Source organism: Salvelinus alpinus, chromosome 34, assembly GCF_045679555.1.
Source record: "Salvelinus alpinus chromosome 34, SLU_Salpinus.1, whole genome shotgun sequence".
NCBI lineage: Eukaryota > Metazoa > Chordata > Actinopteri > Salmoniformes > Salmonidae > Salvelinus > Salvelinus alpinus.
Window position 1 is genome coordinate 15,913,661 of NC_092119.1, and position 244,791 is coordinate 16,158,451.

The window sequence follows — 244,791 nt, forward strand, 5'->3', positions numbered from 1 at the left end:
TATTTGTAACATGCGCCGAATACATTAACCAGGTCAGAGTCCGAAAGGTACAGGGGGGCAGGCAGGCTCGAGGTCAAGGCAGGCTGAATGGTCAGGCAGAGTGGGAAGGCAGGCGGGCTCAGTGTCAGGGCAGGCAGAACAGGTCGGAACCGGGAGGGCTAGAAAACAGAGACTAGGAAAAACAGGAGCACGGAAAAACACGCTGGTAGGCTTGACAAGCCAAGACAAACTGGGAACAGACAGAGAGAACACATGTATAAATACACTGGGGATAATAGGGAAGATGGACGACACCTGGAGGGGGGTGGAGACAAGCAAAGACAGGTAAAACAGATCACGGTGGAGTGAAGACAAGCACAAAGACAGGTGAAACAGATCAGGGTGGAGCGGAGACAAGCACAAAGACAGGTGAAACAGATCAGGGTGGAGCAGAGACAAGCACAAAGACAGGTGAAACAGATCAGGGTGGAGCAGAGACAAGCACAAAGACAGGTGAAACAGATCAGGGTGGAGTGGAGACAAGCACAAAGACAGGTGAAACAGATCAGGGTGGAGCAGAGACAAGCACAAAGACAGGTGAAACAGATCAGGGTGGAGCAGAGACAAGCACAAAGACAGGTGAAACAGATCAGGGTGGAGCAGAGACAAGCACAAAGACAGGTGAAACAGATCAGGGTGTGACAGATCTTTCTCCTTTATTGACGCTTTGGCTGTTTGATGGTTTGTCGGAGGGGCGATTTCTTCTTAGTGGCCCTCTCCCTGAAAATGGCAGCTCTAACCTTTATGTCCTGGCGCTTGCTGGACTTTCTTGGGCGCCCTGAAGCCTTCTTCACAACAATTGAACCGCTCTCCTTGAAGTTCTTGATGATCCGATAAATGGTTGATTTAGGTTCAATCTTACTGGCAGCAATATCCTTGCCTGTGAAGCCCTTTTTGTGCAAAGCAATGATGGCACCTGTTTCCTTGCAGGTAATCATGATTGATAGAAGAAGAACAATGATTCCAAGCACCACCCTCATTTTGAAGCTTCCAGTCTGTTATTCGAACTCAATCTCCAGCCTTGTCCTCGTCAACACTCACACCTGTGTTAACGAGAGAATCACTGACATGATGTCAGCTGGTCCTTTTGTGGCAGGGCTGAAATGCAGTGGAAATGTTTTGGGGGGGATTCAGTTCATTTGCATGGCAAAGAGGGACTTTGCAATTCATCTGATCACCCTTCATAACATTCTGGAGTATATGAAAATTGCCATCCTACAAACTGAGGCAGCAGACTTTGTGAAACTTTATATTTGTGTCATTCTCAAAACTTTTGGCCACGACAGTATATTTATTCACTCTGTGATAGGGTTGGATTCTATATGCTACTTTTATTGTCCTGTAAATGGTTCAGTGCTTATAATTTAGGCTGTGTGTAGAATGGGGCATAATGGAAATTACCTCTAATAAATTACTACTAGATTATATTGATAAGGAACACAGCATACAATTTTGGCTTGTGTATTCATTTGACAATTTATGATATAACACAATGAATGGCTAATTCGTCATACGGCATGATATTTGATATTATTTATAACACGTTACGCTTTGTTTTGATTGAATGTTTTGCATGCCAACGGTGGTTCCATGTGCTGTGCCTAGGAATGAAGACAAAAGAGTTCAACAGAGTAAAGAACACAAACTGGAAGTGCAGTCTTTGTTGTTGAAAATGTATGCTATACCCCATCCACACTGAAGAGGCTCTGACATGTACATCAACCAGGGATAAAGAGAAAGTTAACACTGTGAAATGTTTCATAATTAATTTAAATTAAGTGTCTGTTGACATGTTGAAAAAGATTAAAGGTCTACAATTTGTTTAATTTGTCAATATTATATTTTTATTTACTGGGCACTACTGTGGTTACATGTTCAGTATATGTATTGACCAACAAACCCACTGCAGCCTACCTCACTAGCTCACTCTCTAGCTCTGCTTTGGACAATTAATAGCATGACTCTCGTACTTTGCCCTTTTCCTTTATGGTTGATATTAACGACGAAAGGAGATATTATCTGTCTCTCTCCTATTGTAAATACCGTGGAAAAATAAAAAACAGGGAAAATAAGTACTTAGAACTATCAATTATTGTAGATAAATATTAAAGAAAAGAGGACTGAACCCCCTAATTGTCAAACTAATAATAATGTACAACAATATAGACGATACATAACTAGAGGTTATGCAATATGGGTGTATATCCACTGCACGCTTCCTAGGTGTGTAATTGACATGGCCAAGGAGCTATTGCAAATTTGAAACTAGGAAAAATGTACGTTACACCGCATGATTTTACAGTACACAAGAGTGTGCAATATAGAAGGGTAGTCAGCGGACATTAGGTCACATGACCAAGGAGCTATTGAAATTTGAATGTAAAAAAAGTGTGTACTTTGTTCACACTCCCTAACTAATTCAAATAGGAATACAAAACGTTGCTCACATTTCCACATGTTTATTAGCTTTGGAAAGCAAATTAATGTCTAAATCGTGAAAATAAGACCTGTGCAATGTTGTGGGCAATTTTTCCAACATCATGACATTTATTTGGAGTCTGTGGATCAAGTGGTTTGAAAGCTATTGAGGTTTGAGAGCGCGAATATCCGTCGAATATCGAACTTGAAACTGTCTTTACCTCGGTGTTAGGTAACGTTTGATGGTGATATTTCATTCACTTAGCTATCCATCTATACAGTATGTGAAGTTGGCTAGATAGCTGGTAAGCTCATTTGAGTTAGTCTGCCCTGTAGCTAGTTAGCTAATAACACATCGTTTTTTACTTACTTGAATAGATTCTCCCAGCCATGTGGACAATTGGAAACAGGGCAGCAAAGTGTGTCACCTGAGCGTTTTAGAGGATATTACTATTGAACTATGTATCAATTTAATAACCAGACCTTCATACAAACTTGCTATGCTGAATTCTTGACGCACGATCGAACATGCTGCCAGCACGCCCACAAGCGAGTTACAAATGGGCGGCATAAACGGCAATTTACCGTAATCTAGTGTACAATCACCGCCATCACACTCCCTCATCGGATTGGTCGCGTATGCGGGCGTTTACGACTTTGTGGCTGTGGTAACTACCCTTCTCTCGCCTTCGTTCAGACTATCGCGAGACGGAGATTATTCTGTGGCTTTACACCCGTTGAACAATGAGCCAGATATTTCACCGGATGTATAAATGTGAAGCATCCGGTTGGCGTTTCCACTAACTACCAAATATGGTGATGAGGGGAAAACCAGTGGCCGGCAGAGGGAAAATAAGGAGCGAGATGTATTTTGTCCAACATTCTGCTACTTTGCTCATTGATGGAACATTTGATCTTCATACAGTTTTCTGTTTCCAAAACTATTATCTGTAACAAACAGAGTGGACTGCGTTTTGTAGACTTTACCCCTTTTCCAAAGTAAAAAAAAAAAAAGAAGTGTTGTTTGGAAGGAGCGCAAGGGCTAGGTGTTCCCTAGCGAAAATGTGCGAATAAATGCTAAAACGAGCCAATAGGATCTCACTAGCTCGTGCTTGGCTCTGCCTATATCCTTGCTTATTCTATCCACTATGATTCATTTGCTCCCATTGGAAACGACAGGTTCCGGTCTTTCTTGGGTCAGTTTAAAAAAACGTTGGTAAAATCCTCCGCATGTGCGTGCATACTCCTTTAAAATACCTTCCCTTGAAAAACGAGAAGCGGCAGACTGTTAGTCCATCTTGAGACGCCGTAACTAGTATATATTTTCTCAAAATAGTCAGAATTAAACAAAGAAAACCCCAAAAAATCTGTCATTCATTGACGTTTTTGTCCAGGATATCTTAGTCGCACAATTTTACATCTCAGATGTTTGGTGCAGTATTTCTCAATCGAAAAAAAAAAATGGAATGAAAACGATTCGTCTCTCGTTGAATGACAAACACTTAATTGAAGTTAATTCAACTTAATTGAACACCCTACTGTTGACCAATCGCCGAAAAAATATCGTGTGCATGAACAGCCGAAAGAAAACCTTGCCGAATGGTGCGTTCAAAACAACTGGGAACTCAATCTCCGATATCCTTGTGTTCAATAGAACTGGGAACTCGAAAGAAAAAAACTAGCTCCAACTTGGAAAATATTTTTTCCTAGTTCCCAGTTGTCTTGAAAGCACCAGAAGACCAACGGACAAAAACTTCATAAAATGTCCTCATAATATATTGTAACGACCCTGGGTTTATAAGCGCGGATAACGACTCTGCCGCACGAGCATGCTCCCTGCTATTTCATTACAATATACACAAGCTTTCCCCAAATGTTTCAAATGGGAAGCATGTGGGTTTCTAGTAGTTACTACAGTCAAGGTCAAGATTAGCTATATTGTAATAATTCACGAAAACAACAATTGCTTTATGGTCTAAATTTAAGGTTCGGTTTAAAATCAGATTCTAAGATGATAAAATGGTAGAAATAGGCGGGGTTGTGATTTTGTGGCTGTAGTAACTAGTGACGACCAGCATGCGGACGCTTGGGCTAATCATAGTCCAACAGCAGTGTTCTAGAATATTGGACCGTTGGCTTTTATACTTGTCGAATTCTCAGCGCAGCTCAAGCAATTTCTCCAACTGTCAACACAGAGGACGTGTACCTGAGACGCGTTGGTTGGGAATTGTGGGAAGGTGCGTGTTCGGGCAGTAGTGCCCTGCGGATTGTGGTCTCAGAGCCAGCTATTGCTGCGGTCACGTGCTAGTCGTTACTCGGAACTCATCGACTTGCTAACTTGTTGTGCACGCTGCATGTGTATAACTACAACCAGTTAGCAAGTCAGAAATGTCAGTATCCTAGTTCCGACTGGCATTTCAACGCAGCATGTGGCAATGGGATGCCGGGCTATCGCGTCTGTGGACTATGTATGAGTTATGCTTAAAATCTCAAGCATGCGCAGATGTGAGCCACTGATCGTAATACGCTCTGTTTGGTACAATTTTCCTGTCCCACCATTTATTTATCCTTTGTTGTTGTCTAGCAAACAACTGTTTATTGTAGTCCACTCTCACATAATTGTTTGAAATTTAGTTCAGGTTCTAGTTTAATTGTAGGCGAATCTTTATTATAGGCGATATGACGTCTGCTCTCTGTAAGGTCAACTTGAAGAATGTTGGACAACCTTTTACAAGAGACATGTAGTAGGTTAGTAGCCTTTTTATATGCCATAACTGTGTTTGTAGTTCTCCTACAGTACACTATGAACACAATATGGTTATTACCAGATTCTTTGGATGAATAAAAAAAAAACGTCACCACTTCATGGCTCATCAGTAGTTGGCTGGATGCAAACTCATAAAGGCACACAGGATTTATTTGATTACTTTCAGGACTTTAACACCGCAGAGTAGGGTGAAGTTGCCTCTAGACGCTGATCTTGGGTCAGTTTTGCATTTCCCCCACTAATGGATAAGGTTGGGGGAGGGGAACTGATCATCTATCTGCGCATCCCACAGATACAAACTAGCCTGATGGAGAATTCTATTACAATGATTTGGCTGTTCATTATGCAGAGTAGTAAATTAGTTTGATACATTGTGACCTTGCACAGCCTGCACGTAGGTCAAAACATTCGTTGGAGAAGTTCTGTTAGGCATCATAATAGAATATGGGCAAATAGCAGTGTTTTATGTAAATGCCCTTAAGAAAAAATATTGCAGACAAAATGCGGTATAACTGCAGTATCCTGCAATTACTGTATCCAAAATACCACAGGCGACTGGTTACTGAAGCTTCAAAAGGGTTATTACATTTTTTTTTCAACTTGCTGTATTTAACTTCAAAATCCCAAGCAGTGTTGGATATATTTCATCCAGATAAATCAAAAGGTTGAATGTTTAACACTTAATTGAGTCGAGTGGTTAGTGTATGTACAAATAGCCCATTGTCATTTAATTGACATTAACCAACCAACGTATCCTTAAACTTTAGCCTTGTGTTATATATATATATATATATATATAAATGTAACCTTTAACTAGGCAAGTCAATAAAGAACAAATTCTTATTTACAATGATGGCCTACCAAGAGGCAAAAGGCCTGATGCAGCGACGGGGCTGGGATCAAAAATAAACACGTAGGACTGGAACACTGCAATGCTGTTTAAGTTTTTTTCCCACCCCTTTCTCCCCCCACACCCTCCTCTAACCCGGACGACGCTGGGCCAATTGTGAGCCACCTCATGGGTCTCCCGGGCGCGGCCGGGCTGCGACACTTGCACTGCTATTTTGATATGGATTTTGCATTTGATCATACTCCCCTTCCTGTATCACCTACAGGTGCTTTAACAAGGTATACAGTGCCTTCGGAAACTAGTCAGACCCCTTGACTTTCCACATTTTGTTAGGTTACAACCTTGTTCGAAAATTTATTAAATTGAGGCCAAAGAGTTCAATCTTGGTTTTATCAAGTCAGATAATCTTTTTTCTCATGGTCAGAGTCTTTAGGTGCCTTTTTGGCAAATTCCAAGCGGGCCGTCATGTGCCTTTTACTGAGGAGTGGCTTCCGTCTGGCCACTCTGCCATAAAGGCCTGATTGGTGGAGTGCTACAGAGATGTTTGTCCTTCAGGAACCTTCTCCACATAGGAACTCTAGAGCTCTGTCAGAGTGACCATCGGGTTCTTGGTCACCTCCCAGATGAAGGCCCTTCTCCCCCGGTTGCTTAGTTTGACTGGGCGGCCAGCTCTAGGAAGAGTCTTGGTGGTTACAAACTTCTTCAATTTAAGAATGATGGAGGCCACTGTGTTCTTGGGACCTTCAATGCTGCAGAAATGTTTTCGTACCCTTCCCCAGATCTGTGCCTCAACACAATCCTGTCTCGGAGATCTACGGACTATTCCTTTGACCTCATGGCTTGTTTTTTTCTCTGACATGCGCTGTCAACTGTGGGACCTTTTATATAGACAGGTGTGTGCCTTTCCAAATCATGTCCAATCAAGATCTAGAAACATCTCAAGGAGGATCAATGGAAACAGGATGCACCTGAGCTCAATTTCGAGTCTCATAGCAAAGGGTCTGTATACTTATGAGGTATTGTGAGTAGATTGCTGAGGAAATACTTTTGTTTAATCCATTTTAGAATAAGGCTGTAACGTAACAAAATGTGTAAAAAGTCAAGGGGTCGGAATACTTTCCGAAGGCACTGTATACACAGTATAACGCAGTACAAGTATTACAACTTTCCATTATGTTGTTTTTCTCCCAGCAGAATCATCCTGTGATGAAGAGTGTGATGAAGAGTATGACAGTCGTGGTGGTGGGTGGAGGTGTGGTTGGCTTCTCCACAGCTGTGTGCATCGCTGAGGCCCTCCCCTACTGCTCTGTGACCCTCATAGCTGACAGGTTTACCCCAGACACCACCAGCGACGTGGCTGCTGGGATCCTGATTTGCTCACCGTTCCCAGGTGAGACATGGGCATCTCTTTATCCAGTTAATTAAGTTCATTAACAGTCATTATTTTTTATTGGTTTCTGACCACTTCATGTGAATTGGCAGACAATAGGATGTTGAACTTTTCACTATATATGCTTTTAGTGTACGAGGCCTATATGTTACTGCATTGTGTGTTAATGGTAAATTCATTATTTCATAATTTACTTTAAGTAAATTCATCCGAAAATATCATCCCCAGTTGATGTGACTTTTACTCCCTCCCTCTCTCCCCCTCCCTCCCTGTCTCTCTCTCTCCCTCCCTCCGTCTCTCCCTCCCTCTGTCTCTCTCTCTCCCCCTGTCCCTCCCGCCCTTCTTCTCTCTCCCTCTCTCCCTTCCTTTACATCCCCCCTCCCCCTCTACATTCCTCCCCCCCCCCCCCTACATCCCTCCCCCCTACATCCCTCTCCCCCCCTACATTCCTCCCTCCCCCTACATCCCTCTCTCTCCTCCCCTACATCTCTCTCCCCCCTCTACATTCCTCTCCCACCCTACATTTCTCCCTCCCCCCTACATCCCTCTCCCCCCTCTACATTCCTCCCTCCCCTCTACATCCCTCTCCCCCCTACATTCCTCCCTCCCCCCTACATCCCTCTCTCTCCCCCCTACACCCCCCCTCTACATTCCTCCCTCCCCCCTACATCCCTCTCCCCCCCTACATTCCTCCCTCCCCCTACATCCCTCTCTCTCCCCCCTCTACATCCCTCTCCCCCCTACATTCCTCCCTCCCCCCTACATCCCTCTCTCTCCCCCCTACACCCCCCCCCCCCCTCTACATTCCTCCCTCCCCCCTACATCTCTCTCTCCCCCAGATATCCCTCTGGAACAGCAGCAGAGGTGGTTCAAGGAGACGATTGATCACCTGCTGGCTATTGCCCAATCAGAACAGGCATCAGAGGCTGGGGTGTTGCTCAGCTCAGGGTAAGGATCCTCAACCATAAAGGAATGGATGTTATATAGTGCACTACTTTTGACCGGAGCCAGAAGAGAAGTGCACTATAGGGAATAGGGTGCCATTTCTGAAACACACATTACAGCCAGTTCAATAGTTCTCTGACATAAGTCCTACTGGTTGAAAATGCTCACCACTGTGAAGGGGTTTGGTTATAACTGGTATTGATTATATATTTTTTAGATGGCAAATACACAAGGAGCTCCCTGCGGATAAGGTGCCATTCTGGTCTGCATTTGTGCTGGGTTTCCGAATCATGACAGACCGTGAACTGAAACGGTTTCCCGATCACAAGTTTGGCCAGGCGTTCACCACAGTGAAATGTGAATGTTCCAACTACCTGCGATGGATGGAGAAGAGGTCAATTCTTGGTCTTAGCTTGTTTTACTTCTATACTATAGTCATGTGTTAATCTATTAACGGTTACTGTATCAAAAAACATTGTAACAGCTACTCTATGTACTTCCTGAATTAACATATAGATGTTTGCTTTTTTCTCTGTTTCAAATCTTTTCTGACTTTAAAAAGTGTTGTTTTAGGTTTAGAAAAGCAGGAGGCCAGGTTGTGAAGCAGAAAGTAAACGACCTCCAGGAACTAAGCAGCCAGGGCTACGACGTCATCGTCAACTGCTCCGGTCTGGGCGCCAAGACTCTAGTAGGGGACTCTGAGGTCTACCCTGTCAGGGGGCAGGTCCTCAATGTGTGTATACACACACACACCTAAGAGAGCTTGTGAATAAGCATTTCATTGTGCTGTATATGACCATAAACATCCATATTATTTGAAGGTCCAGGCCCCGTGGCTCCAACACTTCATCCGGGATGGGGAAGGGCAGTCCTATATCTACCCAGGGATGCACAGCGTGACAGTGGGCGGCACCAGGCAAGTCAAGTTTATTAGAAAACATAATTGCATCATGAAATGAGATGCGGTTTACCTGAGGAATACTCTGAAATAAACACATTACGTAATGATATTGTAGGAAGGGGGATGCACTAATTACCACAAAACATCACGTTCACTACAAGTTCAGTCTGTATGCTCTCTAGAAGAGAGACAGTTATCTTTTTGTGTGGCTGATTGGCTCTGTAGGCAGGTGGACGACTGGCGCCTGGAAGTGGACCCAGAGGACAGCCAGGACATCCTGGAGCGCTGTAGCAGACTGGAGCCGTCCCTAAGCAGGGCCAGGGTCCTGGGGGTGTCTGTGGGGCTGAGACCCAGTAGGAAGAACGTCCGGGTGGAGAGAGAGATGGTCCTCCTGGGGAGCCGACAGGTACCGGTGGTACATAACTACGGCCATGGGGGCTGGGGGGTCACTCTGAGCTGGGGCACGGCCCTGGAAGCACTGGGGCTGGTCAGGAAGTGTCTCCATGAGATGCGCCCCAGGGCCAGGCTGTGAACACTACGCAGATACTCTGCCATAGAAATCGTTTCTAAATAACTGTATGATATAATTACTTGATCTGCACCAATTAGTGATACCTGCTGCCATTGCACATTAATGAAATGAAAGCGATACGATTTTGCTTACTTGATGAATGAAATCTCCACAGTGAAAAGTTATTTGAATTATGTCATCTGAATATTATGGAAGCTACCCAGATGAATGACATTGAATTAATAGACTTTGCCGTTTAGAAGTGGCAAAACCCCTTAGAGAAGGATATTTCAGACAAGCAATTGATAATGGCTGAGGTAGAATAGTTAAAGGTACAGGGACTTGACATTTCACTAAGTGATAGTAAATATTGTCTTATGTTTCATGTTCAGATGTCTGATTTAATCAATTCTAACTTTCCATAAAAATAAAAATAAAAGACCTTGTTTTTTGTATTGCTTTAATCACACTCAAATATCTTAATAAAACAAATGCGGTTTATTACTGTAGTCCTCAGTCACAGTATTTCATATACAGTATTTACATAACTTACAGCTTGGCAATGTTCATACTAGTTTAGAATCAAACAGGGTTAAAGTTGAAATATGACAGGAAACCCAGTAAGCTGCAGTAAGATATATTTTTTGTCAGTTATCAGTCTGTAAACCTCCAGCTGGGGCCTGTGGTCTTCGACACATCTTCTTAGCACTACCATAGTACTGTATATGTGGTGAGAGCCCATTTATCTTGTCAGAGAAGGGCTCTGTTGTCAGATATCTCCAGGATGGATCCCGACCTGACAGGTGTCGTTTTCCTTCCCACAGCAGACTGAGTCCTGTCGGCTTCAGACTAGGGAGGAGTGTCTGCACGGTCAGTCTGAGGTGCAGGGCTGAGTTGCTCCTTTGTAATAACTATATACATCCTCTAAAGAGGTGCTGTCTAAAGAAAAGTGTTCAGAGGCACTATTCTAGTCACTTGTCATTGCTGAGGGGTGATGGTACACATGGGTTTGGGTTTGACAGGGAAGGCTAAACGATGCTTGGGCCTACATCCCCGTGATGGAGGGGATATTGAGGTATGTGCGTGGAAGGTCTGTTAACCTGGGAATTTCCATGTTCAACTAACATACAAGACAGAACACTACAAGGTGTGTTGAGCAGTGGTTGTGTGGGTGGGTAGGGTCCTTCTGAGTGTCTTAGGTGCGGTAGAGCCTCTTGTGTAGGTTCTCCCTGCGCCCCTTGGACATGGTGGTATGAGCTGGCTCTAGGTCTTCCAGGGTGTGTTCAGTGGTGTGGAGGCTCAGGTCTGAGTGGAGCTCCCCCAGGGAGAGGCAAGGCCGCAGTAGCCCCAGGGCTGTGGGACTAGGCCTACCTCCCAGCCACAGCTCCTCACAGCTCCAGCTCCAGCTCCTCAGCATCTTCATGGCTATATGGGTGTCTCTGTGATGGCTCTGGCCCCGCTCTGGTCTCAGGTTGTAGCTGGTCATGGGGACTATTAGAGATGGTAAGGTAGAGGCCTGGTTCTCTGATCTGGTCTGTAGGGTGGTTTTGCTGGGGTGAGTCAGGGGGAGGTTGAAGGGGAGGCTGGGGTTCTCTGGTGAAGGGAGGTGACTGGACTCAAAACCTGACGAGGACCTGCTCATGGAAGATGTCTTTTTGCCCCTCCCTCCTGAAACAAACAGGCATTGTTAATGGATTAATATGCCGGTCTTTTCAGAGGAGCTGAAATACATGGACGGAAACAGAACTGTAAAAAAAAGAAGCATTTATTGTATTGTGAAAGCTGACGGGAATATGAAGCATGATGTCCAGTAGAGATGACTGGTGAGAGAAATAAGCAGGCAGACCGGTCTAGTAAACCACTGAGTAGTTTATTTCATTCTCGGGCTCCACTATGACAGTGGCACACTTTAGAACTGCTCAAAGACTGGTCATGTCCCAAATGGCGCCCCATTCCCCAATGTAGTAATGGCGCCATGTAGTGCACTATTGGTCTTGGTTAAAAGCAGCGTACTAGATAAGGAATAGGGTGCCATTTGGGACAGACATAGCTAGACCAGTATAACTCCTACCATCAGAAGAGCGCCATGAGTTGTATGTAACACTGATTTGAACGTATCGTCAGCTATAACACACAGCTTATCTTATAAACATTTGTCATTTTTTTCAGTCACAACTATGTATTTTGATGCACCCACAATTATTGTACAAAAATGTTGCACCACCATTTTAACAAGTAAATCATTTTTTTAATTTTTACCCCTTTGTCACCCCAATTTCGTGATAGCCAATTGGTAGTTAGTCTTGTCCCATCGCTGTAACTCCCGTACAGACTCGGGAGTGGCAAAGGTCGAAAGCCTTGTGTCCTCCAAAACACGACCCTGCCAAGTCACACTGCTCGCTTAACCCGGAAGCCAGCTGCACCAATGTGTCGGAGGAAAAACAGTCCAACTGACGACCGTGTCAGCGTGCATGCGCCCACAGGAGTCGCTAGAGCGCGATGCGACAAGGACATCCCGGCCGGCCAAACCCTCCCCTAACCCGGACGACGCTTGGCCAATTGTGTGCCGCCTCCTCATGGGTCTCCCGGACGGCTGTGACACAGCCCGGGATCAATAATTGAACCATTTACTAACTCAGAATCTTGCATGAAGCAGGTCTGGCTTTAGGCACATCATATTGTGCTACATTACATGGTTCTGAACTAAATATGAACACAAAAACAGCACAAATCTAGAGAAATATACAGGTGTGGAAAATCCTCGTCATAAACTCTCCACTAGGGCTGATGACATTCACAACAGCCTTCATATATCATCACCGTAATTTTAAAGACTAAAACCAAAGCAAATAACCACAATAAGAAAGGTATAGTTATCAAATAAAGCTTCCACAGTAAATATATGTAAGTAGTACTGAGAAGTCTTCTTTTTCTTCTTTTCTTACTACAGCAGTTACCATTTTCAGCCAATGCAAAGACCGATCTATTCCTGTGTAGGTCCAGAAACAGCTCTACAGAACACATTGTACAGGTCTCTGGAGATAGTGGAGTGAGTGAGTGTAGGAGGGTTAGCTCTCCTCTCCCTTATACACAGGCAGAGCTAGATCGATACCCTCTCATCAGTTCGCCTCCGTTCTGGTTGAATGGAAAATTAATTATTGCAAAGAAAAATAAGAAAAATTGTCTCCGAGTAGGAGTGCTGATCAAGGATCAGGTCCCCCCTGCTGTCTATATAATCATATTAAATCGGATCTAAAAGTCAAAACTGATCCAATATCAGCAGTCCTACCCGGAGACACTGAATATTTGCCCAGATGACTATAGATGCCTGCAGATGGAGGGCAGTAGAGTACAGAGTTGATGGGAAGAGCACTGTCTGGTGATAAGAGAGTCCTTTACTCCCACGATGCAGAGAAACAGAAGAAAGTCACATTGAAATAAAAAATAAAAATATAAGATGAAACAATGCGCTACAGCCAAGTCTCTCTCTCTCTCTCAGGGGCCTCAGAACTCAGTTTGGAATGCTCAAGCTATGAGTGAAGAATGGAGCCCATGGCAGCCCTTAGAGGATGAAGAGGTTGGAGAAGACTCATGACAGCCCTTAGAGGATAAAGAGTTTGGAGAAGACTCATGGCAGCCCTTAGAGGATGAAGAGGTTGTAGAAGACTCATGGCAGCCCTTAGAGGATGAAGAGTTTGGAGAAGACTCATGGCAGCAAGAAGTGGATGAAGATGTGAAAGAGGAGAGTCAGAGTCAAGTCAGGCTGTCGTTACCATTCTCCAGGTTCTCATTGCTCTCATAACAGCCAGAGTCTCGTGGGGAGTCCCCCAGTAGGCCGCTACGGTCCAGTAACAGCTTCTCCTGAGAACCCCCTGACTGGCCGCCATGGTCCTGGTCGCTGCTACCTGTAGGATACAACACCCCCAGCAGAGGGACATCCGTCATACAACAAATTGTGTTTGTGGGAGTATGTGTGGGGGTATGTGTGGGGGTATGTGTGGGGGTGTGTGTACTAACCGTCGTACTCCTGAATTAGCTCCACAGCAGTGAGCAGCACAGCTCTGTGTTGAGGGTCTCTGATGTTGAGCTCATCTAGATCCTCCTCTTCTAGAAGCTTCAAGGTGTCCAGGTCCTCATAGCCGTTAAACAGGAAGGTAGGCAGGTGCTCCTGGGGGAGGGGTGAGAAGGACAGAGGGGTGACAGGGTAGGCTTTGGTCACGTAGCCAACGTAAATTTAAAATAAACATCAAAAGGAGGAGGATCTTAACAGCATTCACGTGTGAGCGTCTGTACATACAGTGGGGCAAAAAAGTATTTAGTCAGCCACCAATTGTGCAAGTTCTCCCACTTAAAAAGATGAGAGAGGCCTGTAATTTTCATTATAGGTACACTTCAACTATGACAGACAAAATGAGAGAAAAAATAAGAAAATAAGTATTTATTTATTAATTAATTGTTTATTTATTAAGCCCGCCACACACACACTATACGTTACATTTATTAAACATAAGGAGAGTGAGTTTGTCACAACCCGGCTCGTGGGAAGTGACAAAGAGCTCTTATAGGACCAGGGCACAAATAATAATAATCAATAATTTTGCTCTTTATTTAACCATCTTACATATAAAACCTTATTTGTTCATCGAAAACTGTGAATAACTCACCACAGGTTAATTTGAAGGGTGTGCTTGAAAGGATGCACATAACTCTGCAATGTTGGGTTGTATTGGAGAGTCTCAATTAATTTTCCGCACCCAGTCTGTGCCTGTATTTAGTTTCATGCTAGTGAGGGCCGAGAATCCACTCTCACATAGGTCTGTGGTTGGAAAGGGCGTCAGTGTCTTAACAGCGTGATTTGCTAAGGCAGGATACTCTGAGCGCAGCCCAATCCAGAAATCTGGCAGTGGCTTCTGATTAAATTACATTTTCACAGAACCGCTTGTTGCAATTTTGATGAGGCTCTCTTGTTCAGATATCGGTAAGTGGACTGGAGGCAGGGCATGAAAGGAATAACGAATCCAGTTGTTTGTGTCATCCATTTCGGGAAAGTACCTGCGTAATTGCGCACCCAACTCACTCAGGTGCTTCGCTATATCACATTTGACATTGTCTGTAAGCTTGAGTTAATTTGCACAGAAAAAAATCATATAATGATGGAAAGACCTGTGTGTTGTCCTTGTTAATGCAGACAGAAAATCATAGCCTCAATTTTGTCCCGCACATTGAATATAGTTGGAGAGTCCCTGTAATCCTAGATTCAGATCAATCAGGCGAGAAAAAACATCACCCAGATAGGCCAGTCGTGTGAAACTCGTCATCATGCAAGCGGTCAGACAAGTGACAATTATGGTCAGTAAAGAAAACTTTTAGCTCGTCTCTCAATTAAAAACAAAGTGTCAATACTTTGCCCCTTGATAACCTGCGCACTTCTGTATGTTGTAAAAGCATTACATGGTCGCTGCCCATATCATTGCATAGTGCCGAAAATACACGAGAGTTCAGGGGCCTTGCTTTAACAAAGTTAACCATTGTCACTGTAGTGTCCAAAACGTCTTTCAAGCAGTCAGGCATTCCCTTGGCAGCAAGAGCCCCTCGGTGGATGCTGCAATGTACCCAAGTGGCGTGCACGCGCGTTACCACTCTACTATGTCTCCCTGTCATGGCTTTTGTGGCATCAGTACAGATACCAACATGAGCAGCAGCTACGTTTGGCTACATACGGATCGTTAGTGGAATTCCCGCGAGAGAGTAGCGGTTAATGTGATTGGATGTTAATTATTTGACTAGGCTACCTGTTTTGACATTGTGTTGTTATTTCCCTGAACACTAGATGGTTTAATTTTATTTTTGGCAGTGAAACGAGGCTATATATTATGTTTTTGAATTAAGAGTGAATTACATTTTTATTTGGCATCCCCCAGTTTCTGAATACCTGTACTACTAGTCATGACTATGAGTTAGTCTAGTACTAGTCATGACTATGAGTTAGTCTAGTACTAGTCATGACTATGAGTTAGTCTAGTACTAGTCATGACTATGAGTTAGTCTAGTAGAAGTAAAGTCATTACTTTGAGGTTGATGCGCTCCAGGAGTTCCTCTACAGAGGTGGGTTTGGGCTGCCCTCCCTTCCTCCTACGTCGAGGGTGTTTAGGTTTGTCTTCCTCAGCCAGAACGTCCACGTAGATGAACTTAAACGTCCCCACCTTATTGTTCAGCAGGCCCATCCACGTCCCCATTGGAGGCTTGCCGATGATGTTAATGACATCACCTCTCTGCAAATCAGGAACAGTCACTGTGATTCGTTCGTTTGGATAATGTGTGTGTACGTGCATGCGTGCGTGCATTTTACCTTCAGTTTGAGAGAGTCAGTGTCGTAGGGGCTGGGGGTGGAGTCCGTGTGCACTATGGCTCGACCACAGAAGGGTCCTCTGTAGGGAGGCTCATCCTCCTCTCCATCCTCAGACTTCACACTCCCTCTGTTGCTGTTGGAGGAGTCGGTGGTGCCCACCGTATGACCACCTGTAAACAATAAGAGATGAGAGGAGCCATTCAAATGATCTCTAAACCACATTGAGATCTATGGTAAATGAACATGCAGGTTGGTAGGGGGCTAGAGTTTTCTGTTCTGCCTGCTGGTCACTGTAAATAACAGTTTCACTTTGGAATATAAGACAAATGTGGACACAACACAGAACCATCCCCCGACCCCACTAGACAGATCCCCCCCCCCACTCACAGACCCATCCCCCCCAACCTACTAGACCCCCCACACACACACACTCACAGATGACCCCCCCCCCCACCCCCCCCCCCCACCCACACACACAGTACTTACTTATGGAGCTCTGTCCGCTGAGGGAGCTTCTCAGGCTCTCCACTGACCCTCCAGCCTTCAGCTTGGGTTTCTCCAGATAGTCTGTGTCTGTGAGGCTGTGGGGGGACTGGGGCCCTCTGGAAATACCGTCTGGGCTTGACTGGAGGGGGGGGGGGGGGGGTACAGAGACATGGTTATTACATGTTTACTAAATATTTAGTCCAGCTTTATCTCTTGATCATCATGAACCAGGTCTATTGAATTGCCACCAGGGACACTAGCTAGAGAGTAGGTACAGTTTGACCACTGGAGCATTTAGCATACATAGATAATTGAATTGCATGGAGTCTGACATACCTGCTCGGGGAGAGAGCAGTGGTATCTCTTGGAGATGTGCTTTCTCATGGTCTCTTTTACCGACTTCACTTTCTTGCCCAAAGAGATTTGAGGGTTTGTCGGTGGAGACTTGACTACATCTTTCACACTGGCATCCCCATCTTTAATCTAAAGTTAGTATACAGTGTGGGGAGACAGAAAAGCTTCATGAAACGAAGGTACTGAAAAACAAAAAATCCCATTTCAATGAATCAAATGAATATGAAACTACTTACAGTGAGGTCAGGGTCACTGTTGACCATGTGCAGGGACCGGTTGGTCAGATCAAATCCACCAAAGCTACAGGTTCTCTGAAACAAAGGATGAAATCAATAAAATCACCTGATAAATATCACTTTCAAATGATAGACATATTGACAGTTTCATCAATCAAACATATAGGACTTTGTGGTTCTGTGTGAAGATAGTTTTGGACTGAGTGAACATCCAACCGCTCCTAGCCTGGTCCCAGATGCTAACTCAATTGCTGTCATTGTTGAGCCAAACATTAATTTCAATAAGGAGTTGGCAAGGTAGCAGAACTAGACTAGTACCCAGGCTAGCCACTGGCCATGACTAAAGCTATAGACTACACAGTCCACACACAAAAGTTGCGTCCCAAACGGCACCCTATTCCCTATATAGTGCACTACTATTGACGGTCGCCATTTCCAAAGCAGCCAAAGATTACTCACGCCATGGTAGCTGAGTGGGCTGAGTACTCTCCTGATCTCACCATCCGTGACCGACCGGGCCATCCTAGGTCCATCCCCTCTACCACCAACCTCTATCTCTGACATGGAGGAACCAGTACCGCCGGCCCCCGTCGCTCTCCCTTCACCGCTGGGGCCAGTGTCCGGGTGGCTCCCTGGGCTACAGGCTGGGCTACAGGCCGGGCTGGAGCTCCTGGGGCTGGATCCTCCTATACCGAGTACAGGAAGAGAACGTGCTCAACTCTTATCCTCTTGCTTATACAAATGTAGTGTGTTTAAAACCCGCCAAAAATAGATCACATAAAAAATGTTAAAAAAACATCCAGCACTGGATATAAGTAGCAATTAAAAGCTTAGTTTTAATAATCTCATAGCAACACCACGTCTTAATAAAAAGGGTAATTTTCCTGAAGGAAAATTGTGTGACTTGCTTCACCTGTCTTACTGAAGGCTCTGAACAGCCGCTGGCTGGTGCTGGAGACTGTATCCAGACTGTGGGTGTGTGTGGCACTGCTGCAGGTGTCCAAGGAGGGGGAGGAGGAAGGGGAGGTGGTCAGGTTGTCGGAGTCTTGAAGGTCATAGGTCAGCTGGTTGTGCAGGGAGGAGGCCAGGGAGTCAAAGTGGTGATACCCACCAGACACAGGCTGCTTCTTCTGAACCCCAGAGTACAGGGGCAGAGAGGACATGGCATCACCCAGGATAGGCCCGTCCATGCTCAGAGATTCTGGGAGAGACAGGGGAGGTGGCAGGAGTAGTAAGGACAGGTTTGTGGCAGAGTCAGGGAATGTCAAGACAATGCGATGTGTAATGGATGACAACTCAACTTGGATTAGAAGTAGGTATTTTATTTATATTTTTCACACCAAGTGACCAACAAAATGGTTTGTTTGGTATAAACTACAGACTATGTAAAGGCATCACATCTACGCCATAATGGGACTTGTCACAATCACATCTCATGAATGATGTTGTTTTTCAAAATTGCTTGACAATTTTTTTGTTGTTGCTTTAAAGCGCTTTGAGATTCTTTATGTAATATCACTGTAGTTTAATAAATGAAAGACTACTGCAGTGACCCGTCTCACCCTCAGACCCAGGGCTCTTGGACTCGTCGATCCTGATGAGCTTCTTGCGCACCCTGCGACTGGAGGTGACCAGCTTATGGAGCCGTCTGAACGTCCCAGACTCCTCCTGTTCACCATCTGACTGCTCACACAACTGCTGAAGAAGAGAGACGAACCAGGTTAGAAGGCCAGCAGTGGGGAAGGAGAGGAGACCCAGTTAGAGGTAGAGGGGGAGGATGATAATAGGAGTCAGTAGTTCTCAAGCCTTAGAACCAGTGAAATTAAACTTGTGAAAATAATGTTTATTTGGCTTGCTTATAAGTAAAGTTTGTATAAGTACAAATGTTCACCCTTTCTGGGAAATGCACAATAAAATGTTTTATTTAACTAGGCAAGTCAGTTAAAAACAAATTCTTATTTACAATGACAGCCTAGGAACAGTGGGTTAACTGCCTTGTTCAGGGGCAGAACGACAGATTTTTACCTTGTCAGCTCAGGGATTCGATCTAGCAACCTTTCGGTTACTGGCCCAACGCTCTAACCACTAGGCAAACCTACCTAACTATATTATTGTTGAGGTAAAGACCACATGCAGCATATGAGCTCAATATAAGTACTGATGGTTCAAACCAGAGTGTAGACTTGCAGTCGATGTAAAGGCTCTGGTCAGGCACTGACTAAGAGTTGTGTGCGAGAAAACGAAAGGTTTGCAAACTGGAATTTCCCATCTAAATTAATACATGTCAGAGTAGGCTACATCAGATAGAACTTATATGGTCTCATATTTAGGGTCTGTAGCAGTGGACAGAAAAAACACATTTGCTCACAGTGGATCAACAGTATATGTACCACACCACAGCTATAAGATCAGAAGCTTTTCCACATCCGTCTTTTTACATGCTCATGATGACGTGTGCTACAGCTAGCCATAGAGTTATTGAGAAAGAAACCATATGTGAAAGCTACAGCTAGCCATAGAGTTATTGAGAAAGAAACCACATGTGAAAGCTACAGCTAGCCATAGAGTTATTGAGAAAGAAACCACATGTGAAAGCTACAGCTAGCCATAGAGTTATTGAGAAAGAAACCATATGTACAAGATACAGCTAGCCATAGTTAGTGAGAAAGACACCATATGTGAAAGATACAGCTAGCCATAGTTAGTGAGAAAGACACCATATGTGAACGCTACAGCTAGCCATAGTTAGTGAGAAGGAAACCATATGTACAAGATACAGCTAGCCATAGTTAGTGAGAAAGACACCATATGTGAAAGCTACAGCTAGCCATAGAGTTATTGAGAAAGAAACCATATGTACAAGATACAGCTAGCCATAGAGTTAGTGAGAAAGACACCATATGTGAAAGCTACAGCTAGCCATAGAGTTATTGAGAAAGAAACCATATGTAAAATATACAGCTAGCCATAGAGTTAGTGAGAAAGACACCATATGTGAAAGCTACAGCTAGCCATAGAGTTAGTGAGAAAGAAACCATATGTACAAGATACAGCTAGCCATAGAGTTATTGAGAAAGAAACCATATGTGAAAGCTACCGCTAGCCATAGAGTTATTGAGAAAGAAACCACATGTGAAAGCTACAGCTAGCCATAGAGTTAGTGAGAAAGACACCATATGTAAAAGATACAGCTAGCCATAGAGTTAGTGAGAAAGACACCATATGTGAAAGCTACAGCTAGCCATAGAGTTATTGAGAAAGAAACCATATGTACAAGATACAGCTAGCCATAGAGTTAGTGAGAAAGACACCATATGTGAAAGCTACAGCTAGCCATAGAGTTATTGAGAAAGAAACCATATGTACAAGATACAGCTAGCCATAGAGTTATTGAGAAAGAAACCACATGTGAAAGCTACAGCTAGCCATAGAGTTATTGAGAAAGAAACCACATGTGAAAGCTACAGCTAGCCATAGAGTTATTGAGAAAGAAACCATATGTACAAGATACAGCTAGCCATAGTTAGTGAGAAGGAAACCATATGTGAAAGCTACAGCTAGCCATAGAGTTATTGAGAAAGAAACCACATGTGAAAGCTACAGCTAGCCATAGAGTTAGTGAGAAAGAAACCATATGTACAAGATACAGCTAGCCATAGAGTTAGTGAGAAAGACACCATATGTGAAAGCTACAGCTAGCCATAGAGTTATTGAGAAAGAAACCATATGTGAAAGCTACAGCTAGCCATAGAGTTATTGAGAAAGAAACCACATGTGAAAGCTACAGCTAGCCATAGAGTTATTGAGAAAGAAACCACATGTGAAAGCTACAGCTAGCCATAGAGTTAGTGAGAAAGAAACCATATGTACAAGATACAGCTAGCCATAGTTAGTGAGAAGGAAACCATATGTGAAAGCTACAGCTAGCCATAGAGTTAGTGAGAAGGAAACCATATGTGAACGCTACAGCTAGCCATAGTTAGTGAGAAAGACACCATATGTGAACGCTACAGCTAGCCATAGTTAGTGAGAAGGAAACCATATGTAAAAGATACAGCTAGCCATAGTTAGTGAGAAAGACACCATATGTGAAAGCTACAGCTAGCCATAGAGTTAGTGAGAAAGAAACCATATGTAAAATATACAGCTAGCCATAGAGTTAGTGAGAAAGAAACCATATGTACAAGATACAGCTAGCCATAGAGTTAGTGAGAAAGAAACCACATGTGAAAGCTACAGCTAGCCATAGAGTTATTGAGAAAGAAACCATATGTACAAGATACAGCTAGCCATAGTTAGTGAGAAGGAAACCATATGTGAAAGCTACAGCTAGCCATAGTTATTGAGAAAGAAACCACATGTGAAAGCTACAGCTAGCCATAGAGTTAGTGAGAAAGAAACCATATGTACAAGATACAGCTAGCCATAGAGTTAGTGAGAAAGACACCATATGTGAAAGCTACAGCTAGCCATAGAGTTATTGAGAAAGAAACCATATGTGAAAGCTACAGCTAGCCATAGAGTTATTGAGAAAGAAACCACATGTGAAAGCTACAGCTAGCCATAGAGTTATTGAGAAAGAAACCACATGTGAAAGCTACAGCTAGCCATAGAGTTAGTGAGAAAGAAACCATATGTACAAGATACAGCTAGCCATAGTTAGTGAGAAGGAAACCATATGTGAAAGCTACAGCTAGCCATAGAGTTAGTGAGAAGGAAACCATATGTGAACGCTACAGCTAGCCATAGTTAGTGAGAAAGACACCATATGTGAACGCTACAGCTAGCCATAGTTAGTGAGAAGGAAACCATATGTAAAAGATACAGCTAGCCATAGAGTTAGTGAGAAAGACACCATATGTGAAAGCTACAGCTAGCCATAGAGTTAGTGAGAAAGAAACCATATGTAAAATATACAGCTAGCCATAGAGTTAGTGAGAAAGAAACCATATGTACAAGATACAGCTAGCCATAGAGTTAGTGAGAAAGAAACCATATGTGAAAGCTACAGCTAGCCATAGAGTTAGTGAGAAGGAAACCACATGTGAAAGCTACAGCTAGCCATAGTTAGTGAGAAAGAAACCACATGTGAAAGCTACAGCTAGCCATAGAGTTATTGAGAAAGAAACCATATGTGAAAGCTACAGCTAGCCATAGAGTTAGTGAGAAGGAAACCATATGTAAAATATACAGCTAGCCATAGAGTTAGTGAGAAAGAAACCATATGTACAAGATACAGCTAGCCATAGAGTTAGTGAGAAAGAAACCATATGTGAAAGCTACAGCTAGCCATAGAGTTAGTGAGAAGGAAACCACATGTGAAAGCTACAGCTAGCCATAGAGTTAGTGAGAAAGAAACCACATGTGAAAGCTACAATTGTGGACCAGAGGAGAAATAGAAACCATAGTTATGATTTCTTAAAATATAGCCAAGCAGACATCTGACCACGAGCGCTCATCTTGTAATCTTGTCACAGCAGAGCGAGACTCTGGATCTTGGTGAGCTGTGAGCACTTAATGTCCACTTCATTCAGGGGTTTTATACTGGCTACATCATAGTATGCATAGCATCTTGAACCATTAAATATGATGCCTATTCTGCCTAAGAGGTACAGCAACGTCTTGAGCATGCAGGTTGTGTCTTTGTAAAGAAAAAAACAAGAGTTAAGATTCTAATGATTATGAGAGTAATATTTTAATTATTTACAGCACTAATCAAATCAAATTTATTTATAAAGCCCTTCTTACATCAGCTGATATCTCAAAGTGCTGTACAGAAACCCAGCCTAAAACCCCAAACAGCAAGCAATGCAGGTGTAGAAGCACGGTGGGTAGGAAAAACCCCCTAGAAAGGCCAAAACCTAGGAAGAAACCTAGAGAGGAACCAGGCTATGAGGGGTGGCCAGTCATCTTCTGGCTGTGCCGGGTGGAGATTATAACAGAACATGGCCAAGGTGTTCAAATGTTCATAAATTACCAGCATGGTCAAATAATAATAATCACAGTAGTTGTCGAGGGTGCAGCACTATAGTTGTATAGTGCTGTTGTTCTTGAGTGTGCGCAAAGAAAGTGAATTGCACACAATATAGTCTTACGTAATCACAAAACGGAGAGCGTGTGGTAAAAAAGAAGGGTGACAGTGGGAGGATGGATAGAACGACTGGAGAAATGACGGAGAGAGAAACCGAATGAGGCCATCCAGATTAATCTGAAATATGTTGGCTGGACCGGAACCCCCTAATCACAACCATGCAGAAAAGAGCTGTGGCCGGCATAACGCAGCACAATAGGGGTTAGCAGGCGCTTTGACTGGGATGAATAGCGGTCTGCCTGGATGGCATGCCTGTTGGGACAGGGCCTGAAGTGGGGGAGCAGGTTACAGGGGCCCGGTTCATGGAGAGAGGGAGGGAGGGAGAGAGGGAGAGAGAGATGGGGAGATGGATGGAGGGGGATGGATGGAGGGGGATGGATGGAGGGAGGGAGAAAGAGGGGAGAGTGACTGAGGAAGTGGGGAGGGGGAGAAAGAGGGAGAGAGAGGGAGGGGAGAAGGGGAGAGAGAAATAGGAGAGGGAGGTGGGGAGAGAGAAATAGGAGAGGGAGGTGGGGAGAGAGAAATAGTAGAGGAAGGTCAGAGGAGAGAGGGATGTGGAGAGAGAGAAGGGAGTAACGGAGGGAGGGAGAGAGGGAGGGGAGAATGAGGGAAGGAGGAGAGAGAGGGGGGGGGAGAGAGAAATTGGGAGGAGGGAGAGGGAAGGAGAGCGAGGGGGAAGGAGCGAAGGGGTAGGAGCGAGGGGGAAGGAGCGAAGGGGTAGGAGAGAGTGGGGGGAAGTAGGGAGAGAGAGTGGGGAAGGAGGGAGAGAGCGGGAGGGGGAAGGAGGGAGAATGCGGGAGGGGAGGAGGGAGAACGCGGGAGGGGAAGGAGGGAGAACGCGGGAGGGGGAGGAGGGAGAGAGCGGGAGGGGAAAGGAGGGAGAGAGCGGGAGGGGAAAGGAGGGAGAGAGAGAGGGAAGGAGGGAGAGAGAGAGGGAAGGAAGGAGAGAAAGAGGGGAAAGAAGGGAGAGAGAGGGGGGAAGGAGGGTGAGAGGGAGGGAGAGCGGGAAGGAGAGAGAGAGCGGGAAGCAGGGAGGGGGGATGGAAGGAGGGAGAGAGAATGAGGGCGAGAGAAATAGAAGGAGAGGGAGGGAGGAGAGAGGACTGAGAGGGGGAAGGAGCGAGAGCGGGAGGTAAGGGAGAGAGTGCGGAAAGGGGGAGGAGGGAGAGGGGAAAGGAGGGAGAAGGAGGGTGAGAGTGGAAAGGAGGGAGAGAGGGAGGGTGAGAGGGAGGGTGGGAGGGGGGGAGGAGAGAGGGAGGGTGGGAGGGGGGGAGGAGAGTGAGAGGGAGGGAGGGTGAGAGGGAGGGTGAGAGGGTGAGAGGGAGGGAGGGAGGGGGGAAGGAGGGTGAGAGAGAGGGAGGGAGGGTGAGAGAGAGGGAGGGAGGGTGAGAGGGAGGGAGGGGGGTGAGAGAGAGGGAGGGAGGGAGGGAGGGTGAGAGGGAGGGAGGGAGGAAGGACGGTGAGAGGGAAGGGAGGAGGGAGGGAGGGAGGACGGAGGGTGGGAGGGAGGGAGGGGGGGCGGAGGGTGAGAGAGGGAGGGGGGCGGAGGGTGAGAGAGAGGGGGGGACAGAGGGTGAGAGATGGAGGGGGGAGGGTGATAGGGAGGGGGGACAGAGATACTGATACTATACACACCATAAACCAAAGAATAGAGAGCGACAACACTTCTATCAACATGTTTATATCAACACTTACATTGCTGGTGGAGGACTCATTCAAGGTCAGACTGGGAGCATCAGGCCATTCTGTAAGATCAGTGCTGCAGGTCTGTCTGCTCTGGGTCTCAAACTCCTTCAGCTGTGAGGAGGAGAGGAAAGGAGAGAGGAGGAGAGGAGAGGAAAGGAGAGAGGAGGAGAGGAAAGGAGAGAGGAGGAGAGGAAAGGAGAGAGGGGGAGAGGAAAGGAGAGGATGAGAGGAAAGGAGAGAGGGGGAGAGGAAAGGAGAGAGGGGGAGAGGAAAGGAGAGAAGGGGAGAAAGGAGGAGAGGAAAGGAGAGAGGAGGAAAGGAGAAAGAAGAGAGGAGGAAAGGAGAAAGGGGGAGAGGAGGAAAGGAGAAAGGAGGAGAGGAAAGGAGAAAGAAGAGAGGAGGAAAGGAGAAAGGGGGAGAGGAGGAAAGGAGGAGAGGAAAGGAGAGGAAAGGAGAAAGCAGAGAGGAGGAGAGAAGAAATTCAGTTTAAGCTAGAGATATGTTTTTTGCATTGGATGCGTCTCAATCCATCACATCCTCGATGTCATGAAAGGTGGCAGAGCTAGAGCGAAAATCGGTCTTCTCAGGAAAACACCTGTAGCATCGGAACGGTTTGACCTACAGGCGTCACTGGACTGAATGGAAGTCTGAAGGTAGTTTTGTGCCTACGCAAAAAAAATATATATACATCCTAAGCTTTCTAATATCTCCTAGATATAGGACAAACACTTGGCCAAAATTTGTTTAATCGGTTGTTAGTAACATTATTATTTGTTTAAGTTATAATTTCTTCTGGACGCGGTACCTCGTTTAACCTCCTGCAGTACCTCGTTTAACCTCCTGCAGTACCTCGTTTAACCCCCTGCGGTACCTCGTTTAACCTCCTGCAGTGCTACTTTGAGAACCCCTGCTATATAGTATACAGTATAGAGTATGACATACGGTTATCAATGATTTGTGACGCCTTTATGGATGCTCCATGACGCCTTTATGGATGCTCCATGACGCCTTTATGTAGTGCTTCTGACACCTTTATGGATGCTCCATGACGCCTTTATGGATGCTCCATGACGCCTTTATGTAGTGCTTCTGACACCTTTATGTATGCTCCCTGACGCCTTTATGTAGTGCTTCTGACACCTTTATGTATGCGCTATGAAGCCTTTATAAGTTGTACTTTGTTTGAAGTGGGACCGTACATTCTGAGAAGAGAGTATGTGGAAGAAAACACAAACTATATGAAGACAGGAAGTGACATACCCTTGCGAGGGCCTCCTCCACGCTGATCATCTTCTCTTTCACCATCATCATCAGCTGGATACGCTCTTCATCACTCATAGTGATGTCACTGGCCACAAAGCCTATGTCCTCGCCGCCTGGGAAACAGCAGTATAGTAGCAGCGGAGGGTTAAGATAGCGGGACAGATAATATAGAAAGCCGCTGCCCACACAGGACATCATGCCTGTGTGGGATCGAATCCCAGTTCCACCTCTCGTCTATTCATTATCGCTTCTATCCGTCTTCCTTTCAATAAGCACATGGAAAATACTAAAGATACGTTGAGACTAAGACTGTTTCAGTGGAGTGGGACTGGGATTTCAGATGCGGTGCGACTGGGACACAGTTTCCTGATTTGTGCGATCAGAAATATGCAGGTAGAGAGAGAATATTTCCAAAACGAAAACATACCTTTTGAGTTCTGCCGCATGACACCTTTCTGCGACTTCCGAAAATTCTGCCAGAAAGACTTGTTTTTCTGTCTCTTTTCATCCCATTTTCCTAAACAAGGACATACAGTAGGGCTGAATAAAACAGATGACATCCACACTGCTCCATTCAATGACTACCCATAGCAAACTTTCAAAATATGTATAACGTTTTTTATTTTTTATTAAGTTACGCAAATGTAGCTAATCCAAAATGTAAAATCAAATTGTAACTCAATTGTGATAAGAACAAAACTGGCTAAATTCAATCTTCAAATGAGGTACTAGTTAATTTGTTATAACACACAATAACAACCGTTACTGTGTATGTAGTTACACATACATTTCAAATAACTACCCTGAACAAAAATAGAAACACACCATGCAACAATTTCAACGATTTACTGAGTTACAGTTCATAAGGAAATCAGTCAATTGAAATAAATAAACAAATCTTTCGATTTCACATGACTGGTCAGGGGTGCAGCCATGGGTGGGCTTGGGAGGGTATAGGCCCACCCACTGGGGAGCCAGGCCCAGCCAATCAGCATGAAGATTTTCCCCACAAAAGGGCTTTATTATAGACAGAAATACTCCTCAGTTTCATCAGCTGTCCGGGTGGCTGGTGTGAGACAATCCCGCAGGTTAAGAAGCCAGATGGAGGTTCCTGGGCTGGCGTGGATACACGTGGTCTGCTGTTGTGAGGCCGGTTGGACGTACTGCCAAATGATCCAGAGAATTTAATGTTCATTTCTCTACCATAAGCCACCTCAATGTCGTTTTAGATAATTTGGCAGTACATCCAACCGGCAAAGCTGTTGCCAGAGAATTTAATGTTCATTTCTCTACCATAAGCCGCCTCAACGTTGTTTTAAGAATTTGGCAGTACGTCCAACCGGCCTCACAACCGCAGATCACGTGTATTCCTGCAGTCAGCATGATAATTGCACGCTCCCTCAAAACTTGAGACATCTGTGGCATTGTGTTGTGTGACACAATTGCACATTTTAGAGTGGCCTTTTATTGTCCCCGGCACAAGGTGCACCTGTGTAATGATCATGCTGTTTAATCAGCTTCTTGGATATGCCACACCTGTCAGGTCGATGGATTATATTTTTGTTCAGTATACATGTGACCAAGCTATACTTCAGACCGATCAAATTACAGAACTGATGATTATTTTATTTTTTACTTACCCCCTGATCCATCATCAGATGATTTATGCATGGCCAACCTACAAATCAACCAAGAATCAAAAACAAGAGATGGCACAAACAAAAAACAACCCGAGAAATAGAAGATGCAGAGTCTGGTAAGATAACAGACAAATCCTCACCTGTTTTCTGATGCAATTCTCTTCATTGTACTGCTGCTATCCTACTGTACCATCTTTGACAAAACACCACTTTATCCACCCTGAGTTCTCTCTCCAAGAATTGCAGACGTGTACTGTCCCTCACAAACATGCACGGTCCCCAACAAACCAAACGTGCACTGTCCCTCTTACCACCAGACCAAGCCAGTATAGTGTTAGTGGGGACCGTTCCCAATAGTCAGTCAGTCCAGATGGGAAAACATGTTGCTAGTCAGCGCTGGTCTGGCTGCTGGACAGAGGTCAGACCACAGTGGCTATCTTAACAACAATAGGGGCTTTTCACACCCTGACTGCACTCACTGCAACATCATCGCTGCTCACGTGGCCTTTGTATCTCTCCCCACTCGTTCTCCTCCCTCACCCTGTCACTTTCCCCTTGTCTCTCTCCTCTGACATCAACTGATAGTTGTTGCTGATGCTAGCGACTATCAACCCCCACTGACACAATTCTACAGGTGGCCACAAGGGGGCACCCTGCCTAGTCACTGCCAGCCCAGTACTCTACAACCTTTCCGTCAGCATGGTTAGTAGTAATCAAGGCTTGTGTTCTTCTGAAAGGAACCAACTCTCAGAGGTGGCTACCCAAGACCAGCATATTGTATGAAGTCATGTGACTTTGAGCTGACTTGGGCTTGATTTTTAGAGCACACTAACAGGAGGTACTACTTCTCCTATTGTTTTAGACTGGACAATGATAAAGCTAAGGTGTAAACAAACCTAAATCTTGTGTCGCCGACACCCCGCTGACTCAGTGTATAGTACCGTGTTTACTCAGGACCAAGATTCCTCCCTTATTCTCCTTTGTTTACAATATGACCATCCATCCTTCCAAACTCACAATAGGGGGAAGGAGAGGAAGTGTTAAATTGGTTTACTAGTAGACGAAGTGTTCCGTTGGTAGACTAGTAGACGAAGTGTACCTGGTCAAAAGTAGTGCACTAAATAGGGAATAGCATGCTATTTAATAGGTTGCCATTTGACACGCAGCCTTGGAGAAGATGTATGGAAGTGCTATGACTGTCCCACTCACTGTCCTACCTAACCCCAGGAGTTCAACAATTTATAGTTAAGCAATAAGGCACGAGGGGGTGTGGTATATGGCCAGTATATCATGGCTAAGGGCTGTTCTTAAGCACGATACAACGCGCAGTGCCTGGATACAGCCCTTAGCCGTAGTATATTGGCAATATACCACAAACCCCCGAGGTGCCTTATTGCTATTATAAACTGCTTACCCACGTAATAAATGTTTTAATGTTTTGTCATACCCAATCAGCATTCAGGGCTCGAGCCACCCAGTTTATAAAAAGATCACTTTCACTAGGACAGAAAAACAATGTATGGTTGCCTGCCTGTCTGATTGCTTTGACTGTCCTACTTCCAACAACACCAATTGAACTACATATAAGAACATCACATTACAATATAGTCCACAATACACTCCACACAAAGGGGAGATGATGCCGGTGATAGATCTAGAATAAGAACCGTTTAAGTGTTATATACAGCATCTCTATGGTCTTACCTTCTCTCAGTCTCGGGAGTGGACGCTGCGTGACTGCAACTCAGCCCTAGTGACTCCTGTAGAGAACAGAACACTGCAGTCAGACAGGCAGGCAATGGAATCTGACAAACACACTTGGAGAACCACATGCTAGCGCACAGACAGGCATGTTGGTTTGGAACTCCTAATGTGCATCTCATTGACCACAAAAGGCTACAGTAGACATTCCTCAAGTCAAATTTTTTTAAACCATTTTTCCGGGACACATTATAACACCATGCATTACAAAATCACAAGGCCACAGTCTCCACTATAGACAGTGAAACATGACTTTGTAGCATTAAAACAGCTCTCCTTGAGACCACAACAACAGAGCAGTGTTCTGACTCACAGCTGCTCTATGATGTCTGTGATGCAGAATCTGAGCTGAGGGAATCCGTCCTCCCAGAGAGTAAACATAGAATAGGGGAGGTGTGTGTGTCTGTACTCACTCATCTGGATCTGAGGGAATCAGTCCTCCCAGAGAGTAAACATAGAATAGGGGAGGTGTGTGTGTCTGTACTCACTCATCTGGATCTGAGGGAATCAGTCCTCCCAGAGAGTAAACATAGAATAGGGGCGTACCTCTGTGTGCGTGGGAGCATTCACTCACCTGGATCTGAGAGCGAAGCTGCAGTGATGTCGGGACTAAGTCCACCTTTTCCTGAAAGCCCAGAAGGCACAGGTGAAGCAGTAAGAAATAGAACTATATCCAGAACCGTCACACTGTACTGATGTTCAATACTGATGTTCAATACAATGTCACACTGTACTGATGTTCAATACTGATGTTCAATACAACGTCACACTGTACTGATGTTAAATACTGATGTTCAATACAACGTCACACTGTACTGATGTTAAATACTGATGAAGACCAACGTCACACTGTACTGATGTTAAATACTGATGTTCAATACAACGTCACACTGTACTGATGTTAAATACTGATGTTCAATACAACGTCACACTGTACTGATGTTAAATACTGATGAAGACCAACGTCACACTGTACTGATGTTAAATACTGATGTTCAATACAACGTCACACTGTACTGATGTTAAATACTGATGTTCAATACAACGTCACACTGTACTGATGTTAAATACTGATGAAGACCAACGTCACACTGTTACTGATGTTAATGATGAAGGACAACGTCACACTGTTACTGATGTTGAATACTGATGAAGGACAACGTCACACTGTACTGATGTTAAATACTGATGTTCAATACAACGTCACACTGTACTGATGTTAAATACTGATGTTCAATACAACGTCACACTGTACTGATGTTCAATACTGATGTTCAATACTGATGTTCAATACAACATCACACTGTACTGATGTTCAATACAACGTCACACTGTACTGATGTTAAATACTAATGAAGACCAACGTCACACTGTTACTGATGTTAATGATGAAGGACAACGTCACACTGTTACTGATGTTACTGATGAAGGACAACGTCACACTGTTACTGATGAAGGACAACGTCACACTGTACTGATGTTAAATACTGATGAAGACCAACGTCCCACTGTACTGATGTTAATGATGAAGGACAACATCACACTGTTACTGATGTTAATGATGAAGGACAACGTCACACTGTACTGATGTTAATGATGAAGACCAACGTCACACTGTACTGATGTTAATGATGAAGGACAACATCACACTGTTACTGATGTTAGTGATGAAGGACAACGTCACACTGTTACTGATGTTACTGATGAAGGACAACGTCACACTGTACTGATGTTAAATACTGATGAAGACCAACGTCACACTGTTACTGATGAAGGACAACATCACACTGTTACTGATGTTAATGATGAAGGACAACGTCACACTGTTACTGATGTTAAATACTGATGAAGACCAACGTCACACTGTTACTGATGTTAATGATGAAGGACAACGTCACACTGTTACTGATGTTAATGATGAAGACCAACATCACACTGTTACTGATGTTAATGATGAAGGACAACGTCACACTGTACTGATGTTAAATAGTGATGAAGGACAACGTCACACTGTACTGATGTTAAATACTGATGAAGAACAACGTCACACTGTTACTGATGTTAATGATGAAGGACAACGTCACACTGTTACTGATGTTAATGATGAAGGACAACGTCACACTGTTACTGATGTTAAATACTGATGAAGGACAACGTCACACTGTTACTGATGTTAAATACTGATGAAGACCAACGTCACACTGTTACTGATGTTAATGATGAAGGACAACGTCACACTGTACTGATGTTAATGATGAAGGACAACGTCACACTGTTACTGATGTTAAATACTGATGAAGACCAACGTCACACTGTTACTGATGTTAAATACTGATGAAGACCAACGTCACACTGTTACTGATGTTAATGATGAAGGACAACGTCACACTGTTACTGATGTTAATGATGAAGGACAACGTCACACTGTCACTGATGTTAATGATGAAGGACAACGTCACACTGTTACTGATGTTAAATACTGATGAAGGACAACGTCACACTGTTACTGATGTTAAATACTGATGAAGACCAACGTCACACTGTACTGATGTTAAATACTGATGAAGGACAACATCACACTGTTACTGATGTTAATGATGAAGGACAACGTCACACTGTTACTGATGTTAAATACTGATGAAGACCAACGTCACACTGTACTGATGTTAAATACTGATGTTCAATACAACGTCACACTGTACTGATGTTAAATACTGATGTTCAATACAACGTCACACTGTACTGATGTTAAATACTGATGAAGACCAACGTCACACTGTTACTGATGTTAATGATGAAGGACAACGTCACACTGTTACTGATGTTGAATACTGATGAAGGACAACGTCACACTGTACTGATGTTAAATACTGATGTTCAATACAACGTCACACTGTACTGATGTTAAATACTGATGTTCAATACAACGTCACACTGTACTGATGTTCAATACTGATGTTCAATACTGATGTTCAATACAACATCACACTGTACTGATGTTCAATACAACGTCACACTGTACTGATGTTAAATACTAATGAAGACCAACGTCACACTGTTACTGATGTTAATGATGAAGGACAACGTCACACTGTTACTGATGTTACTGATGAAGGACAACGTCACACTGATGTTACTGATGAAGGACAACGTCACACTGTACTGATGTTAAATACTGATGAAGACCAACGTCCCACTGTACTGATGTTAATGATGAAGGACAACATCACACTGTTACTGATGTTAATGATGAAGGACAACGTCACACTGTACTGATGTTAATGATGAAGACCAACGTCCCACTGTACTGATGTTAATGATGAAGGACAACATCACACTGTTACTGATGTTAGTGATGAAGGACAACGTCACACTGTTACTGATGTTACTGATGAAGGACAACGTCACACTGTACTGATGTTAAATACTGATGAAGACCAACGTCACACTGTTACTGATGAAGGACAACATCACACTGTTACTGATGTTAAATACTGATGAAGACCAACGTCACACTGTTACTGATGTTAATGATGAAGGACAACGTCACACTGTTACTGATGTTAATGATGAAGACCAACATCACACTGTTACTGATGTTAATGATGAAGGACAACGTCACACTGTACTGATGTTAATGATGAAGGACAACGTCACACTGTTACTGATGTTAAATACTGATGAAGACCAACGTCACACTGTTACTGATGTTAATGATGAAGGACAACGTCACACTGTTACTGATGTTAATGATGAAGACCAACATCACACTGTTACTGATGTTAATGATGAAGGACAACGTCACACTGTACTGATGTTAAATAGTGATGAAGGACAACGTCACACTGTACTGATGTTAAATACTGATGAAGAACAACGTCACACTGTTACTGATGTTAATGATGAAGGACAACGTCACACTGTTACTGATGTTAAATACTGATGAAGGACAACGTCACACTGTTACTGATGTTAAATACTGATGAAGACCAACGTCACACTGTTACTGATGTTAATGATGAAGGACAACGTCACACTGTACTGATGTTAATGATGAAGGACAACGTCACACTGTTACTGATGTTAATGATGAAGGACAACGTCACACTGTACTGATGTTAATGATGAAGGACAACGTCACACTGTTACTGATGTTAATGATGAAGGACAACGTCACACTGTTACTGATGTTAAATAGTGATGAAGGACAACGTCACACTGTTACTGATGTTAAATACTGATGAAGACCAACGTCACACTGTTACTGATGTTAATGATGAAGGACAACGTCACACTGTACTGATGTTAATGATGAAGGACAACGTCACACTGTTACTGATGTTAAATACTGATGAAGACCAACGTCACACTGTTACTGATGTTAAATACTGATGAAGACCAACGTCACACTGTTACTGATGTTAATGATGAAGGACAACGTCACACTGTTACTGATGTTAATGATGAAGGACAACGTCACACTGTCACTGATGTTAATGATGAAGGACAACGTCACACTGTTACTGATGTTAAATACTGATGAAGGACAACGTCACACTGTTACTGATGTTAAATACTGATGAAGACCAACGTCACACTGTACTGATGTTAAATACTGATGAAGGACAACATCACACTGTTACTGATGTTAATGATGAAGGACAACGTCACACTGTTACTGATGTTAAATACTGATGAAGACCAACGTCACACTGTACTGATGTTAAATACTGATGAAGGACAACATCACACTGTTACTGATGTTAATGATGAAGGACAACGTCACACTGTCACTGATGTTAATGATGAAGGACAACGTCACACTGTTACTGATGTTAAATACTGATGAAGACCAACGTCACACTGTTACTGATGTTAATGATGAAGGACAACGTCACACTGTCACTGATGTTAATGATGAAGGACAACGTCACACTGTTACTGATGTTAAATAGTGATGAAGGACAACGTCACACTGTTACTGATGTTAAATACTGATGAAGACCAACGTCACACTGTACTGATGTTAATGATGAAGGACAACGTCACACTGTTACTGATGTTAAATACTGATGAAGACCAACGTCACACTGTACTGATGTTAAATAGTGATGAAGGACAACGTCACACTGTACTGATGTTAATGATGAAGGACAACGTCACACTGTTACTGATGTTAATGATGAAGGACAACGTCACACTGTTACTGATGTTAATGATGAAGGACAACGTCACACTGTTACTGATGTTAATGATGAAGGACAACGTCACACTGTTACTGATGTTAATGATGAAGGACAACGTCACACTGTTACTGATGTTAATGATGAAGACCAACGTCACACTGTACTGATGTTAAATACTGATGAAGACCAACGTCACACTGTTACTGATGTTAAATACTGATGAAGACCAACGTCACACTGTTACTGATGTTAAATAGTGATGAAGGACAACATCACACTGTACTGATGTTAAATACTGATGTTCAATACAACGTCACACTGTTACTGATGTTAATGATGAAGGACAACATCACACTGTACTGATGTTAATGATGAAGGACAACGTCACACTGTTACTGATGTTACTGATGAAGGACAACGTCACACTGTTACTGATGTTACTGATGAAGGACAACGTCACACTGTACTGATGTTACTGATGAAGGACAACGTCACACTGTACTGATGTTAAATACTGATGTTCAATACAACGTCACACTGTTACTGATGTTAAATACTGATGAAGACCAACGTCACACTGTTACTGATGTTAATGATGAAGGACAACGTCACACTGTTACTGATGTTGAATACTGATGAAGGACAACGTCACACTGTACTGATGTTAAATACTGATGTTCAATACAACGTCACACTGTACTGATGTTAAATACTGATGTTCAATACAACGTCACACTGTTACTGATGTTAAATACTGATGAAGACCAACGTCACACTGTTACTGATGTTAAATACTGATGTTCAATACAACGTCACACTGTTACTGATGTTCAATACAACATCACACTGTTACTGATGTTCAATACTGATGAAGGACAACGTCACACTGTACTGATGTTAAATACTGATGAAGGACAAAGTCACACTGTACTGATGTTAAATACTGATGAAGGACAAAGTCACACTGTACTGATGTTAAATACTGATGAAGGACAAAGTCACACTGTTACTGATGTTAAATACTGATGAAGACCAACGTCACACTGTACTGATGTTAAATACTGATGAAGGACAAAGTCACACTGTACTGATGTTAAATACTGATGAAGGACAAAGTCACACTGTTACTGATGTTAAATGTTAAATAATGATGGACAACATCTGATTGTAAAATTGCAACAGTTAGGTTAAACCTAATAAGTAGAATATTATTTACCATCTCTGATTGTGCATCTTGTACAACCTTACGTTTCCTAATCTCCTCCATTCTGTCTTGGACGTCACTGAGAGAGGCGCTGTAATAGTCAGAGTACTCCTGAGCCAAGTCCTCAAAGGTTCCCAACGAGCCATCCTAGAGGAGAGGACATGGTCCGTATGAACAGAGATGAAGACCTACCTCATCACATAGTAAGGATCTACATATCACAGAGCAATAGAGAGTTGGCACAAGCTATCACATCACAGACCCGCATCCGGTGCATAGTACAACAGGAAAACAGTAGACAAGTAAACTGACCATTGTTTTACGACATCAACATCAGATGTCGTAAAGTGCCGTGGTAGAGAACCGGGGGACTGTGGGAGACCAGGGGCCAGAAAGACTAGTGTGTGTGTGTGTGTTTGTGTGTCTGAGCTACTGGCCCTCCCTCTCCACCAGTAATACCATGCCTACACACTCGCCAGACCTCCTCAGCGGTGACCCCCAGAAGCATCGTATGTACAGTAGTCTTTGACCTGACCACTGTCAACAGTATCAACTTGAGAAGTTTTGGTACGAGTACACAGCTCACTGTACCAGAAATGACCAGGAATACTAGTGAGATGGCTTTTCCTCAATAGAAACCCAGGATCTCCAGACCTACAGAACCGCGCAGAGACATCCTACTATTGTGTTCTTTACTGCCCTTTGTTGTGCGGGCTGAAGAAAATTAAAAAGACAGGAAAAGTTTCCACACTTTTGCAGACTCATCTCCTGAAAATGTCTTCAAAGTATTGCTGATGACTTTCCTCTCCCAAACTGGAAATACATAATAAATAATATAGTGATATATTAATAAAGTGATATATAATAATATAGTGATATCTGTTCTCTGTCCTACAGAGCCAGGCTGATACCATTTACTCTACAACCCTGTTCCTCTCTGTAATCTGATTTGACATTGTACTCTTCCTTTATGTTTACATGACAGAGACTAGATGAGGGCTTCATGGATAATCGACTATGCTGCTGAATCACATTTTGATATCTCCATATCAGTACTGTTATGGGGATACTCATGAGTTTTCGCCGAGCTGCCTGGAGAATATGCTTAGTCACTGTTTTTCTTCCAAAGAGAAAATAATTATATGAAACATTGGACAGATCAGCTGTAACCTTGAGCTTCTCAATGATAAGCAGTTTGTGCTGAAGAAGAATGTCCGAGTCAGTGAAAATAAACACCAGGGATGTATCCCAAATTACAACCTATTCCCTTTATAGAGCACTACTTTTGACCAGGGCCCATAGGGTTCTGATCAAAAGGTGTACACTATATAGGGAAATGGGTTACCATTTAAGATGCATCCCTGGTGTTTAATTTCACTGACTCAGACATTCTTCTTCAATATTTCATATCATTATTTTCTCTTTGGAAGAAAAACAGTGACTAAAAATGGTCTCCAGCTCTGCAAAAAAATCTGAGGAATGCAAAGCTGACAAGCAGCTGCTGTTACAGTTGAAGTCAGAAGTTTACATACACTTAGGTTGTAGTCATTAAAACTCATTTTTCAACCACTCCACATATGTCTTGTTAGCAAACTATAGTTTTGGCAAGTCGTTTAGGACATGTACTTTGTGCATGATACAAGTAATTTTTCCAACAAATGTTTACAGACAGATTATTTCACTTATAATTCACTGTATTACAATTCCAGTGGGTTAGAAGTTTACATACACTAAGTTGACTGTGCCTTTAAACAGCTTGGAAAATTCCAGAAAACAATGTCATGGCTTTAAAAGCTTCTGATTGGCTAATTGACATCATTTGAGTAAATTGGAGGTGTACCTGTAGATGTATTTCAAGGCCTACCTTCAAACTCAGTGCCTCTTTGCTTGATATCATGAGAAAATCTAAAGAAATCAACCAAGACTTCAGAAAAAAAATTGTAGACCTACACAAGTCTGGTTCATCCTTGGGAGCAATTTCCAAACGCCTGAAGGTACCACGTTCATCTGTACAAAACAATAGTACGCAAGTATAAACACCATGGGACCACGCAGCCGTCATACCGCTCAGGAAGGAGACGCGTTCTGTCTCCTAGAGATGAACGTACTTTGGTGCGAAAAGTGCAAATCAATCCCAGAACAACAGCAAAGGACCTTGTGAAGATGCTGGGTGAAACAGGTACAAAAGTATCTATATCCACAGTAAAACGAGTCCGATAGAGGCCTTTTTGACGTACTAACACATTTTCTAAAACTACATTTGAGGCGACTTATGGTAGAGAAATGAACATTCAATTCTCTGACAACAGCTCTGGTGGACATTCCTGCAGTCAGCATGCCAATTGCATGCTCCCTCAAAACTTCACATTTGTGGCATTGTGTTTTGTGTCAAGACTGTACATTTTAGGAGTGGCCTTTTATTGTCCCCAGCACAAGGTGCACTTGTGTAATGATCATGTAGTTTTATCAGCTTCTTGATATGCCACACCTGTCAGGTGGATGGATTATCTTTGCAACGGAGAAATGCTCACTAACAGGGATGTAAACAAATTTGTGCATAAAATCGGAGAGAATTTTGCTTTTTGTGCATATGGAACACTTCAGGGATCTTTAATTTCAGCTCATGAAACATGGGACCAACACTTTACATGCTGCATTAATATTTGTGTTCAGTATATATTATTTTTCCAATATAAAAGGATAATGTAGTACTGTAGTTTAATGTTAGACTTCAAAGTAATATTTCATGCAGTTAGCGGATGTTCCTAACTGTACTGTATGTATAATATGTCCTCTTTAGTCTCACAAATTCTTACATTACATGTAACATCTAATGGGTCTGTTAATGTCATCAGCCAGAACAGATCAATGTAAAAATCAAATATTTATTTTAATTTGTCACATGCGCCGAATACAACAGGTTCACCTTACAGTGAAATGCTTACGATGCGAAAAAATCTAACAAAATAGCACGGTTGGTTAAGAGCCAATAAAACAGCAGCCATTCTTTCCGGCGCCGTCTCCCATACATCTCCTATACTAAGCTATCCCATACACTACCGGTCAAAAGTTTTAGAACACTCACTCATTCAAGGGTTTTTCTTTATTTTTACTATTTTATACATTGTAGAATAATAGTGAAGACATCAAAACTATGAAATAGCACATATGGAATCATGTGGTAACCAAAAAAGTGTTACACAAATCAAAATGTATTTTATATTTTAGATCCTTCAAATAGCCCCCGTTGCCTTGATGACAGCTTTGCACACTCAATGCGATTAAGATATGGGGAGTTTCCTGGCCATGGACCCAAAATATCGATGATTTGTTCCCCAAGCCACTTAGTTATCACTTTTGCCTTATGGCAAGGTGCTCCATCATGCTGGAAACGGCATTGTTCGTCACCAAACTGTTCCTGGATGGTTGGGAGAAGTTGCTCTCAGAGAATGTGTTGGTACCATTCTTTATTCATGGCTGTGTTCTTAGGCAAAATTGTGAGTGAGCCCACTCCCTTGGCTGAGAAGCAACCCCACACCTTAATGGTCTCAGGATGCTTTACTGTTGGCATGACACAGGACTGATGGTAGCGCTCACCTTGTCTTCTCCGGACAAGCTTTTTTCCGGATGCCCCAAACAATCGGAAAGGGAATTCATCAGAGAAAATTACTTTACCCCAGTCCTCAGCAGTCCAATCCCTGTACCTTTTGCAGAATACCAGTCTGTCCCTGATGTTTTTCCTGGAGAGAAGTGGCTTCCTTGCTGCCCTTCTTGACACCAGGCCATCCTCCAAAAGGCTTCGCCTCACTGTGCGTGCAGATGCACTCACACCTGCCTGCTGCCATTCCCGAGCAAGCTCTGTACAGGTGGTGCTCCGATCCCGCAGCTGAATCAACTTTAGGAGACGGTCCTGGCGCTTGCTGGACTTTCTTGGGCACCCTGAAGCCTTCTTCACAACAATTGGACCGCTCTCCTTGAAGTTCTTGATGATCCGATAAATGGTTAATTTAGGTGCAATCTTACTGGCAGCAATATCCTTGCCTGTGAAGCCCTTTTTGTGCAAAGCAATGATGATGGCACGTGTTTCCTTGCAGGTAACCATGGTTGACAGAGGATGAACAATGATTTTAAGCACCACCCTCCTTTTGAAACTTCCAGTCTGTTATTTGAACTCAATCAGCATGACAGAGTGATCTCCAGCCTTGTCCTCGTCAACACTCACACCTGTGTGAATGAGAGAATCACTGACATGTCAGCTGGTCCTTTTGTGGCAGGGGTGAAATGCAGTGGAAATGTTTTTTGGGGGATTCAGTTCATTTGCATGGCAAATGACTTTGCAATTAATTGCAATTCATCTGATCACTCTTCATAACATTCTGGAGTATATGCAAATTGCCATCATACAAACTGAGGTAGCAAACTTCGTGAAAACTAATATTTGTGTCAGTCTCAAAACTTTTGGCCATGACTGTATATTATGGCAAGAACAGCTCAAATAAGCAAAGAGAAACAACAGTCCATCATTACTTTAAGGTCAGTCAATACAGAACATTTCAAGAACTCTGAAAGTTCTTCAAGTGCAGTAGCAAAAACGATCAAGCGTTACGATGAAACTGGCTCTCATGAAGACCGCCACAGGAATGGAAGACCCAGAGTTACCTCTGCTGCAGAGGATGAGTTCATTAGAGTTACCAGCCTCAGAAATTGCAGGCCAAATAAATGCTTCACAGAGTTCAAGTAACAGACACATCTCAACATCAACTGTTCAGAGGAGTCTGTGTGAATCAGGCCTTCATGGTCAAATTGCTGCAAAGAAACCACTACTAAAGGCCACCAATAATAAGAAGAGACTTGCTTGGGCCAAGAAACACGAGCAATAGACATTAGACCGGTGGAAATTTGGCCTTTGGTCTGGAGTCCAAATTGGAGATTTTTGGTTCCAACTGCTGTGTCTTTGTGAGACTCTCACTGTGTCTTTGTGAGAGTGTGGTTGAATGGATGATCTCTGCATGTGTATTTCCCACCGTAATACATGGAGGAGGAGGTGTTATGCTGTGAGTGCTTTGCTGGTGACACTTTCTGATTTATTTAGAATTCAAGGCACACTTAACCAGCATGGCTACCACAGCATTCTGCAGCGATACACCATCCCATCTGGATTGGGCTTAGTGAGACTATCATTTGTTTTTCAACAGGACAATGACCCAATACACCTCAAGGCTGTGTAAGGGCTATTTTACCAAGAAGGAGAGTGATGGAGTGCTGCATCAGATGACCTGCCTTCCACAATCCCCCGACCTCAACCAAATTGAGATGGTTTGGGATGAGTCGGGCCGCAGAGTGAAGGAAAAGCAGCCAACAAGTGCTCAGCATATGTGGGAACTCCAAGACGGTTGGAAAAGCATTCCAGGTGAAGCTGGTTGAGAGAATGCCAAGAGGGTGCAAAGCTGTCATCAAGGCAAAGTGTGGCTATTTGAAGAATCTTAAATAAAATATATTTTGATTTATTTTTTGGTTACTACATGATTCCATATGTGTTATTTCATAGTTTTAATGTCATCACTATTATTCTACAATGTAGAAAATAGTACAAATATAATAAAACCCTTGAATGAGTAGATGTTCTAAAACTTTTGACCGGCAGTGTACATCTCCCATACAAAGCTATCCCATACATGCTATACTCCAACTGCCTCTTTACAGTTCAGGCCTTACAGTATTTACCCCAAACCTACAACCACAAAGCATGCAGACAACATAAATAAAGCTGAAAATATTAAATCTGTTATTATGAATAATTTAAAAAGAGTATGCATCCCTCACACTAGTCCTTTGAGTGGATGTAAATGCATCTGTACTCTGCCCAACCTTATCTCTCTAAACTAAATCAGAAATGATGAATACATGATGTTATAATGAATTTAAAAAGGGTATGTATTCTAGTGTCTTTTCCCCAAACAATCCTGAGTTATGACCAGCAACTGAAGGCTCACTGGTCTCCTTCTTGTGGTATGATACTAACCCTAACCCTCGTGGTATGATACTAACACTAACCCTCGTGGTATGATACTGTGACTGACTGGCTCAACTGTCCAGAAAAAAATAACCATTCATTCGGTTAAATGACATGATACCCCGGAGGTCAGAAACAGTCAAATCTAGCTGCTTGGCTGCATGCATCCCAAATGGTACCCTATTCCTTATGAAGTGCATTACGTTTCACCAGGGCCCTTTGACCAGGGCCCAAAAATAGTGCACTATATAGGGAACAAGGTACAATTTGGGATGCAAACCTTTTCTTTTCACCCGTCGAGTTGAGAAATGAATGAACAAATGATCTTGGCTGTTGTCCATTGAGAGGCATTGCACTGTCAGACCACAGACAGATCGCCACTGCGTGCTTCTTATAAACAGTCCATTGTGGGGGTGACCACATGATATCTCATGCCTCTCAGCGCTTATTTTGCATGGTATGTTCAACACAACACGTCCTACGTCATTGTAAGCTGCTATGAAAATCAGCTGTCTTGATGTCTTCACTTCTATGAAAAATACCTTCTTACATCATGCTCGTGAATGTAATGGCCATAGTTATATTCCCCATCCAAGATCATGCTTAATACTTCATTTTGTTTACAACCGTCTGATGCTCGTCAGTCAGAGTAGAGGGAAAGCCATAACCAGGCACTTTTGTTACAGTATGACCCTCAGACAAACGGAACAGATGGGTTGCAGATGCTCTGTGCACGTCCTCCTGACAGGGGGAATCCCCATTGAAACTACTGAACCATAGCATCAGGGCTTCTCTCCCTCTCTAAGCAGTAACTGAGGCAGTCCTCTGTAACAGGTCTCATCAGATCAGAGGAGTAAAGGACAGTCACATTACCAGTTGACAATGGATCCGGAAGGTATCTGAAGACAAAACATCTTCCTTGTCTCGTGTCCTGAGGCCGCTGTATGTCTGGTGATAAGAGATCTGTCTTATGGTGCTCCTTTCAGAAACAACGCTACAGTGGATACCTCACTTGACCGCTTGTGGTGGAGCTGGAGCTATCTGGAAATGCTCTCACTAACACACACACTTCAGAAAGTCTGAGTCTGGCTTTGCTTCAGATGAAGCATTGCATATAAAGGTCAAATATAGGCTTGAGCGGTATCCACATTTTCATATTGTCATACCATCATCTCATCCCAGGATTTATGCCATTACCGGTTTAGTACACAAGGGGGCAGAAAAGTACACAAACCACAGAAAAGTCCATTTGGGTGTCTATTACCAGAATGCTAACAAATATTCCACAAGTTATAGAGCATTTACATCCACAACCATATGTAGGAGCTACTGGATGTCAAGGCGGCAGTGGCAGCTGTACAGAGAGCTCATCCAAAGGGCTTTGACTATTTCAAACATGGCAAAAAGTAAACAATATGATGCCCCGTCTAGTTATTAATTCAGCCACTTAGATACAGTGCATTCAGGGAAGTATTCAGACCCCTTGACTTTTTCCACATTTTGTTAATTTACAGCCTTATCTAAAATTTATTAAATCGTTTTTCCTCATCAATCTACACACAATACCCCATAATGACAAAGCGAAAACAGGTTTAGACATGTTTGCAAATGTATTAAAAATAAAACAAATATCTTCGCATAAGTATTCAGACCCTTTGCTATGAGATTTGAAAGTGAGTCCAGGTGTATCCTGTTTCCATTGATCATCCTTGAGATGTCTCTACAACTTGATTGGAGTTAACCTGTGGTAAATTCAATTGATTGGACATTATTTGGAAAGACACACACCTGTCTATATAAGGTCCCACAATTGACAGTGCATGTCAGAGCAAAAACCAAGGCATGAGGTCGAAGGAATTGTCTGTAGAGCTCTGCGACAGGATTGTGTCAGGGCACAGATATGGGGAAGGGTACCAAAAAATGTCTGCAGCATTGAAGGTCCCCAAGAACAGATTGGCCTCCATCATGCTTAAATTGAAGAAGTTTGTAACCACCAAGACTCTTCCTAGAGCTGGCCGCCCGGCCAAACTGAGCAATCGGGGGAGAAAAGCCTTGGTCAAGTGACCAAGAACCCGATGGTCACTCTGACAGAGCTCCAGAGTTCCTCTGTGGAGATGGGAGAACCTTCCAGAAGGACAACCATCTCTGCAGCACGCCACCAATTGGGCCTTTATGGTAGAGTGGCCAGACAGAAGCCACTCCTCAGTAAAAGGCACATCAGCCCGCTTGGAGTTTGCCAAAAGGCACCTAAAGGACTCCCAGAGCATGAGAAACAAGATTCTCTGGTCTGATGAAACCAAGATTGAACTCTTTGGCCTGAATGCCAAGCCTCACGTCTGGAGGAAACCTGGCACCATCCCTACGGTGAAGTATGGTGGTGGCAGCATCATGCTGTGGGGGAAATTTTTAGCAGCAGGGACGGGGAGACTAGCCAGAATCGAGGGAAAGATGAACGGTGCAAAGTACAGAGAGATCCTTGATGAAAACCTGCTCCAGAGAGCTCAGGACCTCAGACTGGGGGCGAAGGTTCACCTTCCAACAGGACAACGACCCTAAGAACACAGCAAAGACAACGCAGGAGTGGCTTCGGAACAAGTCTCTGAATGTCCTTAAGTGGCCCAGCCAGAGCCGGGACTTGAACCCGATCGAACATCTCTGGAGAAACCTGAAAATAGCTGTGCAGCGATGCTCCCTATCCAACCTGAAAGAGCTTGAGAGGATCTGCAGAGAAGAATGGGATAAACTCCCCAAATACAGGTGTGCCAAGCTTGTAGCATCATACCCAAGAAAACGAGGCTGTAATTGCTGCCAAAGGTGCTTCAAAGGGTCAATGTGATATTTCAGCAGTTTTTTTTATATATCTGCAAAAATGTTGCTTTGTCTTCATGGGATATTGTTTGTAGATGGATTAAAAAATATATAATTTGCATCAATTTTAGAATTAGGCTGTAAAGTAACAATGTGGAAAAAGTCAAGGGGTTTGAATACTTTCCGAATGCACTGTCACTAGAAAGTTAAACTTAGGGGTCCCGTTAAGGCAGAATTCTGTGATTTTCACACAGGAAAAATATATAAAATGCAGAAGAAATATTGTTTTGTAAACACAGCTCTAAAATGCTTATTGTAATTTCTGCTCGGCATCAGACTAATTTTGTGCTTCAGCTGCACTTCTCCACTCATATGAGAATTCACAAAGGGGCATTCTAACAGCAGACAGCGCTCTGACTGATGTGTAGCTACTTTTCGCGGTGTAGCCAGCCTACTTCTTTGTAAAATGCAAGATTAACTTTAAGCAAAAAAATAGGAAATGTAGCTGGCTACAATCTTCCTATGATAAACATGATGGCCATGCACCGTTAAAAAACAACTTTGTTTTTCATTGTTGTCATCTGATGAAAATGAAGCTATTTTCTGCCAGGTGTGTTGCACTATGTATTTTCTGTGACGGAAAACTACAGTTGCATGTCCCTGATCCCTCTACTGAAGCAAAAAAACACTTGACTTTCAATATAAAACACGACCCCTGTAAATACACTGCTGTGCTATTTTACAAACAAACACACGTGACTGGCTCAATCGTAAGCATCATTATGTAAAATAATGTGACAGGTGAAATTAACACGATATGCTTTATCTCCAAACGTATTGCACAAGTTGACTGCAGATATTTACTTAAATTGCTACAAATATTCACATTTATTGAAAAACTTTTGTATTGACAGTAGTGAAAAACCATCCCGTGGCTATTTCCAAATATCTCGGTATACCGCCAAAAGCTAGTCAAATAGGGGTACTTATATTTGTCCTGTTTCACACATGTACAACCTCTTAATCTGTACAATTATGGTGATTATTCTTATTCTTTTTTTTGCATATCCCTCCCCCCGAGACACCCTCAGAAAGTGTGGTCATGGCCAGGGATCAGCCATTATTGACGGCGACCCTGGAGCTATTAGGTTTAAGTGCCTTGCTCAAGGGCAGGGATCGAACAAGCAAACTTTCAGTTACTGGCCCAACGCTAACCACTAGGCTACCTGCCGCCAATATAGAGATACAAATCCGCACATCTCTTATCTCCTCAGATCGCTCCTCTATATCAATTCCTACTTTTGTGTCAACAATCTCAGTCTAATAAGAGTTAGCAAACACATAGGCCTTCGCATTCACTCCTTCACTCATTCAGCAGACACCCATTATGTGCAACAGGCCTGCTACAGTACATTTCCCTTTGTCATGTATCAGCACAGTCTAACAACAGGGGAATGGGTCATATCATACATCATAGCTATCATGTCCATCACAACAATCTCTTAGCAGGGTCATACTGCACACACACACGGTTTGGTGAAAACAGGACGACACTAAAGGGAAGGAGCCAGAGACACAGCAAATAACAGCAGATCCAATTATTGTGATAAAACTTCTCCACAGCCACGAAAGAGGTCTATTATTACAGAACAACGTCGTTCATCCTATGAAAGAAGGCTAACATCAGCAAACCAACACTAAACTAACAGGCATTAGTTCACCAGATCCTCCAGTTGAGCGTGAGAGTAACGGGAAAAGTAAAGAGATCTTTTACAATTCTCACCACAAGTTGGCAGCCTGTTTCTTAGGTCCCCTCCCCCCCACTTGCGCGTGACAGGAGGAACGACAGTCCGGTTCCTCGTTGTCTTTTCAAACCTGACTGAGTTACTCCTCAGTACACTCAGTGGAGAACAATGCAACTTCAACTCAAAGGAGGAGGAGTGTCCAGCAAACAGAAATATAGCCAGGGATGCTGTGAGGGTAGGGCTGTGAGGGTAGGGCTGTGAGGGTAGGGCTGTGTTACCAGCTGGGTCTTTCTGCTCACTACCACACACACACCCTGACTAACTGTTCATTCACTAGATAACATAAACCACTCTCTGCTGAGTGTTAGGGTGTGTGTGTGTGTGTGTGTGTGTGTGTGTGTGTGTGTGTGTGTAACACGCTGTTTCACAAGTTTGAACCACAAAAGTTTGTTCAAGCATGGATAAGGAATTTATACCACAAATAGGTGACGCTCAATGAGTATGGGGCTAAATTAACTTCGACACAGGAGGGGCAAGGTTTAGTGATGATCATTCAGCCCAACGTCTCACTGACCACCAGCAGAGGACAGCAAAAGACAAGTGAACTAGCCCATCCATAGCTTCTCCCCTTCTTGGTTCACAAAGGGTGAAGGAGACTGAGGGAATCCTAAAAAGTAAATTTATATTAAGTATTCTAACAAAAAACATACTATCCATGATGACAAAGCGTTCTATTTCTTCATAAGATCTTGGACAATCTACTCATGGTCAATATTTACAAAGGGTAGCCATCTGAACAGCCTCTGGTAAGAAACTCCCAATCCTCCTAAAACAATCCTAATCAAATGAACGTCTACACGTAAACATAGTTTTATTTCCAGGTACAAAACAGTTGACTGTACTAATAAAATCACAACAGTAGGACTCTGGAAATTAACATTGATGCTCCCCCCCCCCCCCCTCATGGACTAAATTCAAATGTTTTAACAGATCTTGGTCTGACCTTTGACCAATATAAGCCTACTCTTCCTAGTATGAGATTAGGGTGGTTAAATCCTGTGTCTGTCTCCTAATATTAACCTCATTGTCTCCAGTGTACAGAGCAATGGCAGGGCAGCCAGACACACTATCATTAGATCAGTGGTAGTGATTCTAGTGCAGGGGCAGATGGATGAGTGAGCTAGGTATGTGCTGCATACACACCCCCCCCCCCCCACACACCGGGGACTGGGGATGGACAGGAGGAGGTGTGCGCTGTCTGTCTGGGTCTGCCAGTTCCTCCTGAATATGATCATAACAGACAGCTACACACACACACACACACACTGGGCTCTTGTTCAATCTGACCTCGTTTGGAATCACATTAAAAACGGCATCCCTCTCGTCCCAAGATGATGATAATTGTGGTTTTAAATTAAAGCTGCAATATGCAACTTTTTGCGTGGTCAGACCAAATTCATTCTCATAGACTTGCTTTCAAAGTGGTAGATCTGTTCTGTGTGTGCTATTTTTATGCTTAGTTTTTGCGTCTTTTACTTTCGATTTTGTACAACAGTTTCAAAACAGCTGGAAATACAATATGTTTGGTTATGGAAAATACATTTCACACCGGTTTAGATGGTACATTGATTCTCTATAATATACTTGCTTGTTTTGTCACATACTGAAATTGGGCGAACTATTAGAATTTTAGCAACCAGGAAACATTTCTATTTCATTTTTATATTTACGAAGTAAACAGTAGTGGGTCAATTTCCGAAACAACTAGGTTGGTTGATGCGCGAGGCTAAACTTCCCCGCTGTTTTGGTCCCATTAGTTACCATGTTGTAGCAGTATGAAGCGCACATGTGCAGACACTCTGTGACTTTGTGAGCGCAAAGTCTTGCATCAAACTCATCTCAAATGGGCCGTTCCTCTGCTCAGACGTAAGATCTGGCAGGTGTGCGCAACAACACTTGGATAGGTATTTTAGGTATCAGCTAACCCCTGCATTGATGTTGCATGCATCAACCAATGGTTGGGTGCCACGTCATTAATAGGTTTGTTAATTATTTTATTTCCGTTTACAAAATAGCTTCTTCATGATTTGTTTTGATTTAGTTTACTATAATAACCTTGGCTCCCACCCTCCTCTCTCCCCTTCCATCTTTCCTCCCACCATCTCCCCTTCCTTCCCTCTCTTTATTGACCGACAATAGACCATCATTACCACACAGAAGAAACCAGTAGGCTAGACCTTCTAATGTTGAGACGTGTGCCACTGATGCTCTCTCCTGCACGAGCTCCCCCGCATAGAGACTGTTGCTATAAGGAAGTGGAAGAGGCTAAACTAAACCGATCGACCACATCAGTACGCCGCACAGCGGGTGTCTGCTCAGACATTATGTAATATAACTTCTTTCTAAGATTCAGGGATGAAATGGAACCGCGTTGAAAATGATCTGAATGACACTTTAAAAGAGGATGGGAATAAGCGGAACGAACGCTGAGCATTTCTCTATATCAGTAGGCTAACTGCCCAGGGGATTAGGACATTGACCTTAAATCCATTAGCAGGGACTTTCATAGCAGGCTGACAAACGTCCCACCCAAAAAATCTCCAGACAAGAAGCGATTCCCTTTACAATTCAACAGCACAGAGCTAGAGGGAGATGGGGAGAGAGACAGCGAGAGAGATAGCAACCAAGAAGGAGTGATGAAAGAGACAAATAGAGAGAGAGAGATGAGAAAAAAAAAATTAAAGATGGAGAGAGCAAGAGAGAGACAGGAGAGGGGGTCGTTTTCCCTCTTTATGGTTGAGGAGCCTGTCTGTCGATTGTTCCTGGCCCCTGAAGCATGTTTAATTCAGAGATTATGAAATAATTACATCAAGCTTCATGCATTGGTAATTAACCCACATGGCGTCTGAGTCTCCACATGACACACTCATCCCCATGTTGGGCACTACGTTTGACCAGGGCAGACGTCAATCATGGAACAACATGCTAGATTTTAGGACTGCTGAATGGGGTGGGAGAAAATGGAAAAACATTTTCATAAAGATTCAATGACACCTGCAATAAATTAATCAATTATCGCACTTTAAAAACGTACAACATACTATACATTTGCTTCCTCTTGGTTGTAAAAATAATGTCTGATTACTATCCAGTTTAGTCACAAACCACCTGTGAAGCAGAAATGGTTGATTGGACAGTGAGGAGACAGACAGGATGTTCTGGTGCCGGATGAGACAGGTGCAGGATGAATTGGCCAATAAACTTAATACAGAAAATAACAAACAGGACTTTGACAAATACTTGAATAAATCAAAGATATTCTCAGTATAAACTATTCCGGTAACAACTCTGTCTATAGCCAAACTCAGGTAACTCTACTCTAGCCAACTTGTTACCTGCCCAGCCTGCTCTCGCCCAGGCAAAGGCCAACTGACCACCTAAATACTCTTTCCAGGATCTCTCGGCTGCTATGAATGTCCCATCATGATAGCTCCACAACACATTTCTACCATAAATGCGTAATTTCCCATGGACATGTACCATAAAACAACAGTTTTACATAAACACACACTTCAATAAATTGCGCCATAATGCATCAGGTAGTTTAAATTAAATGATTCTCTACCAACACTTTAATCGTTATTCTAATAATATATTTCACATTGCTAGAGCATGTATGTTTAAAATGGCCAGCTTTATACACGGTAGAAACATGGTTAACAAGTTACATTGTTGTAGTAACTGGCGTGCACAACAAACAATTGACTTTGGCACCTTATGTCAAAGTATTGTTGGCAAATGGAATGCGGAACCCTATCCAACATTCTCTTTTGTTTCAGGACTCTTGACTAAACCTTGAATAGAAACAAAGAGTTTCTCCAACCAATCATTTGTTTCAGTATCACAGTCTATAAGTCACAGACATGCGCTCCATGACACACCACCCCTCTGAAAGATGTGAGGCTCCCTTAAATATTGCAGTGTATATGGCAGCTGTGTACAATTGTGTTTTATTTTATAGTTTCTTAGCTAGCAGACTCAAGATATTGCTCATAAATCCTCAAAACGTTGGAATGACTGACTGTTCCTCATCAAAACTTCACTTACATTTTAGAGCCTTTAAATGTGTGTTTGATACAAGCGGCGCCATACTTGGAGGAATATGACTTATAATTCATGACTAATTTTTACATTTTCAAAGTATTTCTGCTTAAACCCTTTTGGTTTAACCATTCTGCATTATTCAGGTTGAGATTATTTTTTCATAACCTGGTCACTGAGTTACATCTTATCCAGCTCGTTTGGAGACATGTTCCTCATTTATGTATGTGAAGCACTGTCCGCACTGCATTTTACTCTATGAAATGTGCTACATAAATAACATTTAAATGGATTTGATCATGGAAATATGAAATGGAATGCATTTCACTGAATCCTCCTTTGAGCCTCAATCTCAACCAACACTAACTGGACACATAGCAGCAGACTGGTGTGGCGTCTGTGCATTCAGGTGGCTGAACACAAATTGACAGGGCTGAGAAACCAGTCCATGTGTGAGTCGCCCACACAGAGAGTAAGGCTAGATATTGACTGAAAGAATCAATGGGATTCACGGTGCATATTGAAATCGCTACAACAGTATTCTGTTCTCTTATTTCTTCTGCATGATATGCTCCGCTTTGCCAATGTGCTCAGAATTATTTTTAAGCGTACAAAATATGCCTGTTTCAATGGGCATGAGTACAGAGCCCAACTGCCCTAGGAGGCTCTCTCTATTAGCGGGCCTGTGAGCTGCCGTTAGTGGGAGAAGGATCAGACAGGTTCAATGCACCATACTGTAATGTAAAAGGTCAATAGTAGCCGATCAGACTCTCACCTGACAAAGAGTGGCAGACCAGGTACAATACAGATACAGTATGAAACATAACACCTTGTCCTCTGTGATTTATTGTGAAACCATAACCAGTGTTCAAAGTCACTTTGGATTCTCATGCAATTCTTCTGATGGAAGTAAGAGAATGCTACTAGCTTGGCTAATTGCTTTCATGACTCCCCTCCACAGTGGAATCAGTATTGGATCATGTAGCCAAGGATGTCCTTGGAAGGAGGAGATGGTGAGTTTGAGTCAAAGTACACTGAAGAACTAAATGAAGTCAGACAGAAGACAATGTTCCCAGCGCTGTAGTGATGTCTGTGGGAGCTTTTGGTTGTCAAGTGGAGCCGAGTGTAATTAGTGTAGAGATAGTGTAGAGAGGGTGGAGTAGTTGGTAGAGGTTAGAGAGGAACATTTGAAGTACATGAGCAGTTTGTTAGATTCAGTCTCTTGAAAAAATGATCTCCCAATAGGCAGACAGGCCATTACTCAGAACACTCCCACAGGAACACTTAGAACACTACCACAGTTAAGAACCCTTAGAACAAAAATAAAAGAACACTCAGAACACTACTACAGTTAAGAACCCTTAGAACAAAAATAAAAGAACACTCAGAACACTACTACAGTTAAGAACCCTTAGAACAAAAATAAAATAACACTTAGAACACTACCACAGGAACACTCAGAACACTACCACAGTTAAGAACCCTTAGAACAAAAATAAAAGAACACTCGCTCCTTTTCAATCACTATGAGCTCCACGCTCTCGTTCTCCTTCACAGCACAGCCAAAAGCGCTGAGCACGCATTACATTTACTTCAGTCAGTTAATGCTATACTTAGACAATAGGCTTTTAGTGATGAAGGCTCTGTTGAAACAAGTAATTTTGTCTCTGGTGCAACAAACCTCTCAAATGGCCCCTCTCTCTAGTTCTCAGCACACCTGTGTGTCACCAATGACACCCTATTCACTATATTATTGTACTACTTTGACCAGAGCCCTTTGGGCCCAGGTAAAAAGTAGTTAAGGGAATAGGGTGCCATTTTGGAAGGCGCCATTGTACAGCTTCAATGGAATTTAGGGACCACAAAGGAAATACTGTAGATATTTTTTGGGTGATATCCCCGTCACGTTTGTAACATTCACTGTGAGTATGTGTTTATAAAAATAAATAAAATAAAAGGCAAATAAAATCAAATAGGCCACAGTTAGTATCTCTGTCCTGATTGATATCTCCATCACCTGTTTGTCTTCATGTGCTACCCTGTCTCTTAACATCCCCACTCACTGTCTCTTAACATCCCCACTCACTGTCTCTTAACATCCCCACTCACTGTCTCTTAACATCCCCACTCACTGTCTCTTAACATCCCCACTCACTGTCTCTTAACATCCCCACTCACTGTCTCTTAACATCCCCACTCACTGTCTCTTAACATCCCCACTCACTGTCTCTTAGCTTCCATTTCTTCCATCCCTCCGGCTCACTTTTTCCCCCTAATCTCTGGATCTCTCTCTTTCTCTGGAATATTTCTCTATCCCTGTCAGGCATCTCCCCAACTGTTTCCAAGAATAACCAAAAACAGGTCCTTTACATCAGAAAACACATTAAGTGAAGTAAAAAAAAAAAAAAAAAGGATGCATGAATAAATACTAATGTAGACAAATGGCCTTAAATGGAGGTTGTGACTCAGTCACAGATGTTTCAGCACTGTGGCTAGAAGCATCTCAGTCACCGAGAGAGTTCAGATCAAGGTCACGTATAGTACAGTGCACACATTCTCAGTATGTGTAGGTTATCCCTGCGGGAATTAAACACACAACCTTCGAATGGCTAGAGCCATGCTCTTACCAACTGAACCAAACTGAACCAGAGGTAGAAACACCCTCAGTTTAAAAAAAACACCAGATTAAAAAAGAGGATTTATTTGCTGTGCCCCATCCTTTAAAATGAAACAAATTCAGGAGAGGAGCAGGGCCCTAGCCTTAAAAGGTGCAATCTGCAATATCCCTCAGTTTTACAGCAGGGATGCAGTTTCTCTGAAAAACGAATTACATACTGTAGCTTTAAAGCAAATCAGATTAAAGGAGGAAGTGGAGGATTTTGTTAGCAATGTCTCATCCTGCAGGGAGGGACAGGTTAACACTGTACCTGTCCACCTGTTTCCTCTCATTCCTCATAAAACATTCTGCACATCCTGCATTTCCCCTATCTGAGCTATCGTTATGGACACCCACCCTTCCTGTTTATATGCTGACTGGCTGGGACACCAGTGCACATGACATAGAAGATGCATTTCTGGTTTGATTGTGGGTTTACAGTCCTAATAAATAGATAAGAAATTAAAACAATGGTAAGAATAAGAGGATCAAGACAAAGGTAGACAGAGAGAGTCCTTATGCTGCTCTTCATTAGATAAACTACTGTGGCCAAAGTAAAGGGCATCTCTAAGACCAATTTACAGTGTTTGTTAACCAGTGTAGTAGAACTCAATAGTAGATGCTTGTGAATGAGCCAGACAAGGACACAGTGGTGCTCCACTGCTCCCATGGACAACATGTATCGTAGAGCAGCTATGGGAAGTCATCTCTCGCTCACTGACCAAAAGCCATCAAAGCAACAGCAGATTCTGTCAATTCTGTCTATGATCTTCTGTAGCTCAGTTGGTAGAGCAGGGAGCTTGTAACGCCAGGATATTGGGTTCGATCCCTGACTAAGTGACTTTCGGTAAAAGCGTCTGCTACATGGAATCCCACCCACCCCTTTTTTCGTATTTTTTTTTAGATTAATAGTAGCTTTCCAACAAACATCAAGCATCACTCTGATATGGCCCACCCAACTACCTCATACCCATAGTTATTTTTTATTATTATTATTTTTTGCACCCCAGTATCTCTACTTGCACATCATCATCTGCACATCTATCTCTCCAGTGTTAATGCTAAATTGTAATTATTTCGCCACTATGGCCTATTTATTGCCTTACCTCCCTAATCTTACTACATTTGCACACACTGTAAATATTATTTTCTATTGTGTTATTGACTGTACGTTTGTTTATCCCATGTGTAACTCTGTGTTGTTGTTTTTGTCGCATTGCTTTGCTTTATCTTGGCCAGGTTGCAGTTGTAAATGAGAACTTGTTCTCAACTGGCCTACCTGGTTAAATAAAAGGTGAAATAAAAAATAAAACTGGCTAACAGTGCAGGAAGATTAGTGCCTGGCAATAGATGGCCAAACCACCCAAGTGCATCCCTCTATCCACACGAAAGCATAAAGACTGTACTTAACCCAGACATACTGAAACCAGAAACACTAGATGACTTAACCCAGACATACTGAAACCAGAAACACTAGAGGACTTAACCCAGACATACTGAAACCAGAAACACTAGATGACTTAACCCAGACATACTGAAACCAGAAACACTAGATGACTTAACCCAGACATACTGAAACCAGAAACACTAGATGACTTAACCCAGACATACTGAAACCAGAAACACTAGATGACTTAACCCAGACATACTGAAACCAGAAACACTAGATGACTTAACCCAGACATACTGAAACCAGAAACACTAGATGACTTAACCCAGACATACTGAAACCAGAAACACTAGATGACTTAACCCAGACATACCGAAACCAGAAACACTAGAGGACTTAACCCAGACATACCGAAACCAGAAACACTAGAGGACTTAACCCAGACATACTGAAACCAGAAACACTAGATGACTTAACCCAGACATACTGAAACCAGAAACACTAGATGACTTAACCCAGACATACCGAAACCAGAAACACTAGATGACTTAACCCAGACATACTGAAACCAGAAACATTAGATGACTTAACCCAGACATACTGAAACCAGAAACACTAGATGACTTAACCCAGACATACTGAAACACCACAAGAGATTACTTATCCTACCGCATACCACTTTAGGTAAAAGAGCCACGACGCAGGACACGCTAGATAAACTAGTAATATCATCAACCATGTGTAGTTAACTAGTGATTATGATTGATTGATTGTTTGTTATAAGATACGTTTAATGCTAGCTAGCAACTTACCTTGGCTTCTTACTGCATTCGCGTAACAGGCAGGCTCCTCGTGGAGTGCAATGTAAAGCAGGTGGTTAGAGCGTTGGACTACTTAACCGTAAGGTAAAAATTAACCGCAAGGTAAAGATCTGTCATTCTGCCCCTGAACAAGGCAGTTAACCCACCGTTCCTAGGCAGTCATTGAAAATAAGAATGCGTTCTTAACTGACTTGCCAAGTGAAATAACGGTGTAAAAATAAATAAATAAATATTCAAGGTTAGAATCATTTCAGTGGAAAATAAAAATGACAAATACCGGTGTCCAAAATGACTGATTTCTGATTGTTATGAAAACTTGAAATCGGCCCTAATTAATCGGCCATTCTGATTAATCGGTCGACCTCTACTAGAAACAGCCCTATTATTCCAATATACATATATTCAGAGCCACTGTTCCTGTTGCTTTCCAGGACTGAACATACTGCAGCCCACAGATATATTGACCTAGAGATATATAGGACATTATGCTATACATACAGTCCCAAAAGTTTGGACACCTACTCATTCAAGTTTTTTTTAACATGTTTTACTATTTTCTACATTGTAGAATAATAGTGAAGACATCAAAACTATGAAATAACACATATGGAATCATATAGTAACCAATAAAAAGTGTTAAACAAATAAAACAATATTTTATATTTGAGACTCTTCAAAATAGCCACCCTTTGCCTTGATGACAGCTTTGCACACTCTTGGCATTCGTACAACCAGCTTCATGAGGAATGCTTTTTCAACAGTCTTGAAGTTCCCACATATGCTGAGTAAATGGTGGCTGCTTTTCCTTCATTCTGCAGTCCAACTCATCCCAAACCATTTCAATTGGGTTGAGGTCGGGTAATTATGGTGGCCAGGTCATCTGATGCAGCCCTTCATCACTCTCCTTGGTCAAATAGCCCTTACACAGCCTGGAGGTGTGTTTGGGGTCATTGTCCTGTTGAAAAGCAAATGATAGTGGGACTAAGCGCAAACCAGATGGAACCGGATGGGATGACATATCGGTGCACAATGCTGTGGTAGCCATGCTGGTTAAGTGTGCCTTGAACTCTAAATAAATCAGACTGTCACCAGCAAAACACTCCCACACCACCTCCATGCTTCACAGTGGGAACCACACATGCAGAGATCATCCATTTACCTACTCTGCGTCTCACAAAGACACGGTGGTTGGAACCAAAAATCTAAAATTTGGACTCATCAGACCAAAGGACAGATTTCCACCAGTCTAATGTTCATTGCTTGTGTTTCTTGGCCCAAGCAAGTCTCTTCTTATTATTGGTGTCCTTTAGTAGTGCTTTCTTTTCAGCAATTTGACCATGAAGGCCTGATTTCAAAGAGTCTCCTCTGAACAGTTGATGTTGAGATGTGTCCGTTACTTGAACTCTGAAGCATTTATTTGGGCTTCTATTTCTGACTGGAACTCTAATAAACTTATCCTCTGCAGCAGAGGTAACTCTGGATCTTCCTTTCCTGTGGCGGTCCTCATGAGAGCCAGTTTCATCATAGCGCTTGATGGTTTTTGCGACTGCACTTGAAGAAACTTTCAAAGTTCTTAATTTTCCGGCCTTGACTGACCTTCATGTCTTAAAGTAATGATGGCCTGTCGTTTCTCTTTGCTTATTTGAGCTGTTCTTGCCATAATATCGACTTGGTCTTTTACCAAATAGGGCAATCTTCTGTATACCACCACTATCTTGTCATAACACATCGGATTGGCTCAAACGCATTAACGAAATAAATTCCACAAATGAACTTTTATCAAGGCACACCTGTTAATTGAAATGCATTCCAGGTGACTACCTCATGAAGCTGGTTGAGAGAATGCCAAGAGTGTGCAAAGCTGTCAAGGCAAAGAGTGGCTATTTGAAGAATCTCAAATATAAAATATATTTGGATTTGTGTAACCCTTTTTTGGTTACTACATGATTCCATGTGTTACTTCATAGTTTTGATGTCTTCACTATTATTCTACAATGTAGAAAATAGTAAAAATAACAAAAAACCCTGGAATGAGTACTGTAGGTGTGTCCAAACTTTTTGACTGGTACTGTATATTGACCTAGAGATAGACAGGCCTAGACTACAAATATTGACTTATACTAACAATATATTAAGCTAGACCAAAGATATTGACCTACAGGAAATATATTTACCTCACTATTGACATGCCATCTCCATCAAAAATGATTGATCATCTCATGAAGCAAGCAATCTGTATTGTTGAGGGTTTTTGAAAGAAGTATGCTCAACTGTCTAGAATGCATGAACATTGGCACTGTAGCACAGCCAGTGAAGAAATCTCTCAAACTCATGTTTGAATCGATTTGTTGTCTACCCTGTAACAGTTTTTTTCTCCTTTGAATCAATGTTTCTGCTAGGCTGAATCTAGCGAGATGGAGGAATCTGTAAAAAAAAGCTACCAGCTAAATGTCAACGAGTTAGACATCACATCTCTCTCTGTTCTGCTCCTCTGGGCTCTCCCTTTATTCACGGTAAATAGATTTTGTGTGAAAGAAGAATGTTCTATATCTTTTCTGAATCTCTTCCTGACCTGAGGTATAGTGCATCAAGACAACCCTTTCATATTTTTCAAATCAACTTGGTCACGATAAATCTTTTTGCGTACAAATGTCAAATTGTGTCAACAGAAAAATTGAATGTAAAGAATTTCACAGGATTATACCGGTGTCTTTCATCAGCGAGAGAGTCACTTATACATGGGCATCAATGGGCATGATGTCAAACAACAACACTAAAAGGAGAGCGAGAAGGAGAGGGGGATAGCGAGAGAAACAGAGTCACTCATACATGGGCATCATTGGGTATGATGTCAAACAACAACACTAAAAGGAGAGCGAGAAGGAGAGGGGGATAGCGAGAGAAACAGAGACACTGGGCATGATGACAAAATGCTAAAAGAGAGGGCAAGAAGGAGAGAGGATAGCGCGAGAGTCATTCATACATGGGCATCATTGGGCATAATGACAACGCTCCAGCAAACTTCAGCAGTTCAAGATGTTAGAGAGCAATCCATTTCAATGTGGATGTTAATCAATAACCAGCTTTCCATCAAACCTTTTTGTGCCTAAAGTACATGTTGAATAAGAAAAGAAAACGTAATGACAGGCCTGATGGAAACATTACATTTTTCTGTAAACTTTTCAAATGTTGCCAAAACTAAATACGCTAGACTAGGTGGGATCTTTTTGTGTCCGTAAAACTAGTTATGCAAGAAAAGTTGGTGGAAACGCTTTTATGCGCAAATATTGATATAACCATCATATCGAAGTAAACGTGGAGTCACGTGATGACATGTGGTCCTCCCACAACGACTCGTTGGGAAAACATGCAGTTTATTAGGCTACAGGTGAAATAAGTTCTGAACTTCACAGGGTGGTGAAAGTGCACTCAGTGGCGACCCATCTTTCAGGTTATTTTGGCATTAATGTGTGTCACAGTTTGGAAACAATGTAAAAAATAATAATCATTGAGTTAATAAAGGCTCCATAGAAACATGGTCTCTTTTTTGAGTGGTTTGGAAGTGGCTAACTGCAAGCATTGTAAACCAATCACAAGCCTGCTAATCAGTGGAGTGGATGTGTGGTCCAAGTCTGGATTTAAGGGTCTCTTTTCAAAGCTTAAAAAGATAAACATTCAACACCAGAAAACGTTGAATACATTGGTCATGTTGTCAATCCAGCATGACTTCTGCCATGTTCAAAACAACTGGAAACTTGGAACTGGGAAATCTCAGACTTCAGTGAGTTCAAGACAACTGGGATCTCAGGCCAGAGCTCCAACTGGGAAAATAAGTTTTGAACGGTCATCCAACTTAGAATTCCAAGTCGGAAATTCTGGCCTCTCTAGAGCTCCGACCTGAATATCACTTACGTCATGATTCAACATTGTTCCCAGAATGTAAAAAATGTATTGTATGCTGCTGCATAAATGATGTAATATGCCAGGGAGATATGTATACTGTAGCTAAGAAAGTAATACTAAGTGTATGTTGTGTAGTAAGCTGTTAATAGCCCATGTGCCTCACCCGAATAATTTGGTCCAGTTCCGCCTCACAACTTAGCCTACTGTTCTGACTTGGTGGTGGACATGTAGCCTATAGCCTGTTTTAGAGAAATGTAATCATGGAATATTGTATGAGCTATCATTGTCTGCTTATAAAGTGCCTTCGGAAAGTATTCAGACCCCTTGACTTGCCACATTTTGTCACGTTACAGCCTTAATCTAAAATTGATTAGAAACAAAAAAAAATCCTCAGCAATCTACACACAATACCCCATAACGGCAAAGTGAACAGGTTTTTAGAATTTTTTGCAAATTAAAAATAAATACTTTATTTACATAAGCATTCATACGCTTTGCTATGAGACTAGAAATTGAGCTCATCCTGTTTCCATTGATCATCCTTGAGATGTTTCTACAACTTGGAGTCCACCTCTGGTAAATTCTTTTTGATTGGACATGATTTGGAAAGGCACACACCTGTCTATATAAGGTCCCACAGTTGACAGTGCATGTCAAAGCAAAAACCAAGCATTGAGGTCGAAGGAATTGTCCGTAGAGCTCCGAGACAGGATTGTGTCAAGGCACAGATTTGGGGAAGGGTACCAAAAACATGTCTGCAGCATTGAAGGTCCCCAAGAACACAGTGGACTCCATCATTCTTAAATGGAAGAAGTTTGGAACCACCAAGACTCTTGTTAGAGCTGGCCGCCTGACAGAGCTATAGAGGTCCTCTGTAGAGATGGGAGAACCTTCCAGAAGGACAACCATCTCTGCAGCACTCCACCTATCAGGCCTTTATGGTAATGGCCAGACGGAAGCAACTCCTCAATAAAAATGCACATGACAGGCCGCGTGGAGTTTGCCAAACGGTACTGGGAAAATACGGACTCTGACGATGAGAAACAAGATTCTCTGGTCTGATGAAACCAAGATTGAACTCTTTGGCCTGAATGCCAAGCGTCACATCTGGAGGAAACCTAGCACCATCCCTACAGTGAAGCATGTTGGTGGCAACATCATGCTGTGGGAATGTTTATCAGCGGCAGGGACTAGGAGACTAGTCAGGATCGAGGGAAAGATGAACGGAGCAAACTACAGAAAGAACCTGCACCAGAGCGCTCAGGACCTCAGACTGGGGGCGAAGGTTCACCTTCCAACAGGACAACGACCCTAAGCACACAGCCAAGACACCACGGGAGTGGCTTCGGAACAAGTCTCTGAATGCCCTTGAGTGGCCCAGCCAGAGGCCAGACTTGAACCCAATAAAACATCTCTGGATAGACTTGAAAATAGCTGTGCAGCGACGCTCCCCATCCAACCTGACAGAGCTTGAGAGGATCTGCAGAGAATCAAATCAAATTGATTTATATAGCCCTTCGTACATCAGCTGATATCTCAAAGTGCTGTACAGAAACCCAGCCTATAACCCCAAACAGCAAGCAATGCAGGTGTAGAAGCACGGTGGCTAGGAAAAACTCCCTAGATAGGCCAATACCTAGAAAGAAACCTAGAGAGGAATCAGGCTATGAGGGTTGGCCAGTCCTCTTCTGGCTGTGCCAGGAGGAGATTATAACAGAACATGGCCAAGATGTTCAAATGTTCATAAATGACCAGCATGGTCAAATAATAATAATCACAGTAGTTGTCGAGGGTGCAGCAAGTCAGCACCTCAGGAGTAAATGTCAGTTGGCTTTTCATAGCCGATCATTAAGAGTATCTCTACCGCTCCTGCGGTCTCTAGAGAGTTGAAAAGAGCAGGTCTGGGACAGGTAGCACGTCCGGTGAACAGGTCAGGGTTCCATAGCCGCAGGCAGAACAGTTGAAACTGGAGCAGCAGCACGGCCATGTGGACTGAGGACAGCAAGGAGTCATCATGCCAGGTAGTCCTGAGGCATGGTCCTAGGGCTCAGGTCCTCCGAGAGAGAAAGAAAGAGAGAAAGAGAGAATTAGAGAGAGCATACTTAAATTCACACAGGACACCGGATAAGACAGGAGAAGTACTCCAGATATAACAAACTGACCCTAGCCCCCCGACACATAAACTACTGCAGCATAAATACTGGAGGCTGAGACAGGAGGGGTTAGGAGACACTGTGGCCCCATCCGATGATACCCCCAGACAGGGCCAAACAGGAAGGATATAACCCCACCCACTTTGCCAAAGCACAGCCCCCACACTACTAGAGGGATATCTTCAACTACCAACTTACCATCCTGAGACAAGGCCGAGTATAGCCCACAAAGATCTCCGCCACGGCACAACCCAAGGGGGGGCGCCAACCCAGACAGGAAGATCACGTCAGTGATTCAACCCACTCAAGTGACGCACCCCCCCCAGGGACGGCATCAAAGAGCACCAGTAAGCCAGTGACTCAGCCCCTGTAATAGGGTTAGAGGCAGAGAATCCCAGTGGAGAGAGGGGAACCGGCCAGGCAGAGACAGCAAGGGCGGTTCGTTGCTCCAGAGCCTTTCCGTTCACCTTCACACTCCTGGGCCAGACTACACTCAATCATATGACCCACCGAAGAGATGAGTCTTCAGTAAAGAAGAATGGAAGAATGGGATAAACTCCCCAAACACAGGTGTGCCAAGCTTGTAGCATCATACCCAAGACTCAATGATATAATCACTTCCAAAGGTGCTTCAACAAAGTACTGAGTAAAGGGTCTGAATACTTATGTAAATGTGATTTCAGTAAAAAAAAATATAAAAAAATTGCAATAAGGCTGTAATGTAACAACATGTGGAAAAAGTCAAGGGGTCTGAATACTTTCCGAAGGCACTGTATGCCCCCTGTATTTATCCTACGGTTCTGACTTGGTGTACAGGGAGAACACTAAGAAAGGCCCATGTTCTGAATTCTGTCGCTGTACAATTCAAAAGTGCTAAACAAATAGTTATTGACTACGTCTGTTCTAGCTCGCTTATTAATGTATATTTCGAAATTACGAATTGCCTCTTATCAGCTCGTCGTCCCCTTATGCCATAGTTTGTACATCAATTGTCAGTAGAAACCACATTTGTTCAAGCAAATCAACCATGTCAGCTATGTTATTTTAAAAGGCAGTAAATGAGGCTCAATTCACTTGTTCACTGCTCCGCTAACAGCCAGGTGTAGCGGTGGAAAGGATTCACGTCATGGTGCTGAACAGAAAGCTCTGCTGTTCGGGACAGCTTTATGTAGGCCCTAACAGATTGTGGGCACCGTTTGTCACCGTTATAGTCCAGTTAACGTATTGTTTAGTGTTGTGTAATGGCTTTGCTGGCATGCATCCCCCAAAGAATTGGGGAGAGTTTGCATCACCAAGATGTACATGCCACTGATGAGCTTGATGCTCCCTTCCAATAAATATCTAGGGTCTTATTCTGGTGACATGATAATCGATGTTTGGCTGCCATTTGAAAAATATATGTATATATACTCTCGCTCTTTTGTCCTAAAAATCTCATCATGAAGGAGTGGGCACACTCACTACAGAAAGCTGAGAAAACCATTAGTAGAGTTGAAAATGCGATGGAAACCCAAGTAACTTGTCCATAAAAATAAAATAAAATTTTGGTACATGGGAATGCCAGCATCCCGGAGTCGCCTCTTCACTGTTGTAAGAGTGGTGTTTTGGGGGTTCTATTTAATGACGCAGCCAGTTGAGGACTTGTGAGGCATCTGTTTTTCAAACTAGACACTCTAATGTACTTGTCCTCTTGCTCAGTTGTGCACCAGGGCCTCCCACTCCTCTTTCTATTCTGGTTAGAGACAGTTTGCGGTGTTCTGTGAAGGGAGTAGTACACAGTGTTGTACGAGATCTATGGAAAGTTATTTGAAATTTCTCGCATGGAATAGCCTTTATTTCTCAGAACAAGAATAGACTGACGAGTTTCTGAAGAAAGGTCTTTGTTTCTGGCCATTTTGAGCCTGTAATCGAACCCACAAATGCTGATACTCCAATTACTCAACTAGCCTGAAGAAGGCCAGTTTTATTGCTTCTTTAATCAGAAGAACAGTTTTCAGCTGTGCTAACATAATTGCAAAAGGGTTTTCAAATGATCAATTAGCCTTTTAAAATGATAAATTTAGATTAGTGAGCACAACGTGCCATTGGAACACAGGAGTGATGGTTGCTGATAACGGGCCTCTGTACACCTATGTATATACAGTGAGGGAAAAAAGTATTTGATCCCCTGCTGATTTTGTACGTTTGCCTACTGACAAAGAAATTATCAGTCTATAATTTTAATGGTAGGTTTATTTGAACAGTGAGAGACAGAATAACAACAAAAATATCCAGAAAAACGCATGTCAAAAATGTTATAAATTGATTTGCATTTTAATGAGGGAAATAAGTATTTGACCCCCTCTCAATCAGAAAGATTTCTGGCTCCCAGGTGTCTTTCATACAGGTAACGAGCTGAGATTAGGAGCACACTCTTAAAGGGAGTGCTCCTAATCTCAGTTTCTTACCTGTATAAAAGACACCTGTCCACAGAAGCAATCAATCAACCAGATTCCAAACTCTCCACCATGGCCAAGACCAAAGAGCTCTCCAAGGATGTCAGGGACAAGATTGTAGATCTACACAAGCCTGGAATGGGCTACAAGACCATTGCCAAGCAGCTTGGTGAGAAGGTGACAACAGTTGGTGCGATTATTCGCAAATGGAAGAAACACAAAAGAACTGTCAAACACCCTTGGCCTAGGGCTCCATGCAAGATCTCACCTCATGGAGTTGCAATGATCATGAGAATGGTGAGGAATCAGCCCAGAACTACACAGGAGGATCTTGTCAATGATCTCAAGGCAGCTGGGACCATAGTCACCAAGAAAACAATTGGTAACACACTACGCCGTGAAGGACTGAAATCCTGCAGCGCCCGCAAGGTCCCCCTGCTCAAGAAAGCACATATACATGCCTGTCTGAAGTTTGCCAATGAACATCTGAATGATTCAGAGGACAACTGGGTGAACGTGTTGTGGTCAGACGAGACCAAAATGGAGTTCTTTGGCATCAACTCAACTTGCCGTGTTTGGAGGAGGAGGAATGCTGCCTATGACCCCAAGAAACCATCCCCACCGTCAAACATGGAGGTGGAAACATTATGCTTTGGGGGTGTTTTTCTGCTAAGGGGACAGGACAACTTCACCGCATCAAAGGGACGATGGACGGGGCCATGTGCCGTCAAATCTTGGGTGAAAACCTCCTTCCCTCAGCCAGGGTATTGAAAATGGGTCGTGGATGGGTATTCCAGCATGACAATGACCCAAAACACACGGCCAAGGCAACAAAGGAGTGGCTCAAGAAAAAGCACATTAAGGTCCTGGAGTGGCCTAGCCAGTCTCCAGACCTTAATCCCATAGAAAATCTGTGGAGGGAGCTGAAGGTTCGAGTTGCCAAACGTCAGCCTCGAAACCTTAATGACTTGAAGAAGATCTGCAAAGAGGAGTGGGACAAAATCCCTCCTGAGATGTGTGCAAACCTGGTGGCCAACTACAAGAAGCATCTGACCTCTGTGATTGCCAACAAGGGTTTTGCCACCAAGTACTAAGTCATGTTTTGCAGAGGGGTCAAATACTTATTTCCCTCATTAAAATGCAAATCAATTTATAAAATTTTTGACATGCGTTTTTCTGGATTTTTTTGTTGATATTCTGTCTCTCACTGTTCAAATAAACCTACCATTAAAATTACAGACTGATCATTTCAATGTCAGTGGGCAAACGAACAAAATCAGCAGGGGATCAAATACTTTTTTCCCTCACTGTATTCCATAAAAAAAATATAAACATGAAAAAAAAAGCTGTTTCCAGCTACAATAGTCATTTACAACATTAACAATGTCTACACTGTATTTCTGATCAATTTGATATTTTAAATGGACAAAAGAAATTATGCTGGAGGGTCATGTCAGGATGAGCCTGCGGGACAGGTACCACATGAGGGAGGAGGATGTCTTCCCTGTAACGCACAACGCTGAGATTGCCTGCAATGACAACAAGCTCAGTCCAATGATGCTGTGACACACCGCCCGAGACCATGACGGACCCTCCACCTCCAAATCAATCCCGCTCCAAAGTACAGGCCTCGGTGTAACGCTCAAATCCTTCGACGATAAACGCAATTCCGACCATCACCCCTGGTGAGACAAAACCGCGACTCGTCAGTGAAGAGCACTTTTTGCCAGTCCTGTCTGGTCCAGCGACGGTGGGTTTGAACCCATAGGCAACGCTGTTGCCGGTGATGTCTGTTGAGGACCTGCCTTACAACAGGCCTACAAGCTCTCAGTCCAGCCTCTCTCAGTCTATTGCGGACAGTCTGAGCACTGATGGAGGGATTGTGCGTTCTTGGTGTAACTCGGGCAGTTGTTGTTGCCATCCTGTACCTGTCCCGCAGGTGTGATGTTCGGATGTACTGATCCTGTGCAGGTGTTGTTACACGTGGTCTGCCACTGCGAGGACGATCAGCTGTCCGTCCTGTCTCCCTGTAGCGCTGTCTTAGGCATCTCACAGTCCTGACATGACCCTCCAGCATGACAATGCCACCAGCCATACTGCTCGTTCTGTGCGTGATTTCCTGCAAGAAAGGAATGTCAGTGTTCTGCCATGGCCAGAGAAGAGCCCGAATCTCAATCCCATTGAGCACGTCTGGGACTTGTTGGATTGGAGGGTGAGGACTAGGGCCATTCCCCACAGAAATGTCCGGGAACTTGCAGGTGCCTTGGTGGAAGAGTGGGGTAACAGCTCAAAGCAAGAACTGGCAAATCTGGTGCAGTCCATGAGGAGGAGATGCACTGCAGTACTTAATCCAGCTGGTGGCCTCACCAGATACTGACTTACTTTTGATTTTGAACCCCCCTTTGTTCAGGGACACATTATTCAATTTCTGTTAGTCACATGTCTGTGGAACTTGTTCAGTTTACGTCTGTTGTTGAATCTTATGTTCATACAAATATTTACACGTTAAGTTTGTTGAAAATAAAACGCAGTTGACAGAGAGAGGACATTTCTTTTTTTGCTGAGTTTATTTGAGGCACCACGTAGGTGACTTGGGTACGCCACGTCGGCCCAATTGTGCCATAAGGACATCTAGACTAATTACTGTACAGTATGGGGTGTACCAACCCTTTAACCTGCTGGTGCAGAGGTGAGCCCCAGGCAGGGTTTACCCAAGCAGGCAGCAGCTGTCAGGTCCAGGCCAGACAAGTCCTTGACATCTCAGCCCCTCACGTCTCAGCCCCTCAGCCCAGTAGGCAGTCAAGCAGCACAGTCCACTGAGGCCAGTGTCAGTCTGGTGGCACAGAGCTGCTTCTGGCGACAGGGGAGTGAAAGGACACAGCATGGGGCCCAGAGCCTGGGGCCCGCCAGTCTGGCTCAAACACACACCACCTTCCTGCTGTGTCACTGAGCTAATGACTACCCACAATGCACCAATCAAAACACCAGAGGAGCAGTGCAGTGTTTAAAATACTACAAGAGAGAGACTGGTAAAGAACAAAAGTCCCTTCTTTAAAAAGGCCATCACTATTACTAGTAACATTACACTGGAATAGAGGCTCAGCATTGCTTTAGGCCTACAGATTTAGATTTACCATCTTTACTGATGAGATTCAGAAGTACCCAAAACTGTTACGTTAGCTTGCTTTTCTATTATGTCGCTATTGGAGGTAGTTGATAAAAGTGGGATGAATGATGTCATACGGATGTAATTGTCTATTGAACGTGGGGGAAAGGGGATGGGTAAAAAGGTGGGGGCTGTCAATTACACCATGAATAATATAAATACTGGTCCATCCCATTAGCAGAGGTGTAATAACATTAGTGCTGGCACAATACAAATTATATATATATATATATATATATATATATATATATAGAAAAATGATAATATATAAACAAGTTTTAATATACAGCTGACTAAAGACAGGACAGTCAGGCATTCGCGTGGTTGAGTCAGTTTCTGTGGTACCGGACTCTTAACGTGATGAAACTTTGTTTCTCCTTGCTGAAACAAGCAAGGTGTTGTAGCAAACAAGCACACACACATTGTAGAAAGGTGCAAGCAAGGTGCAACTGCACACAGAAAAATTATTTATGGCAGCACATGCAGTCAGGAGAACAAGAGGAAAAATGTCTATTCAAACAGTTATTACGGAGACCGCGGTCATTTGGCTGGCAAATTACAGTCATCCAAACTTCCATGACCGTCAAAGCCCTAAATAACATCAATAAATATAGCTGTGAGCAGCAATGAAAGGGGTTCACATAGGGGACAACGACTGTCCCGTCTTATTGAAGCCACTGCGGTACTGCAGGGCTTGTTAGCAGAAAACAGGATCCCCCTTACAGTAAATGGAAATCTTCGTGATGAATCTTTGTGTAAATATATATATTTTTAACAATCATGGTACCAATAATTTCTTCTAATACAGAAGATTTAAAAATATATATATGTTCAAGGACATACAGTGCCTTCATAAAGTATTCATACCCCTCGACTTATTCCACATTTTTATTGTTAGTCTGAATTCAAAATGTATTAAACTGATTAAAATGTTCTCACCATCTACACACAATACCCCATAATGACAAATTGGAAACATGTTCAGACATGCAAATGTATTAAAAATGAAGAAAAATAATCTAATTTACGTAAGTGTTCCCACCCCTGAGTCAAAACACGTTAGAAATCACCTTTTGCAGTCATTACTGCTGTGAATCTTTCTGGGTAAGTCTCTAAGAGCTTTGCACACCTGGATTATACAATATTTACAGAATTATTTAAAAAAATATTCAAGCTGGTTGTTGATCATTGTTAGACAGCCATTCAAGTCTCGCTGGAGATTTTCAAGTCGATTTAATTCAAAATTGTAAATAGGAACATTCAATGTCGTCTTGGTAAGTAACTCCAATGTATTAGGTTACTGTCCTGGTGAAAGGTGAGTTTGTCTCCCAGTGTCTGTTGGAAAGCAGACTGAACCAGGTTTTCCTCTAGGATTTTCCCTTGGAGAACTGTTTCTTTTTATCCCAAAAAACATCCAAGTCCTTGCCAATGACAAGCATACGCATAACATGATGCAACCACCACCATGCTTGAAAATATTTAGACTGGTACTCTGTGATGTGTTTGCCCCAAATAACACTTTGTATTCAGGACATTTCTTTGCCACATTTTTAGCAGTTTTACTTTAGTGCCTTATCGCAAACAGGATTTTGGAAATATTTATATTATGTTTATGCTTCCTTTTTTCCACTCTGTCATAGGTTAATATTGTGGATTAACTACAATGTTGTTGATCCATCCTCAGTTCCCCTGTCACAGCCAATAAACTAACTGTTTTAAAATCAACATTGGCCTAATTGTGAAATGCTTGAGTGGTTTCCTTCCTCTCCGGAACTGAGTTAGGAAGGATGCCTGCATCTGTGTAGTGACTGGGTGTATTGATACAGCATCTAAATTGTAATTAATAACTTTACAGTGGTAGAAGGGCTATTCAATATCAGCTTTTTTGTTTAGCCATCTACCAATAGGTGCCCTTCTTTGCAAGGCATTGGAAAACCTCCCTGGTCTTTGTGGTTGAATCTGTGTTTCAAATTCACTGCTCGAACAGGGACCTTAGATAATTGCATTGATAAAGACATTTCAGCTTTTAATTTGTAAAAAGAATTAACAACATAATTCCGCTTTGACATTATGGGGGTATTGTGTGTAAGCCAGTGACATCTCAATTTAATCCATTTTAAATTCAGGCTGTAACAAAATGTGGGAAAAAGTCAAGGAGTGTGAATACTTTCTGAAGGCACTGTTTGTCCTTGAACACACACAAACATTACCGGTAAAAAGTTTTAGAACACCTACTCATTCAAGGGTTATACTTTGTTTTTTTAAAAACTATTTTCTACATTGTAGAATAATAGTGAAGACATCAAAACCATGAAATAACATATGGAATCATGTAGTAACCAAAAAGTGGTAAACAAATCCAAATATATTATATATTTAAGATTCTTCAAACTAGCCACCCTTTGCCTTGACAGCTTTGGACACTCTTGGCATTCTCTCAACCAGCATCACCTGGAATGCTTTTCCAACAGTCTTGAAGGAGTTCCCACATATGCTGAGCACTTGTTGGTTGCTTTTCCTTCGCTCTGCAGTCCGACTCATCCCAAACCATCTCAATTGGTTTGAGGTCAGGGGGTTGTGGTGGGCAGGTCATCTGATGTAGCACTCCATCACTCTCCTCCTTGGTCAAATAGCCCTTACACAGCCTGGAGGTGTGTTGGGTCATTGTCCTGTTAAAAAACAAATGATAGTCCCACTAAGCGCAAACCAGATGGGATGGCGTATCGCTGTAGAATGCTGTGGTAGCCATGCTGGTTAAGTGTGCCTTGAATTTTAAATAAATCAGACAGTGCCACCAGCACACATCCTCCATGCTTCACGGTGGGAACCACACAAGCGGCAAACATCCGTTTAACCTACTCTGCGTCTCACAAAAGACACGGCGGTTGGAATCAAAAAGCTCAAATTTGGACTCATCAGATCAAAGAACAGATTTCCACCAGTCTAATGTCCATTGCTCGTGTTTCTTGGCCCAAGCAAGTCTCTTCTTCTCATTGGTGTCCTTTAGTAGTGGTTTCTTTGCAGCAATTCGACCACAAAGCCTGATTCACACAGACTCCTCTGAACAGTTGATGTTGAGATGTGTCTGTTACTTGAACTCTGAAGCATTTATTTGGGCTGCAATTTCTGAGGCTGGTAACTAATGAAATTATCCTCTGCAGCAGAGGTAACACTGGGTCTTCCTTTCCTGTGGTTTTTGCGACTGCACTTGAAGAAACTTTCGAAGTTCTTACATTTTCCAGCCTTGACTGACCTTCATGTCTGAAAGTAATGGACGGACTGTCGTTTCTCTCTGCTTATTTGAGCTGTTCTTGCCATAATATGGACTTGGTCTTTTACCAAATAGGGCTATATTCTGTATACCAGCCCTACAATGTCACAACACATCGGATTGCCTCAAATGCATTGAGGAAAGAAATTCCACAAATTAACTTTTAACAAGGTACACCTGTTAATTGAAATGCATTCCAAGTGTCTACCTCATGAAGCTGGTTGAGAGAATGTCAAGAGAGGGAAAAGCTGTCATCAAGGCAAAGGGTGGCTACTTTGAAGAATCTCAAATATTAAATATATTTGGATATGTTTAACACTTTTTTGGTTACTACATGATTCCATATATGTTATTTCATAGTTGATGTCTTCACTATTATTCTACAATGTAGAAAATAGTAAAAATAAAGAAATGAGTAAGTGTCCAAACTTTGACTGGTAATGTACAGACATATACAGTGCATTCAGAAAGTATTCAGACCCCTTAACTGAGTCCACATGTTTTCCATTACAGCCTTATTCTAAAATGGTTTATTGTCCCCCCCCCCCCCCCCAATCTATACACAATACCCCATAATGACAAAGCAAAAACAGGTTGAGACATTTTGGTAATAAAAAACTAAAAAACACATTTACATAAGTATTCAGACCCTTTACTCAGTACTTTGTTGAAGCACCTTTGGCAGTGATTACAGCCTCGAGTCTTCTTGGGTATGACGCGTCAAGCTTGGCACACCTGTATTTGCGGAGTTTTCCCATTCTTCTCTGCAGATCCTCAAACTCTTTCAGGTTGCATGGGGAGCTGCTGCCACCACCATGCTTTACCGTTGGGATAGTATTGGCCAGGTGATGAGCGGTGCCTGGTTTCCTCCAGATGTGACGCTTGGCATTCAGGCCAAAGAGTTCAATTTTGGTTTCATCAGACCAGACAATCTTGTTTCTCATGATCTGAGAGTCTTTAGGTGCCTTTTGGCAAACTTCAAGGGGGCTGTCATGTGCCTTTTACTGAGGAGTGGCTTCTCTCTGGCCACTACCATAACGGCCTGATTGGTAGAGTGCTGCAGAGACAGTTGTCCTTCTGGAAATTTCTCCCATCTCCACATAGGAACTCTAGAGCTCTGTCTGAGTGACCATCGGGTTCTTGGTCACCTCCCTGACCAAGGCCCTTCTCCCCCGATTGCTCAGTTTGGCCGGGCGACCAGCTCTAGGAAGAGTCTTGGTGGTTCCAAACTTCTTCCATTTAAGAATGATGGAGGCCACTGTGTTCTTGGGGCCTTCAATGCTGCAGACATTTTTTGGTACCCTTCCCCAGATCTGTGCCTCGACACAATCCTGTCTTGGAGCTCTATGGACAATTCCTTCGACCTCATTGCTTGGTTTTTGCTCTGACATGCACTGTCAACTGTGGGACCTTATATAGACAGGTGTGTGCCTTTCCAAATCATGTCCAATCAATTGAATTCACCACAGGTGGACTCCAATCAATTTGTAGAAACATCAAGGATGCTCAATGGAAACAGGATGCACCTGAGCTCAATGTCAAGTCACATAGCATAGGGTCTGAATACTTATGTAAACAAGATGTAAATCTGTATTTATTTTTACATGTCTAAAAACCTGTTTTAACTTTGTCATTATGGGTTATTGTGTGTAGATTGATGAGGGTAAAACAATATTTAATACATTTTAGAATAAGGCTGTAATGTAACAAAATGTGGAAAAAGTCAAGGGTCTGAATACTTTCCAAATCTACCGTATTCTACCTCTTGGTGATTTCATTCTGAAACACCATTAAAATTTTCACAGCTCTGCAGACACATTGTTGCACATTTCAATGAAACATTGTAGCCCCAAAATTGCCTACCCTGGAAGTCTGTTTCAGACATAAGTGGATGGCGGCCAATGTTTAACTTTTAAACTCGGACAAAACAGAGTTGCTAGTTCTAGGTCCCAAGAAACAAAGAGATCTGTTGTTTGATCTGACAATTAATCTTGTGAAAATACTCTCAATGAAAGATTTGTTCAACAGAGTCACTATAGTACAGTCAACATTAAACGATCCCAGCTTGAGAAAGTACAGTCTCTGTTGACTCTTTTTGTAGATCAGATCTGTACATTTACTCTACTGATGCTTATTGTCCAAGAGGACACACAGACAGTTGTATTCCTCTATAATCTCTATGTTCTGACTTCTGATATATGTTGCAGAGGTACAGTTGAAGTCGGAAGTTTACATACACCGTAGCCAAACACATTTAAACTCAGTTTTTCACAATTCCTGACATTTAATCCTAGTAAAAATGCCCTGTTTTAGGTCAGTTAGGATCACCACTTTATTTTAAGAATGTGAAATGTCAGAATAATGGTAGAGTGATTAAGTTCAGCTTTTATTTCTTTCATCACATTCCCAGTGGGTCAGAAGTTTACTTACACTCAATTAGTATTTGGTAGCATTGCCTTTAAATTGTTTAACTTGGGTCAAACGTTTCCGGTAGCCTTCCACAAGCTTCCCACAATAAGTTGGGTGAATTCTGGCCGATTCCTCCTGACAGAGCTGGTGTAACTGAGTCAGGTTTGTAGGCCTCCTTGCTCGCACACACTTTTTCAGTTCTGACCACACATTTTCTATTAGGATTGAGGTCAGGGCTTTGTGATGGCCACTCCAATACCTTGACTTTGTTGCCATTTTGCCACAACTTTGGAAGTATGCTTGGGGTCATTGTCCATTTTGAAGACCCATTTGCGACCAAGCTCTAACTTCCTGACTGATATCTTGAGATGTTGCTTCAATATATCCACATCATTTTCCTATGTCATGATGCCATCTATTTTGTGAAGTGCACCAGTCCCTCTTGCAGCAAAGCACCCCCACAACATGATCCTGCCACCCTCGTGCTTCACAGTTGGTATGGTGTTCTTCGGCTTGCAAGCCTCCCCTTTTTCCTCCAAACATAACGATGGTCATTACGGCCAAACAGTTCTATTTTTGTTTCATCAGACCAGAGGACATTTCTCCAAAAAGTACGATCATTGTCCCCATGTGCAGTTGCAAACCGTAGTCTGGCTTTATGGCAGTTTTGGAGCAGTGGCTTCTTCCTTGCTGAGCGGCCTTTCAGGTTATGTCGATATAGGACTCGTTTTACTGTGGATATAGATAATTTTGTACCCGTTTCCTCCAGCATCTTCACAAGGTCCTTTGCTGTTGTTCTGGGATTGATTTGCACTTTTCGCACCAAAGTACGTTCATCTCTAGGAGACAGAACGCGTTTCCTTCCTGAGCGGTATGACGGTTGTGTGGTCCCATGGTGTTTATACTTGCGTACTATTGTTTTGTACAGATGAACGTGGTACCTTCAGGCATTTGGAAATTGCTCCCAAGGATGAACCAGACTTGTGGAGGTCTACAATTGTTTTTCTGAGGTCTTGGCTGATTTCTTTTGATTTTCCCATGATGTCAAGCAAAGAGGCACTGAGTTTGAAGGTAGGCCTTGAAATACATCCACAGGTACACCTCCAATTGACTCCAATGATGTCAATTAGCCTATCAGAAGCTTCTAAAGCCATGACATCATTTTCTGGAATTTTCCAAGCTGTTTAAAGGCACAGTCAACTTAGTGTATGTAAACTTCTGACCCACTGGAATTGTGATACAGTGAGTTATAAGTGAGATAATCTGTTTTAACAATTGTTGGAAAAATTACTTGTGTCATGCACAAAGTAGATGTCCTAACTGACTTGCCAAAACTATAGTTCGTTAACAAGAAATGTGTGGAGTGGTTGAGAAACAAGTTTTAATGACACTAACCTAAGTGTATGTAAACTTCTGACTTCAACTGTAGGTGTTGTACGTTTCCTGAAGTTTATGCACATCTCTTTGATCTTGTTGGTATTGAGGACTAAGTGTGATTCGTCACACCACTCTACAAAGTCCTTTAGGGCCATGGCATTCCTTGTCATCATGCAACAGGCTGATTAAGGCAGTGTCATTAGCGAAATTAACGAGGTGTCTGTCAGGATGGAAACTAGTACAGGAATGGGGACAAAACACATCCCTGAGGAGAGCCTGTGTTGGTGGTGCATATGTCCAGCACATGGGGGCCTGCCTTTGACCCGCTGTGACCTCTGGCTCAGGAAGTCCAACAGCCAAAAAAACAGTCTCTGCGCCAGAACGTAATGCTATATTGTGTTGAAGGCAGAAGAAAATTCAACAAACAGAACCGTGACATGGGATTTGGCACCCTCTAGATGTCAATAGACCATGTTGAGGAGAGTAAGAATGGCATCATCAACTCCTCTGCTGGGCTGATAGGCAAACAAACGGGTCGAGGAGCTTCCGGGTGGCGCTGAGATTACTTTTCGCAATTTTCTCAAAGCATTTCATTACTAAGGATGTCAAGGCGACAGGGCGGTAGTCATTCAGCACAGAGGGATTAGATGCTTTAGGAATAGGTATAATTGAGTTTTCCACAATACTGGCACGTGTTGCTGGTCGAGCGAGGATTGGAAAATATCTAAAAACACCAGCCAATTGTTCAGCACAGTGCTTTAACACATGTCCACTTATTTTGTTTGGGCCTGGGCTTTAGTGTACGTTATACAGTGAGGGAAAAAAGTATTTGATCCCCTGCTGATTTTGTACGTTTGCCCACTGACAAAGAAATGATCAGTCTGTAATTTTAATGGTAGGTTTATTTGAACAGTGAGAGACAGAATATCAACAAAAATATCCAGAAAAACGCATGTCAAAAATGTTATAAATTGATTTGCATTTTAATGAGGGAAATAAGTATTTGACCCCCTCTGCAAAACATGACTTAGTACGTGGTGGCAAAACCCTTGTTGGCAATCACAGAGGTCAGATGTTTCTTGTAGTTGGCCACCAGGTTTGCACACATCTCAGGAGGGATTTTGTCCCACTCCTCTTTGCAGATCTTCTCCAAGTCATTAAGGTTTCGAGGCTGACATTTGGCAACTCGAACCTTCAGCTCCCTCCACAGATTTTCTATGGGATTAAGGTCTGGAGACTGGCTAGGCCACTCCAGGACCTTAATGTGCTTTTTCTTGAGCCACTCCTTTGTTGCCTTGGCCGTGTGTTTTGGGTCATTGTCGTGCTGGAATACCCATCCACGACACATTTTCAATACCCTGGCTGAGGAAGGAGGTTTTCACCCAGGATTTGACGGTACATGGCCCTGTCCATCGTCCCTTTGATGCGGTGAAGTTGTCCTGTCCCCTTAGCAGAAAAACACCCCAAAGCATAATGTTTCCACCTCCATGTTTGACGGTGAGGATGGTTTCTTGGGGTCATAGGCAGCATTCCTCCTCCTCCAAACACGGCAAGTTGAGTTGATGCCAAAGAACTCAATTTTGGTCTCATCTGACCACAACACGTTCACCCAGTTGTCCTCTGAATCATTCAGATGTTCAGACGGGCATGTATATGTGCTTTCTTGAGCAGGGGGACCTTGCGGACGCTGCAGGATTTCAGTCCTTCACGGCGTAGTGTGTTACCAATTGTTTTCTTGGTGACTATGGTCCCAGCTGCCTTGAGATCATTGACAAGATCCTCCTGTGTAGTTCTGGGCTGATTCCTCACCGTTCTCATGATCATTGCAACTCCACGAGGTGAGATCTTGCATGGAGTCCCAGGCCGAGGGAGTTTGACAGTTATTTTGTGTTTCTTCCATTTGCGAATAATCGCACCAACTGTTGTCACCTTCTCACCAAGCTGCTTGGCAATGGTCTTGTAGCCCATTCCAGCCTTGTGTAGATCTACAATCTTGTCCCTGACATCCTTGGAGAGCTCTTTGGTCTTGGCCATGGTGGAGAGTTTGGAATCTGATTGATTGATTGCTTCTGTGGACAGGTGTCTTTTATACAGGTAACAAACTGAGATTAGGAGCACTCCCTTTAACAGTGTGCTCCTAATCTCAGCTCGTTACCTGTATGAAAGACACCTGGGGAGCCAGAAATCTTTCTGATTGAGAGGGGGTCAAATACTTATTTCCCTCATTAAAATGCAAATCAATTTATAACATTTTTGACATGCGTTTTTCTGGATATTTTTGTGGTTATTCTGTCTCTCACTGTTCAAATAAATCTACCATTAAAAGTATAGACTGATCAATTCTTTGTCAGTGGGTAAACGTACAAAATCAGCAGGGGATCAAATACTTTTTTCCCTCACTGTATCCCCTGAACATCAGCCTTTTTAACAACAACCCTCTCAAACATTTGGAATGATGCTTCCATTTGTTTTTACCTCTGACAAAGTCATCAGATTCAAATCTTGAGATGAAAACATTCAGTTCATTAGCCATGTTCTGGCCCTCATGTCTCCCAAGGTCAGCACTGGTTTTCCCCTGTCTATGTGGGGGGCACTAGCCATGGATTTAATCCCTTGCCAGGCCACCCTTGAGTTTCCTGAGAACAGGGTCCTCTCCACCCTTTGCTTGTGTATGCCTGCTTGTCCACCTATATCTGTTTTTTGATAACACGTTGTACATCCCTTAATGCCTGTCTATCACCCCCAGCATAAACTGCTTTCTTCCTATTAAAGTAGTGATTTTAGATTTTTTGATACCCAAGTCTTATTGTTAGGGAGGAATTTACAGGTTTTAGTAGGCAGAAATCACTCAACCCAGAAGTTTACATAGTCTGAAACATCTGTGAGTTCATCAAGATCAGAGCTGCTGTCCTCATACCTCCCACATAGTACAGTCAAAACACCCCTGGAGACCAAATACCTCCCACATAGTACAGTCAAAACACCTCTGGAGACCAGATACCTCCCACATAGTACAGTCAAAACACCCCTGGAGACCAGATACCTCCCACATAGTACAGTCAAAACACCCCTGGAGACCAGATACCTCCCACATAGTACAGTCAAAACACCCCTGGAGACCAAATACCTCCCACATAGTACAGTCAAAACACCCCTGGAGACCAAATACCTCCCACATAGTACAGTCAAAACACCCCTGGAGACCAGATACCTCCCACATAGTACAGTCAAAACACCCCTGGAGACCAGATACCTCCCACATAGTACAGTCAAAACACCCCTGGAGACCAAATACCTCCCACATAGTACAGTCAAAACACCCCTGGAGACCAAATACCTCCCACATAGTACAGTCAAAACACCCCTGGAGACAAGTGATACTATTGTCCTTCCAGATCTGGACAGTTTAAACAGTAGTTTTCTCCCTCTCCAGGAGCTAACAGTAGGTTGGCCGGAGGTAGACAACATTGTGGTCTGATGTCCCCAGGGGAGGTCTGGTGGTGGCATAGCACAAATTAAGAGTCTTATTTTTCCTAGTGTGACATTTCACATGCTGGTGGTACATTGTTAAAATCACCTAAAATAAACGTGGGTGTTGGGAGAGATAGATTCCAGGTTCTGTGACAGATTATAAATAATCCCTGATGTTTCAGCTATATTAGCTTTTGGTTGAATGTACACAACGGTAAACAATTGGGGGAACTCACGGGGCAGATAGTAGGGTCGCAGTCAACGCCAGCAAACAGGGCTCCCGGTATTTTGTGTTGGAAGATTCACTGACAGCTCACCTGCTTTTCCCCTCAGTGACTGGGCATTGATCAGCAAGGTGGTGGGTAAGGGAAGTTAGTTCTTGAATTTTTAAAAGTCTGTCTGATTCCCGGCATTTTCTACGTTTTAATTTGGGTTTGTAATCCACTCGCAGACAAATCAGAGATGGTCCATTGGGATATCCATCGCTGTCAGCAGCGTTATCATAATTTATTCAGTTTGTAGCGGGTACTGTATGTACACGATCAGTCCAATACCCCACCACTGTAAAGCCATCGTTGACAGATGGTTTACAAAGTGTATAAATTAAAAACATAAAAGAATGCCACACAAAACCTCACACACACTGTGGGATGCAACAGAGACGACACAATCTCAATTGCACTCCACACTGCCCTCACACACCTAGATAAGAGGAATACCTATTTGAGAATGTTGTTCATTGACTACAGCTCAGCATTCAACGTCATTGTCCCCTCCAAGCTCGTCACCAAGTTTAGGACCTTGGGACTGAACACCTGCCTCTGCAACTGGATCCTGGACATCCGGATGGGCTGACGCCAGGTGGTGAGGGTAGGTAACATCACCTCAACACGGGGGCCCCACAGGGTGTGTGCTTGGTCCCCTCCTGTACTCCCTGTTCACCCATACATTTTTCTGGCATGGGTTAGGGTTCTACAGCTACACCACTGAGAGCATCTTCACTGGCTGCATCACTGCTTGGTATGAAAACAGCACCGCCCTCGTTCGCTTGGCGCTACAGAGCGTAGGGCTGGGCGATATGTCCAAAATCTCATATCCCAATATAGGTCATTTCATATCCCGATAATGATACATATCACGATATAGCACATTTTCTATAAATTCAATTAATAAATAGTTAATATAAAATGACCACATGTAAAGGCCTATTTCTTATTACATGTTGAATTATATTCAACAAATAAAAGGTACTTACTCATTTGATTATTTCTCCTTTTATGTAGAACCTTTGGGCACATTTTCAATTAAGCATTTAACAAAATATAAAATAATAATGTATAAAATCTTAAAAAGGTAACTAGAAAACACTTCAACTATAGTTGCAAACCAAATAAATATAAGCCTGAAATATATACATTTTTGGGGGCTTGCCTGTTTTGCATTTTATTTTGGCATTAATACGTGTCACATATCAATTTGCATTTGGTACCTTGGGTCGAGTGTTAGCACCAACTCACGAAACCCCCGTTTCTCGACTGTGTAAATTGGGGCCATATCTTTGCAGATGTAAATTGTAACGGCAGCTGTTATCTCCTTCGTGATTCTTTTCCATATGGTGTGCCATGGGCAAAAGCTAAGTCTGAGTCCGGTGTTTGTTTTGAGCACTCGACTGTACTTTTTGGGGTCTCATCCGTAGACTCTATCCGTACTGTTTCACATGATTCTTGCGTAGGTGGTAAAAAAAAATAGGTTAGTGGTGTTTGAGCCTGTTTTCGGGGACCGGCCTGCGACTTTTCATACCCAAACCACGTCAATACGACCAAAGTAGCCCCTCTTTTAGGCACGAACTCCGTGTCTCTGTGCTCTGTGTCACATTCACTCTCCTCCATGTTTGCTTGTGTTGCAAATTTCCTTCCACACGGGACGGTTTTCTATCGTCAAACGATATATATCTTCATATTGCCCAGCCCTAACAGAGGATGGTGCGGACAGCCCAGTAGATCACTGGAACCGAGCTCACTGCCATCCAGGACCTCTATATCAGGCGGTGCCCTGAAAAATCGTTTAATACTCCAGCCACCCAAGCCATAGACTGTTCTCTCTGCTTCAGCACAGCAAGTGGTACCGGTGCATCAAGTCTCACACCAACAGGCTCCTGAACAGCTTCTATCCTCAGCCATACTACTGCCAGATAGTGCATGTTGCCATTCTGTTAGCTGAGTTGACCCTTGTATTTTATTTTTCCACTGTCTATGTACTCACAGGACTCTACACACACACTATTTACGCTGCTGCTACTCATTTGATCATATATCCTGATGCCTAGTCACCTTACCTCTCACTACACACAGTACTGTATCTACCATATCACTCCAGTATCCATCACTCCCTGCACATTGTAAATATGGTATTTGAACTGACCCTGTATAGAGCTTCTTACTTTCTCGTGTTCCTATTTCTTATTTTTGATTTGTGTGTTTTTGTTCTACCTTATGTTACTTTGAGTATTACATCGATTACTGCATTGTTGGTTTTGGAGCTTGCAAGAAAGGCATTTCACTGTACTTGTGCACCTGACATTAAAACGTTGAGTAGCTCAAACCGCATGTTACATCTCCATGAGACGCCATCTTAAGTTGGGATCTGCAAAAAAATACATTTCCATTTCACACCTCACACTCGTACAGGTCACCCACTCGTACAGGTCACCCACTCGTACAGGTCACCCACTTGTACTTTAAATGAAACAGGACACATATAAGCAAACCCCTAATTGACCTAGGAATGAATGGTGTCACATGATCAATGGCTTTTGTCCATTCATATATACAGTCATTGGGTTCACAGGATGACAGAAAGGACAGGATCAGTTGGATAACAAAGCAAGCACTCACTGTGGAGTGGATTTACAGTGGTTTAAAATGGACATGCAAAATCAGATTTTGGATTTGTCAATAACTCTGCCATCTTTTCAATTCCTTTGCTTTTCTCAAAGCTAAGACATCTACCATGGGCCTATTTGGTCCTATGGTTCATGATAAAAAATATATATATATTTTTTTATATTTTAGCATTAGTGTATTAGATTCTCTGGCAAAAGTGATGATTTAGTCCACAAACATGTTCCTATAGGAGGAGGTATTAAACTGACTTAAAAAGGAATTAAAACTGATGGGGGAAAAAGTATGTTTTCAATCTGGAAGAGATATATTGACTAAGCCTATAGGTCTACTGTACGGTATGACTCCACAGAGGGACAGCGTTGGAATAGACTGATTAGAACAGCGAGCCATGGCCACAAGTAGGAGAGGTCAAGTGGTTCCAGCATTATATATCTCAATATATACGGCATCCCAAATTGCTCCTTAATCCTTAAAGACCACTACTTTGACCGGGGTCCATATATAGGGTTCTGGTGAAAAGTATTTTTATTTATTTAACTGGGCAAGTCAGATAAGAACAAATTCTTATTTACATTGACAGGGTTTGGCCTACACCAGCCAAACCCGGACAACGCTGGGCCAATTGTGCTCTGCCCTATGGGACTCCCAATCACCGCCGGTTGTGATACAGCCTGGAATCGAACCAGGGTCTGTAGTGACACCTCTTGCACTGAGATACAGTGCCTTCGACTGCTGCGCCACTCGGGAGTATTTCACTATATAGGGAATAGGGAGCAATTTAGGACGCACCCATAGGCTTCATCGCACTCCACTTACCGTCAACCGACATTATGTTGGGTGTTGATAACCGCTATATTACCGAGTTTTTCCACCGGTGCTGGGACTGAGCCGAGCTTCCCCTCCATATGCTACTACGGTACTGTACTTTTGTATCTGGGGAATGACCAATAGATGGATACCAGAGTGAGTGTGGAGACATCCCAAAAGCGAAATGGGAAGAGCGCAGGATGGCTAGAGGGAGCAGTGAAGGAAATGCTCATACTATCTTGGATAAGGTTGAATGACTTGCCAAGAGACGGAGAGACGCCAAATAACATGGTTTTCTAAGATGACCAGTGTTTCCCCTTAAGATTTTTATCAGCAACAGTAGCAGGGGGGAGGGGGGCATGGTAGTGGGCATAGCTAATGGTACCGTTTGAGGCTGCACAGATGATTTCTTCGTTTTAAAGCTAATTTCCTGCAATTCTACACATTTTGCCATGGCTTATGATGTGTTATTATGCTATCTGACTCAAACACACGTTACACTGAGCCCGTTCCCCCACACACATTACACTGAGGCCGTCCCCACACACACACGTTACACTGAGCCCGTTCCCCCACACACATTACACTGAGGCCGTCCCCACACACACACGTTACACTGAGCCCGTTCCCCCACACACATTACACTGAGGCCGTCCCCACACACACACGTTACACTGAGGCCGTCCCCACACACACACATGTTACACTGAGGCCGTCCCCACACACGTTACACTGAGGCCGTCCCCACACACGTTACACTGAGGCCGTCCCCACACACACGTTACACTGAGGCCGTCCCCACACACACACACGTTACACTGAGGCCGTCCCCACACACGTTACACTGAGGCCGTCCCCACACACACACACGTTACACTGAGGCCGTCCCCACACACACGTTACACTGAGACCGTCCCCACACACACGTTACACTGAGACCGTCCCCACACACACACACACACACACACGTTACTGAGGCCGTCCCCATACACACACGTTACACTGAGCCCGTTCCCACACACACGTTACACTGAGACCATCCCCCCACACACACACACACACACACACGTTACTGAGGCCGTCCCCATACACACACGTTACACTGAGCCCGTTCCCACACACACACACACGTTACACTGAGCCCGTTCCCACACACACACACGTTACTCTGAGGCCGTCCCCACACACACACACACGTTACACTGAGGCCGTCCCCACACACACACGTTACACGTTACACTGAGCCCGTTCCCACGCACACACACACTACAGAGGCCATCCCCACATACACGCACACGTTACACTGATGCCATCCTCACACACACGCACTACACTGAGCCCATTCCCACACACACACACACTACACTGAGCCCCCCCCCACACACTACACTGAGCCCCCCCCCCCCCCACACACACTACACTGAGCCCGTCCCCCCCAACACACTACACTGAGCGCCCCCCCCCACACACACACTACACTGAGGCCCCCCCCCCCCCCACACACTACACTGAGCCCCCCACACACACACTACACTGAGCCCCCCCACACACTACACTCTCTACTACACTCTCTACTACCGCACGGCAAGCAGTACCGGAGCGCCAAGTCTAGTTCCAAAAGGTAAACTTAACAGACTCCTGAACAGCTAATCAAATGGCTACCCAGACTATTTGCATTTAACCCCCCCCCCCCCCCCCTTCTACACTGCTGCTACCTAACCACTGCTAACCGTAATGTCTAACCTTAAATTAAGGCCAAAAAGTGTACAATAACCTGTTTCGAAATTGCAGTTGGCCCATCTAGCGTAGACCGCTTAATTCTGCCTCCAGCGCAAGACTCATGACAAACAACCTGCTCCTTTTCACTTTCTCCATCTACAGAAAGAGCATAGTGGGCAGAGAGGCGAGGCATTCTCTGTTCTCTTGACTGAGCCTAGTGTCAAGGGTTAAGTGCTGAGGGTTCATATGGCTCAAGAGCTGTTGTGGGGATTGGATGGGTTAACAGAATGGCTCTGTGGTGTTGGGTTATCAACATTTTTATATTTTAATTTTAATTTCACCTTTATTTAACCTGGTAAGCTAGTTGAGAACAAGTTCTCATTTACAATCAAATCAAAGTTTATTTGTCACGTGCGCCGAATACAACCTTACAGTGAAATGCTTATTTACAGGCTCTAACCAATAGTGCAAAAAAGGTATTAGGTGAACAATAGGTAGGTAAAGAAATAAAACAACAGTAAAAAGACAGGCTATATACAGTAGCGAGGCTATAAAAGTAGCGAGGCTATATACAGACACCGGTTAGTCAGGCTGATTGAGGTAGTATGTACATGTAGATATGGTTAAAGTGACTATGCATATATGATGAACACAGAGTAGCAGAAGTGTAAAAAGAGGGGTTGGCGGGTGGTGGGACACAATGCAGATAGCCTGGTTAGCCAATGTGCGGGAGCACTGGTTGGTCGGCCCAATTGAGGTAGTATGTACATGAATGTATAATCAAAGTGACTATGCATATACGGTAAACAGAGAGTAGCAGCAGAGTAAAAAAGAGGGGTTGGGAGGGCACACAATGCAAATAGTCCGGGTAGCCATTTGATTACCTGTTCAGGAGTCTTATGGCTTGGGGGTAGAAACTGTTGAGAAGCCTTTTTGTCTTAGACGTGGCGCTCCGGTACCACTTGCCATGCGGTAGTAGAGAGAACAGTCTTTTGACTGGGGTGGCTGGGGTCTTTGACAATTTTTAGGGCCTTCCTCTGACACCGCCTGGTGTAGAGGTCCTGGACGGCAGGCAGCTTTGCCCCAGTGATGTACTGGGCCGTACGCACTACCCTCTGTAGTGCCTTGTGGTCAGAGGCCGAGCAATTGCCGTACCATGCAGTGATGCAACCAGTCAGGATGCTCTCGATGTTGCAGCTGTAGAACCTTTTGAGGATCTCAGGACCCATGCCAAATCTTTTTGAGAGGGAATAGGCTTTGTCGTGCCCTCTTCACGACTGTCTTGGTGTGTTTGGACCATTCTAGTTTGTTGTTGATGTGGACACCAAGGAACTTGAAGCTCTCAACCTGCTCCACTACAGCCCCGTCGATGAGAATGGGGTGGTGCTCGGTCCTCTTTTTCCTGTAGTCCACAATCATCTCCTTAGTCTTGGCTACGTTGAGGGATAGGTTGTTATTCTGGCACCACACAGCCAGGTCTCTGACCTCCTCCCTATAGGCTGTCTCGTTGTTGTCTGTGATCAGGCCTACCACTGTTGTGTCGTCTGCAAATTTAATGATGGTGTTGGAGTCGTGCCTGGCCATGCAGTTGTGGGTGAACAGGGAGTACAGGAGGGGACTGAGCACGCACCCCTGTGGAGCTCCAGTGTTGAGGATCAGCGTGGCAGATGTGTTGCTACCTACCCTCAACACCTGGGAGCGGCCCGTCAGGAAGTCCAGGATCCAGTTGCAGAGGGAGGTGTTTAGTCCCAGGATCCTTAGCTTAGTGATGAGCTTTGAGGGTACTATGGTGTTGAACGCTGAGCTGTAGTCAATGAATAGCATTCTCACATAAGTGTTTATTTTGTCCAGGTGGGAAAGGGCAGTGTGGAGTGCAATAGAGATTGCATCATCTGTGGATCTGTTTGGGCGGTATGCAAATTGGAGTGGATCTAGGGTTTCTGGGATAATGGTGCTGATTTGAGCCATTACCAACCTTTCAAAGCACTTCATGGCTACGGACGTGAGTGCTACGGGTCTGTAGTCATTTAGGCAGGTTGCCTAGGGCCATTCCCCCCAGAAATGTCTGGGAACTTGCAGGTGCCTTGGTGGAAGAGTGGGGTAACATCTCACAGCAAGAACTGGCAAATCTGGTGCAGTCCATGAGGAGGAGATGCACTACAGTACTTAACGCAGCTGGTGGCCACACCAGATACTGACTGTTACTTTTGATTTTGACCCCCCCTTTGTTCAGGGACACATTATTCCATTTATGTTAGTCACATGTCTGTGGAACATGTTCAGTTTATGTCTCAGTTGTTGAATCTTGTTTTGTTCATATATGTTAAGTTTGCTGAAAATAAACGCAGTTGACAGTGACAGGACGTTTCATTTTTTGCTGAGTCTAGGTGTTTCCCCTATATGCATTTAGCAGCGGCGCATACATCATTTATTTTTAATTTATTTTGGGGGATTTTCCGGGATTGTGTGCTATACATTAAATAAACAAACATAGGTTTCAGATTAACAATCTATAATGACGCCAAGAGCATTGAAGTAACCGCTACACACCCACAGCATCCATGATGAACATGGCGACAAGAATCTTGGTGAAATTGTAGGAATGCAAACAAAATAGCACAAGAAGCTCAGCTTATGAAAAGTGTTTGCCCTTTGCCCTTCTTTAAGTGATAATGTTATGCATGGTTGGCATTGTCTAAAACATAAGATTTACAGCCCATCACAAAACAAACACCAATAGGGCTAAAAAGAAAATGCATTCCAGTATTTCTATTTAATTTTGCAACTATGAATAGCCAACATATTGCTTAGTACGCATGTCAGAATGGACCCAATAGATAAACACACACATTGTAAGGCGCAGCCTACAGCCTACAGCCTACAGCCTACAGCCTAGCCTCAGCCTACAGCCTATCAGCCTACAGCCTAGCCTCAGCCTACAGCCTAGCCTCAGCTTACAGTTCATTACACGTGGATCTACCCTGCTGTATCCAGCAAGTGTCATACGACTTGTCATGGTCAATTCAAAACATGGACGAAGCGTCAGAGTGTTCCAGCTGTTTGGAGAAGGATGTGTAGACTAAAAGAGCAGAAGGGGTGTGTCCAAAACAGTACCATATTTCCTATATAGTGCACTACTTTTGACGAAGGCCCATATGACTCTGGTCAAAAGTAGTGCACTATATAGGGAATAGGAAGCCATTTCAGACGCAGCTCCGGAAGAACGTTAAAGTAGGTCACAATAATATGATGCATTTTGTGCACAAGGGATCTCTGACCTTTTGCTTTCAGCTTGTGTAATTGGCCATGTGGTGCCCGAGGCTGTCGGAGTGATGTTATTACAGCATGAAAGCTGGTCTTGGAAGCACCTCCAGTCATGTTGACAGACCCTCTCAGTCCATTCAAGTAGGCAAGACCAGCTACACAATTATGACCGAGCGCCCGTTTTAAGATCCATCCAACGACCCTCTAGTCCCAACGACCTGTTCAGATCTGATCTATCCAAGACACTATGGCTCTGTGTGTGGGGGAGCCTCTGACAGCAAATTGGGACTGATGGAATTAGCTGGAGAAGATATTGAGATATTGTTCAACTCAACAACAAAAAATGTTTTTACCTTTATTTCACTAGGCAAGTCAGGCAAACATACAGTACTCTGTATTTAACCAATGTCAGTGTAAACTGTCATTGGTTAAATAAAATGGACAGTCAATGTGCAAAGTTTAAAGTTCAGAGAATCAAAGATTAACACAGTGGCATAGAGATTTAATCCATACTGTATGCCCTGCAGTGGAACAGACTAAAAGTGCCAGCATATCACACAGATGGGATTAGCAACACAGAGATAATCTCCTAGACAGTAAGTAACATTCTGAAGCATCTGCTTGGCTGTATTACATCTTCACTCAACATGTCTCTCTTATCCATTCACTAGCTCACAGCCAAATCCGGCACTATATTTACACATATACAGTATCCGTGTCTTGCTGCGCTCTTTTACTTGCCCAAAATGCACAAAGGATTGGAGACTGCTTAGCAGTGTATCAAGAAAGGGGCTATGGTGAAATAGCCCCCAATCTAATGACAATATTATCTTCCCACAGTTGCTCTAGCTCCGGTAGAGAGTAGTTTCCGCTTGCCCAGTGCCCTTGGCAGAGTTTACACATTAGGGCCAATGGGGTTGTCTAAAATATGCTAACTTCTCCCACCCAGTGCCTCAGGCAAGCTAAACGCGAATGCACCGAATTACAAAAACAGGGTTATTAGCGCTATACCATACAGCATTTGACAGATCCGTCGATTCATGTTTAGGCTATACAGTATTACTTTTTACCGTGTCTGTCGTACTTTCCAATCTCAATGTAAACTGTGCCTGGGGCAACGCATCAGAGAAGACAGAGATGATGTTCCATTGTGTTCGAGTCACAACGCCACTAGAAAGAAAGCTCTCCTGGTACATGTTACATTCATAAGACGGGTTCATAGTGATGGCTGGGAAGGACTGAAAGGAGTTGTAATCAAACTCAAAACACATGGTTTCCATGGTTTCCGTGTGTTTGATACCATTCCATTCACTCCATTCCAGACATTATTGTGAGCCTTCCTCCAATTTCAATTTTTTTTTTTCAATTCAATTTTATTTTATATAGCCCTTCGTACATCAGCTAATATCTCGAAGTGCTGTACAGACACCCAGCCTAAAACCCCAAACAGCTAGTAATGCAGGTGTAGAAGCACGGTGGCTAGGAAAAACTCCCTAGAAAGGCCAAAACCTAGGAAGAAACCTAGAGAGGAACCAGGCTATGAATCAGCAGCCTCCTGTGATATTTAATGTATTGGCTATAAACCCAACGTGACCTATTTTTCAGAACCGACAAAACTAAAGGCACTATACAAAACAGACGTTATAGTTCATAAATCTACATCGCAAATCAAAGTGGACAAATCTCCGAGGCAAATCCAAGCCAAAAGGGAAACACAGTTATTTAATTGGGATTCACCTCAGAATCGGTGATGCTTTGTTGTTGAACTGGGGAGTATATATTAAAAAAATATATTTTTTGGAAGAAAAACAATTACTAAAAGAGCCTTCATATGACTAGTAGTAGTTAGAGGCTAATACTTTGTGCTAGCCCCTGAACACATCTGTAAATATAGGGTAGCCTAGCTCCACTCACAATTTCCATTTGCCATGACATCCCCATGTGCTTTCTACAAAACACTGTCGTCATCAGAGGATACCAGCCAGTGTTTGACTTGGGCAGGATCTCACCAGAGCTGAGTTCCGGCACCTCACATGTTCTCCTGCTTGAGCTCTTGACCCTCTTATAGAATATTAGCTTAAAAGTATTGTGGAGCTCCTGCAACTTAAATGTAAACAGTACAGGCACCCAAAAAGAGCACCGGTACCTATTTCAGTCCAAGTCAAACTGATAACAGCACACAGTAACTGAAATATTGGGTGCTAAAACACTATCATTGACTCAAGTGTGAGTGTTAATTTCCACTTTCACAATTTCCATTTCCACCGATATAGTACACCACACACGATAACAGTATAATCAGAATTATCCTTTGGAGGGTAACCTGAAGAATACAAAGATGCATACAGAGACGACTCAGAAGTTAATTACATTCTAAAATCAACATCTTCACAGGGGCTTGAACAGAAACTGGTGTGACCTTAAGGGCAATTCCATGGTAACAGAGTGATGCTGACTCAGATTTTTCACTTAAAAATGTGAAAACAAAAACCATGATTGCAAAGTAAAAAAAATAAATAATAACATACAACTCTATGCACAAGGACTACTTTTAACAATATCCACAATTATTATATATTTGTTTTACTTCATACCTCATGCAAAGTTTGGTAACAGAAATGGCACATCAGAATTAAAACCTAACAGTAATGTTGGGGCGGCAGGTAGCCTAGTGGTTAGAGCGTTGGACTAGTAACCGAAAGATCGAATCCCCGAGCTGACAAGGTAAAAATCTGTCGTTCTGCCCCTGAACAAGGCAGTTAACCCACTGTTCCTAGGCCGTCATTGAAAATAAGAATTTGTTCTTAACTGACTTGCCTAGTTAAATAAAGGTAAAATGTAAATAAAATGACAAGTGTACTACATGACAGATTGGGTCTCAAAGACTAACTCGTTAAATAACTATGTGGTTTTCCAATTAAATGGGTGGAGGGTGCAGTTGATGTGCTTGGTGGTGTACACGTTCCTGAAAAGTTGCCTGATCTTGCAAAAAACAGACAGAAAACTTAACAAAATAGCTAGGATCTTGAAACCATGAAAAAGGGAAACACCTGTCGATCTAAGGGAAAATTACACTGATTCATTATTTAGTGACATCACACTTTACTTATCTATTCAGGAGAAAGTTTTTTTCATGTTGTGAGCAAAAAAATATTTTATTTGGAAGGAAAAACCAGATAAAGTTAAACAGGTATATTTGTATAATGAATATGAGTTGAGGGCTAGAACTACTAAATATTAAGGCATTAAGCTTCTATTATACAGAATCTAAATCCAAACTGGTTTTCCAGTAGGCTACTAAGAGGCATATCCAAATGTTTAAAAAGGGGGCGCTTGCTGTTATACAGATGAAAAACGATCCATTTTATGGTGGATTGACAATGGAACCCTGTTCAAAAAGTATCATTTTTAAATGAAGCTATAATGTGACTAAACTCCAACGTACTGATAGAGGATAAACCAATTTTCTTGGAGAATGTATAAGGTTTCACGTTTATGAATTACATTGTAAACAACGACGGTAAAATTGTCATACAACCAATTAATTCAGGTGTGTGGAGATGTATGCTCAATACAAAATTATAACCAACTCATTGCAGCGCTGCCACAAAAATGGAAAAGGCAATTACTTAATTAAGAGAAAGGAATGAATTAGTTTGTCTGCCACCAAATAAAAATCATAAATGACTAATATTAAATCGTAAAACGTGTCAATTTCACTTACGATCAAGAGGGTTGACAACTATTCCGCATAAATTAAACAGATTGCGGTGTCCCAATACCATGGCACCAGGTTTATGATCTGAAATTCAAAACAAATGATGCATAAATGTTATTTTCAATTTAAACTATTATATAAAACTCTAGCTACAAAAAGATTGCTCAGTATTTGGGATATTCAACAGTCAGACCGGTGCAGACCGTCTTGCAGAACCAGAATCAATAGAGCATCTCTTTTGACACACTCCATTGCTGGCTTGTTTTTGGAGTCAGGTCCAGGTATGGTTGTTATGCCATAATATCAGGGTGAGGTTGGACATGTAAACTGTATTGCTGGGGGACTTGAAGGACCAGTCATTTAACAGAAAATATCATTGTGCTCTTGGATAAACTGTTTATTTTGGGGGACATTTGGACAGAAATGTTGCAGATGGGGAGGTTCAAGTCCCTAGTGAGACATGGGAGAATGAGGGGATGTATTGTGATAAAAAAAATGGTAGAATGATGATTTATTTGGAAAGGTGGATTGATCTGTGGCTGTCTGAAGGGTGAAATTGAGGAGTGTTGGAATAATTATATACACAAATGTACAGTATACATTTTTGCGGTCCTCCAATCAGGGGTGAGGGTGGGGATGGGATTATTGCATGTTTTGTGTTTCACCATTTATTTTTTGTGGTTTGGATTCATGCTGTGAGCGGTGTGTCTGCTGGTCCTGGTAGTTATGGGTAGTTGCATGCTGTGAGCGGTGTGTCTGCTGGTCCTAGTAGTTATGGGTAGTTTCATGCTGTGAGCGGTGTGTCTGCTGGTCCTGGTAGTTATGGGTAGTTTCATGCTGTGAGCGGTGTGTCTGCTGGTCCTGGTAGTTATGGGTAGTTGCATGCTGTGAGCGGTGTGTCTGCTGGTCCTGGTAGTTATGGGTAGTTTCATGCTGTGAGCGGTGTGTCTGCTGGTCCTAGTAGTTATGGGTAGTTTCATGCTGTGAGCGGTGTGTCTGCTGGTCCTGGTAGTTATGGGTAGTTTCATGCTGTGAGCGGTGTGTCTGCTGGTCCTGGTAGTTATGGGTAGTTGCATGCTGTGAGCGGTGTGTCTGCTGGTCCTGGTAGTTATGGGTAGTTTCATGCTGTGAGCGGTGTGTCTGCTGGTCCTGGTAGTTATGGGTAGTTGCATGCTGTGAGCGGTGTGTCTGCTGGTCCTGGTAGTTATGGGTAGTTTCATGCTGTGAGCGGTGTGTCTGCTGGTCCTGGTAGTTATGGGTAGTTTCATGCTGTGAGTGGTGTGTCTGCTGGTCCTGGTAGTTAAGGGTAGTTGCATGCTGTGAGTGGTGTGTCTGCTGGTCCTGGTAGTTATGGGTAGTTGCATGCTGTGAGCGGTGTGTCTGCTGGTCCTGGTAGTTATGGGTAGTTTCATGCTGTGAGCGGTGTGTCTGCTGGTCCTGGTAGTTAAGGGTAGTTTCATGCTGTGAGCGGTGTGTCTGCTGGTCCTGGTAGTTATGGGTAGTTTCATGCTGTGAGCGGTGTGTCTGCTGGTCCTGGTAGTTATGGGTAGTTGCATGCTGTGAGTGGTGTGTCTGCTGGTCCTGGTAGTTAAGGGTAGTTTCATGCTGTGAGCGGTGTGTCTGCTGGTCCTGGTAGTTAAGGGTAGTTTCATGCTGTGAGCGGTGTGTCTGCTGGTCCTGGTAGTTATGGGTAGTTGCATGCTGTGAGTGGTGTGTCTGCTGGTCCTGGTAGTTAAGGGTAGTTTCATGCTGTGAGCGGTGTGTCTGCTGGTCCTGGTAGTTAAGGGTAGTTTCATGCTGTGAGCGGTGTGTCTGCTGGTCCTGGTAGTTATGGGTAGTTTCATGCTGTGAGCGGTGTGTCTGCTGGTCCTGGTAGTTATGGGTAGTTGCATGCTGTGAGTGGTGTGTCTGCTGGTCCTGGTAGTTAAGGGTAGTTTCATGCTGTGAGCGGTGTGTCTGCTGGTCCTGGTAGTTAAGGGTAGTTTCATGCTGTGAGCGGTGTGTCTGCTGGTTCTGGTAGTTAAGGGTAGTTTCATGCTGTGAGCGATGTGTCTGCTGGTCCTGGTAGTTATGGGTAGTTTCATGCTGTGAGCGGTGTGTCTGCTGGTCCTGGTAGTTAAGGGTAGTTGCATGCTGTGAGTGGTGTGTCTGCTGGTCCTGGTAGTTATGGATAGTTTCATGCTGTGAGCGGTGTGTCTGCTGGTCCTGGTAGTTATGGGTAGTTTCATGCTGTGAGCGGTGTGTCTGCTGGTCCTGGTAGTTATGGGTAGTTTCATGCTGTGAGCGGTGTGTCTGCTGGTCCTGGTAGTTATGGGTAGTTTCATGCTGTGAGCGGTGTGTCTGCTGGTCCTGGTAGTTATGGGTAGTTTCATGCTGTGAGCGGTGTGTCTGCTGGTCCTGGTAGTTAAGGGTAGTTTCATGCTGTGAGCGGTGTGTCTGCTGGTCCTGGTAGTTGTGGGTAGTTTCATGCTGTGAGCGGTGTGTCTGCTGGTCCTGGTAGTTATGGGTAGTTTCATGCTGTGAGCGGTGTGTCTGCTGGTCCTGGTAGTTATGGGTAGTTGTATGCTGTGAGCGGTGTGTCTGCTGGTCCTGGTAGTTATGGGTAGTTTCATGCTGTGAGCGGTGTGTCTGCTGGTCCTGGTAGTTATGGGTAGTTTCATGCTGTGAGTGGTGTGTCTGCTGGTCCTGGTAGTTAAGGGTAGTTGCATGCTGTGAGTGGTGTGTCTGCTGGTCCTGGTAGTTAAGGGTAGTTGCATGCTGTGAGCGGTGTGTCTGCTGGTCTTGGTAGTTATGGGTGCACTCGCTTCCATGCCCTGGTTTCTCTCGCCCTTGGAAAATCTATTTGGGCCGGGGGCAGGCCTGGCCGGCCTCTCAGGGCGGGTGCACCCACTGACCAGACCGGCCGTTTGTATTGTATAGGTTTAAAAATATATATATAGAAATAAATCAAAGGCACGATCACAAATCATTCTGTAACCACAATTTGCATCTGCACTGTTCAAGTAAATGTGTTTTTGTGAAAGGTTCAGTGGGAAATTGTTAAAAGTTGTCCTTGTGTATAGAGTTACGGATAACTTTGCAATCATTGGTTTTGCTTTGACATAGGCCTACATTTTAACATGACAAATCAGTCTCCGCATCACTCTGATACCGTGGAATTGACTACTGGACAAGATAGAAGAGTTTCAGTGTCATGTTAGTTCATGTAAAAAAAAAAAAAAAGATTTCATGACTCATCTATCCACTTAAACAATGATGCTTACATACCGGCTTCTATTTAGCTTATTCAGTATAAAACAAATACACGCCAAGATTCAACTCCCCCCAATAATTCAATACCTTATGAAATATACATAGTATAAATAAATGAAAACAAGACTAATGTGTGGAAACGGATGAGTGCAGACTGGATTCCAGTAATGGTGCTTGATCTGCAGTATGGCCCCTAGCTGTATTAGAGGCTGCTTTCTGCTCCACTGACTGAAAACACTCTACTATATCCACTCTCTAACCCTGCTAAAACGGCCCATCTCAAACCTAATAAATATATCTCTGGAGGGAAGAAGGAGAGAGAAAGAGAAGAGGGGAAGAGAAGAGAGGGGAAGAGAGACTCCATTATTAGTGAGTAGTTGGAACTTGACCAAGGTCATTGTAGCAGGCCTCAGACACCATTACACAGAAAGTCATTGTAGCAGGCCTCAAACACCATCACACAGAGGCTGCATGGCAAGGTTGCACCCCATTACCTACATTGTGCACTATTTTTGCTGTTAAATTAATGTATCAAGACTTATCTGTTTGCCAGACGGGTACAGTCTCACAATACACAAACTACACTATCAGATGAGCAGATGCAGAAAGAGGATTACAGTCAAGAGGAGACCGGAATTATATTCATAATGCGTAGTTCACTTCAAAACCTGACCTCCAGTGTACTCGTCAGACAGAAATATGCATTAACATATTTGTCTTTACAATATTATATAGTAGGTCTACTTATAGCTGTTAATGTACAGGGCTAGTAATTAAAATAAAAGGAAAAGGATTTATTGCACTGATGGTGTCGGATGACTGACAGGGGGCTGTATTGAGGTACACTTCCATTGTAAAATATGTATTAATGTCTACATTCGTTTTCTACACGTTTGTTCTATTACAGACACTTTAATGCATACTTTTAAATGATATTATGTGAGCTGAATATAAAAAATATAAATATATATAAAAACATTTTCCTTAAAGTATTGTCTTGGAAGGACTACCTCTGCTGGTTCTTTGGTTATTTTCCCTTACTGTATCTGTTGGAATGTTATGTTACTGTCACTACAACAACAACAACAACGACTTAAAAACATGTCATTTTTGTCCTAAACTATTGTAGAACTCCATTCATTCCTATGGAGGACTGCTGCGTCAGAGACCCGGCAGGAAACTTACTGCGCTGCAGACCCAAACACCCACGTCAAGGCTTTATGATAGGCATACCTTGGGATTCAATCCAATGCAGATTAATGACCTGCACACAGAGAGAGATATTTTCCCAGACAATTTTAAGACAATTTTTCAGGACGTTTACGGAGATCACATTTACTGTTACTGCAGCGGATGTGGGCTCAAGCAAAAAATCCCCTTTGATAAACGTCTACACTGCAACTGACTTCCAGTGTTTGTTTGAATCCTGACCTTATGCCAAGAGATACAGTAAGGAAAACGGACCACAGAACCAGCAGAGGTTGTCCTTCCAAGCCGTTGTGTCGGAGCATATTGCTTAATGCTACATGACATGGTGTATTACTACACAGCTACATTCAGAGATGCCCAAGGAACGCAAATGATATTTTAACTGGGCATATTTCCAGATGCTGACAGAACTCAACTTACATTATGCAAGACTAAGAATCACAAGTCACTGATCTATATCTGTGCATTGAACAGACTATGAAGGTATATACAGAAAGGATTCACACTCCTTAACAACACCCCCCCCCCCCCCCCAAAAGAAGCAGATATTCAATATCCCTTTGAGCATAGTGAAGTCATTTGGATGGTGTATCAATACACCCAGTCACTACAAAATACACAGGTGTCTTATCTAACTCAGCTGCTGAGAGGAAGGGAACCGCTCTGGGATTTCACCACGAGGCCAATGGGGATTTTAAAACAGTTCCAGAGTTTAATGGCTGATAGGAGAAAACTGGGTGGATTGTAGTTACTCCACAATGCTAATCTAAATGACAGAGTGAAAAGGAGGAAGCCTGTACAGAATAAAAATATTCCAAAACATGCATCCTGTTAGAATACAAAGTGTTATATTTGGGGCAAATCCAACACATCACTGAGAACCACTTAATGTTTCCAAATTTTCAAGCATGTTGGTTGCTGCATCATATTATGAGTATGCTTGTCGGCAAGGACTAGAAAGCTTTATAGGGGGAAAAATGGAAGAGAGCGAAGCACAGGAAAAATCCTAGAGGAAAACCTGATTCAGTCTGCTTTCCAACAGACACGAAGACAAATTCACCTTTCAGCTGGACAATAACCTAAAACACAAGGCCAAATATACACTGGATTTTCTTACCAAGACGATATTGAATGTTCACGAGTCGCCTAGTTAAGGTTGAGAGACTTTTTTTTATTTTTTATTAAAAGCTTGAAAATCTATGGCAAGACTTAAAAATGATTGTCTAGCAATGATCAACAATCACTGCCAAAGTTGATTCTAACACGTATTGACTCAGGGGGTTGAATATTTATCTAATCAAGAGTTGTTTTTATTATTTTTATTTTTTATTTTTTTAACAAATGTTAGAATTATTTTTCCACTTTGACAGAATATTTAGTGTTGATAGTTGACAACAACAAAAAAGACCATTTAATCCATGTTAATCCCACTTTGTAACAACATGTAGAAATAGTCAAGAGGTGTGAATACTTTCTGAAGGCACTCAGAATGGAGAATGTGCATGTGGGTTTTTAGATATATAAAAGCTTAAACAATGTTTGCTTGATTATAACTCAATTTCTTTCATTTGTGATTGAAATGATTTTGTTCTGTACCGTCCGATGTAAAAACATATATATATTTGCTGTTTAAGAGGGCCAAGAAAATACAACTTTTCAAATGATAATTGTATTAATCTAATGTGATACACTTCCCAGCCTGTTCCCTGTCTGTGGGTGTTTCTTAAACGGTGGAACAATACTAACCAGGCCTTTAGAACAATCTTCCCCAACACATATAAATCAGGGAGGAAGAAAAGCTAGACTACTGCCATTCACTCATAGGACATTGAATTGAGAAAGGAGAAGTGCACTAAGAGGTTGGTCTTTAATGGGAGATGGAATTCCTCTGAATGCTTTTAGGGGTGCCTCTAGATATAGAGACTGAGGGTGTATATTTTAAATATCACCAGGGTTTAGGAGGAAACGGTGTCCTACCTGCAGATTTTCCTGAATGGGATTTTAATATTCTTTGCTGTATGAAGAAGAGGCTTGTGACATTTGGTAAATGCGGTTAAGCTTCCTTTGGGTCAAGCACCTAGGCAACCTATTTTCTACTTAGTGCACTACTTTTGCCCTTAGGCTGATGTTGTTCAATAGAAGACTAGTGCTCAGCCATTAAGCTACATTTAGATTTTTGTACAAATAATTGACCGACTTCGGTTAGAATTATTTGAAAAACCATTTCGTTCTGTATTTTTCTGTGAGCTCAATGCAGTTTCTCTACAGATAAATTAGATAAAGCCCAAGCTGTACAATGTAGTAGAATTGTAATTTCCAACAGGAGAATATTCTTCATAGTTTAGTGCAGAAAACATGGTAATTAACTGCAATTACCATAATCCATTGCTCGCCTACTTGTCCAGTGTTCTATTACTGTAACTCAACTATGGGGTTATATTACTGTAACTCAACCATAGTGGTATACTACTGTAACCACAGTGTTATACTACTGTAACTCAACCACAGTGTTATACTACTGTAACTCAACCACAGTAACTATAGTGTTCTATTACTGTAACTAAAGTGTTATATTACTGTAACTCAACCAGTGTTCTATTACTGTAACCATAGTTTATAGTGTTCTATTACTGTAAATCAACCATAGTGTTCTATTACTGTAACTATAGTGTTCTATTACTGTAACTCAACTATAGTGTTCTATTACTGTAACCATAGTGTATAGTGTTCTATTACTGTAAATCAACCATAGTGTTCTATTACTGTAAATCAACCATAGTGTTCTATTACTGTAACTATAGTGTTCTATTACTGTAACTCAACCATAGTGTTCTATTACTGTAACTCAACCAGTGTTCTACTACTGTAACTCAACCAGTGTTCCATTACTGTAACTATAGTGTTCTATTACTGTAACTCAACCATAGTGTTCTATTACTGTAACTCAACTATAGTGTTCTATTGCTGTAACTATAGTGTTCTATTACTGTAACTAAAGTGTTCTATTACTGTAACTATAGTGTTCTATTACTGTAACTCAACCATAGTGTTCTACTACTGTAACTCAACCAGTGTTTTATTACTGTAACCATAGTTTATAGTGTTCTATTACTGTAAATCAACCATAGTGTTCTATTACTGTAACTATAGTGTTCTATTACTGTAACTCAACTATAGTGTTCTATTACTGTAACCATAGTGTATAGTGTTCTATTACTGTAAATCAACCATAGTGTTCTATTACTGTAAATCAACCATAGTGTTCTATTACTGTAACTATAGTGTTCTATTACTGTAACTCAACCATAGTGTTCTATTACTGTAACTCAACCAGTGTTCTACTACTGTAACTCAACCAGTGTTCCATTACTGTAACTATAGTGTTCTATTACTGTAACTCAACCATAGTGTTCCATTACTGTAACTATAGTGTTCTATTACTGTAACTCAACCATAGTGTTCTATTACTGTAACTCAACCATAGTGTTATATTACTGTAACTCAACCAGTGTTCTATTACTGTAACTATAGTGTTCTATTACTGTAACTATAGTGTTCTATTACTGTAACTATAGTGTTCTATTACTGTAACTCAACCAGTGTTATATTACTGTAACTCAACCAGTGTTCTATTACTGTAACTAAAGTGTTCTATTACTGTAACTATAGTGTTCTATTACTGTAACTCAACCAGTGTTCTATTACTGTAACTCAACCAGTGTTCTATTACTGTAACTCAACCAGTGTTCTATTACTGTAACTATAGTGTTCTATTACTGTAACTATAGTGTTCTATTACTGTAACTATAGTGTTCTATTACTGTAACTCAACCAGTGTTCTATTACTGTAACTCAACCAGTGTTCTATTACTGTAACTATAGTGTTCTATTACTGTAACTCAACCAGTGTTCTATTACTGTAACTCAACCAGTGTTCTATTACTGTAACTCAACCAGTGTTCTATTACTGTAACTATAGTGTTCTATTACTGTAACTATAGTGTTCTATTACTGTAACTATAGTGTTCTATTACTGTAACTATAGTGTTCTATTACTGTAACTCAACCAGTGTTCTATTACTGTAACTCAACCAGTGTTCTATTACTGTAACTCAACTATAGTGTTCTTACATATTGCTATTTATTTTATGGAATCAGATTAAGCAATTAGCCCATAAAATGAATTACCTTTGTCTTATTACAAGTTGCATGTGATGTATATATAATATACTGTATATTCACATAAAATACTACTGCCCACTACACAACTTGTATATTTCATTAAAGTAAAGTGAATAAATGATGGTTAAGTGATAAGCATTAATAGGCAGACACTACTATCTTGTATTGTATTGTTTTATTCTGTGTTGTTACAGCATTCAACCTACATAATGCATTTGTAATCTAACCAGACCGACCTCAAAAAACAGTAAATCGCTCAGCACTACTAAGCAGTGAATATAATTCCTCTATCTACTCTGTGATTGCAATCCCTTGTTCTACATCTGCTCAGTTGATAGTGCAGTTTGTGTATTGTGTGGGACTGTGTATCATGTGGGACTGTAACAGACGACATCTTTGGTAGCCTACCTCCAGAGAGGCTAGTCAGTACCGTACAATCTAGTGGGACTGTGCCAATAAGTGACATTAAAAATGCACTGATTCACCTCAACTAAAAAAACTCTGGAAAAGAATGGGGGGGGGGGGGGGGGGCGTTATCCCTGCAGGAGGGCCTGTACCTGAACAAGATGTGATTGGTGGCATGACGAATAATCATCAAAAACAGGCCCAAAACCATAAAAGCACAAGGCCAGGTATGACTTGTATACAGACTGACTAATGCACTGTGATGGGAGGTAGCCTTCTGGCTATACACTGGACACACGCGCACATACTGTCTGTCTGCGTTGCCATGGTTACATGTTATGTACATGTAGCGCAACATGAGAAACACAGGAATGGCTTTTTGTCGCGAGCAGCTCGATCAGAGCAGGTGCATTGGTTGGTCTGGCAGAAAGTCTAAAGGCTGCTGTTCAGCCATGGGTCCTTCCGTCACTAAAACACTACAGACAATCAATAGAGTTAGGCTGCATTATCTATGGCAGACTATAGGCCTACTGGTAGGGAGGTACAGAGGTAGGCTACATTATGTCTGGCAGGCTATAGGCCTACTGGTAGGGAGGTACAGAGGTAGGCTGCATTATCTATGGCAGGCTATAGGCCTACTGGTAGGGAGGTATGGCAGGCTATAGGCCTACTGGTAGGGAGGTACAGAGGTAGGCTACATTATGTCTGGCAGGCTATAGGCCTACTGGTAGGGAGGTACAGAGGTAGGCTACATTATGTCTGGCAGGCTATAGGCCTACTGGTAGGGAGGTACAGAGGTAGGCTACATTATGTCTGGCAGGCTATACGTCTACTAGTAGGGAGGTACAGAGGTAGGCTACATTATAAATGTCTGGCAGGCTAAAGGCCTACTGGTAGGGGGGTACAGAGGGTACAAACTTGTGTTAGAAGCAGTGGGAAAATTTGGAAATAACTGTTATGACACACAATTTGACAGAGGCGCAAGTTCTATGAGATTCCCATGAGAAGTTATGGAAGCAAGTTCACATTTGGTCAGATACGTCTTCATTTAAACATGCACAACTCTTTACATTTGTATCTGATAATGGATATCCCCATTGCTGCAAAGGCTCTCACATATAGCACAGTAGAACCCAGTAGCCAACACCTGTCTTAAGAAACACATGCATTTTAAACAAGACAACAACAAAAAACATTTAATCCTGTATTTGTTTTGTAACAAAGACATCTGTCTGTCGATTTCTATAGCACTGTGTGTTTGTGAGGTCCTATTCAGCCAGACTATCTCGGGCCAAAATGTCTAAAAAGAGCCTGCTGGTTCTGTTTGTCCTCGAGAGCCTCAAGGCCAAAACAGCCCTACCCTTCTGGAGGAAGGCTTTAGAATTTATAGAACTCATTCCAATTCGATGGTAGAACTGTTGTTAGCCATTCTGTTCTAAGAATGTGCCAGAGTACCAGTCCAGGGCAGCAGACAGGGGTTCTGGGCTAGAGGTCTGGTGGGACAAACAGCCTCACATTGGAATGACAAACAGCAAATATTTCCATGTCAATTAATTCTGATAAACCTCATTATGTACACTGTTAAGTCCTCACAAAACCCCAACAAAACACCAGGTTCTCTACCATGCCTGCCTGCATGTAGAGAACTAAAGGTTTGAATGGAGTAGATGGAATGAAATCAGGTAAACTTCATCAACAAGGTCGCTTTATTGCAAATATCAGCTAAAACGAACTGCACGGGCTATATTTACATGAGCTCTTAGTTCTCAAAGTCTTGTCTTTGTCAAAAGAATGATAAAAAGCTAAACAAAAGTATTTCTACACAGATTAACTGCACTGTGAGAAAGTGGAACCCGAGGCTGCGGTCGTATTATTTGGACCGCGATTACAGCTATATTTTAATAGCCTCTTTAAAGCTCGTCATTTTCTTTAAGACACATTGTCCATTCCAGACACCGGGCAGTAGTTAGGTCATTTACAAGGTTATTTAATCGTATTAATTGTTTTCCCTCCAACAGTCAATAATAGGTTGGCTGCCTGGACATGTGAAGTGACCAATGGCTGCAGAACAGAACAGAACAGTTCGCATTCCAAATGGCATCCTATTCCCTTTATAGTGCACAAATTTTGACCATGGCCCATAGGGCTCTGATCAAAATTAGTGCACTATATAGGGAATAGGGTGCCATTTGGAGAGTAGACAGGCACCAAGTTACAGGGCTCAGTTAGGATTGATTGTGCTATGCTGCTATTGAACACATCGGAACAAGCCAACGGTTGGGAATTACAGAAAACAGATCCATTTTTCATTGATCAAATTAGGACATCAAAAACAGCAGCATGGACTTTATAATGCTGTCAGATAGTAATAGATCTAATTACAAGCCTATGTAATAACAATGCAGATTTTTTTTACACAAACACCAGCTGTTACCATGCTGAAGTCTAATAACATGTATTATTATTTTGACTAGACAGTTCTGATTGATCCCATTATCCCCAACACATCCCCGTCAATAGCATTATAATTAATGTAATTCTACGATTCACAGCATTTTAATTTGATGGTTCTTTCTCTGGTTGTGGAAAGCAATGGTCATTCTAACTGGCCTGTAGCCTATAACTGCATCAACTAACTTAATGGAATACCCTGGTCTTTTGTACTGGTTTCCCGAGGAATCCCCAAATTAAACTGCTGACACGAAAGGACTCTGTTCCAAAATGCTGTAATCAGAACATGGATCAATCTCTCTGTGGCTGTGTCCTTTTCCAAGTACCAGTTAGCCGTCTGACATCAGCAGACAGATACGAAAGAGCAAACAATGCCAGATTCCTAGGAATAAAGGTTATCAGAGACCAAATAAGTTAGGGTAGCATCAAATCAGGCCTACCTAGTAAACCACAATTGCTGTGATTATGGCAGACATCTTGTTGACATGACCTCTGGTCCCTATTCTTCTGCCTCTATTTCTCCACTATTTTCCTGTTTTGCTCCTCTATTTAACGTCTCATTTTAAAACCCTCTATGGAATCTATCAACTCTGCCAATGATCGGGCTGACTAAACCATCTGTGCAGCAACTCCACGCCAGCGTAGCCCACACATTCTCAAATAGAAATTTCATTGCAAAGATGTTAGACATTATTTGTATCACAAACCATTTATTTGAAAAACATGATGAAAGTGGCCATTTTATGTGCTTTGTAGACCTATACATGCCTCCTGCAAGACCATATGATCTATGACCCATCCATGATAGGCAGCATCTTGGTGTAATTATACTCCTTACAGTGTGCTCTAACATATGGAGTACATCTAGATTCTGAAACACAAATGTTCACATTTATATGAATCTCTCAAAATAACCCTTTTTGAATTTGTTCATTTTAAATCAAATCAAGTTTATTTTATATAGCCCTTCGTACATCAGCTAATATCTCGAAGTGCTGTACAGAAACCTGGCCTAAAACCCCAAACAGCAAGCAATGCAGGTGTAGAAGCACAGCGGCTAGGAAAAACATTGTTTGGAACAATATACTCTACAAGTACATCACATTTGCAATCCTAAAGCAGGGCTGTGATTGGTTAGTGATGTATAAAATGTGTCATATCATTAAAAGTACCAGAGAGCACCACTCTGGAAATGTGATGTTTGAAGAGTATATTGTTACAACCAATGTCTAAAAATAAGCAAAACCAAAAAAAGGGTACTTTTGAGATATTAATATGAAAAACTACTTCAGAATCTTGACATACTCCATATTAAAGAGCACACTATAAGGAGTATTAAGAACCAAGATGTTGTCTGTATCATGTACGGTTCACAGATCATAGGGTGTTACAGGAGGCATGTATAGGTCTAAAACGGGCCTAAAATGGCCATCATGATTTTCTCAAATTGTTTGTAATAAAAATGTAAAAACCATGTCAAAAATCCTTCTTCCCAATTAAGTTTGTGTTGCCAACACAAACTAAAGGACAAAAAAATATATACTTTGTCAGATAACTCTAAATCAGTTTGCATGTGCTTCCATACACACGTGCTTCCGTCAGAGTGCCCCACTGCAGTAAGCAGTTTGTAGCCTCAATCTGTCATTAACATTTTGTACAGTGCCTTCAGAAACTATTCACAGCCCTTTAATTGTTGTGTGGTGTTACACCTGAATGTTACACCTACTACTCCCTTCACAGAACAACGCAAACTGGCTCTAACCAGAATAGAAAGAGGAGTGGGACGGTGCACAACTGCGCAAGAGGACAAGTACATTAGACTGTCATGTGAAGAGGCGACTCAGAGATGCTGGCCTTCTAGGCAGAGCTGCAAAGAAAAAGCCATATCTCAGACTGGCCAATAAAAATAAAAAATGAAGATGGGCAAAAGAACACAGACACTGGACAGAGGAACTCTGCCTAGAAGGCCAGCATCCCGGAGTCACCTCTTCGCTGTTGACGTTGAGACTGGTGTTTTGCGGGTTCTATTTAATGAAGCTGCCAGTTGAGGACTTGTGAGGCGTCTGTTTCTCAAACTAGATACTCTAATGTACTTGTCCTCTTGCTCAGTTGTGCACCGGGGCCTCACACTCCTCTTTCTATTCTGGTAAGAGACAGTTTGCGCTGTTCTGTGAAGGGAGTAAGTACACAGCGTTGTACAAGATCTTCAGTTTCTTGGCAATTTCTCACATGGAATAGCCTTCATTTCTCAGAATAAGAATAGACTGACGAGTTTCTGAAGAAAGGTATTTGTTTCTTGCCATTCTGAGCCTGTAATCGAACCCACAAATGCTGATGCTCCAGATACTCAACTAGTATAAAGAAAGCCAGTTTTATTGCTTCTTTAATCAGAACAACAGTTTCAGCTGTGCTAACATAATTGCAAAAGGGTTTTCTAATAATCAATTAGCCTTTTAAAATGATAAACATGGATTAGCTAACACAGCGTGCCATTGGAACACAGGAGTGATGGTTGCTGATAATGGGCCTCTGTATTTTTATGGAATATCTACATAGGCGTACAAAATCAGCCACTTGCAGCTACAATAGTCATTGTTAATGTTGTAAATGTCTACACTGTATTTCTGATCAATTTTCTGTTATTTTAATGGACAAAAAAATGTGTTTTTCTTTGAAAAACAAGGACGTTTCTAAGTGACCCCAAACTAAGAGCTTTGCAAACTTGGATTGTACAATATTTGTCCATTCTTTTTAAGATTCTTCAAGCTCTGTCAAGTTGATTGTTGGTCATTGCAAGACAGCCATTTTCAAGTCTTGCCATAGATTTTCAAGCAGATTTTCACGCAGATTTAAGTCAAAAATGTAACTCGGACACTCAGGAATTAATCTCCCAATGTCTGGTGGAAAGTAGACAACCTGGTTTTCCTCTAGGATTTTACCTGTGCTTAGCTACATTCAGTTTCTTTTTAATCCTGAAAAACTCCTGTCCTTAACGATTACAAGCGTACTCATGATAACATGATGCAGCTACCACTATGCATGAAAATATGGAGAGTTCTACTCTGTAATGTGTTGTGCTGGATTTGCCCCAAACATAACACTTTGTATTCAGGACAAAAGGTTCATTGCTTTGCCACGTTTTTTTCAGTATTAGTTTAGTGCCTTATTGCAAACAAGATGCATGTTTTGAAATATGTTTATTCTGTACAGGCTTCCTACTTATCACTCTGTCACTTAGGTGAGTATTGTGGAGTAACTACAATGTTGTTGATCCATCCTCAGTTCTCCTATCACAGACATTAAACTAACTGCTTTAAAGTCAGCATTGGCCTCATGGTGAAATCACTGAGCAATTTCGTTCCTCTTCGGCAACTGAGTTAGGAAGGACGCCTGTATCTTTGTAGTGACTGGGTGTATTGATACACCATCGAAAGTGTAACACCATGCTCAAAGGGGATATTGAATGTCTGCTTTTTTATTTTCCAAAAGGTGCCCTTCTTTGCGAGGCATTAGAAAACCTCCCTGGTCTATGTGGTTGAATCTGTGTTTGAAATTCACTGCTCGACTGAGGGACCTCACAGATAATTGTATGTGGGGTACAGAGAAGATAGTCATTATTATTGCACACAGACTGAGTCCATGCAACTTATTATGTGACTTGTTAAGCACCTTTGCCATAACAAAGGGGTTGAATACTTATTGACTCAAGACATTTAAACATTTCATTTCTAATTAAACATAATTCCACTTTGACATTATGGGGTACTCAGAGTATGCTATTTTGTTCTTCTGAAATAGACCACATTTCCTTCATATCATGTTTCTTTAGACCTATCTAAAATAAATAATGGATTTATTGTGAAGGTGTAGGCTATATTACATGGATTTATTAGACTTTTTAAAATGTAGGATGTTCCAAAAGTTCTGCATCAGTGGCTTGTAGGCTGTGTGTGGAAGCCAGGAGATGCTAAATGTGTGTGTTAATTAAAACAGTCAATTACCGAGACCGACAGTTATTTGCTTGACAATCACCGGCTGACAAAATTGTGACCGCCACAGCCCTAGGTATAAATTACTTTCAGAAGGCACAATACGCAGAATAAGTGATCTCGTGATTGTGTCTCTTTGCAGCAAAATCTGCAGAGCTGAGATGGTTGTGTGCCTCATATACATAACATTCTGTTGGTGACAAGAATTTTGTATAATCATTTAAATTGAAAACTAATCTGGAATAAGAACTGAGCCATTCTTACTAATCAACTAGAGAATCAGTTTGGGTTTAAGTATAACTTTTCTATAATTGAAGCTTTAGTGAGTGGTTAAATGTTTTAATATTTAAATAATTTTAGCCAGCCCAAACTCGTACTCATTATATAAATATGTATGTTTAATTGTGTCTGGTTTCTTCTCTCAGTAATTATTTGTCCCGTTTTTGAGAAGACCCTCTCAGAGGGAACAGATGTGGCCACTATGCAGAGTCTCTTCTCTCTGGCAGGTGGCTGTGATTCGCTGCAGACCCTCACACAGGAGTATCATTTTTGAGGCTGTCACAGAGCTGAAGAGAGAGAACAGTAACTTATTAGTTCAGGTTCATGTTTTGTCTACTGATACTACATTCTCATCTACTGCTCATATACATATATAATACTGGATTAAATAATGATGTAGTAATAACTGCTTACTGTACCTCTCTCCACTGATCTCCACAGTGACCTGCTCAAAGGGTTCCAGGACTCTACACCTCCTCCGCCACCTCCCATTCCTCTTGGGTCAGAGCATCAACAGGTGCATTGACAATGGCTAGGGTAGAGATGATGGCATTCTTTGACTCAAGAAACCGCTTCCACATATAAAATGTTGAATTCCACCTTGTAGTGCAGTCTTGATTAGGCCTCAGCTCAAGCATCCCCATCTGGTGTTGTGTACACTTTAGTTTTTCAGCACCTATTGTGCTGCTGTGGAAGTATTCCACAGCTGCTTTCACTTCGTCCACAGTAGGCTTCATCACCTTCAGAGCATCTCTTACAATCAGGTTGATTGTGTGGGCAAGACATGGATGATGGGTCCATTTTCAAATTTTCATGGCTTTGGTTATGTTAGCTGCATTGTCGCTAACACAACAGACCACTTTTCCATCTACTTGCCATTCTCTGGCCACTCTCAACAGTTCCTCTGTCAAGTTCTCTGAGGTGTGTCTGCCACTGAACTCCAAGCAGTCCAGAAGACAGCTAGACATCGAAAAATCTTCAATGAAGTGACATGTAAGAAGTGGTTACCCTTGATGTCCAGCAGTCAGTGATAATGCAAACTGCAGTAGCTTTTTGGTCTCTTTCCCGCACTGAAGCCTGTGTGTTCTCGTACAGTTGTGGAATACGTGATTTTGAAAGTGTTTTCCTGTTTGGAATTGTGTACATTGAATTTAGACAATTGCTATAATTTCTTAAACCTCTGTCCTCCATGATCGAAAATGGCTGGAAATCGGTGGGAATCATTTTAGCCAATGCAATATCAATTTGGCCTTGTTTTGCTACAGACGTTGGCATAAACTGGTCCATAGAAGACTGCGTTGCTGTGGGTCGCCTTCTTGACTGAGTGGATACGAGATGCTGGCTCCACCACTATCACTAGCAGGCCGGCTAGTTTCTCGAAGCTCCGCTACGGCTAGCGTCACAGTTGGGTGCACAGTTCGCATCTGCCGGTGTAGGTTGTGCGTAGAACTGGCTTTATATGAGATTTTGTTTTGGCAAATTCTACACTGTGCTATAACATTGTCTGCATTATTAAAAAGTATCCAAATGCTACCGTGCTTCCGACTCCTTTTCCAGCTGTTGTTTTCACAGCTGTCCTTTCTCTCTCTCCTCGGCTGCTAAGTGTGTGACTAAGTGAGTTGGCTCGGCCCTCCCTCACGTATCTTTGGTTCCTTGGTTGACACCGCATGTCTGATTGACAGGAACAACAGGTGAGGCTGTTAGTCTGAGCAGACAGTCAGAACTAATGTGTGTGCACTTTAGGCCTATATTATTATAATACTTTTTTTCCATTCTTTGAATTAGTTAATTCTACTCATTTAAATCTTTTGATTATTAATATCTTAATTATTTTATATAAATTCGGCTCTTCTGATATGCGAGCCGGCTCCCAACGTTCACCTACAAGAGCCAGCTCTTAGAGCCGATTCGTTCGCGAACGACCCATCACTAGTAAATTCAGACCCTTTCGCTCTCGGAGCGCACACTGGACTTTCGGGCCAAGGAGTAGGGTTGATTTGAGCGTTCTGGCCTTACAACGGCAGTCAAGCACCCAAGCTAACATTGGCTAGCTACTTCCAGACACAAATGAGACCACTCTGACCATTTTACTCACCCTAGCAGAGCTGTTTGGGCGGTTTGTGTTAACCAGAGCATTGGTGACTAACTGTGCTGCTGGAAACAATTTAATTACGCTTTTTTGCCAATGTTTACTGACACCGGCCATATTCAACCGGTGTTGAGCGCTCATAAATTCATTAGTCTTAGCTCTGGTACACTCAGAAGAGAGTCCTCTGAAATCGGAGTAGATAGCCAGAATGAATTTACGAAAGCACCTGAATGTCCATTGAGAATGCACAACGACTATACCATTTAGCTAAGCTAAGAATGACAAGAATAATCAAGTCAATAAACATTGGGTAGTTAGTTAGCCTATATTTAATATACTGGCAAGTTCGATGTATAATTTCTAATGTTAGGTAGCTAGCTAACATACCGGTACATACTGCTGTAATGAAATGCTATGTGGTTTGTAAGGACAGCGTAGCTAACAAATTGTCAGCCAACATAACGTGTAAGTTATTTGAAAAGTCATTACTTTATTACATTGAGTAGCAAGCTACCCCTTGGTCATTAGGGCGAATCTGTTCTGTGATAGGTGGGGCTTTTCACACCTAGCTCGGCTATTAGACTATTCTTTAGTAAAGGTTGAATAGTCTATTGTTCAGCTTTTAGCCCCCCTCCCCAACTTGCAACAAATTGTTGTTACTCCCATCTCGTTCCTCGCCCTCTTCCACGCACCATTCTGCGCCTGAGTGGCTCGCTTGTGGGCGTGCTGGCAGGATATGGCAATAAACACTGACAAAATGGCGCCGGAGGAGATGGCCGCCGTTTTACGGTCTCCTAACCAATTGTGCTATTATGTTTTTTCCCGCGATATTTGTAAATTATTTTGTACATAATGTTTCTGCAACCGTATCTTACGGAAGAAAAGAGCTTCTGGATATCAGGACAGCGATCACTCACCTCGGATTAGACAAAGATTTCTTCAACAACAACAACAAGCAGGACTCACACGATATTCTCCAAACACCCCACAGGGCAAACATCCCAATACAGGGCTAAGATTGAATCATACTACACCGGCTCCGACGCTCGTCGGATGTGGCAGAGCTTGCAAACTATTACAGACTACAAAGGAAAGCACAGCCGCAAGCTGCCCAGTGACACGAGCCTCCCAGACGAGCTAAATCACTTCTATGCTCGCTTCGAGGCAAGCAACACTGAGGCATGCATGAGAGCATCAGCTGTTCCGGACGACTGTGTGATCACGCTCTCCGTAGCCGACGTGAGTACGACCTTTAAACAGGTCAATATACACAAGGCTGCGGGGCCAGACGGATTACCAGGACGTGAGCTCCGGGCATGTGCTGACCAACTGGCAGGTGTCTTCACTGACATTTTCAACATGTCCCTGATTGAGTCTGTAATACCAACATGCTTCAAGCAAACCACCATTGTGTTCTTGGGCACAGGGACTAAGGCAACCTGCCTAAATGACTACAGACCCGTAGCACTCACGTCCGTAGCCATGAAGTGCTTTGAAAGGCTGGTAATGGCTCACATCAACACCATTATCCCTGAAACCCTAGAAACCCAATTTGCTTACCGCCCAAACAGATCCACAGATGATGCAATCTCTATTGACTCCACACTGCCCTTTCCCACCTGGACAAAAGGAACACCTATGTGAGAATGCTGTTCATTGACTACAGCTCAGCGTTCAACACCATAGTACCCTCAAAGCTCATCACCAAGCTAAGGATCCTGGGACTAAACACCTCCCTCTGCAACTGGATCCTGGACTTCCTGACAGGCCGCCCCCAGGTGGTGAGGGTAGGTAGCAACACATCTGCCAACGAGACAGCCTATAGGGAGGAGGTCAGAGACCTGGCCAGGTGGTGCCAGAATAACAACCTATCCCTCAATGTAACCAAGACTAAGGAGATGATTGTGGACTACAGGAAAAGGAGCACCGAGCACGTCCCCATTCTCATCGACGGGGCTGTAGTGGAGCAGGTTGAGAGCTTCAAATTCCTTGGTGTCCACATCAACAACAAACTAGAATGGTCCAAACACACCAAGACAGTCGTGAAGAGGGAACGACAAAGCCTATTCCCCCTCAGGAAACTAAAAAGATTTGGCATGGGTCCTGAGATCCTCAAAAGTTTCTACAGCTTCAACATCGAGAGCATCTTAACCGGTTGCATCACTGCCTGGTACGGCAATTGCTCGGCCTCCGACCGCAAGGCACTGCTACTCTCTGTTTATCTTATATGCATAGTCACTTTAACTATACATCATTCATGTACATACTACCTAAATTGGCCCGACCAACCAGTGCTCCCGCACATTGGCTAACCGGGCTATCTGCATTGTGTCCCACCACCCGCCAACCCCTCTTTTTACACTTCTGCTACTCTCTGTTCATCATATATGCATAGTCACTTTAACGATACCTACATGTACATACTACCTCAATAAGCCTGACTAACAGGTGTCTGTATATAGCCTTGCTACTCTTTTTTCAAATGTCTTTTTACTGTTGTTTTATTTCTTTACTTACCTACACACACACACTTATTTTTTCCGCACCATTGGTTAGAGCCTGTAAGTAAGCATTTCACTGTAAAGTCTACACCTGTTGTATTTGGCACACGTGACAAATAAACTTTGATTTGATAGCACCTTCGGTTGTGCATCAAGAATTATGCATAGCAAGTTTGTATGAAGGTCTGGTTATTCACAGGCAAATTGTTATTTGCTATGGAGGTACATGTGTGTCTTTTTGTCGAGAGCAAAACTTTTTATTTTCAATCAAAAATAATTGTTCTGAAAGCAACTTTTTTCCCCAGACACAAAGGAAGTCCTAGCGGACACCTACGAAGGACTGTGTGAGGATGGCATCTCAGGTAAGCAGCACTGGGCGTTCTTCCGTCCAACTTTTACACAGCTCCTACGATTCAGTGTCGGTTCATAACATTCTACTATATTACATACATACATACATACATACATACATACATGCATGCATACCGTAGAATGATAAATCATGCAATTATTATTCTCAAGCTAACCAAAAGCATTAGCTACCTAATGCCTGTTCTCGCCATTTTACATTTGAATTAATCTAACTTTCTTTCATGGCAACGCATAAGCAGGCCATGTCCTATTTGTTTCATAGTCGATATATAACCATATTCCATGACCATGTAACGGTTAGCTTTTCTTACAGAAGGATGAAAGAACACAATATGTCTGTCAAGGAATGCTATTCTGATATGTCAGATGAAGAGTTAGACCAGAAAGTCAGCCCCATTAAGGCAAGGATGCCCCATGCGGGCTTTAAGATGGTCAAAGGAAGTCTCAGAACAACGGGTCATCGTGTACAACGGAGAAGAGTTAGGGAGTCTTTGCAGCGTGTAGATGGTGCAGGTATCATTGCCAGAATGATCCAGCTTCGTTGCATTGCTCGGCAAAAATACTCCCTGCTCCAGTCTCTCGTCCACATTGATACAAATCATAAATTGATAAGGTACTAAGATGTATAATGTCTCCATCAAATCTAAGAAGTTAACTTTATTATTCTTACTTATTCGTAGACTAATTTTCAATGTATGAAATCAGAGTCGTTCTTCATCAACTGGTAATACATAAATAATGGAGAGGGTTAATAGGTAAAACATTTCACTTTTAATTCCAATGCTTTTTTTTCAAGATACAACATTGTCATCTTTGGTGGTATAGATGGATTTTCAAGGAAGGTAAATATTTTATATACATATTGCATATTTTCCATCACCTAATGAACAACCACAATATCAGTCTGGTGTTAAGCTTTCTGTGCTGTATTGACAGATCCTGAAAATGACATCTGCTGCTTTAGATTGAATGGTCATATCTCAGTTATTGTTTTCATATCTACAAAAAAATAAGCCATTTTCTTTACTTCGGAGTGCGAGCTGATCAAGGGGTGGAAAATGTAGATATTGCCAGAAGTTTACTGTCCGAGGAACAGGCCGTGGAAGCTTTATTGCTGGCAAGTGTCCATAACCAGAGGTAATTAAACTGTTCTGTGTTATTTTTCTCTCTTCCTCTCTGCCTGTCTTGTTGTACATGGAACCTGTCTCACATGCAGTAATTTAAAAAAAACTTAAGATGTCAGCTGCTAATTTTCAGATTCACACCAAATAAACACTCAGACATTTTCACGGGACTATCTGTTGCTGCCAAGTCATGATTTCCCTGGGTGTTAGCCTTGCAATAACCAAGTGGTGAGACACATAGCCCTCTATATTTAAATGTTTCAGGTACACTCCGATAGGTGTCTGCATCACATACAGTATATTCTATTGACATTATCTGCTATTGTTTGTCCTCATGTGTCTGTTTTTCAGCATAAAGTACTCTGTAGCCACTTAGGCTTAATCATGCTCTCCCTCGTCAGCAGGTATATTTTGATGTGAGAGAGGAAGCCAGTCCCGTCATCGCCACCTCACCCACTCTTAAGATAATCTTCGGGCCAACTGGGAGCCCAAGGCTGGTTAGGAGACACCGCTAGAGACACTAATTGTGATGAACTGAGAGAAGCACTGTAATTCATTAATCATATGCTGTCTGCCTCTGTTCTTACCTCTTTCCCCTTCTACACCTCTCTGCCCACCTCATCTTTCTTCCTCGTTTTATAATGCATTGAAGTACAGATTGAACTTGTACTTATAAAATTACAATTATCATAATTATAATGGATGTATTATTAATGCAGATGAAGGGAGTTAGATATGCATAGTTTTTCTTTCTCCTCTGTATATATGAATCACAAATCAGCCTTTACTTGAATCATGTTTCTAGTCTATTGCATAGTTACAATGTGTAATCATTGATGTCCCAGGAGCAGGAGTGGTAAACACTGTTGAAGTGTATAATCGTAATACATACATGCAGACACGGCATCATTCAAAGAATGGAGTTTGATACACTTGGTATTGGATATGACTGAAAAAGAATGTCTCACAGAGATTCATACCTGAACCGCACCTTTATTTGCCAAGGAAGAGTACTTGATCAGTGAATATACTCAATGTACAGGCTACAATGTGGGGACCACATGCGTGGTAATAACTACAGTACATGTATTTAGGACTTACATCTTTGACACAATACAGTTATTATATTCTACTCAATCATTAGGCTTCATTAATGCCATTCAGACTTGAAGTTGATACAACAACTATGATAGCTGAGGTTCATAGATTGGTATGTATATTAGTTCAGAACCTAACATTTTAGGGTCCATACACAGATCGGCTACACACTGTAGCTAGCTACACATCCGTCGGCAAACAGTTATTTTTTATCCTCCACTACACAATAAGCAAGTAAATAGTTAGCTAGCTATGTTACTTTAGCTGCATTGCAAGGCAAGCTTACACAATTGTACATTCAATTTGCAGTAAATGCTTTAGCTAGCTAGATTCTTTACATCCACTGTTTCCCAAGACGACAGCCTGGTTTGATGGTTCTCAGCAGTCCCTAAAACAATAAACACAAATTACAATGTCATACTCATGTCATAACACCTGCTAGCTAGCTGGCTAATGTTAGCTAACTTGCTAAATAGCAATTTTTGTAATTCAACTTTGACAAAAGAATATGCATAATCGTTTGTCTCTACATTAACTAACATATTCCTCTCAATTGTACATGTTTTGCTTGACTCGTTATGACGTTATAATTACTTACATTTGCTTCCACCGTAATGTTTTGTCAGCCATCTTTGCTGAAGAAAGTCACCAGGGACGGGTGGCTTGCGTCAAATTCGTCATTGGAACCACTCGATATGATTGGTCATATAAAAACCTTGGGACCCAAATGTATATTGAGTGCTCTAACTCCCCCTTGTGGTGGTCTGGAGCAATAAAGCAATGACGCTGGGTACCTCTAAGTCCCGCGGTGTAAGCTCACAATTTTTGAAGGAGGCACCACTGTATTCAATCTCTCCCTATCCCAGTTTGTTGTCCCCAAATGCTTCAAGATGGCTACCATTGTTCCTGTACCCAAGAAGGAAAAGGTAACTGAACTAAATTACTACCGCCCCATAGCACTCACTTGTCATCATGAAGTGCTTTGAGAGACTAGTCAAGGCTCATATCACCTCCACCTTACCGGCCACCCTAGACCCACTTCAGTTTGCATACGGCCCCAACAGGTCCACAGACGACGCAATCGCCATCACACTGCCATCTGAAAAGGAATACCTATGGAAGAACGCTGTTCATTGACTACAGCTCAGCATTCAACACCATAGCACCCTCCAAACTCATCATCAAGCTGGAAGCCCTGGGTCTCAATCCCACCCTGTGCAATTGGGTCCTGGACTTTGACAGGCCGCCCCCAGGTGGTGAAGGTAGTAACCAACATCTCCACTTCGCTGACCCTCAACACTGGGGCCCCACAAAGGTGCGTGCTCAGCCCCCTCCTGTACTCCCTGTTCACCCACCACTACGTGGCCATGCACGCCTCCAACTTGATCATCAAGTTTGCAGATGACAACAGTAATAGGCCTGATTACCAACAATGGCGAGACTGCCCACAGTGAGGTGGTAAGGGCCCTGGGATTGTGGTGCCAGGAAAATAACCTCTCACTCAACATCAACAAAACAAAAGGAGATGATTGTGGACTTCAGGAAACAGCAGAGGGAGCACCCCCCTATCCACATCGAAGGGACAGCAGTGGAGAAGTTGGAACGTTTTAAGTTCCTCGGCGTACACATCACAGAAAAACTGAAATGGTCCACTCAGACCCAAACACGCAGCCCGAGACTGTAGCCCAAACATGCAGCCCGAGAGTGTAGCCCAAACATGCAGCCCGATACTGTAGCCTAAACATGCAACCTGATACTGTAGCCCGAGACTGTAGCCTAAACACGCAGCCTAAGCAGGTATTCTTCATCTGTTGTAACATCTCAGCTCCAATAAGACTTTCTGGAAAGGCAGAGCCATTTTTTGACAGCCATATCTGGCTCACCGAGTCAGGAAAACAAATTCATTCATTGTTTATACGGTATAGGTCTAACCACTATCCACTGACACAGAACCAATTTTAGCACACCACGAGACAGCAACCTAAATCCAAAATCTGCCAAACCTCATACTGGAGAACAGGAGTTGGCCTTTGCTGCAATGTGGTGCTGATTCCAATTACTAAATAGACCTATACTTTACACCACAATGAAGGTTAAAGCCAATACTAGTCTGCAACTGCAGACCCTGCCTAGCTCTCTGACCGTGAATAACAGCATTAATCTGAGGGGATGTGCACAGAGCATCTGTACCGTATGTGATGTCATCAGGCCTGGTTTCTTTGGCGTGTCATAGTGTTCTATTGTTTCAAGTAATTGTCTTACATTATCTCCAATGTATCATCCATGTAAAACACCTGCCTGATCAGGATGAATAATATCTGATAAAAACCTTTATTCTATGTGCGATGCATTTTGCGTCACAACAGTAAAGTGACGCCATACTCCGTAAAACAACTGAGCAGAGGGATGGAATGAGAGGTAGACATAGATACAGTATCTGAATACTCTGTGTCAGTTCCAAATGGCAATCAAATGGAAACTAATCCCTATTTAGTGCACTACTTTTGACCAGGGCCCATAAGGTTCTGGTAAATATTAGTGTACTATGTAGGGAATAAGGTGCCAATTGGAACGCACACTATGTCTCCAACGCTACAGTGGCAGACAATGGAAGCTATCAGATTAACCAACAGTAAAATACAGTTAAGTAACAATGATATAGCTGTTAGCTCAGAAAGTCTGAAAGATATGAGCTCATTAACCCAGCCAGGACAATAATGTGTCCCATAGGACTTATAAATTAAATGAACTCTCACAACAGAGCATTGCTTCAGCAGGTGTGTCGGTCAGACCTATAGACCCAAAATCACTTCTGAGTAGATACATTTCTAAATGTGTGTGTATTAAACTCCTCCGACTGCCCATAAGGCCTCGGGCAGTAGTCATCCTGACTCTGAAAGTGTCAGAGCACAATTGCTGCTATACAGCAACATCAAAGAAATTGGCCATACTATTCATCACAGTGGACACAAAGGGAAGAGTGTAATTGAATGTGACAGTCTATGAACAAACATTCTAATTATCAACATCAATAATGACATAGGAGCCTACCTTGTGGGTGTATGGCGGCTCACTGAGGTCGATTCCATCTTTCACAAGTTTATCCCTGATCAAGAGCTTCAGTTTCAGTTTGGGGTAAGTCACCAACTCTTTACAATCAGTGAAACTCAAATTGTTGTTTTTAGGACATGATGACTCTTGGTGAAATCTTTGGTGAGCCCCAATTCCAACTTCCTCCTGGTTGGATTCTGTCCATGACCTTGACCCCTGGAGGTCATTCTCGCAGTCTGTGATGTGCATTATGTTGGTGCCCAACGAGGGTCTACAGGAAGAGGGTTTCAGGGGCTCGAGGGTGAAGTAAAGACCCGGAGATTTTTCCTTCTCCTGCTCTCTCAACCTCTTCACTGCGTTGAGCAATTTTTGTCGGTGGTGCTGGACGTGGACCCCTATGGCGTCCAGATCGGGGTCACCAATTTGTTTACAAACTTCGAGATCATCGTATCCATTGTCCACAAACCCCTCCAAGTATTGAGGCAGTTTAAGATTCTGTAGCCACTCATAGACAAGGCCGGGGCCGGTGCGCATCATTTTGACATACGATGAGCAATGCTTTCCATGTATAGGCTGTGTTAGAAATGGTTCCGTTATCTCCAAAATGTAAACCTCAGGAGCGCCGGTATCTTTGACACATTTTTACATCCGCCGCGGCCTCTGTCATTCTTATTGAAGCCAAAATTACAAACGCATGCAGAGGTTATTAAACTGATGAATACAAAACGAAATCTAAAAAGAGCCGAGTCTACTACTGTTACAATAAAATAAAGGTTATCATGTTTAACGCTGCAATATTGGTGTTCCCAAAATTCTGGATAACAAACAAAGCAAATATTTTATTATGAATAGACCATGGCGTCCAAAAATCCAACCTAATAGGTGTGGTCTGGTCATCAATTAATCCAAGCAGGTGAGAGAAAGAGAAGGCATGATATCCAACCAAAGAAACACAACATGTACATGAGATAAACAAAACTGAAGGAATTGTGCATTAAGTGTCCACGAGCTGAATTTCAAACATTCTTTGTTCCTCACCGCTTTTGTTTGTTTCATTGCTGCTGTTTCGAAAAGGGCAGTCCTGGCGCGGCAACGTCCAAATATCGTGGTTTTCATCACTCAGTACTGCAAACTTCAGAGTGTCGGTAAATGCGAGATGAAACGCTTTTCACCGCTTCTTATCTGTATGCCTAGGTCCGAATACACTTGTTGTAGCACATGGTGCAAAGCACCCTCTCTCTCCCCGGAATGAACTTTGTCTCTCTGGTCTAGAGTTGGTCCAGAGTGCCATTCCATCCAAGCGAATTCTGCTTCGCGTTTGTAAAAAAAAAAAAAAAAGGCAATTTAGCATTATCTGTACTCTGGCGCCCTCTGTTCGACTAATACCACAACTGACTGATTGAGTACATGTCAGTACAATCAACGCTGTAATTGTCAGCCACTGAAGTACATCGATTCCAGTAGCTCTCTCCAGGAGAACTGTTGGACCAGTACTGTAGCTCTCTCCAGGAGGACTGTTGGACCAGTACTGTAGCTCTCTCCAGGAGGACTGTTGGACCAGTACTGTAGCTCTCTCCAGGATAACTGTTGGACCAGTACTGTAGCTCTCTCCAGGAGGACTGTTAGACCAGTACTGTAGCTCTCTCCAGGAGGACTGTTGGACCAGTACTGTAGCTCTCTCCAGGAGAACTGTTGGACCAGTACTGTAACTCTCTCCAGGAGGACTGTTGGACCAGTACTGTAGCTCTCTCCAGGAGAACTGTTGGACCAGTACTGTAGCTCTCTCCAGGAGAACTGTTGGACCAATACTGTAACTCTCTCCAGGAGGACTGTTGGACCAGTACTGTAGCTCTCTCCAGGAGAACTGTTGGACCAGTACTGTAGCTCTCTCCAGGAGGACTGTTGGACCAGTACTGTAACTCTCTCCAGGAGAACTGTTGGACCAGTACTGTAGCTCTCTCCAGGAGGACTGTTGGACCAGTACTGTAGCTCTCTCCAGGAGAACTGTTGGACCAGTACTGTAGCTCTCTCCAGGAGAACTGTTGGACCAGTACTGTAGCTCTCTCCAGGAGGACAGTTGGACCAGTAACTCTCTCCAAGAGGACTGTTAGACCAGTACTGTAGCTCTCTCCAGGAGGACAGTTGGACCAGTAACTCTCTCCAAGAGGACTGTTGGACCAGTAACTCTCCAGGAGGACTGTTGGACCCCTGTGATGATGAATTGTGTGTTTTATCAACCCTTAAAACATGGAATGGACATTTTGAAAAACAGACGCAAACACAATTTGTTTTACATAGATTTTATTTCCATTGCACAACTATATATATATATATATATATATATAATATATATACACACACACTGAACAGAAAAATAAAACACAAGATGCAACAATTCCAAAGATTTTAGTGAGTTACAGTTCATAGAAGGAAATCAGTCAATTGAAATACATTCATTAGGCCCTAATCTATGGATTTCACATGGCTGAGCAGGGGTGCAGCCATGGGTGGGTCTGGGAGGCCAAATGCTCACCCACTTGGGAGCCAGGTCCACCCACTGGGTAGCCAGGCCCTGTCAACCAGAATGAGTTTTTCTCCACAAAAAGGGCTTTATTACAGACAGAAATAGTCCTCAGCAACCCCCCTGACCAAGGCCCTTCTCCCCAAATTGCTGTTTGACCAGGCGGTCAGCTCTAGGAAGAGTCTGGTGGTTCCAAACTTCTTCCATTTAAGAATGATGGAGGCCACGGTGTTCTTGGGGAACTTCAACGATGCAGAAATGTTTTAGTACCCTTCCCCAGATCTGTGCCTCGACACAATCTTGTCTCGGGGGCTCTACGGACGGTTCCTTCGACCTCATGGCTTGGTTTTTGCTCTGACATGCACTGTCAACTGTGGGACGTTATATAGACAGGTGTGTGCCTTTCCAAATCATGTCCAATCAATTGAATTTACCACAGGTGGACTCCAATCAAGTTGTAAAAACATCTCAAGGATGATCAATGGAAACAGGATGCACCGGAGCTCAATTGAGTCTCATAGCAAAGGGTCTAAATACTAATGTAAATAAGGTATTTCAGTTTTTTTTTTTTTACTTTTAATACATTTACAAAAATGTCTACAAACCTGTTTTTGCTTTGTCATTATGGGGTATATGTTGCAACCTGACTGAATGGCTTCTAGTGAATTCAAATATACTGAGAGCTCATTCAACAGACAATCTCCAAAAATGTGATATATATATATAGCTGAATCTGAGATGCACACATTAAATATACCACCAGAAATGTTTATTTTCATGTTTGAATAATGGGCATTATGTACAAGCATTGTTTGGGAGACACATTTATCTTAAAATGCACCATTCTATTCTTCTTAAATTATACATTAAAAGTATTTATTTTCAATATATTGAAATTAAAATGTTATACTTTCTTCTGAAATATATAAATAGAATATCATTAATGGGCAATGAAAACAAATCTGAAAATGAAGCCAGTCAGTATATTACTGGTGTATCACACAGTTAACATGTCCGACATGTTTTTGTCCTTCAGAGAAATAAACAAGAAAAAGGAAAAAATATAAACAAACTTAAACTGACAAAAGTGATTCAAGGAAGGAAAAATAGTGCAAAAACAGCTAACAAGTCAATAGTATGAGTAAGGTCAAATCTGCTCAACTGAAAATCCAATTTTCCTAGGTCTTCTGGGTAAAGGAGTGACAAGAAGCTTTTCCACACAGTATGATCAGGCCTATAGAGTTATGTAGTTATCATCACATCCAGACAGACGGTCGGAGATTGGTCAATCAAGACGACAGTTTAAAATCAAGGATCCCAAATGGCACCCTATTCCCTACAGTATGTAGTGCACTACTTTTGAATAAGGTGTAATTTGGGATACGTCCTGCGTCACTTTGCCAAAACCAGCACAATCAGATTTGCCTCCAGTTGTCTTGTCCCACTACTTGTTTATATACAGCTGTTGGCAGCCACCTGGAGTGAAAACATAACCTTCAGTTACCAAATGAAAAATCATTTGGAGAAAAAAAAGAACAAAAGATAAATTACTCTACCTCAACACAAACGGCAGCATCTCCTTGCACGTCGAAAAAAACTACTTTAAATCAAATAGTCACACTGAAAAAACAACATTAAGGAAGAAATAAATCTCTACACATCTTTTGAAATATACTGCATCTATGGCTGCAAGTATAAATATATGTGCCCATACACATATTCCTGAATATATGGATGTTGACAAACACAGATACACACATAAATAGGTAGAGGTTAGCATATATGCATCATGATAAGCAAAGGCAGAAGAGAGTTGTCTGTTAAGATAGTGGTTGATTCAGAAAAGAATGACCAATTAATGTTTTACTGAACATTACATGGCACTTGGTCACTTCTTCTGCTGACACTACGAATACAAAGACAGCTTTATATGTTTGCTTGTGCTGCTATAAGAGACATGCTTTTTTCTCTAAACATTCAAAACGATTTTAAATGAATAAGCCATGAGAAAATTGTACTAGAATCACTATGGAAGGATTGTGAGAAGACTAAGAGAGTAACCCAACCTGTAACGCAATATTACCACATTGTTTGGTAGGTGGAGGTAAACATTTGAATGCCTTTACGTTTCCCCTAGGTACAGATCTAGGATCAGCTATAATCCCCTCCCCCAATCCTAACCATTAGTGAGGGCAATGCAAAACTGAACCAAGATGAGTGTCCAGGGTTATCTTCACCTAAGTCTGTTGTACATAACTCCCAACGCTATCTCTGAGCCAATCATAACCCAGAACATTAACCCCAACGCTATGTCTCAGCCAATCAGAGCTGAGAACAAAATAGAAAACTGTCCCTGACGTCATCTATGACCATAACTCTATAACCTCGTAAGAGAGAACTATATTTAAGCTGCACAGTGTTTCCAACATACTAACAACCCTTCAGGTTTTGATTATATCCATGTTTGTAGACTTATTTTTGGCTAAACATTTCCTGCACATGCCTATCAAGTGGGTTCAGTTTAGTGGATACTGTAGTAAGAGCCCGTAATGTATACACTGACAACACACAACTGAAATGCCATGATAAACAATACAACAAACAAGGGAACTGTGTTCTATTTGACTTCTTGCTTCAAAACAAATATGATATGCAAACTGACTGTATGAATGATAAGTGATAATAGTGTATAACCAGGCCTACTGTTCAAACTGACTGTATGAATGATAAGTGATAATAGTGTATAACCAGGCCTACTGTTCAAACTGACTGTATGAATGATAAGTGATAATAGTGTATAACCAGGCCTACTGTTCAAACTGACTGTATGAATGATAAGTGATAATTGTGTATAGCCAGGCCTACTGTTCAAACTGACTGTATGAATGATAAGTGATAATTGTGTATAGCCAGGCCTACTGTTCAAACTGACTGTATGAATGATAAGTGATAATAGCGTATAGCCAGGCCTACTGTTCAAACTGACTGTATGAATGATAAGTGATAATTGTGTATAGCCAGGCCTACTGTTCAAACTGACTGTATGAATGATAAGTGATAATAGTGTATAACCAGGCCTACTGTTCAAACTGACTGTATGAATGATAAGTGATAATTGTGTATAGCCAGGCCTACTGTTCAAACTGACTGTATGAATGATAAGTGATAATAGCGTATAGCCAGGCCTACTGTTCAAACTGACTGTATGAATGATAAGTGATAATTGTGTATAGCCAGGCCTACTGTTCAAACTGACTGTATGAATGATAAGTGATAATTGTGTATAGCCAGGCCTACTGTTCAAACTGACTGTATGAATGATAAGTGATAATAGCGTATAGCCAGGCCTACTGTTCAAACTGACTGTATGAATGATAAGTGATAATTGTGTATAGCCAGGCCTACTGTTCAAACTGACTGTATGAATGATAAGTGATAATAGTGTATAACCAGGCCTACTGTTCAAACTGACTGTATGAATGATAAGTGATAATTGTGTATAGCCAGGCCTACTGTTCAAACTGACTGTATGAATGATAAGTGATAATAGCGTATAGCCAGGCCTACTGTTCAAACTGACTGTATGAATGATAAGTGATAATTGTGTATAGCCAGGCCTACTGTTCAAACTGACTGTATGAATGATAAGTGATAATAGCGTATAGCCAGGCCTACTGTAGCAGTAGTAAAAAATATGGAAAAAAGTTATTCATCACACCATCAATATGACTCATCAATAAACTCATGTTTAATTAATTAAGTGCTTGGATGGACTTTCTTGAAAAACAAAAAACAGCAAATAAAGATGACAATATATATATATAGATGTAAATCAAACATAAGGGGAAAAAAATGGAGAAACCAGAGACAACACAGAGGGGATGAATCAATCGTTGATTCATTATAACCATTGCTATAGATATTAGGACTTCAGAAGCAGAGATGGTTCCACTGGCCGATTTACATGGAGTTTCCTCCACAGGAGACTCCCCTTAGAGGTCCTTTGTGATTGGTTGACACTGTGAAGAGCAGACAACACCTCACCTGGCCCCTGCACAGGTAATCTCACAGGTAACCTCCAACAGTACTCATTGTGTGTAGTTATCTTACCTCTTGGAGAACCAAACAGCTGAACAGATAAGAGCATGACTGATGAAACACAGGATCAGCCCCCTTAACCCAGAGGAGGGACTAAGGGAATGAGCATCATCTCCTCAGATGACAAAGATCCAGAATAACTCTTCTTCTTCCTCCTCCATCCGTCCGAGTCGGCCTGTCTGTGTCAGTCAGTCAGTCAGTGTCAGTCAGTGTCAGTCAGTCAGTCAGTCAGTCAGTCAGTCAGTGTCAGTCAGTGTCAGTCAGTCAGTCAGTCAGTGTCAGTCAGTCAGTCAGTCAGTCAGTGTCAGTCAGTCAGTGTCAGTCAGTGTAAGTGTCAGTCAGTCAGTGTAAGTGTCAGTCAGTCAGTGTCAGTCAGTCAGTCAGTGTAAGTGTCAGTCAGTCAGTGTCAGTCAGTCAGTCAGTGTCAGTCAGTCAGTCAGTGTCAGTCAGTCAGTCAGTCAGTGTCAGTCAGTCAGTCAGTCAGTCAGTCAGTCAGTCAGTCAGTCAGTCAGTGTCAGTCAGTCCGTCTGTGTCAGTCCGTCTGTGTCAGTCCGTCTGTGTCAGTCCGTCTGTGTCAGTCCGTCTGTGTCAGTCCGTCTGTGTCAGTCCGTCTGTGTCAGTCCGTCTGTGTCAGTCCGTCTGTGTCAGTCCGTCTGTGTCAGTCCGTCTGTGTCAGTCCGTCTGTCAGTCAGTCCTTATCAGTCAGTCCTTATCAGTCAGTCCTTATCAGTCAGTCTGTCCGTCTGTGTCAGTCTGCTTCAGTCAGTCTGCTTCAGTCAGTCTGCTTCAGTCAGTCTGCTTCAGTCAGTCTGCTTCAGTCAGTCTGCTTCAGTCAGTCTGCTTCAGTCAGTCAGTCTACTCATCCTCAGTGGTAACCAGGTGACTGAGGTAATGCAGTGTTGTATTGTGCTGCTAGGAAGAAAGCCTCTCAGTCTGTTATACAACACCTCTTACTCCTGCAGAGAGATGGAGAAGAGGAGGAGGAAGAGGAGAAGGAGCTGCATCTCCTGTAGATAATGAAGTGGTGCAACAAAACAACTGCGTCCCACTGTCGCCCCTCGCTGCCATCAGAGCTGGTACCACTTCTTATCTTTGTACTTCAGCATCATCTGAGAAAGGGAAGGAAGTGAGAGAAGAGGATGAGACAGTATGGAACGCATAGACAACACCTGGGTTCAGGTAGTATTCATTTTCCTTTCAAATACTTGAGCCGTGCTCGATTTAGCCTAAAGTGCAAAACCTGTCCATCAGCCACTCTAGGCAGGCTCAATCAAACAATTAAAGTATTTTGGGGGAAAACTAATAATAGTTGAACCCAGGTTTGCACCTCACAGATGACCTGGTAGAGCATTGGCCTTACATCATGAGCGTGTTTAGAGAAGGAGTCAGCGCTGGCCATCATGGCTGCGGTTCTGTCCTCCAGCTCGCCCAGTTTCTGCCCCCTCTCGTCCAGGGCTATCCGGGCACGGGCCAGGTCCCCCACCACCCCAGAGGCTGCTCCCTTCATACCCTCCATGCCCTGGGGCCCAGGAATGTGCTGCGCCAGGCTACGAGATGCCTTACCCGCCGCAGTCTCACCAACTGTAGAGGACAGAGGGAGAGAAACCAAGATGTGCCACAAAAACAGGCTTTATAACTGCAACGCCATTACCGCTGTGTCCAATAACACTGCGTCATTAGTAATCATATGCCAAGCATATTGTACGGCATTATCTATGTCCAACTAAATCAGATGTGTCCTCAAAATGCTCTAGAATGTCAGTCACAGGTAAATAGAACACGGTTCTATAGCTACTGAAGGAGAGGTGTATTGTGGGAATGATACTCACACAGGTCTTCTCTATCCAGCGACTGAGCTCCTCCCCCAAACAGGCCCTTGAAGAAACCTCTATTAGGAGCTTCAGGTGTCTCTAACGGTGTAAACAGCTCTCCCATCATCTCCTAAAGATTCAGATTTAGCAGTATATGTCAAAAATAACTTCAGTATTTATCATACCCACAAACACAAAATGCGATATCTCTCTCTCTCTCACACACACACGGCACAAACGCACACATACACGGGCTGGGCGATATGGCCAAGATATCATATCACAATATTTTTTTTTTATTTTTTTTTATAGTAACACATTACTGTATTTGACTGTATTTTATGATTTTTAATAATACAAGTTCTAAATAAGCTTTATGAATAGTGTGACTAGGGTGGCAACATACATTCGAAGTGGTTTCAATGGGTCTTTCTCTATTTTGATTATTTTTTATACTGTTCAATTCAACTTCAACCCAAAATCATTTTCTGCATTTTCATCAATTTCTGCACTCATTTGTTATCATTTCCACACTGTGCTACATAGGGCAGCATGATTATGGACAAACAAAAAAAATCTAGGCTCAATTGCGATTTCTTTTTGACCAAATATGATCTTAAGATCAAAACACTTGGCTAAACTGTTGGAATCATGGAAATACAGACGTGCTCAAATGTGTTGGTACCCTTCCTGAAAAGAGATGAAATTAACAGCTATTTTATCATGTATACTTGCATGCCTTTCGTATGTCATAGAATAAAGCAAAGAAGCTGTGAAAATAGATGAATTATTGCTTATTCTACAAAGATATTCTAAAATGGCCTGGAAACATTTGTTGGTACCCCTTAGAAAATATAATAAATACTTGGATTATAGTGATATTTCAAACTAATAGTTTATTTAATTAGTATCACACGTCTCCAATCTTGTAATCAGTCATTCAGCCTATTTAAATGGAGAAAAGTAGTCACTGAGCTGTTTGGTATCTTTGTGTGTATCACACTGAACATGGACCAGAGAAAGCAAAGAAGAGATTTGTCTGAGGAGATCAGAAAGAAAATAATAGACAAGCATAGTAAAGGTAAAGGCAACAAGACCATCATCAAGCAGCTTGATGTTGCTGTGACAACAGTTGCAAATATTATTAAGAAGTTTAAGGTCCATGGAACTGTAACCAACCTCCCTGGGCGCGGCCGCAAGAGGAACATCGACCCCAGATTGAACAGAAGGAGAGTGTGAACGGTAGAAAAAGAACCAAGGATTACTGCCAAAGAGATACAAGCTGAACTCCAAGGTGAAGGTACGTCAGTTTCTGATCGCACCATCCATCGCTTTTTGAGTGAAAGTGGGCTCCATGGAAGAGGACACAGGAGGACTTCACTTTTGAAGAAAAAAAAAAAAACATAAAAAAGCCAGACTGGAATTTGCTAAAATGCATATTGACAAGACACAATCTTTCTGGGGAATGTCCTTTGGACAGATGAGTCAAAACTGGAGCTTTTTGGCATAAGCTCTATGTTCACAGATGAAATCCCTGCGAGGACGGGGGATTCAAAATAAAAATGTATAAAATATAGCACAAAACACACATCACGACGAGACAACACAACACTACATAAAGAGAGACCTAAGACAACAACATAGCAAGGCAGCAACACATGACAACACAGCATGGTAGCAACACAACATGACAGCAACACAACATGGTAGCAGCACAAAACATGGTACAAACGTTATTGGGCACAGACAACAGCACAAAGGGCAAGAAGGTAGAGACAACAATAAATCACGCAAAGCAGCCACAACTGTCAGTAAGAGTCCACCCACACAGACAGCGTTGTGAAGAAGGCGCAGCAGCGCCTCTTCAATCTCAGGAGGCTGAAGAAACTCGGCTTGTCACTAAAAACACTCAAACTTTTACAGATGCACAATCGAGAGCATCCTGTCGGGCTGTATCACCGCCTGGTACGGCAACTGCTCCGCCCACAACCGTAAGGATCTCCAGAGGGTAGTGAGGTCTGCACAACGCATCACCGCGGGCAAACTACCTACCCTCCAGGACACCTACACCACCCGATGTCACAGGAAGGCCATAAAGATCATTTAGGACAACAACCACCCGAGCCACTGCCTGTTCACCCCACTATCATCCAGAAGGCAAGGTCAGTACAGGTGCATCAAAGCTGGGACCGAGAGACTGAAAAACAGCTTCTATCTCAAGGCCATCAGACTGTTAACCAGCCATCACTAACATTGAGTGGCTGCTGCCAACATACTGACTCAAATCTCTAGCCACTTTAATAATTCAAAATTGGATGTAATAAATGTATAACTAGCCACTTTAAACAATGCCACTTTATATAATGTTTACATACCCTACAGTACTCATCTCATATGTATTTACTGTACTCTATACCATCTACTGCATCTTGACTATGCCGTTCAGCCATCGCTCATCCATATATTTATATGTGCATATTCTTATTCATTCCTTTACACTTGTGTGTATAAGGTAGTTGTTGTGAAATTGTTAGATATTACTGCATGGTCAGAACAAGAAGCACAGCCATTTCGCTACACTCGCATTAACATCTGCTAACCATGTGTATGTGACAAATAAAATGTGATTTGATTTGAGTGTCCATGATTGAGTCTTTGAATGAAGAGATTGAGATAAAACTGTCCAGTTTGAGTGTTTGTTGCAGCTCGTTCCAGTCGCTAGCTGCAGCGAACTGAAAAGACGAGCGACCCAAGGATGTGTGTGCTTTGGGGACCTTAAACAGAATGTGACTGGCAGAATCGGTGTTGTATGTGGAGGATGAGGGCTGCAGGAAATATCTCAGATGGGGGGAGTGAGGACTAAGAGGGTTTAGCTAGCGAGCCAGCTAACTAGCGATTAGCATTAACACGTTTTATTTTAGCCACAACTTGCTAAGACACAGTAGCTGTTTGCTGACAGTAAGATACACAAACTAATATTGTAACTATAGAACGCTTGTGGATTTATATTAAGAAGCAAAGTGGCATCGTTGTCACCAACATCTTGTTGTTTCTGACCACGCAGACAGAGTGAACAGCAAGTGGTCGTGACTCCGGAGGCGGAGGGAGAAAAATGACTAGCAAGTAGCAAACAGAGTAAACTATAAAAATAGATGTTACACGTGGCGGAGTGGCGCATCACATATAACAAACCAGACATTGAAATACCGTTATAGAAGTTAAAGTAAAAAAAACGAAGCAGTATATAGTAAAATACAGTATACCGCCCAGCTTTAACACACACACACAGAGACGCACACACACCTGTAGATTGTCGCAGGTCTCCTGGCTGTATGTGATCCTCTGTATCTCAGTGGGGGAGGTGAGGTACAGAGCCTGGCCCAGGTTGGAGAAGCAGAAGGTCCGGGCTATCCTCATGTCTGTCAGGGGAAGGTAGTTCACATCCAGGAGTGGTCTGAGACTGGGTAGACTGGGAGAGGGGAGAGAGAGACACAAACAGTATGAATGAAGTAGGCACTGTGTTGTATACCATAGAGGTCTGTGTGTAACTACAGTACCATAGACTGGGCCTTTCAGAGTAACTACAGTACCATAGACTGGGCCTTTCAGAGTAACTACAGTACCACTGACTGGGCCTTTCAGAGTAACTACAGTACCATAGACTGGGCCTTTCAGAGTAACTACAGTACCATAGACTGGGCCTTTCAGAGTAACTACTGTACCATAGACTGGGCCTTTCAGAGTATCTCAGAGTAACTACAGTACCACAGACTGGGCCTTTCAGAGTATCTCAGAGTAACTACAGTACCACAGACTGGGCCTTTCAGAGTACCTCAGAGTCATGATGTGTCCATTAGCACAGAAGCAGGCGAGGCAGAGTCCAGCGGCCATCTGCACCACATCAGCTCTCAGCACAAAGGAGCTCTCTGTGATGTTGTGTTTGAAGAAGCAGGACTGGGAGGGCAGTCCCACCACCTTGGCCTGTTTCTCTGAACACACCACAGCGTACTGGCTGTCCTGACCCTCCTGGGTGGGGGGTGGGGAGGCCGGCCTGCGCCTCCTCGTCTTCTCCTCGTCTGGAGCGTTGGGCTCGGACCATGGCTCGTAGGAAGGGTGTAGGACTGCCCCAAGGGAGTCCAGGAAGGCCATAGTCAGGATACCTCCTTTTAGTCTAACCAGAGTACCTGGAGGACATAGAAAGAGACATGTTAAACCGCTTGCTTCATTACAAACACATTTATAAGGCCTTATACTGGGTCTCTCTCTCTCATTAATAATATATAGGTTTGTTGACAACCTTCAGTAAACATGCAGACGACTAGTGCTACCCGAACCACAGTTTGGGAACCACTGCTTTAATGCAAAGAAACTAATACATGTTTGGAACATTTGTGAGAGTATGTGTCGCCGCAAACTATTCCTTCCAGTTCCATCCAGATTCAGCCACCACAGTCAAGGTGGTGGTAATGCTTCTGCTGTCACAGAGACGGTAGAAGTAGTACACTACATAGGGATTAGGGTTCAATTTGGAACGCAAACCTAACTCTTATCAGCAATCACACTTACCACAGGAAGAGACTCCGACAGGTTGCTGCAGCCTCTGGTCCCCTGTAGGTGGCAGGCTGAGGGAGAGGACCAGGACAGTGCCCTGGGTAGTCCCCAACCACAGGCTGGGGCTGGGGCTGCTGTCTGTCTTCCTGGGGAAACTCTCACTGAAGTGGAAGGAGGAGATCGCTTCGCGGGACTCCCGCTCTATACTGGTCACACTGGAGCTCCTCGAGCGGCTGAACAAACTGTCTTTGGCATCTGGATGGTGAGGATGGTATAGAGAGAGGACAAATAGAGAGAGAGGAGAAGTGAGGGATAATATGAAAGTGGATGCTTTGATATAGTTGGAATAGGAAAGGAAAATAGGAGTGTTTAATAACCCAACGCAATGTTAGACCTGTGTACTTTCATGTAGACGCTCTGAAATTCAGGAGAAGTCCTGCATTGTCTCATGAGCAAGTTAGTTATGCAGAGGTATATCCAAGCTAGAGAAAAAAAACATCACATTTATTCACAATGCACACAAGGAGCAGCACACGAAACACACATCTTAAGAACTACAGTAGCACCAAATAAAGGAAATTCCAGAACAACCACATGGTGTTTCATCATTGAGAGATCACATGAGATCTGGTGTTAATTTAGTTTTCAAAACGACAAATAAGTTCAGCACCTAATTCACCTACAGTAGGACCATGGGCATTTGGCCAAAGATGAAGGTGTGTTCTCAATGTGAAACATCTAGAAAAAGCCATACCTTCCTTATGCAGTATGTAACTTAAGGAGACAGGAGGGGGCAATACTTCACCACATGTTTAGTAGTTTGAATAGCATGGCAAACAAAACAAGGGAAAGGGAGATATCTAGACAGTTGTACAACTGAATGCATTCAACTGAAATGTGTCTTCCGGATTTAACCCAACCCCTCTGAAACAGAGAGGTGCAGAGGCTGGAGCCAACAGGTCTGTCAGTCAGTCAGGGAGTTAGTGTCAAAAGTCAAAGGTCAAAGTTCAAACCAGGGAACAGGAGGCCCCTGCAGCAGTGGTGGAGGTTAGTACCATAACCAGTTATCCCACTCCAGCCCATTTCAAATGGCAACCTATTCCCTATATAGTGTACTACGTTTGAGCAGAGCCCAATGTGGGCCCTGGTCAATTGTAGAACACTATATAGGGAATAGGGTGCCATTTCAGACACAGACTACATGACTGCTCCACTCACTGACGTCAGGGACCGAGAGAGTCCTATGAACGTAGAGAAGGCTCCTGGACTCCTTGCCCTCCTTCATACAACAAAAGCACCTCTTATATGGGAGAGTGTTGCTGTGCTGCTGTCGCACCCTCTCCTCTGCTCATAGAGAGGGACGAGGCCAAACAGAGAGTACATGTGTCTCAGTTTACAAGATAACAGAATTTGAATTTCACACATTCAGTGACACGTCTTTCTTACAGGTTAGGCTACAATTAGCCTGGTGGTACCAGCCTGATCGTGAGATAGCACACAATTCTGATGCACAATGGAGAACGTAGCTATTAGGCTGGTTCCACCAGGCTCGGGCTACACTCTCACAAACAAGCATTGAAACTGTAAGGAAAGTTTGGTTTAATTAGGATGTGGGAATAGAACAGCACCTGAAAGGTAAAAGGGCTACTATGGAATGTAATCAACACAAAGTTATAAGGGCTTACCCAGGCCTGTCTTTTGCTCTGTAGGTGAGCTAATTTTCTTTGACATCTTGGCTGCAAGGAAAATAAATACAAATAAATAAATTAAATAAAACATGCCCTCTTTACAAATTAATACTTTGGAATCAAGCAAAATGAATGTCAAATACAATGATCTCCATTAAAATGCTACTTGTTTTGATCACTTTCAGCAATTTGTGTCATCCGTCATTCATTGGCAAAAAGTTTGAGGAGACTGTAAAATTAGAATGTAGAATTAGACTGTAGAATTGGAATGTAGAATTAGAATGTAGAATTAACATTAGAATGTAGAATTAGCATTAGAATGTAGAAATTGGCTGTAGAATTAGAATGTAGAATTAGACTGTAGAATTAGCATTAGACTGTAGAATTAGCATTAGAATGTAGAATTAGCATTAGAATGTAGAATTAGCATTGCGACTCAAAGGCAGCCGGTCATTGAGTGCATCACGTACGCACCACGCACAAAGCAAGAGGTAGACAAGAAAAAGAGATTGATTATTGGTTATTTTTTCAAAAAATGACTGGGGAGGAGTGGGAGGGAAAATCATTAAAGTGACTAATCAAGTATCAAAGCCCTGTAATAAAAATATGTTTTTTTTAGTTGGTCAAACCGAATCTTGCGTTATTCTACTGATGAACATTCCCAATACCTCAATTTGTTAGAAGTTTTGTTAGAAATTTGTTAGTTAAGAGACGAATGGTCAGAGTTACTATACATTTGAACCAGTGAAAACATGCACCACTTTTAGATGAGTGATTTTTTTTTAAATAAAGTTTTTAGTGATCTTTATTTGACATTTGATTACCTCTAGAGAGAACAGGTTCAACAGTGATTTTACTTTAGTGCAAAAAAGCATAATACATTTGGTCCATAGAGATACAAGTGGATACCCCTCTATCAATCATGCATTTGACAAAGTGCAGAGGATCACTTTAATAGACATCAGCAACCTTGTGATTGACAAAAACAACCCACAGATTGAGTACGTTTCTTCTCCATCCCCTTCATTAGCACATGATGCATAGGCGGCCATGTTGGATTGGGGCACAACCTCTTGTTTAGAAACCCAGTGAGGTCGGCCATCTTGGATTAGGGCATAGCCTTGGTTAGAAGCCCAGTGAGGTCGGCCATGTTGGATTAGGGCATAGCCTTGGTTAGAAGCCCAGTGAAGTCGGTGAGAGAGAGAAAGCAGTAGAGTTTATAACACTAGGATCATACACTACCAAAGTCATTGGCAACCGTCTTGGAAAAGCGCCTGCTTTTGGACTTCACTGCAAATGTGTTTTAAAAAGACAAAGGCAAATGTAAAATTGCATTGCATTTCCGACAGCCAGAAAGTTTGGGAAGAATGAAGCTCTGTAGATGTTGTTGATTTATCAATGTAATACAGTACCCATTTCTATAAACCTTTTCTGTTTGTGTTCATCGTCTGAATTGGTGGGTGTCATAGAGCCTGGTGACAACAACACTTCAGTGGACATACACTCATTCAACACTCCTTGATACTGAAAAGCAGCTAAATGGATAAACATGTACAGTGAGGGAAAAAAGTATTTGATCCCCTGCTGATTTTGTACGTTTGCCCACTGACAAAGAAATTATCAGTCTGTAATTTTAATGGTAGGTTTATTTGAACAGTGAGAGACAGAATAACAACAAAAAAATCCAGAAAAACGCATGTCACAAATGTTATAAATTGATTTGCATTTTAATGAGGGAAATAAGTATTTGACCCCTCTGCAAAACATGACTTAGTACTTGGTGGCAAAACCCTTGTTGGCAATCACAGAGGTCAGATGTTTCTTGTAGTTGGCCACCAGGTTTGCACACATCTCAGGAGGGATTTTGTCCCACTCCTCTTTGCAGATCTTCTTCAAGTCATTAAGGTATCAAGGCTGACGTTTGGCAACTCGAACCTTCAGCTCCCTCCACAGATTTTCTATGGGATTAAGGTCTGGAGACTGGCTAGGCCACTCCAGGACCTTAATGTGCTTTTTCTTGAGCCACTCCTTTGTTGCCTTGGCCGTGTGTTTTGGGTCATTGTCATGCTGGAATACCCATCCACGACCCATTTTCAATACCCTGGCTGAGGGAAGGAGGTTTTCACCCAAGATTTGACGGTACATGGCCCCGTCCATCGTCCCTTTGATGCGGTGAAGTTGTCCTGTCCCTTTAGCAGAAAAACATAATGTTTCCACCTCCATGTTTGACGGTGGGGATGGTTTCTTGGGGTCATAGGCAGCATTCCTCCTCCTCTAAACACGGCAAGTTGAGTTGATGCCAAATAACTCCATTTTGGTCTCATCTGACCACAACACGTTCACCCAGTTGTCCTCTGAATCATTCAGATGTTCATTGGCAAACTTCAGACGGGCATGTATATTTGCTTTCTTGAGCAGGGGGACCTTGCGGACGCTGCAGGATTTCAGTCCTTCACGGCGTAGTGTGTTACCAATTGTTTTCTTGGTGACTATGGTCCCAGCTGCCTTGAGATCATTGACAAGATCCTCCTGTGTAGTTCTGGGCTGATTCCTCACCGTTCTCATGATCATTGCAACTCCACGAGGTGCGATCTTGCATGGAGTCCCAGGCCGAGGGAGTTTGACAGTTCTTTTGTGTTTCTTCCATTTGCGAATAATCGCACCAACTGTTGTCACCTTCTCACCAAGCTGCTTGGCAATGGTCTTGTAGCCCATTCCAGCCTTGTGTAGATCTACAATCTTGTCCCTGACATCCTTGGAGAGCTCTTTGGTCTTGGCCATGGTGGAGAGTTTGGAATCTGATTGATTGATTGCTTCTGTGGACAGGTGTCTTTTATACAGGTAAAAAACTGAGATTAGGAGCACTCCCTTTAAGAGTGTGCTCCTAATCTCAGCTCGTTACCTGTATGAAAGACACCTGGGTGCCAGAAATCTTTCTGATTGAGAGGGGGTCAAATACTTATTTCCCTCATTAAAATGCAAATCAATTTATAACATTTTTGACATGCGTTTTTCTGGATATTTTTGTTGTTATTCTGTCTCTCACTGTTCAAATAAACCTACCATTAAAATTATAGACTGATAATTTCTTTGTCAGTGGGCAAACGTACAAAATCAGCAGGGGATCAAATACTTTTTTCCCTCACTGTATATCCAACATGTCCTTTTAGTACTTTCTCAACAAAAAGGTAGATTGCGTTTTGTATTATGCAGTAATGGAGAATTAAATGTTACCTGACGTTGGTGATTTGTTGCTTTTCTCCTCTGAAACGTTGTTTCCATCGCTGTTATCACTGAGAGCTGTGGAGAACAGACATGTCTTAGACCAATGTGATATTATCACAGAGATGTGGAGAACAGACACAAAATAAACAGTGAGAAGAATGTGCCTTGATAGAAAAGGCAGATTGAAGAGAAAGAGAGAGGTGGAGAGAGAGAAAGAGAGAAGACAATAAAGATTGTGATAAACATGAAATGACTTACGGGAGTTAGAAGAATGATAGGTCTTTTTCATAGACGTATAAAATATAGAAAGGCGGGACATGCAAGACGTCACAGGCGGAATGTCTTTGTCTTTACAAGGCCATAGAGAGAGATCAACAGTAGAAAATAGGTGAGACAAAACAATGATAGTGAATCAGAAGAACAGAAAAAAGCAAACTCACAGAGGCTAGCAACTGCATTCACTCCAATAGTACTGCAGATCAGTATGTATGTGTTTAAAAACAATACCACCGTTTTTGAGACTAATTAATTAAATATAAATGTACTCTCATAAATTTTTACGGTAAATCAAATAATGACAAGATGACTCGATTTGTGAGTGAATTGAAATTGTAGGCTTAGTTATCCACATTTGAGTCAAGGCATGACTGAAGAACACTATTGCACCCAGTCCTGCTGAGCCCCTGGAGGCTCACTAAGCCAAGGATGACATGAATGACCACAAAGAGAAACATGAGTGGTAGGATGGCAAGATAAAGGAAGAGCATAAGAGGAAGTATGGCAAGACAGAGAGAGATAGCATGTATGGTGACAGAAATGACATGGCAGTCAGAAGCAACAACAAGCCCTACTCCAATGTGTTTGTGTACAGTGCTCCAAAATGTACATTTACTTTCGACCAGCTGAAACAAAAAGGCAGGGCACTCCAAACACAGCACAGACAGAGCCCAGTCATGATGAGTATGTTTCTCTGTGGCTTCTACAGTGTCACTGAACAGATGGACAGTCCACCAGTGATGCCTCCTGTTGAGAGACAAATGCTACTGCAGGGGGTGGGGCACTCAGGGGTGTGAAGCCAAACTGGCTGCCAAGTGTGTGAGGTAGGCTTGGGTGGTATACTGTATATAGGGTATACAGGGGGAATTTTGAAAAAAGGTTTTTCAATAAGTTTGAATATTTGTAGCTACTTTTTAAGTTAATACGGGCAGTCAACTTGTGCAATACCTTAGGAGATAAAGCAGATTGTGTTTTCCATTACACCAAGGACATTATTTTGCATTATGAAGTTTACTGTAGTTCCCCAGAACAGTTGAGCCAGTCACGTGTTTGTTTATAAATTGCCCAAATGGAGAAAGCAGAAGCTGCTGAGTCCATAGCATTCTATATCTATCAGCGACTCTGTTGTGAGGTCATGATGTTACAATTGTATGCAAATCACTACTAAATGTTTGCTATCAAATATCTTATAATGGCTTACCGCCAGAAGTCAAAGAGCTCTGGATGAGTTCTGTACAGCTGCCATTTTTTCCCTGTGCCCTTTTTCTTCCTTCTCTATTCTTCTCCCCTCTGCTCCGTGTACACATGCTGCTCTTCCTTCTCTATTCTTCTCCCCTCTGCTCCGTGTACACATGCTGCTCTTCCTTCTCTATTTTTCTCCCCTCTGCTCCGTGTACACATGCTGCTCTTCCTTCTCTATTCTTCTCCCCTCTGCTCCGTGTACACATGCTGCTCTTCCTTCTCTATTCTTCTCCCCTCTGCTCCGTGTACACATGCTGCTCTTCCTTCTCTATTCTTCTCCCCTCTGCTCCGTGTACACATGCTGCTCTTCCTTCTCTATTCTTCTCCCCTCTGCTCCGTGTACACATGCTGCTCTTCCTTCTCTATTCTTCTCCCCTCTGCTCCGTGTACACATGCTGCTCTTCCTTCTCTATTCTTCTCCCCTCTGCTCCGTGTACACATGCTGCTCTTCCTTCTCTATTCTTCTCCCCTCTGCTCCGTGTACACATGCTGCTCTTCCTTCTCTATTCTTCTCCCCTCTGCTCCGTGTACACATGCTGCTCTTCCTTCTCTATTCTTCTCCCCTCTGCTCCGTGAACACATGCTGCTCTTCCTTCTCTATTCTTCTCCCCTCTGCTCCGTGAACACATGCTGCTCTTCCTTCTCTATTCTTCTCCCCTCTGCTCCGTGAACACATGCTGCTCTTCCTTCTCTATTCTTCTCCCCTCTGCTCTGTGAACACATGCTGCTCTTCCTTCAGCAAAGCATGCATCACATCTTCGTTCATTTGCACCGTTTATCTCGTTCACTTTCGCTTGTAAATGTCTACACTCAATGAAAATGACATTTGGTAGTGCTACTAGCTATGCTTGTATAACTTTATGAGCTGGATTTGCCTGTCTTTAAAATTAGTTTGCTTGTTTTCGCTCGTTAGCATTTATGCGATTTCTCTATTAGTTTGTGCTAATTTTGTCAGCATTCTGGTAATAGAGGACCAATGGGCTTTTCTTGCGTTTTTATCACCCCCTTGTGTGCTATGTCGGTAATATTGTAAATCCCGGGATGAGAGAAGTACTGTATGACGAAATGAAAATCTGGTTACCGCCCGAGCCTAGTGTGAGGCCTGCTCCTCTAGCTAGCTTACTGGCTTTAATAGGTCAGGCATACACTGGACCATAGAGATCTACGTTATACACAGTAGTTATCAATACCTTTCAGTCCACACTACAACTCACTAGACAACACACTACTACACAAATCCCTTTCATGACACTATCAGGTAGGGGTTCTAGGGAACATACTTAAGTTGTTTCCCCCTGCTATTGCAGGGGGGAGACATTTAAAAAAACACGAGGAAGATATTGTAGTCTTTTTGACACTACATTCTGTGTGAACATATTTCCTTTCATTTCTGGGAACATAGCTACATGCCTTGGCCTACTCAACTGAAGATTAAGATGTGAAAGCTTGCACCCTTCACCTCCAGATGGCTGTCGTGTCTTGCGAGGCGATCGAGGCTGTCTCTGGTAGGGGTCTGAGGGACTGTACAGTTCTGATGTGCTCATGTTCAGGAGGAGGCTCTTCTGAAGGTAGTCCACGACAGCCAGACCGCTGCTGTTGCCAAACACCACACTGTGGGAGGAAAAGAAAAGGTGAATCATTTTTACTGAACTCGGGTCACCTGCAGTTTTAGAAACAACATAAACTGTTTTAAGCCCTACATGCAACCAATAAAGCCTTCGATGCAGTTACAGCAGGGCCTAAAATTAACACCCGCCACCTGCCAAATGCAGGTAGATTTTGGCATTTGTGGGTAAGATGTCTATTTCACCAGCCATGTTGCCTTGTGGTCAGGGCTCCACAGTGCGAGCATTTCACTCACATTTGTTATATATTTTTTTAAATAGTCAAGTACGATCACATTTATACTAAAATAAATGCTGCAGTAGCTGTTTTCAAATTATTTCTGCCGTTTTGTTTCATAGCTGGTAAATTAATCGCACAAAGTCAAAGAACTACAAATCCTATGTAGCCTAATTCTCCCTGCAACACTGCCTGGCTGGGGGACGTGTATGGAGCGAGATCGCTGACAAAAGGTTGAACGTACATTTCGTTAGGATCATAAAAAAAATCCATAAGTAAATTGTTAGGATTGTAAGAAAAGCCATGCGTGAAACACTAAACGTAGATGTTAAATTAGATTTGTAAACACCCTTTACTTCTCCCTTCACTTGGTTACAGATCTTTTTTATACGTACAAACTTTTGTCAGTAATGTGGCATCTGCAACGGACATAAACCGAACGTTGCTAGTCTATCAAGCAACTCTAACCCAGACGTTAGAGTTGCTTTGCAGCTTCCGGTTTCATTAATAAAATAAACGTCTAGAGCTTGTTTTAGAACGGCATTCAATAACGACGTTATACAAGTACATGGCGTAGTATAGGCTTGGGCCGTCAGCAAATGACATGTGTGAGAATGATAAAGTCAGGGGCGGAGCTAGCATGTTGGAGTGAACGGCTGTGTGTGAGAGGCTCCTGCAACTTTTTTGCGAAATAATCTAACTTAACCTACTTTATGACACTTTTTACAACAAACGTTTCTTTCTAATACAACATTGTAACTTTCTGTGTAAAAATGCCGAGTAATAAGCGACCAAAGGACAATAAATCCTTATCGGAGGCCTACTCCTCACCAAACAACGAGACAGACATGGCGGAAGGCACAGGCAAAAACGTGACACTTACAGAACTTACCCGGGCGTTGGGAGAACTACGTGTTGCTTTAGCTGAGGATCTTAAGGCTACTATTGCTGAACTGGACACCAAAATCGAGGGCACCATTCGAACGGTCGCGTCGCAGGGCCAGAGTATTGTGGACCTTGAGAGGGCTTCTGAATTCAACGCTGGTAGGATCGACGAGTTAGAGAAGCTGTGCTCGTCACTGCAGGGTAGGGTGCAGAGGCTCTCTGTGAAAGTGGTCGACCTGGAGGGCCGTTCCAGACGTAATAATCTTCGCGTTGTTGGTCTGGCAGAGGGGGTAGAGGCGGGCTCTCGCCCCACCGACTTCTTCGCCAAGCTACTGAAGGATGCAATGGGATCGGATGTTTTGGCTTCGGACCCCCAGCTGGACCGTGCACATCGCGCCCTTGTTCCGGTGCCTGGACCGGGCCAACGTCCTCGCCCAGTCATCATCTGTTGTCACAGTTTCAAGACCAAGGATCTTGTCCTGCGCGAGGCCCGAATGAGGGGCAACCTGTTACATAAAGGGCACCCCTTCCGTGTCTATGATGATTATGCGCCCGATGTGGCAAAGGACCGCGGCGCCTACAGAGATGTCATGACCAAGCTCTACAAACTCCATCTTCGCCCAGCCTTGCTCTTCCCTGCAAGACTAAGAATTACCCCGCCTTCCGGTGAGAAGATCTGGCTCTCCTCGGTTTTGGACGCAGAGAAGTTTATCCGGGAACATACGCCAATCCCCCGTACAGGTTAGAGTGCATTGTCATTGTGTGTTAGGGTCTGCTCATGGAATCGAATCCATACTATACCATAACGGGTGAAACCGTAATGAACGGTCTCAACGAGGGCTACCGAACATGTAAGATGCTGTGGAGGGCGGTCAGTTAAAGTCACTTTCATTCTGGCTGTGTTCAGAGCGATGCCTTCCAGGTTTGACCATTGACACTTTCGGTTGAACATACTTATATTCCCCCATTTTTTGTTGCTGTTTGGTTTCGTTATTTATTTTTCAATTCTTACATTTATTGTTATTACAATACCATTTATTTACTGCTTGCATGGGACTGGGGGTGACGGTTGGGAAGGGGCAGACACAGACACCTGGATAGCAAGTTGAAGTTTTGTGCCGTTCTGCCTCTGTCTTAGCCGAGGGCCGCTCTCCCGATTTAGACCCCCACCAGCCCTCGGTAGTGTCTGTATAGGTGTGTGTACATATAATTACTATTCGTACTTTATAATTATTTTCTCTTAGCATGTTACCATAATGTATGTGTATATTTTAAACTAGTGTAGATTATTATTCTGGGGCATGAATGTTTGTGTAGGTATGTGTATGTATGCATATATATATGTATATATTTTTTTTTATATATTCTTTTACATGTATTTTGGGTGTGGTGTGTGTGTGTGTGTATGTATATATATATATATATGTGTATATGTGTGTATGTATGTGTGTATGTATGTATATATATATATATATATATATATATATAACCTTTTTATTTTTTATTTTATTTTCTGGTTGGGGGTACATTTAATTTAGAAAAATTCTTGTTTCCTATCTAACCCACAATATGTAAATGTTCTGCTGTCTGTCGGTTGCTGATGGTTCATGTTTAGACCGGCATTGCTTAGCAATATAATCTTGTGCTGCTATATCTTGCTTATCTCAGGGATTGACCCAAGATGACGCTTAAGTGCGCAATATGTTTAAGTTGCAACTTATCCTCTTTAGGTTTATTAGATGTTAATTGAACACTTTACTCGCGGGAGCCTCCTCAGTTCATATGTTAGTAGAAGTTCTAGGATAGTGAGAGGTGAACGTATAGTTGGGATTTTATTTTTGTTTCACCTCTTGTTCGAGGTCGCGCCGTGCTTTTTTGGCATCGGCCAGACAATGTGTTTATTATTTTTATTTTTATATTTTTTTCTCTCCTATTTGTGTATGCCTGTTAAAGGTGGGTTGATCGGGGGGGTAAATGGTGGGGAAAGTAGGGGAACAGGGTGGGAAGTAAAGGTGCTTGTAGGGGGGGGGGGGGCTGGTTGGACACTGCTCGGGTGTAGGTGCTACATATGCTGATCGTGACGGCTTGGTGCGCTTGCTTACCTTTTTACTGAGTTACATGTTATGCAGGCCACCATAGGAACTACAAATGAGAGGGGGGCGGGGCTCACATTCACTTCCTGGAATGTCAAGGGTTTAAACGAACCAATTAAGAGAGGCAAGGTCCTAGCCCACTTGAAAGCACTCTCGTCTGATATTATATTTTTGCAAGAAACCCATCTGAAAAATAATTCTCATAGCAGACTTAAATGTAGGTGGGTGGGGCAAGTGTATCACTCTAACTTCTCTGCCAAAACGAGAGGCACAGCGATTCTGGTACGGAAAGGAATTCCCTTTCTACATAAAACCACTATTGTGGATAAAGAGGGTCGTTATGTGATCGTAATAGGAGAGATCCACTCTACTTCTGTAACTCTACTAAATATCTATGGGCCAAACATTGATAACCCCTCTTTTTTCAAAAGAGTCCTTGCCCTGATTCCAGATGTCTCCCACACTAACCTGGTCATCGGAGGGGACCTTAACTGTGTGCTAGACCAATACTTGGACAGATCCTCTACCCGGCGAACCCCCACCTCCTATTCAAGTGAATTCTTGAATACCTACATAAAGAATTCTAACTTATTTGATATATGGAGGATCACTAACCCTACGGGTAGGGAATACTCCTTTTACTCTCATGTTCACAATGTTTATACTCGAATTGACTACTTTTTGGTTGATGCTAAACTACTCCCCTATACCTGTAATGTGAGGTATCATGATATTATAATCTCGGACCACAGTCCACTCACCTTCTCCCTGAGATTGGCTGACATCGTACCAAACGAGAGGGTCTGGAGGTTGAATCCTCAGCTCCTCACAGAACCAACATTCTGTGAACATCTTAAAGACCAAATTGCATTTTTCTTTGATACCAACGACAACACAGAGACTTCCCCAACATTATTGTGGGAAACACTGAAGGCTTATTTGAGAGGCTGTATCATCTCCTTTCAGACTACCAGGAGTAGGCAAAACAGGGGAAAATTGGTAGAACTGGAGGGACAAATTCACTTACTGGATAGGGAGAATGCTAGACATCCATCTATGGAGAAACATAAAAAAATTACCTCTTTAAAATTTGAATATAATCAGATTCTCTCAGCTAAAATTGCTAAATCCTTTCTCTACGCCAAGCAAAAATATTTTGAGTTTGGTGACAAACCACACAAATTACTCGCCAGACAACTTCGAAAAAATGTGAGTGACCGAATGATTCACAAAGTTAAATCGACTTCTGGGGAATTACTCTCTTCCCCCAAAGACATCAATGACAGATTCCGACAGTTTTATGAGACTCTATATACATCTAAAGCAGATCCTAACCCCTTAATTATGCAAAACTTTTTGGAGGACTGTAATCTTCCTGCCCTGAACCAGGAAGATTCTAACTTCCTGAATAAGGAAATTTCTCTAGCAGAAATTCGAGAAACAATTAAATCTCTAAAGAGTGGCAAGACCCCGGGCCCAGATGGATACCCTGGTGAATTCTATAAAACATTCAGCAACATGCTCTCTCCCTACCTGCACAAAATGTTGGTTCAGGCCAAGGAGGAGGGAGCTCTCCCGTCTACTTTGGATGAAGCATTCATTACAGTTATACATAAGAAGGGTAAAGATCCGGAAGAGGTAGGGTCATACAGACCAATATCCCTCCTTAATACAGACCAAAAGATTTTAGCAAAAACCCTGGCTAACAGGCTTAGCACTTTAATTGGCAAATTGGTCCACTCGGACCAGACCGGCTTTATCCCGAACAGAAACTCATACTTCAATCTCAGGCGCCTCTTCAACATTATGTATTCTCAGAGGTTAACCAACATGGACCTTGCCGTGATATCTCTTGACGCCGAGAAGGCTTTTGACCAAGTTGAGTGGTCCTATCTGTTCAAAGTCCTACAGAAATTTAATATTGGAGATGGGTTCATAAATTGGATCCAGCTTTTATATAGGAACCCCTGTGCGAGAATACTCACTAACCAATCACTGTCGCCCCGATTTAACCTTTACAGAGGGACAAGGCAGGGTTGTGCGCTGTCGCCTATGCTCTTCGCCCTAATCATTGAACCTCTCGCTCAGGCGATTAGATCTGATCCAGCAATACACGGCTATAATACTAAAGATACTCTAAATAAGATCTCCCTATACGCAGATGACATTCTCCTCTATGTAACAGAACCCCAAGCTAGTATTCCAGCTATTCTTGATGTGATTAATTTGTTTGGTACCTTCTCGGGATACAGAATAAATTGGAACAAGAGTGAATTAATGCCCATACGGTTACAAAACACCTCCTGGCTAGAACATCTTCCAGTTAAGTTATCTTCAGAAAAATTTACCTATCTAGGAATTGTAGTTACCAAACAATACTCCTTACTATTTAAAGAGAATTTCCCCCCTCTGATGCAAAAACTCAAGACAAACATACCATTTTGGAGAACTCTCCCAATTTCCCTGCTCGGAAGAATTAACGCCATTAAAATGGTCTTCCTCCCACAACTACTCTACCTATACCAGAACATCCCAGTATTCATACCTAAATCCTTTCATAAACAACTGGACTCAATTATCAATCCTTTCATCTGGGATTATAAAACACACAGGATAGGTAAAAAACACCTCTGCAAATCCAAGATGGAAGGAGGATTGTCTCTCCCAAATTTTATATTTTATTACTGGGCCGCTAACCTCCGCGCGGTTACGTTTTTGCTGGATGACGCACGTCCGTCACCCAGCTGGCTTAGTATGGAACGTGAGGAGTGTCACCCCTTCTCTATCGGTGCTGTGATTTTGTCGCCTGTCAATCTGGAGAGGTCACTTTATCGTAACAATCCTATTATACATAGCACAGTCCGAATCTGGAAGCAAATTAAAACCCACTTCGAGCTTAGACCAATGTCATTCATGCTCCCTGTTGCCAGGAACCCCTCCTTTGCCCCCTCTAACCTTGATAACACCTTTGAGCAATGGGGAGAGTTGGGGATAAGTACCATAGGGGATTTATATATAGAAGGGACCTTTGCTTCCTTTGAGTTGCTGAGGGAAACTTATAATCTTCCCAGAAGTAACTTCTTCAGATACCTACAAATCAGAGACTATGTTAGAAAACACCTCCCAACATTCGGGAACGCTAAGCCTTCCATGTTTGACGGATGCCTAAAAACATCCCCCACCTCAGACAAACTGATATCTCGTTTATATGATGCTTTTCAATCTGTTAGCACACCTTCTACAGATGCCATTAAGGCAAAATGGGAGGAAGAACTAGGGACTGACATCTCAGTGTCAGACTGGGAAGATAGCTTGGAGTACATCCACACCTGCTCCATTAACTCCAGACACCGTCTCATACAATTCAAGGTATTACACAGATTACACTATTCCAAAACCAAACTGCATAGGATATTTCCTGATACATCCCCTATGTGTGATAAATGTCAGGCTGCACAGGGTACACTACTCCACTGCTTTGCCCTATGCTCTAGCTTGTATGGGTACTGGAGTGGAATTTTTAGGATCCTCTCGGAAGTTTTGGAGACTTCAATTGATCCAGACCCGCTTCTGATAATCCTGGGAGTGTCGGATTCCCTAAACGGATTAACCAACCCCCAAAAACAACTCATCTCTTACAGTCTCATTTCAGCAAAAAAATTAATCTTGTTGTTTTGGAAAAAGAGGGAAGCGCCCACTACCAAATTATGGCTCAGCGAATTGGCAAACACTGTACACTTAGAAAGAATTAGATATATTCTGAACAATAAATTATCAACATTTGATCAAATCTGGCAGCCTTTCCTCTACTACTTAGACCATGTGGCGCTGTGAATTTGTACTTTTTAACGCACTCTCAACTGTAATATTTTAATCCACCTTTGGTCAGCGTGTGCTGGCACCGCCACCCGAGCAGTGGGGAGGGTAATAAGGGGTAGGGATAAAGGGGGGGAAGAAGGGGGGGAGGGATAAAGGGGGGGAGGGGTAAGGGGGGACACCTACCCTCTTTCTTTATACCTGTCCATGTTCTGTATGTCTTGTTTTGTAATATTTGTTTTGTACCCGGAACCCTGGGTCTTTTTGTTTCTGTCTGCTATTTTATGTATAGATAAGAACTGTATACCTGGCTTTTATACCGATACACCATTCTTGTATGTGTTCAATAAAAAATATTTGAACGAGAATGATAAAGTCACAGAAGAGCCTTGTCTAGAATAACCGCCTGCGCTGCAAAATAGAAAGTAAATATGATTTAGGCCTATTCCGCTATCTAAATATACCATGCTGTTGTGTGTTATTTAATGGCCATATCATTTCAGAATTAACGTTTATAGCCGCGTGGGGCTACTGTGGTGATCATGTAACCTAATGAATCACACTTTTCCCAGTATTTGGGAGCACGGACTGTAGGCCTTTTGACTGTTCCACTCTGTATGGAGGCTTGTTATAGCCATTTACGTTGCACAACCCCATCACGCAGAGGCTATATCCATATTAATAAATGAGACAAAACTACATATTGGTTAAGTCTTGGCTATAACCTGTCCTGAGCAAACTAGCCAAGGGGTCCCAATGGTCAAGACTATCTATAGCCTATTCAAGGAGCGGCAAGTAGCCTAGTGGTTAGAGCGTTGGACTAGTAACCGAAAGGTTGCTGGATCGAATCCCTGAGCTGACAAGGTAAAAATCTGTTGTTCTGCCCCTGAACAAGGCAGTTAACCCAAAAAATGTAAGGCCTATTTTGTATTTGGATAGGCCTAAATTAAACATTGAATTATGAAAGTGATAGGCTAAAGAACTTTGGAGAATTTAGATACATTTAGAATACACACACCGATTTCAATAAACAAAATAATAAGATTGTTCTGTTCTCTTTGATTTAGTTCTTATTGCAACGCAGACAAATTACTGAATGGATGACATACTGAAGATTGAATGAAATGTTCAAATATGTTGGAATGACGAGTTGCACACATCATGCATGCTCGGCACTTTATTTGGCTAGTAGGCAAATAGGTCTGGAGACTACCTAAGACCACTGCAACAGAGTTATTGTAAAGTGTGGGAGGAAGCTTATGCTAGACTTAGCCTACGTTTAACCTCTTGTTCATTTCAAAGTCCATATGTTCATGACCCTGTTCATATAAATCATGTCAAATTATTGTACATTCATATTAACCTCTCCTACAGAATATGAAAGATTTTGAGTGATGAAATAAATATCAAAATATTCTATAAAAAATATGTTGAGTGGCGATGACTTCAGTGGTCATACATAATTAATAGATTCACCAAACAGCTATTATTATGATTCATTACCCCTGTTAGATACAACTGGTTATGATTCATTATTCCTGTTAGATACTACCGGTTATGATTCATTACCCCTGTTAGATACAACTGGTTATGATTCATTATTCCTGTTAGATACAACTGGTTATGATTCATTATTCCTGTTAGATACTACCGGTTATGATTCATTACCCCTGTTAGATACAACTGGTTATGATTCATTATTCCTGTTAGATACTACTGGTTATGATTCATTATTCCTGTTAGATACTACTGGTTATGATTCATTACCCCTGTTAGATACGACTGGTTATGATTCATTATTCCTGTTAGATACGACTGGTTATGATTCATTATTCCTGTTAGATACTACTGGTTGTGATTCATTATTCGTTATTCCTGGTAGATACTACTGGTTATGATTCATTATTCCTGTTAGATACTACTGGTTATGATTCATTATTCATTATTCCTGGGTGATACTACTGGTTATGATTCATTATTCCTGTTAGATACTACTGGTTATGATTCATTATTCCTGTTCGATACTACTGGTTATGATTCATTATTCCTGTTCGATACGACTGGTTATGATTCATTATTCCTGTTCGATACGACTGGTTATGATTCATTATTCCTGTTCGATACGACTGGTTATGATTCATTATTCCTGTTCGATACGACTGGTTATGATTCATTATTCCTGTTCGATACGACTGGTTATGATTCATTATTCCTGTTCGATACGACTGGTTATGATTCATTATTCCTGTTCGATACGACTGGTTATGATTCATTATTCCTGTTCGATACGACTGGTTATGATTCATTATTCCTGTTCGATACGACTGGTTGTGATTCATTATTCCTGTTCGATACGACTGGTTATGATTCATTATTCCTGTTCGATACGACTGGTTATGATTCATTATTCCTGTTCGATACGACTGGTTATGATTCATTATTCCTGTTCGATACGACTGGTTATGATTCATTATTCCTGTTCGATACGACTGGTTATGATTCATTATTCCTGTTCGATACGACTGGTTATGATTCATTATTCCTGTTCGATACGACTGGTTATGATTCATTATTCCTGTTCGATACGACTGGTTATGATTCATTATTCCTGTTCGATACGACTGGTTATGATTCATTATTCCTGTTCGATACGACTGGTTATGATTCATTATTCCTGTTCGATACGACTGGTTATGATTCATTATTCCTGTTCGATACGACTGGTTATGATTCATTATTCCTGTTCGATACGACTGGTTATGATTCATTATTCCTGTTCGATACGACTGGTTATGATTCATTATTCCTGTTCGATACGACTGGTTATGATTCATTATTCCTGTTCGATACGACTGGTTATGATTCATTATTCCTGTTCGATACGACTGGTTATGATTCATTATTCCTGTTCGATACGACTGGTTATGATTCATTATTCCTGTTCGATACGACTGGTTATGATTCATTATTCCTGTTCGATACGACTGGTTATGATTCATTATTCCTGTTCGATACGACTGGTTATGATTCATTATTCCTGTTCGATACGACTGGTTATGATTCATTATTCCTGTTCGATACGACTGGTTATGATTCATTATTCCTGGGTGATACTACTGGTTATGATTCATTATTCCTGTTCGATACTACTGGTTATGATTCATTATTCCTGTTAGATACTACTGGTTATGATTCATTATTCCTGTTAGATACTACTGGTTATGATTCATTATTCCTGGTAGATACTACTGGTTATGATTCATTATTCCTGTTAGATACTACTGGTTATGATTCATTATTCCTGTTAGATACTACTGGTTATGATTCATTATTCCTGTTAGATACTACTGGTTATGATTCATTATTCCTGGGTGATACTACTGGTTATGATTCATTATTCCTGTTAGATACTACTGGTTATGATTAATTATTCCTGTTCGATACTACTGGTTATGATTAATTATTCCTGTTCGATACTACTGGTTATGATTCATTATTCCTGTTCGATACTACTGGTTATGATTCATTATTCCTGTTCGATACGACTGGTTATGATTCATTATTCCTGTTCGATACGACTGGTTATGATTCATTATTCCTGTTCGATACGACTGGTTATGATTCATTATTCCTGTTCGATACGACTGGTTATGATTCATTATTCCTGTTCGATACGACTGGTTATGATTCATTATTCCTGTTCGATACGACTGGTTATGATTCATTATTCCTGTTCGATACGACTGGTTATGATTCATTATTCCTGTTCGATACGACTGGTTATGATTCATTATTCCTGTTCGATACGACTGGTTATGATTCATTATTCCTGTTCGATACGACTGGTTATGATTCATTATTCCTGTTCGATACGACTGGTTATGATTCATTATTCCTGTTCGATACGACTGGTTATGATTCATTATTCCTGTTCGATACGACTGGTTATGATTCATTATTCCTGTTCGATACGACTGGTTATGATTCATTATTCCTGGGTGATACTACTGGTTATGATTCATTATTCCTGTTCGATACTACTGGTTATGATTCATTATTCCTGTTAGATACTACTGGTTATGATTCATTATTCCTGTTAGATACTACTGGTTATGATTCATTATTCCTGGTAGATACTACTGGTTATGATTCATTATTCCTGGTAGATACTACTGGTTATGATTCATTATTCCTGGTAGATACTACTGGTTATGATTCATTATTCCTGTTAGATACTACTGGTTATGATTCATTATTCCTGGGTGATACTACTGGTTATGATTCATTATTCCTGTTAGATACTACTGGTTATGATTAATTATTCCTGTTAGATACTACTGGTTATGATTCATTATTCCTGTTAGATACTACTGGTTATGATTCATTATTCCTGGTAGATACTGCTGGTTATGATTCATTATTCCTGGTAGATACTGCTGGTTATGATTCATTATTCCTGTTAGATACTACTGGTTATGATTCATTATTCCTGTTCGATACTACTGGTTATGATTCATTATTCCTGTTCGATACTACTGGTTATGATTCATTATTCCTGTTAGATACTACTGGTTATGATTCATTATTCCTGGTAGATACTACTGGTTATGATTCATTAATCCTGTTAGATACTACTGGTTATGATTGCAGACAGACTCCAGAGAATGGGATGGTGCAATATTGAGTTATATTTTGATAAGGTGCATACATGAGGATGTCCACGTCACCCAGAGATATGCCCATGCTGTAGAGATACAACTAGCAGACTGAAACTTCACTGTAGGCATAATACAGCTCGTGCTATCTAGACATGCGCTGGTAAACAAATCCATTACATTAGCTACCTAAATGTGAAGTAAACTCAACTGAGGAGTACGAGAGAATGGAGACTTTTAACTTGAAAACGTGCAAGATGCCTCTTTCCGGTTTCCCTTACTTCTACACAGACCGTTTGGTGTACGTTTTTTTTTGTTGGTGAGATGAAACTGCCAGAACTCTGAAAGGTATTATTGTACGTCAGAATTGCAACAGAATTGCAACAGAATTGCAAATTGTCTAAAATGTTAGTCCGTAATCGTAACATGGTGTCTGTATGTTCACAGATTCAATTTCACGTTTACGTTTCACGCATGGCTTTTCTTACGCTCCTAACAATTTCCGTATGGATTTTCTTACTATCCTATCCCAACCTTTTGGCAGGTATCTCGCTCCATAGCTGTACGCAGGTGAAGAGCTGAGTGAAAGATACATTTTTTAGAAACGCTAGCGCAGGCATAACAGTTGGTCTAATTTACTTGAAACAAAAGTCTACTGAAGTGAGACTTTGTCCTTGTGTTTCTTGGCTAGTTACATTGTTTTGTTCACAAGCTAGGTCGTATTTCTATGTTTGAGTTTTCAACTGCTAGGAGAAGAGAAGCCAACGCCTCTATTAGTCAGAATCTCACAGGCACAAACATGACTAGAGTCGCGCTGCCCGGTAAACTCACGCCCTTAAAGGGGCAGGTGAAAATTTTTGTCTCACCTGTGATATTTTGGTTAATAAAAATGTAATTAAACAATATACCACATTACTTCTTACTAGTAATACATGTATTGTTTTAGAAACATTACAAAGCATGCTCATCCTTTTTTTGTGTGTTTTGTTGGTGTAATTTTAGCAGGGAAAAAATATTTTGGCTGGTAAAACATCTGAGCAGCTGGTAGATTTTTTGTCCCGATTGACCAAAAAGTAAATTATATGCCCTGAGGTCCAGTATATTCCATTTGTCTGTGATCTCTGCATGAATACAGCTGTAGGTGATGTGTCTCATGTACACCTTGACCATCAAGAGAGCAGAGGTTCATGCTGACAGATGGACGGACAGGCGGACTTACAGTCCGTCTGACGAGCTGACGGCCAGGCTGGTGATCTGCTGCGGCGGCTCCCCACTAACCCAGACCAGTTGAATGACCAGCTCCACCTGGTAACCAGGAGACTGCTTCAAAGGGGCGCTCCGGACCCTGCAGACACGACACACCAGACAACATGCAGTGAACAGTCCTTACTGTACCTAGATACACTGCTACACCATCACCTATTGTTCACTGTTTATAATTCATTTGTATGTGCATTAATCTTACATACAAATAGCCTACTTATCATTATCTTGTCTTTTCTTCATGGATGACACTTCTTGTAATAAAACAGAATACTAGAGTTTTGAAGTCTACAATAGAAAATGTCAATGCCTGGCAGGAGAAGAACATGCACTGTCTGGTGGTCCATACTTAAGGCATGGTACGTTATCTCTGGGCCGGTCATCAGAGGTGAAGGGCTGGGCCTCAGAGGGCTCTCCCTCCTGGGTGGGGCTGGAGGAGGAGGGAGGTACTGGGGTAGAGGGGGTGGGAGGATGGTCTCCTGCTGGGTCTGGAGAATCCACATCGTTCAGCTCACCCTGCATACGCACCTCCAACAGCTGAGGAGAGAGAGTAATAATACCTAGAAACAAAAAGCCTAATAGCCGGGGAACATCTGGAAAACCATAATAAAAGGCCAATAAAATAAATTAGGAATTTATTTTTTAAATGATTTATCAATTTATCAATGCCAGAAAATAAGGAATTCCTGATTAGTCAGGTAAAAAACACATTGCTGGTATACACCCTCACGCCCCTGGTATACACCCTCACATTGCTGGTATACACCCTCACATTGCTGGTATACACCCTCACATCACTGGTACAATATACACCTTCACATCGCTGGTACAGTATACACCCTCACATTGCTGGTATACAATACACTGAGTGTACAAAACATCAGGAACACCTTGCTAATATTGAGTTGTGCACCCCATACCCCCCACCCCCCTTTGCCCTCAAAACAACCTTGATTCATTGGGGCATGGACTCTACAAGGTGTTGAAAGTGTTCCACAGGGATGTTGGCCCATGTTGACTCTAATGCTTCCCACAGTTGTGTCAAGTTGGCTCGATGTCCTTTGGGTGGTGGACGATTCTTGATACACACAGGAAACTGTTGAGCGTGAAAAACCCAGCAACGTTGCAGTTCTTGACACAAACCGGTGCGCCTGACACCTACTACAATACCCCGTTCAAAGACACATCTTCACCCTCTGAAAGGCACATACACAATCCATGTCTCAATTGTCTCAAGGCTTAAATATCGTTATTTAACCTGTCTCCTCCCCTTCATCTACACTGATTGAAATGCATTTAACAGGTGACATCAATAAGGGATCATAGCTTTCACCTGGTCAGTCTATGTCATGGAAAGAGCAGGTGTTCATAATGTTTTGTACACTCAGTGTATAGTCAAAACACTGCATGGATACAACATCGAGAAACATCCTGGTGTGCAGTACCTATACTCAAAACACTGCATTGATATAATATCGAGAAACTGTTTACATTATAATACAGTACACATATTATACAAAACACTGCATAAACAGAATATTGAAACCGGTTGCTATGGTTACCTGCACCACCTCTGTGGTCATTTCCTGTTTGCTGAACCTATAGATGATGACGTGGGCGGAGACTCCGGCCACACACAGCATTCTGCTCTCTGGGCACCACGACAAAGTCTGGATGGCAAAGGGATCCTCATCCACTATCTCTGTGCTCGGCTTCTCCTCCTTACCGCCCTTCAGAGCCTTCTCAAACACCTTGGCAGTCTTCAGCTTGTACAGTACTTGGAGCATTACTAGGACAGAGGAAGGGGGACAATGGGGGTGGCAGTTAGTGTGGTTAAAAGCGTTAGGCCAGTAACTGAAAGGGTTGCTGTTTCAAATCCCAGAGCCAACTATGTGAAAAATCTGTCCATGTGCCCTTGAGCAATGCACTTAACCCTAATTATTCCTGTAAGTCGCTCTGGATAAGAGCATCTGCTAAATGAATCAAATGTAATGTTAACATACACTGCTCAAAAAAATAAAGGGAACACTAAAATAACACATCCTAGATCTGAATGATAACTATTCTTATTAAATATTTTTTTCTTTACATAGTTGAATGTGCTGACAACAATATCACACAAAAATGATCAATGGAAATCAAATTTATCAACCCATGGAGGTCTGGATTTGGAGTCACACTCAAAATTAAAGTGGAAAACCACACTACAGGCTGATCCAACTTTGATGTAATGTCCTTAAAACAAGTCAAAATGAGGCTCAGTAGTGTGTGTGGCCTCCACGTGCCTGTATGACCTCCCTACAACGCCTGGGCATGCTCCTGATGAGGTGGCGGATGGTCTCCTGAGGGATCTCCTCCCAGACCTGGACTAAAGCATCCGCCAACTCCTGGACAGTCTGTGGTGCAACGTGGCGTTGGTGGATGGAGCGAGACATGATGTCCCAGATGTGCTCAATTGGATTCAGGTCTGGGGAACGGGCCGGCCAGTCCATAGCATCAATGCCTTCCTCTTGCAGGAACTGCTGACACACTCCAGCCACATGAGGTCTAGCATTGTCTTGCATTAGGAGGAACCCAGGGCCAACCGCACCAGCATATGGTCTCACAAGGGGTCTGAGGATCTCATCTCGGTACCTAATGGCAGTCAGGCTACCTCTGGCGAGCACATGGAGGGCTGTGCGGCCCCCCAAAGAAATGCCACCCCACACCATGACTGACCCACCGCCAAACCGGTCATGCTGGAGGATGTTGCAGGCAGCAGAACGTTCTCCACGGCGTCTCCAGACTGTCACGTGTGCTCAGTGTGAACCTGCTTTCATCTGTGAAGAGCACAGGGCGCCAGTGGCGAATTTGCCAATCTTGGTGTTCTCTGGCAAATGCCAAACGTCCTGCACGGTGTTGGGCTGTAAGCACAACCCCCACCTGTGGACGTCGGGCCCTCATACCACCCTCATGGAGTCTGTTTCTGACCGTTTGAGCAGACACATGCACATTTGTGGCCTGCTGGAGGTCATTTTGCAGGGCTCTGGCAGTGCTCCTCCTGCTCCTTCTTGCACAAAGGCGGAGGTAGCGGTCCTGCTGCTGGGTTGTTGCCCTCCTACGGCCTCCTCCACGTCTCCTGATGTACTGGCCTGTCTCCTGGTAGCGCCTCCATGCTCTAGACACTACGCTGACAGACACAGCAAACCTTCTTGCCACAGCTCGCATTGATGTGCCATCCTGGATGAGCTGCACTACCTGAGCCACTTGTGTGGGTTGTAGACTCCGTCTCATGCTACCACTAGAGTGAAAGCACCGCCAGCATTCAAAAGTGACCAAAGCATCAGCCAGGAAGCATAGGAACTGAGAAGTGGTCTGTGGTCACCACCTGCAGAACCACTCCTTTATTAGGGGTGTCTTGCTAATTGCCTATAATTTCCACCTGTTGTCTATTCCATTTGCACAACAGAATGTGAAATTTATTGTCAATCAGTGTTACTTCCTAAGTGGACAGTTTGATTTCACAGAAGTGTGATTGACTTGGAGTTACATTGTGTTGTTTAAGTGTTCCCTTTATTTTTTTGAGCAGTGTATATTATAATGAACTATGAGCATTGATCTACAGGTATCATTGGCTCTACATACTGTATACAAATGAATTACATTTCTTCACAAAAGGGACGAACCGTTGTGGTATTCTTATTTCATCCAATTATATATCGAAGGAATCCAATTAAAAAGCATACTCACTTGCAGAAGCATCCCAAAACTTGATTGAGCCGTCAGCATGTCTGTTCATTGCAAAGAAGGAAAATGGGATCAGCTTTGTTGGTAAAAACATATCGTAAATACAGTGCCTTGGGAAAGTATTCGGACCGCTTGACTTTTTCCACATTGTTACGTTACAGCCTTATTCTTAAATTTATTAAATCCCCCCCCCCCCATAATGACATCACAACACCCCATAATGACATCACAACACCCCATAATGACATCACAACACCCCATAATGACAAAGCAAAAATAGGTTTTTAGAAAATGTTGCTAATTTATTACAAATAAAAAACTGAAATATTACATTTACATAAGTATTCAGACCCTTTACTCAGTACTTTGTTGAAGCACCTTTGGCAGCGATTACACCCTAGAGTCTTCTTGGGTATGACGCTACAAGCTTGGCACAGCTATATTTGGGGAGTTTCTCCCATTCTTCTCTGCAGATCCTCTCAAGCTCTGTCAGATTGGATGGGGAGCGATGCTGCACAACTATTTTCAGGTCTCTCCAGAGATGTTCGATCGGGTTCAAGTCCGGGCTATGGCTGGGCCACTCAAGGACATTTAGCCACTCCTGCGTTGTCTTGGCTGTGTGCTTAGGGTTGTTGTCCTGTTAGAAGCTGGACCTTTGCCCCAGTCTGAGGTCCTGAGTGCTCTGGAGCAGGTTTTCATCAAGGATCTCTCTGTACTTTGCTCCATTCATCTTTGCCTCGATCCTGACCAGTCTCCCAGTCCCTGCCGCTTCACCGTAAGGATGGTGCCAGGTTTCCTCCAGATGTGATGCTTGGCATTCAGGCCAAAGAATTCAACCTTGGTTTCATCAGACCAGAGAATCTTGTTTCTCATGGTCTGAGAGTCTTCAGGTGCCTTTTGGCAAACTCCAAGCGGGCTGTCATGTGCCTTTTGCAGAGGATTGGCTTCCATCTGGCCACTTTACAATAGAGGCCTGATTGGTGGCGTGCTGCAGAGATGGTTGTCCTTCTGGATAGAGGAACTCTAGAGCTCTGTCAGAATGACCAACAGGTTCTTGGTCACCTCCCTGACCAAGGCTCTTCTCCCCAGATTGCTCAGTTTGCCAGGGTGGTCAGTTCTAGGAAGAGAATTGGTGGTTCCAAACTTCTTCCATTTAAGAATGATGGAGGCCACTATGTTCTTGGGGACCTTCAATGCTGCAGAAACGTTTTTGTACCCTTCCCCAGATCTGTGCCTTGACACAAACCTGTCTCGGAGCTCTACGAACAATTCCTTCGACCTCATGGCTTGGTTTTTGTTCTGACATGCACTGTCAACTGTCAACAAACGTATATAGACAGGGGTGTGCTTTCCAAATCATATCTAATCAATTGAATGTACCACAGGTGGACTCCAATCAAGTTGTAGAAACACCTCAAGGATGATCAATGGAAACAGGATGCACCTGAGCCTAATTTTGAGTCTCATAGCAAAGGGTCTGAATACTTATGGAAATAAGGTATCTGCTCTTTATTTTTTATATATTTGCTAAAATCTCTAAAAAACTGTTTTCGCTTTGTCATTATGGGGTATTGTGTGTAGATTGCTGAGGATTTCTTTTTTATTTAATCCATTTTAGAATAAGGCTGTAACGTAGCAACATTTGGAAAAAGTCAAGGGGTCTGAATACTTTCCGAAGGCACTGTACATAATTGTAATACAGTTTGTTAGGTAAGTGTTGTGCACACTTCGAAAGACTTACGTATAGAAGTGCATTATACGATTTCTATGGTTGTGTTTCAGCCTTCAGGTGTTCAGTAGGTACTCACCCAGTGACGATGATCTCAGGGTAGCTCAGTGTGCCTTGGCCCCAGTTACCACCACTTATAGGCCATTCCTGGAAATACAAAAAAGGCCTTTACTACACAACAATAACCGTGTGACCATATAGATACAATCAAAATATAGAACTACTTTACTCTAGAACATATTTTTTTAAGTGGGACACATTACCTTCTTACTGTAACCCTGTCTCTTTTGCCGGGAGCCCACAGAGTAAAGTGCAGGTATGAGTTCAGGAGGGCAGTCAGCAAAGTACTCCACGCACGTCACTGGAGACTCGTGGATCGACAGAGGGTACGGGTTCTCAAATATTGGGTACCTGTCAATCAAAAGGGGAAAAAGCTGTGGTTGTAAGATTCAGAAGATGACTTTATTGTCTAACGTACACAGATGTGCAATAGAAACTTGTCTTCTGCTTTTATTCCAACCCCTCTACCCTACTACTGAAGTTAGCTAACAGCAGGACATCGTTCCATGTATTGTGCAAGCATAATGTAGCATATTGTAACAACAAGACTCACCCAATTTGTTCAAGGTCGATGACAACTAAATCCTTTTCCAAGAGGACAACTACAGCATAAGGCTCCTGGAAATCTGTGAGGAAGCAGCAAAAAAGGTTTAAAAAAACAACAACATTCAACTGTCTTGATAAAATAAAATCCTTATGACAGTGTTAGATATGGAAGCATAAGCTGCCAAAATGTATCATTATCCAATTTTGTATTTCAAACTGAATTTCCCATTAGGATATGGTGTTTCGGTAACAGTGCTATAATACTGTAACTTACCATTAGGATATGGTGTTTCGCAGAGCGTGAGGAAGTCTACGATGGGATAGTCCATCTCCAGAACGGCAGTACTCTTCCCATGCATCACCGTCAGACAGGACCTCCTGCACCCCGTGTCATACGACAGGCCTCCAGACATGACCACGAAGGCGTCCCTGGATATGAAATGAAGTCATTCATTCAATAAATGACCTAGACAGATCACATGGTCAAGCCTTTATGGATGATTGTTTATTAGGACAAACAATCACTCACCCAGCTCTAGTCGTTTTATACTCCACTTTGAGGATAGGTTTGCATGGTTCTGGCTTCTTTCCATCCTTGGGCTGCTTACCTGGAGGGGAATTTTGCAGAGAAAAAAACTCAACACATTAACATATTGTACCCATAGCCTATTATCTGACTAATTTGGGCATGCTTTCGTATTTTGTGCTGTTTCCATCCATCTTTGTCTTCCTGAGGCCATTGTTGTCTGTGTGTGCATCAGAACCTACCGTGTGGTGTGATGGTGATTGTAGGCTTGGCGGGGACACGTACGTTCCATGTGGTCAGAGTTCCATCTGAGTGGCTGCAGGTGAACTGTTTTCCCTCATGGTGCCAGGCTACTGAGTGGATGGCCTGGAGGAGGGGAGGATACTAAGGGTTGACACGGGTCTTCTGGCAGGAATGGGAGTGAAGTTCTAGAGTCAAGTGCAGAACAGAACGGGACAGGATCGACAGTCCACAGGAATGGGCAGCAGTACACAAATAATTATGAACTGAGTATTTGGGGGGGGGTTAGAAATATGTAATGTGTGGAGCATTTCCTAAAAATAAAATACTGTGTAGGCCTATTACAGTTCATTAAAATCTATTTTTAAAAATATATGGTCATTTCTCCCCTTCCGTTGGCTCACTCTCGCTCCTCGATCGTTGTAGCCAGTCACTACTTTACAGATGCCAACGTATGTCAGTGAATGATGATTCCTTCAAGAGAGGAATTGCAACGTTTTGTTACAGCCAAGGACCCATCAATAACATTAAAGCCATTAAAAATAAAGAGCAACGTTGTAACATGTATTAGAGTTGTCTTTGGCATGAAGGAACCGAGTACGCACCAGCGGTTTAATCAAATAACAACCGGAGAGCGGGACAAGCGCCCTGAAGCGACATAGCTAGCTGTTCTACTATAAACAACGTTACCGTTTAGGCCTCGTTGTTCCTTCAAAATGCACACGAAGACAGTACCAGTCAAAAGTTTGAACACACCTACTCACATGGTTTTTTCTTTATTTTTACTATTTTCTACAGTGTAGAATAATAGTAGTAACACATATGGAATCATGTAGTAACCAAAAAAGTGTTAAATCAAAATATATTTTAGAATTTAGATTCTTCAAAGTAGCCACCCTTTGCCTTGATGACAGCTTTGCACACTCTTGGCATTATCTCAACCAGCTTCATGAGGTAGTCACCTGGAATGCATTTCAATTAACAGGTGTGCCTTGTTAAAAGTTAATTTGTGGAATTTCTTTCCTCAATGCATTTGAGGCAATCCGATGTGTTGTGACATTGTAGGGCTGGTATACAGAATATAGCCCTATTTGGTAAAAGACCAAGTCCATAGTATGGCAAGAACAGCTCAAGAGAAATGACAGTCCATCATTACTATAAGACATGAAATTCAGTCAATCCGGAAAATTCGAAGAACTTTGAAAGTTTCTTCAAGTGCAGTCTCAAAAACCATCAAACGCTATGATTAAACTGGCTCTCATGAGAACCGCCACAGGAAAGGAAGACCCAGAGTCACCTTTTCTGCAGAGGATAAGTTCATTAGAGTTTACAGTCTCAGAAATTGCAGCCCAAATAAATGCTTCACAGAGTTCAAGTAACAGACACATCTCAACATCAACTGTTCAGAGGAGACTACGTAAATCAGGCCTTCATGGTCGAATTACTGCAAAGAAACCACTACTAAAGGACACCAATAAGAAGAAGAGACTTGCTTGGGCCAAGAAACAGGAGCAATGGATATTAGACTGGTGGGATCCTGTCCTTTAGTCTGAGTCCAAATTTGAGATTTTTGGATCCAACCGCTGTGTCTTTGTGAGACGCAGAGTAGGTGAACAGATGATCTCTGCATGTGTGGTTCCCACCGTGAAGCATGGAGGAGGAGGTGTGATGGTTCTTTGCTGGTGACACTGCACACTTAACTAGAATGGCTACCACAGCATTCTGCAGCGATCCGCCATCCCATCTGGTTTGCGCTTAGTGGGGATCCGCCAGCGATCCGCCAATGACCCAACTCTAGGCTGTGTAAGGGCTATTTGACCAAGGAGAGTGATGGAGTGCTGCATCAGATGACCTGACCTCCACAATCACCTCAACCCAATTGAGATGGTTTGGGATGAGTTGCACTGCAGAGTAAAGGAAAAGCAGCTAACAAGTCCGCAGCATATGTGGAACTCATTCAAGACTGTTGGAAAACCATTCCAGGTGAAGCTGGTTGAGAGAATACCAAGCAAAATGCCTTGATGACAGCTTTAAAGCTGTCATCAAGGCAAAGGGTGGCTACTTCGAAGAATCTCAAATATATTTTGATTTGTTTAACACTGTTTTGGTTACTACATGATTCCATATGTGTTATTTCATAGTTTTGTTGTCTTCTATTATTCTAGAATGCAGAAAATAGTAAAAAATAAAGAAAAACCCTTGAATGAGTAGGTGTGTCCAAACTTTTGACTGGTACTGTACACAATTAAACATGTCGATATCATGAGTTCATCTGACTCTGAGTAAGTAGAAGAGGGCTGCCTTCATTGCCAAAATCTGATAATGTATTTGTTATCAGCTGTGTGTTCGGGGCAGGCTACTGTCTGGTGATTAGTGAGCAGCAGCCAAACAGAGCAGTTGCTATGGTTACTCACATGCAGAGCGTGGGACAGACAGACGAGCAGCTAACGGAGGAAGATATTTCTGCACATAAAAATCAGCACAGGAGGGGAGTGATTTTTATCGGGACAGGACAGGAAAGTTCCGGGGTTATAGAACTGTTGCGGGATCAGGACAGTACGGGAAAATTGCTAACAGGACAAGTCCGGTATGAATTTTCACTCCCGTTTCAACCTGTAGTCCTTTAGCGGATACACAGAGAGAAGAAGAAACACAGTGTGTACTGAGTGGATAGCCTGGGGATAAAGATACACAGAGAGAAGAAGAAACACAGTGTGTACTGAGTGAATATCCTGGAGGATAAAGATACACAGAGAGAAGAAGAAACACAGTGTGTACTGAGTGAATATCCTGGAGGATAAAGATACACAGAGAGAAGAAGAAACACAGTGTGTACTGAGTGGATAGCCTGGAGGATAAAGATACACAGAGAGAAGAAGAAACACAGTGTGTACTGAGTGAATATCCTGGAGGATAAAGATACACAGAGAGAAGAAGAAACACAGTGTGTACTGAGTGAATATCCTGGAGGATAAAGATACACAGAGAGAAGAAGAAACACAGTGTGTACTGAGTGAATATCCTGGAGGATAAAGATACACAGAGAGAAGAAGAAACACAGTGTGTACTGAGTGGATAGCCTGGAGGATAAAGATACACAGAGAGAAGAAGAAACACAGTGTGTACTGAGTGGATATCCTGGAGGATAAAGATACACAGAGAGAAGAAGAAACACAGTGTGTACTGAGTGAATATCCTGGAGGATAAAGATGCGCAGAGAGAAGAAGAAACACAGTGTGTACTGAGTGAATATCCTGGAGGATAAAGATACACAGAGAGAAGAAGAAACACAGTGTGTACTGAGTGAATATCCTGGAGGATAAAGATACACAGAGAGAAGAAGAAACACAGTGTGTACTGAGTGAATATCCTGGAGGATAAAGATACACAGAGAGAAGAAGAAACACAGTGTGTACTGAGTGAATATCCTGGAGGATAAAGATACGCAGAGAGAAAAAGAAACACAGTGTGTACTGAGTGAATATCCTGGAGGATAAAGATGCGCAGAGAGAAGAAGAAACACAGTGTGTACTGAGTGAATATCCTGGAGGATAAAGATGCGCAGAGAGAAGAAGAAACACAGTGTGTACTGAGTGGATATCCTGGAGGATAAAGATACACAGAGAGAAGAAGAAACACAGTGTGTACTGAGTGAATATCCTGGAGGATAAAGATACACAGAGAGAAGAAGAAACACAGTGTGTACTGAGTGGATAGCCTGGGGATAAAGATACACAGAGAGAAGAAGAAACACAGTGTGTACTGAGTGAATATCCTGGAGGATAAAGATACACAGAGAGAAGAAGAAACACAGTGTGTACTGAGTGAATATCCTGGAGGATAAAGATGCGCAGAGAGAAGAAGAAACACAGTGTGTACTGAGTGAATATCCTGGAGGATAAAGATGCGCAGAGAGAAGAAGAAACACAGTGTGTACTGAGTGAATATCCTGGAGGATAAAGATACACAGAGAGAAGAAGAAACACAGTGTGTACTGAGTGGATAGCCTGGAGGATAAAGATGCGCAGAGAGAAGAAGAAACACAGTGTGTACTGAGTGAATATCCTGGAGGATAAAGATACACAGAGAGAAGAAGAAACACAGTGTGTACTGAGTGGATAGCCTGGGGATAAAGATACACAGAGAGAAGAAGAAACACAGTGTGTACTGAGTGAATATCCTGGAGGATAAAGATACACAGAGAGAAGAAGAAACACAGTGTGTACTGAGTGAATATCCTGGAGGATAAAGATGCGCAGAGAAGAAGAAACACAGTGTGTACTGAGTGAATATCCTGGAGGATAAAGATACACAGAGAGAAGAAGAAACACAGTGTGTACTGAGTGAATATCTTGGAGGATAAAGATACACAGAGAGAAGAAGAAACACAGTGTGTACTGAGTGAATATCCTGGAGGATAAAGATGTGCAGAGAGAAGAAGAAACACAGTGTGTACTGAGTGAATATCCTGGAGGATAAAGATACACAGAGAGAAGAAGAAACACAGTGTGTACTGAGTGAATATCCTGGAGGATAAAGATACAGAGAGAAGAAGAAACACAGTGTGTACTGAGTGAATATCCTGGAGGATAAAGATACAGACAGAAGAAGAAACACAGTGTGTACTGAGTGAATATCCTGGAGGATAAAGATACAGACAGAAGAAGAAACACAGTGTGTACTGAGTGGCTGCTTCATAGTGGATCAGGAAACTCACTTAAAGAGGGAAATAATAACAGCAAGTTGTGATGTGGATCTCAAGACTTTCAGACAAGGAGATCTCTTAACACATTATTTTTCCAATAGAGTGTTACATAATCAGTCTGAATCCACAATAATATCCACTGCTTACAAATGCATTGATACATTTCCAATGTATACGCTGAATTGCAATGTTTTGCAGTGAAGATCGATAGAGTAATATGTCAAATCATGAACATAATTGTTCACCGTGTATTTAATTTCTAAATGCAAGTCCCCCTCTCCCCAGTCAGTCCCCACAGGAACCAACAGCCACAGAAAGAAGCCTTACCTCATCATGATTGTAGCGGTAGTCAGCTTTTTTGCATTTCAGGTCCCACAACACCACGGTCCCACATTCAAATCCAATCAAAATCTGCCACAATAACAAGCAACATGATTATTTTCCTTTTTGAGAATTGGATTTTTAGAAGCATGTTGTAAATAATCAGCAATGTTCTGAAGCTTTGGAATGAATGAATAATTGATTGATGGATGGTTCTTTGGAAAGTTCCTACCTTTCCCTCATCCATGGGGTTATCACTGATGTGGACCACAGGCCCAGGGTGTGACTTGGAGGACCTGAGGGGGAACGGGGAGATGGAGGGAACAGCCTCACTCTTAACATTCTTGGCTTCTACTGTCTGTGTGAATCAAACAATGCAACATTCTTATGTCCTTAACTTCTTCTTCCTGGTTTCCATACCAACTTCCCAAGCTGTCAAGGGCATAACACAGCAGAATAATAAACACTGTCTTTGACAGACTTCTAACGAAGACATTGGGCATTTTAGTCATTTAGCAGAAGCTCTTATCCAGAGAGACTTACAGGAGTGAGTCATTTAGCAGACACTCTTATCCAGAGAGACTTACAGTAATTAGTCATTTAGCAGACACTCTTATCCAGAGAGACTTACAGTAGTGAGTCATTTAGCAGACGCTCTTATCAAGAGAGACTTACAGTAGTGAGTCAGAGAGACTTACAGTAGTGAGTCATTTAGCAGACGCTCTTATCCAGAGAGACTTACAGTAGTGAGTCAGAGAGACTTACAGTAATGAGTCATTTAGCAGACCCTCTTATCCAGAGAGACTTACAGTAATGAGTCATTTAGCCAACACTCTTATCCAGAGAGACTTACAGTAATGAGTCATTTAGCAGACACTCTTATCCAGAGAGACTTACAGTAGTGAGTCATTTAGCAGACACTCTTATCCAAAGACTTACAGTAATGAGTCATTTAGCCCGACACTCTTATCCAGAGAGACTTACAGTAATGAGTCATTTAGCAGACACTCTTATCCAGAGACGTACAGTAATGAGTCATTTAGCCGACACTCTTATCCAGAGAGACTTACAGTAGTGAGTCATTTAGCAGACACTCTTATCCAGAGACTTACAGTAATGAGTCATTTATCAGACACTCTTATCCAGAGAGACTTACAGTAGTGAGTCATTTAGCAGACACTCTTATCCAGAGACTTACAGTAATGAGTCATTTAGCAGACACTCTTATCCAGAGAGACTTACAGTAGTGAGTCAGAGAGACTTACAGTAATGAGTCATTTAGCAGACCCTCTTATCCAGAGACTTACAGTAATGAGTCATTTAGCAGACACCCTTATCCAGAGAGACTTACAGTAGTGAGTCATTTAGCAGACACTCTTATCCAGAGAGACTTACAGTAGTGAGTCATTTAGCAGACACTCTTATCCAGAGAGACTTACAGTAGTGAGTCAATTAGCAGACACTCTTATCTAGAGAGACTTACAGTAATGAGTCATTTATTTGGGATGTACACATACTGTAGAAACCCAAGCAGATAAGGCAGACAGGCAGACTCACAGTTCGATGGCTTTGTTCCACATAATGACGTAGCCTGACAGTGTGAAGGACTCCACGTTGACGATGTGGATGTTTCCTTTCTCTGTGCCGATATACAGCCATTTACTCTGGAAGGGCAGGTGACAAAACGTGATCCTGTAGGGTCAAAAAGGGAGATGAATCAATCAAGAGCTGCCTCTCAAATGACACCCTATTGTGTATATAGTGCATTACTTTTGACCAGGGACCATAAGGCTCTATTCAAAAGTGGTGCACTACATGGGGAATAGGGTGCCATTTTGGATGCAGATTGGATGATTATTTATTTATTTTATTAACTTTTTTTTCTCTCAAGTAGCCCTATTGAGACAGGGGCTCATTCCCCAATGGTGCCCAGAGTACAAACATTTTCTCACAAAAAGGAGAACATTTACATTACAAATAAAACAAGAATAAAAATAAGCACGAGGCACAATCCCACTGATTATCCCTACGTACCTCTCCCGATTGAATTTGAGAGTGTGCAGGATAGCTGGCTGCTTCTGCCTCAGGTTCCACAGGTGAACGCTGTCATCAGCTAAGGCACTCACCAGCGCCCCCTGTTGACAGGGGTTATAATAGGGTTATAAGACCTCGACACATGTAATACTATAAGAAACAGCAGTAAACATGCTAACAGGACAGGTCAGAGATAGGGTGGATTAAGAGATAATCAGGTCCATAAAATAAAGAACCAAATACAGAGAGTCTTGCTTCCACAAAGCCTAGTGTTTAATCAATGTGTTCACTAAAAGCACAATTCAAACAGATGGTTAACAGTGAGACGATAAGACAGACCTATATGGAGAGGAACCTGGCTGAGGGGTGGACAACTAAGGTTGAAGAGACAAGGCAAAGATACAATCCAGGACTTTCTCAATAGTATTTCCTCGACTCCATAATGTCTGGCTTTCTCCTCGATTCCTTCTCAAGACACAGAAGAATCCTCCCCTCTGACGTTCTTCTCGAATGCGTTTTGAGAAGGAGGCGAGAACAAAGAGAGGACACAAGGAATCAAGTAAAGACTGTTGAGACAGATCCCAGGGGAGTGCGGGAGTGCTACTGGGGAGGGGGACCATAGAGTTGGATATAGGGTGAACAAAAATGCAAAGATGTGCCCTCTATCAACTTTACCAGTGGGACTCACCTCGTTGACCAGAAACTGAAGCTGGATTACAGCTGCACCACTGTCATGCTGACAGTAACACTCCACACCCGCACGGCCAAAACTAAACAGTTCAGTCAAGGAAGAGACCATAGAGATGGACAGTATGTACATTTATCATCAGCAGACTTTGATTTGAATAGGCTAAACTGTATCAATCACACAAGGGGACATTGGATTTGTCCCCAGCAAGACACATACAGCATTGCACCAGGCCATCCTTTCTGGCAGAGGCTCAAGTAAACCATGAGATCAATACAGATATACAGTGATTGACGTGAGGCATGGTAGGACTGTATCTGACTTGGCACATTGGGCAGGGATCCTCCTATGCTTACTGTCCATGTTGCATTCACCTTCAGCAATGAGTCTGTATGATCTCTTTCCCCTGAGCCCAAGAGTAAAGAGCTTTAAGAGACATTGGTAGAGCCGCACCCACCACCTTATCAAATGATCCCATCTACAGAATTTCGAAAGGCATTCAAAACAAGGCATTCACTTGTCTTCCGCCCTCAGCTTTCAAAACACTGACCGACTCTCCACACAACAACTAAATCTATTCATACGGTCCAGTCGGCCTTCACCACAGTTACGGTCCAGTCGGCTTTAACCAGTAACGGTCCAGTCGGCCTTCACCACAGTTACGGTCCAGTCGGCTTTAACCAGTAACGGTCCAGTCGACCTTCACCACAGTTACGGTCCAGTCGGCCTTCACCACAGTTACGGTCCAGTCGGCTTTAACCAGTAACGGTCCAGTCGACCTTCACCACAGTTACGGTCCAGTCGGCTTTAACCAGTAACGGTCCAGTCGGCCTTCACCACAGTTACGGTCCAGTCGACTTTAACCAGTAACGGTCCAGTCGGCCTTCACCACAGTTACGGTCCAGTCGGCCTTCACCACAGTTACGGTCCAGTCGGCTTTAACCAGTAACGGTCCAGTCGGCCTTCACCACAGTTACGGTCCAGTCGGCTTTAACCAGTAACGGTCCAGTCGACCTTCACCACAGTTACGGTCCAGTCGGCTTTAACCAGTAACGGTCCAGTCGACCTTCACCACAGTTACGGTCCAGTCGGCTTTAACCAGTAACGGTCCAGTCGGCCTTCACCACAGTTACGGTCCAGTCGACTTTAACCAGTAACGGTCCAGTCGGCCTTCACCACAGTTACGGTCCAGTCGGCTTTAACCAGTAACGGTCCAGTCGGCCTTCACCACAGTAACGGTCCAGTCGGCTTTAACCAGTAACGGTCCAGTCGGCCTTCACCACAGTTACGGTCCAGTCGGCCTTCACCACAGTTACGGTCCAGTCGGCTTTAACCAGTAACGGTCCAGTCGGCCTTCACCACAGTTACGGTCCAGTCGGCTTTAACCAGTAACGGTCCAGTCGACCTTCACCACAGTTACGGTCCAGTCGGCTTTAACCAGTAACGGTCCAGTCGACCTTCACCACAGTTACGGTCCAGTCGGCTTTAACCAGTAACGGTCCAGTCGACCTTCACCACAGTTACGGTCCAGTCGGCCTTCACCACAGTTACGGTCCAGTCGGCTTTAACCAGTAACGGTCCAGTCGACCTTCACCACAAATGGCACCACGTTTGAGTTGGGGAGTTATAAATAAAAACCAGTGGACAATGAGTGTTATTTATTCATAACCATGCACCAGTCAGCATGGAAGCCAGGCAGGCAGGAAGCCAGGCAGGCAGGAAGCCAGGCAGGAAGCCAGGAATGCCTCCGTCTTCTTGACATTCTGTAGATGGGATCATTTAATAAGGTGGTGGGTGCTGCTCTACCGATGTCTCTTTTTGCAGGCAGCAGAGAGCTGCTGTGGAGTCACCGCACTTTCTATGGCTGAATCCAAACTGGCCCCCTTTTCACTAGAAAGAAAGATGGAGACAGCGGATTTCACAGAACAGAATAATGATACCGTTCCAATGAAAGGAGGAGCAGGTGCCGTGTGACAGGTGTCAGGTGGACAGCGAAATGAGTAAATGAGTGGAAGTAACATTACCTGGGTAAACAGTTAAACCTAAATACTCTGGAGTCACCAGAGGATAACATGTCTATACAACGAACACAGAAGAACAAGACCCGGGACAACACCTCAACTACTCTTCCGTCAACTGTTTTTGATCCTGTATTAGTCTATACGGTTGTTAACTTGTTATCAAAGCTAATGAGCCAAATTATTTTATAGTCCGAATTAGTCCATTCTGAATATGTATACAACTCAACCTTATTAAAAGATGGAGTTTCACTGCACCCAAAGAGATGTTGGACAAAGAGTAAGGCAACCTAAAAAGAAACATTAAAATCATAGACAGAGAGCCAGTCAAAAAGATGACAGCTGGCCCAACAGGCAGACCAGTAGGAACACAAAAGCACCCTGACTGCCAGCCTCAGCCTTACTGTACCTGGCAGTGAATATGATAAGCAAATGGAAAGCAGCAGATGGCAGACACGCTCAGAGATGAGGACTTCTATGCATGCTAGTGCTACAGTATCCAGTTAGCTTGGATCTGACAGGCACACCAAAATAAGATCTGTATGTCTGAACAGGATTAACAAAGCTGTTATCAAACAACCTCTGAATGCCTTGGACAAACTAGGGTGGGGTTACATTACAGCCCAACATACTTCCATTAACCAGGTTGGCTCAACTGTGTGTGGGCATCACACTATCTTTTAATCAGAGGGCCATAACGTCACTTCATCAAATGGGGCGTGCTTATATTTGTCCTGTTTCACACAAGTCCCTGTTCAAGTGTGTGGTGTGAAATGGAACTGTGTTTTTTGTTTTTTTTGCATATCCCACTCCCCCTGAGACAACCTTAATAGACCCCACTGTCCGAGGGTAAGTGCCTTGCTCAAGAGAAGATTGACAGATTTCACCTAATCGGCTCAGGATTAGAGCTCTAACCAGTAAGATATCTGCCGCCCTGATGACCAGTGGTGGAAAAAGTACACAATTGTCAGACTTGAGTAAAAAATTAAGAAGATACCTTCATAGAAAATGACTCATGTAAAAGTGAATCACCCAGAAAAATACTAAAAGTCAAAAGAATATTGGGTTTTAAATATACTTAAGTATCAAAAGTAAAGGCCTCCCGAGTGGTGCTAGCGGTGCTAGCTGTGCCACTAGAGATTCTGGGTTCCGAGTCCAGGCTCTTTCGCAGCCGGCCGCGACCGGGAGACACATGGGACGGCGCACAATAGGCCCAGCATCTTCCGCGTTATGGGGAGGGTTTGGCCGGCAGGGATGTCCTTGTCCCATCGTGCACTAGTGACTCCTGTGGCGGGCCGGGCGCAGTGCACGCTGACACGGTAGCCAGGTGTACGGTGTTTCCGCCGACACATTGGTGTGGCTGGCTTCCGGGTTAAGTGGGCATTGTGTCAAGAAGCAGTGCCGTTTGTTTGGGTTGTGTCTCGGAGGAAGCACGGCTCTCGAACTTCGCCTCTCCCGAGTCTGTACGGGAGTTGCAACGATGAGACAAGACTAACTACCAATTGGATACCACGACATTGGGGAGAAAACGGGGTAAAAAATAAACATGATAAAAAAAGTATAAATCATTTCAAATTGCTTATAATAAGATCAGACGACACAATTTTCTTCTATTGTTTTTTATTTATTTACGGATAGTCAGGGGATGCACTACCACACGCAGACATAATTTACAAACAAAGCATTTGTTTAATGAGTAGTCCCTGACACTTTCGGGTGTCAGGGACAATGCATGGAGTAAAAGTACATAATTTTATTTAGGAATGTAGTGAAGTAAAAGTAATAAAAAATATGAATAGTAAAGTACAGATACCTAAACAAACTACTTAAGTAGTACTTTAACGTATTTTTACTTAAGTCCTTTAAACCACTGCTGATTACAAACAAAACAGTGTGGAAATTCCTCATGACTATTTTATGCACAGTTATAAAGGGATGTCATCTCTATTCTCTACACACAATACTTGTCATCAAGTGAGTGGTGTTAATTCTTCCAAGTCCAAAAGCACTTCATGTTGATTGTCTAGGCCCTAGTAGGCTAAACACTAAAGCTGGATGGACACTACACAACTTTCAAAATCCTAACATCATTGAGCCTCTCACATTAGAACAACGATCTTCCCTGTCGGTTTTTTGTGTGTGCGTTTCCAACGTAGTGGTTGGACAAACGATGTGGCACAGACTGTGGTCACACACACTACAAGATTCTTCACTTGGGCGTGAGGATTCTCATTACCATGCTGTCTTGCGAAAACCATGATGTGATTAGATTGTTATGTGGCTACGAGCTGTGGCTCAAAGCAGCCTCATAAACGTTCAGTCAGACATTCACGCTTGTCATACAGAGTTGAAATACCTAGCCAACATTTTGCATCTAATAACATTGCTTGTGAACTTCATAGCTGTAACGATGACATGTTGCCTTCGGTTAAAGGCAAGTACAAACGCGTACTAGTATTTCATCGCTCCTGCTCGAGTCAAACACATTCTGGGTGACTCAAAACAACGTCATCGCACTGGCTTCTTCTCTGGCGAGCTGTCATTGGCTAAAAAATAAGAAAAAAAGCTCTCATTGGCTATTGCTGATCACCCTTCTCAACTTGTCATTGTGCATCTCACAATACAAGACCATTGCAGATTGAGTGCCTAGAATATCGTGACGATTGGGCCTGCTCAAAGACGAGATCTGTAGCCCTCAGATTGTGTCTTTCACCCGCTCACATTAAACGAGCATCGGTGAAGCCGCTCGCCCCGAGTAGTCAACGACGTGGGAATTGTGTCTCCGATATCAAAAACGTGTCTGGGACAGCTAAATTGTGGCTAAAATCATGCTGCTTGTGCTGTTGACAAGAATATTTACTATTCATCACCACGCAATCAACTTTGAACTTAATGTGCTCCACTTCTCATGAAACCCAAAACACATTCTTGTAGAATGTCATGGCACAGGATGCTGAGTCACACGTAGCACCCTGGTCCCCATGATAGCATCAGCATCAGAGGCACTTAACTATTCTTAGTAGACAGACCTGGGTTCAAATACTATTTGATCAAATTTCAAATCTGCAATGATTGAGTTTGCCTGGCTTAATAGAACGAATAGAATAGTCCTAAAACTGTAAACCCCACACATCTGGCACTCCGGGCAGGCTAGAGCAAACGCTAAAAGTTTTTGAAAGATTTCAAAAACAGTATTTGAACCCAGGTCTGCTCAGTGAAACAGCACTACAGAGAGAGAAGGATGCTGACTGTTTGACACTTCCTCATCGGTAAACCACAGCAGTTGCCCTTGCAACATTTCATAATAGCAAGAGGGTTCATATCAGATGACAGTCATCATTTGGTATTTATTAGGATCCCTATTAGATGCTGCAAAAGCATCAGCTACTCTTCTTGGGGTCCACATGAAACATGACATATTGCATACTACAAAACATTATTAGTCAAGGACTGAAATACTTACATGTAACATATCACACATAGCCTACAATATCTAGGTCTAATACATAACGCAGTGCAAATTACAATACAAGAGATATATATGTCTGTGTCTCTTCACAGTCCCCTTTGTCAGTAAGGTGTCCTTTTATCAGTTTTTTTAAACTGGTTTTATTGCTAGCTTGAGTTACCTGGGGTGGCAGAGAGTTCCATGTAGTCATGGCTCTATTTAATAGTGTGCGGTTCCCAGCCTCTGTTCTGCGGACTGTGAAGAGACCTCTGGTTGCACCGATGAGTGTCCGAGCTGTGTGCCAACTGCTTGGACAGTTTGGTACCTTCAACACCTCGCACAAAGACCAATAGCGATGCAGTCAATCTCTACTCAACTTTGAGCCAGGAGACTGACATGCATGTTACTGACACTTTCCCTCTGTGTACATCTGCGTGCTGCTTGGCTCTGGACCAACTGAAATTTACCTATGACCACACAGCTGGGCATTAGTCCAGGTGTGACAAAACTAGGGCCTGTAGGTCTGTCTGCTCGACAGATGTCAAGAAGGCATAGCAACGCCCTATCGTGGCCAGACCTCTTCCCATTTTAGCAACCATTGAGTCTATATGTTCTGACCATGAAAGCTTGCCATCTAGGGTTACACCCAGCAGTTCAGTCTCCTCAACTTGCTCAATAACCACATTATTCAATAATAAATCTAAACAAGGTATAGTGTTGAGCGAGTGATTAGTCCCCAAAATAATGCTTTTAGTTTTTGGAGATATTTAGCATCAGACTATTGCTAGTTACCCATTCTAAAACTGACTGGAGTGAATAAAGCCTGTATAAGGTCATTTGTTAAAACAGAAAACAATGGCCCTATCCGGCTACACCACACTCAACTGAATTTGCATTTGAGAGGCTTCCATTAGCTAAAACCCTCTGTCCCAATCATATGAACATGTCTAAAAATGTGTGTTCTGTTGACAAACAATGTGTTTCAATAGAAAACAGACCGCTTACAATATAAACACAACAAACAGAACTCGCTCTTCTGCATTTTGATATTTGTGCAAGAATATCTCATGAATATTCACTCAAGCCATCACCTCAGTTATAGGCCTGAACACCAAGTACTTATTAGCACTGAGTACTGGAGAGGATCGGGGATTTAAAGTTAAGAAACAGCAATTAAACAGAGTGAAACCAGTGATTGGACTGATTTTTATTCAATGTACTACAAAAATATAGATTTTGTTAGACAATAGGTTAAATGAGCTTCCTCCAAACTACTGTATTAGTCAACCACTACTAAAGGTTTCCTATAATGGCCAAGAGCCATAGGAATACATGGATTAGATTAGTGGAAACATAGAGATAAAATAGAGATAAAACCAGTGTCGTAGTAGAGACAGATCTGGTAAAACATTTATAGTTTGTAGACAAGTTTACATCTGGTGAGCTGTGGCGGCATTTCACAACTCTGGGGCCATTGAGGGGGATCGATACTGCCGCTCTCATGAAAAATGGACCAATTGCCTTCAATGGCAGTAATCCCATTAGGTCGGCCGGCCAGTCGGCCACTATTAGAACATGGAGGTGTGTGTGTGTGTTAGTGATGCACGGGTTGACTCATAACCCACAGTCCCCACGGTTTATCTGCGTGGCAAGGGTTTAGAGTCATGAAATAAAGAAAAAAAACATACATTATTCTTGTGCAATTCATATACACCGAGTTTACCAAACATTAGGAACGCCTTCCTAATGAGATGCACCCCCTCTTTTGCTCTCAGAACAGCCTCAATTTGTCAGGGCATGGGCTCTACAAGGAGTCTAAAGTGTTCCACAGGGATGCTGGCCCATGTTGACTCCAATGCTTCCCTCAGTTGTGTCAAGTTGGCTGGATGTCATTTGGGTGGTGGACCATTCTTGATACACACGGGTAACTTGAGTGTGGAAAAACCCAGCAACGTTGCCGTTTTCTTGACACAAACCGGTGCGCCAGCGGCCTGACACCTACTACTATACCCCGTTCAAAGGCACTTAAATCTTTTGTCTTGCCTATTCACCCTCTGAATGGCACACATACACAATCCATCTGTCATTAGTGCGTAGCATAAGCCTAAGCTTTAGGGCCTAACTGTATGCTCGCCAAATATTCGCCAATTGCCAAATACTTTTGGGAACTTGGGCAGAAAAAGTTCAAGTCAATCCACTGAGACAAAAAGGACAATGTCAGAGCTGAATTCAATAAGAGAAAGCTGCGAAATGTAGAGTTGAAAATAAACAGAAGGGAGGGCCAGAACAGCAGACTAAAGTTGAGGAAAGATTTGGTGAAGTGGTAAAAGAGGATGATAGCAGTGCAGCTGTGTTATCTGTGATGATTGTGATGCGCTATACAAATTCAACAGTCACAAGACGGGGACTTTAACATGGCACGTCAAAGGAACTGTAGGCTAGGCCTACTGCTTAGATGGGTTAAATGGAATAGTAGCCAAACTGAAATCTGGAAACTGACTGTAGGTCTATAACCGCTCACATAATTTAATATTAATTAAGCAGTTCTTGTCGTAAAATAATACACCAAAATGTATATTTTGACTTGGGAACAGGAGTGGAGAAATATTATTTATTTATTTCAGCATCTTGAGAGAATGAATGCGTGGGTAGGGACCGTCTGTAAAGGTGCCATCTTTATCAGCTTAATAAAAGCTGATAATATCTCAACCACATAAAATATGCATCCAAGCCGAACAGAATTCTTATCAGAAACATGGGTCGTTTTAACAGCTTTAAAAATGTCCTTAAAACCAGTCAAACTGATGTAATCTGGGAATTTTGCACAGAAATTCGTTCCCTTCCGATGTCAACTAGATTGAAGCATTCAGTCTATTGATTTATGACATTCTGGTGTGCAGGGGATTATTTAGTCTTCTGGGGCAACAAGTAATGACAGAAGACAAGCTGCATGTATCTAATTATAGACAAGTTGACTACAAATAGCCTACCAAAATGTCTGAAATTATAGAAGGCTCTGTCACAGCCGGCCGCAACCGGGAGACCCATGGGACGGCGCACATTTGGCCCAGCATCGTCCGGGTTAGGGGAGGGTTTGGCTGGCAAGGATGTCCTTGTCCCATTGCGCACTAGCAACTTCTGTGGCGGGCCGGGCGCAGTGCACGCTGACATGGTCGCCAGGTGTACGGTGTTTCCTCCGACACATTGGTGCAGCTGGCTTCCAGTTTAAGTGGGAATTGTGTCAAGAAGCAGTGCGGCTTAGTTGGGTTGTGTTTCGGAGGACGTACGGCTCTCGACCTTCGCCTCTCTCGAGTCCGTACGGGAGTTGCAGCGATTAAACTGTAACTACCAATTGGATACCACGAAAAACAGGGTGTCGTGCAGCACATTTCTTTTCCTTTTGCAGGTTAGGGTCTGGTGCAGGCCTTAGATTTTTACTTTGTCACATATAGTCAGGCAGTTGCGGGTGGGTTATTAGCAATTGCGGGCGTGTGAAAAAACAGCTGACCCGCACATTATTATTTTATTTAACTAGGCAAGTCAGTTAAGAACAAATTCTTATTTACAATGACGGTCTACCCGGGAAATAGTGCCTTGTTCAGCGGAAGAACAGATTTTTACCTTGTCAGCTCGGGGATTCGATCCAGCAACCTTTTGTTTACTGGCCCAACGCTCTAACCACTAGGCTACCTGCCGCCCCATTATTAGTGTCTGTGTGGGTGTTCTTTAGGAAGTATAAAAGAAATAGAGCCCACACACTCATAAGCTCCACCACGTACCTTTATTAATAAACAAACAATGTTTAGATCCTGCAAGGATCTTCGGCAGGTCAACTTCTTTAGGAGTTGGCTTATAACCAAACAATAACGTCCTTAAAGGACTAGGATATGATTAGTAAAGCTTAAACCAAGTTTATTCACCCATTGGGTCATACAGCTTCCTCACTAAACCACATCTCTCCACCCTTATCAGTGCCTGCCAACATGTGATCATCTTTCCTTCACTCAGTACATTCCAAGCTTAATTGCCTCCACCATATATCTTCCTCCTACAGATAACCATTCACTTCTGGTGTAGACCCTAGACTATAGCACTCAATATTTCAATAGGATACCTGATAATTAACACTATTCCAAGTTTAGGAGTCAGAACGCAGAATCCATAAGCATAGATTGAAAAATACTTTCTGAATGCACTATCTAATCACATTACCCCGCAAAAACATAAATTTTTGTGTGCAAATTTATTTAAAAAATATTTTTTTTAAACAGCAATACCTTATTTACATAAGTATGCAGACCCTTTTGGTATGAGACTTTAAATTGAGGTCAGGTGCATCCTGTTTCCATTGATCAACCTTGAGATGTGGGGATCAGATCTGGGGAAGGGTACCAAAACATTTCTGCAGCATTAAAAGTCCCCAAGAACACAGTGGCCTCAATCATTCTTAAATGGAAGTAGTTTGGAACCACCAAGACTCTTCCTAAAGCTAGCCCCCTGGACAAACTGAGCAATTGGGGGAGAAGGACCTTGGTCAGGTAGGTGATCAAGAACCCAATGGTCACTCTGACAGAGCTCCAGAGTTCCTCTGTGGCGATGGGAGAAACTTTCAGAAGGACAACCATCCTTGTAGCACTCCACCAATCAGGCCTTTATAGTAGAGTGGCCAGACGGACGCCACTCCTCAGTAAAAGGCACATGAAAGCCAGCTTGGAGTTTGCCACCTAAAGTACTCTGACCAAGAGAAACAAGATTCTCTGGTCTGATGAAACCAAGATTGAACTCTTTGGCCTGAATGCCAAGTGTCACGTCTGGAGGAAACTGTCACCATCCCTACGGTGAAGCATGGTGGAGGCAGCATCATGCTGTGGAGATGTTTTTCAGCGGCAGGGACTGGGAGACTAGTCAGAATCAAGGGAAAGATGAAAGGAGCAAAGTACAGAGAGATCCTTGATGAAAACCTGCTCCAGAGCACTCAGGACCTCAGACTGGGGCGAAGGTTCAGCTTCCAACAGGACAACGACACTAAGCACACAGCCAAGACCACGCAGGAGTGGCTTCGGGACAAGTCTCTGAACGTCCCTGAGTGGCCCAGCCAGAGCCCGGAATTGAACCCGATCGAGCATCTCTGGAGAGACCTGAAAATAGCAGTGCAGCGACACTCCCCATCCAACCTGACAGAGCTTGAGATGATCTGCAGAGAAGAATGGGAGAAACTCCCCAAATATAGGTGTGCCAAGCTCGGACTATCATACGCTGCCAAAGGTGCTTCAACAAAGTACTGAGTAAAGTGTCTGAATATTTATGTAAATGTGATATCAGTTTTGTTTTTTTTTGCAAGCATTTCTAAAAACTTGTTTTTGCTTTGTCATTATGGGGTTTGTGTTTAGATTGATGGGGGGAAAAAACAATTTAATCAAATTTAGAAAAAGGGGTTACAACGTAACAATGTTGAAAAAGTTAAGGGGCCTGAATACTTTCCGAATGCACTGTATATCACCCCATCCCTATAGATCACTGCTATATGGTAGATCACCCATCCCTATAGATCACTGCTATATGGTAGATCACCATCCCTATAGATCAATGATATATGGTAGATCACCATCCCTATAGATCACTGATATATGGTAGATCACCATCCCTATAGATCACTGATATATGGTAGATCACCATCCCTATAGATCAATGATATATGGTAGATCACCCATCCCTATAGATCACTGATATATGGTAGATCACCATCCCTATAGATCAATGATATATGGTAGATCACCATCCCTATAGATCACTGATATATGGTAGATCACCATCCCTATAGATCACTGATATTATTATCATCATCATATTATTATTATTTAAGCAGGTAAGTCATTGGGGACACATATTTTACAATAATCACCAGACCAAGAAGGAACAATGAAATACACATTTTCTAAATTACAGAGAACGACATGTTCTGGGAAACGATGTAAACTGGTGCCATGCGTTTGCATGACCTTCAAAGTCATAAGTTTACCCAAGCCGAGTTTAAAGGTCAACTGCCCCTTAGGGCTGGATTACAATTACCTCATCAATTCATGCCCCCTTTTGCCTATCAACACGTGGTGGAGCTGTGTTTTCTGGGAAAAGACTGGGCGAGTTCGCTTTGCATGTCTCGGTGCCCCAGGCAGGTGGAGACCTCTCCTTAGGAGGACCAATGGACTGGTCAAAAATGTGCAAACCCAGTCCACCCGGCGCACTGTGCAATGCAAAACGATCCCCAGACAACACGGTGTCTTTGGCAGTAGCTTGATGTGCAATGCACATATGGATCGGGAAATTAAATAGCTACTCTCGTGAAAATGGCCTTCAGTAAAGTTGTTCAACAATCAGATGGCCAGGATATTGATTACATCCAACACTACCTACAAATTCTGCAGGCTGTCAAATGTGAGACTGTGCCTGGTGCTGTTGGTGACAGTGAGTTGGTTACACTAGCTAGCAAGCTATATTATTTGATACCGCAAATAAGTAGCAAGGTGTTGTCGAACAAGTGTCTCATTAAACACATTCCAGACACTGGTTCTTGCTACCTTGGCATAACTGTGATTTGACAGAGAAATATCAGCTAGCTAACATTAGATAGGCTGCTAACCAGCTGCAGATAGCTATCCCCCAAGCTATTCTAACCAGCTGCAGATAGCTATCCCCCAAGCTATTCTAACCAGCTGCAGATAGCTATCCCCCAAGCTATTCTAACCAGCTGCAGATAGCTATCCCCCAAGCTATTCTAACCAGCTGCAGATAGCTATCGCCCTACCAGCTTAAAGCTTGGCTAAACACAAGGTCAGCGCTGGTCAACTTACCAGGATTCAAATGTAGCTTATATACACACTGTGTGTACAAAACATTAGGAAAACCTTCCTAATGTTGAGTTGCACCCCCTTTTGCCCTCAGAACAGCCTCAATTTGTCAGGGCTTTTGCCCTCAGAACAGCCTCAATTTGTCAGGGCATGGACTCTACAAGGTGTTGAAAGCGTTCCACAGGGATCCTGGCCAATGTTCACTCCAATGCTTCCCACAGTTGTGTCAAGTTGGCTGGATGTCCTTTGGGTGGAGGACCATTATTGATACACACAGGAAACTGTTGAGCATGAAAAACTCAGCACCGTTGCAGTTCTTGACACAATCATACCGGTGCGCCTGGCACCTACTACCATACCCCATTCAAAGGCACTTAAATATTTTGTCTTGCCCCAATCACCCTCTGAATGGCACACATGCACAATCCATGTCTCAAGGCTTAAACATCCTTCTTTAACCTGTCTCCTCCCCTTCATTTACACTGATTGAAGAGGATTTAACAAGTGACATCAATAAGGGATCATAGACTGAACAGGTGAATCCAGGTGAAAGCTATGTCATGGAAAGAGCAGGTGGTCTTAATGTTTTGTATAATAGAATAATATGCAACTTAGTAGAAGCTTTTATCCAAAGTGACAGAGTCATGCCTGCATTTTTAGTATAATAACCCCGGGAATATAACCCACAATCCTTGTGTTGTAAGCGCCATGCCCTACATAACGAGCTATACAACCCGCTAATATATAGCTATACAACTGAGCTATATATGCTCATATATATGCTCAGACATACAGATAGTAATAGTGTGTGATCCTCTATAACCACAATTTCCTCCATTAACTGTATATGATGATCTTACATAGAAGCCAATATAAGGTCATATCAACTCTACCAACATAAAAGCATGCTCAATGGAGATTCTAAGTCAAGGACTAAACCAAGACTTACGCTGTTGTCTGGGAAATTGGTCCTAAATCAATCATCTGTATTGCTTCGGCCACTGCACTGGGACTGTCAATATTGGTTGTTTAGTTTCCTTCCTATTAAAAGAAAAAAGGATACAGTCTCACAGCTCCGCTCTGAGTCCCGATGGCCAGAATTTTTTGCACAGGGTCAAAGGCCATGGAGGAGGGCTGGTAGGGGAACCCATGGCGCACAGTCTGGAAGAAAGAGGAAAACACAATCTGCATTAGCTAGCTGCTAGATTACATCCAGATCCACTCTTTTACAGACATAGTTAAGTACGGTTATGTCATCTCATGTTTTATATAACCAGGAAACTGTCCAACATTGAGAGGCATTAATCTTCGCCTAAATACCAACGATTTATGCTCAGTTTAAATCAATATCTAGCTGAGTGTGTCACTTTTTCTCAGAACCAAAAAAGCCAAAGATTTCTAGTAAGGTAGCTATCTTGACAACAAGCTAAGTTCTCTCACTGTCAGATCACTGGACAGCTGCTGTAGTTTGTTAGCTAGCTAGCCAATGTCTGGATGACCTAGCTATCTATTTATAATCCAGAGAAACTGGATTATTCAGATTTAATTTATGGCTGGCTGTTGTGGACACTAACAGTCACTGGCCTGGCGTCATTTAGCTAACTAGTTAGGCAGCGGTGGGATGAAGCTATGGCAAATGGCAATATCAGAAACGGGGACCGTGGGAGGCAGTCAGTTGATTAGCAATACATTCCTCTGCTGGTTTGACAACTAGCAACACTAGTAGCTAACTAGATGGCTACCCCCCTAGCTACAAGATCTACACCAATGCAATATCAGCATAGACACAAATAACAAAAATACAAACTACTATTGCCACACAGATAACTGACGCCAACGTTTTAGAAATCACGCGCTGTTATCTTCAATGATTCCCAGCAAAACAATCGTCGCCGGCTTAGTTGACCGTAGCCCACCTTGCAGAGCTGGAAATGCTCCGATTGTAGCGTCTCTTGGATCACATCGTTTTGATTAGTTCCTGGTTGTGGAGATGCAGTGCCAGATGAAGAAGAAGCAGTCAAGCCGTCCAGCACTTTTCTGATATTGAACTTCTTCATTTTCCACCAATACAGACGAGGACAAAACACAAAAAATGGATCAACGAAGCCACCATAAATGTTATATAGCGGTAACAGTTACCTAGATAACGTAAGCTGCTCTAAAGACGCACACTTGGCTAATATCTTGTTTTGATTAGATCGCATGTTACGGACGGTGTAGTCACCGCACTTTCCATAGCATCATTCACAAGTACACAGTTTATGAACATTAATGCATTGTCGAAAATATTTGTTTTATCCATCGATACAATATCCAGTCGGAGTCGATCGTCGGATCTCCTGACGACAGCCACTATCAGCTAGCCAGCCCAGCTAACACGGAAACGCAGTGAACCGCAGTGACGAGTCTGCGCGGTAGAGGCAGCAACACGGATGTAGGCTACACATTGGAGCCAGTAAAGTAAAAATCTAAATAAATCTGTATTTTTGGAAACCTATGTTGGAAAACAATTATGAATCACTGAATAAGATATTAACCTTCAACATTCGTCAATTGTGTTGTCCATCGAGCTTACTAGACAAAGTCACAAACCAAGCGCTCATTCAAAGACAGTACAGTATGAAGAAAGCCTAAAACTGAAATCTACGATCACACTTGTAGGCGATGTCATGGCGACGTTGGATAAGTAGGCTCATGCGTACAAACATGTCATCGGGTCTAACGGTCTCTCGCGCCGTACTGCGCATGTGCTGGCCGTCAAATCAAAGGCACACCTTCGATATAAAGTTGTTTTTGACGAAAATTGGTTGGTCACCTTTAGGAGGTTGGAGTAATAAAATGTTCAACTACTTCAGACATTGTTTCGAATCCAGGTTGTGACTTTAGGTTTCGAGAAAACAACTACGAAAGAATGTTTCATTTCTCTCAAACCCCAAACAACGTCCACGTCTGTTTGGTCTGTTTCGCGTTCCCGGAAGTCTTGCGATGTTGCAACTCTGGGTTTAGAAACTCTGTGGCTCATCATTAAAAAGATCACAAAATCGCATATGTATACCGTTGGCGTGCCACGGACCAGTTATACCATAAGTAAAGTGACAAATTCAGGCAGGATTTCTTGTCATGGTCCTTAAGTTATAAGCATAATTTACCCCACACAGATATTATATATGGAATAATCGGGCCATATTGTATAAAAATACTGCTTTATTTTTAGAATATTGGTTCCGAAATAATATCCTATTGGTGAGCCAACTTGTAAATTCCGAGGGTCTTTTACTTAGTTATAAGGAATTCTTATCACTTTACAAGGTCCCTGTAACACCTAAAGATTTTGCAATTGTTTTAGATGCCATTCCCTCAGGTGTTTCTTTATTATTCAGGAACGTGTCAAGACCTGACCCTCAGAACATACCGACGATTACCCTTGTTGACTCATCAGTAGGGAAAGATTTGTTTTTCTTTTGGTCCAACAACAAAAGAGTTTTACAAGCCTTGTTTCAACAGGATGTTGGATCTATACCTTATTGAAATGGTTTTATTGATAATATCTGTTGGGAAAAGTTTGGATGTACCTACATTCCTACTTATTAACAAAATTAAGGAAGTTTCTTTAAAAAATATTTATAAATATTATCCTGCCAACCACTATATGAAGAAGTAAAAGAAAAATATAAATTCAAATTGTACTTTTTGTAATGACCACCCAGAAACAGTGTTGCATCTTTTTTAGCTTTGTATTCATGTAAGGAATCTGTAACAAGACATCAGTAGATATATAATTGAACACATTTATGAAGATTTTACACTATTATGGAGAGATGTGCTGCTTGGATTCTATACTTATGATAGAAATAAGTTGAAACAATTTTATGATGTTCATTTCATCATTCTTTTGGCCAAATTTCATATTCACAAATGTAAATTTACAAACAAAACACCACATTTTATTACCATGCAAAAAGAAAATGAACTATATTTTAAGACAATTAAATACTCTGCCAACAAAAAAGCTGTTAGAATTATAAGTTTATGTATGTCCCTTAAGGTCCTTGTGTCATGTGATATTGTACACCCTAGCCCCTCCCCTAGCCCCACCCCGAGCCCAATTGTCCTTGGTATATTCTTTATATATACTTGTGTTTCCCCAGGTACTTTTTGTATCGATTTGTTGTTAATAAAAATAAAAAAAAGTGGGGGGGAGGATCAAAGTGACAAATTCCTACCACCTGGCTCTGTTGTGTCTGCATCTCATGACCAGAGGACCATTTTACTGATGTTCAGAGACATGCAGTGGAAGAAAAAATATATATTGTTGTTTCATTGTTATCGGCGTTGTTTTTTTTATAAGTATGAAACACTATTTAACATAAAAACAGACAATTACTCATGAGAGAATTCATTATATATTTTTTTCATTGGTCAAATATTACTACTGGAGGTGGCTAATAGCTATTACCTATGAGTTCAGAGTGTGAAAAAGATAGCCTGGTCCCCCTGTAGATGTTCTTGCCAACTCCATTGCTCAAGCCAATGTTTGGCATGTGAGTGACAAGGAGTTGGCATGATAGCACATACAGCCTGGCACTCAGGCTATGGAAAAGATACACTAGATGGCACAATTTACCAACATTGCTACCCAGCAGTCACTCTCACAGAGTTACAGACATGGAAGGGACAATTGGTAATATGTATCAGAAATATTGAACACGGGGTTTCAATCTCTCTCCTCATCCTTACCCTCTCTCCTCACCCCGTCCCTCTCTCCTCATCCTTACCCTCTCTCCTACTGAGGACCGACAGAGTGTTTTAGGTCTGAGTGTATAGAAATCAGCACCATGGACAGTGACACATGGACCATGAGGGGTTCAGTGTTATGTTCTCTATGAATATCAAAACACTGAAATCTCAATATATTATGGTCAGTGGTAGAAGAAGTACTAAATTGTCATACTTGAGTAAAAGTAAAGATACCTTAATAGAAAATGACTCAAGTAAAAGTAAAAGTCACCCAGTAAAATACTACTTGAGTAAAAGTCTAAAGTATTTGGTTTTAAAAATACTTAAGTATCAAAAGTAAATGGTATTGCTGAAATGTATATAAGTATCAAAAGTAAAAGTATAAATCATTTCAAATTCCTTTCATTAAGCAAACCAGACAGCACAATTTCATTGTATTTTTTATTGATGGATAGCCAGAGGCACACTCCAACCCTCAGACATAATTTACAAACAAAACATTTGTGTTCTTTTGATAAGTGTGTGAATTGGACAATTTTCCTGTCAAAATGTAACAAGTACTTTTGGGTGTCAGGGAAAATGTATGGAGTACAAAGTACATTATTTTATTTTGGAATGTAGTGAAGAAAAAGTAAAAGTTGCCAAAAATATAAATAGTAAAGTACAGATACCCCCCTAAAATACTATTTTTACTTAAGTAATTTACACCACTGATTATGGTTGCCTGGCTACACACACTCCTTGCTCTGGCCAAACACTATGCCACGTCCACAGACGTTAATTTCTTCTCTGCATTGAGTCTGGATCTGAGTACTTCCCACGACTCTTCACCGAATGCGAACAGATTCGGGGCCGTGTGATTGGTCCAGAAACCGATGGGTTGGGCCAGAGCCAGAGCACACGTGGGTAAAGCAGCAGTTTTAAAATTCGGCATTGGTTTTGATAATCTGATTGGTTAGAGATTATCCAATCGCTGATGACTTTGTTTTGTACAACACCCCTCTTGCCCCTCGTCACCACAAACGACTTCAATGATGTCAGTGTCAGACTAAAGTATGTAACAAACGACAGAGCAGTTTCAGCTAAAGCCCATTGATTGGTGCACAGCATGCAGTACGAGAGAAAGAAGAGCTAGATAACAGAAAGTGTGTCTGCTTCGTATTCCCAAGATAGTGCACTACCCTATGGGCCCTGGTCAATAGTAGGGCTGGGATGATACCAGTATTGCAGACCTTCAGTGGCAATTCAAAAAACAACATAAAGTAGTATCTGGTGCTAGCTACTACGCATGCTTCCCAATTCAATAAACAGTTTGGCTCATCAGAATTCTTTATAACATTGTAGCAGAAGAGGTCAATAGAATTGGTCCCTGAGAAAGAGCGAATGAAAAGAGGGGAATTGAAAAAGCGCTAGAACGGGTTGAATTTGTGGTGGGGATGGCACTGCTGTGGATAGTGGCTGTTTTACGGAAAGCTGCACCATCGAGAGCATCTTGACTGGCTGTATCACCCTTAGCATGGCAACTGCTTGGTATTGGACCGCAAGGCGCTATAGAGCGTGGTGCACATCATTGGGGCCGAGCTCACTGCCATCCAGGACCTTTTTAGCAGGCGGTGTCAGAGGAAGGCCTAAAAATTGTCATAGACTCCAGCCACCCAAGTCATAGACTGTTCTCTTTGCTACCGCACAGTAGGCAGTACAGATGCACCAAGTTTGGGACCAACAGGATTCTGAACAGCTTCTACCTCCAAGCCATAAGACTGCTAAATAGTTAGTGAAATAGTTAACCAAATAGTTACCCGGACTCTCTGCATTGATCCTTTTTGTACTAACTCTTTTGACTCATCACATATGCTGCTGCTACTGTTTATTATCTATCCTGTTGCCTAGTCACTTATCCCTATCTATATGTCCTGTACATAATTACCTCAATTACCTTGTATCCATGCACATCGACTCGGTACAGGTACCCCGTGTATATAACCTAGTTATCATTACTCACTGTGTATTTATTCTTCGTGTTATTATTTTTCTATTATTCCTCTATTTTTCTCTCTGCATTGTTGGGAAGGGCCCGTAAGTAAGCATTTCACTGTTAGTCTACACCTGCATGTGACAAATACAATTTGATTTGAAATGTGACATTTTGAATTAAAGACCCTTTAATTCAAAATGTCACATTTCTGAGCATATAATCAATAATGGAAAAGTTATTAATGTGGTATTAATGAGATATTATGTGTTTGTCCAGAGTGTAACAGTATTTGGGGCAACATCTCAGCTTGATTCCTGAATCTAGGTCTCTCCTGTATCTAGGACGTAAATCCATATTTAGAAGTTGTGTTCCTTCTTCTCAGTCACTTTCCCTCAGGCACAATTAATTACCACAGGAGGTAAACTAAAAACGCAATGGATGACCATTATCATGACTGTCGTGCTGCACCAAACCTGGCCATGGTTAATATACAGTAATATACAGTATCAGCTATTAGGGTGCTGTCAGATTCACAGTTTTCAAGATGAAGTTAATCTGAACATATAGGTTCGGTTTCCTGGACACAGATTAAGCCCAGTCCTGGATTAAAAACATGCTTAGTGGGGCATCTTCATTGAAAGGGCTTTTTAGTCCAGGAGCAGGCTTAACCTTTGTCGGGAAACCAGCCAATATGTTATAGAGACAGAAAGCTGAATGTGGCTGAGTGCTATAGAGTGTAGTCAGTGTATAGCACAGCAGCCCATAGCGTATATAGAACAGATCCCTAGACGCACAATGAAGAGTCTGAGGACACAGCAAAGTAAAACTACAGCATAGCAAAGAACAGATATGTGGTAAAAATAACCCGTCTCTAAATTACGACATGCCAGCAAATATAAGGGTCAAGGTTTCACTTTTATTTTTAAAGTAATATTCAATTAATAAACAACAAAATACAATGCGTGGGAAAATAATCACTCCGAACTGGGAAATGAATGCAAGCAGACATACATAAGGCCTCCCGAGTGGGGCAGCGGCGTCACTACAGATCCGGGTTCGATACTTGGCTGTGTCACAGCCGGCCGCGACCGGAAGACCCATGAGGCGGCGCACTATTGGCCCAACGTCGTCCGGCTTAGGGAAGGGTTTGGCCGGCCAGGATGTCCTTGTCCCATTGCGCTCTTGCGGTTCTTATGGCGGGTCGGGCACAATGCACGCTGACACGGTCGCCAGGGGTACGGTGTTTCCTCTGACACATTGGTTCGGCTGGCTTCCGGGATAAGCGAGCAGTGTGTCAAAAAGCAGTGCGGCTTGGCAGGGCCGTGTTTCGGAGGACACATGGCTCTTGACCTGCTGCGCCACTCAGGAGCCCTGAAGGTAGGGGTGAAGTGACTATACATAGATAATAAACAGCGAGAAGCAGCATTATTACTTTTAAAATAATGATATACCCATTGATTCTTGAAGAATATAACTTGTAAATTCCTCATGGGCTTAGTTCAAATGTCTTATTCCATTAGAACCCAAAACATAAACTTGTTTAACTCCATTATTTCTAAGAAATACACTACCGGTCAAAAGTTTTAGAACACCCACTCATTCAAGGGTTTTTCTTTATTTTTACTATTTTCTACATTGTAGAATAATAGTAAAGATATCAAAACTATGAAATAACACATATGGAATCATGTAGTAACCAAAAAAGTGTTAAACAAATCTAAATATATTTTATATTTGAGATTCTTCAAATAGCCACCCTTTGCCTTGATGACAGGTTTGCACACGCTTAACATTCTCTCAACCAGCTTCATGAGGTAGTCACCTGGAATGCATTTCAATTAACAGGTGCCTTCTTAAAAGTTAATTTGCGAATTTCTTTCCTTATTAATGCATTTGAGACAATCATTTGTGTTGTGTCAAGGTAGGGTTGGTATACAGAAGATAGCCCTATTTGGTAAAATACCAAGTCCATATTAAGACAAGAACAGCTCAAATAGCAAAGCGAAATGACAGTCCATCATTACTATAAGACATGAAGGTAAGTCAATACAGAACATTTCAAGAACTTTGAAAGTTTCTTCAAGTGCAGTCGCAAAAACCATCAAGCGCTATGATGAAACTGGCTCCCATGAGGACCGCCACAGGAATGGAAGACCCAGAGATACCTCTGCTGCAGAGGATAAGTTCATTCGACTTACCAGCCTCAGAAATTGCAGCCCAAATAAAGGCATCACAGAGTTCAAGTAACAGACACATCTCAACATCAAATTTTCAGAGGAGACTGTGTGAATCAGGCCTTCATGGTCGAATTCCTGCAAAGAAACCACTACTAAAGGACACCAATAAGAAGAAGAGACTATCTTGGGCCAAGAAACACGAGCAATAGACATTAGACCGGTGGAAATTTATCCTTTGGTCTGGAGTCCAAATTTGAGATTTTTGGTTCCAACCGCCATGTCTTTGTGAGACACGATATGGATGAATGGATGATCTCCGCATGTGTATTTCCCACCGTAAAGCATGGAGGAGGAGGTGTTATGGTGTGGGGATGCTTTGCTGGTGACACTGTCTGATTTATTTAGAATTCAAGGCACACTTAACCAGCATGGCTACCAAAGCATTCTGCAGCGATACATCATCCCATCTAGATTGCGCTTAGTGGGACTATAATTTGTTTTTCAACAGGACAATGACCCAACACACCTCCAGGCTTTGTAAGGGCTATTTTACCAAGAAGGAGAGTGGTGGAGTGCTGCATCAGATGACCTGGCCTCCACAATCCCCCAACCTCAACCAAATTGAGATGGTTTGGGATTAGTCGGACCACAGAGTGAAGGAAAAGCAGCCAACAAGTGCTCAGCATATGTGGGAACTCCTTCAAGACTGTTGGAAAAGCCTTCCAGGTCAAGCTGGTTGAGAGAATGCCAAGCTAAAAGTTATTTCCTCTATCTGTAATAGCGTGGCTGGGAAGTTCACTGAGTGAGTGTTTGACAATAACCTTGTCTTAGAGGTCTCCTCTATCTGGGGATGAAGTAGAATAATAATATCCAAGAGTTTCATAAGGATAGAATTCTAAAATGTTTGTATGTCAGTCAGTCTTATAAAAGCTAATACAGTTTATTTTATAAGACTGACTGACAGACAAACATTTTGGAATTCTAGTCTATCCTCATGAAACTCTTGGATATCACAGTTTCACTTTTATGTTAGTCCGACAGCAAGATTGGGTCACTCATGTAAAACCTCTCAAGGATCTGACCTTTTTTTTCAATTTTTGCCTAAAATGACATACCCAAATCTAACTGCCCGTAGCTCAGGCCCTGAAGCAAGGATATGCATTTTCTTGGTGCCATTTGAAAGGAAACACTTTGAAGTTTGTGGAAATGTGAAAGGAATGTAGGAGAATATAACACATTAGGTCTGGTAAAAGATTATACAAATTTTGTACCATCATCTTTGAAATACAAGAGAAAGGCCATATTGTATTATTCCAGCCCAGGTGCAATTTAGATTTTGGCCATCAGATGGCAGCAGTGTATGTGCAAACTCTTAGACTGATCCAATGAACCATTGCATTTCTGTTCAAAATGTTGTATCAAGACTGCCCAAATGTGCCTAATATGTTAACTAATAACTTTTCATGTTCAAAACTGTGCACTCTCCTCAAACAATGGCATGGTATTATTTCACTGTAATAGCTACTGTAAATTGGACAGTGCAGTTAGATTAACAAGAATTTAAGCTTTCTGCCAATATCAGATATGTCTATGTCCTGGGAAATTTTCTTGTTACTTTCAACCTCATGCTAATCGCATTAGCCTACTTTAGCCCAACCGTCCCGCAGGGGACCCATTTTATTGAAAGGGAAATAAAAAAAACAGCAGACACTAGGCCCTCCATGGAATGAGTTTGACACCTCTGGTGTAAAGTGAGTATCACAGCCATAGAAATATAATAACTATTCTATTCATTATATTTCTATTGTCTCAGTCAGCCCTTTCATGGTGGTGTGCTGTAGCCAGGAGACTGTACACACTTAGAAAAAAAGGAGCTATCTAGAACCTAAAACGGTTATTCAGCTGTCCCCATAGGATAACTCTTTGAAGAACCCTTTTTGGTTAAAGGTAGAACCCTTTTGGTTCAAGGTAGAACTCTTCTGGGTTCCATGTAGAACCCTTACCACGGAGGGTTCTACATGGAACCCAAAGGGGTTCTAGGTGGCACCAAAACGGGTTCTCCCCGGAACCAAAAAGGGTTCTCCTATGGGGACAGCCGAAGAACCCTTTTGGAACCCTTTTTTCTAAGAGTGTACTAGAATGTATGTCACAGTGGGGTGCTGTAGCCAGGAGACTGTGTAGCAGGCTGTATGTCACAGTGGGGTGCTGTAGCCAGGAGACTGTGTAGCAGGCTGTATGTCACAGTGGGGTGCTGTAGCCAGGAGACTTTATAGCATGCTGTATGTCACAGTGGGGTGCTGTAGCGAGGAGTCTGTGTAGCAGGCTGTATGTCACAGTGTGGTGCTGTAGCCAGGAGACTGTGTGGCAGGCTGTATGTCACAGGGGGGTGCTGTAGCCAGGAGACTGTATAGCAGGCTGTATGTCACAGGGGGGTGCTATAGCCAGGAGACTGTATAGCAGGCTGTATGTCACAGTGGGGTGCTGTAGCCAGGAGACTGTATAGCAGGCTGTATATCACAGTGGGGTGCTGTAGCCAGGAGACTGTATAGCAGGCTGTATGTCACAGTGGGGTGCTGTAGCCAGGAGACTGTATACCAGGCTGTATGTCACAGTGGGGTGCTGCTCACAGGAGACTGTATAGCAGGCTGTATGTCACAGTGGGGTGCTGTAGCCAGGAGACTCTGTAGCAGGCTGTATGTCACAGTGGGGTGCTGTACCCAGGAGACTGTATAGCAGGCTGTATGTCACAGTGGGGTGCTGTAGCCAGGAGACCGTATAGCTGGCTGTATATCATAGTGGGGTGCTGTAGCCATGAGACTGTATAGCAGGCTGTATGTCACAGTGGGGTGCTGTAGCCAGGAGACTGTGTAGCAGGCTGTATGTCACAGTGGGGTGCTGTAGCCAGGAGACTGTGTAGCAGGCTGTATGTCACAGTGGGGTGCTGTAGCCAGGAGACTTTATAGCATGCTGTATGTCACAGTGGGGTGCTGTAGCGAGGAGTCTGTGTAGCAGGCTGTATGTCACAGTGTGGTGCTGTAGCCAGGAGACTGTGTGGCAGGCTGTATGTCACAGGGGGGTGCTGTAGCCAGGAGACTGTATAGCAGGCTGTATGTCACAGGGGGGTGCTATAGCCAGGAGACTGTATAGCAGGCTGTATGTCACAGTGGGGTGCTGTAGACAGGAGACTGTATAGCAGGCTGTATATCACAGTGGGGTGCTGTAGCCAGGAGACTGTATAGCAGGCTGTATGTCACAGTGGGGTGCTGTAGCCAGGAGACTGTATACCAGGCTGTATGTCACAGTGGGGTGCTGCTCACAGGAGACTGTATAGCAGGCTGTATGTCACAGTGGGGTGCTGTAGCCAGGAGACTCTGTAGCAGGCTGTATGTCACAGTGGGGTGCTGTACCCAGGAGACTGTATAGCAGGCTGTATGTCACAGTGGGGTGCTGTAGCCAGGAGACCGTATAGCTGGCTGTATATCATAGTGGGGTGCTGTAGCCATGAGACTGTATAGCAGGCTGTATGTCACAGTGGGGTGCTGTACCCAGGAGACTGTATAGCAGGCTGTATGTCACAGTGGGGTGCTGCTCACAGGAGACTGTATAGCAGGCCGTGTGTCACAGTGGGGTGCTGTAGCCAGGAGACTGTGTAGCAGGCTGTATGTCACAGTGGGGTGCTGTAGCCAGGAGACTGTATAGCAGGCTGTATGTCACAGTGGGGTGCTGTAGCCAGGAGACTGTATACCAGGCTGTATGTCACTGTGGGGTGCTGCTCACAGGAGTCTGTATAGCAGGCTGTATGTCACAGTGGGGTGCTGTAGCCAGGAGACTGTATAGCAGGCTGTATGTCACAGTGAGGTGCTGTAGCGAGGAGACTGTGAAGCAGGCTGTATGTCACAGTGGGGTGCTGTAGCCAGGAGACTGTATAGCAGGCTGTATGTCACAGTAGGGTGCTGTAGCCAGGAGACTGTATAGCAGGCTGTATGTCACAGTGGGGTGCTGTAGCCAGGAGACTGTATAGCAGGCTGTATGTCACAGTGGGGTGCTGCTCACAGGAGACTGTATAGCAGGCTGTATGTCACAGTGGGGTGCTGTAGCCAGGAGACTGTGTAGCAGGCTGAATGTCACAGTGGGGTGCTGTAGCCAGTAGACTGTATAGCAGGCTGTATGTCACAGTGGGGTACTGTAGCCAGGGCTGTATAACAGGCTGTATGTCACAGTGGGGTGCTGTAGTCAGGGCTGTGTAGCAGGCTGTATGTCACAGTGGGGTGCTGCTCACAGGAGACTGTATAGCAGGCTGTATGTCACAGTGGGGTGCTGTAGGCAGGAGACTGTATAGCAGGCTGTATGTCACAGTGGGGTGCTGTAGCCAGGAGACTGTGTAGCAGGCTGTATGTCACAGTGGGGTGCTGTAGACAGGAGACTGTATAGCAGGCTGTATGTCACAGTGGGGTGCTGTAGCCAGGAGACTGTATAGCAGGCTGTATGTTACAGTGGGGTGCTGCTCACAGGAGACTGTATAGCAGACTGTATGTCACAGTGGGGTGCTGTAGCCAGGAGACTGTGTAGCAGGCTGTATGTCACAGTGGGGTGCTGTAGCCAGGAGACTGTATAGCAGGCTGTATGTCACAGTGGGGTGCTGTAGCCAGGAGACTGTATAACAGGCTGTATTTCACAGTGGGGTGCTGTAGCCAGGAGACTTTATAGCATGCTGTATGTCACAGTGGGGTGCTGTAGCCAGGAGACTGTATAGCAGGCTGTATGTCATAGTGGGGTGCTGTAGTCAGGGCTGTGTAGCAGGCTGTATGTCACAGTGGGGTGCTGTAGCCAGGAGACTGTATAACAGGCTGTATTTCACAGTGGGGTGCTGTAGCCAGGAGACTTTATAGCATGCTGTATGTCACAGTGGGGTGCTGTAGCCAGGAGACTGTATAGCAGGCTGTATGTCACAGTGGGGTGCTGTAGCCAGGAGACTGTATAGCAGGCTGTATGTCATAGTGGGGTGCTGTAGTCAGGGCTGTGTAGCAGGCTGTATGTCACAGTGGGGTGCTGTAGCCAGGAGACTGTATAGCAGGCTGTATGTCATAGTGGGGTGCTGTAGTCAGGGCTGTGTAGCAGGCTGTATGTCACAGTGGGGCGCTGTAGCCAGGAGACTATATAACAGGCTGTATTTCACAGTGGGGTGCTGTAGCCAGGAGACTTTATAGCATGCTGTATGTCACAGTGGGGTGCTGTAGCCAGGAGACTGTATAGCAGGCTGTATGTCATAGTGGGGTGCTGTAGTCAGGGCTGTGTAGCAGGCTGTATGTCACAGTGGGGTGCTGTAGCCAGGAGACTTTATATCATGCTGTATGTCACAGTGGGGTGCTGTAGCCAGGAGACTGTATAGCAGGCTGTATGTCACAGTGGGGTGCTGTAGCCAGTAGACTGTATAGCAGGCTGTATGTCACAGTGGGGTGCTGTAGCCAGTAGACTGTATAGCAGGCTGTATGTCACAGTGGGGTGCTGTAGCCAGGAGTCTGTGTAGCAGGCTGTATGTCACAGTGGGGTGCTGTAGCCAGGAGACTGTATAGCAGGCTGTATGTCATAGTAGGGTGCTGTAGCCAGGAGACTGTATAGCAGGCTGTATGTCACAGTGGGGTGCTGTAGCCAGGAGACTGTATAGCAGGCTGTATGTCACAGTGGGGTGCTGTAGCCAGGAGACTGTATAGCAGGCTGTATGTCACAGTGGGGTGCTGTAGCCAGGAGACTGTGTAGCAGGCTGTATGTCACAGTGGGGTGCTGTAGACAGGGCTGTATAGCAGGCTGTATGTCACAGTGAGGTGCTGTAGCCAGGAGACTTTGTAGCAGGCTGTATGTCACAGTGGGGTGCTGTAGACAGGGCTGTATAGCAGGCTGTATGTCACAGTGGGGTGCTGTAGCCAGGAGTCTGTGTAGCAGGCTGTATGTCACAGTGGGGTGCTGTAGCCAGGACTGTATACGAGGCTATATGTCACAGTGGGGTGCTGTATCCAGGAGACTGTATAGCAGGCTGTATGTCACAGTGGGGTGCTGTAGCCAGGAGACTGTATAGCAGGCTGTATGTCACAGTGGGGTGCTGTAGCCAGGAGACTGTATAGCAGGCTGTATGTCACAGTGGGGTGCTGTAGCCAGGAGACTGTATAGCAGGCTGTATGTCACAGTGGGGTGCTGTAGCCAGGAGACTGTATAGCAGGCTGTATGTCACAGTGGGGTGCTGTAGCCAGGAGACTGTGTAGCAGGCTGTATGTCACAGTGGGGTGCTGCTCACAGAAGACTGTGTAGCAGGCTGTATGTCACAGTGGGGTGCTGTAGCCAGGAGACTGTATAGCAGGCTGTATGTCACAGTGGGGTGCTGTAGCCAGGAGACTGTATACCAGGCTGTATGTCACTGTGGGGTGCTGCTCACAGGAGTCTGTATAGCAGGCTGTATGTCACAGTTGGGTGCTGTAGCCAGGAGACTGTATAGCAGGCTGTATGTCACAGTGAGGTGCTGTAGCGAGGAGACTGTGAAGCAGGCTATATGTCACAGTGGGGTGCTGTAGCCAGGAGACTGTATAGCAGGCTGTATGTCACAGTAGGGTGCTGTAGCCGGGAGACTGTGTAGCAGGCTGTATGTCACAGTGTGGTGCTGTAGCCAGGAGACTGTGTGGCAGGCTGTATGTCACAGGGGGGTGTTGTAGCCAGGAGACTGTATAGCAGGCTGTATGTCACAGGGGGGTGCTATAGCCAGGAGACTGTATAGCAGGCTGTATGTCACAGTGGGGTGCTGTAGCCAGGAGACTGTATAGCAGGCTGTATATCACAGTGGGGTGCTGTAGCCAGGAGACTGTATAGCAGGCTGTATGTCACAGTGGGGTGCTGTAGCCAGGAGACTGTATACCAGGCTGTATGTCACAGTGGGGTGCTGCTCACAGGAGACTGTATAGCAGGCTGTATGTCACAGTGGGGTGCTGTAGCCAGGAGACTGTGTAGCAGGCTGTATGTCACAGTGGGGTGCTGTAGACAGGGCTGTATAGCAGGCTGTATGTCACAGTGGGGTGCTGTAGCCAGGAGACCGTATAGCAGGCTGTATGTCACAGTGGGGTGCTGTAGACAGGGCTGTATAGCAGGCTGTATGTCACAGTGAGGTGCTGTAGCCAGGAGACTGTATAGCAGGCTGTATGTCACAGTGGGGTGTTGTAGCCAGGAGACTGTATAGCAGACTGTATGTCACAGTGGGGTGCTGTAGCGAGGAGACTGTATAGCAGGCTGTATGTCATAGTGGGGTGCTGTAGTCAGGGCTGTGTAGCAGGCTGTATGTCACAGTGGGGTGCTGTAGCCAGGAGACTGTATAGCAGGCTGTATGTCATAGTGGGGTGCTGTAGTCAGGGCTGTGTAGCAGGCTGTATGTCACAGTGGGGTGCTGTAGCCAGGAGACTATATAACAGGCTGTATTTCACAGTGGGGTGCTGTAGCCAGGAGACTTTATAGCATGCTGTATGTCACAGTGGGGTGCTGTAGCCAGGAGACTGTATAGCAGGCTGTATGTCATAGTGGGGTGCTGTAGTCAGGGCTGTGTAGCAGGCTGTATGTCACAGTGGGGTGCTGTAGCCAGGAGACTTTATATCATGCTGTATGTCACAGTGGGGTGCTGTAGCCAGGAGACTGTATAGCAGGCTGTATGTCACAGTGGGGTGCTGTAGCCAGTAGACTGTATAGCAGGCTGTATGTCACAGTGGGGTGCTGTAGCCAGTAGACTGTATAGCAGGCTGTATGTCACAGTGGGGTGCTGTAGCCAGGAGTCTGTGTAGCAGGCTGTATGTCACAGTGGGGTGCTGTAGCCAGGAGACTGTATAGCAGGCTGTATGTCATAGTAGGGTGCTGTAGCCAGGAGACTGTATAGCAGGCTGTATGTCACAGTGGGGTGCTGTAGCCAGGAGACTGTATAGCAGGCTGTATGTCACAGTGGGGTGCTGTAGCCAGGAGACTGTATAGCAGGCTGTATGTCACAGTGGGGTGCTGTAGCCAGGAGACTGTGTAGCAGGCTGTATGTCACAGTGGGGTGCTGTAGACAGGGCTGTATAGCAGGCTGTATGTCACAGTGAGGTGCTGTAGCCAGGAGACTTTGTAGCAGGCTGTATGTCACAGTGGGGTGCTGTAGACAGGGCTGTATAGCAGGCTGTATGTCACAGTGGGGTGCTGTAGCCAGGAGTCTGTGTAGCAGGCTGTATGTCACAGTGGGGTGCTGTAGCCAGGACTGTATACGAGGCTATATGTCACAGTGGGGTGCTGTATCCAGGAGACTGTATAGCAGGCTGTATGTCACAGTGGGGTGCTGTAGCCAGGAGACTGTATAGCAGGCTGTATGTCACAGTGGGGTGCTGTAGCCAGGAGACTGTATAGCAGGCTGTATGTCACAGTGGGGTGCTGTAGCCAGGAGACTGTATAGCAGGCTGTATGTCACAGTGGGGTGCTGTAGCCAGGAGACTGTATAGCAGGCTGTATGTCACAGTGGGGTGCTGTAGCCAGGAGACTGTGTAGCAGGCTGTATGTCACAGTGGGGTGCTGCTCACAGAAGACTGTGTAGCAGGCTGTATGTCACAGTGGGGTGCTGTAGCCAGGAGACTGTATAGCAGGCTGTATGTCACAGTGGGGTGCTGTAGCCAGGAGACTGTATACCAGGCTGTATGTCACTGTGGGGTGCTGCTCACAGGAGTCTGTATAGCAGGCTGTATGTCACAGTTGGGTGCTGTAGCCAGGAGACTGTATATCAGGCTGTATGTCACAGTGGGGTGCTGTAGCCAGGAGACTGTATAGCAGGCTGTATGTCACAGTAGGGTGCTGTAGCCGGGAGACTGTGTAGCAGGCTGTATGTCACAGTGGGGTGCTGTAGCCAGGAGACTGTGTAGCAGGCTGTATGTCACAGTGGGGTGCTGTAGCGAGGAGTCTGTGTAGCAGGCTGTATGTCACAGTGTGGTGCTGTAGCCAGGAGACTGTGTGGCAGGCTGTATGTCACAGGGGGGTGTTGTAGCCAGGAGACTGTATAGCAGGCTGTATGTCACAGGGGGGTGCTATAGCCAGGAGACTGTATAGCAGGCTGTATGTCACAGTGGGGTGCTGTAGCCAGGAGACTGTATAGCAGGCTGTATATCACAGTGGGGTGCTGTAGCCAGGAGACTGTGTAGCAGGCTGTATGTCACAGTGGGGTGCTTTAGCCAGGAGACTGTATACCAGGCTGTATGTCACAGTGGGGTGCTGCTCACAGGAGACTGTATAGCAGGCTGTATGTCACAGTGGGGTGCTGTAGCCAGGAGACTGTGTAGCAGGCTGTATGTCACAGTGGGGTGCTGTAGACAGGGCTGTATAGCAGGCTGTATGTCACAGTGGGGTGCTGTAGCCAGGAGACCGTATAGCAGGCTGTATGTCACAGTGGGGTGCTGTAGACAGGGCTGTATAGCAGGCTGTATGTCACAGTGAGGTGCTGTAGCCAGGAGACTGTATAGCAGGCTGTATGTCACAGTGGGGTGCTGTACCCAGGAGACTGTATAGCAGGCTGAATGTCACAGTGGGGTGCTGCTCACAGGAGACTGTATAGCAGGCCGTGTGTCACAGTGGGGTGCTGTAGGCAGGAGACTGTGTAGCAGGCTGTATGTCACAGTGGGGTGCTGCTCACAGAAGACTGTGTAGCAGGCTGTATGTCACAGTGGGGTGCTGTAGCCAGGAGACTGTATAGCAGGCTGTATGTCACAGTGAGGTGCTGTAGCGAGGAGACTCTGAAGCAGACTGTATGTCACAGTGGGGTGCTGTAGCCAGGAGACTGTATAGCAGGCTGTATGTCACAGTGGGGTGCTGTAGCCAGGAGACTGTATAGCAGGCTGTATGTCACAGTGGGGTGCTGTAGCCAGGAGACTGTGTAGCAGGCTGAATGTCACAGTGGGGTGCTGTAGCCAGGAGACTGTATAGCAGGCTGTATGTCACAGTGGGGTGCTGTAGCCAGGAGACTGTATAGCAGGCTGTATGTCACAGTGGGGTACTGTAGCCAGGGCTGTATAACAGGCTGTATGTCACAGTGGGGTGCTGTAGTCAGGGCTGTGTAGCAGGCTGTATGTCACAGTGGGGTGCTGCTCACAGGAGACTGTATAGCAGGCTGTATGTCACAGTGGGGTGCTGTAGCCAGGAGACTGTATAGCAGGCTGTATGTCACAGTGGGGTGCTGTAGCCAGGAGACTGTATAGAAGACTGTATGTCACAGTGGGGTGCTGTAGCCAGGAGACTGTGTAGCAGGCTGTATGTCACAGTGAGGTGCTGTAGCGAGGAGACTGTGTAGCAGGCTGTATGTCACAGTGGGGTGCTGTAGCCAGTAGACTGTATAGCTGGCTGTATATAATAGTGGGGTGCTGTAGCCAGGAGACTGTATAACAGGCTGTATTTCACAGTTGGGTGCTGTAGCCAGGAGACTTTATAGCATGCTGTATGTCACAGTGGGGTGCTGTAGCCAGGAGACTGTATAGCAGGCTGTATGTCATAGTGGGGTGCTGTAGTCAGGGCTGTGTAGCAGGCTGTATGTCACAGTGGGGTGCTGTAGCCAGGATACTTTATAGCATGCTGTATGTCACAGTGGGGTGCTGTAGCCAGGAGACTGTATAGCAGGCTGTATGTCATAGTGGGGTGCTGTAGTCAGGGCTGTGTAGCAGGCTGTATGTCACAGTGGGGTGCTGTAGCCAGTAGACTGTATAGCAGGCTGTATGTCACAGTGGGGTGCTGTAGCCAGTAGACTGTATAGCAGGCTGTATGTCACAGTGGGGTGCTGTAGCCAGGAGTCTGTGTAGCAGGCTGTATGTCACAGTGGGGTGCTGTAGCCAGGAGACTGTATAGCAGGCTGTATGTCATAGTAGGGTGCTGTAGCCAGGAGACTGTATAGCAGGCTGTATATCACAGTGGGGTGCTGTAGCCAGGAGACTGTATAGCAGGCTGTATGTCACAGTGGGGTGCTGTAGCCAGGAGACTGTATAGCAGGCTGTATGTCACAGTGGGGTGCTGCTCACAGGAGATTGTATAGCAGGCTGTATGTCACAGTGGGGTGCTGTAGCCAGGAGACTGTGTAGCATGCTGTATGTCACAGTGGGGTGCTGTAGCCAGGAGACTGTATAGCAGGCTGTATGTCACAGTGGGGTGTTGTAGCCAGGAGACTGTATAGCAGACTGTATGTCACAGTGAGGTGCTGTAGCGAGGAGACTGTGTAGCAGGCTGTATGTCACAGTGGGGTGCTGTAGCCAGGAGACTGTATAGCAGGCTGTATGTCACAGTGGGGTGCTGTAGCCAGGAGACTGTGTAGCAGGCTGTATTTCACAGTGGGGCCTGCTGCACACAGGAGACTGTATAGCAGGCTGTATGTCACAGTGGGGTGCTGTAGCCAGGAGACTGTGTAGCAGGCTGTATGTCACAGTGGGGCCTGCTGCATACAGGAGACTGTATAGCAGGCTGTATGTCACAGTGGGGTGCTGTAGCCAGGAGACTGTGTAGCAGGCTGTATGTCACAGTGGGGCCTGCTGCACACAGGAGACTGTATAGCAGGCTGTATGTCACAGTGGGGTGCTGTAGCCAGGAGACTGTGTAGCAGGCTGTATGTCACAGTGGGGTGCTGTAGACAGGGCTGTATAGCAGGCTGTATGTCACAGTGGGGTGCTGTAGCCAGGAGACTGTATAGCAGGCTGTATGTCACAGTGGGGTGCTGTAGCCAGGAGACTGTGTAGCAGGCTGTATGTCACAGTGGGGTGTTGTAGCCAGGAGACTGTATAGCAGGCTGTATGTCACAGTGGGGTGCTGTAGCCAGGAGACTGTATAGCAGGCTGAATGTCACAGTGGGGTGCTGTAGACAGGGCTGTATAGCAGGTTGTATGTCACAGTGGGGTGCTGTAGCCAGGGCTGTGTAGCAGGCTGTATGTCCCGCTGGTCTGTTTATTACCCTGTTGATTGGACCAGTGGCTTTACCAGGGATATGAGCATAATCATCTCCACAGAGGTGTTTATTACAAACCCCACACAGACAACCTACTGCCCCATACCCATGTACTGTTGATGGAGTGTGCTCAAACGGTCTGAAATGAGAATGATATAAACTGACATTCCTGACACCTTATCCAGTGGGGAAAATTTGTTGAAATGAAATATTTATGTACAGGTATGAGTTTTACCCAGCTGTCCCTCTCTGTTCAAGTCCCCATATAGCCCTTTGCCCTCTGAGTCCATTGTCTCCAGGGCGGTGCTAGCAGCATTCAAATGTTGTTTCTGACTGGCCCATGTTGATGCTGTCATTTTGATTGTCTCTGCTGGACAGCCCTCTGTCTATCTGCAGCATGTGCTGCACTAGGAATGCTCCTGCCTCGTCAACATTGACATTGGCCTGAAAGTCAGACATAAGGGAACATGGTACAAGGAAAAAATGTACACTACTGTTCAAAAGTTTGGGGTCACAATTTTTTGTCCATTTTAAAATAACATCAAATTGATCAGAAATACAGTGACCCCAAACAGTGTAGACATTGTTAATGTTGTAAATGACTATTGTAGCTGGAAACGGCTGATTTTTAATGGAATATCTACATAGGCGTACAGAGGCCCATTATCAGCAACCATCACTCCTGTGTTCCAACGGCACGTTGTGTTAGCTAATCCAAGTTTATAATTTTAAAAGGCTAATTGATCATTAGAAAACAAGTTTGCAATTATGTTAGCACAGCTGAAAACAGCTGTTCTGATTAAAGAAGCAATAAAACTGGCCTTCTTTAGACTAGTTGAGTATCTGGAGCATCCGCATTTGTGGGTTCGATTACAGGCTCAAAATGGCCAGAAACAAATAACTTTCTTCTGAAACTCGTCAGTCTATTCTTGTTCTGAGAAATGAAGTCAACTCCGTTACTTGAAGTGCATGTGGACGTAACGCGAGACGAAGCTGGTTATTCCAACTCCTCACTCTCCAATTACCACTTTAAACGTATACTCTGTGCATATACTAAACCCCCTGCCATGTTCAAATATTAACTGCAACATCAGGCGTGTTGTAGGCTCGTGATATAAACCAGAGAATGGCTCTACTTTCATTTTGCTGCGTGTGACCAATACAGACAGGCGTCATGAATGAATGACTCGGTACACGTGCAAAAAAAAAAAAAAAAAGATTTAATTTATTCTAACAAAACATATATCTTTCAGAATCTTAACGACCGTGACTTTGTTCTGCACTGCTCTATTACATGTTTTAAACAGAAAACCTATTCAACTCTATGAAGCCATTTCTATCAAACAGCCTATTCATATTACTGATGATAATACCCATTGTTTATTACATTGTATATAGTGAGATCTTAACAATTGTGAAAAATAAGAATAATGTTGTACAAACCCAACAGTCACAATAAACAACACATTTATAAATTGTTAAATAAACTTTACATAAGTAATGCCTTTAGTAAACTAGTCTGAATCGTTACCAAAAATAGGATGGATACTACATACAGTTCATTCACAAAACGAATGACATTCAAATGACATTCAATTGACATTCTATTACATTTTTGACAATCATATTATATTCTAAACTGGGTGGTTTGAGCCCTGAATGCTGATTGGCTGAAAGCTGTGGTATATCAGACCGTATACCACAGGTATGACAAAACATTTCTTTTTAATCTTCTAATTAGGTTGGTAACCAGTTGATTATAGCAATAAGGCTCCTCAGGGGTTTGTGGTATATGGCCAATATACTACGGCTAAGGGCTGTATCCAGGCACTCCGAGTTGCGTCGTGCCTAAGAACAGCCCTTAGCCGTGGTATATTGGCCATATACCACACCCCTTCGGGCCTTATTGCTTAAATAGAAACTGTTGCAAGTATGGATTTAGAGGGCTGTTTATAACATATACAAACTTGCAATTGAAATGAGAGACATAAAAAAAATATATATCTTGTGTAAATGGAAGCATACAGGATACATGGCACTTGAAAATCCTTCTGGTTTTGTTTGCTACATTCTTACAGTAGTTATTGTATCAGTATCATAAGTTCATTCTGACTTTATCTGATGAGGACAGAGGTGGTAAAAATCTTTGTTATTTTTTCAAAATATAATACACACTTGATATGAGCAAAACAACAAAACACATTAATCTAGAATATTTTACATTTACAGGCTATTGTTCTATTAGTAAACACAGACCTACACAGCGCATATATAATTTATACACATATTTGTGTGAACTACAGGTGGGATAGTCTGGTAGCATTATAATTGATAAACCATCTAATTTCAAGCGGTGGAAGTTTGCCTTCATGAAAACAAGCAACAAACACAATCATTATTGTAATACCTGATGATGTTGAAATGTACACTGTATTGTACCCTGAATAACTTCTACTTAAATGACTTGAATAGGTAGGACTATCTTATCTTTTTGTTTTTCTAATAAGCACAAAGCCTACAGCAAGTTCGAAGCTTTTCATCTCTTGCATAAACATGGGAATGAATTTTGCGATGGTTAAATCTTTCAGTCTTTTCTCCATGATATTTACTATACAACAAAAATACCTTTTTAAAAGTGTGTCTTGTGTGTTTTTGCTCACTTTTTTCCATGTAAACACAAACACTTTTGCTCGTAGATTTCATGAGTCAACCAATATAGTCTTAACTTATTCAAGACATTGTTGCCATTTCTTACTAGTCACTGAATGGAACACAAACAATATGCTACAAGTCATCAGCTACAAAATGGCTCTATATTATTCTACTATATCTACAGTACTCGTTCACAGAGTTGAGGAGCTTTCTTTGTAGTCCTTCAGAATGACGGAGGCGTAGTTCGGAGGGGTGCACAATATGGACTCGGACACGGGTGAGGTGTTGTGGAAAGGGCTCCCCATGCTCGCTGTATCACGGAACGGGGAGGGGGGCATCAGGGCCATAGAATCCTCCATGGCTGATTTGATCTGAACAACGTCGTCCTCTTCTTCTTCGTGAATCAGGCCGTTGTCATACATGTATCCATGGAGGAGGCCAAACTGTTCCTCCTCCACCTCTACCTCCTCCTCTTCAATCTCCTCCTCCTCCTCAATCTCCTCCTCCTCTTCTATCTCTAGGGTGGAGGTGGGTTCCTCGTCATCAAAGGGGCCAAGGTCTAGTTGCAAGGGCAGGATTGCATGCTGCTGGATGAGATGAGCCTGGTGGTACACAGGCCTGCCATGACTGCTCCCAGACCGGCCCCCAAAACCACCACCACCCCCACCAGTCATAGGGCCAGGGCCGGGCAGACTGATCATGTCCATATCATTGAGCTCAGGGATGATGAAATCACTGTTGTACTGTAACAGTAGGTGGTCAGTGATGACCCTCTGTTGGGGGATCACTCTGCTCTGTGGCAGGGGCATGTGCTCAACAGGGGGATAATATTCAACCACCTCATCCACCTCTTTCATCGGCCCACCAATGGAGGGCATTATCTGCCCGTGGGCCATCATGTGGGGACTAAGGGGAGGGTTGTATCTGACCAGGTCGCACTCGTCCTCCTCGGCTACGTTGTACAGAGTTTTGGTGCTGAGGTCAGAGAACTCCATGGCCATGCTGCTGCCTGTGTTATGGTAGGTGTTAGTTAAGGGTCTGATGACAGCCATCTGATTGGAGCATCCTGCTTCCTGTCTCTTCACGTGCACAGACAGTCTGTGCCAATTGTGCTCCCCTTTTGGAGGATGATGTCTTGCACCTGGTTCAGACCATGACACAGACTTTCCATTAGAACTATAAACAGAATAAAGATGGCTGTTAGCTCTTTCACAGGAACTCAGAAAAGTGAAGACAACAACAGCATTTCTGGTTCATGTAAAAATACATTTTTTTTAAACGAACGTTAAAATCAGATCAATTCTATGTTGATGGTGACGTTTTGGGTTGAACTAAACCTTACTGAGGATTGTATATCTTTATTTATCTATTCAGATTAATGTATTTCCAATATACTATAAATCATTATGCTGTGTGTCCTGATAGTACTCATAGGTATGCTGGTTTTCATTATATTCAGCAACAGATCAAATGTTAAGGTGTTTTTTAATTGAGCATTTGACCTGGATCTGGCATAATATACTCTCTCTCTGTGTCCCAAATGGCACCATAGTCCTTACATAGTGCAATACCTTTGGGGCCTGGTCAAAAGTAGAGAACTAACCTACATAGGGTATAGGGTGCCATGTGGGACAAAGAATCTGAGAGTTAATTACTGTAAGACAAAATCAGCATCCCAGTGGTACCTCAGGAGAAAGGTCTGTACTCTCAAAGCGTCTCAGAGTACAAATTCTGATCTAGGATCAGGTCCCACCTGTCCGTGTAATCCTATTCATTATGATCTAAAAGGCTAAATCAACACTCCTCCTCTGATACTCTTTGTGAATACGGACCCAGGATTACATCAACTTACTTCTCAGAGTTCTTCTTCCGTTTGAACATGTCGAGCAGGCTGTTGCTCCGGCAAGTGCCGTCGCCCACGTGCATGCGCACGGCATCCGAGGTGGTGAACGCGCTGCGCACGTTACGCTCCGGCTTGGCGAGGATGATGTACATCTTGGGCGAGAACATACAGCCCAACGCCACGGTGACGCTCAGGCTCACGGAGAACGACGTGGTGATGATCTTATAGTTGGAGCCGAAGTAGATGGGGACAAAAGCCAGCCAGATTATACAGGTGGTGTACATGGTGAAGGCAATGTACTTGGCCTCGTTGAAGTTGGCCGGGACGTTGCGCGTCTTGAAGGCGTAGTAGGTGCAGCTCAGGATGAGCAGGCCGTTGTAGCCCAGCGGCGCCACCATGCCCAGTGTACTGGTGTTGCAGATGAGGTACACCTCCCTGATGCTGGGGTAGGACTTGACGGGCATGGGCGGCTCCAGGATGATCAGAGTAACCTCCAGGGTGAGCTGGACACTGACCAGGAGGCCGGCGATCACCAGCTGATTATACAAAATAATAAGAAGACAGGTTTTATATGCAGTTTTTCAAGATCACAGACACACCAAATATTTTAAAAATGATGCTTCTAAAATAACATTATATTCCTTGTAGTACTCTACTTTTGACCAGAGCCCTGAGCATGCCCTAGAGCCCTGAGCATGCCCTAGAGCCCTGAGCATGCCCTAGAGCCCTGAGCATGCCCTAGAGCCCTGAGCATGCCCTAGAGCCCTGAGCATGCCCTAGAGCACTGAGCCTGCCCTAGAGCCCTGAGCATGCCCTAGAGCCCTGAGCATGCCCTAGAGCCCTGAGCATGCCCTAGAGCCCTGAGCATGCCCTAGAGCCCTGAGCCTGCCCTAGAGCCCTGAGCATGCCCTAGAGCCCTGAGCATGCCCTAGAGCCCTGAGCATGCCCTAGAGCCCTGAGCATGCCCTAGAGCCCTGAGAAGGCCTTGGTCAAAAGTAGTGCACTGTGTAGGGAATATGGTGCCATTTCGAACACATCCAAAATCAAAACCAAACAGATTAATACAAAAAAGAGACTAAGGAATAAGTCTATATAATCACCTGGGCCCAGGCGCTCATAAACCGCGGCTTCCTGGTACAGATCTTCTTCTTGCTGCCTGCCAGGATGCGTGCGATGCGGTTGGTCTTGGTGACTAACGCTGAGTAGCACATGGCGGCCGAGAGGCCCACTAGGAGGCGCTGCAGGTAGCAGGAGGTCACGGTGGGTCGGGCGATCAGGGTAAAGGGGCAGATGTAGCCCAGGAAGATGCCGGCCAGGATGATGTAGCAGAGCTCGCGGCTGGAGGACTTGACCACGGGCGTGTCTCGGAACAGGACGAAGATGAAAGTGACGAAGGAGGTGACTAGGATGCCCAGGCAGGCAAACACCACCTGGACGATGGACTCTGGGTTCCCCCACTCCAGGTACCGCAAGGTGATGGGCTCACAACCTGGGGAGAAGACACAGATAAAGAGAAAATGTGTGAGACCTTTCTCTGAAGAGGTTTCACTAGAAACAAAGGACAAAGGCTATAATGTAATAAGCTAATGGGTTGATTCGTTGATGGGTTGATTAGTTGATTTAACCTAGGTCCTAGTCCAATATCTTTCATAGTATGTCTTACCTGACACTTCTTAATAATTAAATATTAGGAAAATGACCCAAAATCACAAAGGTAGAAACCAATAGTGTGTCGAAATTAGAATGCTGCCCAGTTGCCCAGAATGATGCCCAGAATAATATTCATTAAACATGGGTAGCCTATAGAATTTTACTTTCACCAAATCAACCATCAAAGAGCCTGTGTGACCGCTGCCTCCAGTTTGAAAACACACCCAGAATTAAAGTAGGTTTTCAGCTCAACTATAAATAAACCCCTTCTCTACTTAGGGAGGGCTAGTGCACAGCACAGCTAGCCATGGGGAGGGGAGGAAGAGACAGGCTGGAGTACAGAGCATAACCATGGGAGGGAAGGGGGAAGGACATGACTGCAGCAGGACTCATTAAATCACTGCAACATACCACTGGTCCAAGCATCCAACATCACAACAGTATCCATTCACAGACAAACCTAACTGACGCCAAATATTTCACTGACCAATTTTATATCGACATCAAACTGCAAAAACAAAATAATCACAAAAGGTCATTAAGTATTTTTTGTTATGATAGTTAAAATAAAATCTAAACAAAACATTTATTTTCACAAAGTTGTTGACAATTCTTTTTGGGTCAGTATTGTCGTTTCATGTCTAATGCCTCTGGCGTAAAAGTAAGAAATGTGAATGAATTTAAAGGAGCTCGTCTGAAGCGTTTGAAGAGCTTGAAAGCCCTTTGAAAGTAGAACGGGTAAGCAGCGACAGCAAGAGAGAAGTAGGGCTATCTGCAACACGTTGAACATGATTAATGGTGCTCTGGCCCCATGGGGACACCTTTGAAAATAGGACAGCAGGGTAGGACAGGTGGGTGATATAGTGCTGCTACTAACCATTATGGATGAATAAACTCTGTTGTGCTGAAATTAAGTGTTGTCCTGTGAAGGTTTTAGGGAACTGAACGTGAAAATAAGTGCGTAATACCCCTGGGGGAATGGAGCTTCCCCTGTGAATAAGATATCTGCTCGGATCTCGAAAATAGTATGCTATTATACAGCTGAACAGAAAAGCAGAGCGAAACACGTGAGCAAGGAACTCCATCTAAATACTGCAAATAGCCAATACGCTGTAGGCCTACTATAACGTCAGGTAAGAATACACAAGATATATACAATGGTAGAAGATAATATATGTCATAGAATCCTCTGATATACTGTAACCAGGTGTATTTTGGCCATCATTAGCTGTGTTGCTGTAGGCACCTCTACAAAGACAAGAAAAGCTGAAACCAAACAGCATACCCTCCTAACAAAAACAACAGCATGATGGCACTGTTTTGTACTCTTTCGTTTGTTCCCATTTAGTCACAATTCTGTAGATATGGAAGAGGGAATGGCTGTACCTTCCAGTTCGGGGTCCGGCCACCAGCCCAGCTCGCAGGTCCTGCAGGTGAACTCATCCTGGACGATCTCGTTGTCTTTACAGGGCGTACAGATCCAGCAACAGCTCACCTCTCCCTTCCTGATCACCTGTATCCATCAAACACATTGAGTGATTGTATGTATGAGATCATTAAAAACACCTACAGACAGGATGAGATAACACTGTCAGTGTAGCCGCTCTACTTACTGCATTAACTCATACAGCCGCTCCCAGTTCCCTCACTAGTCCCTACCCCTTCCCCTACCCCTTCCCCTTCCCCTTCCCCTTCCCCATGACCGTTCATCTGCAGAGCCTGTATAAGTATCATCAGGGTAGTGGTGGAGTGTCAACCATATTTCTTACACCTTACAGATCTGCAAACTGAAAGGTTATTGCAGATTGCTGATGTGTTAGTCGGGCTAACACAAGCTTTCACAAAGGCAGATTGATTTTAATTACGAAATCAAATGCCAGTGGGCGTCCTAGTGTTAATGAAAGTCGATGGATAAATGAATAATACGGTTCAGTAGCATCTGTGTGTGTGTGTGTGTGTGTGTGTGTGTGTGTGTGTGTGTGTGTGTGTGTGTGTGTGTGTGTGTGTGTGTGTGTGTGTGTGTGTGTGTGTGTGTGTGTGTGTGTGTGTGTGTGTGTGTATGTATGTATGTGTGTATATATATACACTGTACGTGCTATTGACCCGCACCTTGATCTCTCCCTTGGAGCAGGGCTCACTGCAGACGGAGCGGACCATGTCACTGCGGTTGATCTGCATCATGTAGTCATCGATGCTGAGCTGACCCTCGTGCCACGAACCCACGTTGATGTAGTCGAACGCACCAGGCTCCACATACTGGAGGTTCATTATTTCATACCTAACAGAGGAGGGAAAGTTGATTTGATGAAGATCGTTGTTGACAAAGCATAGCACATATAAAATATCTTTGTGCATATAAAATATCTTAGCACATATAAAATATCTTAGCGCATATAAAATATCTTTGTGCATATAAAATATCTTAGCGCATTTCAAATATCTTAGCACATCTAAAATATCTTAGCACATATAAAATATCTTAGCACATATAAAATATCTTAGCGCATATAAAATATCTTAGCACATATAAAATATCTTAGCGCATATAAAATATCTTAGCGCTTATAAAATCTGAAAGTTGCATTTGATTCAAGTGTACATAGACTTATTTTTGTTGTGAAAGGGAATGCAACAGATTAAATTATGTTAATGGTCAGGGGACTTTGGTTTATTGGTTTATTCGGATTCCCATCAGCTTTTTCCCGAAGCAGCAGCTGTTCTTCCTGGTGTCCACACAAAGAACATATAACATGACATGTAACAAAACACTGATAGACAAGGGCAGTCACACAAACTTCAAGTACAACGATATACAAACAATACAACTAAAGAATAATAAATGTGTAGAGTGTGTGTTAGAGTGTGATAGAGAGTGTGCGTGTGTGTGTGTGTGTGTGTGTGTGTGTGTGTGTGTGTGTGTGTGTGTGTGTGTGTGTGTGTGTGTGTGTGTGTGTGTGTGTGTGTGTGTGTGTGTGTGTGTGTGTGTGTGTGTGTGTGTGTGTGTCATTTCACAGTCCCTATTGTGCCATGAGATGTTGTTTTATCCTAAAATGACTTTGGGATAAATATATTTATGAAGGAGCTTCTCTTCTTTCAAAGTTGACAAGTACATTTATTTGATATGTTTCAGTAGGATTGATCCATAATGAGCTTCTGGAAACATCTTTCTAATCATCTGCAACAGTATTGTGAAATCAGGGGATTTGTGTTGAATACAAAGAGTTGCTGTACTGGTCGTATTCTAGCGCAGTCATCTCGCTCAAGGAACCAACTTCTTTACCATTAGATCAAGAGGAAATCCCCTGTTAAGCCGGGGGAACACTGGTTCTATGTCTTATGGCAGTGCTATGTCATCACGAGAGCGTGACACCAAATCACCTGGGCTACACCTACCTGCCAGGCGTGTCCCCATTCTCATCGAACCACACGTCTTCTCCAGACACCCCAGTGAAGGAGGTCCTCAGGAGGAACTCTAGCAGCTGGCTTCCATCGATGGGGTCCATGGCTTCACACAGTCCCACATGGCCGGGGCAGAGGTGGCTGTGCATGTCATGCAGACCCTGAGCCATGGCGTAGATAGCGTTGATGACGAACCCCATCTTACTGTCCTGGACATAGTTATCCTCCAGACTTTCGTAACCTGTAATTAAAACATGAAATTAAGATTAGGGATGGATTGTTTTCCTGTAATGTAAAGAAAAGAAAGTGCTACATGTTTTAGTGCTGCAACCATTATACAACAATTATATAACGCTACAATGCTATGCAATACAAAGTGCAATAGATATTCATAGCTGAATATGAAATAGACAATCATATTTTTCTATTATCAAATTTTTGGCAGCATAATACAGACTGACATATTGCAAAATAATGATAGGGTGTCCGCAGACACATGCTTATTATTATTCTTGGGCTTATTTGTTTATTTGGATCCACATTAACTTTTGATAATTTTAGGTTATGGGCATCAGATGGACACACTGTTCTGTTCTCTTCTCTTTTGTTCTGTTCTCTTTTGTACTGTACTGTTCTGAACTCTTGTTCTGTTCTGTTCTGTGCTGTTCTGTGCTGTGCTGTTCTGTGCTGTTCTGTTCTGTTCTGTGCTGGTCTGTGCTGTTCTGTTCTGTGCTGTTCTGTTCTGTGCTGTTCTGTACTGTTCTGTTCTGTGCTGGTCTGTGCTGTTCTGTGCTGTTCTGTTCTGTGCTGTTTTGTGCTGTTCTGTACTGTTCTGTACTGTACAGTTCTGTGCTGTTCTGTACTGTACAGTTCTGTGCTGTTCTGTTCTGTGCTGTTCTGTTCTGTATTGTTCTGTGCTGTTCTGTGCTGTTCTGTTCTGTGCTGTTCTGTGCTGTTCTGTTCTGTTCTGTACTGTTCTGTACTGTACAGTTCTGTGCTGTTCTTTTCTGTGCTGTTCTGTGCTGTTCTATTCTGTACTGTTCTGTGCTGTTCTGTTCTGTGCTGTTCTGTGCTGTTCTGTTCTGTGCTGTTCTGTGCTGTTATGTGCTGTTATGTACTGTTCTGTGCTGTTCTGTGCTGTTCTGTGCTGTTCTGTACTGTTCTGTACTGTTCTGTACTGTTCTGTTCTGTTCTGTGCTGTTCTGTTCTGTGCTGTTATGTGCTGTTCTGTGGTTAGGGCATCAAAGGGCAGGCATTATATTATAGCATCAAATAATTCCTGTTACCATGGAGCCACCAAAAGTTTTGTATTTGCAAGTCGCCCTTCAATTATGTATAAATAATGGTGATATTATAATGAATTGACAGAGGAAGAAAATCTATTATTCTACTGTATCCCTTCCTCCCTCGATCCATTTGTATCCTTTGTTTGTCAGAAATACAGGGCTCGTGAATGAAGCCGTATTATGCCATATGTTAAAAGATGGAGACTGCAGGGTAACACTTTGATGATTTACAAAAGGTATACTATTTAAAGATAACAATATATAATAGATCCAGGGCCACCCTAATGGATTAACAAGCTTTAAGCAAGCTAGAAGCAGTATAAGTAGCACATACCGTTGGTGATCTTATACTACAATATCTCAATGTTAATAACAGTCTCTGGTACAGAAAGTGATCAACATTAAGCATCAAATAAACAATTGTGTTCATATCAATTTGTAAATCCAACAGTTCTGCAGCGATTGCTCGGTATTCAGATGTGTTTGTTTGTAGTCGTGCTTTTTTTTAAAAATCAATCAGCTCACATAGTGATACAAGTACTAACAAACACACCAACGATAGATTGGATAGGGTTGTAGTGGATAGTGGCAGGCAGTGTGAGAGTTATATTCAGACAAGGTGTACCTGGTGGTGCTCCACTTAGAATGAGTCCTTGAGTTTGACCCTTACTTACTTCACTAACTTTTCACACTTGATGAAGTAGTACGTTACATGCATACAGATAATCACTACTGTTTCACTCTCCAAGTATCTCAGCTGTTGACCATGTTTCGTTTAATATAAGATAATAGTAATAACACCATTTAACAGACGCTTTTATCCAAAGCAACTGACGGTCGTGCATGCATACATTTTACGTATGGGTTGTCCCGGGAAACGACCCCCCTATCTTGGTGTTGCAAGCCTCATGCTCTACCAACTGAACAATTTAACATCTTTCTTTGTCCTCATCTCATCCTACTGATACATATTGTAATGTCATGAAACCTACTACTTAAGTGTGTGTACTGTATGTACACACTGGCGTCCATTCTAACACCACGGTGTCTTGACGTGTTGGGCCGAAGGTCCATATAGGATCATGCAGCATGTGGTTCTACAAGGCAGACCAGCCAGCTGGCATCTCATCTAATGCTTTCAAATGTTATTGGGCTATGTTTTATACAGCAATCTCAAAACCAGTTGTTGTGATCTCACTGCAATGCATAAAACCACCCCAATAGCCTTATATAGTAGAGGTCAACAGATATACAGTGGTAGGGTTGAATTTCAGGGTTGCTATGACGGATGAAAATCCGTCTAAACCACAAAGGGCAAGTTGTCTCTTGATAAATCACAATATCAGTGGACCTCTATGTATATTGCCAGAGTGACGTGCTTTACGAGATCATTCAGATAAAATACACACTCACCATCTTGGAGCTCTATGCAAAGAAACAATAGATGTGACTCAACAGCAAACTATAACTCTGTCTCTGATTATCACACATTATCAATATCCCTCTCATACATAGGAAGTAGAGAAACTTAGAGCTTGATTTGTGAAATGAGGTGGAAGAGGAGTTTTTCTTGCAAAACGAGGTGGATATAGATTGGAAAAAAATATCAACAGCAGATTGACCAAGGGAACAGGACATGTAAAAGAGAAATGTAAATTCATGCTAAATATTCAAAAATGTTTTTCTATACTGTTGCATGCAGTGTATATATACGTTTAACTTCAATACATTGTTTTTGTCAACAAAAATAAGTAATTTCTATAGAATTCATGACTAGATTTGCTAAGAAATTGTACCCGACTCGACAAGCTTGGGTTAAAAAAAGTAAATATACAGCTAGCTCAAAAGGAATTTAAAAGCGCAACAACAAAAAAACATTTTGAAAACATGCTTTCTGAGCATTGTTTCAAGTGATCAATACAGCTTCAGCTAATCAATTAATCTTGATTATTTAAAAAAAATTGTGAGATCAAATGTGCCATGATAATTCAATTTACCTAGATCATCTTTGGTTGGCCAGGAGAATGTTTCAGAAAAAAAAAAAAACATAATATTATTGTATGGCTCCAGTAGATGCACAGAAACGTCCACCCTAAAGTACGCATAATAGAAGAAATATATATTCGTTCGAGTTTCATGAAGCTTCTAGACTTTTGAAACAAAAATACCAAAATGATATCAAATCTAAAAATCTTAATGTAGTTATTAGTTGAGACAACATCAAGTATACCATGTTAGTTTACAATGTAAGTCATCAACCCTTCTGAAGAAACCCTTATTATACTCTATCGTATCTACCTGAGCAGTTTTTCCTGTAGTTCATGTTCTCCTGCGGGTGCCCTGGGATGCGGCACTGGAACCTGTGCTGCCAGAACTCAGGGAACCACGGGTTCCTGGTGTTGGTGTGGAGGCGGAGCTTCAGGAAGTAATCATCAAATGACGTGACCTCCTCCGACTGCAGCTTCACAGTGATCCCGCCCACAGCCTCCTGTTCATAGCCCTCAACCACCTCATCTCTGTCTGCCCAGCCATCACTGTGGGGGGAGAGACACAGTAGCTTTGTAGTAACATCACTGTTAGGACTACTCTATACCACCCTTAAATGGATGTTCTTTAAGAGCGTTTCAATGGCATCCTAAAAAATAAGTTTGGAACGGTTTTACATGAATCTGTCAGGGACTGAGACAAACGTTTTTTTGTTTGCCTACATCGAAGAGACACAAGTCAGAGAGTCTGAGGGATGTGGCAAGACAGCATCTTCAAGCGTCACAACAAAAGCTGAAGCTATGGTGTGATTAAAACCGCAAGAGAAAGAGAACTGAAGTCTGGGTCTTACTACTCTTACCTTCTGGGACAAGTAAAGTGGTTGCCAAGTGGCAAGGGCCTCAAAAGTGGTCAGCAAGACAGGGCCAATATAACCTATGAGATTCTCTGTCTATAAAAACTGTGTCCCAAACAAAGAATATTGCAGAGAATATCAGAAGTAAAGTTAATGAATATAGTCTCTGTGTTGCGTGCACTCATGTCATAGCTTAGGGAGGAGAGATGAGCGTGCGCTCCAGGACACAAAAACATCACAGTAACATCATCACAGCCTGTTGCTCGAAGACTTCCACCATCTTATATCTGTCTGCCCAGCCATCACTATAGGGGACAGGACAGCTGAATCAGTATCATACAGATGTAGGATCTTAATTTGAGCCAGTTGCTACAGCAATAAAATAATCCTGCAGCAACAGAAAATGTGAATTATTATGTGGATTATAATTAATGGACATTTTTGTAGGGGATGATACATTTTTTGTTAGAGAAAATCAAGTCTGAAATTTCTAAGTGGAAATTACAAACTTTAGGAGCCTTTTTAAAACTCAAGTTTTTATTTAAATTCTTAATTCTAAATTCTTAGCAACCAAAGAGTGATCAAATTATGATCCGACATCTGTAATACTTAGAACTACACTCCTTGCAGTCTTGCCAGGGGAATATGCTAATGATACAAAAATTAAACAATTGAATGAATGTCCTCCTCCCTTCTCCAGCATGGCAACATCACCAGTATTTCGCCATCTGTTTCACAGCACTACACACACACTATGTGCCAAGAACTTGCTGCTCTGACGTCAGCACATAGAAGTCATCACACAAACCATAGTAGGAACAAAACACACTCAACGAGGCCAAATCACTTCGATGTGGGACACATAGAATTGTTGTATTGTCTAACCTTTACATAGATGGAAGGAACCCTATATACCCAAATCAAAGACAATGACAAATGTAATGTCAGCATTCAAAGAAAAAGCCTTCTGGTATTTAGAAAAGGCCTTTTGTCTCCTAGAGGGACCACACACACATGTAGAGTGCAAAAAATGGATACTCTACTGTACTCTACTCTTCTATACTCTGCTGTGCTCTACTGTACTGAACTCTACTCTACTCTAATTTACTCTACTGTACTGTACTGTACTCTACTATAGTCTACTCTACTGTACTGTACTCTACTCTACTCTACTCTACTCTACTCTACTCTACTGTACTGTACTCTACTCTACTCTACTGTACTCTACTCTACTCTTCCATACTCTACTGTACTGAACTCTACTCTACTCTAATTTACTCTACTCTACTGTACTGTACTCTACTATAGTCTACTCTACTGTACTCTACTCTACTGTACTCTACTCTACGCTACTCTACTGTACTGTACTGTACTGTACTCTGCTGTACTCTATTGTACTGTACTGTACTGTACTCTGTTGTACTTTAATCTACTGTACTCTACTGTACTGTACTCTACTCTACTCTACTGTATTGTACTCTAATCTACTACACTGTACTGTACTGTACTGTACTGTACTGTACTCTATTGTCCTCTAGAGCAGTGGTTCCCAAACTTTTTATAGTCCCGTAACATTCAAACATTCAACCTCCATCTGCGTACCCCCTCTAGCACCAGGGTCAGCGCACTCTCAAATGTTGTTTTTTGCCATCATTGTTAGCCTGCCACACACACACTATACGATACATTTATTAAACATAATAATGATTGTGAGTTGCTGTCACAACCGGCTCGTGGGAAGTGACAAAGAGCTCTTATAGGACCAGGGCACAAATAATAATATAATAATAGTAATCTATAATTTAGCTCTATATTTAACCATCTTACATATAGAACCTTATTTGTTCATCGAAAATTGTGAATAACTCAACACAGGTTAATGAGAAGGGCGTGACATAACTGCAGTGTTGGGTTGTATTGGAGAGAGTCTCAGTCTTAAATCATTTTCCACACACAGTCTGTGTCTGTATTTAGTTTTCATGCTGGTGAGGGCCGAGAATCCACTCTCACATAGGTACGCGGTTGCAAAGGGCATCAGTGTCTTAACAGCGCGATTTGCCAAGGCATCATACTCTGAGTGCAGCCCAATCCAGAAATCTGGCAATTCAATTTTCACAGAACAGCTTGTGGCAATTTCGATGAGGCTCTCTTGTTCAGATATCGGTAAGTGGACTGGAGGCAGGGCATGAAAGGGATAATGAATCCAGTTGTTTGTGTCATCCGTTTCAGGAAAGTACCTGCGTAATTGCGCACCCAACTCACTCAGGAGCTTCGCTATGTCACATGTGACATTGTCTGTAAGCTTGAGTTCATTTGCACACAAAAAATCATACAATGATGGAAAGACCTGTGTGTTGTCCTTGTTAATGCAGACAGAAAAGAGCTCCAACTTCTTAATCATAGCCTCAATTTTGTCCAGCACATTGAATATAGTTGCGGAGAGTCCCTGTAATCCTAGATTCAGATCATTCGGGTGAGAAAAAATATCACTCAGATAGGCCAGTCTTGTGAGAAACTCGTCATCATACAAGCGGTCAGACAAGTGAAAATGATGGTCAGTAAAGAAAACTTTAAGATCGTCTCTCAATAAAAAAAAAACGTGTCAATACTTTGCCCCTTGATAACCAGCGCACTTCTTCTGTATGTTGTAAAAGCGTTACATGGTCGCTGCCCATGTCATTGCATAGTGAAGAAAATACAGGAGAGTTTAGGGGCCTTGCTCCCTGTCATGGGTTTTGCGCCATCAGTACAGATACCAACATGAGCAGCAGCTACGTTTGACTACATACTGGAATTTCTGCGAGAGAGCAACGGTTAATGTGATTGGATGTTAATTATTTGACAAGGCTACCTGTTTTTGACATTGTGTTGTTATTTAAACTTGAATCACATTATTATTTGATGTAGCCCTACGGCTTTGTGGGTACCCCAGTTTGGGAATACCTGCTCCAGAGTAGTGTACTCTACTCAACTGTACTGTACTGTACTCTAATCTACTCAACTGTACTGTACTCTAATCTACTCTATTGTGCTCTATTGTATTATACACTACTCTACTGTACTCTATTGTACTGTACTGTGCTCTACGCTACTGTACTGTACACTACTCTACTATACTGCACTCTACTGTACTGTACTCTACTGTACTTTACTCTACCCTACTCTACTGCACTGTACTGTACTGTACAGTACTTTACCCTACTATACTGTACTTTACTGTACTTTACTCTACTGTAATGTACTGTACTCTACTATGCTCAACTGTACTGTACTCTACTGTATCCTACTGTACTCTAATCTACTCTACTCTACCCTACTGTATTATACTCTACTGTACTCTACTCTACCCTACTCGACTGTACTCTACTCTACTGTACTCTACTACCCATTACTTTACTTTACTCTACTATACTGTACTCTACTCGACTGTACTGTACTCTACGTTACTCTACGGTACTCCACTCTACTGTACTCTTTTGTACTGTACTGTACTCTAGTACACTCTACAGTACTCCACTGTCCTGTACTCTTCTGTACTCTACTACACTCTTTTGGACTGCACGGTACTCTAGTACACTCTACAGTACTCTACTGTCCTGTACTCTACTGTAGTCTACTGCACTCTACTGTACTCTTTTGTACTGTACTCTACTCTACTCAACTGTACTTTACTCTAAACAATTATACTTTACTGTACTTTACTCTACTCGACTATACTGTATATTACTATACTGTACTGTACTGTGCTCTACTCAACTGTACTGTGCTCTAATCTATTGCACTGCATGGTACTCTACTATACTGTACTCTACTATGCTGTACTCTACTGTACTGTACTGTACTTAACTCTTCTCTACTGTACTCTACTGTACTCTACTCGACTGTACTCTACTCGACTGTACTGTACTCTACTGTACTGTACTGTACTCTACTCGACTGTACTGTACTCTACTGTACTCTACTCTACTGTACTGTATTGTACTGTCTTGTACTGTACTGTACTGTACTGTACTAGTACACTATATAGTACTCCACTGTCCTGTACTCTACTGTACTCTACTGCACTCTACTCTACTCTACTCTACACTCTATATAAAATGTTGTTCCAGGAGAATATGACTAACTGTGTTACTTTTCAAACCAAATTAAGCTCAGATATGGATGTTTTGGCCAAAGCAGCGGTGGCAGAAATAAGTAAAATGTTCGATGATGGGTCTACTGATGGGTAAAGTAAAATGTTCTAATCTACTCTACTGTACTTTACTCTAATCTACTCCCATGTACTCTACTGTACTTTACTCTACTGTACTCTACTCTTCTATACTCTGCTGTGCTCTACTGTACTGAACTCTACTCTACTCTAATTTACTCTACTTGACTGTACTGTAATCTACTATACTGTACTCTACTCTGCTCAACTGTACTGTACTCTACTCAGCTGTACTGTGCTCTAGTCAACTATACTGTACTCTACTGTACTTCACTCTACTGTACTCTACTGTACTCTACTCTACTCAACTCTTCTTGACTATACGGTACTCTACTATGCTGTACTTTACTATACTCTACTGTACTTAACTGTACTCTACTGTACTCTACTCAACTCTTCTTGACTATACGGTACTATACTCTACTGTACTCTACTCTACTGTACTGTACTTAACTATTCTCTACTGTACTCTAATATACTGTACTCTACTGTACTGTATTCTACTGACCTCTACTGTACTCAACTCTACTGTGATGTACTCTACTTGATTGTACTGTATTCTACGATACTGTACTCTACTCTACTGTACTCTACTCTACTCTACTGCACTGTACTATAATATGCTATACTGTACTCTACTCTACTGAACTCTACATGTCACGCCCTGACCTTAGTTCCTTTATTATGTCTCTATTCTGGTTTGGTCAGGGCGTGAGTTGGGGTGGGCATTCTATGTCTGGTGTTCTATGTTTTCTATTTCTATGTGTTTGGCCGGGTGTGGTTCTCAATCAGAGGCAGCTGTCTATCGTTGTCTCTGATTGAGAACCATACTTAGGTAGCCTTTTCCCACCTGTGTTTTGTGGATAGTTGTTTTCTGTTTTGTGTTGTTGCACCTTACAGGACTGTTTCGATTTTAGTTTATTCACTTTGTTATTTTGTATTTAGTGTTCAGTTTTTTCAATAAAGCATGAACACTTTAAACGCTGCACCTTGGTCCACTCTTCCTTCAGCCCACGAGAAGCGTTACACCACAGCGGAGACTGGAGTATCTGTCCATAGGACCACTTTAAGCCGTACACTCTACAGAGCTGGGCTTTACGGAAGAGTGGCCAGAAAAAAGCCATTGATTAAAGAAAATAATAAGCAAACACATTTGGTGTTCGCAAAAAGGCATGTGGGAGACTCCCCAAACATATGGAAGAAGGTACTCTGGTCAGATGAGACTAAAATTTCTCTTTTTTGGCCATCAAGAAAATGTCTGGCACAAGCTATGTCTGGCACAAACCCAACACCTCTCATCATCGGCAGGGACTGGGAAACTGGTCAGAATTGAAGGAATGATGGATGGCGCTAAATACAGGGAAATTCTTGAGGGAAACCTGTTAAAGTCTTCCAGAGATTTGAGACTGGGACGGAGGTTCACCTTCCAGCAGGACAATGACCCTAAGCATACTGCTAAAGCAACACCCGAATGGTTTAAGGGGAAACATTTAAATGTCTTGGAATGGCCTAGTCAAAGCCCAGACCTCAGTCCAACTGATAATCTGTGGTATGACTTAAAGATTGCTGTACACCAGCAGGAACCCATCCAACTTGAAGGAGTTGGAGCAGTTTTGCCTTGAAGAATGGGCAGAAATCCTAGTGGCTAGATGTGCCAAGCTTATAGAGACATACCCCAAGAGACTTGCAGCTGTAATTGCTGCAAAAGGTGTCTCTACAAAGTATTGACTTTGGGGGGGTGAATAGTTATGCACGCTCAAGTTTGTTTCACAAAAAACATTTTTTTGCATCTTCAAAGTGGTAGACATATTCTGTAAATTAAATGATACAACCCCCCCAATTCCATGTTGTAAGGCAACAAAATAGGAAAAATGCCAAGGGGGTGAATACTTTCGCAAGCCACTGCATGGCTCCCTGGGCGAACCCCCCCCCAATAAAACCATTCTGTACTAACTGAAATTGTTATTCAGACATATGGAACAACACAAATAAATAATCATAACATTTAAAACTATAAAAATATATACAAACATAAGACTCATAAATATCAAAAAGAAGTAACAAAGACAAATAGAAACAAATTGTAGCATATAAATACAAATAAAAAAGAGAATCTAATTATTACACTATTACCCTATTGCTAAAAAAAACACACAAATAAACCTAAATTGCACAAATCCTATATCACACAATAACACAAATAGAATAACACACTTATAAAGAAGAGAACCTGATTATTACACAATTGCACTTCAAACAAGAAACACAAACTAAATTGCACAACTAATTGCATTAGTACTGTACAAAGTAGTAGCCTGCCTAGCTCACAAACTAGAATCAGGGCGCCGACTCCAACAAGGTTAATTGACCCACAGTCCCACACGGTGACATGACATCATTGACGTGACGTGCAAATTAGCAATAGAAAACCGATCTCGCAAATGTCACCATTCTGGATTTTTTTTTTTTTTTGGTGCGGACGCCCATGCCGTCCCCGGCAAGATGCCGCCCTGGGCAGCTGCCCGTGTCCCCTATGCCTAAATCACCCACTGGGGTCGTGAGTTATTCTTGGGGAAACAAATGAGGTCCCCAGAATACCACTGATCTAGATGGACCCAATCTTCCACACAGCCCAGCATGGATGGATGGTCCCCACCAACCTTTCCGTTCACTTACTGCACTGCTCTGCAAAACAATCTTTTTTCAGTCGCAAGTCTCCTTGACCCAGAAAGAAACAGCCACACCAATTCCATGTCCTATTCATCCTTCACGGAGACTTGCGATTTTTATATCCTCACTGTCACCACATATCTGATTTATACGACTTACTTTGTTTGTAAAAACAATATATTTCTGTCTTTGGATGAGGAACTGTCCAAACCGTTTCCCAGGGTTAGCCTGAATGCTCCAACTGTATTGCTATCTTGTGAAAGGAAACGACTACCTGTAAGAACATCTGAGACCAGGCTAATTCAGGGCAGTTTGAGCTGTTAGCTTGAGCTTCACTACTCCTGTCAGGTATTCATGCTAGCTAGCTCCATCCTCAATGGATAGCTACAGTCTAACTACAGTGAGGGAATGTCTTCCAGCTGATATGTGCTTTGATGCTCAGTAGTCCTCACCACTGAGCTCTGTGCTGGAGATGCTATCCCATATTACCCCAGTCTCCCACTGAGTCTGTGATCTGACAGGGGGAGAGGGAGCTGTCCCATATTACCCAAGCCTCCCCAGTTTGCCTGTGACCTGACAGGAGAGAGAGAGAGAGAGAGAGAGAGAGAGAGAGAGAGAGAGAGAGAGAGAGAGAGAGAGAGAGAGAGAGAGAGAGAGAGAGAGAGAGAGAGAGAGAGAGAGAGAGAACTCACTAACTCACTGTCTAACCATGCATTATTCAGGGTTGTGAGTGTGAATCAAAGCTTCTTTCTTCTTTCAGAAGGAACTCCACTACTGCTAGAATAATAATAATAATTATTGTGTTCCAGTATAAACTCTGAGTAAACCATGGGGGCCTTTGTATGAAATATCAAAAGGTACAAACAGCAACATATTATTTTGAACAATCCTCAAGAGTCATGATAATAATTTTGTGTTTCCATATGATGAAAATGAGGTCAATCACTCCACAAAATGGAGTAAGGTAAGAAGAGCAAATACAGTGCATTCGGAAAGTATTCAGACCCCTTGACTTTTTCCACATTTTGTTACGTTACAGCCTTATTATGAAATGGATTAAATAAATAAAAAATCCTCATCAATCTACACACAATACCCCATAATGACAAATCGAAAACAAGTTTTTAGAAATATTCGCAAATGAATAAAAAATAAAAAACAGAAATACTTTATTTACATAAGTATTCAGACCATTTGCTATGAGACTCGAAATTGAGCTCAGCTGCATCCTTTTTCCATTGATCCTCCTTCAGATGTTTCTACAACTTGATTGGGGTAAATTTAATTGATTGTACATGATTTGGAAAGGCACACACCCACAGTTGACAGCACATGTCAGAGCATAAACCAAGCCATGAGGTCGAAGGAATTGTCTGTAGAGCTCTGAGACAGGATTGTGTCGAGGCACAGATCTGGGGAAGAGTCCTAAAAATGTTCTGCAGCATTGAAGGTCCCCAAGAACACAGTGGCCTCTATCATTCTTAAATGGAAGAAGTTTGGAACCACCAAGACTCTTCCTAGAGCTGGCCACCCGGCCAAACTGAGCAATCAGGGGAGAAGGGCCTTGTTCAGGGAGGTGACCAAGAACCCAATGGTCACTTTGACAGAGCTCCAGAGTTCCTCTGTGTAGATGGAAGAACCTTCCAGAAGGACAAACATCTCTCTAGCATACCACAATCAGGCCTTTATGGTAGAGGAGCCAGACAGAAGCCACTCCTCAGTAAAAGGCACATGACAGCCCACTTGCAGTTTGCCAAAAAAATGACTCTCAGACCTTAAGAAAGAAGATTCTCTGGTCTGATGAAACAAAGGTTGAACTCTTTGGCCTGAATGCCAAGTGTCACGATCGAGGGAAAGATCAACGGAGCAAAGTACAGAGAGATCCTTGATGAAAACCTCCTCCAGAGCACTTAGGACCTCAGACTGGGACGAAGGTTCACAGTCCAACAGGACAACAACCCTAAGCACACTGCCAAGTCTCTGAATGTCCTTGAGTGGCCCAGCCAGAGCCCGGACTTGAATCCGATGGAACATCTTTGGAGAGACCTGACAATAGCTGTGCAGCGACGCTCCCCATCCAACCTCAAAGAGCCTGAGAGGATCTGCAGAGAAGAATGGAAGAAACTCCCCAAATACAGGTGTGCCAAGCTTGTAGGGTCATACCCAAGAAGACTCGAGGCTGTAATCGCTGCCAAAGATGCTTCAACAAAGTACTGAGTAAAGGGTCTGAATACTTATGTAAATGTGATATTTTTTATTTGTAAGAAATGTACAAACATTTATAAAATCCTTTTTTTGCTTTGTCATTATGGGGTATTATGTGTATATTGATGTATATTGAAAATGTTTAATAGATTTTAGAATAAGGCTGTAAAAAAGTCAAGGTGTCTGAATACTTTCCGAATGCAATGTATGTAATTCTGGGGCCTAATGTATCAAGCGTCCCACGTCCCCCAAATTTGATCCTAGATCAACACTCCTACTTTGAGACGCTCGATACATAAGTCCCCAGGTTGATATGACTCCATTTAACCCATTCCTGAGACTAATAACGATTATGTACAATGATCAAAGTTCTGTGGGGACCAACAGTTTACCTGCCGATGAGAAGGAACTCCCCTGCCACTCCAAGTCGTCTCATAGCCATGAGCAGCCCACGGACCGTCATGCCCTCGCAGAAGCAGACGACCACCCGGGCCTTGGGCAGGCGTTCTCTCAGCTTCCCCAGCAGCCTGTCAAAGTGCTTCTCCCCGGCGTTGCTGTAGATTTTGTCTGAATGGGCGATACACAGCCCCTCCTGAGAGGCCAAATCCTTAAAGGCTTCCATACCACTCTCTCCGTAGTTACCTGGGGAAATAAACAGCAGTAACAAACAAAACAACATTATATCATGGTTTTTAAAGTTTAACACATTTTAAAATACAATATTATTTAAAAGGTTGACTCAAAATGTTACATTCCGATGAAGTTTAAGACACTTTGTATTATAGCTTTACCTGTAATTTTTGCCAACAAGCCAAACACAACAGCACTGCAACCCATATCTAGTGGCTGGCTGCATTTCAACCTTTCCGTCTGCTTGTTATCACTCTATTTCAGAGACGGAAGTGCCATGTCACTGTATCGCACTGTATTTAATAATAATAATAAAAAAATACTAATCCTTCTGCTCATCGGTCTGGTACATAACGAAGGTGCACCAGAACAGAAATGTAATTGAGTTTTAATCAGTTCATCACCAACTTTCCCTCACTGCAGACAGATCAGAGGTCTGTTCTTGCATCCCAAATGGAACCCTATTCCCTTTATAGTGCACTACTTTTGACCAGGGCCTATAGGGGTAGTGCACTACTTTTGACCAGGGCCCATAGGGGTAGTGCACTGTGTAGGGAATATTCTACAATAGGATGCACACTGTGACTATGAGGAACGTTCATATGCACATCAGGCAAGCAGCTATGACCCTGATGTCATTCAGACATCTCATCACCTGGAACTGGAATCTTAATTACTGTATAATAATCTACAGACCAGCAAAGATTTCTATAACTAACCCAAGATAGACCAGAGAGTTTCAAATGGGAGCAAATTAATCCCAGTTGGAAGAACAAGCAAGGAGATGGGCAGAGCCAAGCACGAACTAGTGAGATTCTATTGGTGCATTTTAGTTTATTTAGTTATTTATTAAATTTAAAATTTTTACCCCCTTTTCTCCCCAATTTTCATGGTATCCAATTGCTAGTAATTACTATCTTGTCTCATCGCTACAACTTCTGTACGGGCTCGGGAGAGACGAAGGTCGAAAGCCATGCGTCCTCCGAAGCACAACCCAACCAAGCCGCACTGCTTCTTAACACAGCGCGCCTCCAACCCGGAAGCCAGCCGCACCAATGTGTCGGAGCAAACACCGTGCACCTGGCCCCCTCAGTTAGCGCGCACTGCGCCCGGCCCGCCACAGGAGTCGCTGGAGCGCGATGAGACAAGGATATCCCTACCGGCCAAACCCTCCCTAACCCGGACGACGCTAGGCCAATTGTGCGTCGCCCCACGGACCTCCCAGTCGCGGCCGGCTGCGACAGAGCCTGGGCGCGAACCCAGAGACTCTGGTGGCGCAGCTAGCGCTGCGATGCAGTGCCAAAGACCACTGCGCCACCCGGGAGGCCCTATTGGTGCATTTTAGCATTTATTTGCATATTTCCATTAGGGAATGACTACTCTGTGAAGTGTGGCGTGTGCAAAAACTCAAATCCCCCTTGAACTCCTTCTAAACAACGTAACTTTTTGAAACTTTGGCAAAGGGTAAAGTCTACAAAACGCAGTCCACTCTGTGTGTGTTGCATATTCTAGTTTTGGAAACAGAAAACTGTATGGAGATTAAATGTTTCATCGATGAGAAAATTAGCAGAACATCGGACAAAATCCATCTCGCACCATCTTCTCCCACTGCCAGCCACTGGGCTTCCTCTCATCACCATATTTGGTAGTGAGTGGAAACGCCAACCGGATGCTTCACATTTATACGTCTGGTGAAATATCTGTCTCATTGTTCTATCTGTGGTAGCACTGTACTGCAGAGCAAAACTGTAGCTACAGAAGCCGAGGATTGTCTCGGTCTCCAGGTCTCATATGCTGTAGATTACCTGCTACCACCTCCCCAGTAAGATGCAGATATCTGAAGGACTTGGTTCACAAAATAGGTAGTGACTAGTGAGTAGGGGGTTGTGAGAGTGAATAGTGAGTAGTGGGTAGTAAAAAGTGACCAGTGAATAGTGAGTAGCAGGCTGTGGAAGTGAATAGTGAACAGTGGGCTGAGGTAGTGAGTAGTGAGTAGTGGGTTCTGGTAGTGAATAGTGAGCAGTGGGTTGTGGTAATGAATAATGAGTAATGAGCAGCGGGTTGTGGTAGTGAATAGTGAGTAGTGGGTTGTGGTAGTGAATAGTGAGTAGTGGGTTGTGGTAGTGAATAGTGAGTAGTGAGTAGTGAGTAGTGGGTTGTGGTAGTGAATAGTGAGTAGTGGGTTGTGGTAGTGAATAGTGAGTAGTGAGTAGTGGGTTGTGGTAGTGAATAGTGAGTAGTGTGTAGTGGGTTGTGATAGTGAACAGTGAGTAGTGGGTTGTGGTAGTGAATAATGAATAGTGGGTAGTGAGCAGTGGGATGTGTTAGCGAATAACGAGTAGTGGGTTGTGGTAGTGAGTAGTGAGTAGTGGGTTATGGTAGCGAATAGTGAGTATTGGGTTGTGGTAGTGAATAATGAGTAGTGGGTTGTGGTAGTAAATAGTGAGTAGTGGGTTGTGGTAGTGAAAAGTGAAAAGTGAGTAGTGGGTTGTGGGTGTGAATAGTGGGTTGTGGCAGTGAATAGTGAGTAGTGGGTTGTGGCAGTGAATAGTGAGTAGTGGGTTGTAGTTGTGAATAGTGAGAAGTGGGTTGTGATAGTGAATAGTGAGCAGTGGGTTGTGGTGGTGAATGGTGAGTAGTAGGTTGTGATAGTGAACAGTGAGTAGTGGGTTGTGGTAGTGAATAATGAATAGTGGGTAGTGAGCAGTGGGATGTGTTAGCGAATAACGAGTAGTGGGTTGTGGTCGTGAGTAGTGAGTAGTGGGTCGTGAAAAATTTGTAGTGGGTAGTGAATAGTGAGCAGTGGGTTGTGGTAGTGAATAGTGAGCAGTGGGTTGTGGTAATGAATAGTGAGTAGTGAGCAGTGGGTTGTGTTAGTGAATAGTGAATAGTGGGTTGTGTTAGTGAATAGTGAATAGTGGGTTGTGTTAGTGAATAGTGAATAGTGGGTTGTGTTAGTGAATAGTGAATAGTGGGTTGTGTTAGTGAATAGTGAATAGTGGGTTGTGTTAGTGAATAGTGAGTAGCAAGTTGTGATAGTGAACAGTGAGCAGTGGGTTGTGGTAGTGAATAGTGAGTACTGGGTGGGTAGTGAATAGTGAGTAGTGGGTTGTTGTAGTGAATAGTGAGTAGTGGGTAGTGAATAGTGAGTAGCGGGTTGTGGTAGTGAATAGTGAGTAGTGGGTTGTGATAGTGAATAGTGAGCAGTGGGTTGTGGTAGTGAATAGTGAGTAGTGGGTCGTGAAAAATGTGTAGTGGGTAGTGAATAGTAAGTAGTGGGTTGTGGTAGTGAATAGTGAGCAGTGGGTTGTGGTAATGAATAGTGAGTAGTGGGTAGTGAAACGTTAGTAGTGGGTAGTGAATAGTGAGTAGTGGGTTGTGAATAGTGAGTAGTGGGTTGTGGTAGTGAATAGTGAGCAGTGGGTTGTGGTAATGAATAGTGAGTAGTGGGTAGTGAAACATTAGTAGTGGGTAGTGAATAGTGAGTAGTGGGTTGTGAATAGTGAGTAGTGGGTTGTGGTAGTGCATAGTGAGTAATGGGTAGTGAAACGTTAGTAGTGGGTAGTGAATAGTGAGTAGTGGGTTGTGAATAGTGAGCAGTGGGTTGTGGTAATGAATAGTGAGTAATGGGTAGTGAATAGTGAGTAGTGGGTTGTGGTAGTGAATAGTGAGTAGTGGGTAGTGAATAGTGAGTAGCGGGTTGTGGAAGTGAATAGTGAGTAGTGGGTTGTGATAGTGAATAGTGAGCAGTGGGTTGTGGTAGTGAATAGTGAGTAGTGGGTCGTGAAAAATTAGTAGTGGGTAGTGAATAGTAAGTAGTGGGTTGTGGTAGTGAATAGTGAGCAGTGGGTTGTGGTAATGAATAGTGAGTAGTAGGTTGTGGTAGTGAATAGTGAGTAATAGGTAGTGAAACGTTAGTAGTGGGTTGTGAATAGTGAGCAGTGGGTTGTGGTAATGAATAGTGAGTAATGGGTAGTGAATAGTGAGTAGTGGGTTGTGGTAGTGAATAGTGAGTAGTGGGTAGTGAATAGTGAGTAGCGGGTTGTGGTAGTGAATAGTGAGTAGTGGGTTGTGGTAGTGAATAGTGAGTAGTGGGTCGTGAAAAATTAGTAGTGGGTAGTGAATAGTAAGTAGTGGGTTGTGGTAGTGAATAGTGAGCAGTGGGTTGTGGTAATGAATAGTGAGTAGTGGGTAGTGAAACGTTAGTAGTGGGTAGTGAATAGTGAGTAGTGGGTTGTGAATAGTGAGTAGTGGGTTGTGGTAGTGAATAGTGAGCAGTGGGTTGTGGTAATGAATAGTGAGTAGTGGGTAGTGAAACGTTAGTAGTGGGTAGTGAATAGTGAGTAGTGGGTTGTGAATAGTGAGTAGTGGGTTGTGGTAGTGAATAGTGAGTAATGGGTAGTGAAACGTGAGTAATGGGTAGTGAATAGTGAGTAGTGGGTTGTGTTGGTGGATAGTGAGTAGTGGGTAGTGAATAGTGAGTAGCGGGTTGTGGTAGTGAATAGTGAGTAGTGGGTTGTGATAGTGAATAGTGAGCAGTGGGTTGTGGTAGTGAATAGTGAGTAGTGGGTCGTGAAAAATTAGTAGTGGGTAGTGAATAGTAAGTAGTGGGTTGTGGTAGTGAATAGTGAGCAGTGGGTTGTGGTAATGAATAGTGAGTAGTGGGTAGTGAAACGTTAGTAGTGGGTAGTGAATAGTGAGTAGTGGGTTGTGAATAGTGAGTAGTGGGTTGTGGTAGTGAATAGTGCGCAGTGGGTTGTGGTAATGAATAGTGAGTAGTGGGTAGTGAAACGTTAGTAGTGGGTAGTGAATAGTGAGTAGTGGGTTGTGAATAGTGAGTAGTGGGTTGTGGTAGTGAATAGTGAGTAATGGGTAGTGAAACGTTAGTAGTGGGTAGTGAATAGTGAGTAGTGGGTTGTGGTAGTGAATAGTGAGTAATGGGTAGTGAAACGTTAGTAGTGGGTTGTGAATAGTGAGCAGTGGGTTGTGGTAATGAATAGTGAGTAATGGGTAGTGAAACGTTAGTAGTGGGTAGTGAATAGTGAGTAGTGGGTAGTGAATAGTGAGTAGTGGGTTGTGGTAGTGAATAGTGAGTAGCGGGGTAGTGAATAGTGAATAGTGAGTAGTGGGTTGCGGTAATGAATAGCGAGTAGTGGGGGTTGGTAGTGAATAGTGAGCAGTGGGTTGTGGTAATGGGTAGTGAGCAGTGAAAAGTGATTAGTGGGTAGTGAATAGTGAGTAGTGGGTAGTGAATAGTGAGTAGTGGGTTGTGATTGTGAATAGTGAGCAGTGGGTTGTGGTAGTGAATAGTGAGTAGCGGGCTGCGGTAGTGAATAGTGAATAGCGGGTAGTGAATATTGAGTAGTGGGTTGTGATTGTGAATAGTGAGTAGTGGGTAGTGGGTTGTGGTAGTGAATCGTGAGTAGTGGGTTGTGATTTCGAATAGTGAATAGTGAGTAGTGGGTAGTGAAAAGTAAGTAGTGGGTAGTGAAGAGTGAATAGTGAGTTGTGGGTTTTGATTGTGAATAGTGAATAGTCAGCAATGGGTTGTTGTAGTGAATAGTGAGTAGTGGGTTGTGGTGGTGAATAGTGAGTAGTAGATTGTGATAGCGATTAGGGAGTAGTGGGTTGTGGTAGCGAATCGTGAATAGTGAGTAGTGGTTGTGAATAGTGAGCATGGGTTGTTGTGGTGAATAGTGTGTAGTGGGTTGTGGTGGTGAATAGTGAGTAGTAGGTTGTGATAGCGATTAGGGAGTAGTGGGTTGTGGTAGTGGGTAGTAAGCAGTGGGTTGCGTTATTGAATAGTGAGTAGTGGGTTGTGTAAGTGAATAGTGAGTAGTGAGTAGTGGGTTATTGTGTCGAATAGTGAGTAGTAGGTTGTGGTAGTGAATAGTGAGTAGTTGGTTGTGGTAGTGGGTAGTAAGCAGTGGGTTGTGGTGGTGAATAATGAGTAGTGGGTTGTGGAAGTGAATAGTGAGTAGTTGTTTGCGGTAATGATTAGTGAGTAGTAGGTTGCGGTAGTTAATATTGAGTATTGGGTTCTGGTAGTGAATTGTGAGTAGTAGGTTGCTGTAGTGAATAGTGAGTATTGGGTTCTGGTAGTGAATTGTTAGTAGTGGATTGTGAGCAGTGGGTTGCGGTAGTAAATAGCACACATGAATTTCTAAACAGAAATTGATAAACCAACAAAAAAAGATATCTCTGTGTACAGTATGTACATCAACACAAATAATTATATGGAATGCTGTCATGTTTAAGCTTCTAACGTAGTATTCTTTATAAAAAAAATGTGTAGTCATGATTGCTATTTGAACTACTTCAATTATGGAAAATAATCACAATCTGTTGCTTTCAGCATTGCTGGATCCATTCAAATGGAACATAAGGAAAACCAATGTGTCCATCTGTATACCCATCTGATAGTGGGTTGATATAGCTTTGATATAGCTTGTGTAAAAATGTTAATTAATAGTTGAGTTCATGGACACGGACTGATTTGACTGACCATTGACACTGACTGACAGTACAGAACCTCATAGATCCAAGCCTGTAATAATCATGTGCCAAACTCAAACTACACACCGGCTATTCCCTCCTCCTGAACCTACAGTTGAATCCAAACATTTCGCTACCTTTACTGCTCTGAGACTTCTCTCCACACCCAATTAAGCCCCTCAAACGCTGCTGGCTAGGCCAGGGTTGAGGAACCTTGAAGGGCTAGGATTGTTGCCCACTCAAATCTGTAGCAACCACAGAATTTGACCATGGGAAAGTGGCTTCTCTTTAATGGTTTGTACCTGTCAAGGATTCCTCGTGAATTGTAGGCCAGAGGGCTGAGGAAGGCCTGAATGAACAAGGACAGGCTATTAACTTGATGGTGGATGATGTTGAACCCCTCTCCTTTTTTGACCTAAATCCATTCTGATTATGAATTATGAATAACAGGAGGCTGGTGGCACCTTAATTGGGGAGGACGGGCTCATGGTAATGACTGGAGCGGAATCAGTGGAATGGTAGCAAATACATCAAAGACGTGGTTTCCATGGTTTCCAGGTGTTTGATGCCATTCCATTTGCTACGCAGTTGTTATGAACCGTTCTCCCCTCAGCATCCCCCTGTGTTATGAATGATCATAATCAATTGGATAGAACTATGTATATATCTAGAATGTGAATATTCACAGTTCAATACCCAACACAACTTTTATCAAAATTGTGTTTGAATAGACATTGATGGTCAGTAGGCAACATGCAGGCCAATTACTTATTGGATTAGAAATTTAACATGGAAAGTGTCTTACCCTCTGTATGGACTGCTGACACATAGGTCCAGTTATAGCGTTTGACAATATCCAAGATGGCTCTGGCTTGGAGGGTGTCAGAGGGCACAACCCTAAGGAAATACTTGAAGAGCGTTTTGTCACTCAGATCTATGCTGGTCGCAGAATACGCTATCTGAGGGATGTTAAACAGCTGCAGGAGGTTTTGGACCTGGATAGCCACTGAGCTGGACCCAGGTCCAATGACACCTGCTATGGGTTTCTTGGTAGTGGGCGGCTGACTTGCAGGCGTCCCATCAATGCACCACTGTCTGGATGTACCATCTTTGTTGTCGTCATCCCTAATCGAGATGAGAGAGTCTCTAATGAACTCAATACTCTGCTCCAGAGCCACCGAGGAGTGCCAGCAGGAGTCCCTGATCTCGCACCCCAGAGTGATGTTGGGTAGAAGGTTCGGGTCGGAGTTGATTCTGTCCAAAGTGTGGAACATCGCTTCTACTCGTTGGATGCCGTACTGTTCCCGAACCTCCCCGCACTTCCTCTCCGCTACCTGCTCTGTTGACGGTTGGTGGTGGACCGAGAACAGTGCACCGATTATAATGTCCCCGTCCATTCTGGCCACCGAGCGGGACCCAGCAGCTTTAGAAACCACCGACCTCTCAAATATGTTACTGGGGGAGACGAACGCATCATACAGTAGAATAAGGAAATACAAAAACCTAATAACATTCAGGTAAATCATATTCCACATGGTGTCAACAGTCGTGGGGATATAATCATGTCCGCTTGGCCATTGGGGAGAGCTGAGGATCTATCATCTCCTCTTTCACTGATGTCTTTCCTGCTGATGAGAGACATTCATTTAAGTTTGATACAAGTGAAACAAGTTTTGCAACAAGTTTTTCAACAAGTGATGATAAACAGCTATGTGTTGCCAATCTATCTTTGGCAACTCTTTTAATAGGCTACACAACTTAAGCAAAGGCAAATATAGTTATAGGCTGCTGCAGAAGCCAATCTGACATTCAATCTTGAATAATTCAAGTACTAATAGTCTATGTATAACCATTTGATACATTTCAGTCATTTAGCAGACGCTCTTATCCAGAGCTGCGTACAGTCAGAGACGACGTTGAACGCCTTTCATAATCTATAGCCTACAGTAAAAACCGTCTACAGGAGGCTGATTAAAAGTTGATTTGTGCGATGGTTGGTTTGCGCGGCTGGTTTCAGTACCTTGGACAGCGCTAGGTTCTGACTTGACCGTTGGGCTCACAATAATTTGCCCACCCACGATGAGATTGTGTTTAGCTACATAAATTGCTGCTTAAAATGCTGCTTAAATGTTCCATTGAAATGATCAATTAATCAGATATCATATAATTTACCATTCTATTATTTATATATCGACATTGTCAACATCTAATTGACATTCCAATTGATAATCACCTACAAACGGTTTAGGTAAAATAGGGTATTTTACAGTTTCACTTTTTTCCCAGAACATTTGTAAATGAAATGCCGTAGGCTAGTAATCAAATAACTAAAGCAATGCTTACCATCATTGCTATTCACATGAGGAGCAATCTCCTCCATTCATGTTATATTGCACCTTTTTGCATTCACTATAGCCTAAAATACCTTAGATATCATAACGTTAGAGCGTGTACATACCTGCACCTGCTGCCTCGGAAACATTGCGTATCTCCTCGTCTCCTGAACCTCTCAGTTTGGAGCCCAAGTTTAATAAGCCTCTGCAGCGCTAATACAGTATTTCTCTCGTTTTTCCCCCAACCTCTAGCTCTCTATCTTTCTGAAAGGGAGCATGGGTGCCCCCTTCGATTCCTCTTGATCACTGCATGCATCTTTAAAACCGGGTCACATAGAATGCATTGTTTGGCCCGGATAAAAGACAGTACGAAGAGAGAGATAGAAACGTATGGAGTGGAGTTGATTGTCTCTATCCGGAGTATCGTCCAGTACATTGCAATGACACGCCCATCATTTCAAAAGTAAATGCATGGGGGTAATGTAGGCTCAATAAAATAGTTGATTGCATGTACGAGTTCGCATTATTTATTTTTCAGAATAAAAGGTATAATCATACCTACAATAAGAAGAATCAGGCCTACAATAAGAAGATAAGTATTATAAGTATGAAATTAGTCTATAGGCATCTGTAGCTATAGCCTTGTAACCAAGTAGGCTAAACCAGTGATACTAGCAGATATGTAACATATCGACACTAGCCTACATATTTGTTGCATTTGACTGAATTATCTTAATGCATTTTTTGTGCAGTGTGACTGCAACAAGTTGAAAGGGACAAGCAAGCGAGGAAGAGACACCTTTTTTACTCTACAGAGGAATGGAGAGCAATGATGCGACCTAGTGGCTGTGGCCTGACGGTTCCTGTTCAATGTTGTTGTGACCGTAGAGATCCTATTAAATTACCTAATAAATTAAATATTATTCTAATTCCTAATTCTATGGTTATGACGCCACCTCATTTCCGGCCTGCATGAAAACATGGTGCACAGTAGCGGAAAAGCAGCAGTCTGTACAAGAAGACTGTAAAGTCCATTCTTGACTGGTTTTGAACAACCGGACCAGTCTATTGTTTTGTCTGCAGGAACAGAGCCAACGCTTGGTGAGAAATCAAATGTAAATGTTCAAAGTTTGTTAGCAAGATGTCTGTGCCATCCTAGCCAGACACAATCATAATGTATCTTACTTACAAGAGGGAAGGTAATCATGACGTGCAGGGATATTATTTTTGTAACCATGGAAAGTCTATGCCAGATGATCATAAAACCTTGTGGTTTGGCCACTCGTTATCCTGTCGCTCTTGATCCTTCTTGTAAGCAGTGATGGAATAAGTACCCAATTGCCATACTTAAGTAAAAGTAAAGATGCCTTAGAGTAAAAGTAAAGATACCTTAATAGAAAATGATAAAAGTAAACGTGAAAGTCACCCATTAAAATCCTACTTGAGGAGAAGTCTAAAAGTATTTGGTTTTAAATATATACTTCAGTATCAAAAGTAAATGTAATTGGTAAAATATACTTAAGTATCAAAAGTAAAAGTATAAATAATTTCAAATTCCTTATATTAAGCAAAACAGACAGCACCATTTTCTTTTCTTTTTTAATGTATGCATAGCCAGAGGCACATTCCAACCCCCAGACATCATTAACAAACTAAGCATGTGTTTAGTGAGTCCGCCAGATCAGAGATAACCAGGAATGTTCTCTTGATAAGTGTGTGAATTAGACCATTTTCCTGTCCTGCTAAGGATTCAAAATGTAACAAGTACTTTTGGGTGTCAGGGAAAATGTATGGAGTAGAAAGTACATTATTTTCTTTAGGAATGTAGTGATGTAAAAATAAAAGTTGTCAAAAATATAAATAGTAAAGTAAAGTACAGATACCGAAAAAAACTACTTAAGTACTACTTTCAAGTATTTTTACTTAAGTACTCCACCACTGGTTGTGAGTAGCTAATTGTCTTCACATATTGACAACTGGTTACTGAATGATTATTGAGCTACTACATGTCAACAATGGTTCTGTAATGTAGAAATCCCATACTGCAACGTTTTGTTACATGATGAGCTTGCAACAATGTAAGAGAAAGCTACACCAGTATCTGTGGTTGTCAGTGTTACAGTTGCCTTCTTAAGTGTCGTTGCATTGTTAACTATTTGTTCTGCATAAGTCAGTTCCCTCTAAAAAAAAATGGTGCAAACTTTAATGTGGGCAATTCTTTCCTCATCATTCTAGTGTTATGCTTTATATGAAGAATTCAGAGGTGAATATCATTTGAATCTAACAAAAACATAGCTAGCAACATAACCCCGGAGACTGCCTTCACTGGGTGCATGCGGACTCACTTGCCCAATCATATTTTATGAGGCCATGAATATACTTGCTCCCTACTCTATAATAAAATAGTTACAATCCGCCACATCATCCTTTCTTTTAGTTTTTTAAGACATGTATTTCTAAAATGTTTAAAAACATCACATTACATGAATTAATGTTTATAGTCCCATCACTCTGTAATAAACTTTTGTCTCCCTAACATATGAATTCATAAACAAACTTTTCTGTCTTTAAAAAGTTAATCAACTCATGAAACATCAACTCCTTTTTTGTTGACAGAACATTTCCTACAACAGTCTCTTGTTTCTTCAACATTAACTATATTCTACCCTAAGGTGAGCTGGGTAAACTGCCAGTCACCTTCATAGCTGCAGTGGGGTTATTCTGCCACATAATGCAGATGATGCGTTAACTACTGCACATAGTCTCTGTATCTGTCTGGTGGTTTGAAAACTCTGCCACTAGAAGTCATGTGCACTGGAGTCTGTGGTGCAGACAGGAGGTGGGCCGGCATCTGGAACAGGTAAGTGCAACTCTGTGTCACACTCTGTGTGTTCCTCTCAACCCTTTGGAGAAGTCTCTGAAGCACTGTGGAGGGGTTTTAGGTGGCGTGGATTCCTGCGCAGCACTTCCTTGTCTGTCTGGACCAAGTATGACCTGGGTGTGTCACACTGTTGAAGCACTGAAGCCACCTTTGTCCAGCATCGTTCGTCATCCAGCTTCAAGGCGACGTTGACTCCGGGCCGGAACTCTGGAAGGGCTCTGTCGTTGTACCTGTTGTTGTAGACATGACTGTACCTTGGCTTTGCTCTCTCGTCGACATGTCTCACCTGCTGGAGGTCTGGCCATGCCGGTTGTAGGTTAACCTCCAGGCTGGAGACTGTGGTGTGGAGCTGTCTGCCAAGCATGAGCTGTGCTGGGCTCACACCTGTGCTGTGCAGTGACGTTGCTCTGTAGTTCATGAGAGCTAAGAATGGGTCAGCCTGCTTCAAGATCGTTTTGGCTGTCTGCACGGCTCGCTCTGCCTCACCATTTGCTTGGGCATAGTGAGGGCTGGTGGTAATGTGTCTGAAATCATAGTCCTTCGAGAATTGCGTGAAAGATCTACCTGACAACTGGGGAGCATTGTCTGTAATTAGCACATTTAGGCATCCCCACCTGGGGAAGATGTTCTTCAGTTTAGCTCTAGTAGTTTATCCTGACATGTGTTTGAGGTAAGCTATTTATATATACAGTGCATTCGGAAAGTATTCAGACCCCTTGACTTTTTTCACATTTTGTTATGTTACAGCCTTATTCTAAAATGGATTAAATAGTTTTTTTCCCTCATCAATATACACACAATACCCCATGATAATAAAGCGAAAAGGTTTTTAGAAAAAAACGGAAATATGACATTTACATAAGTATTCAGACCCTTTACTCAGTACATTGTTGAAGCACCTATGGCACCGATTACAGCCTCAAGTCTTCTTGGGTATGATGCTGAAAGCTTGGCACACCTATATTTGGGAGTTTATCCCATTCTTCTCTGCAGATCCTCTCAAGCTCTGTCAGGTTGGATGGGGAGCGTTGCTGCACAGCTATTTTCAGGTCTCTCTGGAGATGTTTGATCGGGTTCAAGTCGAGGCTCAAGCTGGGCCACTCAAGGACATTCAGAGACTCGTCACGAAGCCATTTCTGCGTTGTCTTGGCTGTGTGCTTAGGGTCGTTGTCCTGTTGGATGTTGAACCCAGTCTGAGGTCCTGAGCCGGATTTCATCAAGGATCTCTCTGTACTTTGCTCTGTTCATTTTACCCTCGATAGTGACTAGTCTCCCAGTCCCTGCCACTGAAAAGCATCCCCACAGCATTATGCTCCCACCACCATGCTTCACCATAGGGATGGTGCCAGGTTTCCTCCAGATGTGATGCTTGACATTCAGTCCAAAGAGTTCAATCTTGGTTTCAGAGAATCTTGTTTCTCATGGTCTAAAAGTCCTTTAGGTGACTTTTGGAAAACTCCAAGCGGGCTGTCATTTGCCTTTTAGTGAGGAGTGGCTTCTGTCTGGCCACTCTACCATAAAGGCCTGATTGGTGGAGTGCTGCAGAGATGGTTGTCCTTCTGTAAGGTTCTCCCATCTCCACAGAGGAACTCTGGTGTCACGCCCTGACCTTAGAGATCCTTTTTATGTCTCTATTTGGTTTGGTCAGGGTGTGATTTGGGGTGGGTATTCTATGTTCTTTAGTTCTATTATTTGTATTTCTATGTTTTGGCCAGGTAGGGTTCTCAAATCAGGGACAGCTGTCTATTGTTGTCTCTGATTGAGAACCATACTTAGGTAGCCCTTTTTCCCACCTGTCTTTGTGGGAGGTTAACTTTGTTTGTGGCACATAGCCCTTTAGCTTCACGGTTGTTTTGGATTGTTTATTGTTTTTGTCGGCGTCATAATAAATAAAGGATTATGTACGCTCACCACGCTTCACCTTGGTCTACTTCTGTTGACAGCCGTGACATCTGGAGCTCTGTCAGTGCACATAGGAACTCTAGAGCTCTGTCAGAGTGACCATCGGGTTCTTGGTCACCTCCCTGTCCAAGGCCCTTCTCCCCCGATTGCTCAGTTTGGTCGGGCGGCCAGCTCTAGGAAGAGTCTCGGTGGTTCCGAACTTCTTCCATTTAAGAATTACAGAGGCCACTGTGTTCTTGGGGACCTTCAATGCTGCAGAACATTTTTGGTACCCTTTCCAAGATCTGTGCCTCGACACAATCCTGTCTCGGAGCTCTATGGATAATTCCTTCGACCTCATGGCTTTGTTTTTTCTCTGACATGCACTGTCAACTGTAGGACCTTACATGGACAGGTGTGTGCCTTTCCAAATCATGTCCAATCAATTAAATTTACCACACGTGGTCTCCAATCAAGTTCTAGAAACATCTCAAGGATGATGGGGGGCTGCCTTAGTCAACATCCACCTCTTCGGCGCCCAGGGAACAGTGGGTAGAATGATGGGTAGAATGTATTGCTCCCTTTTCACTGATTTGTTGAATCTTCTCAAATCAGCACATATCCTTAGGTTGGTCTTTGTTTCTCTTGGGTACCAGAACCATAGGACCACACCACTGTGTAGGCTCCCTAATCACACCACTCGCCACCATGCGGTCAAGCTCCTTTTTTGCCTTGGGGAGCATGGGCATTGGCACACATAGGGCTGTGTTTACACTGTAGGGCACTGCATCATCTTTCAGGCTTATTTTGATTGGTCGTATCTTCAACCTGCTCAGTGCTTTGAGTCTCTTCTATTCTCTTCACCAAGCCCACTGCAACAGCAGCTACATTACAGCCCAGCAGATGGCCCCTTTATCACATACACTTTGAAGCTACACTGCTGTTACGACTTCCGCCGAAGTCGGCTCCTCTCCTTGTTCGGGCGACGTTCGGCGGTCGACGTCACCGGCTTTCTAGCCATCGCCGCTCCATTTCCTCCTTGTTCCATTTGTTTTGTCTTGTTCCCTGCACACCTGGTTTACATTCCCTAATCACACTGCATGTATTTATTCCTCTGTCAACCCCCCCATGTCTTTGTGTGAAATTGTTTTGTTACGTGTTTAGTGTGATGCGCCAGACTGGTTTTCCCCCCGGATATCGTATTTTGACCCGTTGTATGTATTTGTCATACATTTGTATATTTGTGAGTGTTTTCCCGCTTATTGACTTTTACCTGTGGCTGGAGGATTTTTGACGCAGTTGCGTCTGTCTTTTGTGCTTTTGCCAAATAAAAGTGTGCCTGATCACAACTCACTGCTCTCCTGCACCTGACGTCGTACCAGTAGCGCACAACCTTGAAAACGGTTCTTCTTTCCAAATAGTACTAGGTGTAAAGTGACCCATACAGTTCAGTCCAGTTGTCTCTGTTTCTCATTGTGAGATGAGCGTTTGTATGCTACTTCACCGAGCTGTGCACTGTTAGCATTAGCCCCTTATTCGCTAATATACCCCTTGCTCTTACTGCCTCACAAGCTTTACCGCTTTGTCGAGGGTCAAGTCAGGCGTCAGCTGAAGCTTCCCCAACAACTCTTTATCTAAAATCTAACTTGACCAACATGTCCCGGATATTTTCCTTCTTGGCAGTGTCGAAAGCACATGTACGGTATCAGCTAGCTGGGCTTTTGGGCACTCTGATGAAAGAAAGCGGGCTCTTTCATGAATAGTGTTCACTTTGGGTACAAAATGATTGTCCAGTTTACCCTCATAACAGTCTCATAATCGTTCTGATTCTCCTCCACGGAAAATGGCAATGTCTTGAAAAACTTGATCAGCTTCTTTCCCCAGCAAATAGAGCAGAGTCCAAATCTGTACCTTGCCATCCTCTTTGTTAAGCTTAGCTGGCTTTAATAAAACAATAAACATAGCTAGGTAGCTAGCAAAGCAACACCGGAGACTGTCTTCACCGTTCTTATTATAGCTCAATGGTCTTCACTGGAGCTGTTAATTGACGGGTGCACACGGACTCACTCGCCCAATCACCTTCATGACGTCATGAATATACTTGAGCACCTATGTGTGACTATCCTGACATCATTTTACCCTCTCCTATGGCTGTCATAATGAGCAACAGAAGGAAGTGTACCCCATTGATGAGGGTGGATGAGGAGGCCAAAAATAAGCTGAACTGGAACATGCACAAGGACCGCAGGAACGAGTCTCTACTCCAAGAAGAGGGCGACCAGATACCAACAAGCTCTCTTCTCTTCACCGGCGAACAAATTTCAACCAGCTTCCTCCTTGCAACCGGCCACCAATTCCCAACAGGTTCTCTTCTCTTGACCGTCCAGGGGACTGTGAAACAAGCTGATCCAGCTCAGCTCAGATTTAGGACTAGGAGAGGAGTCCCAGCTCCCTGGTTCCTCCTCGACAAACACCTCCTTCTCCACCTCCCTCTCCCTCACTGTGCTGCCCCTCTCTGACTTGGCTCATGTCTGGAAGTCTCTGATTGGGGAGTTTAGCCTCGGGCCTCCCCCTGTGTGGGTTAATCCCCCATGCCTTAGGGGCCTCCCGGGTGGCGCAGTGGTCTAGAGCACTGCATCGCAGTGCTATGCTGCGCCACCAGAGTCTGGGTTCGCGCCCAGGCTCTGTCGCAGCCGGCCGCGACCGGGAGGTCCGTGGGGCGACGCACAATTGGCTTAGCGTCGTCCGGGTTAGGGAGGGTTTGGCCGGTAGGGATATCCTTGTCTCATCGCGCTCCAGCGACTCCTGTGGCGGGCCGGGCGCAGTGCGCGCTAACCGAGGGGGCGGGTGCACGGTGTTTCCTCCGACACATTGGTGCGGCTGGCTTCCGGGTTGGAGGCGCGCTGTGTTAAGAAGCAGTGCGGCTAGGTTGGGTTGTGCTTCGGAGGACGCATGACTTTCGACCTTCGTCTCTCCCGAGCCCGTACGGGAGTTGTAGCGATGAGACAAGATAGTAATTACTAGCGATTGGATACCACAAAAATTGGGGAGAAAAGGGGATAAAATTTAAAAAAAAAATAAAAAAAATAAAAATAAAAAAAAAATCCCCCATGCCTTGACCAGAGGGCCTTCACCCTCAGTTTGACCAGCAGCAGCGATGAGTAGTGACAAGAGTAATAGTAGTAGTAAAGGAGAACTGGAGTGGAGGACTCTGGATAGGACTGGCCTAGTGGAGAACATGCCTCTGGATAGGACTGGCCTAGTGGAAACCAGGCCTCTGGATAGGACTGGCCTAGTGGAGACAAGCATCTGCATGTGACTGGCCTAATGGAGTGGAGGCCTCTGGATAGGACCGGCCCAGTGGAGAACAGGCATCTGGATAGGACTGGCCTAGTAGAAACCAGGCCTCTGGATAGGACTGGCCTAGTGGAGACAAGCATCTGCATATGACTGGCCTAATGGAGTGGAGGTCTCTGGATAGGACCGGCCCAGTGGAGAACAGGCATCTGGATAGGACCTGCCCAGTGGAGTAGAGGCCTCTGGACCGGACTGGCCCAGTGGAGAACAGGCATCTGGATAGGACCTGCCCAGTGGAGTGACTGGACTGACTAGAGAAGAAAAGAGTTGTGCAGCTGTGTCATCAGCCAGGAGTGGAGGCAATTAAGGTGCGCAGTTTGAATATATATACTCTATGCTGACTTTATATACTCTACTCAAACGTTATATACATTCTTTAAATACTCTACACTTTATATACTCTATGCTGACTTTATATACTCCACTCTGACTTCATATACTCTACCCTTTATATACTCTACTCTGACTTTATATACTCAACACTATATACTCTACTCTGACGTTATATACTCTACTCTGACTTCATATACTCTACGCTGACTTTACATATTCTGTATGTGATCATTGGGAGAGTAGTGTCAATATTCAGGCATGTTTTTGTTCTTCAGTTTCAAGTGTAGTTTGATCAGTATGGTGGTTGTCTGACGTAGTCACCCATCAATTGTGTCCATCCATTTTGGTCATGAATATGGAGTAAATTATTAGATTGCCTTTTATTTTGTTGTTTCAGTCTGAAGTGATGTTTTTTCTCCTGTGTTTGTTGGCTTTCCTGCAGCAGGTGGGGATATATGTACTGTAATCGGGATTGGAAAAGCCTGAATTCCTCAGCGAGGGAAACGGACGCATCAGAAAAGCAAATCAACAGATCTAGAATTGAATGGAGTTTTACTATGACTTCATCATTCCTGGTTAGTCACTCTTCTTCTTCTTCTTTCACGTCCTACTCCTCTTCCTCCACTGATCCATGACCCTGTCTGTGTACAATTTCTCTGTTCCCATGTTAGAAGTGGTGGAGACGGAGGAGAAGAAGTGTGACGCTGACTTGTAGAGGCAGAACATGGAGAAGCTGTTATCACACAGTTAAAGTGGATTCATTGTCAGAGTAGAAGACCTTATGCATTTCAGGTAAAATAACAACTAATGTTTATATCCCAGGACAAATTAGCTAGCAACACCAAGCTAACTAGCTAAATTTCCATAAATATTTTATGCTTTTTGACCTGTCCCCAAATGAATATAGTTGGTTCAGAGTTTATTTTGATATTTCAACCTGCGTGTCCTGATCGAGTCTGGTGTGGATGGACAAAATCAACATGCGCACGACGGCACTCGCGGATGGACGCACGCGCGCACCCGGTGAAGTCAGCATGTTACTCAAGAGACCATGTTTGTATGCAGCTTTATTAACTCAAGTTTTTTTTTACATTGTTTGCAAACTGATATGTAACACGAAATTAATGCCAAAATAACATGCAAAATAGAGCTACCTGTTTAACTAAAAATGAAAAAATAAAAAAACATTATTTTGCTTGTTATTTTGGCATTAATTCATGTTACATATCAGTTTGCAAACAATGTATAAAAAAAACTATGTAAAAACAAATATATAATAATCGTTGAGCCCTGAATGACGGGTTACCACTAATAACATAAAAAATTAAATAAAAACTTACCAAGAATGTAATTTCAGGGGTCTTGTAGAGAATTTCACATACTTTTCAGCAGTGGTTATGTTGGAAGTAGCCTACCTTTGGAAGTAAACAAAGGGTTTATTTACCCTATGAACAGCCAAAGACACTCCTACCCAGTACGTAGTAGGAATGTTGTCATTTCTCCTCCTATGTGGGTAGATTAATGGCAATATTGTTGGAAATAGGAGAGTACAATAAAAATATATAAACCATGATCTGTAAACAAAAAAAGTAAGCACAAATATAATCCACAAAAATACATATTGCATTGTATTCGTAAACCATAATTTGAATAAATGTAAACATTTTTGTAAACATGAATAAAGATTTGTGAATTAATGCCCTGACATTTAGAAATCATTAAGCATAAATCATGAAGTGTGAATAAAAGCATTGACAAATATCCTTTCAGTATCCTTCCAAAGTTGTAAATAAAAGCATTACAATGTGTAGTTAACATTTTTCTCCTTATAAAATATATTTTTTTTTTAAAGAAAAATTAATTGAAGTATATAAGGTTTGGGCTCTGTGGTTCATAAGCATCTTAATAGCACAGTGTTTTTTTCACTTTACTTTACTGTGTTCGAAGGACCCATTCACTGTGTGAAGCAAGTGGGGGTGGGTGGCCAATACAAGGGCTCTTGTCTCATAATGCTGTCTTTGATGTCTGAATTGCTCTTTCTTATATTAGTTGGTTGGCACGGAGCCCAAATTACTAGCTGGTAATTGGATGGCCTCACATGGAGATAAATGGTCTCTATGGCCTCACATTTGTTCGTTGGTTAATCGATAAAGCCAGTGTGTCTGTGGTGTGCTATTGTATTGTTCAGTTCTGTTTGACAGTTAATGAGGTCTTACCTACAATGTGTTTCAGTGGCGCAGTTTTAATTTGTTGGTTGATAAAGGAAGCCTAAAGTGGGTTTCAGTTTCTGGTGCTGCTGTTTGTTTTGTTTGCCAGTTGGTTTCTTTGGCTTAGTCTTCCAGATGGTTTATTTAGTTTAGTTTGCTAGTTGTTTGCGATGATGTCAGTGACACTTATAGATCCTATGATTTACAGTAATGCCACCACACAGCACATGACGATGGAGGAGCTGCTTAAGTCCCTGCAGAAGAAATGTTGAGTGGAATGTAAAGAGGCTCACGGACAAATTGGTGTACGCCCTCAACGGTCTGGCAGGCATCCACATCATCAGAGGTAGACAATAAAACACCACCTCGCCTTCTCTCCTCTACCTCTCCAGTTGTTCTGTCTTTCCCATGGGAAACCGACCTGATAGACTGTGACATCATTGATCCGCGATTGTCCCTATAATGAGGATCCTTAATCCTTGTGCTGTGTGCAGGGGCAGACTGGACATCTGTAATTTCGGGCAAATGCCAGATGGGCTGGTCCATTTTTTGTGTGCAAGTTGATAATGATCAAGCTAATAATTGGAGCCTCAAGGGAATAAATGGTCTGGTGAGGGGGCCTCGAGGAAAAAAAGGGCCAATGTGGGGGCCTCAAAGAAAATGGGCCTGTGTGTTAGAAATGCCAGGGCCAATTTCTGGTCCCAATCTGCCCCTGGAATGACGGTTGAAACTGCTGAAAAACAAATTGAGTAGTGTGGTGTTTTTGTTGTCATGCCCACCTGTAGATGAGTTTGTGGAGGCAGTGGAGATGTACAAAGAAACCCTGACGTCTTCAGAGGAACACAAAGGACGACTGAAGATTGATTCACTGCAGGTATATGCTACAATCCGCAGCCATCATCTTAAAGATGCGTTATAAAGGTTTTGTATAAATTTCATCCAGTAGTTTTGAAAGTAGTGGTCACGAGTCCCGGAAAATTGTGCACTATGTCATCCATTTCGTATGATATATTACGCCCTGCAAAAAAAGATTAAAAAAAGATTAAAAAGCCTGCAATTCGTATTATATGTAACGAATTTGTAAGTGCTTAAGATCCCGTTCAATCTCTTTAAGGCCCTTGTTAGACTATCAAAACCTATTCAACATCAGATTTGCAACTTTTCCGTTTATATGAACTCTCTCTTTCTATTGAATCTTTCTGTGTCTTTTTGAACAAAGACTTCATGCCAGGGCCATCAGTTGGGTATGGCATGGTATGGAAGTTGCCATACCCTACCTAGCTCAAGACGAACAATTTTAGGCTAAAATCTTTCCAATCCTGAATAAAATGCAACGGTGGTTTGGGGTAATGCTGGCTGGCTTTAGGACCATGCCGACCACGGCTTCGGGGAGCAGCTGCCAGCCTGCAACCCTTTTCTTTCCCTTTCAGAAAGCAGACAGTGCCAGTTTGCTTTGCCGATTGCTTTGTATTTGATGTCGGCATTTGAACTCGGCCTTGTAAACCTTGTTGTAATCTGATAGGCAGGGGTTAATTTAATTGGGAACTGGGAGAGCCCTCCTTTTTGGTGAACATTCAACACCAAAAGCTATTGTATTGCTATTAAAATACAGTACAGGTTGTAAGAGCTGTAGCCTACTTGATATTTTAATTAATTCACCCAGTAGGCTAGTGCAATTTTGTTTTCATGTATTGGTATGAAAAACTGAACCACTTGCTATTTAGAGCAGGTGTTCCCAAACTGGGGTACACGTAGCCCCAGGGGTACGTAAAATGCCTTTGGTTGTACGCCAAAGAAAAATGTGATTCACATTTTTTTTTAAATAAAAAATAAATACAAAATAAATAAATATAAATATATATATATCTAAATGGACTGTTTGAAAAAAAATTAAACTAACAAAATATATATATATATATATATTTTGTTAGTTTAAATTTTTTTCAAACAGTCCATTTATATTTTCCAACGGGGCTATACATTTGGGTGAGTTTTTTTTCCTCGCCTGAGTAGCCTCGTTTCACTGCCAAAAAATGTAATTAAACCATCTAGTGTTCAGCGAAATAACAACACAATATCAAATACAGGTAGCCTAGTCAAATAATTAACATCCAATCACATTAACCCTTAGTGATGAGCTTGGAGGGCACAATGGTGTTGAACGCTGAGCTATAGTCAATGAACAGCATTCTCACGTAGGTGTTCATTTTGTCCAGGTGGGAAAAGGCGTTGTGGAGTGCAATAGAGATTGCGCCATCTGTGGGGCTACAGATGTCCACCATGAGGAGCTACAGATGTCCACCCATCAGGGGCTACAGATGTCCACCATGAGGAGCTACAGATGTCCACCCATCAGGGGCTACAGATGTCCACCATGAGGAACTACAGATGTCCACCTTGAGGGGCTACAGATGTCCACCATCAGGAGCTACAGATGTCCACCATGAGGAGCTACAGATGTCCACCATGAGGAGCTACAGATGTCCACCCATCAGGGGCTACAGATGTCCACCATGAGGAGCTACAGATGTCCACCCATCAGGGGCTACAGATGTCCACCCATCAGAGGCTACAGATGTCCACCATGAGGAGCTACAGATGTCCACCTTGAGGGGCTACAGATGTCCACCCATCAGGGGCTACAGATGTCCACCCATCAGAGGCTACAGATGTCCACCATGAGGAGCTACAGATGTCCACCATGAGGAGCTACAGATGTCCACCCATCAGGGGCTACAGATGTCCACCCATCAGAGGCTACAGATGTCCACCATGAGGAGCTACAGATGTCCACCCATCAGGGGCTACAGATGTCCACCCATCAGAGGCTACAGATGTCCACCATGAGGAGCTACAGATGTCCACCATGAGGGGCTACAGATGTCCACCATGAGGGGCTACAGATGTCCACCATGAGGGGCTACAGATGTCCACCATGCTTCCCCATCAGGGGCTACAGATGTCCACCTTGCTTCCCCATCAGGGGCTACAGATGTCCACCATGCTTCCCCATCAGGGGCTACAGATGTCCACCATGCTTCCCCATCAGGGGCTACAGATGTCCACCATGCTTCCCCATCAGGGGCTACAGATGTCCACCATGCTTCCCCATCAGGGGCTACAGATGTCCACCATGCTTCCCCATCAGGGGCTACAGATGTCCACCATGCTTCCCCATCAGGGGCTACCACCACAGACGAGGCTGTTGTACCGATAAGCAGGCTCAAAGCTCAGTTCTCAGTGCATCCAGCTCACAGTGCTGATAGTAGACCAAGTCTTTCATTGATAGTAAACATTCCCCTTTTTACATAGCTATTCCAATTAAAAATAACAAAAATAGAAAAAGAAAGCCTGTAAGTAAAGTACTAGATATCACTTTGTGTTTTTTAAACTATTTAAAGCAAAATTGTATTCGGTCCCGTTAGATCTGTCTGTCTGGTACAGAATAGTTAGTTCACTTGTTGCCACAGATTGGAAAACGGGGAGGTTTTTAAATGGGTTTATATGCTGTGTGTTGCTCTTCCTTCGACACTCAGCTTCCATCTCATTCCGATGAGGAGCTGCTTGTATGATTCATTTAATCAATTGCACTGAAATATTGTGATGTTTTACCTCTCTGTATTCCCCACTGCTCAAAATACACCTTACAGTAGATCATGTATTATCAATTTGATTTCAGAAAATGCCTACAGAACAAGCATCATATGATCAGTTATTGGATCTGAATCAACTCCACCCGAAAAGAAAAAAAAATAAACCAGGAAAAAAGACTGCTCATGACCTATCCAGATATGGGATAACATGACATCATGACATCCTTCATCAAACGTTGATATTCTGATGAGGGAAAACATTCCAGATGATGTAATCACTGTGTTGATTGGTTGAGGTATTCCATCCCTTTTTTAAAGAATAAAAGGCTGTCACAGGAGAGTTGTTTGTTCATCTGTTTTGAACCTGCTACTTTTGGATTATATGACATTCATGTCAAACTCAGTTGTTTAATGGCCT

The 244,791-nt window shown here is 42.9% G+C and overlaps 4 protein-coding genes and 1 long non-coding RNA gene across 34 annotated transcripts; 2 read left to right on the forward strand and 3 right to left on the reverse strand.

Moving 5' to 3' along the window:
* Positions 1 to 4,505: 4,505 nt before the first annotated feature.
* Positions 4,506 to 10,267, forward strand: ddo (D-aspartate oxidase). 12 transcript variants are annotated; one of them, XM_071382830.1, is made up of 8 exons: positions 4,507 to 4,694; positions 5,132 to 5,205; positions 7,266 to 7,464; positions 8,304 to 8,412; positions 8,627 to 8,803; positions 8,983 to 9,142; positions 9,231 to 9,329; positions 9,540 to 10,267. In XM_071382830.1, exons 3-8 carry the CDS (start codon positions 7,281 to 7,283, stop codon positions 9,840 to 9,842), a joined length of 1,032 nt encoding a protein of 343 aa, XP_071238931.1. In that variant the 5' UTR covers positions 4,507 to 4,694; positions 5,132 to 5,205; positions 7,266 to 7,280; the 3' UTR covers positions 9,843 to 10,267. The 12 variants fall into 12 exon arrangements, with proteins under 12 accessions (XP_071238938.1, XP_071238936.1, XP_071238940.1 ...); XM_071382832.1 differs by having other exon boundaries at positions 7,269 to 7,464; XM_071382837.1 differs by lacking the exon at positions 5,132 to 5,205 and having other exon boundaries at positions 4,506 to 4,694; positions 9,231 to 9,325; positions 9,536 to 10,267.
* On the reverse strand, positions 10,265 to 117,513 carry LOC139563863 (SAM and SH3 domain-containing protein 1-like). 6 transcript variants are annotated; one of them, XM_071382822.1, is made up of 19 exons: positions 116,210 to 117,513; positions 36,090 to 36,224; positions 30,262 to 30,312; positions 29,631 to 29,686; positions 27,927 to 27,964; positions 26,714 to 26,803; positions 26,284 to 26,399; positions 25,033 to 25,134; positions 18,809 to 18,941; positions 18,160 to 18,447; positions 17,706 to 17,932; positions 17,247 to 17,321; positions 16,993 to 17,139; positions 16,657 to 16,795; positions 16,171 to 16,340; positions 15,890 to 16,093; positions 13,839 to 13,989; positions 13,595 to 13,726; positions 10,265 to 11,489 (listed from the first exon to the last, which is right to left on the reverse strand). In XM_071382822.1, exons 1-19 carry the CDS (start codon positions 116,744 to 116,746, stop codon positions 11,017 to 11,019), a joined length of 3,264 nt encoding a protein of 1,087 aa, XP_071238923.1. In that variant the 5' UTR covers positions 116,747 to 117,513; the 3' UTR covers positions 10,265 to 11,016. The 6 variants fall into 6 exon arrangements, with proteins under 6 accessions (XP_071238923.1, XP_071238921.1, XP_071238925.1 ...); XM_071382820.1 differs by having other exon boundaries at positions 18,809 to 18,944; XM_071382824.1 differs by lacking the exon at positions 116,210 to 117,513 and adding an exon at positions 46,682 to 46,806 and having other exon boundaries at positions 18,809 to 18,944.
* On the forward strand, positions 86,990 to 113,192 carry LOC139563865 (uncharacterized). Of its 2 annotated transcripts, none has more exons than XR_011672658.1 (6): positions 86,990 to 87,085; positions 110,870 to 110,926; positions 111,250 to 111,549; positions 111,733 to 111,778; positions 111,971 to 112,073; positions 112,462 to 113,192. It is a non-coding gene; the product is annotated as an uncharacterized lncRNA (long non-coding RNA). The 2 variants fall into 2 exon arrangements; XR_011672657.1 differs by having other exon boundaries at positions 112,465 to 113,192.
* A 1,964-nt stretch (positions 117,514 to 119,477) lies between the features above and the next one.
* Positions 119,478 to 179,742, reverse strand: LOC139563749 (syntaxin-binding protein 5-like). Of its 11 annotated transcripts, XM_071382659.1 has the most exons (30): positions 179,599 to 179,742; positions 178,978 to 179,112; positions 178,125 to 178,222; positions 164,751 to 164,832; positions 164,063 to 164,163; positions 163,586 to 163,720; positions 162,261 to 162,324; positions 162,035 to 162,118; positions 157,005 to 157,128; positions 156,766 to 156,844; positions 156,511 to 156,665; positions 156,244 to 156,316; positions 155,894 to 156,041; positions 155,710 to 155,777; positions 153,905 to 153,945; positions 151,738 to 151,964; positions 150,525 to 150,712; positions 150,132 to 150,257; positions 137,081 to 137,232; positions 134,113 to 134,178; positions 132,291 to 132,350; positions 132,121 to 132,168; positions 130,876 to 130,926; positions 130,409 to 130,534; positions 129,206 to 129,445; positions 128,472 to 128,823; positions 127,943 to 128,108; positions 124,658 to 124,769; positions 124,189 to 124,409; positions 119,478 to 123,937 (listed from the first exon to the last, which is right to left on the reverse strand). In XM_071382659.1, exons 1-30 carry the CDS (start codon positions 179,605 to 179,607, stop codon positions 123,896 to 123,898), a joined length of 3,573 nt encoding a protein of 1,190 aa, XP_071238760.1. In that variant the 5' UTR covers positions 179,608 to 179,742; the 3' UTR covers positions 119,478 to 123,895. The 11 variants fall into 11 exon arrangements, with proteins under 11 accessions (XP_071238760.1, XP_071238762.1, XP_071238764.1 ...); XM_071382661.1 differs by lacking the exon at positions 132,291 to 132,350 and having other exon boundaries at positions 179,599 to 179,741; XM_071382663.1 differs by lacking the exon at positions 130,409 to 130,534 and having other exon boundaries at positions 179,599 to 179,741.
* A 19,369-nt stretch (positions 179,743 to 199,111) lies between these two features.
* On the reverse strand, positions 199,112 to 230,623 carry LOC139563881 (metabotropic glutamate receptor 1-like). Of its 3 annotated transcripts, none has more exons than XM_071382871.1 (10): positions 230,247 to 230,613; positions 228,594 to 229,413; positions 221,056 to 221,305; positions 211,038 to 211,273; positions 207,448 to 207,694; positions 206,164 to 206,332; positions 205,441 to 205,567; positions 203,505 to 203,893; positions 202,414 to 202,940; positions 199,112 to 201,737 (listed from the first exon to the last, which is right to left on the reverse strand). In XM_071382871.1, exons 2-10 carry the CDS (start codon positions 229,321 to 229,323, stop codon positions 200,753 to 200,755), a joined length of 3,660 nt encoding a protein of 1,219 aa, XP_071238972.1. In that variant the 5' UTR covers positions 229,324 to 229,413; positions 230,247 to 230,613; the 3' UTR covers positions 199,112 to 200,752. The 3 variants fall into 3 exon arrangements, with proteins under 3 accessions (XP_071238972.1, XP_071238971.1, XP_071238973.1); XM_071382870.1 differs by having other exon boundaries at positions 228,594 to 229,416; XM_071382872.1 differs by having other exon boundaries at positions 201,457 to 201,702; positions 228,594 to 229,416; positions 230,247 to 230,623.
* Between the last annotated feature and the right edge of the window lie 14,168 nt (positions 230,624 to 244,791).

Excerpts from the sequence above, each read along its gene's own strand:
- ddo (XM_071382837.1), top strand. The coding sequence starts at position 7,281 with ATGAAGAGTGTGATGAAGAGTATGACAGTCGTGGTGGTGGGTGGAGGT. Across the intron at positions 8,804-8,982 it reads CTGCGATGGATGGAGAAGAG|GTTTAGAAAAGCAGGAGGCC; the intron begins GTCAATTCTTGG and ends GTGTTGTTTTAG. Across the intron at positions 9,326-9,535 it reads GTGACAGTGGGCGGCACCAG|GCAGGTGGACGACTGGCGCC; the intron begins GCAAGTCAAGTT and ends TTGGCTCTGTAG.
- LOC139563863 (XM_071382820.1), bottom strand. The coding sequence starts at position 116,746 with ATGATGCGCACCGGCCCCGGCCTTGTCTATGAGTGGCTACAGAATCTT. Across the intron at positions 18,448-18,808 it reads CAAGAGCCCTGGGTCTGAGG|AATCTCTGAGCATGGACGGG; the intron begins GTGAGACGGGTC and ends TGTCTCTCCCAG. Across the intron at positions 13,727-13,838 it reads GCTAATTCAGGAGTACGACG|GTAGCAGCGACCAGGACCAT; the intron begins GTTAGTACACAC and ends TGTATCCTACAG.
- LOC139563749 (XM_071382659.1), bottom strand. Across the intron at positions 162,119-162,260 it reads ACCCCATGGATGAGGGAAAG|ATTTTGATTGGATTTGAATG; the intron begins GTAGGAACTTTC and ends TTATTGTGGCAG. Across the intron at positions 156,845-157,004 it reads AATCACCATCACACCACACG|GTAAGCAGCCCAAGGATGGA; the intron begins GTAGGTTCTGAT and ends ATTCCCCTCCAG.
- LOC139563881 (XM_071382871.1), bottom strand. The coding sequence starts at position 229,323 with ATGTGGAATATGATTTACCTGAATGTTATTAGGTTTTTGTATTTCCTT. Across the intron at positions 207,695-211,037 it reads CTACAGGAAAAACTGCTCAG|GTTACGAAAGTCTGGAGGAT; the intron begins GTAGATACGATA and ends TTTTAATTACAG. Across the intron at positions 201,738-202,413 it reads CGGAAGAAGAACTCTGAGAA|TTCTAATGGAAAGTCTGTGT; the intron begins GTAAGTTGATGT and ends TTCTGTTTATAG.